We start from the raw sequence: 288,358 nt of genomic DNA on the forward strand, positions 1-288,358 counted from the left end.
TGCCCAAAGAAGCAGCTATTGCACTGACCAGAAGGATGCTGAAGGAGCATTTGGTGGATTCCAAGTCAAAAAGAAATGTGGATTTCCAAGATCCAGCTAAAAAATTGGTAACAGTGATACTACTCTGTCAGCAATACTAGGATTTCTTTGCTTAGCCTTATCCTACCTCTCTTTTTTCCATGCTCACATCCATGCATTATTTTGATTTTGATAAAAAATTCAGGTCACCCTAGTACTGCCTCTACCTTAGCATCAATGAGCATGATTATTGTGACCTCTCCTCTCACAATGAATTTCACCTTACACCAAGTAATAAACACAATTAATAAATCCACTTTACAGAAATGGCTCCCCCCTTCTAACCCCTACCTATCCTCATTCTTTACAAGGAGGGGTGGCTTTTAAAGATTTATTTCAGTACCAGAACCTTAGTGCTTTTTCCATCGGAGTATCTGTGCTCATGCCATGTGGTGCCTGGCTAATGCTGTGCAGTCAATTATGCAGTATCTGGGCAGAGAAGCAATCACAGCACGTATGAATGTGATGTTAATCACCTGATGTCTCTTTCTTAGCCCAATCCTTACTACTGCTGGTAAGTCTCTACTACTGCTGGGAAATGGTCTCTAAAAAAACAATGTCATGCCTTTTTTTTGTTCTCTGTCTCCTTCCCTGTTTTAGGAATATACTTGTTTTGTCTTAGTCACAATTACAGTCAGGCATATTGAAAGGAGGGGATTTTATTAATAATATTTCACTTCATCAGCTAGTAGAGCTCTCACTTTCTGTACATTGATATTTAATAGAATAGTAGAAAGGCAAGCACAATTATACACACTCACACACATTGCGAAGACTGGGCTTGGCTATTTTTCTCTTCTTAAAGAGGGCAAGGAAAACTGTTTACCATAATTCAACTAAAACCATCTCAAGCTGTAACTGGTCATACCTTTTTAACTTGCATCACTGTGAGATATACATATAGTCAATATGATAGGAAACATTTTCATGATTACATTACATTCTTCATTTAGGAGTTTGAAAAATGATTCCTCCTGTTGTTTTCATAACACTGGCACCATAGCATTACACAATTTTGCTTGGGAGGGATGGTAAATATTAAAAAATGGCAAAACACATAAGCTCAGTTATATACCTGTAATTCCTTTGCTCCTGCTGCTAACATTTACCATCCTACCCTCTGCAATTTCTGCTGAACATCTTGGCTCTCAGTCTCATGGTCAGAAACCTGAATTTTCAAGCTGCAAAGAAAAGGTTATCACTTCAGCTCAGTTGTGGGCAAATTGCTCCAACTCAGCTGTCAATCAACGGTCCACTCCACCGTCCGAGCTGATTTGTATCTATCATAGGTGTTTACTTGACAGATACTCACAAGCAAGCTAGACGAGAGAAAATGTGTTTAATGACAGCATCATGCTGGTGACACGTTTTCTGCAGATAACATTTGCATTATGTGTTTACTGTTTGCAGAGCATCTGGAAGACATCAAACAAAAAGGAAGATATATTTCTTTCTCTGAGCACATATTCCAACAAAAAAGAAAACATGTGTCCGTAGCAAAGCACTTTAGATGGGGAAGCCTGGATGTAACTTTGCCTTTTCTTCCTGTTCCCTTTCTACTTTTTCCATTTCTTTCCATCCTACTCCATTACCTTTCTGTCCCCTGCTTTCTTTATTCCCATTCTTTTACTTTGGAAAAAAATATATCTAAAGGAAGAGAAAAACAGATGCACTTATATCTTACTCCCATAGTTGCCATGATTTATGAATTTTGAATATGAATAGAGATTGAAACTAATCAACAGATGGTTGGAAACATGAATATGCATGAATTTTGCATCCCTGTATTACTCCACCAGGTATTGTTTAGATGTAAAGAATATACATGTTGTCTAATCACCGCTTTTGGAACAGAAAAGCCTGCCTCTTTAACTGTCCTGTGTCTTATACATTTTGGACAACAAACTGTGGTAGATGTATATATCCTTTGAAAAGGGAAAAGGAACTAAAACCTGACAAATATCTTTATGAATCCCTAACAACCTTTGCTTGAAAATCAAACCATCACAAAATTTCTCTTCAATGATAGGCAGGAATAAAATATGTTAAGTATTACTAGAAAGTAATAATTTCTATTTGCAGCTCCACAACCTAAAGAAAATCTAAGGCACTCACAACAATAAATCAGTAAATAAATGAGAAAATAAGTAGAAGTATAAAGGCAGACCTTAACATCTAGCAGCAGTCTATTTTATATGAGTAATAAGATGCTGCCACCTTCTGAAAAAAGCTCAGCATGACTAGAAATGTTACCTTTCCCACAAGGCCAAAGTAACGTGAGATCCACATTCTGACCCAAGAAAATAAGGCAACAAAACAAGTTCTGCTCCAGCATTAATAAATTAAAAAAATAATCAGCTGTACTTACATGTTCTTGCTCAAGAAGCTAATCTGAGGGTGGCCTCAACAATTCCAAGTACAAATGCAAGCATCTCATCTTTATCCCAGCTCAGGAAAATGCTTTGACATCTACTAACCACCAAACAGGCAAAACTGCCACTGAAGCAAGCCACCAGGACAGTCACCTAACTGCCACTGAAGCAAGCCACCAGGACAGTCACCTCTCTTTAGCCATACCCTTCTTCACCTCTTAAATGCCCACCTGTTTGAGGAAGAGTCTACTCTCCTTGAGGACAGATTCCAACCACAGCTTCCTTGCTATAAAGTGACAGAAAGTCAACATTTCTTTCAGTGGTTTCTTTGAGAACAATCTGCCCCTCCAGAGGTGCAGTCACCATCGCTGACAACCCGGGGCCACCTATCTGGTAGAAATGGATACACCAAGGGTGGTGGAATGAGCCACCCTCCATGCCCTGTAAACAGGCCCCTGTTATCAACACTGGCCTTGTGCTGATACAGAACTGGGAGCTTCTGCTCAAGCAGAGGAGTTCCAAATCTTGGGTAACTCTCAAGAAGCAATGATCTGACACGTTAGCTCCCTCTGCCAACTTTAACCTTTACAATGGTAGCATGAGCTTTATTTATGATTTATGGGTCCAGCCGCAAAACGGTAGCAAATCAGTGTCACTACTAGCAAATCAGTGCTTCACAGTCAGTACCTCTGTTGTGAATAGATTGATCACCTTCTCAAATTTTTTCCTGAAAAAATAAAGTTGTGGCATTTTACCCTGATTTTCAAAGCAAATGAGGATTGTATCATCTTACTGTCTAGCTGCTCCATCCTATAACTTTTGAATGCATTGACCAGTTTCAACTAAAATTAATAGGAAACCGAAAGTCTTAAAAATACTATTTCCAAAAGTTTAGAGAACCCCCAGGGGACATAGCCAGAGGAAAGCGATCTCCAACAGCTGCACTGTTAACAGGCCAACCTGCTTCAAAGAATCACTGAACTAGAGCCTCGTGATTTGGGGGAGGAGGAGAAAAAATCATAATCCAAACTAGAAGACACATGTGAATTTCCTGGGCAACACCTAAGGGCCCACAATGGCAGAATATTAAAGTAGATTTGTTTTGGAGGCAATTCTGAGTTCTGCTGGGAACACGGCCTAAAACAAGCAAGAAATATGAAGGAATCAAAAGATGTCTTGAAGTCATATCTAATACACTTTTTTTTCCCACCTATTCAAAACACCCTGCCATAACGATAATTTTTTGATGCAGCTATTAAGACGTTTCCAGTAATTCAAGAAACGTAATTCAAGAGTCTATGCTTCAGGATGCTTGCAGGCATAAAGCAAACAGATATGGAAACACAGAGCTCCCTCTTGACCTCTTACGACACCCTTTGCAGGCAGTGCAGAGCCCATCACCCCTCTATACATTTACTGGCACGTCCATGTTTCCCGATGCTAGTGGGGAGCTCTGAACACGCCAATCCAGTGCTTTGAGGCTCCATCCATCTGCCAAAAAAATGATGAGGCAGCTGTTTTGGGGGTTGCTGGGGGGCAGCTGGGAGGTCGTACTGTTGTTGTGTCACAGAATCAACCTTGATTTCATGATAAACTTACAACAAAAGTTGTGACAGGTGTAAAGCTGATGAGTTTTCATTGGAAGCATTTCCCCAAAACTCATTCAGCCTTTACTTCCAAGCCTTGCACAAGGAGTTCACCGCCATCTCGGGTGGCCAGGATCCCATCTGGGACTTTTTGCTGAAAACTAAGGAAGTCACAGCTTTGCTCGCTCCAGTTTTGACTGTCGGGCCTTTTTCCTTAATTTCTGAGCAGAGCGCTAGGCTTGGCATGGAGCCCTCCACCACGCCGATTTTGTCCGTCGCCGTGTGCTCACACAGCTACCACCTCCCCCGGTTACCTGCCGGCGTTCCCCCGCCGCGCTTCCCAACAGCCATGCCCGGCGGCTCGCGCGAGCGGCGCGTGCAGGGGGTCCTCCGGCGCCTTTGCCGGGGCGACCCGCTCCGGGCACGTCTCTGGAGAGCCCGCGGGGCTACGGAACTGGAGAGCCCGCCGGGCTACGGAACTGGAGAGCCCGCGGGGCTACGGAACTGGAGAGCCCGCGGGGCTACGGAACCTGGAAGGGCCCGGGCGGAGGGGCCGAGGCGCGCCGGGGCCGGGCGGGGCGGGGCCGAGGGCGGGGCCGAGGGCGGGGCCGAGGGCGGGGCCGCCCGGCGGAGCTGTTCAGGGCAGAGGGTGCTGAGCGCCGCCGCGCCGCCTCGCGCAGCCGGGCGGGGCCGGCGCCTCCCCGCGCCGCGCTCGCGGGTGCCGGCGGGGGGAGCCGGTCCCGCCGCTCCCGCCGCCGCCGCGCCCGCCTGCGCGCCGCCGCCGCCTGGGGCTATGGCGGCGCTGGTGCTGGTGCTGCTGGCGGCGCTGGGCGGGCGGGCCGTGCTGCCGGGCGGGCGGTGCGCGGCGCCGCTGGCCGACCTGCGGTCGCAGATCTCGGGCGTGGAGTCGCTGCTGGAGGAGTTTCGCCGGCAGCTGCAGCAGGAGGAGCCGGGACCGCCGGCGGCGGCGGCGGGCGGCGACGGCGGGGAGCAGTGCGGCGGCGGCAGCAGCTTCTCCTCCAGGCCCGACTCCATCATCCGCACCAAGGACTCCATCGCGGCCGGCGCCACCTTCCTGCGGGCCCCCGCCGCCGTGGCGGGCTGGCGGCAGTGCCTGGACGCCTGCTGCGCCGAGCCGCGCTGCACGCTGGCCGTGGTGCAGGGGCCCGGCCGGCCGCGGGGCGCGGCGGCGGCGGAGCTGGGCTGCTACCTCTTCAACTGCACGCACCGCGGCCGCCCCGTCTGCCGCTTCGCCCCGCACCGCGGCTACAGCAGCTATAGCCGTCGGCCCGCCGGCTTCGCCCCGCCGCCGCCCGCCGCGCCGCCGGGTAAGGGCCGCCGCGGGCGTCGGGGCGCGGGGCCTGGCCCACGGCGGCTTCGCGCGGGACGGGCCGCGCCGCGCTCGGGGAGCGGCCGGACGGCGGGGGGGAAATGGCGGCAGCCGGCCCCGGGCGCGGGGGCGGGACGGGGACGGGGACGGGGACGGGGCCGCTCTCCGCGACGCCGTCGCCGCTTGGCGGGGCCGCCAGCGAGGGGGGAACCTGCGCGCCGCTTCCCCGGCGCCGGGAACGGGCGCCCGGGTCAGGAGGCCTCGGCCGCGGCGGGGAGGGCGGGAGCGGACGGGGCGGCCCGTCCGTGCGGGGGGTACGCGGGGAGCGCCCCTTCGGGGCGGCCCGGCCCTCACCCCTCGGCCTGTGCGCAGCCTCGGGAGCCGGCGGGGCTGCCCTGGGCGGCGGGAGCGCGTCCGGGGGGGCAGGCGGGTCCCGGCCGCGGGCCAGGCTGCCCGGGGCGCCGCGGTGCTGGGCAGCCCGCACAGCCCGGACCGCTGCCGCCGGCGCTGCCAGCGCCGGGAGCGGTAGCTGGGGACAAGCACGTACCCTTCCGGGGCTGCTGTCCGGAACGGATCAGCGAGGCAGGGTTCCCGGCCGCTGAACGCGGAATTTTTCCCTCCTATGAACGTTAGAGTGTGGCTGAGGAAGACCGGGATAGCTCACCGGCAGCCCGGAGACTCCGTACCCGCCGCCGGAGCCTGGGCCGCATCAGAAGCCGCAGTTTGTTCCAGCCTGAAACATATTTAAGAACAACATAATCCAGAGCCAGCAGCTGTAGATAAAAAAATGTCTGGGTTTCTCAATTTGGAGTCTGTTTCCTAGCAGCTGACCCAAAGAACTTGCTCGCACTCCCCCACCGCCTGTTGTTAAACCTCTTCCATCTTAACTAATGCTGTTAATTTCAGTACCTTCTGTTGACAATACTTACCTAAATTATCTTCAGCAATATTTCTCAACTGTAGTAAATTAGTCATGAAGAAAACCTAGCGGCGGTGTTAATGAAAACTGTGTGTGCAGGTGCCACCTGCTATTACTGCTCCCTTGGCAGGGGAGACCTCAGGCTTCAGGTCCACCCAGTCCTGCCTGTTTTACGAGAATGCCAACGCGAATTCCCTGGAAACAAGAGAGAGCAGCGGCTCAATTTTTGGAGAAGTTATGGTGCCTAAATATTGTTTTCCAAGTGCATGGGCAGGTAAACTAGACAGCTATAGGGAGGAATTTATGGCAGTAAAGATGAGACAAGCTCATCTTTACTAGGAGTCCCAGAAAAACCCAAGGAGTATTTTTGACATTTTCAATGGGAAAAGTATTAGTTCCACAGTATTATTTATGTAGCAACTTCTGGGTAATTGTAGTTTATAACCCTGTATGCACTTGCAAGATAGAAGGCTTAAAGCTTGATTTTAGGTCAAAGTCACAAACAATTAGGCTTCTTTGGAAACCTTTGAAAATATCCTTCATGAAAATGTCCTTCATCACTTTGAACTGCCTTAATTACATTAAAACCTGGCCCTAACTTAGAGTGCAGTTAATAATGGCACAATATAAATAATACTATTGCTCAAATGATACTCTACCTATTAGAAATCCTGAATTTCTTAAGTTCTTGAATTCTGGCATGCCTTGTCTTTTTGGAAGCTTTCATGGCTATCAGCACTGGGCTTGCAAGGCAATTTCAGTTTCTAATCTGCAAATTGCTCTGTGTCCTATTGGGTTTATTTAAAAGTCCGCCTTGTGGGTGATGGTGCTATCAGAAACAGGGGATTATGACTTAATGCAATTACACCAGAGCTGAAGCAGAGCCACGAAGGAGAATGAACTTTTATTCAAACATCTGTCAGCTGTTACATAGACCAGGAGAGATACAATTAAGATTGAATTATTTTGCCATCTGATGGTATGTTACTACTCAATTCTTGAATTACATTGAAAAATTGATCTGGACAACCGTGCGTCATCACAGGACAATGAAAACACATCTCTTTTCCCTTATGTCACCCCATAACTGAATTTAGGAAATTTAGAAAAGAGCTTTTCATATCAAGATGTTCTTTCACCAGGGGATCACGTTTTACCTGTTCTTCCCCCACACACACCTCCAAGCACTGTGGTGTTGAGTCTTCTGCTGTTCTCTTTTTGATAAAACCAAACCAACATCTGTTCATAAACATTGTGTCCTCGTAATTCAAAATTTTTTCTGGGCATTAGTATACAGTGATCTCTAGGATGTTGTGGTTTCATTTATGTCAAGGATCATCAGTAAACCAAAACAAATTGCTTATTTAATTCTGGAAGCAACTGATGACAGATAGGTATCTCTCAGATCAGGCATATCTCTGTGTACTTCCAGAATGGTCAGCGGTGGGATGAGTTTTTGAGATTGAACATTTCAGTGTAAATCCAAGTCCTTCACTTTAAACCCCATTTGTGCTGGTTTGACTGTGGATTTACTTTGCACTTCCGGACAGTTTGTGCTGTGTTACCAATTGCCTGTACTGAAAGAAGTCATGGTTTTGCCTTTGTTAGGCAAATTTTTAAATTTTTGACATAGAAAGAAAGAGGACTTGAATGCCTCACCACAAATGCCTGACTTTCCTTCTGTGCTAGTCACTAGGGATGAGCAATGGGAGGATTCAGCATTAAGGTAAACTAATATCAAAGCCATTCAGGAATCGGCAGTGAAATAACCTTTCATAACAAAGCTTTCATTCAGACAACTAGCTGGCAGCTTCATTATTGCCAGGGTTTTGTTAGTCTAACCTGAAAAACTTGTGGTCTGATTGGCAAAAGTACTTAGTACTCACAATTTTAATTGGTAAGAACTGTACTTTGAATATAGTAAAATGCTACAAATCCTGAAGAGTCTGAAAATCAGGCTTTGAATGTCTTAAATTAGGCACTTAAAATTGGTGGTAATTTCTGATGATTTTTAATCATTATGTGCACTGCTTCACTAGGATGCCAGCTTATGTTAAATAAGTCTTTCACTCATATAATGATGCATTATAAAAGGAAACTAAAAGCTTGTTAGGTTATACAGAGTACTATAAAAGGTGTGCAGTACCTGCCATCTGAATATTTATGTAATTCATATTTAAATCCATTTTCCTTAGTTCAGATTAAAAAAACTACACTGATTATAACAATGCTGTTTGCTGTATTAGTGAGACATCCCTGTACGTAGAGAGGTGTTCTATGCCATGTGCTTTTAATGTCGCAGTTATTTCCTGAAGACATCACTGAATATGGAAAAGTTACCTAAATTTAAGTAGATAATACCTTGCTTAATGAAATGTGTGCTAATGAACCTGTCCTGTCTTTCAGGAAGTTGCACAGTGTTAAATAAATACCTTAACCAAGATAAAATATGTTTTACATAAATAATCACTCAGCTTCCCCTCATAAATAACTGAGCTTCTATTTTTTTATTGAAGGAGAATACGATGAGCCTCCACAGTGCAAGGCAGGACAAGATATTGTGCTGCAGTCACCTGTCGACTGGGTGCTTTTGGATGGCCGAGAAAGTTTAGATGACCATGGGATTGTGCAGTATGAGTGGACGCTGCTGCAAGGCGACTCATCGGTTGAAATGAAGGTACCCGTGCAATCTCGCGCATGGCCAGTTACTTGCAGATTGTTGTGTTCATACAGTTTTAAATGTTAAGTGTATTCAAATGGATATGGCTACCAGGCACCAAAACTAGGATGACCGTACAACTTGAGCGTTTATTTCATAGAAATACAGAGCAACCCAGTTTGGAAAGGACCTCAAAAGATCATCTGGTCCAACCTTTCATGAGATGAGGAACCTAGATGAGATTATTTCATCTGTCCAATCATATTTTGAAAACCTCCAATGATGGGGACTATACCATGTCCCTGGGAAGTTTGCTCCAGTGATTATTTCTAGCGGTTTATACAGTTCACCTCTATCCAGGATGGCACAAGATGGCCAGCAGCAAACAAGTAGATGCTAATACTCTATTGTATTTCAGCTCTGCTGTCTTTCACCATTGTTTGTGCTCACTGCACTTGGTTTTCTGCCTCTGTGATCCAGGTTACATACACCTCAGTAACTGAGTTACTAAAAATAATAAGGTATTTAATAAGATCAACAGTCTTCTGTCGATGTTTATGGAGAAACTGCAAAGAAATGTGTGATGTAGACCTTGTGAGGTATCTTGGGATACTATTTTATTACATCCATACAATTTCTGCTGCAGTTTGTTTTCAACTTAACCATCAAGAGATGGGTTCTCCATCCTACCATTCTTTGTGAATGCTCTAGGAGCAGCAGAAAAGGAAAGGAAAAATGTCTCAAACCTATAGACTCTACTCAGTCTGTTCACAGCCCACAATATTCAGGGTGCACCAGGAACTCCACCTATAGCAGGAGTGACTTGTAAAGGGGAGAGCGTGTAGACCATAGAACTTACTGTTGCTGAGATGCTGCCAATGGATAGGAAGAGTTTAAACATCAGCAAGATCAGCAAGAGGAACAGTCCAAAACCCGAGAGGCCACGTGTGCCAGTGCCACCACAATGAGCAGTACTTGACAGTTGCTGCTTATGTCTGTCCAGCTCAGTAATATGAAAGACAAATTACCAGTATCAACGAAGTTAACTCCAGATGTGTAATGATGGAACAAACCAGAGTTTCACCTAACACAAAGAGAAAGCTGAATGCATTGAAATCTAAAATTGTCACCCATGGAAAAACCCAACAGAGCAACTGGTTATTCCTTAGCCTCCTGGAGGACAGTGTATGTAATGTACATACCTACAGTATGTAGGTAATTGAAGATCACCATGTCACAGTTAAGTTATATGCTGCTGGCTGAACCCAAAGAAGACTATTGGGTTTCTCTGGTGAATAGTTACTAAAATTTATGCATAAGAAACTTTGTAAATGTACTCCTCACAGAAAACACATCAGGGTTATTCAAAAGTGTTACTAAAGCCAGTTCTGCGTGCTTTTAAAAGTTCTGTCTTCTACTGCAAGATCCACATCTTTGGAAGGGTGACTGCAGTCAGCCAGTTCTGAATGACCTGAGGTTGTATTGCAATTTGAAACTGTCATTTCAAAGACCACCGGGATCTTGTCTATCTTCATTTATTATTTTATTGGCTTGAAAATTAAAAGGTTAAAAGGCTTTGATAAGGAGTGTGAACAGCATGATACATAGAAAAGACTTGCATGAAGCTTTAAGAATAGTTGCTAGATATCATTAATATTTTATTATCAAGAGTTGTTAATCTGACCCTCTGCAGCATTGTTTTATTTAAATAATAATTAAATACTCTTTAAATTAATCTTTTGTGTAGTAATGTATCTAGAGTAAGACAAAAAAAGTTAATTAAAAAATGTAAAGTTCATGTTTTTACTTTTACTCCAAGTCATTTCATAAAATAGAGACAAGTCTTACATCCATTTTAACTTGCAAAATTCTCATTAATCTTGATGATTTCTTTATATTTGGTAATGGAAAAAAAATTGACACACATTCATGCTTGAATATATACTTTCCCATTGTGTTCAAATGAGCAGGGATTTCTCCAACAGATAAGTACCCTGATGATTATGCATGGTAATTAAATTTTTAGAGTTGAAAGAATAATTGTGATTTTTTTCATACAATCCTCAGTTGCTGTCTCTCTAGTACTTCAGTTGCTGTCCTGAAATTACTGGATTTCATGTCATTTATTCTCAGAAAACAATATATGAATCCATAGCTACAAGGGAGAATGGGACTGTGTTTAAATAAGATGCAGCTGTTGCATTGCATTTGTGTACCAAAGAATAAATAGAAGGCAGAGGAGGCAGGACTGCTATAAAGAGATCTTAGCATATTGTAGGAGGAAGCTAGTGGAATTTTTTTTTTCTATTGTGACTGATTATTGCTTCTTAGATAATTAGCTTCTCAGATTGCTACCACATACTGTAACTGTGCAGCTCCATGACACTTAGGGGCAATTATGGGTTGTTTTTTAAAAAATCCTGACTATCTGGAATGGTACTGTCAAGTTTGAGCCAAATTCTGTAAGAAAGCAGGTACAGTCACGCATTCTTCAGGGCAGGGTGGAGATAAAAAGGAAAGCACAGAGGTTTCCAGGAGGAGTGGCAGCATATTCAGAAGTCAGTGGCATTTCTTTGGCTTTGCACTGAGAACAGTTGGACTTCATGGCTCATGAGTTTTAAATACCATATTTTCTCTCCCAGCAGTCATGGTGAACAGCAGCAGGTGTTTTTAGAGCATATTTATTTCTGTAATACACTAAAGAATAAAATCTAAGGGGTCATATACTCCATCAGGAGGTAATCAACAGCATGATCAGATAACTGAGTGCATTTGTGTAAATAGAAAAAGAAAGACATTTCAGTTAGGAGATTCACTTACCAAAAGAGAAAAATGCATTTATCAATACACCCTACTATAAAGGTAGGTCTAGGGCTCTATTATGATATTTATAAAAAAATCCCATTCTCTTTTAGGCATGAAAAGCAACTTTAAATAAGCAAACCAAAGAATTTTGGTTGTAATATTAATGATAATCACAGAGGATTTAATGTACCTTTCAGTTATTTATAAAAATATCCCTGTGTGCTTCATTTGTAAAAAACCGATACATATCCAATAAATATGGAGTGCTTTTTTGTAGTTACTGAAATATGTGTTACTGAATTCTCAGACAGCTGGAGTTACTCGTGACTGGTAATTGTCACAAGGTTAGAAAACATTCAACATTTTCAAGTATCACATTCATTTAATACAAACTTACTTCTAAATGGCTGTGGTACTAGTAATGCCAGTTTGTTACCTGTTTTAAATTAAAATTTTAAAATTTAAATTAATTTTTTTAAACATTAGATTTTAATTGAAGTACTTTCTGGGTTTGTATCACATGACTTTCTGAAACCTATTGTTTAGGTCACTCACTATAGATGAACTTAGTTCTGGTTCAGAGCAAGGCATGGAAATGCAGTGTGTGGCATGGAAAAATCCAGTCCAGCAATTGTAAAAGTTGTACGTGACTACATCAATGTCATGCTGGACAGAAGTAGGCAATCTTATTAATAAAACAATGCTATCAGTTACCTTATCATAAATAAATATATAACAAAAGTAACTTCTGTGGATACATGTGTACTGTCCACTAACTCGATAGAGGGCAAAATACTCCAATATTTCACTGCCTGCCCTCTAAAATCACATTTCTAAGTACCGAAGAACTAGTCAAATGTATGTTTCCATTTATTCTCCAGTGCTAAGATCCACAGCTCCAGGTACCATGAAAAACAGTACAGTTAACAAAAGTTAAGTGTGTTTATTTTAACAAGAGGATGCAGAAAAAAGATCAAGCCGTTACATGTTGATGCATATGTTGGAGTGGGCTGGCTAGACTTAAAAGAAATATTTAATCTGTGTGAAAAGCATTGTACAGAAGTGAGCGCCCTATTCCTAGAAGTTTATGGACAGATCCTTTACACCAATATGGATTTTTTCATTGTGTGTCTTTAATCAGGTACCGCAACCAGGAACACTGAAACTGTCTCACATTCAGGAAGGCGGGTATATTTTCCAGCTAACTGTGACAGACACTGCAGGTCAGCGGAGCTCTGACAACGTCTCTGTGACCATCCTGCCCATGGTTCATTCTGCAGTAGGTGAGAAAATGACTGGAGCTGTTGGCTGTGTGACACCCAGGGTATGGTATTCAGAGCAAGGGTCTTGATGGAGGCAGAAACCTTATTCTCCATATCTAGTGCTTTATTTTGCCCTTATTTATCACATAATGACACCTCTTTCAGCTTTGAATTGCTGTTTCAAAGTGAGAAAGTGAGCAAGTGTCACTTGTATGTTAGAGCAGTATTTTCAAGCATTTCAGTGTTCATCCTTGTATTGCTAATAAGCGTGCAGGGTTGGAAAAATTAACATAACAACAAAAAGTATCATAAAATGACTATACATTTCATTGTATAGTCAGACGGTGTGTGTGACATGACAGGGCTTGTGCTATAGGGAAGACCCAGTTAAAATCAGTTAATAGTATGTGTGAGACACAAACTAGTAATAGTATTGACCTGCATCTGTAGTCCAATCATTTCTGATAGCTTTTTCTGGTTTTCACGCACGTAAGCTTTTCTGTGTAATGGTTGTTATCAAAGCTTTATGTTACTGGGGAAACAGACCCATCATTTTTAAACTCTGAGCTCAGGAAACATGTAAAAAGCATAAAAGGTACAAAACAAGTTAGATTTCAGTGGCTGTCAATTCTGAACTCTTTAATGTAATAACTTCTAATTACATTGTCATTGCCAAGTTGCTAATATGATCTGCTGCCCAGGCACAAAGTAAAAGTTAAATTGCATCATCACTATGTTCAGCTGAACCAGTGAAAATTTTGCTCTTCAAAGAGAGTATTCCCTCTGGTAATAAATTGGTATTACAAAAATCCAGTTATGAGTCTGCTTAATAATGCCTGTATTCCAGATAATGGATGACAAAGTTATTTTCATTAATGTTTAATTCAGCTAAAGCAGCCAGAGATGTTTGCTGGCTAATTTATTTACTGCTGTGGTATCTGTGGTATCTTTTGGATGGAGCACATAGAGGATTTGCTGCCTTTTTTCTTTTTCTAATTCCCTGAGTAGGTTTGCAATTCAAGTGCTACTGCTGTAGTTAAACCAGTGCCTGGTGCCTTAATGCATGCAAGACCTACGCTATTTTTAGTGCTGAGTTTAGGAGATGCATTTTCTAAGTATGATTTTAGGGGTTTTAAATAGGCGCCTGTGTTTCTGCCATACTTCCTTAGCGTTGTGCACCTTTTTGTACATAGCAGGGTAACATCCAAAGGCTTCCTTACGCAAATCGATTTGCTGTTACAACATTAACCAAACACTGAATTTGATAGCACTTTACAAAGCAATGAACTATGCTGCTGCTGGTAAGACAAAAGCATAGATGTAAACACTTGATAATTACAGGGTCAGAACAGGTTTCAGGAAAGCTTTGAGTATGCAAAATGAAACGTCCAGAGACAATCTCAATTTCCAGGGGAATCTAAATATTAAAGCAGGCAGCAATCGATTCATTCTGGTGAAGGTCACTTGTGAGACCTTGTACTTAGTCCTGCTTTGGCATGTGCTATATTGGAGTCAATGGATTGCTGGTGTAAATAAATTATGAGCATTCTTTTCGTCTTTAATTAGGTTGCAGAAAACGTGCCATAAAAGATCTCATATAGTCCATATGCATGTATGTAAAATAACATATTGTCAGAAATACAGAATGGGTATGTAGTAGAAGTTATGTGTTGGGGAGATGCAGTTACAGACATAGAGATTTCATTCATCTATTTTTAGGACTGTCCTGGGTCTTTTAAGCCTGGGAAGATCTCCTTTCAGCTTAGGCCAGCAGAGTAAAGTGCTGTAGGAGTGCTGCACAAGGTGTAAGGTGCAACAGCCTCCAGGTTGAGTATTCCTGTAGTAAAGAGATTGCCAGAATAGTGATGAGGGTGCCTGGAACAGCTATTAGCTATATTAGCTTTTGTGTCAATATAGCATCATATAGCTGAGCCTGGCCTTTCTTCAGCTTCCTGCCTTGTTCACAGTCCTTCTTGGCATAGCATGGCTTTGCTTTTTCCTTGATGCTGCTGATTTTAGTCACTGAATCAGTATTTACTGCTGGGATATCTCTTTTGGTAATTTGGGAATTGTTTCTTAACAGCCTGTGTTGGGGTCTGCTCTCGCTACCAGTTTATCTGCGATGATGGCTGCTGCATTGACATCACATTTGCTTGTGATGGCGTGAGGCAGTGCCCTGATGGATCGGATGAAACCTTCTGCCAGAACTGTAAGTGCGCCAGGCCACAGCGTAGATTGTGAAAGTAACCACAGCCTGAACGACCCAAGGGGAATGATGCCCCTTCTGTGGCCTCTTTCCCTGTGGGCCAGCAGCTTGCTCCGACCATAGAGCCTTTCATTGGAAATAGCACATGGGAAGGTTTAATGTCCACATACAGCAGATGCTCAGAAATTAACTCCCATTTTTTCAAAGCATATCAAAACTGTCCCCAAATGACAGATTTTGTGTTGAGTTCTTGACATTTAAAAGATCAATTCTATACTTGCACGGTGATTCTGGAAACAGAGACCCTGTTCCTGATCTGAAAAGGTGTCTCAGATGTACACTTCAGAGTGCACTTACACACCTTGCAAGAATCTAAACCCTGGAAATATGGGAACCAGTGGATTCACCATCTCTTTGTTTGCTTCCATTACTCATCTTCAATATAAGCCCATGCCCAGCCAAGTGAACAAAAATCATCAGAGGGTGAATTGGCACAACAGCTAACCACCTCTTCATTGATATTTCAGTTGCTGGATTTCACTGTAGAGTTCATGAGTATACTCTTGTTTAACAGCTGGCAGTGGGCAATTGGTAACTTGCTTTGTATCTGGAACTCACATTTTGTCGTATGTCTGAAACTGAGAAGTGGTTTAGCCTGCTTCAAGGCCCATATCAGAGGGCCTTCCATCAGAACACTGTCATTCCCTTCAATTCTGTACAAAAATGATTTTTGTTTCTGTTAACAGTCAGTCCAGGTCGGAAGACGGTAACACATGCAGCTCTTGGCACTACCCAGCAAAGGACTGTTGGACTGACCGAAAACACTGATGAAAACTCTGCAGAAAAGACCCTGAAAGCCACCGCCAGAAATCAATCACTTCTCTCCGTGGATGCAGACATGTCTAACCAGTCGCTTTCTCAGGGACCAAAGAAACAAACCAGTGGATTTGTGCCAGGTGAGAACTGAAACGAATCTGTTTCAATAAATCGTTCTCTTTAAGGAAAGAAAATGTCATGCACCTTAAACTTACTTGAATTGTCTTTTGGTGCCTGGCTAACAGTAAAAATTTGCAAATGTGAAAAATACAAAAGAAGCTTGTAATAATGAAGTTACAAGTAGGTATTGCTTTATAATTGTCAAGTCTGGTTCTTACCAGGTGCAGGAAGTTAGTTAAAGTGTAGGAATGCTAGGAAAATAATACAGTCTAAGGAACAAAACCTGTGGTGAGCTAAACACAAATTCTGCCACAGGTTCAGCTGTATAAGCTGATATATAAGGCTCTTTAAATCTGTGGGGGAGTACCTTCAGGAGAACGTAACAAAGTACTGTTCAGCTTGGGTGACAGTAATTGCTTTTCTCCTGATGCCAACTGATTACCTTTTTTTTCCCCCAAAGTAATATCTTGATTATTATGGGCGCTTTTTTCTGAAGCGTGTCTCGAAGGCAGGAGAAATCTTTCATCACTGTAGAGAAGGCTCAGTCTGGTATCAAGCAACACCAGGTCCCCAGTAATATTCTCCATAGAGGCTGCAAGCCTGTTGTGAGTCAGCGTCTAGTGATGTTACAGGCAGAGTCCCCAACACTTGCCTTGGTAAAGCTCCAGAAGCTTCAATGAAATTGGTGTGTCTTTTAAGGTTCCTGCTGGTGAATTAAAATGATCTGAAATGGCGATTGAATGAAAGCAAAACTGTGTGCACAAAGCCTAAAATGGGTATGAGACCTCTCACTTTTATTTCTTCATGGTTTAGTCTGACTCTTGCCCCCAAGGTGCAACTGTTTATAAACAGCTTTATTTTCTTGTTACAACAAAGCAATGCTCAGTGCCCTCTGCTGCTGACTCTTGTAAAGGGCATTTCCCTGGTTGACACCAGTTTTCTTCAGGTGCTTGTACTCCATCTGTGGAGACTGCAAAGGGAGAGAAAACAACATTCTTCAAGAATTTACCTGTCTTAGTGAACAACAGCAAAATATGCTCTCAAATATTTCCCTCTTTTCTGGCAGTGTAGATGACCTCAGTGCTCCTTATTGGAATACAGTTCTGAAGACTGCCCCAAACCCTTCTCGCCCACATAGTCCCGAGTGACAGCTGATATGGGGCCACCCAAACTAACCATCAAATTGCCAAAGGGCATTGCAGGCTTCAGTGGAAAGTCAGCTGCTAAGTAGGTCACAAAAACCGTTGGGTTTGTGAATCCAGAAGTGAAACCAGAACTGAGGTCACCAACTTTGGCAACCTGTAATCAGAGGTTATTATTGGAAGTGCATGTAAACGCATGGCACTTTTGCATAGTCATTTTCTGTGTGTACCCGTTGCACAATGACTTACTTGCACCATTTTTGCTCTCAAGGTAGCCTTTTGCACAGCAGTAGACAGTAAAAGAAAAAATTTAGTATGAAACTAAAAAAATGTGATGGGGCTTCAGTGTACTACTAGAAGCTGTTATAATCTCTTTAATTTTAAGCAGGCAAGATTTCCAGCTGACTGTGTCTGGTTTTAATTCTTGAGATTTTAATATTGATCTTTTGACAAGACTCGGTCAGAATTTAATGTCAGTTAAATGATACTTAAGGATTTCCTTGCAGAATAGAAGGACCCAATCCTTACTGACCCAGGAGTCCAATGCTTTTAACCAAAAAAGCAGAAAACAGCTCAGTGAGTTTTTAAATCACCTATGGATCAGTTCCAAGCATGTGGTGGGACATAAAGAGGTGCTAGTTACCTGCCTCCAAAGGGAAACTGCCAAAATCTGTTCTGAGTTGCTGTCTGCCCGTGCAGATATTTAAACTCCATAGGAATCACATGCTGTATGTTAATGATTCCCAGAGGTCCAGAGAGGTTCGAGTCCTGACCCAGTGGCAAGCACCACAGTCTTCCAGGAGTTGAGGAGACAGGCATCTAACCTATTCCTAAAAATCCCTCCAGAAGCATTAATGAGATTTCTCTCATCACTGCCATCTCAGGGAGGTTACAGACCAAATCTAATAATTAAGTGCTACAAAAATGAGAGACACAGAAGCACTGGAGCAGCTCCATGAGGCCCATCTGGACAAGTGTTCAGGAGGGCAATAACTGCTAGATGCATTTTTCAGGAGAGGTAAGCAGCACTGAACAGAAATCATACCAGAAGCCTCAAAAGTTTAGCAATTTCACTGGCAGAAATCCTGTTCTGGGATGGACTTTCTGCTGAGACAGTACCAGGTTTGCTGCTGCTGCCAAGGCAGAACCTGTGCCTCCAAGTCACAGTGCAAAGGTAAAGACCTTGTTGGACCAAGGCAATAATGTTACTTGTTGGCCTAGAGTGGACTTTGCAAGCATCCAGGCTCCTGGTATACCATTATAAATAAATTTCAAAAATAAGCTTTAATGATTTCAGTGTCAACATGGTGAAAAGCTGCCTGCTTAAGATATATATTAAGGGGTATGGCTTTACAGCGGCAGGACAGGTTCCAGCTTTTCACTTGAGAGCACTCCATTCAGGGCTACATTTGTCTTGCTTCTTAGCATTTGCAAATCATGATGGAAATACAAGCCAGGAAAGAAAACATGATGCTCTTGGATCCAGTGACTGCAAGGCAGAGCAAGAGGAGGTGTTAATATTAAGGGTAATGTCTACCACAGACAACACATGGCACGTTCTAGGTGGCTGCTAGACATGATTCTTGATACAGAAGCTCTCAGCTGACTTAACAGAAGTTTTTCACAAGAAGTTGCAGGACTGGGGAGTTGTTTTGTTTTCTTTTTAACATTTGTTTTTATTACAGTGATGGTTACAGTACCAATAAAGACAGGTCCCTTCTGCTACTTACCTCCCCATTAGCAGCTTTCACATCTGAGAATCCAATAAAGATGTTAAATAAAGGGACCTCCTTGTCAAGGACTACCATATTTATCTCTTCTCTATTTTGAAAGGAGCTGGGCTAAGCTGTAGTGTTTTGGACTGTGAGATAGTTCCTCGCAGCAGGAATATGAGCTTTCTGCCTATGAGGGTAATACTAGGGGAAATTTGTCCCAGCATGCATTTTCTCCTTACAGTTTCTCTGTTCCCAGTTCCCCTTAACCTGCTGTCTTTACTCCAGTAGCCCCTCATTTTTGTCTCTGACTTGATACGAGCTTTTTAAGGATGTACACTTAGGTATGAAAAGGCGAAAATACGCAAGTCCGAGGTAAGGACTGTTTAAAACTTCTACCTGACTTAGCAAGGGATCTATTCACAGTAAAAAGAAAAAAAAAAAAAAAAAGCAACAAAACCCAAAACCTAAAACAAAACCCAAAAGCCTTTCATTGTTGACAGCGAGTGAATATTATTCTGCACTCCTGCCTTTCCACTGTGTTTCCTCTGCAGTAGGGTGACTCCAGGGGAACACCGAGTCCAACTCAAGAGAGAACCTCATCAGGCACTCAGGGCATGGGGTCTTCTGCAAGAGGCTCATGGTTTACTTTTGCTCAAGTTGGCAGGCCAAACATTTTCTTCCATAGTTGGGAGTGGATGCAGGAAGAGGCCTCTGATGTCGATAAAGGAGTCTTTTCCTTTTGCAGACACACCTCCATAGTGAAGTAACCCAGACTGCATCTCCAGCGCAGCATTTCTGCATGGCTGCCTCCAAAGTGCCCCGGTCTCCTTCTCCAGGGAAGTTTTCAAGCCCAGCTGCATATTCTGGCACTGCTGCGCTTGCAAATGAATGTACCAAAAATACAGTTGCAGCAAAGCACACTGAAGTGAGCCATGCGCTGGTTTCTAAACAGCAATAGCCAGTCTAGCAGACGGATTGAATTCACAAGCAGCCTGAAGATCTGCACGCCGCAGCATAGCCAACTCAAGTGTATAAATCACCATAACAGCTTTGCATTCCCCTGGCACAGGGTCTCTGCCTCTCCCCAGGCTGCCCGCGCCAGCTGTTGTGCAGTACTGCTCAGGGCTGGGATTACAATGTTTGACTGAGTGCCCAAGCCTTGGTCATGTTTTTGCTGCGGAGGCATTGACAGCAGTAGCCATAACTGAGAACTCTAATTTAGGGTGACTGGAAAGGGCTACAAATTGCCGTGTCCTAGGCATGGACTAGAAAATGGAAGACAAAGTGAAAACAAAACAAAACCCACATAACATACTTTATGTCAGGCTTCTAAACTTGTTTAGGGAAATCTTTCTTTGTTGTAAGATATTGAGCAGTATTGACTCTGATAACCCCTCCAATCCTGTAAGAAGTCTTAACAAAACCCTACAAGCTTTATTGAAAGGATTCTGTGATTCTTCTACCCTCCCAAAGTTTTCCCACTAAATTTCTCTCCATATTCAGGTATAGCTGCCAAATGCCTTTACAAACAGTTGACTTAAATATTCCCTTTATTCAAATGACAGGAAAACAAATTTATGAAACGGGCATTCAGATTTATTTTATATATATATATGTAACCTTGTCATACAGGCTAGAGCAGCTCTAAGAAGAGCCGATGTCTTTCGGGTATTTCCAAAATAAAGACAAATACTCATTTCATTTACAGAAGACAGAAGCAGAAAAGAGCTGCTGGTTTTGGTCCCGATTACATTCAGGTTATTTTTCACAGCTCCAGTATCATACAGGTACCTTAAAGCCGGTACAGTTTACACTTAGAATTTCCTTAAGTCCTCTTTCCATGCCAGAGCAACTTGAAGAGCCTGAATGAAAACGAGGACTGCAGCTTCTTTCTAAGGCATTTCCTAGCAGGTGAAGATAGCATTTAAGCCCTCCTACCCATAACGGCATGGCAATAAAGCCAGAGCCTGGGAGGCTGTGCTGTGCCTTGGCTTGGGGACGTTAGCACTAACCTTATACCAGTATTGATGAGTCATAGAATCATAGAGTGGTTTGGGTTGAAAGAGACCTTAAAAATCATCTAATTTCAACCCCCCTGCCATGGGCTGTTCCAGTGTCTCACCACCCTCACAGTAAAGAATTTTTTCCTAATCAAAATCTACCCTCTTTTAGTTTAAAAGCATTACCCCTTGCCCTATTGCTACAGGCTCTGCTGAAAACTGTCCCCATCCTTCTTATAAGCCCCCTTTAGGTACTGAAAAGTTCCTATAGGTCTTGGAGCCTTCTCTCATCCAGGCTGGACCCCAGCTCTCCCAGCCTGTCTTCGTAGGAGAGGTGCTCCAGCCCTCTGATCACCTTCGTGCCCCTCCTCTGGGCTCGCTCCAGTGGGTCCGTGTCCTTCTTATGCTGGGGACCCCAGAGCTGGATGCAGCGCTGCAGGTGGGGTCTCACAAGGAGGGAGTAGAGGGGGACAATCGCCTCCCTCACGCAGCTGGCCACGCTTCTTTTGATGCAGCCCAGGACACAGCTGGTTTCCTGGGCTGAGGGTGCACATCGCCAGGTCACACCGAGCTTTGCAGCCGCCAGCTCCCCCGAGCCCCACTCCCCAGGGCTGCTCCCGATCCATTCTCTGCCCAGCCTGTACTGATGCTGGAGTTGCCCCGACCCAGGTGCGGCACCTCGCACTTGGCCTTGTTGAACTTCATGAAACAATTTAAGCTTTAATGAACGGTTGTGGGTATTTGCTGCTGCCACTGACAGGGACGTGTTCTGCCACTCTCCCGAGCTGCTGGTGGTGGGTGGGAGTTACACGTGATGCATGTTCCGAGCTAATTGACTTAAACACTTCCTTAACACCCACCACTATAGGCAGTTCCAGCTACAATGTTTCACATTCATATTTTACAGATCTTGTAGCATAGTATGTTTCCACTGGCACTGGCACAGTTCTGAGGGCTGCCAGCAAATGTATCACAGTACGAAGTGCCCTTCAATATTTATGTTATCCATAAAAACCAAACATAGTCGTTACATTTAAAAACATAGGTGGATTTCTGATTTTTGTGAGGGTGTTGGTGGATTAAGCTGTCACTCTTGCACCAAGTGTCACCATAGCTACTGCTGTAGGAGTTCAGTGGGAGGGCTGGAGGGAGTCCCAGCCGAGATGCAGCAGAACTGCAGCCGCCTGCACTCCCAGGGTGAACACTTCTTAGCAGCAAAGAACACCTTGTCTCTTCTGGTGTAGTTACAATGCTCTGTAATAACTTCCATACCACACAAAGCTGAAGTGACTCCAAGTCATCCTCTTTGAAATGTTTTCTGCATGTGTTTTTATGTCTTCCAAGCGCGTAAGCTCTGCATCCGTGTGTCAGGTACCAGGCAAAACCAAGGTGATTTGTGCCGCCAGCCTCTGCATTTCCTGCTTTACAGGTTCCAAGGGTGAAGAGCAACACAACTTGAAATGGCCTCATTTTCAACTACATATAACTGTTTTAGTGATGTTTTAGCTCAGTTTGGTCTATAGCCCATTAGAGATGTTTGTAAAAGATAGTTTGTATCCATCTTTTTTTTTTTTTCAATGTAAAATGACCCCACTTGGATTTGGTTGAGATGCATTGTGGTTTGCAGTGCAAAACTGAATTTACATTTTAGCTTTAGTTTCACATTATTTCAAAAATTCAAGTTACACAACTGGAGTCAGAAGTTCTTAATTATTTTTTTTCCTTCCTAAATCTAAGTGCTTTCACATTATTTAATTCTATTCTCCTGTGGATAAGACTTCTTGAGTCACTGAACTGCAATACTCATTTATCTTGCTTGACTTCATGCAGATAACAGTTCCTCAGGGAAAAGAACAGGTGATCAAAACGGGAATGGCATAATGGTGCCAAAGAGAGGTCAGCTTGGAGGTGGTCGTCCAGTCCCAGAAACAGGTAAGACCAACCACGTGAATTCATTTTTAATTAGGTTAGTTTTCCGGTGAGATGCTATAGATCCAGATACTATAGTCAAGAACTGAATAATGTACTTCCATATTCTGAACTGTTCCTAACATGTATGATCATACAGTTTAATTTCACAGCATGAGTTGCTCCAGATATTAGCGCCCAAGTGACAGACTAGGTGTATTTTTAAAGAAAAGTTTAAAGGTTTTCCCTACTGATTTCTCAATATATTGAATAAAGTGTCATTTGTCTTAACCTTGTTGTAGGTGCTGTGTTACCCTTAGCCTTAGGCTTGGCCATCACTGCTTTACTGCTGCTTATGGTTGCTTGCAGACTGCGTTTAGTGAGACAGAAGCTTAAAAAAGCTCGACCCATTACATCCGAAGAGTCCGATTATCTCATCAATGGGATGTATCTATAGAAGCTGGATTTAGGTCAGTTGTTTTCTCCCCTTTCTCCTGTGTCCATGAACCTCTGCCTCTATAAAAAGACCAAAACCTTTAGTTAAGTGTCAAGTGTAGAAGAAGCCTACAAGATGAGGAACATGTTCTTCCCCTTCAGTGATAAACAAGCGGGTAGATGCCCGTGCTCAGAAAAATAGATGTGTTCACACTCCAGAGAGTAGCTCCAGTCGGCTATTGCACAGAAGACACTGCAAGATGGGGAAACCCCAACCTGGCTGTGGGGTGCCCTTGTCCTCCCCACAGCAGTCAGGGCCCCAGCCGCAGCAGAGTGCGCCCCAGGGCCAGGCACTAAAGCAGCCAAGGCCCAGCAGCCCCGGCTGGCCGTGCTGGCCAAGGCGCAGAGGGAAGCCTGTGCCACCCTGCTCTTAGTGCTGCCACTGCTGTGCTCCACTCTGGGGACCAGGACGCTCCAGACCAATGCGTTACTTCACTGTCCAGCAGAGACTGATTTGTGTACTTTCCACCTGATGCACTGGGAGTATTTCCATTAAAGAATTTGTCTTGCTTTGTTAATTAAAAGCGATTGCTATCTAAGCACCAGCTTTTGTAATGAAATTTGGGATTTAAGGGACAAAGCATCTTTTTTTTTTCATTCGTAGTTTAAACCTCTGTGCAGCTAACACAGAGTCATGCTTACTAAATGCTAAAATGAAAAAATACAAGCCCTCAGCAGACAAGTTTGGACATACCAGTGTTTGACAGCAGTCATGTGCGATCCCAGAGCTATGTCTCTCCCTGGAGCTCAGGGCTTGTTCAGCCTTTTCCACCCCAGCTCAACATGCTGCATGGTGTGAGAGAGCAGCACGCAGTGGCTTTTACCTGAGATGCTGGAGTGCAGGATTCCTGCTGGTTATCCCTTAGCTCCCTGCAAAGCTTGAAAGCTTCGGCGACCTGCCCTCACCCCAGCAAAATTCTCATAGAATTAAAGCAAGTAATTTATATGTGTGAGTGAACTTCAGATGTGTTAATAGTAAAATGTGTACAGTACCTGTTATATGTACATATATATACACACCCCGTGCTGTCTATCTTGTTTGACTGTCCAAGGGCATCACGTTCATCACAGGTCCCAATAAAAACAGTCAAATGAGGCATGCATCTTTTTGTATGTCGTCTTTTGTACTTCAGTAACATCAACTTCAGCAAGAATATTGCTGTGGTATACAAATAGTTTTTCAAGTTGCTCAGTCTTCATTACTGTATGTAAAAATAGCTCTAATAAACCTATTTTATTCTTACATTTCTTGCATTGCCTTTATTCCCAGCTACCAGCTAAATTCTGTGCTATGGACCACAGCATGAGAACAGATAGAAGTACGTTTCTCCTTTCTGTGAAACAACCTTAAAAGAAGCTGGAACGTTTGCACTGGGGGGAGTTGAGATATTTTGGGTTAGGTGAGACTGAGAAAAACAGGGCGTCCACCTCCATAACCTGTCTCTTGAGCAGACCCTGGGCTGAGCAGGAAGCAGCCGCAGAGCTGGCTGTGCCAGCCGCTCAGGGGACCCAGCTGCCAGCGCTCCCTGCTCATAGCCCTCCTGCCACATTAGGCAAGGTCTGGTTGGTTGTAGGCCAGTGTTACATTGGGTCTGGGAGACCTTCTGCTGGTGCTGCCCATTTCTAACCTGGGAGCGTGGCCCTTCTTGCATCCTAGCCTACAGCAGGCACAGCAAATAGTGCAAAACTCAAAAGATCACATTTTAAATACAGCCTTCTAGGAAAGCCACGCTGCCCCTCTGGTTGGGGTGTTATTTCCCATCATGGAAATCTGTTTCGGGTTTTAATTTAATATCTAATTCTCCTTCACCATCTCACCGCAGCAGCAAGAAAAGTAGCCTTGTCTCACTGCGTCTATAGTGCTCCTATTACCAAAACCCATCACTCTGGCACGCAGCTGGCAGGAGAACAAAAGGTTTGTTCTTGTTCTTCCGGGCAGGACAACAGTGAGATCCTGCATGGAGCACAAGCCAGGCAGTACAGCCGTGGTGCAAGAAGCCGCTCAGCTTCCCAGTCACTTCACCCAACAGCAGGTTTTGTTGCTGTGCTGCTGCGAGTGGAATCAGCCTTCATGGATTTTACATATGACAGCCAAGAATCAACACCTCCAGGCAGAGCTCAAGCGAGAGCGGCAGGCAGCAAGCTAGCACAGGAGTCTGGCTATGGCTGTGCTACAGCTGCCACAGTCTTCCTAGGGACTCTTCTTTCTAGGAGGGGAGATGGTGACGGTTGTTGCTGTGCAGACCACCAGCCTGAGGCCTCTTACTTCCTATGTAATTGCAAACTCCACAGCCGGAGACTGAAATAAATAGATAAGTAAGTTTGCCCACCTCACCAGAAAGCCTGGGCATCATCAGCTATATGAAGAATAAGACAAAGTTAGCAAAGTAACAGATTGGGTTGGCAGCTCCTGTAATTAGTACACACTCATTTCAGTAACATGTGCCTTCACTTAATAGCTTTCATGCTATTTGACTTCAAAGAAGAAGATACTCAACCACTGAGCCAGAGCACATCTGAGCACTAGCAGAAAAAGCCGTGGCAAGACACCCCTGTCAGCACACTGGGGGTGCTGCCTCCTCCTCCCCAGGCTGCCTCCAGCCCTCACCTCCCACTGGCACCGCTCCTGTCTCCCCTACCCAGCTGCTCCCGAGGCTGGGGATCGCTCTCTCCTGTCGCAGAGGAGTGTCAGAGCAGATGCTGCTTCTACCCCATCTTCACGGTTGCATTGCTCGCTGCTGCTGTCATGGACCTTCCTGCAAACCCCAGGAGCTGGGGAGTTCTCTACAGTCTTTACAGTGCAGCAGCAGTCAGATATTCCGTGTGACAATCATCATTCTCTGAGATCTGCCAGATGTGGTTTCCCTGTCCTAAACCCTGACCTGTGTCTATCCACACATCTGGGTATATGCTCACACCACCTATTTTTACTACCAGCGTGCTTTCATGGATTGCTCTGATAGCCTATACCTGTGGATATTACACCTCTGTGTATTAAGAGAGGTCATTACAATGTTTTTTTATTAGTGTATTTTAATGTTGATCAAGATACATATTTTGGTTAGATGGCTTTTGTATTTTCAATTGTTTTGCCCTTCAGGCCAACTTCCATACACTTAAAGGTACAAATTATTTCAAAGTAACAAGCAATACTTACCCGAGTTTTGTCTATGATTAGAAGCCAGCTTTTTCTGTGATGTGGGTTGCTTGCTGCCCACTTTTGCAGCAGATCCAAGCCTGAACATCCCTGCCGTAGTCTTTCCATAGCACTGCAGGATTATACCAGGGGCAGTTCCAAAAGCACATTTGCAAAACAAAAAGGCTGAAATAGGTCAGTGTGATGCTCCATTTGCTTTTTAAATCCTAGATAAAGCATAAGAGTTTCAATCCCAAACTCTGCAGAGGGAGCCAGAGGCACGAACCAATAGCAACACAAACACGCCACCCCAAAACAAAGGGTGAGCCTTTCTAGTAAGCCCCACAGTCATGCATCGCTGAGGTCTGTGCTTGCTGTTTTCATAAGCATCGGGAATTGGGTTTTTTTTTTTATTTCTAACGGCAAAAGCTAAGGGTAAAAGCAAAGGAAAAAGCTAGAAAAGATTCAGAGCACACTGATGGATGTAAAGACCAGGCAGAGGCAATAAATGTGTAGTAATTAGTCCGAAAGAAAAGATCCCGTGAAACAATCAGCTTGACCAGAGGGGTAACATGCTGTGAACAGGGAATATTTAGAGGAGAAATAAATGCGTAGAAATAACTTATATTTTTCAACCAATAGTTACTTCAGTCAGAAATGCTTGAATCTGTTCTATACCACCACATTGAAACTCTAATTTACATTTCCTGATTACGTGTAAAGTCTGGGCATTCCGAAAAGCAGAACAGTTTCAGACCTCCTCTGCTGTATCTCCCTGCACACATGCTGCCTTTTGGTGGGTATTTTTTTGTTTTGATTGGTGGGTTTTGCTGTGTTCTGCACAATGTGCTTGTGTGACATCATCATCTGTCATTCTTCTGAGCCAGGACAGCCCCTCATTCACTTCAGCAGAATACCTCTCCCACATTATTTGAGCAAAGAACGAGGGTTCCACAAAGGTCATTATGGATCTAACAGCATTATAGTATGCCCAAAACCAGCTAAATGGAACCAGAGATATAAATCACTAGCTTAGTTTGCGTCACTCGTTCTTCACATCATGTCAAAATCAAGAAGGAATTGCAATCATATCCTCTCCAAACAGCACTTAAATCAAATGCAGCATGCCCTAGGGCAAATTAACAAGTAAAAGGAAGAAATGGCAGCTGTTGCAAGTACAGGTTATCACCCTTCTTCCCGGCAGAACAACAGTATTAGTTCAGTCTCCCCCTGGGCCTTTTAGTTTACCTCTTTGTGCTGACTGTTAATTCCACCGTCCATCCACACTCAAAAACCCTGGAGCCTGTCACCCTGTCACAAAAACACTGCACACGCAGAGAGAACTGCTGCCAGCTGGATGCTCCAGAGCTTACCACATAAAGCCCCCCCAGCCCAAGCATTAATACCCGTTTCAAACTCACCGACTACAAAACATTCCAGGAATCATCCAGGTGGCCTCAACGAGCAGCGTTAGTGCCCACCCTCTGCATGCTAGTTCCCCTCCAAAATTAAAAATAACAATCATGTAATGGCCCCTGTGCCCTCAAGTTAGCTGGCCAGTTTAAATAGAAATAGTAAACAAACGAGTAAATCCTGCTACGTGAACAGAAGGCGCCCATACAGCACACCGAACTGCTCTGTGGAGCACCCACAACTGTTTGTGGGTTTTCAAGACAGAGGTATGGGCTCCTGGTTCCTCTGCTCAAACTCTGGAAGCCTTCTACTGTCTGACCCCTGGAAAGCACCAGACGAGTAACTCGCTCTTCAGTCAATCTGTTCTCCCAAGTTGTTCTGGCTTGGAGGTGATCCTAACAATCCAGTAAAACATCACTCAGGTAAACTTTAATCCTTGCAAGTGGCAGATCACGCACCCCTAGTTAGCTGGATTCAACCACAGATAGCAGGCAGAATTCATGCACTGCATGCACAGACTGTTCCCCAAAACACTGAGATGTGAACTAAAATTCCAAACAGCCAAGTAAAACTCCAGTTATATTCCGTATGGTATTACCAGGGCTGCTAACTGCTGCAATACATTAACTGAAAACCGACACGCAGTTGTTTAGTAAAACAGTATTTTTATACATGCTTTTTCTACATGTGGAGTACTGTGAAGGTTAAAAAAACCAAACACCGAAAACCAATCACAAAACTAGACAGACACCTAGATACAGCTTCCTCTCAATTTGTTTTATTTGGCAAAGTAGCAATTCAGACAGTTCACACAGCATTTATTCAAGCTCTTCAAATCTTCTGCCTTTCAACTTGTCCTCTTCTCCAAGTTTTTACTTCAGAACCATTGCTCCATCACAGAGGGGTTTTCATTTTCCAATTCCTAAATGCTACTCCTGGATACTCCTTTCTGGCCAAGTACCTTGACTATCACCAACCCACTCAGTGGAATGGGTGCACTAATCCCAGCAGCCTTGGTCCCTGAAGTCATAACACCTCCTGAAGTGGTTCTCCCCAAAAAAGTTGTCGCCGGGTCTCAGCTTTGTCACCTCTTCCAAGTTAGGCTAGCTTATTACACTGTCCAGAGACAAGAATTTGGATACAGTTGAGCTCATACCTTTCATTTAACTGTTTAGATTAGTGAGAAGATGTAAAAAAAGCTGAACTCAAATTGAATGATACAGTGACCAAAAGGTTGAAACATCAGCATGCATCGTTTAAGATATTTCACTTCAACACCAAGGACTAGATTCACAGTTGATTGTGGGTTAGTACAAATTTGTCAGATGCAAGTGGGTTTTTCTGAATTGTATTTTCTAGAATACATGCTATATTAATTCCTTTAAAAGATTAATCTTGTGTATGTGCTCCCAGGCTGCAGTCAGATCAGGAGGTGGTACATTAACTTCCAAATATCTAAATAAAGTGATACATATCTTTTACATAGGAATAGGATGAGGCTGACCTTCAAAAGAAAAGTTATTTAAAATGTTTCTCTTCCATATTCAGGGGCCTTTGAATTCTAAACTTCAGCTTTCAGGGATTAATCTTATCACAAAATTATTGTTCCACCGTAAAAAGTCAAATACCTTTTTTGCAGTGATCACTATGGGTTGGTTTTATGCAAATTTTATTCTAGAATCCTTTCTACCATAAAAAAAAGAAAATAATGATAACATGCTGTTTAATTCCTGGTTGCTCAAATCTGAGCGAGATGACTCAAGACACATTTCCCCCCCTTTCCGAGAGCAGCCCGCCTTACTGTACTGCATCGCAGTTTGCTGTTGACATTTTACAGTACCAAAACAGAAAACCTGAGGCAGAAAAAAAACAGGGTTTACAGCCTGCCAACTACTCTATATGAAAACTGAACAACTGCATCTCTAGCTGTACCTAGGAGTCCAGGATTCATTATTCCTTATGCATGTATCATGTTTTCCTCATGTTGCAATTAAGAATTCACTTTCTAAAAAGCCAGAATTTTTCCTGGGTGCCCACAGTTAAAATGAGAACATTAATGCAGCGAATGGCTTTGCCAAAAGCAACTTTCTTTTAGAACCAAACTGTTTTGTTTTGGTTTTGGTTTTTTTGTTTTTTAATAAAGAACCTAGCAATCCATATCTCAGTAGTCTACTACATACTGATCCTAATCTTCCACACAAGCACACACACACACCCCCCCCCCGTTTGCTTTTAACTTTAATTTGGCAAAGCAGCATTGCATAAACCATTCAGTGATTGGGACATCATATTTATGGAGTTAAATCCTTGTGTATCACATCAGTAGTGAGCTATAAACCAAAACAGAATTTCAAGACTCCATTAATTAATTTTAGAAGGGAAACCACGTCTGTTATGTCCAATTCAAACAGCAATGTCTGATAAGAGCAGCCACCCACCTCTGATGTCTTGAAGTTTAATATATACAAATGCCTGGTTTTAAGGTAATAAAGCAGCTGATTGTATCTACTACATGCTAGTCTATGACACCATGTCAAAAGCTTAAAAAGGAAGTTCATCTCCTTTTAGTAGCATCTAGCAGACATCAGAACACAGAAAACCTGGTATTACCTACGTAGTGTCATAAGGTGCACAGAAGCAGTTTTACCAAGGGACACAGGAGCTGAGAGAAGTGAGTGTTCAAGTACTCCCATCAAAATTAGAGTTCACAAGCTACAGGTCTTTATCTGCAGTTTTGCAGAAATTCACTTTGAACAGATGAGAGTGAGATAAAGGCATGTTAAATAAAACAGTGCCCACATAAAACTTTCCACCATTTCTTTATCAGATTTGCCTTGAGCATCTAAAAAAATAAAACAAACACCACGCTTTTCCATGCTGATAACAACAGTATAACGAAGTCCAAAACAAGCTGCAATGCTGTTGGTTTTCAAAAAGCTTTTAGAACTGGAGATGAGCAGTCCACTGTAACACTATGTTGGGTCAAGATGATGTAGCTTTTACAATTCATCCCTGTAGAAAGAAAACACACACAGTTATATTTCTCCTCTCCCCTTGCAAGTCATATTTGAAAAGTTTTGATATTGCATCAGATTACATTTAAGTGTTCATGCATATCAGCAAAACTTCCGAAGTCTCTTCAAGCATTTAAGAAAACAAAAACAACTAACAAAGGAAAGGCAACAACAATCCCATATCATCTTGTACCATCATGTGACATACTGTGAAATATGGGTCCCTCTATTTTACACTTAATGGATCATTTGCTTTAACGAACATCCCTCACACCACACAGCTAGTTACACAGCTACCTGTCATCCAAATTCCATTGGCTACATCCTGGCAAGAAACAGAGCCAACTTACTAGACAGAGTGTTGGCAAAAACCATTCTCTGTAGCTGCCAAAAACGCAAGTTTAGCTTCCGCTGCAGCCTCTCAAGAAAGCTAGGAACACAATCTCACATCAACATCATATGTTTTTGTATCGTGTATTTTGTTTATTTCATAGAGGAGCTCAATTAGCTCCTGAAGGAACTATTGCTAAATCAGGATGAGCTTATGGAAGGCATGGAGGCAGGGTAGGGAGTCTGTGTGTGTTAAAAGGAGATTCAGGTAGGAGAAAGGATGCATCAGGAAGCCTCTCTAAATTGCTATGAGGAATCTAGGAAATGCAGACTTTTGTTCCTGCAGGACATTTAAAACACATTGAAGCAGGAAACCCACAGAACCCATATTCCAACAGTGAAATTATCATATATTAGTGATTTGTTTAAATATTAATGGAGCATTAACTTTAATGCAAAACGTCCATCAAATCTGAAAGCTGTGCAATGTGCCATTATGAATGATGGAAAATTCAAACAGAAGCATTTGCTTCCCTGACCCGCCCCCCCCAGCCCCAAAAAGCACAAGCTATCTATAAACGCACAATGAGTTTGCTGCAATTTTCTTTTAGCAGGTGCATCACCCTCATTAGATAAAGCAAACTGTCTGAATGAAGAAAAATGTCACTAATGTGATTGCTGGCTCAATACACAATAGTATTTCCAGCTATCATGCAAACTAACCCACAAAAAATGTTGTGCTACATGCACACAAGCAAAAGCTTTCAAGTTACAATGACATTATATCCTTCAGGAATCATATAGCATGGAATGACAGCAGGCAAAACATTTTAAAAGCAATTGAAAAGGCTGCTGCAAGTAGTGCTTAAATGACTAGTTTTCTATCTAATGCAGCTGGGATCTAAAACTTGTGATTTGTCAGTGAAATATTTGCATTCTTTGCACTTTGCACTGCCTTGTAATAATGCTGAGGTACTACGTACTAATCGTACAGCTTCAGAGTATTGCAGTAATTACAGAAAGCAGAAAAAAACAGAAAGGGGAAGAACACATCTTGGCAGGGGTAAAGAAAAACCTGTTTATACCCAAAGGTTTGGAAGTTCTTCATATTTGCCTATTTCACAGAATGGGTATTTGCTCACTTTGAACATATAAAAGTAAATGAACATCTGATACCCAGTTTAAAATGCAGTCCTAAATTCACTGGCACAAGTACTTCATTCAACCTTAATGCTTCCAGGAGCTGCATCATCAGTTAATATTTACAACTTCAAAAAGCATATGTAAGCAATGACTACTGCTACTGCTGGTTTAGTCTCATATGCCTAATTGCTGATGTGATTTTCATCCTCATTCCTACCATATACTCTCACAGCTTTTAAAAACCTAGCCTGTCAATGGGACAAATAATTCTTATTCCTCTAAACCCAATGTAGATCCTCAAGAAATTGCAAGCCTAAGAAAAAATCCCTAGTTACTCCAAAACTATTAAACATCGTCATTTAACCCAGCCACAGGTGCTGACAAGGTTTTCGCACAATGGTGCTAATGCACTTAATGTATTTGAAGGGGGTGGGGGTTGTTTTACAAAATTGTATTTGTACTTGGAATTGAAATAAGTGACACTAACATGCCAATGTTTTCATTGTTGATGTGTTGCATTGCTTTAAGCTATTCCTGATGGCATAATAATGTTCCTGTAAGTTAAGTATATCCTAAATGTCACTTTCAAAATAAAGATTTTCATATTCTGTTTATTAGAACAATCACTGTATTAAGGAAATCTGCTCCCCTCAAGAGATTTTTCACTTGTCCTTCACTACTCAACCTAACAACAGCATCCAGCCCAAAACAATCCATGATATGTGTTAAAATTATGCAGCATTTGTTTTCTACCGTTACAAGAAGCTGAGTTTATATGTGCACTATTATATATAATAGAAAGTTACAGAAAAAAAATTAGATCATCAGGTAGGTAACACTTCCCAGCTTTCCACCCAACATGAACAGCTTGCAGACTTAAATACATATTGTAAAACAGCATCAGTTGATCTGAACTTCAGTTGTATGGATCAGAAGCTGCCAAGCTATGAAATCTACGAGGTTTCAACTCCTGGTAAAAGCCAGGACACTTGCCTATCCTCCCAGCAGTAAGAAATCTATCCTGCTGCAAAGCTTAAAAGGAGATGCAAAAGCTAACTGCAAAAAATATCCTGTTGTCCTCTAGAACCATAGGAAAGATTATGAATTCATTACTTTTCTCCCTTTTTCTGGCCATGATTATTTGCTGTGATTCTTACACAACTCATGTAATTTCCCTCCACCTTCTTACAGGCGCACCTTCTAATCTGCTTACTAGTTCCTGCTTAGCAAGCAATATATATATTTAGGTTTTAAGTCACCACCATAGCCCTCCTCAAGCCCTTGGAATTCTAACAGGAGAATCACTCATCTAATATTGTCAATCGAGGCATCAGAGCAACTTTGTAAGCTCAAGTTAAAGCAAGTTTCAGAAGCCTCAAAATTACTATTCTAAAAATAAATTTAAGAAAGTTCAAAAAAATTTTGGCTTACTAGTAGGGAAAACATATACAGGAATAGTCCACGCTTCCCATTGGGAGTATGCAACAAACTAGGAAACATTCTCAGAAAAGTCTAATAGGTAGCATTTCAGGTAAATGTCAGAGTTCATTATGAAAAAAATTTAAAAAATGTTCACAAATCTTATCAACAGTAAGAAATAACAAAAGTTTGCAGTACAGGTAGGTCATGAAGTCTTGCAATCTGTCTCCATCTCTTTGGTAGAAGGCACTCCAATTAAATATTTGAACAAACATCTATAAATTTTTTTATCTGAAACTTGTAACTTTTTGATCCACTTCAATTTTCTTGTCATTAGGCAGCATTTGATTTTCCCTTTTTGATACATCATTTATCTATGAGAAATATGCTGTCATTACTGATACTATATTTCTAATTCATATTAGGCTACACACTGAATTTCAGTATCTACTAGTGTTTCAGCAGCCAATTCTCATTTGTAACTTTGAAGGTAACTAAACACAATACTTAGACTTGTAACATTTTAATCTGGAAAGATGATGTTATAAAGTATTTGTTACTTGCTAGGATCATCAATTTGAGGGAGTAAGTTGAAATAACAAAGAAAAGGTAACTGGTATAATTGGTTGCAGAAAAAATACATCACATGCATTTTTGCAAAATACTTAAATTTTTCCCTAAAAAAAATTGTGCAGAGATTCTTTTTGGCAAAGTAAAATAAAAACTTTAATCATAATCCTAACTCTGCATAACCTAAGGAATTCTGGGCAAACAAATCCTGCTAATTTCAATTGAAATTAGACAGCTAGCTTGTCAGGCATTTGAAACATTTATTAAAAAATAATTTAATATATTTCTGCTTAGAAACTGTTATTCAATGTTTTCCAAAAGGGTGCTTAATCACATATTATGTACAGATATGTAGGACACAGTAACAGCCCCAGTCTAGTCACTGCAGTTTTTGCTGAAAGATATTATACTGTCATTATGATTTTGTATTTTATCAGCAAATATGAATTTAGCTTGACATCTATAAGTAATCTCTCCTAATGCAATATTTCAAGTTTAAGAAAGTAGTTTAACTTTTTAAAAGTGCTGCCAGTTTGGAAATAAAATCCAAGATAGCAACAGAGACTCATTGCTAAGCATTCCTTATACCGTTATTCTCTTACTGGTCTTCGTATCAGAAATAGCGTGGCCAGAACTGGGGAAGTGATCGTTCCCCTGTACTCAGGACCGGTGAGGCTGCAACTTGAATCCTGTGTTTGGTTTTGGGCCCCTCATTACTAAAAAGACGCTGACATGCAGAAGCACACCCAAGGAAGAGCAACGGACCTGGGGAAGGGTCTGGAGCACAAGTCTGATGGGGAGCGGCTGAGGGAGCTGGGGGTGTTTAGTCTGGACAAGAGGAGGCTCAGGGGGACCTTATTGCTCTCTATGACTACCTGACAGAAGGTTGTAGTGAGGTGGGTGTCGGTCTCTTCTCCTGAGTAACAGGTGATAGGACAAGAAAAAATGTCCTCAAGTTGCACCAGGGGAGGTTTAGACTTGGTATTAGGAAAAATTTCTTCACCGAAAGGGTGGTCAAGCATTGGAACAGGCTGCTCAGGGAAGTAAGTGGTTGAGCCACCATCCCTGGAGGCATTTAAAAGAGATATAGATGTGGCACTTAGGGACATGGTTGGTAGATATAGGATTTCTGTGTTAATGGCTGAACTCAACCTTAAAGATTTTGTCCAACCTAAACAATTCTATGATTCTTTATATATTGTCTCTCCATATAAGCAGTAAGTGAACTCTCAGAGAGAAGTAAAACCAGAAAGAACCTAATTTACACAACAAGTGCCAATAAGATAGCTAATAAACTGTGCTCTCAACTGGTGTGGCACAAGAGGTCCTCTCTCTCTCCTCCCTACTTACCAGGAAGGAAAAAAAAACAATTAATAATTGAGAAGCTTCATGTGAAAGGATAAACATCCTTACGAGCATAATCACATAAATGGACACCTACTGCTGGATCTCTGGCACACTAATGCATTTCATTTTGTACTGGAGACCAAATTCCTGTGTATAGTCTACTTCCAAATGTCCCATGGAGTCACATATGAGAAAATTCCCAACTAGTATTTGGAGTTTAAAACAAACACTACTGTGTGTAGCTGAAGCCAAACTAGAAAATTATGGACTAAATTTAAAGAAATCCAGTAATACTCACAAAATCAGATTTATTGAAATCCAAGGAGCCTTTTCCTTCCAGCTAGTCCAGATTTTCTTCTGCTAGAAGTTCCGGTTTTACATAGTGAAGAATGATGCAAACCAGCTGAAGCTAAGTTTGACCTCAAACACCACCCAGAGATCAAGTCACTGTTGTGCTGCTCTGTGAAAAGCATTTTGCAGCCTTAGCAAGGAACCGTACTGATTTCTCTGACATGTGAATAGCTAAGCAAAAACTCAAGTGGCTTCTTTCTTGTCAACTGGAAGGTCTGCTAGCCTAGGAACATGCTGCTGGCCTACTGATTGTACTTTGTGATGGGACACCAATTTTTAATGTGACGACAGTTACTTGCATTAGGAACAGAATTACTATTACTGTGCTAAATGCTATCGCTAATTAGGAATGAAACAACGTAAACTAACAGAATGACAAGCTAAGCACACAGGATTCTTAGGCTACTCTAAAAAGATGATTGTTCAATGAATTTTAGATTTACAAGAACCAGAGTCTCTCACACACGAGAGCTCTTTATCACAGAAAGACTTAAAAGATGCTCTTTCAGAGGAGTCTCAACTGATCTCTGCTCACAGGTCTTCAACAATGTAGGAAAGATAAATTGAAATCTAAGTACTGCAGAAAAAACACCTCTTTCATCTTTGATGCTAGCACAAATAACAAATGCTGATTTATAATTAGGAGTTTCCTTAGCAGCAGCTGGCTGACCATAAACTTTGGACTCATTGATAAGGAAAAACAACAAAAGACAGATGTGACCTCATCAGGTCAGCAGTACACTGGCAGCTATCCTTAACAAGGGAGCGGGAATTTTCTTCAGATCAGGAAAAGGACAATTTAAGAAAAAAAAACTTCTGGACTTCTGAGACTTCCTTTACTAGAGATTTCCAAGTCTGAACCAAATTTAAACATACGTAGCAAGAAACAGCCTCTATGCCACCGTAGTGATCAAGGTAACCCTTCAGGCTAACCATTTACCTCTTCTAGTAACACCAATGTACATTCTTAATACTTTAAAAAAAAAATAAATCAAGAAGCATTTCAGAAAAGAACAAAACCTGGTTAGAATCTGGGGAAAAGAACCCCACAATGCTCATGACCAAAGAAGGCCCAAAGACAATCTATTACTTCTTCCTGAGCTAGCAGAGAAAACAGAGCACAAAACTGCACAGAAGAGATGCAAAGACCGTAGAATTCTAGTCCTTAATACGCTTCACCATCTTCACTATCAGCAAAGGATAACCACTGTCATTCTAGAAATCCTTCTTATATATAATATTTATTGAACACAAATGGCTGCTACAAAAAAAAAGCTACTATAATCACATCAGATGGAAATGCAGAACAATCCATAAAACCTCCCTGGAAAAAGGAAGGCTTAAGAAGAATACTTCTGTTTTCCAGACTAAGCAGAGCATGGACTGCAAACCTGAATAAAATCTGCCACATTTGCCAAAGGAGGAAAATGACCACAAAGCAAGACTTCCAAAGCCTCACAAGAGGCAGGAAACAGCTGAGTACCCCACTGAGGGAATACTGACAGTACTCACTGACGAAGTATTAATTTGCATAGCAAATACAAGCCATCTGAATAATGAGAATGCTTCAAAAGCTTTGAGCTAGGCAGTAACTCATTAAAGTTGTTCTAAGAGTAATCTGTACATGGTGGCTATACAATAATCCAAGAAACACTGAAATGAGGTTTCAGTAAGCAGCAGTAATGCAAACTGCTTTATTTGTACTTTTTATGGACATTTTGATAGCTTCAACTCTAGGTATTCATGTATCCAAATCACAAGCTATACTCCAGAATATCAAAGGAAAAAAGCCAAAAATCTGAATTTAGGAGTTATAAAGCTCAAGAATTGTTCTCAAAACTCAATACACATCTATGCATTTCATTAGCACAAATAATACGTCCACGAGCATTTTCTGCCAGGAAGCAAAACAGGACTGCTGCTTTGTTCATTCGCATACTAATGCCTAGCATGGTTTAAGCTGACAGCTGTGTTATGTCTATGTTGCTGGCCATTCAATTCAGCAAACTGGAAGGTTACTACCTCTAGAAAGGCCTTTAGAGTTTGCTGTGCTGGCAAACACAAATATGCCCCCATCAGAGAAAGATGATAGACGTTTTATAACATCTGAGAAAAGTTTCTAAACGCTACTCAACTACATTTACACTTCAGGGAAGAAGGGATTACCTTCTCCACTTTCCGCTGCTTCGGGGGCTGAGGAAAAAGTGCTTGCAAGATTGTCTGTATTTCCCCACAAGAGATTTTACGAAGATTTTTCTTCATTTGTGACATTTCAGAAAAATAAAAAAAGAACACCCAATTACCACTAACTCAGAGGACAAAACAATATTTATTCTTAAGTAGTATTTTACACTTTTACCCTAATTACTGGGCAAGCTAGTTATAAAAAGTTCATTAGAAGGGAAGTTTAAATTTAGAAAATATTATGTTCCAAACAACAAATAAACTTCAACACACCAAAGACTAAAAGAGACAAAGTGCAACCCATGCAATATTTTTCTTCTGCTTTTAAATTAAGTCAAATTTAGCACAACCTCCTTTTGGTGATGTAGTAATGCAGACAGTCACTTTTCACAGTATGGAGGAGCAGAAAGCAACAACAGCAGCAAAGGCAGGCCTTGCAGTCTATCTGCTTAAAATTCACACCCTTTCACCTTGCATGTGTGTGGAAGAAGTGGAACAAAATCACTTCCACCTGGACCACTGCTTCTCTTTATCTGTTAAAGGCACATATATCACTCCCATCAGAGGCTTCATTTTGACACTGCCATCTTCTAGTTTGTCATATTGTTCGAGCATCTGGTTTCCCCCTGCAGGACCAACTGGTAATATCAATCTTCCGCCAGGTTTTAACTGATCTATAAGCTAGAACACAACACAGAAATTAGAATGTAACCAGCCACTTCAGAGACATGCTGGATCCAAAGTTTGTTACATTACATTAATAGCTTTTCTATAATTATCTATCTACTATTATGCAGTAGATAACTCCTTTAATTAGGAAAAATAAAAAGTGCACTGAAAATGAGAGTATCACAATATGGTACAACTGTTGTTACATTAACAATAATTCCATATAACTCAAAAAGAACGTAAAAAATTGAATTAACTAGGTTGGTTGCAGTTTTAAGTTTCTGCATAACAGAGGAAAGACATGTAAATCACAAATTATTTTTGCAGTAGATTCAATCTTTTTAAAATGCCAGTTTTAACAGTTTGATAGTTTGGGGTATTAGTACAGGCCCAATGTCTAACATTATTGGGGTAACCCATCGCCCCTTAAGCCCTCAGAATAAGATTTAAGATTTGTGATTTTAAATTATTCCAGGAAGATAAATAAAAAAGTTGTCTACAATACACTATCCAACAGCTCTTCTTTCATTCTGTGAATGGAGCAGCATTTTGTGAAACTAGTCTAAAATTCTAAAATATTTGAATGGATAAGATAAGTGACAAGTAACAGAGTATGAGAGAGAAATGCTTGGATATTTTTTTTGCTTTCATAATTAAAGAAGGAGGCTAATAACAGTAGTTTCAAGAAAATTTCAGTACTTCCCAGACAATGAAAAAAAAAATCTTACTCCTTGTTTACTCACAGAAGTTATAATTAAGAACTGTTTCATTCAGTAATAAGCTTTAAGTTACCTTCTTAATTGTCATATGTCATCACTTTGCTGGGAACATCCCACACACCTCCCTCCCAAAATAAAATAAAATAAAAAAACAAAACAACAGCCAATGCCTGGAAACGTCTAACTTGTCTATATCACCTCAAACCTCTAGTCCTTCACCGTCCCTCATTAAAATCAATTTTAAAAAAAAACATAACTGGTATCTAGCATACCAAATCATGCTAAATTATTCCCATTCACCTGAGGAAAAGAGGAGGGAAAAAAATCCCAACCTTATCTGCAAGAATGAAATTCATGCATGCATACTCTAAGGTCCCTAGTTATTCTCAAGCTTCTCTAGTAAATACTACCCTGTATCCACTCTGAAAGCTACAAACACATGGTATTATCTGTAGTTCCAGCCGAGCATATTACTGTTCCAACAGGCTCAATGTCTCGGAGCCTGAGCAACAAATACTTAAAATTTCATAATTCAGTGTTTGACAAAACCAGATTAGCTTATGAAAAAATGCTCCAGTTGATTGTTGTAATAGAGATTTGTCCACAAGTAATTTTAAGTTATGTTTATTTAGAGGAGGGTTATTAGAACAAATAGTTTTTGCAAACCACCAGGAAGCCCAGTCACAACAGAAACAAAAAAAGCACATCATACAGTAATACCACACTGCCCATTGATACTCCCAGCAGTACAAGTCTACCAAGTATTTTACATATATATGTACGTAAAGTGTTCTTTACAGCTAAGAGATTACCGAATCACACATATAAAATATAAAGGCTTACTGCTTGGGGCACAACTGGCGCTGCAGCTCCTACATGAATCGCATCATAGGGAGCTTCTTCTGCATATCCCATTCTTCCATCTCCCACTGCAAGAAAACACTTTTTTTTAAAAAAAAGTTTTCAAAAGGAATAGAAAAAACAGCTGATCTCCCATATCTACAGGTAGATAAAAAGCTATGCTCAGATTTATACTATTTTTACTGAGCAGTAATAACGTGAAGTCAATTTAAAAATATTAACACAATTGAAAAATAGATGCAACAAAATGCCCTCACACGTACATACACATACTTCTAAAAGATATGAAATGCTACTGAAGCACCTGAAATTAGAAAGCATGGATTTGTAATAGAAGTTCTTGGAGACACATGTCCACTCAGAAAGGATACTTGAGTATTTATGTGCCCTACCACTCCAACTGCAGGTGACTTCTCCCCTTGTTTACCTTCTTAGAACATACACTTTGCTTTGCCTTGCCTTCACACATACCATTCCTAAATATAATGCAAATCATAAGTCTAAAGTATTAAATCTTAGAAGCACATATCAGAAGACTCCAAAGGTGAGGAAAAGACAAAGCAAGTACTCACATGGACTATACATCTGTAACTGCACTACTGGTTGGACTCAAAGACCTCACACACACTCATAGGTTAGTGCAGTACACTAATCCCCACACATCCCCTTTCGCCAGCAGATGGGTCTCGCTATCCTTCCTGCGGACAACTGCTGGACTGACATGGATAGCCAGGTCCGACATCAGACATGTGGCTAAAGCTCCAGGTGGCTGCTTGGAAGATGTTAGGAGTAACTAAGTTATTCAGAGGGCTACCGATGCAGCGTCAGCTTTGGTGGAGAACTTAGGGAGAAGCACCTTATCCTAGATGTCTCATACCACCCCAGTTATACTGGATGCAAGGGGAACGGACTGGGGTTTTTAAGCCATTGAAATATAGCAAACTAAACCAGATCCTGGGTAAAGTTTTGAAAGAAGATGATGCAAATGTGGCATGCACAGTATTTACAAGAAACCAACAGGAGATTCAGAGTAAATTAGGCAAACTGTCTCTGGAGTTATTTAGGAACATAAGTAATAAAGGAGGCTAAACCATCCACAAATTCATACTCAGACAATGCAGAAGTCCCAGTAATCAGTCAAGAAGAAAAGTAAGAAGGCTAATGAACATAGTCCTCTGCTCAACACAAGTAGTTGCTTGGGGTTTTCTGTCTTCAAACATAGCTTCAACTTCTCTGCAATCACTATTATCACAGGTTAATTAAAAGGCTGAATGAGTCAAAAGAACTTTTAAGCCCCTACCAGAGGGTGAAAATTTGTCAACTTTTTGCCTTCCAACAACTCACAAGGCAGGAAAAATACATGGTGGCCATCACAGGTTTCATTTTGACCTCAGTGACAGGGTCATCTACCTGGACAGTAACAACACCCATAAGTATCCAAGAGCGTACAGGAAGATCTGGACAGGTCCTCGAAACCATTAAAACTGGGGAGTGAGTCATCCTTCATACTAGGTGCTGAAACAAGACCCTGCAATAACTTTCTACACCCAAAGCTGTAAGAGAGCACATTTCCTCAGCAGAAGTCCTTTAAAGCTCAGGGACATATTTCCTCATATCGTCAATTCTGCCCACCACCAGCTCTAACCAAGGGCTGCAAGCAGAAGCCATCGAGCAAGAACTAACAGTGCTTCAAGAGAACTCATGCCTATTGATCACCAGTTCCACCAAGGCAGCCTTCATTACTGTTGCCAGTAATGAAAGTTCTAGTATTTCCAGGGCTTTAATCTCTCTGATTCTGCCAAAGTGGGTTGTACTGGAACAACCACTTCAATGCAGTAAAGTATACAATTTATATTTGTTTATACCATAGTAGCACTGTACACCTCTAAAGAGGAAGTAGTGATGTGTTAACTGTATCGAGTTGCTGTTCCGTAAGAGAAGGCAATGGAGAAAGACTTCTTCAGCTCAAGAATACAGATACTGTTTGAATGGTGTTAGTTACACAGGAAAACAGACCCTCATTCCTTAAGATGCAACAGCAGGCGTTAGGTGCAGTGATTTCCAGTACTGCTGGCAAAAGAAGAAGAGATTGCTAAACTGAAAAAAAACAGTGTGAAAGAAACTGCAAAGTTGTCTTCTGAAGAACACATGTATTCTGAGACTTAAATGCATCTTGAGCACTGTCCAGAGAAGTCCGAACATGACTTCTGCACATCTTATCACTTCACCGATGGTGGTAAAAAGGAACCAAAACATCTAAACCCTTTGCTCTTAGAATCAATAGTCCAAACCAAAGCCACCATCTTCAGAATCGGCACACCCCCACACACAAAAAAAAAAATCATGCTCCTTTATACGCATAAGCACAGCATGGCTCTTCCCTTTTAACACCCACAAAAATTCTCCTGGCTACAGCAGTCAGGTACATATCTACCCACAATGGGAACACAGATAAGAAAAAGTTCAGTTGGCATTCATATATTCAATGTGATACAAATTATTGTATTATTCAATGTCCAAGAGCAAACAGCAGCCCAAATTTTGAGCTTGTGCTTATATCCTGAGTAACATCACCTGTCCTTCTCAGATCTCCAGTTCCATGCAGCCTGTTAATGAAGTAATCATAGTGGTGGGTGGCAGGTGGTGATGGGCAGGGGAAGCAGTACCAGGACTTTCTGATGTAAAAAGGTTGCGTGGCTTGTGTTTGAACCTTAGACCTGATCTTCTGATCTGACAGTCTTCAGTGTCTCTATGCTGACTTGTTTCACACAGTCATAGCAAGAGCAGAGAAACAGAAGAAAACTACTTCTCTGTGGTCAGAATACCCTCATCCCCTCTGGCTATGTCTGCATCAGCAAATAGTGCAGTACAATAGAAGCAGATCGGTACAGCAAAAGAGTTTTTGCCGAGAACCTGATGGCCATGCAATACGCGCATTTCTGAATGATCACTCTGGTCTAGTTCTGTCTTATTGGCTTAATATCCATTAACATATCAAACATATTTGCTTGCTTCTGAAAGTACATAATCCAGTCTAGTTTCATCCAAAAGGAATCAAAGTCTGTGCCCTCCAGGAGTACTCTCATGTGAGCCAGTGTGGTAAGTGGAAGCAGGAGAGAGATTGACCTCAAAAGGTACCCTTCTGATTTTAAGAAAAAAACAAAACACAAAAGAAACCATATCAAAAAAGGCAAAACCACCAGAAACTAATACAGACATACCCTAAGTACACCTATTCCTAAGTTCCCAGTGCAGTTCTATTGCTGAGACACCCCAAAATAATGTTGATGCTTCTGAAATGCAGTTATGGCGTATGTGAGGTGTGACAAAGCAATGGAGAATGGTTGAAGCATACTTGCAAGAAGCCAGCAACTGACATACCTAGACTTAATTCATGCACCTTCCACCATCGATCAACCTTGGGTATTCAGGGGTTTTTTGTTTGTGTGTTGGGGAGGAGAGGGTGTTTGGGTTGGGTGTTTTTTAGTTGTTTTAAAAAACAGTTGTCTGGATTCTAGCTCCGCACCAAAGAGTCCCTAGGAATCCAGCACAGTCAAAACATTCTTCTCCACATAATCCACTGAACTGCTACTCATACATCTGTACTTTTCTTAAATGCACCTCACAACAAAACTATTCAGAAGTCTCTTAGTTATCCTGCTACACAGTCAAACATAAATACAGACGATTATGTTTACCTAGAATTCTAGACTCCAAAGGGCATCAAAGTTTGTTTCAGATGTATCAAGAAGCCTAAGTCCAAATTGCTCTTGTACAGCAACAATAGAAATTATCCCCCATTCCCCTTCTCCAGCCCCAACCGTCTCAGCATAACTTCTTTCCCAATTAAGTTTAACACAGAAGTGTTCTCCGTCAGGGACTTTGCATTTTATACACATGTACAAGTACATGTGTTGATTGGTTTATTTTAAGAAGATTTTTTAAAGTCCCTCATTTTGAAAAAAAAAAACAACCAAGAATCAAACTGGTATTAAGAGCCAAACATCACATAATAATCATTTTTCCAAGCACTCTTCTTAGAAGCCTCAAAATAATCCAGACCTTCAAGTTCTTTTTTAAACTTAATGAACAGAAAGATAACGAAGGGAATGCTTTCTTCCTGCCAGCTTTGCATCTTATTTAAAAAAGGCATCTATCTTTCTAGTAAAAAAAAAAAAGTATTTAAAACAATTCACTGTCCTTGTATATATTTAGCATTATTCCCTCTCCAGAACGTGTCGATTAATCACTTCCCTAACATACAAATACTGTTAATTTCAAAAACAAGTGAAATTAAATTCAGTGATGCATACTGCCAGCCAGTCTAGTACTTTTTCCACTAAACCCTTTGTGTGCAGCTTTCTCAATTACTGTATCAGAAATACAAAGGCTTTGTTAAAATGCTCATTTAGATGACAGTACTTTTATCAAGAAAAGTTGTGAATTCAAACCCAATTTTAAACAGGAAATTTAACATGAAACACCTCCAGCATGTAAAAATATTTTCACCAGAAAACACCTCCCTGTTAAGCTTCTCTCATAGAATGATTACATATTATTTAAGATTACCAGAAGTCAATCTTCAAACTGTGTGAAGATATTTTCAAAGGTCTGAAGATGAGTTGGATTTTAAAATTTTCATTTGGCTCTTCTTTCTTTGGTTTAACTTCTTACATTAGAATTTTTAATCATATCCAATTCCAGTCATTTTCAACCAGCTGCTAGAAAGAATATCAGTTTAATTAGTAAGTATATCAGTCTGATGCTCACCAATCAGTTTCACTCTTCCTGAAGACAGCAATGTGGGATCATCTTTTTTGACATTATTTATTGAGTCATCTACTAGTTCTTTGATATGATCAATTCCTACAACTTGTCCTTTGGGACCAACCTGGAATAAAAATATAGAGTTGAATAATTTCTGCTAGTTTTGATTCATGTACAGAACGAGTATTTCTATCTCCTGAGCCCATTTCTCTAAAAAAAACAAAACCGGTGAAGTGGTAGTATATTTTCCCAATGTTATGAAAACTACTGCTTGGAATCATACACCCTGACTGCTAGAAGCAACTGGTAACTAAAGTTTGTCAGTATGGTCTTATAAATGTTTGTTATTGTAATCTTATTGAGATGTTAAGTTATACTATTAGTGGAGATTTCTTCTCTGAATTTTTGGAAGTTAGATCTGGTCATGAGTGTTTGAATTACCTGCAATAGAAAGTAATAACTTCAAGGACACAGACTAGAAATTATCTCCTTTCATGTTGAATAAACTTACTCAAAGATTAAGGTTTTTCTAGAGAAGACCTTCCTTCAAGGAAAACAGCAAGTCATGCACTTTATTCTAAGTTATCTGAAGAGTCTCATTCTTCCAGAAGCAAATGCAGCAATTCATAGTCAGTGACAAACTACCTACTCTTGCATTCATAAATCTACTTTCAGATTTACAGCTCTCTTCCACAGGAAGAGTGGAACTTTCGAGAGCTCATAACTCACAAAAGGCCACAGAAGATCTGTGTATTCTGAGGGAAATAAGGCTTACTAACAAAACCTTCTCCATTTATTCCTGGAATAAAGACACAATTTCAGAAGGTTAGTCAGATTTTAAGGTTTGAATCCTTTTTCTCCTCTCTCCAAAACTGGAATATTTTTAACAGGATCTAGCTCAAAGAACAGAATGGCAAAGTATATCCTAGCAGCCCATGTTGTCATACAACTTTGTCTTTGGACGTACTTGAATGCATTAGTTATGTTTCTGTATCTTGCATTTTAACGTCACTAAGACTTGGAAAATTAGTAACTAGTTATCAATATCATGGTGGGGTTTTTTTCTGTTTTATTATGGACAAGTCCTATGTTAAAACATCAAGAGAGCAGTGTTACCTCTTCTTTTTCAAGTGGAAGACCACCAGCCTAGCCTTTGAAAGAGAGCAAGGCACATGGCAAGTTTTCACTAGGACAACCACCAGTTGCTATCTGGAGGAATGCCTGGCAGTCAGTTGTACCAGAAGCTGGCAAAAGATCCACTGTACTCCAACAAAGGGTAAAGTCACAGAAATTAAAATTTAGCAAAATGGTCTTAACATGAAATAGCCTTGATAGAAAGTAAGAAAATCTACTGCTGCATGTCACAGTCCATTATGCTATTGATGAGCCCTCATCAATTACCCTGAAACTCTGAAGTGTGTGCAATTGAGACAATAGCAGAATGGCACAATTTTGGGGATCTTCATGATCTGTTTGGAATAAAAATATACCATACTTTTTTTATAATGCCAGTACTTCCAAGACAAAAGCTACAATTAATTTAATTTGCTGACAACTTTTAAAAGTGAATAAACTTAAGTTTATCACAGCAGTTTAACATGAAAACCCAAACAAAAAGATCTTTAAGATGTTTTACTAGTGTAAGTAAACATAGAGCTTTCCCAGAAGTACCACAAATGAGATTACCATCACAGGAGTAAAGCTGTCACAACATCAGTGTTCACTCAGGTACCTGTACCACAAATGCAAGCAACTCATTCTACATCTCCAGTAGACTGAGAAGCAACATCCACATGACCCAGTAAGCACATCCCCAACTGACTTTTGATAGCGAAACGCTTTACCATCACTCCCCATAATATACTTCTTTCAAGCTTTTGTTACTGTTAGAAAGAATGTTACAGTGAAAGTCCAAGCAGTACATACTGTCTTATCTACGTTCATTCAAGTGGATGAAGCAAGATCTGTATTGCAGAGTAATGCTATCAAACAGAAGAGAAGCATTTATGCAATGTTTCACAAAACACATCTGTAAGGCATTCCATAGCATACCACCAAGAGGGGGATTCAGAAGAGGACCATGATATTCATATGGCAATAAAAAGACAGCATGATTAACCTCAGCAAAATTGGAAAGAGATCTCCTTTTTGTGGCAATTCTGGTTTCTCTACAGACATTTTCAGCTTTTCTTACATAGCTGTTTTAAAAGCAAAAGGTCCCCAACCACAACTTGCATATCTTATAAAAAATGACTATTCTTCTATGCATTTGTAACTTCAGCGAGAAATACGCATTAATGTTTGCAGGACTGAAGTTCCCATGTATGCTACTAGCATTTGATTATTTACTACAAAGACCAAAAATAATAGGCAGAAAGTTCAATAACTGACAGTAATATTCCCTCTAAACTGCAGTTTGGTTAACTTACTTCAACTACTTTTTTATTTATTTATTTTGCAGCTAGCACTTAAAAATCCTAAATACTTTTGATAGTACATTGCCCAGTCCTAAACATTCTTATCTGATTCTTAACACAGGAAACCAGAAGTGATCACAGACTCAACAGATCAGTGCTTGAAAACAGAAAACTAAGAAGCTAAAAAAACCCATATAACGTTATCATATGCATCACCATATTCCAAAATAACTTTTCAGAAAGAAAAAAAATAAATATCTAAGTTGGCAATTTAATGAAGGCCTCTGCTAGTTATAAAGCAATGATGAAGTCCTGGAATGGAGAAGGAAGGGCAGATTATATTCCACTACATAATTTAGTCTAACAGTACTGTAGTTACAGCCAGCATGAAACAATTTTTTTCATTTTTTTTTCCTGATGTAAGATAGGGTAGCATCACAGAATTCCTTACATACAGGTTGAACAACCCAGAAACTTAGTTACTTGGAGAATACATAAAAAGAATATAAATTACTATCTAACTTAGGAAAGATTAAATGAATATTTATAGTGATGCTCACACAATACGGTAACAAGAAAAAAAGAAAGAAGTTAAATTTGAAGACAATTTATATACATACAATGTATTTTCCTGTGGGAACAGGATTATTTCAGGCCTCAGTAAGCTCTCACCACAGCAGGAAGACATGACAATTTATCACAATGAGAACATTCATAGCCACACAAGATAACATAAAAATTGGGCTGGACAAAGCAAACACCTCCTTCCTTCAAGCTATAAAGCAACCACTAAAGCACAATCAAGAAAAACACCAAAACTTCTCCTCTAGACAGTTTCTTCACCATCACACAATTGACTGGACCCTTTAACTCAACCATATAGTATCAGCTAGGGTAACAAATGGGTACTAATCACACCCAGGAGAGTAAATTATTTTCTGTATAATATACCTAAATCCACTGTAGAAAGAATGCTTTTTTTCTCCCCTTTAACTCGGAGTTATGCTTCAGTTCAAGCAGTTCTGATGGTCAAGTGATTAAACTAAATATCTCACCATTCGTGAAAAGCATGCTGTAAGGATTCCACTTCCAGATCCCACATCAAGTGCTTTGGCTCCTTCATGTAACTGATCAGACAGAAGTTCAAGAGCATATGCATGCTAAGAGAAGACAGAAAATTTCAAAATATTTTAAAGTGTCTATCTTGCCCAATATATATATATCCATTTCTTCAGTGATTTTGAGCAATGCACTGAGGATTTGTGTAAGAAATTTCTGTGTTATTTTCTATTACCAAAAAGGTGTGTGTGGGCGTGGTAGCTACAGGATATAATCATTGTTACTTATATTGACTTCAACGAAGTGTGTGTGTATATTTATTTATTTATTATTTTAGTATATACAAATATAAACTCATCTGACCATTCAAGTTTCTAGCACAAACTCAGTGTATATATAGTTACTGGGAGAGACACCGTAAATCAATTTAATTCTCTTCAGCTCTGGTGGCTCTTACTGTTCTGGCAGTATATGGCCTTTAATGAATTTAACTTATCATTAGGCTATATACATTGGAGTAAGATGGGACAGAGGCTAGCTAGGAAGAAGGCACCTCTGGAGCATCAAGGAAAATGGCTATTAGAACTACTGCTTGTATTACCTCCACACTTGCTGATTCAAGGAGTATGAAAAAGAAGTTGTCTTTTACAAAGTCAGATAGCCAGGCTCATATATGAAATGCAGTAATCTACAGACACTTCGTGAGTTTTACTTTCCCACATGGCAGACCAGTACACAAGCCAAGCTTAGGTCACAAACTAAAAAACACAGTTTGTTCTTTAATGTTTCAGAGACAGCCATTACCACACCCTTACGGCTTAATCCATTACACTCAGAAAACAGAAATAACTAGAACAATAAATGTTAACATTTGCTTAGAGGATATACTTCCTTTTTGCTCATATTCTACTAGTACTAAACACAGGATAATGCAAATAATGACTTCAGTGAGTTAAAATTTTGAAAACTTAATTCTTATTTTCTCCCTTAGTCACAGTACTACTCTCGCTGTCTTTCCTTGAATAAAATCATTGACATTTCTATACAAAATTCCTGGGTTTTTTAATATTGGTAACTAAGTAAATTCTAACTCAGCTAGGCAGTTTTTAGTCAACAGGACCAGACCTTTATTATGTTTTGACACTTTCCAAACATTGCAAGGACAAAATATATGCTTCTATTCATCCTTCATCTCAAATAAAGGAGCATAGAAAAATTATGTCTGTCCTAGATCTGTGTACTGAAATCCCTTCTCATGCCTTAGTCATAAATGTCCTGGTCTCAAACCACTTGGCAAAAAAACCTGCTTCTCAGTACAATGTTTGTTGGGGGTGGGGTGGGTGGGGGGTGTTCCTGTCCAAAGAATTAGAGGCATTACAGCAATACCAACCATATAAATCACTGTTATCCATTTCCAAATTCTTTTATTTTCATAAATTACAGAGTCAGAAAATTTAGGTTGGAAAGGACCTCTGGAAATCCTGCGGTCCAAACCTCTTTCAACATGGGCAATTTAAGTTAGAGCCCTGTCCAGTCAGCTTCTTTGTATATCAAAGAACAGAATTTCCACAATCTGCAAATCTGTGCCAATGCTTAACTACCCTCAACAGGATTATTTTTCACCCTAGAAACTAATCAATTTCCCATGTTGCACTTTTTTTGTCCACTACCCATCATCCTATTGCAGTGCATCTCTAGGAAAAGTCTGGCTCAATCTCCTCTGTGCCCTCCCACTAGGCAGTTCACAACAGCATCACTGCAATCAACTGTTGATTAAATTTGCTAGGATAAAATATTTTATTTCAGAAGCATCTGGATGTTTATAAAATCACCAATACTTATAAGTTTAAAGCTTACCATATGTGGAGCACTGATTGTTGCTTGGAAACCTGTAAAACGAGAATGGAAGAACGCATTGATCATTGTTCAGGCAGCAACCTTATGATCTTTATGACCTTGACTGTAAAACGTAATACCTTAGTTGTTGCCCTCATTCAGGGCACTACACACACACCCCAACAGTTAGTGCTCTGCTTCAGAAGTGAGTTAAGGTACATCATCTGAGAGCTATGCCATGCCAACTCTGGACAGTAAAGAAAAAAGGTTCCGTCCTTGATCTCAGTTTCAGTCTCCATTTTGTTACTATATTGCCTCAGCTTGATCAAGTATGTTGAATTCAGAACAGTAATGTCTCATAGAATAACAATGCCTTTTTCACTCACTCCCTATGTAAAAACCTGACTTTGTTAGTTTGGTGTGGCAGGGACCACTGAACTTCTGGAGACAATAACCTCACCTATTTTGCAAACTGTGAGAAAACATGGAGGAACACTCACCTATATATGTTTCTGTGAAGATATGCAAGTTTTTGAGTGTGTATGTATCCTGACAGATTTGGTTTTGGGTTTTTTTAGTTTTCCTATACAACTAATAAAATTCTAATAAAATTCATAGTTCTCACGACCCACTATTAGGGGAGGGCTGGAGGAGGGAAATAAATACAAAATTACTACATTCATGTAATTCACTCTCCTGCCTTGGAAAGGTAAAACTGGGATCAGGATGGGAAATAACCGTCGTAAACAATGGTCCTATTGTTACCAAAATCTCAGAATAAAGAACTTATCAACACCAATGTGATGCAGATAAGCAGACACTTCTTTATTAACGGCCGGGTGCACGAGTGAGTCCTCTCACGATCAGCGCACACCAAGTTTCAAAATCATACACCTTATATAGGACTTACTTAATATTAATTAAGTATTCACACATAAACATAGTATTTCCTGAAAATCATTAACATACTCTCCTCCCATATCCAATTCTGTGCAGTAAAGTTAGAAAGGTCTGGAAATGGGTCTGGGGTATTATTCGGGGAGGTGGTACATGAGTCAGTGGTCGCGATGCCCCCTGCCGGAATTACCTTTTACCTACATTCACTGTTTCTTGGCAGGTAGCTTAAGAGTTGCTTCATTCGACTCTCCCCCAGTTCCCATTAATTCTACATTCTGACATCTCAATACATTCTCCTAGGCTACACGTAAACACTGTATCCAATCATGCATTGAAACACGAAACTGTTATCTAAGTTCTAAGCATTCCTACTAGGTGATTCTGACCAATTCCTTTGGCCTTGGTATGGGGCTGTACAGAGGATTTCATAGTAGCTGTCGGTTGCTATGCAAACGCAAATTCCACTAGAATATTTCTTATAACTCTATATTCCTATTAAAATCAAAAGTGGTTAATTCTAACTAATAGCAGATATGTAACACTATCAGAGCAGGTCTTCCATTGAAAACCTATTTTCATATTTAAAAAAATAAATCTCATTTAAGGGTTTAAGCAACTCGACAGAAATGATTCAGTTGAGATCAATGCAAAGAGAGACACTGTTTCTGATATAAATGGGATACAAATGATTTAAGTATTTAAACATCAGCTGCACCACCACAAATTGCTGTGGTTTAAAAACTAAATACATATATATACACATATTAATATTGACAAAGAACATCTATCTACTTGACGTATCCAATTATGCCAATTGCATTCTATAACAAATTGAAACTCAGTTAAAAGATACTGAATAAATAATGAACTAAAGCTTCAAAATTTTCTAAAAATGTTCACATTCTTAATATTTGACAAAGGCAGTCACAGTTATGCAAATTAGAACAATCTCAATAAATTTTACAAGATGCTCTTACCTATAGACTGTGGAGAATCCATATAAGGGTTGTATTTTGCATAGTGGCAACGGTCTGTAGCCAGCATTACTTCAAATACCTTGTCTGATTTGATGATTCCATTTTCTATAAATAAGCAAATAAATACATAAAATTTCAGGCATTTTTTCTCTTCTGCAATGCAAGAGCATGTGAAATACATGAATATATTCCTAATATTGTGAGAAATCATGCCACCTTACCCTCTAACACTCTAACCCTTATCATACAAGAATTAAGCTGTGGTCCACAGATCAAACAATGCTTAAGCCAGTGAACTTTGAACAAGACTTTCCCAGCAGTTACAGATGCTTTTCTGAAACAGTAGAGACCATTTGCAAAGATCTATCTCCTTGAAAAACCTCAGCTTCACACACACCTTTGATATTCCTGAAAACATTCAGCAAGAAACTGATATTACTCTACACAGCAAACAAGACACACTTCATATTTCTAAAAGGCTATGTAACTATTGAAAAATATACAAAAACAGGTGAAGCTGCAGCATCCTTGCTCAGTATTTTATTTTCAAGATTGTTCCTTTTTTGTGTTGGCAAAAGAAAAACACTTTTGTAAAGAAACTCCTACAGAAGTGGGGCACACTGAGGCCAAAAAGCTTTTATATCCAAATGCTTTGAATCTTTGTTCACTTTTCAAAATAAAGTGTCAGAAGCACTGTGCAGCGCAGCCATTTTTCCTTGCAATTTTATTGAAGTTTTAACATTGATAATTCTTTTTTTAGAGTTCTGAAGAGACATCTATGATTAACAGAAAACTTTAGAAAAACAAGATGTTAATTAGTCACTTGTATTAAAGGACACAGTATAAGCTACAAAGAACTGAATTTTCAACAATGGATTGCTTCATTGAACTACTTTAAACAAGGAAGATTTATTTGGAAAATTATACTTGGGAAAAAAAAGATAATTTCAGGTCCTTTAAAATCTAATCCAAAATGCAGTATCACAAAAATCAGATTAAGGAGCTCTTGTAAGATAGTCCTAAGTGAAGTTGTACCAGTGTTTTTTTTTAAATTAATACCAACACTAACACATGTGCCCAGGCCTGAGCTAACTCCTGTAGAGGCTTCCCTGACTGTTTACAGTACCAATCATAGGATTTTCTTTTGTTTTTTTCTTGTCTGCTACCTGTATCCAGGATTTAATTATCCTATATAACTAGGCTTGAGTTCAGAGAGCAAAATAACCCCCCAAGTCATTTCGCTTTTTGGTCTGAAGACAAAGTATGAAATAGAACTGCAATAGGAATTTTACTACCAAATTATTAAGGAAAAGAACAATTCTTTAAAAAAATTAATAATTTTTTTTTAGAATTATTTCCATAACTTCTAAGTCCCAGAAAAAGCTCCCCTCACAGACTATACACATTACATATATCCTGCGCTTTGACTCTTAGAAATGTATACTACAGTTCCAGTTAGAGGAAACTCCTCATTTCAATGCAAGTTTTTTAATCTGAGACAGCAGACTTTCACAGGAGTTTCTAAATTTATTCATTGAGCAAAATTTTATCCCAAAAGAAAAGCAAACAAACAAATCAATCCACTAATACACTGGCACTGACAATATAAGATAGTAAGGAAAACAAAACTAATTTTCCCCTGACTACTTGGCATAGAAACAAAACAAATAAAAAATATCAAAATTTTACTGTTAGATTCTTACTAGGTATCACCAAGAAGTTAGTATCTCTAAAAGAAATGTAGTTTAAGAAAAAAAAAAAAAGAATAAGCGAAGTTAATTATAACAGGAGTGAAGAGGTAAAGGTTCTGGGGGGCTGAAGAGAGGTCAAAAAGCAGCAGCTGAGAAGCACTCAGGAAAGATCTAAAATAGCAATTTATTCCTTGAGATTCTGTATTGTGCAGATAGATGCATACCTTCTAGAAGCTATAGGTAGCCATCCACCCTTTCCTTTTATGCCTTGGGGGAAAAAAACATGCGGTGAATGCAAAGGTCAAGCTTCCAGCTTGAAAGAGCAACTGCAGGGCCCTGTGGTAAGGCAGAGAACATCCTCGGTACTGCTGTAACCACAAGCTTCTTCCAAACCTCTGGGCTACACATAATCCATTTCCCCTTTTTAGAGAACTCCATGCCTGCCACCTCTCTCATCTACTCCTGTCATCAAAACAGTATTAAGCAAATTTACCTCTGAACATCTACAAATCTTATTCTGCCTCCATTCTATTATTTTACTTATAGATTTTACCCTTCTTCCCCCAACTTTTTTAATCACAGTATAAGAACTCTATGGCAGAGATCATCTGTGGAAGTCTGTGCAAAACTAAACACAAAAACTGTGTTCCACGCAAAGCATGTATAACCAACTGTAATGCTTACACTGACGGGCAAGTGACCAACAAAAATTGAAAACAGTAGCTACTAACGTTCTACAAATTCTGAGCATTCAGGACGCTCTCATTCAGCAAACACTCATGAGTTTTGCCGACTATTGGATCGTCTTTGATTAGTATCATCTTTTTCACCAGTAAATAGAAGTTAATCAAGTTACCCATACTCAAGAGTCCCCAGCAGAAACAGTGGTAAAAGCTACATCTCATGTCTGAGCCATGTACTTCAATTACTGAGTAATGCTCCCTCTTCATAAAAAAATCCCCCTCTCAGCTATGAATGTGGAATTACAGAGCATCACATTACCCCCCATAGATTAAGTCTGCTTTACAAATATGCTTATTATACAATGGAGACAACTGCAAATTTTAGGTGGGAATTCACAAAAGCAATTAAGCCCTAAACAGTAAAGTCGATATTGACTTTGTAGTAATTTTTGCTGTGCTGGTAACAAAAAGAATTTTTTTTAGTCTCATGGTTGAATATAGAGAAACACAGCAACTGCAAGGTACTGAACTCCAATGGAAGTCATTTCCTTCCTGCAGCAGTCCGTCCCAAGATGACCAGCATCCAGGACCTTAATTCTGTCTGAAACAAATCTCTATCAAATTCTGAATTAAGTTCAAAAAACAAGTATATCCCCCTAAAAAAGCCAATAAGAGTTTATATTGCAAAGACGACATTCTAATTTCATGCCAAAAAACCAAGACAATCAACAGTAAATTATTAATAAAATGTCAGTGCAAAACATTTTCTATATCTTAAAAGGAAGCTATATATTGCAGTAAAATATTTCACAATTAAATATATATAGGTTGATTATCCTTCTCAATGGTAACATGATTAGAAGACTCTCCTTGAACAGACCGCAGAGTTTCAAGACTGATAATACTGCAAACAAATCAGATACCAAATTATAAAGTGTTTACATGCAAAGGCTCATATACAAACACACTAGCTAACAGCTTAAAATAAAAATTAAGCTCTTTAATAAGAGTTATATGTGCACAACTCCTAAGCTTCAAAGGGCTGAAGGCAAAAAGTAACCACTTAAGAGTGGAGCACAGCCTGCAGAGTTCAAGAGTTACTCTGTGGAGAGACTGCGCCAATGACAACTTGACATAATTGGAGCATGTTTTGAAAACTCACTCTGGTCTGCCTCTTTTCCACAAATAACACCAGGAAAACAGGAAAAGAGCTCACAGAGCAGTCCTTGGATTTGAAGGTAGAAATATAGTGCTGTTGAGTGTAACCTGGGAAACTGGACAACTGGCTGTCAGAAGAAGGAAAAAAAAAGAGCAGAGGTATGTAGAATTGCAACAAATAAACCACCTATCTTTTTATTTAGCAACAAATGCATTCCTGAAGGGCTTATCTTTTGTTGATCAAACACGTTTCTAACCAAACCATAAAATACTAGCAGTCAACATCTACATCAGCACTAGCTTCCAGATCAGAAAAAGGATGTCTCATTGCCACATGATAAAAACCAGTACACAAGCTTACTTTATAAACAGCTACTCAAACACCTCCTGTTGCTGGCTTTACATAAACAAAACACTCACGCACATCCCAAAACCATTTACTGTGGGGCTATATCAGCATCCACATAGTTTAGTTTCTGCTCGGATTACTTTCTCCATAACCACTTCACTTATGAAAATGACCTTTCAGCAAAACTAATATTTTTAAATCATACAGAGGTCTTAAAGCATGATGCAAAACGCATACAGCTCTATACTATAAAAGATGAAATCAAGTAGATTAGTATTACTCAAGTGACAAAAAACAGTTTCCAGATGACTCCACCCGACCCACACAAACCAGACAGCAACATTCAAGAGGAAAGGGGGCTGTAACAGAAACACGTCTTTATTTTTCAAGCAATGTGAAGTTAGTTGGTGATATTTTTAAGGTTGGGGTTTTTTTATGTGGGGAAAGGAAGAAAAAAAGATGGGAAAGCAATTCAGTTAATAGAATTTTCTTTAAGTAACAAGCATAGGAAGATTTCAGTGTAAACCATGAACACAAAGAAAGCACTTTGAACAAGAAGTGATGGATCAGCATCCCAACATCCAACAAAGGACGCTGACCCCAAAACACACAAAGCTCTTTGTGCTAAAGAAACTGAAAGTAGGTGTTTGCAAACAAGTGTTTTTTAAGTCGCTCACACATACAAACCTCTAACTCTTAAATTATCAGCAAAGTGCATCTGCCTCAAACACTCAGCTGCATGTCTGTTACCACTATGATTTGGGTTCATAGTAATACATTATTCAAAGGGAATGTTGCATACAGCTAACTGGAAGGAATCAGTTGAGATTCTGTTGTTCAGAGACACAACAACAGAAAGGCTGTGGGAAGTAAGCATCCATAAGAACTAACCTTAGAGTCCAGAAATTAAACACAATGCTCAAATCCCACAAAAATCCCAAAGAGGCAGAAATTAAAAATAGAATAAAAATTCAAAAAAATAATTAGCATCCAAATGCTACTCAGAACACGCCAAGGTAAAACTACATGGGAACCAAGAGCTAGGTTCAACACAACAAACTAGTATACAGCCTCAGGATTCAGTTAAATACAAATTTACCCTCTAAAATTTCACTTCTACTTTATGGGAGTACGCCTTCCCTATTTAGTAACTATCACCTTCAAAAACAACCTGTCCATTTTGGTATAATGGATAAGAGCTCTCTACTAATTTTCATGGATCTGAAAGTCTGCAGATAACCGATTTAGACATATTTAGTCACAGTTGTATTGCTCCCTCATACTGTAGGCCAATGTTGCAAAGTTGGTATCAACCATTTTCTTCTCCGGGGGTGGAGAAAGGCATGCTAGCTCTTTGCTCATAGTCCTACAGCACATATCTTCATCACAAAAGCTGTCCATAATGTACTCACATTTATCAAAATGGTTACGTTGATTTCATCTAAATCTGTATCAGCAGCTGAATGAAGAAACTTTTGGGAGTACATGAAAGAAGAAAGTGACTTTAAGGTTGGATTCAGCATCCAAGAACCCAGAACTGCACTTTCCAATAAACTTCAAAGCCTGCATGCAGATGAGGGGGACTTGACCTCTGAGCACACCTTAATCCCTCTACATTTGAGAGGGCTCAGCTTCGCTTACCAATCACATGGAATGCCAAAAGTGAAGAGTTCAAAACAAAGTGGCAAGAGCCATCAGTAATAACTAAAAATAACCAAAAACTGTTGCAGAGGTTAAGGCAAACTTAGCTGGATAGGACAGACACATAAGGAACTCTCTTCACAGTAAGGCCTGAGGCAAAACTACTTCTACAGCTTTAGCAGGTCTTTAGAGAAGGGCACCTTACTGAGCAGGTAACATGCAACTGCTTTGCTATGTTTTCAGAAAAACCAATGCTGTCAAGACCAGCAGCCAGACCACATGGACACACTGTTATTATGAAAGCGATTTCATTAAAACAAGCACTAGTACTATACAAAAGCTAAGGAAGATGAGAGGACCAGCAAAACATGACCCCAACTCTTAGGACAAAATGACAGAAAGCTGTCATACCAGCAGAAAATAAGGAAGAATTTCTAAAGTTATATTTGTCTGACCATCTCTTTTGATATTTTGACAGTGACAGCATTTAAAACTATTTTGTGCTCAAGTCCAATGTTGCAGTAGTCAGGTTCTGAAGTCTTGAAATAAACTCATAAGTCAACTAGTCCAGGAGAGATGTCATTCCAAAAAATGTACTGGTCTCAAACTGTGAGTTTCCTCCGTTTTTGACAGAATTTGGAAATGTCAAACAAAATTTAAAACATTAATAAAATTAACCTCACCTTGTAACCTTTTTATGATAATACTTTTTAAAGTAAAAAATTTTCTGAAGACCAACAAACGACTCTCAGGTGTTAGATCCACAGAAATAATCATTCGAAACACAAACATGCATTTCTTTCCAACCTTACTAATAGCTCTTAGTGAGCCCTTGATACTGCATCAGGATGAAAGAAACAGTATCATTAAAAGAAAAACTTAAGAGTTATATTGAAACCAAAACACATGAGATTCCCCCTTTTTAACATGCCCACAAGCAATGGTAATCACCTATAAGGGACAGATTTGCAAAATTACTGCCATTTTATTATGGATTACTACCAGGAAAAAAAAAAATAGGTAGCATTATTCCATTAAAACGGGGGGGAGGGGGGGAAAGTATCTTCAATCAGTCAAAAGAACTAAACATTTTTAAATTAAAATGACTGATTATAAAGTGGTGTGATACAAATAAACAGCCAAAACCATGCTCTCTTCTTCCTGGATGACTGAGGATTTGGACTTTGCTGCACTGAATTTTGGGGTTATTGGGGAAAAGAATGGGTATGCTTAACACTACACTGACACCTTGGTCTAACATTAAGGGGGGGGAGCGGGGAAGCCAACAACATATTTCTTGAAGAACCACCAGTTAAGAACACAATTATAATTTAGACACAGATAAAACGTGATGAAAGTTTTTGAAATTATTTTTCCTTTCTGATAGTATTTCTTATTTTCTGGGATGTTGTCTTGACTTAAAGGCCTGCCTCTTAGAAAGTCAAGGGTGTAGAAATTCCTTCAAAACATTTCACTGCATTGGGAAATCAGTATAAAATACTTAAATCACTAAAACTCTTTTAGGCAATTATTCTAATTACTTGCTAACAAAAAATTCTCTATGCTCCAATAAAACAGAATCACAGTTTTCAACTCTATGCCACCTGAGATATTATCTAAAATTTCTTAAATTTAGTTATTCTTAAACTAACATATCATGGATATGTTAATTTTGAATTTAAAAAAATAGTTCCATTTTCAACTGTTTCATTACCTGGCTCATTGCTCATTGTTACAGTGGTTAGTCACTGAAGCCTCAATACAACATTGAAAGAAAGTATGTTCATTGAACACACACAACAGGCAGTGTACCTGCTTGTATAGTGGAGGTATTACATTTGGGTTAAGTGGTTTGTATTGGTCTAATTTTCCATTGCTATTTCCCTTCTTCATGTTCATCCAAGTTACATTACTCCTCCTTGAGCAAAATTAGACAGATGTAGAAGAGATTTGGATAAGACAAAGGAAATGACATGGTGGGGGTGGGGTGGAAAACACCCAAAACCAAATGTTTAGCTCTTGCTCAACCTAGCTTAGGCTTAGCAATGCCATATTCAATGCCTTCACATCCATGGCAGTTCCCAAAGAGACTGGTCCTCAGCAATGAGAAACCTGCAACAAAGGTGCAGATTCATTGTAGATAAGCCTTCACCATGATGAAACGTCATTTTTAACCATTTAACTTCTAAATAATAAAACACTTGGAGAAATATCTTCAGTATTTCTAGTAAGAGAATTTGCAAAGCCTGACAACATTTGAGTATATATTGATTTGAAACACCATTCACACTGAAAAATTAGGAAACTGGTCTCAAGGAAGGCATGAAGTTCTATGGAATTTGTGGTATCTCATAAATTACAGTTGCTAACTTTTGTGATACAAGTTTATTAGATGAGGAAAAGAAAAAGAATGTAGCAGGAAACAAGCCCACAAATGGTTAACAACGTCATGCAGCACTTAGCCACAGTCAAGTTAATTCACCTTCCCTTTCACCTGGAATTGTGGATTCAAAAGCCTGTATAGGTAGTTACAACACCATTGGCACAACAAGATCAGACAAATAAGCAAAGAAAGATCATCATACAGCAGCACACCATATTGGCTGGAGGTGAGAAAGAGAGGTGTGATAAGGAAACAATTTTAATTAACTGATAGATTGTGAATTGAACCCAATTTTTCAGTTCTGCAGGTGGGGAAGAAAAGCTGAAAGATGTCAGCATGTAAAGTAACAGGACTTGGCAAGAGCCCAAGTATGAAAGAGAGAAGGAGATCAAAATGACCCAATAGCAAGGTGAGAGAATAGTGGATAACTGAAGATACAGAGAAGTAAAAAAAAAAATTAAAAAAAAAATGCAGATTTAGAATCCAAATATCTTTCATCACACAAGATAACAGCAAACAAGTCACCAATTACTCATTTTTTTCTTGCTTTCTAAGCATCCCTGTACAGTAGGTTCACAACAAAATGAAACTCCAGTAAGAGTTTTGTATTTAGACACAGTCAATTATTTGTTTAGCATGATTTCTAACCCTACAGTAACCTGCATTTAGACAGGTTCCTAGAAGTGTCATCTGCTAAAAGACCTTAATTTAAATATTTTTAAGAGGAAAATTTGCTCAGGTTTGAAGGCACATGTTCAATTCTTTTCAGTGAGGAAGAAGCAGAGATTGAAGTAACTACTCTGTAAAGGTGAAAAAACATTTTTTTAAACAGCTCACTGGAAGAATCGAACATTCAGAGAAAAAGATGGCTTTTTTTAAATGAGAAGTAGTTTCAAGAATCACTGGAAAACAAAGCAGCTGAACACCTCACAGAAACAGCACATTCAAGGACAGTGTTTTTGTTATGAAGAGTGCATTTTAAGCAAGTTTATCTTGTGTATGCCACAAATTGTGCATCTATGATGCTTCAAATTAACAGTGCAAGAACATGTTTACAATGTAACAAGAAGTTAAAAATCAAAACAAGTAGAAGTCACACAAGGTTCTGTAATCACTTGTCTCTAAGTACGCACTAAAAAAAATACTCTGAGTTCCTGGCCCTTCTTCATTAGTTTGTCCCTTTTAAGCAAATATAAGGCTTGTAAAGAATGCTTGCCTAAATCTGCATGCAAATACATGAGAGCACTGGAGCATCGTTACCATTAAAGAAAAGTTAATTCTATAGTTAAGGCAACAGTGAAATGAACAATAAGCATATGTTAATATAGTTTCATGAAATTGGAGCACTTCATTGCCACAAAATAGAAGCATTAGTAACTGTCAATACCAACTTATAATGAAGAATATTCTTTACAGCTGTTTTAAAGAAAAAAAATAAGCAGCCTACAGAGTCTTCCATTAATGTTTTTATTTGGAAACAAAACCAGTTTAAGAAGTTCCCATTCCCCCCAGCCCACTTATACCCATAACGAAGTTCACTGCTTCTCTAACCATAATAGTACAAGAGCTTACAGCTATGGAGGAGTTTAAATTTTAGTGTTTCACAAGGGGAGTAATGAGAAAGCTACCCAGTCTGACACCACAGCCTACACCACAAGCAGTTCTATAAGCACAATGAAGAGAAGACTTCTGGCGTAAAGGCAGGAGCAAGAACCTCTCAGCCAGGCTTTGCTGCTGAAGAAAACGTACTGTCTCACTACAACCTGTATTTTTTTCCTTTATTTGAAGTCTAAATTACACACTCAGTAGCTAAGTAACACACAAGAGAAACACTCGGACAACATCAAATTAACCTCATCTACCTTGTGTTCCTAATTCTAGCATAAAAATGCTAGAAATGTTATGCTGCTTAGCTAGTTATAGAGGGGAAAAAAGTTAAATATACCGAAGTATTTACTACCCAACAGGAATTCCCTAGAACATTTTAGTCTTTCTGTAACCAACGTTTAAGTTTGTTTCTAAAGCTGGGATATATAATTCTCTCAGATATGTTTTTAACAAAGTATCATCGTACCCATAGAGCTTCTTACTTAAAAGTTACGGTCTTAATCCTGCAACTGCTCTGCACTGATAAACCCCCTACACCATCACTAGAGTCCCACAGAGGTCAACACCACAATCTTACTGCAAGATCAAAAGCCTCTGTGCATCCACAACATTTTATTTCCAATCCACTATTTAACATCCCTTAAAATACTCTGGCATAAGCATACAAAACAGAGGAGAAAATTGCATAATTTTCCAGGTAATTATTATCGCTGCATATTTTGTCATTACAGTATTAAACTCTTCTGGTTTACCTTCCTCTTCCTGTACTACTGTTGTTGTGTACTAACTATAATGTTTTTTAGTTTTTTCATAATTATTAATATTTGAGAAGCCCTAAACAGTTTCCATGTGTTGAAAAAGACTGTCATTGTTTTCTTCAACAAAGAAATTAGTTTTGCCTTCAGGTTCTCAGAGGCATAGACAATTCTGGCAGTAATCACTTTCTGGATGTATTTTGGAGCTTGACATTCATTTTTACATGTGAAAGTTTTTCCCTGCTGTGTAAGGGAACAGAATTTCCATAAAACAATATTTCTAGATGTTACAGTTGCAAAACAAAAAAATGCACCGCAACTCTCATAACTGGAGGTTATTATCTATTTGTTAAACAGTTTTTACAATGAAACTGAAAGTCATTTTGGCATATATTGCTCTACTGGTTGGAAGAGTTCTCAAAAGAGCAACATAAGAAAATACTGGGAGACCACAGAAGCAGAGGATCTAACATAAGCAAACTAGAGAAAACAAGAAACATTATTCTCCTACATCTTCAAAATAACCAGGAGGCCAAACAGGTGAAGCTGCCCGCGGCCTTGCAGCATCACTAAAATAGGAGACAACTGCCGTAACACAGGCTCCAAACCGACAACCTTTTGTGTCTAGGACACGGACTTGAGGAGAGGAAGGGAAAAACCAGGAATACAGAAAAAAAGGACACTGAAAACGTATCTAACACGGGTTAATCCCCGGCTACTATGAAAAATGGAAGCTCCGAAAAGAGACGGTGTTACCTTATCACCCCGTTCGCTCAGCCTGGATCACATGCAAACGACCCCGCAGGCTTCAGGCTGTACCGAAGAGCACCAAGCGCGGAGCACCCGCCCAGCACCTTCCGCATTCAGCACGGGGACAGCACAAACCCTCGGTAAGGACAGGGGACGCCACGTCCCCGGCAGCCACGGCAAAGCTCGGCGGCAGCACGAACCCGTAACCGCGACAGCCGCGCTCCCCGCCCCGCGCCCCCACCGCTTCGGGGCCGACGCCGAGCGCCCCCCGGCCCCACGCGCGGGCTCCGCCACGCGCCCCTCCCGCCCGACAAGCGCGGCCCGGGCCGCTTCAGCGCGGTCCCCGCACCCGGGCAGCTCCCGCCGCCTGCAGCCGGGGCCCGAAAGCCCCGGGGACGGCCGCTGCGCGCCCGCCGGCACCGCTGTCCCCCCGCCAGCCCCGCGAGGGGTCCCGGGGCGCCGCTCCCCGCCGCCCGGCGGCCGCGCTGACCCGGCAGCGGCGGGCAGGCGAAGCCAGAGGGACGCCGAGCCCGGTGCGTGCGGAGGACACGGGCCCCGCGGAGCTGCCGCCGCGGCCCCGCCTCGGCTCGCACAAGAGCGTTACGGGCAGACAGGGACGCGGCGGCGGGAACGGGGCCGAGGGGGGTGGCGGCGGGCTGACAACAGCCACGGCCGCAGCACGGCGCTTCCCCTTCGGGACCGCCATCGGCGCCGCCCCTCCCGCCGCATCTCCTCCCGCAACAACAGCCCGGGCCCGCCCTGCGCCAGCGGCCGCCGCCCTCCGCCCGGCTGCGGGACGGCGGCGGCGCTCACCGCGCCCTCCCGGGAGGGACCCGGACGGACACCCAGACACACACCCCCCGGCCGGGCGCCGCCTTCGCCTCCTCCCCCCGCCGGCGCTGCTCCTTGACAGTTGGCGGCTGGGCGGGCGCCGCGGGAACGCAAAGTGCGTACGGCCGAGCGGCCGGTAACGGGCCCGCCGCGGCTGAGGCGAGAGGGGCCCCGCCCGCCCGCGCCCCCGCCCCGCACTCACTGCGGAGGTTGTGGATGAGCTCCGAGTGGCTGGCGCCTCCCGACTTCCAGGCCATGGCTAGACACACTCTGCGGAGCAGGTACAGAGCCGCCTTCAGCGCCGCGACTGCGCACAGCAGCTTCCCCAGGAAGGACACAACCTCCAGCGCCGACACAGGCGCCGCCTCCTCGCCGCCTCCTCCTCCCCCCGCCGCCGCCGCCGCTGCGGCTGCCGCGCGCCCGCCGAGGGGAGGGGCCACGCGCCCACCGTCCCGCGCGCCCGACATTCTCCGGCCGCCGCCGCCGCTCCGCCGGCCCGCGCTCGCCCCCGCGCATGCGCGCCCATTGCCCCCGGGCCGCGCGTGGGGACATCTCCGGGCGTGAGGGGGGGCGGGCGTGGGTTGCTCCGCTGCCGCCCGTCAGGGGCCGGTCCCCTCCCGCCCCGCCGATGTGCGGAAGCTGCGGGCAGAGGGAGGCCGGGCCGCCCCTCTCCTGCTCCAGCAGTCCGCGCGGGGCCGCGGTACCACCGCGAGTGCCCGGTCACGCAGGGGCGTGCTTGCTGCCTGCCCCAAGCCCCGGTGCCGGTAGCACCCTCCCGCCCTGGACGGGGGCCTGAGCCCGCCCCTCCCCACGGCCGCAGCCCGCGGCGCCAGTCAGGCGGGCTCCGCCGCAGCGCCCCGTTCGCGGGTCTGATCGCACGGGCAGGGCGGCGGGACAGGCCGGGCCTGTGGGCGCGCGTTTGTGAGCTTAGGAGCTGCGTTAATGAATGAGCTAGCGAAACGGCACGTCCGTATTCCCCCGCCACGGCTTTGGCCGCTCCCGTACGATGTGCCGGCACACGCCGTGTACCCAGGCAGGGCGCCGGTGAGGACGGCGGTCGCCGGCCCAGGCCTGCCGCTTACGGCGGCGGCGCCGCCAGACCCTCGCAGCGGCCCAGCGCGCGCGCCCCGCCGCCCTTGCGACGGAGCCAATTACCGCCGTCCCGCGGCGCGGTGTTTTGCATGGGGCGCGCCTATTGGCGGCGCCCAGCCCGCGCGGGCCAGGCCTACGTGTTGGAGGCTGCCATTGGCCAGCTGGCGCGGGCGGCCCTCCGCCCCTTGCCCTGGCGGCGCGGTAGCTGCCCCCGAGGCGGCGGTGACGGCGGGGAGGCGGGGGGAGGGGGGGGGCTGCCGGGGGCGGGGGTGGTGTGACCGAACGCAACACAAAAGACAGGGAGGGATGCAAGGTCGTGAGAGCTGGCACCTGTGTGTATGGCTAAACGCTGCCAGGGTGCGATCTACTAGTGCGATGCTGTTGTCGGAGAAAGTTACAAACTAGAATTCCTTTTAAAAGGTGACCTGGTCACAAAATCAGTAGCTCGGAATTTCATAAATGCCAGACTGGTGCTTCCGATGTGGCCTTCACTCTGTGCCAGCGTAGGCACGCGATGAAGTAGGAATCTTAAGGGAAGCCTAGCACCGCCGGTTCCTCCCGCAGCCGGTAGCACAGTGCCGAAAACCACAGAATGCATTCCCTACGGTCACGTTGGATTCCTGGGGACTCCTAAACTCCTTAATAATTAATTTTGCCACCCATATGAATTTACCACCGGTTATTTGTATGTGTTTCTATTGCTTTTAAGGGAAAGCTAATTCCGTTGTTGCAGCTCCTTTCGGGGTACCTGCCGCCAGTGCAGTCAGTTTTGCATTTGTGCCCCCTCCTGGTCCCTGTGTAGGAGCTGCCGCACGCCCCGCACCGCAATTCCACAGCCCTTCCGCTCCTAACCAAGGGCAATCGCATAGGCTGGGCATCGTCTCGGTACCAGACAGCACGGTTCTCGGTTCTTTGCTTTGGAAACATGAGAACAGAGGTACGTAACTACGCATAGGTAGGCCCTATCAACAGTACATTGTATACACCTTAGAGAAAAACAGGTATCATCCAGCGCATATAATTTCAAATACTATATTCTTAAAAGCATTCCTGATACAAAGATACACGCAGCCTAACATACCACCGTGGGAGACACAGATAACATTGTCTTCTGTGCCAGAACCCACCCTGGCACAGATGAGCCTGTTCCAGCTCCACACAACACATACACTCCATCCCTTCATTGCTGCTTCAGGTGAAGAAAATGAAGTGAAGCTGGGAATCTGCTTTTCTGGCTAGCAGTAAGTCCAGGGCAAATCTGGCAGCTGCCCAATGCATATACCCAGTCCCATCCATAGACTTCCCAGACCTTTCCCATCTGGTTCTTTTAATCCTGGTGACAGATCCACTGCTTCATTTTGTATTCCTCATCTAACTTCTCCTAAGCATGATCTGGCAACTGCTCTGCAGTCCGTCAGAGGCTCCTAGCCTGCCCCAGAATATAAAAGGTCTCCCTGTCACATCCAGTGGGCTGGGAAAGAAGGAAAGAAGCCATGGAGTTAGAGGAATTTCCAAAGGGCAGCAAGTACAGAGAACAGACAGACATTGTAAAAATATACACACAAAAATACTTCATTGTTTTAAATGCAAAAGACATTTTTCTGTTGTCAGATGCAAGCAAACTGCATTGCTTTCACATAGAGAGGTTGTTGGCAAGAAACTAGCTGGCCCATGTTTAAAAGCATTCCAAGGATACTAAGCTCCTTGGGAGACCAGAGTCACAAGAGAAACCATTTACATACAAACTGACGCTGCTTACCAGGAGCAGCTTCAATTAGGGTTAAGTTTGTCACAGCACACAGAGAAAGAGCCCATCTTTGTCTCCTAGGAACTTGCAGACAGTGCCCAGGTGCTTTCAGACTGATTGTACCTATTGGCCATCTCTTGGCTACATTCCTGGCATGGCTATTCAGAGAATGACAACAATGTAAGTGTGAGCTTTCCTAAGCGATATCCCGGGTGTCTTGGATGGGTACCAGGCATGTGTGAAGGAAACAGCACTTGGCTTCGCAGGCTTCCATGAGCTTTAAGACAAGCCAAGTTGCCTCAGAGGGCCCTGAGAAACTAATATGCACCAGTTGTGGCAGGTTGTACCCATCTGTGCAGTAAACAGATGTGAGGGTCTCTAGCTCTTTCTACTCCATAATCCCATTTTTTAAACTTATTAAGAGCATATCCATTCAGATACAACTAAAAGCAACATAAACATGCTACAACAGAGTAAAAGACAAGCAGAAATTTAAAAAATGTTTTCTGGCCATCAGCATTCACGTGGAACCTCTCCATCTGCTCCGACACTCAGCATCCCTGTATCCTCTTCCCCCTCACTTGTCCAAACCAGCGTAAGCACCTTAGTCCCTGGATGCCTGCTGTCAGTTGCAGGCACCTCCACCTTTAGCAGGTACAGCCATCTCCCTAGACCCTTCAGGGCGCTGATGCATGGACAGCCCCATTAGGGAAGAGGTACAGGAATGCCAGCAGCCAGAGTGGGCCATCACTTGATTGTTCCAACATGGAGATCCACTAATTGTTAGCACGTTTGATCTCTCTCCTTTTCTGCACATTTACCCGTATCTCAATGCCTTGGCTGTGCTTACACACATTTATATATAACCCCCTCCATGCTACTATTTCTGTTTTGTCCCTTCCCTCCCACCTCATGAACCCATTAGATGTTTTAAATTATTTGAATTTAAAAAGCATATGAAAAGTTGCTCATCACTGTCTGATCCCATCTGCTTCTGCATATACATACCACAAGCAGAAATTTCCTTGTGAAATGTTCCTGCTGAACATTTCCGCAGTTGTGTCCCAAACCCCACACTAATTGGCTTCTACACCTACACTAACTCCTCTCCCTGCCTCCATTCTGGTTTTAACTTAATCACTCTCCTTCATCGCATCTCTTTTCCTGTAACCTCAAGCCAGTTTGGTGTGTACCTTCATTCTGTATTTCCATTTCAGACATTTACATTATTTGAACTCATCACCTCTCTTTCCTCAGCCCTGCACTCAAAGAGGAGGTGAAAAGGACCCAGGCACATCAGTGACATTAGGGAGCAGCAGGACTGGGACCCCTCTGTGAGGGAAGGTGAGACTGGAGCCAGGGATGACAATGCCATACAGCAGGACACCACCCTACGGTGTCCAAGCGAGGCAAGCAGAGCAGGGCTGGGGACGGTAATGGTTTTGCCATCAAGCAAAAGCAAAGTGACAAGTTAGGCACCAGTCAGGGGTTTGGCTGGGCACAGGCCCTTCTACGGTACCAGGAGTGGGAGCCCCATGTAAGGGCAGGTAGGACTTATGAATGCGCTCAGGGCCTTGGCACTCAGCTCTTATATCTGCTCTGCAGTACCCTGCATAGCGACTACGCTCGTTCAAGAGATTGAACTGGCCACAACTCCAGGAGTTATGACAGCAGTAAATAATATTTTGGCATCTCCAAATAACTTTATTAAAATATTGTTGAATAATAATTGGGAGAAAGCAGATTATAAGCAAATAGAGTTTAGAATTAGCTTTGTCCTGCCCTAGTACATCCACTGATCTAGCAAGTGGCTTCATTCCCAGGCCCCCTAACCTCTGGCTGAGAGACAGGCATGCTTTCAGTTTTCTTCCCTTTCACTCACACTCCTAGCTTTAGCTGCATTTAAGGATAATCCATAGATGCTCCTTGTTGTCTCAGCTAATACGTTTGGACTCAATGCCCAGAGTCAGCTTCATCTAAACTAAACGTCCTTTTTGACAACCTTAGAAATATTTGATGAGGTGTATTTTCTCCTGGTGTTTGTTTCCTCCTTTTCTTTGTTGATTTAAATCTGCTATTACACTGAAACAACATACTAACACAGTACACATCTTTCACAGTGATCAAACACAGATAATGTATTTAAAGGTTTACAGAGCAGCCCTAAATTCATTGCAGCTCTCACCTTCATCACATAACATGCTGCCAACATTTTCTCAAAAAAACTGTTAGACAGGGAAAAAATATTCTTTCCCTCTTAATGAAAATAAACTTCTATGTCCAAACTACTCCCCTTAATACTTCCCAAATGCTTTTGAACAAGCAATCCTGAGCAAAGAAAGAAATTGTCCAAGAACACAAGATAAAAAATACACACAGAAATCACAAAGTAACCAAGAAAAATATTTGCCTAATAAAACATTTCAATAAGCCTAAAGTGTTATCTCTTCCACTTCGAGCGATCTGTTCTGTAGCTGTATTCTGAGGCTGCCTATTGACCTCCCTCGCAAGTTTTATGAAAATTAGCTGAAAATACCTTTGCAGTTGACAGTGACTTGCAGGACTGCTGTTAGCAGCTTAATGCGGAGTGCCGGAGGTATTGGCTACTGTAGAATGATAATGCTACTGCAGCATGCAACAAAGCTGCTTTAAGGCTTGCAGTGTGGTAAACTACAATAGCATCCAGCTTTTTGAATAGGTTCACTGTTGGATTCTGCTGTACATAATTAGGAAGAAAAAAAAATGTTCCTCAATTTAAGTTCAAATTATGCATAAAGCATACAAAATATCACTGATTTGGTATCACATATGAAGGATTACAAACAGCATAGCGGACTCGATGAGGAAGTCAAGAATGCTGTACAGAAAAAATCTGACAGATGGCTTTAGCAGGCAAACTGCAGTAACAGAGGTGAAAGTTTGACCGAGCCACTGCTGCTAATGTTGTTAAGTCCACCCGACAGAACTTCAGAGAGCTGGCAGCAGCAGCTTTGAAAAAGAATGCAGCTGAAAATCAGTTGTAAAAGTAGGAAGGTGCTTGTGAGCAATTGCCGTACTGCACTGTAGCGACTGGACGTAGTCCCACCTTCCGCAATGGCAGCACAGCTGTGTCAGCCTTTAGCTCGCTTTACAGCCAACCTGTGAACTTTTATGGCACAGCCCTTTAGGTCTCAAGTGAAATACGATAAAGTAGCCTGCGCTCGTGTTTGATTTAACAAGGTATCTGGGACCAAAAAAAATTATAATTATTGCTGTACTTCTTTCAGTACAGCTGGAATCTGACAGAGGGAGGACACTGATGAAAAGCAAAGCTAGACTGGAGATGCTTCGTTGCTGTAAACCCACCGATTTTGAGAAAATAACTGGCGACCTTGCAGAGATGGCACACACGTTCTGGGGAATGCGGCCCAGCCCCGCAGACAGGTGGGCACGCTAGCGCACGGGCACTTCGCCAGTTCTTCCGTTCCGTGGTGTGGCGGCCCGGTGCCCGGCTGGAGGCCCGAGCTGGCCGGGCCGGGCCCCCCTGCTACGCCCGCCCGCCCCCCCCCGGACCCTGCAGGGCGGCGCGCCGCCATCCCAGGGCGCCCGCGACCCCCAGTTGCCGGTTAGTGAATGGCCGGGACGGGCCGCGCCCGGTCAGTCCGTCTCGGTAAACGCCGGCAGCTGGCGCCGTGCGGCTGCTACATATGGCCGGGCCGGGCCGTGCGGCCCGCTGCGCCGCTCCCCCGCCATGACCGGCCCCGGCCCGCCCGGGCGCGCTCCCGCGCCCCGCCCCGCCCCGCCCTGCCCCAGGTCTGTCCCTCCGCGCTCGCCGTCGCGCCGCAGCCAATCAGCAGGCGCGTGGCGCGGCGGGCGGGAGCCGGCGCGCGGCGGGGGCGGCCATGGAGGAGGTGTGCGCCAAGTTCGTGTCGCAGAAGATCAGCAAGACGCGCTGGCGGCCCCTGCCCGCCGCTGCGCTCCAGCCGCCCGAGCTCTTCGCCACCGGCTCCTGGGACAACGAGGTAGCGGGCGGGCAGGCCCGGGGGCGCGGCCTGTCCTTGCCCCCGGGGCGCGGGACTGGCGGCTGCACCCCTCGCTGCTCGGCCCCCTCAGCCTCCGCCGCTTCGCGTGGGAGAGCGGGGCCGGAGCTTGCCGCCAGCGCCGCCCGGCCCGGCCTTCCCCTGGCTCTGCCTTGCCCGCGTCCCTAAGGAAGCGGAGGGGCCGCCCCGCCGCTCGGCAGGGTTACCTCGCCGGGCCAGCGCTTCCCTCCGGCCGGCGGCGGCTCCCTCAGGAGCGGTGCGCGGCCTGCAGCCTTCCCTGGCTGTAGCGGGAGGGCCGGGACATCTCGGCTGACTCCTAGTTAGATACTTTCACAAGCGTTTTTGAGCAAAACTGGTGGTGTCGTTTCCGTACAGGATAACAGGATCTCCATTTGGTCTGTTGGAGACCTTGGAAATGTGGGCCTCAATGGTGAATATCAAGGAGAACCTCAGCTGCTGTGTGACATCAGGCACGATGGTGATGTTATGGACATGCAGGTAAAATAGCTGTGTTGAAGAGATCCATATTTTTAAGGGCTTGTCACTTAGGAGAAGTAAAGTGATAGTAAGCTGTGAAAACACTATGATTGAAAAAAAAAGCCTTATGAAGGAGAAGGGCAAAACCAATCAGTATCAGTTTCTGGGTTTCTTAGATGTTACTCTAAAATCAGAATTATCATCTTGGAACTGACATCAACTACTAGCATGCTTATTATTTCTCTTTAGTTTTTGGATCAAGAGAGAATCGTGGTTGCCTCATCAACAGGAACTGTAACTGTATTCCGTCATCATCAAAATAACCAAGTAAGTAACTTGCACTGACTTAAAGCTGCTATTCTGTGTAATACAGGTCACTTTGATCTTAGCATAAGACTTCTCAAAACTACTAGAGCAAGAAACATTGCATACCAATTTTTTGAAGTGTATTACAAAATGCTTTGGCTTTATACATACAAGGAAAGAAAAAAGCATTTTGCACACGTACTACATAAACTAGATTCCAGAGCCAGCTAGACTGGGGTATCTGCTGGTAACCCAACAATCTATTCACTGAAAACATACTTTGACCGTTTAGATTGTTTTGGGGGAGTTGGTATTAATGGACTTGTACCTGCCTTATCAGAGTTTTTGCGTTCTTGAACTAAATGACTCGTGTTGAATTTCTTCTCATGAGTGTCATGTGAGGGAAGATATGTAAAGTCTGTACTCTCCTGCTTTGATTATAAATCACTGAAAACAAATGCATAATGACTTTAATATAGTCATAATGACACAAGACAGGCTAATATCTGTTAATAGTTTGATGCGGTACCTAAAATGAATTCCTCACATTCAAAATATAAGTCTGATCTTATATTTTATAAAGGCCTCAGCTCTTTTCCCTTGCCTTTCACTAGACTTATTCCTCCAATCTTTCCCGAGGACACTTCACAATTCATAAAAAAAATTTGTTCTTTGATTTCTAGCACATACAAGAAAGGTGGTTCAGAGATGAAATAGTCAACGTTTCATTTAAGGGTTGTGTGCTCAAGAGCTGAGGAAAATTTAGATCTCTGATTCTTACTTGTATAGAAGATTCTCATTCCTGTGAGGTAGCGTGGCTTTCCTGGAGCTTTTTTTTCTGGTTTTGTGAGTATTCTGGAAGCTTTGGTCTATCGGGATCGTTATTTAACAGCAGAATTTCATGTCTGGTTACTACTTAGACTTTATCTGCCAACCATCAGTGGGAGAAAGCCCATTATCATGTGGATCAAAACACATCTTGTGGTGGAGCAGCATGTACCGGAGTCATCTGCAACAACCCAGAAATTGTCACTGTTGGAGAAGATGGTAGAATAAATCTCTTCAGAGCTGATCAAAAGAACGCAGTACGAACTATAGGTATGTCAATTAACTGTTCAAGTTCATGGAAGTAGAATACAAGTTTGTAGCATCTGTTGGAAATGAAACTTAAAAGCAGAAATAACTTAAGACAGTAACACCATGTTTGATAGTGGCATTATTAAACCAGGACTTTCTTACTGAAACTTGAGTATGATGTAGCACCTCTGCTTCTCCTCAAGCAAAATCTTTCCTTCAGTGGATGAGGGAGTTCACACAGTGATAAGCCAATTAAGGAAGGAAGTGCTCTGGGATTTCTAGAGGGGGTACTCGTGTGTGTATGGCTGTATATACACACACAAGATAAATCCTATTAACTGCATACAGCCCTTTACTGAATCTCCTTGAGAATTTCTGTAGGAAACCTTTCTGTGCTTTAAAAAAAGGTTGCAGGGCATGAGGCACATTTTATTAGCACATGCACAAAAATATCCCTTTTGAGAGGTTAGAACATTAATTAAAAGGATTATTTTTATTTTAAAATTTTTGTTGCTGTACAGATACTAACACAAGCTGTTCTGGTACAAGTTTAATACAAAGAATGCTTTGGCTTACAAGAAAGAGATGTCCACAAAAAAGCCCCCTCTTTTTCTCTGGGCAATTGCTTAGGTGCTTACATACAGATTTAATGATGTGCAGGATGCAAATTGTTATTTTTCTTAGTGCTCACTAACTTAGATAGTACTATGTGAAAATGTTTGCTTTGTAGTGGTAACATCAGCCAGTGTTATGCTGCAGTAAGACAGCGCTGAGATTTGCTGGCATGTAAACACTGAATAAATCACATGTGAATTAATTGAGAACTGCCCTTTTGGAAATAGGAAGGGAAATGTTAAAATAGGAATGGTCCGCAAGTCAGTCATACCTATGACCTGGTAAGTGAAGCTTACCTGGACTTATGTGGAAGGGACTAGCACAAACTTATTGACTAGAGATTTTTTTGCAGTAAAAGTTGGAGAGGGGAGAGTGAGCATCTTGGAAGATGCTTTCAAATTCTTCAGGATGGAGTTCTGTAGCGTAAGCAATCCTTTGTACTGGTTCCCAATTCAATGACTTCTTGAGATTTTCTAGGTGCTGAGCTGAACCTTCAATATGTTTTAACATGAAGACAGAATTCTTCTACTTCATGAAATATTTGTAAAGTACCTTGTCTTTTTGTTATTGTTTAATGGATTTAGGAGTATAATATGAAGTCAATATGCTTATAGTCAATCATGGTAGGAGAAAAACCTCCAGAGTTAGAGATGATGTAAAAATCATTTTGAGCCATAAATATGTATTACTGCTAAATCACTTGCTGTTATTCTGTCACAAGATTTTAAACCCTTTAGAACTTCAGTGTTCAGAAATCTAAGATTTCTTTTTAAAGGTGTTTTGGTGTGGTTTTTTTTCTTCCTCTTGGCTTTTACTGAAACAGCAGGCAGAAAAGAAAACTAATTTAAGCAGCTGTAACCAGGCATCAATGTAACTTGGCTGTCTCAATATAAGAAAAGGTTTTCATCTTATGCAGCAAAAAATCACCTATATTTTCAGTATAGGCTTACACAAAGAATTTTAAATCACTTGAGGTAAAAGTAGACTTACCAATGTTACCCCATCATAATCAAGATGAAAAGTTTATGTATAATAACAGAATGAAAATATAAGAATCTTGTCTGTTCTCTCCTAAAGCCTCAGAAGTTTCACCTCAATGCTGTGAAGTGTTTGACCTAGTAAGTTACTGTAACCAAAAGAAGCAGCAGAGAAAAGGACCTGAGAAAAGAGCTTTGCCATTTAGTTACTAAGATTAACAAGCATAGCATAATTCTGGTTTGGGTTTAGGGACAGGAATGGATATCACATTCACAGTTCTTGGAAAAGGTCTTAAGTGGGTGAATTAAATGCTTCTGTATACAGCTGCTTAACATTCTCAGGCAGAGTTACTGTTTCTTACATTCAGAACAACTGCATTATGAAAAGCTCCATAGCTTGCCTCCTGTCAGTAGATGCAGAGCATATAAGGAAGACTCTTATGAAAACCATGGACTAGACTAAATTCGTTCCTCTTCTTAAGAACTATAGAAAGAAATGTTAAGAATCAACAAGTAGTTCTGTAAGCACTGCAGCTAATTAAATACAGCTGCTTATGGATTTGTCTCAATAGTGTTTGATACAGGAAGCAAGGGCTCCTTTTTCGCAGGGTACGCTTAACACTGGTCTGTCTCTGTGCCTGAAAATGCAGAGGTTGTAACAATGTTTCAGCAGCTGTGTGCTGCTTTCTGGAAGAAGTTATTTTGTCATAATTAAATGGAGAAGCATTCCTTGAGTTCACCTAACTGCTTTCTTCACCTCTTGCAGACAATGCAGACAGCAGTACGCTCCATGCAGTGACTTTCCTTCGCACAACTGAGATCTTGACAGTAAATTCAATTGGACAGTTAAAAATATGGGACCTCAGACAGCAAAAAAATGAGCCATCTCATATATTTTCTTTGTAAGTCTTCATTATTTGTTTTTTACATATTTATGGAGAAACATGCTATTTTCATGTAATCTGATTTAAATCTTTCCTGATACTTATCCCACTGTCAAGGACGTTACTGAGTTTTGGGGGAAAAAAAAAAATTAACTTTTCTGGTATTTAAATCAAAAGCAGACTGCTTAATGGCTGAATTACTATTGTGGCTGAGCATTGTATTTAGGTAGTCTGTTTCGTGACTTAAATCTTAAAGGACTATTGCACCTCTGTACACTTGCTTATTTTTAAGGGGGGGGGAAAAAGTAACACTCTAAACTCTTTCTATTTCTCTAATTACATATACTTTACAACTGGATTTTTTTCCACAGGCCTAATATAGTTTCTGGCATTTGAAACTTATTTGAATGATAACTTTGTGCTTTGTAAGGTACTGAGAGAAAACAGAGCTAGACTCAAATCCTGTTGTCATCTGTGAAATTTCCATTGCTGTTAATAGGTTGTGGTTTAGGTACCTGGTTTTGCTAGTGCCCAGTCTCCCTGTGTAACTCTTAGTATATGTTGAAACTAGCTATAAAACGAATTTCAGAGTAACCTTATTATTGTGGGTATACTTAATCTGTATGCAAGGTTTTCTCACTCCTGTAAAGCTGTCGGAGACCATGTAGATGCCTGTGTACCACAGGGCACAGAACCTGATGCTCATGCAGTTGTAGCTGCACGTTAGTGCTGTACCTCTAATTTCCAGTAGATGTCATGTGCCTTCAGGCTGTAGTGTGACCAGATGCTATGGGAATTGAAGCTGCTGTCAATACCGTTAACTTGTTCATCAGTGCTCCTAGGGATTAAGGAGAAAATAGAAGCTGAATAAAGAATTAATGTTTGGGTTGAGATTTTGTTCTGGTGGTTTTTTTCCTTCTCCTTTGCAGGACAGGTGACAGAGTTCCACTACACTGTGTGGACAGGCATCCCAGTCAGCAGCATATTGTGGCCACAGGGGGCCAGGATGGGATGCTGAGTGTATGGGACATCAGGCATGGTACTATGCCGGTGTCCCTGCTAAATGCTCACGAAGCAGAAAGTAAGTATCTGAAATGGAAGGGGGAAAAGAAGGTGGCATTTTACAAGAGTTGCTAATTTCTGTTAAATAAATAACATCAGGTATTGTACCTACAATAGAAAACAATTCCAAAGTTGCTACTTTATACACTTTCGTGTGGCTGGCTTTAGTTTGTTCCTTCTCTGTATGAGACTGTTCTTATCTAAAAGCCAGCTCTAAACTAAAACTAGATCTAGTAAGCAGTTCTTAATGAATCGTTAGAGGTATTTAATCGGAATGGCTCTTTTTTTCTAGAAGGGTAGGTATATAAATTGTCATAGAAATTGATGCTGTGGTATGCAGGTATAGTAAAGCAAGAATGCAGTTACTGAAAAATTTGAAAACATGACGAAGGAGGGGAAACTGAAGATAGTACAGATCCATTTTGTGCCTTCACCATGCTGAAACAGCTTACTTTCTTGGTAACCTTGTATGAACAAGACAGCAATTCATTTTGTGCTGAAAATTTCTTGACTGATGCCACAATTATATTTAAGGAGTAAAAAATGTTAAGTTTTACTTGCTTAAATATCTTCCACAGTTGTGGTATTTAGACACAAAATAATAATGTGTGCATTGGGAAGGAATGCATGCTGTATGCAGATTTAAACTTAATAGTAGGGAAGATGGCATGAGAAGGTATTCAGAATATCTGATTAAGATTTTAATCTTCAACAATTTTTACAGTAATTAAAATGCAACAAAACAGTCTCTTCCCTGCCCTCACTCCCCACCCCTGAGGGAAAACTGTGATAAATAATTAAAGATGGGGTTTTAGGTCTCCTACCCACCCATGCTTCAGAATGGAAGGTCTTGGTGGAGGCCTGGGTTCATCTAAGTTGGGGGTCCTCAAACTTCTTAAACAGGGGGCTGGCGTGCAGATGAAGTGGCTGGCAGTCATCTGTGGCTGCTTGGTTCCAACCCCTGGTGGGGGGCTGTCTGTAATACCGGGGGCTGGATTGAGGACACTGGGTGGCTGTATCTGGCCTGCAGGCCATAGTTTGAGGACCCCTGTTCTAAGTGGATGTCCACATCATACTAGCCAAAGTGCACTAAGCAAAGTACTTAATACTTGTTCTGAAGTGGTTTTGCTTGATTTGCTTTTGGTTTGATGCTTTCAGTGTGGGAAGTCCACTTCCATCCCTCCAACCCCGATCACTTATTTACATGTTCTGAAGATGGATCTCTTTGGCACTGGGATACTTCCACAGATGTATCTGAAAAACCGTCTTTTCTTCATCAAGGTAAGGATGTTTGAAGTTAATCTGCACTGAACTTGTTAGTTGGCAACATAATTAAAGTCTATGTTCTTACATGACCCAATTAATAACACAATCCTAATACAGAAAATTAAAAGCTGATACATTTTCTAAGAAAGCAAGCCCTGATAGGCACTTCAGCAAAACTACTTATAAGGCTAACAGTTGTGTGAGGGGTTTTGTGCTCTGGGTTTGGTTTTTGTTTTTTAATCTGCTGTATTCTGTTCAACATGTGAAGGGGCACATCTAGTATTTCAAAGATGGACTGTATTCATTTAATTATAATCTGTATATAGAAAAGACATGAAGGCAGCCTAAGTTAAACATTACTGTCTGAGTGAGATATAAAAAAATGTTCTAATACCAAAATAATTGATACATTGATAGGATAGTGGAATTAGGAATTTACTATTCAAGGTCATAATTGGAACTTTCAATGAATGAAACTGGATCCCTTTATCGTGGCAGGATTTTAATTGAAGATATGATACTGACTTAAACAATTATTTTTACATTCTGGTCCCAGAGACTGCTTAATTGTTTGCTACTTCAGATGGTAAACCGTAGGGAAACGTTCAGATGTCACCTGCTGCCTTTGGCCTCTAAGTTTGTTTCCCTATATAGAACTGAGCTTTGAATACTATAGGATAACTGATTCAATTTGCACTCTGCGTGTTTTCAGGTATATTAGATTCAAACCCTTTAGCACTGCTTCAGCCAGTTTTATGCTGAATGATAGTTCTCAGGGACGGTGAGGAATAAGTGTTACTAAAGCGAAGCTGATGCCCCAAATATAGCAAGACACTATATAAATGGACTTTTGTTCTTGGGTCTGTTCTTGCTTTAATCTGTGGCTAGTAAAACTTGTAGATACTCATGTTGTTTGTTCAGCCAGATGAGTTCCTAACTGCTCTGACCTATTTGTTTTAACTGAGGACAGAGCTGATGGCAGGTTTCTGTAATCAAGTATTTGATTTTTTTAAAGCTATTTTTTCCCTTTGTTTACCAGAGAGATGACAACATCTGTTAACTAATCTGAAAAGTGACCTAAATATAAAATGGTATTTCCATTATGTCTGTCCCATACCTACTATGCTTCTCCAAATTCTGAGAATACATAAACTAAATTGGAACTTATTTCCCTCTACTTTCAGGAGGAAGAAGTGCTACCTGTTTTTCCCACAATATCATTAACCAGTCTGTAGTAAGTGCCTGGCTAAGCAACGATCCTACCAAAGACCGCATGGAAATCACCAACTTAATTCCAAATCAGACTCTGTCTGTGAATAGTTTAGATATTCTAGGACCGTGCCTAGTATATGGTACTGATGCAGAGGCTATTTATGTGAATAGACCACTTTTTGCATGAAACAACTGCAGTATGCCTTTGAAGTACTGATCATGTTGAACTACTGGGAAGTGTCAGGTTCATTCTTAACGATAATCATCAGTCTTTCATCAGCATGCAGGGGAAGGGCCTACAGCTTGGGTCTAGTACTGCAGAAGAAATGTAAGGTACCTCAGATTTTTGACAGCTGTCACTTGTTACTGATGGTCCAGCATAGGTAACTCATTTCTTCCTTGGTGCCTGTTGGGTTTTTGCAAGCGGGAAAGTAGTTGCTAGAGCAAGATATTTGCTGTAAAATTATGTCCATAATACAAATGTGTATAAACAGTGAAGAAAAACTAACACCTTGATTTTATCCCCTGCCCTGTAAAGATATTTTTCAAATATTAATTCTAAGGCCAAACTATGGGGGTTCTTTGAAATTCTTTTTATGTCACCTGAGAGAGATGGGGTTTTTTTTTTAAGCTGAGGGTTTTTTATGTATCTAGGGGAACAGAACTTTTTATGTTAGTTCATGAGAACTGGAAAGAAGTGTTAAAACTTTGAAATGTGAAAGGTTCTGAAGGAATCTTAGCATTTTAGTAACATTATTTTAGATCATTTACAGCTTCATCATGGATGCTGCATGTTAAAACTCTATCTTGATAATGTGCCAGTAACTCACAGATAAGTCTTCTTTATAGTTAAGAGGTTGTAATTGACAGATGTGTTGGCTGTGTTTTCAGGTTTGAGAATAAGACTTTCTAAACATGAGACAAAATCTCACAGCTGGTCGGTTGCAATCTTTCTGAAATTCTATTTTTTGGTTAGTGTTCTACCTGCCTTCTGTTGCAGAGAACCCTTTCTCTCTTTAATAAAACGTTTTGCACAAGAATACCAGTCTGACTTATTAAATTAGTTCTAGCAGATGTACTTGTAGTCATCTTTGGAGAAGGGCAAATCACCCGCAGTTACCTGGACTGATCCTGGGGACACAATCTGAAGGACAGAGGAAGACCTGAGGCTTCTACAAGGTTGTACATGGCGTTTTCCATCAGAACCGCTTTAAAGCGTACTTCCACGTCGGCCAGAACAGCCTCTTGATGCGTTGTGGTGACAGCACCTTACCTGACCAGATCGCTTGTGCGCCGGGCTGGGGCAGGGCTGCCCCGCCGGGGCCGCCGCGGGGCCGTCAGCGCGCCGGGAGCTCCGCGCCCCCTTCGAACGGCGCTGCCGCCGGGACAGGAACGGCCAAGGCGCATCTCTAGGGGTAACCGATAGATTTTTCCTTCCTGGCCACTTGCGCGTGTTCGTCCGCAACGAGTCCTTCGTTCAGGCATCAACCGGATCGCGGGGGCTCGCCAAAACTTTCTTCCTCGTTACAGAACCGGTATTTATCCGTCAAGCTCGGTACTGCCACGGAAGCAAAAAGCAGTGCCCGGCACCTGGCGGGGGGTGGTGTCTGGTGTTTGTGGTTCCCCCTAGCAGGCCTGCCCCCGTTAGCCGCACGCCGGGGGTGCCGCCTCGGCTCGTCCCGGGGCGGGCGGCGGCCGTCGCGTTCCATCCGGGTCGGGGCGCCGGGCGCGCAAGGCAGGCCGGGAGCTGCCCATATCCGGGAAGCTCTCCGCGGCGCAGGCACCGACAAAATGGCGGCGCCGAACTGAGAGGCCCGTGGCGGCGGCGGCGGGCGCTGGCGGAGGGACTGAGGAGCCGCTGCCGGCATCGCGGAGGGCCGCGGCGGTCGTCGCCGCGCGGGCGGGGCTGAGCTCCGTGCGCCCGGGCCCGGGGTGCTGCTGCCGCTGCCGCCGCCTTCTCGCCGCAGGTAGGTCCGCCGTGCCGCGGTGGCGAAGGGGGGGCGGCGGCGGGGTGAGGGCGAGAGGCCGAGGCGCGGCCGCCGCGCGGGGACGGTGACGAGCCCTCTCCGGCAGGAGCGATCGGGGAGCCGCGGGCCCTTCTCGCCCCGCCGGGAGCGGGCGGAGCGCGGCCGCGGGAGACAGTGCCGTCTCCGCTTCCCCCACCGGCCGTTGGCGCCTCCGAAGGCGGCTTCTCGCTCGCTGGGGAACGGCTTCCCGGGAGGGGCGGCGGGGCCCGTCGGCCCTTGTGCCGCCGCCGGGCGAGGGTCCTGCCGCCCCCGCGGTGGCGCTCGGCCCGCCGGCCTGCGCGGTGGGGGCCTGGCGGCGCGTGGGGACCGGCGCAGCGGCGGAGCCACCTCGGGTCACGGCCCGGGGCTGGCCGGGCGGCGAAGGCGCGGCTGTCCCGGTGCCGTGGGACGGGGTCGGGATACTCGCGATTGTCGGATGCCCAGCACTCATCCCGGCGCCGCGGCGTTGCGGGTACGGGTGGTCCCCGAACCACTAGGTCCTGCTGTGCAGGAGGAATTACTGCGGTACCTCTCTGTGCGATACAGCTTAGGCTTTGCTCCTCAGTGGCTGTTCTGCTGGCAGCCGTAAAGATCATTCCTGTGTACGCTTGAAATAACTACTAGTGCTGCAGAGGATAATTAAGAATACATTTCTACGTAAGAAGAATTGTACCCTGCTAAAGGAGGTACAGAGCGTATGAATGGAAACAAGCAGGGCAAATGCACAATGTTCCCAGTGTTCAGCTACCCTCTGGTCATTTCCAGCTCAGTCTTTCCTGACTGTTTATAGTTGTGTTTATTTACTAATTTCAGGGTCCAGTTTTCTCCTCATCCTATGGAAACTTTTGGCATCGGAAACGCATCCTTTGGCAAATTGCTTTACACTTCAGTGACCTATTACTTGAAGAACAGCTTCCTTTTGTTGATTTGAACCAAGCTTCTCCAACTCAAACTAGCAATAAAGTGTTGTGGTTATGTATGAAGTAAGTTACTAGAATAGGTACATGAAAGAGGGAACCGAAACAGATTAATATGTGGGTTTCAATACTTAATTGGAGATACAAGTATTTAAAAGCATGGTCAGAACTTCTGGAGACAAGAAATGTTACAATTCTGTTACAAAGCTGTGTATTTTTTTCCCCAGAAAAACTTGATTACCGTTGACAGTTGCATGCAGCCATTCTGAGTTTTCATTCAAACGCCTGTTTGTCCAATCTTTCATGGTTATGCTGTAAAAAGACATGTTTGTATGTTTGTTTGACCTGCAGAGGAAAATACTTCATCCCTATATTTTGAAAAGAAATTAAATAAGTTTTTTTAAACTCCTTTAGGGAGGTGGAGAACTCCACCAGCAGAAACAGCTGCATTAACAAACAGATATATCATTTACATTTAATGACACAAAACTGCAAGGGGGAATAGATATCACTTCCCGTGGATGCAGTTTGTGTCTGCTAGTTAGACGTACAAAATTGAGATAGGTTTCTTACTGAGCAGTCAAAAAACTTCCTTGCTTTAAAATGTATGCAAGTATCTGTAAGAGGAGATGACTTCTGAATTTTGGGGTTCATATGTAGAGCAAGGTGAACTGTAGTAATACTTGCTTTCTTGTAGAGGACCAATTTAATTGGGTTTCTGAGCAATTAAGACTGTAGTTTCGCATACACTATCACCTGCTGCCAAAAGAAACAACCCACCAAAAAAAAAAAAAAAAGTATTTATCTAGGTAAGTTCCTTACCTTGATTAAGTCTGTTTGGCCTTACGAACAATTATGCTGGTGCTAGTAAGTGGTGGGAAATAAGTGGATTGGGTGGTTCACACTGGTTAAGCTCTGCTTCTGCTAAAATTTATGTGAAAGTGCAGCTTTATTTTCCAAGACTACTTAGTCCTGTTATCCTGTTATGCTGCAGTTGCCAGGAACATAATAGCTATTGAACACGACATTCCTTGTCTTAAAGTTCTCAAAGCACTTTAGAAAGAAATAACAATTCTTTCAAGTTTTGTACCGAAAGAAATTGGAGAGCAAGCTGATTTTCTGCCTCCTGGGTTGTAGACTTTTGATGCCCTGATTTATGGCTTAAGTGTCCTGTTAATTTAATCTTGATTTCTCTTAGGGGTGTTACATTTGTTTATCTCAGCTGCCCATGGTGTAGCCATAAAGTGAATATTGAAATACCAGATGAAATTCTGGTAAAATACATAGGTGCAAAGCAACTTGTTTTCTTCTGAATTCCAGGTCTTTGGAACTTGTTAAAAGGAATAACTTGTGTATGGGCATCTTTTTCTTCTTTCATTGGTATGTGTGTGACACAAGATCCATACCAACTGTTTTATCTATATTACCATGCCAGTGATGTAATTAGTCCTAATTTTGGCTGAATTGGAACAAGTAATTTACATTACTAAGTCTGTAAGATATTTAGCCTTGTTGTCCTATGTTTTGGGATGAGTTTATTCTAAAGGTTTCATTTTTCTGGAGATGGTGATTCTTTCAAGTGTTATTAGCATATATCCTTGCGCTTGGGTATCCCAACACGTGTTTTTTGATGCAGATCTGTTGGAAAGAAAAGGCACATCTATAGTAAAACACTCTAAATATGGTGACTGCATTTGGTTTGGAAAAAAGTGTTTTTGACAAAGTATTTCCAATGTGATCTTAAATATGGCATGTTTGGAAAATGATTTTGAAAGTGGCCAAAATTAAATTACATTTTAACTGCTCTCATGCCATACTTTCTGCTGAATCTAGATTTAATAGTTTGAGCAAAATGTCACTGTTCACTATTAAAATTCACTTACACATCTGATGATATTTTCCTTATTCAGTGAACACTGAGGAATCGTATGCTACCAGACTGCAGGAAAAAACTTTAATATAACTACTAGATTACATTTATTTAAGGTTTCAAACCTATCACAGGGCAAAGAAGGCTTGTGGGTGCAGTTATAGCACCTAGGATTTAGTTAGTTCCATTAGTGAAATTAGGCTATTTCTTAAGTGGTTCCCCAAGGAGAATGGGATTAAGTGGGTGTCTCTTGTGTTTCTTTTCACAGTCATTATTATGTACTACTTCAGGCTTTCAGATTTTAGTCACACATGGCTAGCATGTGTTTTTAAAATAATTTGCATGTGTATTAGAGGGTTCTTTGTCATACTAACTTCTTGTCGTATTCTGCCTCAATCACTGAATCATTAATTGGTTTATGACAGTGCAAATATTGTAGAAGTGAAACCTGGAAGAGTGACTTCTACATAGACTATGTGAAACCTGTTTAATTCATGTCTAGTATGAGAAACAGTTATCTACACATGGCTGCTTTAAGAGATAAAAGATGCATGCAGACATCTGAATTCTCAAAAATAATCCTTCAGAAAACTAGGAATGCAATTTTTTAACATTCGAGAAACAGAAACAAGAAAATTTAAACATTTCAGTATTGCTACTGTTAAACATTGCATTTGAGCTTTCTATTGTAGTTGCCTGTGAAGAAAAGACAGTGCTACAATATGTAATTTTTGTATCTTGTGCTATCATATTCAAAAGTTTTATTTCATTGTACTCTAAAGAGGCTAATGCTCTGTAACTTCAGTGCTTCGCCTTGGTTGCTTTGTCCTTTGCCATACCAGTTACAGTACTAACTAGTACACAGCACAAATGCAGAGATTTGAGTACTCTGCAGGTGCAGGGTTCTTTCCCTGATGAGTCTGCCCCTTCAAAATGCAAATGTTCTTTGTTTTCGACAGAAAGTTCAGTTTCCCTTACCAAATGTCACAGCTGTGCTCTCAGTGAATTTGATGCTTGAGTCGTTAAACAATTTTACAGTAAAGAGGTTTGATTGAATTGTCTTTGTTTTCTTTTCTTCCTGCTCTCGTGTTCCCTTATGTAAAATAAATTTTAAAAAAATTACCTAACTATTGCTGAAGATTGGTTCAAGAAGACTTGAGCTAAGCAACTGTGACAGCCCTAGAACATTGAATCTGTAAACAAGTTTAAATGGCAGATGGTACAGGAAATCATGAAGTTGCATGCAATGAGCTAGGCAAGTGTTTACTTTTGACATGTGACTGCTAAAGAATGGATAAAATAACGGTGATTACATACTCTTACTGGTGGACTTTATACTTCTCATTTCTATCTTGATGAAGATAGAGCTTGATGTCAGAATTGTTGGCCAGTGATGGTATTTGGTCCATACCCTAGCTAACTGGGTAGCAGTGTTGGCATCTTCAGCTATTGAAGTGTTGATGCAGAGAACATGGGTGATGCACCCAGCAGAGAGGGAAGGCAAAGCAGCAGTGATGGGGTGGTGCACACAGCAGGTTTTGTCTGCTCTTGAAAGCTTTGTCCTCTTTACTCTGTCCACATCCTTTTCAATTCAGGACTGTTTGGACCTGAGGCACCTAAAACTTTTTTTGTTAACGAACTGTTAAAGCCCAATACAGTTTGTAATTTAGGTTGAGTAAAGACTGCCTGAAGAATTGCTCAGCATGCTTTTAGTAACTGTGGAACCAGTGCTGTATGGGAACATTTCATTGCCACCAATGCTACAGTAAACTTTTTCACTCCTGTATGTATAACGGGATTTTTTTGTTTGTTTATTAACAGGATAGCAGTTTTGGGTTGTGACAAACTCCAGCACTAGATGAACCATGGCTTCACAGTGAAGAGCCACTGATTTCACAAGTTCTGAAACGAACAGCCAGTCTTCCTGGAATTCTGGTGTGTGCGAGTCCTTGGTGGAGGTTGCATATATACATGTTTTCATGAAGAGAAGTGAGAAGCCAGAAGGTTATAGACAAATGAGGCCTAAGACTTTTCCTGCCAGTAACTATACTGGCAGCAGCCAGCAGATGCTACAGGAAATAAGAGAGAGCCTCAGGAATTTACCTAAACCCTCAGATGCTGCTAAAGCTGATCACAGCATGGGCAAAATGTTATCTGAAGATCCTAGACAAGGCCGAAATCCCCCGAAATTTGTAACATACCATAAAGTTTTGCAGGAGATAAGAAACTCACTTCTGCCATTTGCAAATGAAACAACCTCAGCTGTTAAAGGAACATCAGAAGTTAATCGACAGATGCTGCAAGACTTACAAGCTGCTGGCTTTGATGAGGTGAAATGTTTTATTTTCAGGATTTGGTGTTTTGCTAACTATAAACTATTAGTGCATGTTTGAGGGGGTGTTGGTCATGGAATGTTTGAACAGCATATGGTAAGCAAAATAGCTTCTTCAAAATCTGGTAGGTTTCTAATTAGATGAAACTGGTGATTGTGGATGAAGAGGAATAGAAGGATTTAATGAGGCTTGGCTTTTGAGTTTTTGGTTGTGTTTTTTTCTTTTCCTTTTTTAAGTATCTTGTGCACTTCGTTCTTATGTGGTAGGGCTAGGTTGTTTTAATTATTTATAATTTTAAGCAGTAAGAACCAGACTCTCTAGAACATGGATTTTGCCTCTGATACTCAGTGGAATTTTGAGTTGTGCTCAATTAAAATATGGCCATTCTAAATTGAAAGGCAGTACCAAATATCTCAGAAATCAATTTTGATGAGCTCTTTACATCTGTGCCTAATAGAAACTGAGGAAGAAATTTGGTTATCCTTCATGCACTGTGTCAGATACAGATAAAATAACAAGGTACTTGACAAAACCACTTGCAGGGTGTTTTCTCTGTGTTTTATTCTCAAGACAAAAATGTCGAGTCTCTTGAAAATCTTGGACATTAGTAATTATTCTGCTGTGATTTTCATTATAAGAACAGGGAACTAAATAATTGTTCAATCTATTTTTTATAATTATTGACTAAAGTTATTTCCATTCATTTTAATAAATGAAAGGAGCTGAAATGCAGTTTCCAGGAATAAAAGATGAACACAGTTACAGGTCCTGTGGTTTTACTGGGACTTTCACATCAAAGTAAATTACCTGTTTTCATGCCTTCTCTGTAAACCTGAGTACAAAAGCAGGTTAAAAGAAGAAAAAAAACCTAAACAAACTAGCCAACCACTCTTTCCAAAGGAAAAAGGGACAGTACCACAGCAGGGATTGCCTTTACAGGAGTGTACCGCTTGTAGTAGTGACCAGCTCGCGAGTTCTGCTGGCTGTGATGCTTCGGTATTTACGGAGATATACCTCTACCAAGAGTGATCTTCTCCAAAACTATCAGCTGGCTTTTCCTCACATGTCCTGGTGTCAGGTGCTGATAGTGGTTTTTTTATGTTCCTTCTGCTCACTCAAATACACAGTCCAGGCTGTGTTTTCAGTAAGAATGGAAGGATTTTATAATGATTAATCATTTTGTAATAGTTTGCTCCTGCTCTGTGGTTTGTTGCCGAGATTGGTTTTTTGGGGATTTGTTGTGGATTTTTTTTTTTTAAGTAGATCAGTTCTCAAATCCATTTTTACAAATTGAACCTGTAGTCATTTTTGCAAACTGAAGAATGCTATGTGGCTGGATAATAAGCTAGAAAGGTACCTTAAGTTGGTATTTTTGTTGGCTCTTTTTTATCTTGAAGCCTTTTGCTCCTGCCCTTTGTTCTTGGATACAACTGAGAATTCCCAGGACACTTGTGATTATCTGGACTTTTTTGAGGCACAATGCCAGTGTAAGCTGTTTCTGCCGTGTGTTAACCCACAATTATGTTGCCACAATAGTCCATATGGCATTGGCCTACGTACACTGCTGGGAACAGATACCACTGAAGTATGAAAGCATTTTTCTTGGTAGGGGGTATTCCAGACAGCAAGTAGGAATGAAATGAGAATGTGTTTTGAGCTGGGATTGTTTTATGGACTGGATCGTAGCTGGGGTGTGTTGGCCAGCTGTAAGTGGCTGCTCTGGGCTGTTCCCAAAACGGCATGTTTGTGATTTAGCAGGTTATGTGTAGAACTTCTTAATTTCATTATATCAGGTGCGTTACAGGCTTTCTGTAGAGACTAACCTATCTAATATGTAGAGGCTAACTACAGCTGCTAGGTACCACATCCATTTCTTGCTTTAATTTGCTCTGATTTGGACCTGTCTATATAAGTAGTGTTTCCTCATCTCAGCCTTTAATGAGATTTCATTATGGTGTTGAAAATGGATTTGAATTGGTAATACAAATTTGCCTCTTTGCCGTATTGTGGAGTTGTCACTTGAAGTTTGGAAACGTAATCAATTTATTTTTCACCTTATTTGTTTGTTTTTAAATTTATTGGATGTCACAAATGTTCTGGTTATTCCCCCCACCCCTACCCTACCCCCAGTAGGTGGTATTCAGGGTTAAAGCTGAGCAGATAGATAGATAGATATCGGTAGTATGTATATAGACAGTGAAATATATGTATAGAAATTATCAGAGAATGCAGTTTTTGTGTGTGGTTTTGTTTTTTTTTTTAAATAAACATCCTAAATGGCTTACAGAAAATCTCTCTTGCTTGTTAGGATTCAAGTTCAGTGCTCACATGTTCTGTGTAAGGTGATAACTCTTCAAGACATTGAGTACTTCATGTCACACAGATGACCAAGTTTTTTGTTGTTCAGCTAGACGGGAGAGAGATCCTTAGGCCCAGGTTCTCTGGTTAGCGGACAGGGAACTAAATTTCATCTCTTAAAATACTGCTGGTTCTGTACTTTGAGATTCTCCGTGTCTTCATGGCTTGGTGATGTGAACTTGTAGATTTAGGTTTCTGTATTATAGAATTACTTGGATAAAAAGACAGTAAATTTGGGTTTGAAACTGATTAAGAACAAAATTAAAGTTGGTAAGTAGAAGTGAGTCTTATAAATAAGTATATTAAAATTGGAAATTAAGCACTCTGGACAACTTAACCTTCTGTTTGCACAATGGTCAATTAGTATTGTGGTGCTGAAAATTAACACATAGGTCTTGCCTATAATAGTAGAAATGTTGCAGACATAACTGTCTTGTGAAGGAGCTATGAGATAAAAAGTTGTACCTGCTTTTTCCAACGATGTCAGCTGGTCTGTAAAGATTGCAACAACCTTATTATGTTTTTGGGTTTTTTTCATTCTAAAATCCTTTTTTTAGGTTCTACTTTGTTCACTGGATTTGATTGTTGTTTCTGAAGGCTGTATGCAGTCTTGTATGTTTGTAATCTTAAAAATGTACACAGGCAAGGTGAAAGTATAAACGTGGGTTTGAATTTGAAATTAACACTTGACTACTTCCCTTGTGAGCCCTCTTTGATGTCCCGTTGATTTTGGCAGGAGTTGAATGCTGTTGTATGTAGGTAACCTGTTCAAGCATAATGTGAACTGAAACAATTGCTTTAGTATGACAAAGTATGGCCATAACAAATCACTACAGTGCACTTAATTATAGGGAGTTATGCTGTGGATTTTCAGACTTGTTGAGTCAGCTGCACAAATCCCGTTCAATATAGATGGGGAGAGCAGTGCCCTGACTTAACCATCTCTGGTCAACATCTCTGCCTCTGTTGTTTGTTCTTGATCTCATTCAAGTCAGTGGGAAAAATACTGGTCCATACCCCATTTTCCGTGGGCAGCGATGGGATTGGCTGTCAGATCAAAACTTTTGTTTGGATCTCTAAGAACACAGAGCCTAAATCAACAACAAAAATAATAGAATTTCTACCGATAATGTCTTTGTTAGGGAGAATTCTTAGGGAGAAACTAATGGATGTTTGTTGACAAAAAGTCATGCTGATTTGAGGGAAAATGAGCAAAAACCTGTTCTGAATTTCACATTAAGGTATCTTCCATAGAATACCTTAGGTTGGAAGGGACCTCTGTCTGTAACTGGCTGTTACCTGACCAGTGTGTATCAGTACTAAGTGCTTATATAAGCAAATGGTTTGTATGAATAGCATGATGACACTATTTACATCAAACTACAGTGCTTCAATAAGTTAACTTTTTTTTTCCTGGAAGATTCAGACTGTATCGGTGTTTTAGAAGATCTGTTGTGGAGAATACATTTTAATATTTTAAGTGGATTGACAGAAATCAGTTACATACCTCAGTAAAATCACTGGAGGGTATTTGGCTAAATAACTAAGCTTTTTGGTATTTTTGCCATTTTCTTGTAAATTATTATTTTTTAAATATAATTTTCTCTTTAGGATATGGTTATACAAGCTCTTAGACAAACTAACAACCGTAGTATAGAAGCTGCCATTGAATTCATAAGTAAAATGAGCTACCAGGATCCTCGTCGGGAACAGATGGTTGCAGCAGCAGCAAGACCTGTAAACGCAGGTATGAAACCACCAGGTAGGTGTATCCATAGTAACTTAGTAACTCATCGAGTGTATCCTTATAGGTGAAAAATACAAAACAACCAATTCCTCTTTCACATGTTCACAATGGAACAGAGATGTTGAGATACAGGGGGTTTTGCTTCTAAAAATAGCATGTAAAGCATATAATGTAATTTCTTCTGAAAGATAAGTGCACTTGACAGGAATTTATTAAATGTTTCTTTGTGTAATTGCATGGGTTCAGTATTGTATGTAAGTATTTTATACAAGGAATGGCATTTAGATCTCATTTTAGTAATTTTTGTCCCTCATTGGTGTGATGCCCTTATTTTATTCTCAGCATCAAGTGCTACTTAGAAGCCAGTGGTGAGCACTGAATTCTTACTTTAATTTTTTGTCTCTCTTCACACACTCGCCCACACAGCAGCGCTATGTATGTGTGGGTTTGTGTATTTCTGTTATGTGTGTGTATATAATTATATATCATATGTCTACAATATTTGTATTTTCGGTTGTCCTGTTTCAAGATTCTTCTCTCTGCTTAAATTTTCTGCTTGGTTCCAGATTTTGTTTGTATGGTTTTTAAGGCAGACTTAATGTTTTTATAGATATCAGGGGACAGACTATAGTTTTAGTAGTAACAGAGTCAGAATTTTGTTACTTGCTCTTACTGCTCTCTTAACACATGCAAGCACATTTTTATTATATCTTGATACTTTTTTAAAGACAGGTTTTAGTAGCATATACCTAAACAAAGAGTAACTTTCACATGGAGCAGAAATACTGAACTTTTATTTGACTGAATGCTGAGCTGCTAGCACTATAAAGTGACATTTTAAATGACCATATAGGTATGAAGACAAATTAGTAGCCAAGAGTAGTAAAGTACAACTTGATGTTCATTTAGTCTGTGGAGCAGGCTTAGTCTGTTCTTGTGTGAATCTTCTGGCTAAAGGCCACCATTTAGCCACAATATTCATTATTACTTGCAAAGATACAGTAAGTAACACATTTTATTACTGAAGATACAGTGAGTTGCAGCAGTTAAAGTACTGTATGTGTTTACAAGTATCTCTAATAACATTGCAAAAAGCACAGTAAGACTGAATATGCTGTTGTTTCTTTGCATATTATTTTATATGATGCAAAGTAACATCTATGCAGTAAATATGTTGTAGAGTTTGACTCAAGCTTTGCTTTCATACAGTTTTAATTCCTGCGTCTATATAACACTTCTACCTGTAAAGACATAACTTCTAAAATTAAAGTACTTAATCAAATTTTGCATGAAAGGAATATAACAAGTCTGGATGAGCTTTATGCACACAAGGGTGTAAGCGAGCTGTTTGATTTTACAGCATTTAGTTTAAGAACACTGAAGTGTTTTATAAGTGTTAAACTGGAAGGAATAGCCACATGACTAAACATTTTTCCATGCTGTTGCTTTTTTGCGTTTGTACTGAACATCCCTTCTGAGAGTTGTTTGTATGCATGATTACAAATATATATAATGCGCCTAATAATTTTGCATATTACCATTTTTTCAATTAAAAATTGAATGCATCCGTAATTGAAGCAAAATGCATCTTCAGAAAAGTAATTTCTAAAAACTCGGATGCTATAGTTTCATTGCAATTTTTGTTCTTCTGCTGTGTACTGGGCATATTACCATAGCATGCTGTGTGTTAGCGGGCAAATTTTTCATGTGAAGTATGGTGGATTATGCTATGTTGGAGAATTCCTATCCTGTTGCTATAGTAATTAAGGCAGACAAAATATTCAAAGCAGTAAATAGAAATGATTTCTAATAATATAAATGCTGTGTTTTCTTCTTGTAAAAGCAGGGACTGTACAGCAGTCGGTTAACCGCAAGCAGAGCTGGAAGGGTTCTAAGGAGTCCTTGGTTCCTCAGCGGCATGGCCCTTCCCTGGGAGATGGTGTAGTTTATCGCTCAGAAAGTCCCAGCTCTCAGCCTGATGTAGGAAGGCCATTATCTGGATCTGGCATTGCAGCATTTGCTCAGGCTCATGCTGGCAATGGACAAAGAGTGAATCCCCCGCCTCTACCACAGATCAGGAGTGTCACTCCTCCTCCACCTCCTAGAGGACAGACACCCCCTCCAAGGGGGACTACTCCTCCACCTCCTTCCTGGGAACCAAACTCTCAAACGAAGCGTTACTCTGGAAACATGGAATATGTGATCTCCCGTATTTCTCCAGTGCCACCGGGAGCGTGGCAGGATGGTTATCCACCTCCACCTATGAATCCTCCACCCATTAGTTCTTCCACACAGGGCCAGAGGGGCATGAGCGCTGTCCCCATTGGCAGACAACCAATAATCATGCAGAGTTCTGCCAACAGCAAATTTAACTTTCCTTCAGGAAGAGCTGGAATGCAAAATGGCAATTGTCAGGCAGAATTCATAGTTCACCAGAATGTGGTGTCTGGGAACTCGGTGAGTCGCCAGCCACCCCCATATCCCATGAATTCAGCTAACAGGCAAAGTCCCACAGCGCTACAGATGCAGACAGGAGGATCTGCTCCTCCTTCAGCGTACACCAATGGGAATCTTCCTCAGGCAATGATGGTGCCGAATAGAAATAGTCACAACATGGAACTTTATAATACAAATGTAGCTGGAATACCTGCATCCTGGTCACAGCCTTCCCCTGTGCAACCGCAGTCATCACCTGGCAATGGGCATGACATGCCTACGTGGCAACCCAATGTTCCTGTACGGTCAAATTCTTTCAACAACCATCATGGCAATAGGCAGAGTCACTCTAGCAGCTCTCAGCCTTCAGCTACAACAGTAACAGCTATAACGCCAGCTCCCATTCAGCAACCAGTAAAAAGTATGCGTGTGTTAAAACCAGAGTTACAGACTGCCTTGGCACCCACTCACCCCTCCTGGATGCCACAACCTGTGCAAACCATTCAGACCATTCCCTTCTCTGAGAGTCCATCTACAAATATGGCAGTTATGTCTCCTGTTGCAGAGGCTCCAAATTACCAGGGTCCCCCACCACCTTACCCAAAACACTTGTTACACCAGAATCCCTCTGTCAATCTGTATGAGACGGGACCCAAGCTCAGCAAGGAGGAACCACCTGTTTTGTCCAAGGAGGATGAGAATGAAAAGAATTATGAATGCATCGATTTGACAGATAAAGAAAAGAAACAAATTACGACATCACCTGTTCCTGTTAGAAAAAACAAGAAAGATGAAGAAAGAAGAGAGTCTCGCATTCAAAGCTATTCCCCTCAAGCCTTTAAATTCTTCATGGAGCAGCATGTGGAGAATATACTGAAATCCCATCAGCAGCGTTTGCATCGGAAAAAACAACTAGAAAATGAAATGATGCGGGTAAAACTCTTTTTTCTAAATCTATGAATGGAACTGTTTCTGTATTAATTTTAATAAAGAAGTAGAATGCGTAAATAGTACAGATAAATAGAACATTGTGGTATACCATGGTATTGGAAGTCTCCTTTTAGTTTTTGTGTTTGAGATGTGGTGAGATTTTCATTGCTTTATGTACTTCATTATCATGTCAGATTAATTTTTTAAAGTAAGATTTTTGCATGTCGAAATGTAGTTCATCTGGATTATGTATGATAAGGCAGCAGAAGCAAAATCATTGTTGCTTGAACTGAGATTTAAGTACATGGTTCATAGCTTTTTGTTACAGGTTCTATTTAATCCTAATTTTTGAGTGAGTTATATGCAATATTTTAATTAATTTGAGATATTTTTATTTTTTTAGATAAACACTGCTGGTACACGCAAAGCAGGGACAAGTGGTAGGCTGGTTAGTGCATCTATATAGTCACCAAAACATTGATAACTTTCACATTCTGCAGTTTGTTTCCAGTAGTGATGGGGTTTTTAAAGTTCAAATTACAAAAGGGAAAAAAAATCTAAAAGTTAGATTTTTAGAATGAAAGAGACATGGTACCTTTTGCTTAAGTATTTTTTTCAATCCAGGCTGTAAGAGTATCTGTTCAAACAAGGGGCAGTTGAAAGGAATAATAAAAACCAGGCATCAACAAAACCACGTAAAATCTTTGTGCCTGCATGAAGTTAGTGGTCTATTTCTGGGATTTCAGTATTCTGCTAAACCAAATCAAAAGGGTAAAAACCGCAGCTGATGTATACATATGCCATTTCAAAAGAGAAAATAGTGAGAAGTAGTGAAATTAAGATTTGCAGAAATGGGAATATGAGATGTATTACTTATTTCTTAACAATTGTAGTGGAAAATTTGACGTAAGTATGATATAACTTCTAGCTTATTCTGTGACTGAATGGATTTGGCATATGCCGCTTTCTTGAAGTGCTGTTTTTTAAATTTGTGTTTTCTTACACTTTGAAAATTCTTACACTAAGCTGTAGTGTTTTGTAAGTATTTGCTTAATCACGAATATGTAAATGTTAGCAAAATTTCTTCCTGGAACACTTTCTAGATCTTTATTCTTAGTCTTCTCTCTTTCCTTTTCACTTCCACTAACAGCTGATTTAAACTGTTAAGGTGTGGGAAGCTTTCCTGAACTCTGTAGCCTCCATCCCTGTGTAGACAAGTAAGATTCTGGAGCAACAGTATTTGTTAAGAATAGCATGATCCCTTTTTGGAGGGCTTTGCATGCAATCCTGCATCAAAATTAAGCATGAATTTATTTTTACTATTTTTGAGTACTTAAATGTAAGATTATAATTAATGATGATTTGCAAACTTCACTTTCCCTTCTTACTGTGTTGTGTTCCATAGCATCTCAAGCATAATTATTACTTATATGAAAGCACTGATATAACTTTTCTTGATATTTTTCTTGTCCATTTAAAGCACCCTAGCAAATGTCTTTTCTTATATGAAGTGCAGTTTCCCATACTTGTGCTAGATTTAAAGCTGGGGTGTTTAATTGCAGGCTGGAGAACAGGAAATGGGGTATTATGCTGCAGCAGACCTCTCCTTTTCATCAGGGTATAGGAGAGGAATCCCACAACAGTGACGTGTATTTCAGGTCTTCATGAGAAGGAGAAAGGGAAAGTAGCTCATTACTTATTTTCAGGAAGTTCAAGAGGATTAAACAAGTATTGAACCCCTTCTTTTCTCCCCTTTAGTAGGAATTTTGAAGCCGGGGGGGCTGGTAAACAAAAAACCCAGAATGCATCCCTACAGAAATAACCTGCCTTCACAGGATGCTGTATTTCTGGCATAGGTGACATATTTCTAATCTGTCAGGTTTCCTAGGGAATAGAGTGGAGCTGTCTGTCTTATATTTTTTTTATTTAGATGTGTGAATTTGGCCAAGAATTACGCTAGGTGTCTTTGCCACAAAGAGAAACCTGAAGTCATGATTTAAGGCTTAGCAAGATGAGGAGGGAGCAAAATGAGAGCGAACTGTGTGATATCACAGAGCAATTCAGGAAGCTCCAATTTCTGGCATTGACTAGAAATACTAGGAGGTGTATGTGCATGAACATTTGTGCAGCCGATAAAGCTGGTTAATTTTTGGTAAATGCTGCAGCTGAGGAGAGTTCTAGGGAAGATACAGCAATGCAGGGAGTGATCAGTTTGTCATTAACATTTGTTTTAGTGGGTGGTGTAGGAAAAATGAAGATGGGTTGGGGAAGAAATGACAAATTCTGGTACTTGGGCTTTTTTTTTGCAAAACTGTTAGGATGAACAGCTAGAGAGCAGGTACCAGAAGGTACTTAAAGCTACAAGATTTTTGGAGACTGACTATTTGTATGTCTTGTGGTGATTACTGTATTGGGTCTTTCTCCTTCTAGAGTTTTGGGGCCATCTAGATTATATTTCTGGGTTATATTTCTATCTAGATTATTTTTCTGGATCTATTTTCTAGATCATATAGAAATGCCGGTTTTCTAACTGATCAGTACGGTTCAGTTTGTGTGCAAGTGGGGTTGTACTGAAGCAGACTTCATGGTTCAGATGGGACTTGAGAAGGTGACTCACACTTTGAACTTAAACAGGGTCAGGTCTTCAGGCATCTTCTTGATATTTAGAAATCTTCAAAAATCCCTCCTTCTGCCCAGAAGTGTGCCTTAAGCATGTTCATTCACAGAAAACTTGAGATGCTTCTATCCTGGAAGACAGTGCTTGGGTATTGCTGCAGTAGTGTGTTAAGGAAGACAATTTCTTGATGCGAAGTAGGGAGCTGAACCTATTTCCTACATCCAGTCTTGAGACTACTGCTACCCAGTCCTAACTACTGCCTGTCTGATATCAACAAAAAAAATTGTCTCAAATCTGAGACGGCCTTCCCCATTTAAATCTTACTGAATTGATACTCCTTGTGAAGTTTGTTTGGGTAGACAAGCATTTTGTATGCATCTTCCTAATTGCATCTCCTTTGGATCCATTTTTGTTATAATGCCTGTAAGAATTTCTGTGTTCTAACGGTGTTTTCTTTAATAGGTATCCGAAAGCATTTTTAGGTTACTGAATGATATCTAATTGATTTTTTTCTCACTCTTTTTCTGTCACATCTATTACATTTTGTTTCAAGTTATGTTAAAAGTTAGGTATAAGTAGAAGTCATGTATAACATCCAGTTTATACAGGCTTAGACTAGTGTTACCTAATCCTGATGATGGTCCTGAGTACTGTTGTGCAGACAGTATCCTAAACATTTGAAGCATTAAGGAGATGGGGAGCAACGAGGTTTGGTATCAAAAATCAATAAGATGTGACAATAAGAAATTGAAAACTTTCAGAATAGTGCTTGAGTAACAGTTGTGATGTTTGCAGGGAATCAGTTTGGCCATGTTCAATTTTACGATCAGGATGTCCAGGAAAAAGTAAGGGAATATACTGTAGGTTGCACTTGTAAGTCATTGCTGTAGGATGGTGATTTCAAGCCAGATAGGCAGAGAAAATAATTGAGATGCTATGAAAAAGGGAGCAGCAAGATGTTGAAAATGCTGACAGAAAACAAAAGAAGGCATGAACATCAAACTATGTGGGAGTAGTGTCACAGAGAAAAGAACATAAAAAATTAAAGAAAGATTCTGCTTACATTACAACCAAAAAGAAAAGATATTCTGATTCGAGGGCCTCAAATTTGCCAAGAAAAATGGCACTGAAATTGAATGGAACTTTAAAGGCATTTAAGCCAGCAAAAATACACTAGGAGGAACCTAGGTTGGAATACGATGAGAATGCTCGGTGTGGTTCTTGTAGATAAGGGTTTCCATGCTGGATGTGATGAGTTACATGTGGCCCGTGAGTGTTTCAGCTGTCAGAATGCTAGTGGTATTGGCCAGAACACCAGGGATGTTCATTCAGGATAGGGGTATGTACGCAGATGGGAGCCAAGAGCCGATACCGCAGGGAGGAGTGAGCCACTCAAAGAAATTGCCCTGCTCAACTAGTTGGTATGTAGAGTGGAGAGAGTGTGACTGAAGTCCCTTTTAGAAAGAGGCGGGTGATGTGATAAGAGGGAAGATCAGGTCCTGGCTTGTGGCAAAGGCACATGCTTGGTGTGGGTGGACAGTAGGAAGCAGTGCCATGTGGACCTGGTTTGTGTAGCTACACAGGGAAGCAGGAGAGTGGGAGCCGCGTACTCCTCCCTGCAGCTGAAGTTCCACTTGCAGTGGTCAGGAAGTTTAATGGCTTCTGTGCCAGCTAGTCGAGAGGGTGAAAGCCTTTCCCACAGCAGCTCCTACTGCTCCTAGGGATGTCTTGGCTTCCTTTAGCTCTGCAGAGAGAATCAGGGAGGCAGCTGATGCACACTCAGATAAGTATTATTTGCAATGGTTTTTATCAGTAGTTTGCAAATTACCCTTTCTCTTCTTTAGAACATACTCCCATCTCAAGAATGGTGCATGGCACCTCATGCATTTTGCTGTTGAAACTGATCATGTTTTGTTTTTTATTACTACTACATGTTTTCCTAGAATCCTAATGTGTAAATTAAAACAATACAAAACCCCTTTAAGTATTATTCCCCATGGTGTATATAAGTATTTGGTTTGCTTTGCTTAAGCCTTGTAATTGTAAGATCAAGAATTAAAGAGTACTGTTCATTCTTCAGATCTAATTCTGTTTGCTACACAGGTTGGATTGTCACCAGAAGCCCGAGATCAAATGAGGAAAATGTTGTGCCAGAAAGAGTCTAATTATATTCGGCTGAGAAGAGCTAAAATGGACAAGTCTATGTTTGTAAAAATTAAAACCCTGGGAGTTGGTGCGTTTGGAGAAGTTTGCCTAGCAAGAAAAGTGGATACTAACGCTTTATATGCAACAAAAACTCTAAGGAAAAAAGATGTCTTGCTTAGAAATCAAGTTGCTCATGTTAAAGCTGAGCGGGATATCCTTGCAGAAGCTGATAATGAATGGGTGGTTCGCCTGTACTATTCATTCCAAGATAAGGACAATTTGTACTTTGTAATGGACTACATTCCAGGAGGTGATATGATGAGTCTCCTAATTAGAATGGGTGTCTTTCCAGAAAATCTGGCACGGTTCTACACAGCAGAGCTGACCTGCGCAGTTGAAAGTGTTCATAAAATGGGCTTCATCCACAGAGATATTAAACCTGATAATATCTTGATAGACCGCGATGGTCATATTAAATTGACTGACTTCGGGCTCTGTACAGGTTTTCGATGGACCCACGATTCAAAATACTACCAGAGTGGTAAGAGAAATATAAAAGGTTTCTTTTTATTGATGTCTCATTCTTTTCAAGGAATTAAATAATGAGTAGAAAGATGACTGTGCTGTTCCCTTTCTGAATAGTAATGCATCTAACAATACATCTGCACACCACTCAAATTATAGAAAGCAGCGTTTGGTATGTGGGGGAGTTTGTGAGTATGAGCATTGATTCCTTAAGGGAGAAGGAATGAGTTATTCTGCTGTAAGTTTGTCATATTAGTGGCTTCTGAGATTTGGAGAGGGAAAGTCACAGCAGTAACAAGGTAATTACATAGACAACAGCCCTAACTCTGTTTGGAAGATAGTAGTGATGTTTTAAATGTAACAGTTGTTGAAAACCTTACGCCAAGCTCTGTCTCATGTACTACTTCAGTGTACATTGTTGATTTCTGAGAAAGGTTTAAGTAGGCTTTTAAAAATCCTACTTGATTATTTAAAACAACAGCTAAAAAAGGAAATCAGAGTTCTGAGAGGTAAAATAAGAGATTTTGTAATTGCCTATTTCTCATTTTCAAAAACAAAAATATACCTTCCAAAACAATTTTTAAATTACTTTTGATTTGTTTTTATCAAAATATGTATCTTAGGCCAGGCTGTTACACAGTCTTTGGAGAGAAGCTGAAGATGTAAAATCTGATTTTAGTTTTTGATGCTTTAAGTATTGGGGGTTTTCTGTTTACATAAGAGGAAGAACAATATATGCCCTGTACCCCAAGTGTGGTTATGTTAAGGAAAACTGAGGAAAGCTCAAACTCAATACTTCTTCATAGTTAATGTTAAAAAATAACTTAAAGTTTCCTCAAAAGTTGACTTTTTGCTTATGATGGAAAATACCAAAAGCCTGATGTTGATGACCATTTTAACTCTTTGAGTGTTGAAACTGAAACAGATTCTGTCTTATAACAACAAATGTTAACAAATAAAGAAAATTTCATACTAGGTAAGAACTAAAGTAATCTTCCTCAATTTTGGCATCTCTCTGACTCTATTATAGGTGATCATGCGCGTCAAGACAGTATGGATTTCAGCAATGAATGGGGTGACCCAGCAAATTGCAGGTGTGGAGATCGGCTGAAGCCACTTGAACGAAGGGCTGCACGTCAGCATCAGCGCTGCCTGGCCCATTCTCTTGTTGGCACGCCCAATTACATTGCACCAGAAGTATTGTTACGAACAGGTAATGCATTTTTGTACTGTAATCTTGCTGCAGAGTAACTGATATTCAGGTAGCTTGCTTCAAATTTCTTAAACTGCCACTTTTCCCAAGTGTATAATATTTTGACAAAAAATAGATAGTTGTTATCATGGAAGTCTTAAGCAAGTGTACTGAATAGAATTTGCTTGTGACCCTTTTTTATTCGTAGAAATACAAGACTAAGTTCCTACTGAGACTTTGACTACCTTGTTATGACTTCATTTCAGGTTACACACAGTTGTGTGACTGGTGGAGTGTTGGAGTAATTCTCTTTGAAATGTTAGTGGGGCAGCCTCCATTCCTGGCACAAACACCACTGGAAACACAAATGAAGGTAACTTTTAAAAGTCTGGTATTAACAGCCTGAAAAAGCAGGCTTAAAATTTGCATAGTCTTTCTAATTTGTAATAGAATCAAAGGTGATTTTTGAGAGTGCTGCTCTATCCAAGCGTGTTATAAACTAACAAGATTTTAAACTTTACCATGGCAGCACACTTAATTTGTAGAGGGATTTCAAGGATCATATTCGTATCTTTTATCTGGTTATACAGTAAAGAGGCCAACTAGCAATCACATTGCAGATCTTGGCCATTCCCTTTCGATTGTTGCACCTGTTCCAGTTATTCTTTCCACTTTCCTCTCCTATTCCAGCATCTGGGTGTTGTTTTCCCACTACTTGGCTTCCATGCCTGCTTACCTGCACAAGATTTCCTTTGGTGATGTATCTGTGTGCAAAGGTGGAGGAGCAGCAGATGACCGTGGCTGCTCAGGGTTACTGGCAGTTCAGAGCCATTGCTCCCTTCCTCCCTGAGCCCCATCTGTTTCAGAGAAATCACATGGGCAGTCTTCTGTGGGTGCCATTTTTGCAAAACTGCATTAAGCTTGCAAGATACTAGTTGGCTGAAATGTAGTGTGGGTTTTTTTGGTTGTTTGGGTTCTTTTTTTAACTTTAAATCTGTTCCTCTTTCTAGCCCATCAGATAAAGCAAAATTCTTTTGCCTCACCTTTTTTTAAAGATTGTAAACCATGTGTCTAATCTCAGGTTCCAGGTGCTGGATTTTACAGTATCTTCATTGGTTTACAGCAGGGATATTCCATGCCAGACTCTAGTTTAGATTTGGAATTAACTAAATTTTACCTGGATTTTGCTGGTTTTCTAGAGAAAACGTAACTTGTTTTCTGAAAGAGTAGCTTCATATTTCCCCTCTCTAGTGTGAAAACACTTACGCGTGTCGAGTGACTGTTTTGTGGCTGTTTGGTTTTTCATTTTGTTGTTCTAACTTACACTGTTTTTTCCTTTTTATGAAGTTGTAAATAGAATAACACCTATTTTTGCTTTAAAGGTTATCAACTGGCAAACTGCACTTCATATTCCACCTCAAGCTAAATTGACTCCGGAGGCCTCTGACCTTATTATTAAACTCTGCCGAGGGCCAGAAGATCGTTTAGGCAAAAATGGTGCAGATGAAATAAAAGCTCATCCATTTTTTAAAACAATTGATTTTTCAAGTGATCTACGGAGGCAGTCAGCTTTCTACATTCCCAAAATTGCTCATCCTACGGACACGTCAAACTTTGATCCAGTTGATCCAGATAAATTGTGGAGTGATGATGATAAGGATGGGAACAGAAATGATACACTTAATGGGTGGTACAAAAATGGAAAACACCCTGAACATGCTTTTTACGAGTTCACCTTCCGAAGGTTTTTTGATGACAATGGCTACCCATACAACAATCCAAAGCCCATTGAGTATGAGTATGGCAGTTCCCAAAACTCAGAACAGCAGTCAGATGATGATGATGATGATGAACAGGCAGGTAGAGGAATTCAAAATCGTGACCTGGTTTATGTTTAGTAGAGGAATAAAAACTAAATAAACTTATTTTGAAGCTGCAATTTTTGAGAAGTCTCTTCAGAGAATTGAGAGAAGATTGCTAGGGTAGGGTAAATACATGCATGCATTTTTTTTTAAACACTAAGAAAACTGTCTTTTCTTTCCTTTCTGTACATTTTGTTTCCCCAGAATACAGGGAATCCTTTTCAAATATTAATTTATTTCAGCATTGTTAATTGTTTAATTTAGAAGAGATTTGATGTTAGGTGAGAAAAATATCACTTGAATTTTATTATTGGTTTTCTGTACTCTAAGTACTCAAAATAGGAAATAGTGTTTTGTTTGGGTTTTTTTTCCGAAGATGATGCCTGGTATCTATTTGTACATATACTGAGTAATTTTAGAAAACAGATCTCTGCTTCAGAATTTTTAATGACAGTTTTTCCTTGCATTGACCAAATATAAAACCTACTTTACACTAATAAAGCTCTCTGATAACGTTTCTGAAGAGAAAAAAAAAAGGCTGCTGTACCCTCACTTCTCACTGTATTTAGCCTAACTGTTCACAGCGTTGGAAGAACTGAGCCATTTATCTGGTGAAATGGTTCCAGCAGCTGTGGTAATGGCATAGTTCTCAGCCCTGGAGCAAGAAAGTGTACGTCGTGGCTGTAGTGTGATTGTAAAGTGATAAAGCATTAGAACTAGTATTTTATTAAATAGTAATTGAATTTGACGTTAATAACGCTGTAGCATGCAACTGGTACTCTCAAAGCAGAAGGACTGTGCACTCAGAAGCAACTTGATTGTCTCCTGTCGTCAGAACGTAACATGTTCTCCTATGGTTATGAGAGGAGAAGAAGCTTCAGGAACAATACCTTCTGAAATCTAGTTTAATTTTCTCACTACAACCAAACTACAAAGTATGCACAGGTCTGCTTTAGCTGGAATTCTTAGTTTGAAAAATAAATTTTAGAATAGTTCTTTATTATATATTTGAGATGGTAATGGGTAAAGATTATAAATTACGGCTTTCAAGACTGTTGTTGTGGGGACCAGTTTCACTTGGCATTAACAGTTTTCCTTGTAGTTACACAGACGGTGAGGAGAAGGGTCATGCACCAGTCCATCTGAGCCATCGGTACAGTTTAAGTGGTCCATCTTTCACAGCCCAGTTCAGAACAGAATTAGAAACTCAGGGCTGTGTCTACTGCCTTCTGCGTTACTGTTCTAATAATTTCCTGCAGCAGGTGAGCAGACATCCCCTTGGGTCTCCTGGTGGGAGGGTACTGAGCCTGTTAAGGCTACTGGGAGCAGGGAGGGGGCAACCCACTAAGCAGCTTCCCTGAGACAAGACCAGGAGTTACAGGTGAGAGGCAGAAAGAATAATGTTTTTTTATCTCTCTCCTCCTTTCTTCTGAAGCTAACACAGTGGTAAAGAAAATGCACTATTTTAAGTAAACTTTGTGTCTTTTAAAACATTTCCTTCTCCATGGAATTGAATTCCAATGGATAATCTAATAATGTGCCTGTAAGCGTTACTGTTTTCTTAAATTATTATTTGTGCCATTGCACTGGCATTGTGACTATCTAAACATCATGAAATTGGTGTTCATAGCTGTTCTTGCAGCAAATGCCAATTACTAGGTTAGTCTTCTCACCAAGCTGGTTTAAGAAATTCTTGTGCGCTTCCGGCCGTTTGTTCCCTTTCTGTGCTCCGGTTCAGTGTCTCTTTGTGCCAGTGCAACTGTCTGTAGTGCTCTGCTAATACTGGATCAGTAAAAAACTGCTTGGTGTTTAGCATTTGAAGGTTTCTTTCTTGAAAGCCTGTTTGAGTGATCCAGTTTCCAGTGTGGTCCAAAAAATCCTTTATATTGGCATGACTGAGGAAGCAGTGAACTGCAGTAAAGAGGGTTGGCAGCGAGGAAACTTCTTAAATGGACTTGGTCACAGGAGAAAACATTTGTGGGAGTTCACCCCTGTACTGTGAAGTGCTTATTATGGTTAGAAGATGCTTATGAAAAATTGTTTTCTTTTCTCAAGCAGGTAGTTAGTTACTTTCTATAATGAAAATGGGTTTGTAGCTAAATAAAACAGTTCATGTTCTGTCTATTCCACAGCTGTTGAAATAGAATAGCTTTTAAGATTAATTTCATTTAGCTTTAATATTATAAAATGGCTGCAGTGTATAACTACTCCATTTTACATATTATGTAAAAAAGATTGTTTTCCATGTAAATAAACTTTATAAAGATTATCCTCCTTCATAGTAAGTATCCCAGTAAAACTGGTCTACTTGTCTTGGAGTAAAGTATAATATATTACTGGCTAAAGGTAATTTTATCAAGTTTGCCTTACAGTGTTTGAAGTATGCAGAGAAAATAATTTCAGTTCTTCATTACATTGACTGTTAAAATTGCCTTTTTATCTGAGTATATTTCTCCTCTGCCTGCATTGTATTATGTTATGTTTCTGTTTATAACTGGTCTTCAGCCAGTATTTTAAAAAGGGGTGGGGGTGGGTGTCCTGTAAAGGCACCACAGTTCTATACAAGCAAAACCAGTTGCTTTTATTAAAGGAAATTATTGAGTCTTTTAAGGACATGTGCACGTACTGAAATATTAAATATTATTTTACCATTGTTCAACAAATATAGGAAGAGTTCACATCTTTAGAATTCGGTAGATGCTTCTGGCGTTTTCTGTTATCTTGTGTTAGAAGTTGTGATATACCTTCTTTTAATTTTGCCTCCTATATGCTGCAGTATTACGTATTTCCTTGCAAAAATAATGTGTTACAGTCCAGGTTCTCTGAGAAAGTTATACGTAAGCGTTGTCACAACTCTCTAAGATGCTATGCCTTACCCATGTTTTGAAACTTCACGTTTCATACATAGATTCAGAGTCTTTTGAGATTCTTTGTAGCTGCTGCTTAAAACATGGGTGTTTCACTGGTGACTTATGATGGGGATTGGTTTGTACAGGCAGTTGAGAAGAGAGGCTCCTAACCAGCAGCTGTGGAATTCTGCAGTAAGTTTTAGTTCAGGTTACTCTTACTTTGTAAAGTGTGAAAACAAATTTCTCTTCTACGTGCCCTTGTATACATGTTAATTGTATTTATAAAATGTTCTATAATCCTGTAACTGTACTACTGTAAATACTATTTGATATTCAGTGGCATTCTATCCTAGGGCAGGCCCTCTTGCTGTATCTTTTCTATCCTTGATTTGTAATAGAATCTATAGAATATATGGCTAGAAAGTCTCTTTGAGACTGACCTATCTTCCGCTGTTGCAAAGCTGTGAGTGGGAATGATTTATTTAGACTCCTTTTAAAACTATTCAGCTAATAGGCAGTGCAGTAGGGGGGTTCTTAGATGCTGCTGCTGTCACCAAGACACTATTACGCTTTGGTTTCAAATGTCTATGGCGTTTCAGATCAGACCTTTAATCTGTTTGCTTTAATTCAGCCAAAGCAAAAGGATAATAAATTGGGTCAATGTCATAGTAAATTTTTTTAATTCCTTAAGATGCTCTTTGATAAAGGCACTATTCAAGTTTACTGATTTTTATATATCTATATAGATATATTCCATGTGTGTATATGTATATATAATGTCTTTTTTATATTATAAATATCCTTCTGTCAGTTCTTTTGGATCCTCCAATTAAATACATAGACCACCATACAATTCCGCTTAAGCAAATCATTCATTTATTGTATGCGTAGTTAGTAAATTTAACAATCTTGCATTATCTCATGGCTATAGTAAGTTGCTCACCAGTCTTTTGCATACTGTGTGCTTGTCTGTGTAACACCATGGGCATCCCTTTTCGACAGGTCTCTGCATACCCGTAGTCCGACTGCATGTATGGACTGTGATCTCGGAACGCTTACTGGCATGTTTGGGTTTTTATAGGGTTACGTAGTAGTGGCTTGAACCATAACCTCAAAGTCTCCTGATGTTTGTATGAAAAGAATGTGCATCTTTTATGCTGACTTTTCTAGTAGGTACCTGGGAGCGTCCATCCCCTTTGTGCAGGAGTGCCAGGGTGCCCATTTCTTTGTGCCCAGCAGGTAAGGAGCTGAGGCTTCCTTGCCACTGCTGACTGAACTGTTAGTGCAGCATGCACATTTGACCTAAGGGACATGAATGGATGGTTGCATTGACACTTAAAAGTTACTTCAGAATAAGGGAAAGAATTCCAGCACTTGTGAACAGCCAAACTGAACTATCAGCTACTGGTAATCGGTGACGTTCCTGAGTTTTGGAAACTGTTTTCTCAGAATTGGTTTCTTTAGTGTAATACCTGCTGGGATGATAACAAAATACAATGAATCTTTATAAGGAGTGAAAATCAATTTTTTGTCTTGGCTAGTCAAATATGAAATGTGAACATTAGTTGCCCAAATGTGCTCGGGGTTTTTTTTTGTTTGTTTCTTCTCCTTCACACCCCTCTTTTCCAAGTCCCCTTTATGCTGCAACAGCTCTACTGATAAACATACACAAATTGTTTTGTTAAATAGCAGAAATGTCATGGTACTTAACTGTCATCTCATGTTTGTAACCTGTTCTCAAAAGCATACATTTTGGTGTTCAAGAGTTCAATTTCTTGGTGCTCTATCCCTGTCCTCTGCTGCCTCTTTTGTCAAAATAATTAAATCTTAGTTATTTATTATGCATTCATTATGTATGATAAAGCTATTCCTGTTCTTGAGAGATACGACAACACATCACAGCTTTTGTGTTTATTAGGAGGGGAAATTGCCTTTGAGAAAGTCCACATCTGTAAGTGCACATCTCAAACTGCCAATGCAGGAACCAGTGTCATCTTGCAGAGACAGCTTGCATCCTAATTCTTCTGCCTTTGGTTTGGAGGTGGGAGTACAGCACCATTTTTCGTTCATTAGCCACTGACAAACAGAGGAAAAGTAATCCCTCCAGCTCTCGGTAGCCAAGTGACGCGGTACAGTAAGACTTGGAAGTTTAGAAAGTCAGCAACGGCTTTTTCTTACAGCAAATATAGAAATGCTTATTTTAAATTCAGACACTTATTGAAGGGATAGGCTAAAAGTGCCAGTCTAACGATGTTAAATGGGTAAAAATGCAAGAGCAAAAGCATAAGAACAGATGATGGTAAATTTAATTAAAAGACTGCATAATAGGCTGCAGGTTTTCTGAGGTCACCCTCATGGACCATCATTAACCAGCTGCATTGTGCCCAACCTTTAGAGCCTATTTGTTGCTAAGCAGCTGAGTCTATTTATATGGGGGATAAGTTAAGGGACATCACACTGGGGGACAGGTTCCTGCGGCTTGCTGAGCTCGGTGTCTAGATTTCCTTAGCCCTGTAGTACGTGATGTGTCTTCTTTCCCATAAAAACACCCTTTATCACAGTTTGAAGAGCTGGAGATGGTCACAAAGCAATGAATATGTGGATAAAAATGGATACATGCCATTTACAAGGCAAAATTCATCTTTGTGAATTATGGGAAGTAACTAGCGGTATGAAGCCCCTTTCCCCTGACTGACTGTACTTCTGCTAAGCCCCCCCCTCTGTCAGGGCGGGCTCAGGCTGCGCTGGTAGCACCCCATTCCTCACCGTGCTGCATCCATCCCCCTCGGAGGTACAAACTTGCTGTTTTTCAGGCCTGTCTGTACTCTTGGGTCTCTTGTGCTGCACCTATTGCAACACCTATCAGCTCTCGCTGCAGTCCTATGTTAAATACAGTGTAAAACGCTGTTTCACAGCAACATTTTCAATGTAACTGTAATTCCTAAGATGGCCAAGGTGTCTTTCCACTGTCGTGATCCTTTGATGCTTCTCTACCTCTGGGAGGAAAGTTTAATTCCCCCATCTAAACAAATGCGTTTGTTCTCCAGCGCCGCCCGCTCTCGTCACGTTCGAGAGACGGAGGCGGGGAGTAGTCATCGACGGAGCATTGGTGGTTCAGTGGTAGAATTCTCGCCTGCCACGCGGGAGGCCCGGGTTCGATTCCCGGCCAATGCAACTTAAGTCTTTTTTTTTCCACCACTTCTTTGTTTCCCGCGTTTTTACTTCCCCACCTCCTTTTTTTAATTTTCCTTTTTTTTTTTTTTTTCCTAAAAAAAAAAAAAAAAAAAACGGTCGTCGCTGTCAGTAACGACGCCAAAACAGCCACCAACGTGCTGCCAGCTCGGCCGGGCAGCCCTCGGCCCCACCACAGACGCCGCCTCCCCGCCGCGCTGGAAGTGACGCAGCGGATTTACCTTCAAACTGCCGGCGGCGGCGGGAGGAGGCGGGCAGGGCCGGGGGAGGGGTCAGCGCCGCCGCAGGAGGAAGGAGCGGAGGGGTCGTGGTTGCGGGGAGCTGCTGCTGCGGTGGGGCTGCGCTCTGGAGAGGAGTAAGTGGCTGGGGGAGACCCGCGGTACCTGCCCCTTCCCCCCCCCCCTCCCCGGGCTGCCCGCCCCGCCTCGGTGCCCCCCAGCCCTCCCGGCGGCGGCCACCGGCTGCCCCTGCTCGGCCTGAGGCGAGGGGCAGCCCCGCGCGGCGCCGGGGACCCGGCGGGGGGAGGCGTCGGTTCCTCCGGCCCGGGGCCCGCGCACCGCTCTGGAGAGTGGGTGGCTGCCGTGGTGCCACCGTGCCCATTACACCGAGCTCGGCGGCCTGGTGTCACTCCTGGGGCTCGCGCGTGTGGCGCCCCCGGGGGCATCGCGACGCGGGGGCCGCCCGGTGTGAGGGTCCCCCGGCCAGCCGTGCGGGGCTGCGCCTGAGGCACCGGGGCGCCCGTGCGGACACCCCGCTGCGCTTCTGCTCGGCCCTTCACCCGCCACCTGCTGAGGTTTTTTCCTCAGTGGAGTAAGCTTTTGGCAGTTACGGCGGTTTTCTGCTCCACAGAGAAGCAGTAGGCACCAGTTGTAGGTCTCCCGTCTGCGGCAGGCGCGCCTGCATGTGCTGAGAAACGTGTTGGTTTAACATCGATCATCTGTCATTTTGAAAGAGTGCCATCCCCTGTGGAAACGGGGAGTAAGTAATGTGACTTTTTTAAAAAAGTCTTTTGAAAGGCTTAGCATTGAAAACATAAAATGATCTGCCAACGTGTATCTCTCTCTAATGATTTTTATATTTTTCTTAATTTTTTTTTTTTTTTCATAAATAGCAAGGTATGCTTATGTTGTTGGTTGCTGGCTATTTTTCTTTTGCTCCCGTTACTGCTAAATACGGTAAGTGGAGGAGAACCAGTTTGTTTAGTATCCAATAAGTCTGGCAACTCTCCTGTTTCCCAAGTAATTAACACAATCGCTTGTTGATACCGAATGTTGCTGGGAGTAGGTGTTGTGAAGAGTATTGAGTTGGAAGGGAGCTCAGAGGTGATGCAGGCCATGTCAACCGTAAAAATTGATTCCTGAAAGCTGTTACTTTGGATTTTTTCTCTTCTGGCTTGCAAAGAGAACTTTCTGAATTTTACATGGTTGCTTTGATGCCAGAGCCTGTATAGCAGGCTGAAATAATGGAAACATGTACACTCTGCCAGAATTCAGGCTCTGGCTTAGCCCAGATGTTAAGGTTGTACAGGACTCTTTGGAAGGATTTCCCTTGTATGGCTTGTGCTGTTCTCTCAGTCAGCAGAGTGGCTGGTGGGTCCCCTGTTGTAACTGATAGATCCCAACTTTAATCTTCCCACCCAACATCTCCATATCAATCTTTTATTTTTTAAAAGTTATGGGGAATTTCTTTGTGAAATGGGATTGATACTGCATTCAGTTACAGCTTCCCAAATTCTAATGTATGAATGCAAGCAGAAATTACTTAGAGTTGTTCCTTACAATAATTCCTTAAAGTCATTATGGAAAACATGATGTATCCCTGATGTTTTCTTGACGACAGTCAGGTTGTTATCTTTAAAATTAAATATAAAATTAAGTTCCAAAACCTCACTCTCAAAACTTCTAGGTACCTTGAACTTTTGTTACGTCTCAACCCCTGCTGCTCTGGGCTGTTCCAACTTCATAAGTATTTGAGGTGCTTGGAGCAAATGATAAAGTGTATTCTGTTACCAGAGGTGCATTAATTCAATGAGTTTCTATTGTGTTAATTTTGATAAACCATATATACTCACAGCTAGCGTGGAAAGTGAGTATTCTTACTGTGAAGCATGTGTGTTTATACACAGTGTAGAATTAAACTTGCAAGACAAAGTGCTTAGATTATTTTCCTTATATCTTGTTTGCTGTAAACTTTACAAGCTCATTATTATTTCAGTTGCTGTTGGAACATAGATAACTTCATTGGGCATGATTCATGGAAAGGTCATAGCTGATAAGTGCAGCCTTGCTGCTTTGACATCCTGTTACGTGATAGTACTTAGGTATTTGTAAATACTTTGAAACTTATTTTAAGTGGTGCAGGATTAGTTTTGTGGGTTTCTTTTAATTCCTTCAGGTGTGGTTTGACTTAGGGTTTGTGCATAGTCACACCTCTCCCATGTGTCTTACACCCTACTCTGAGCTGCCACAGTCTGCTGTGACTTTCTGCTGCAAAGTTTAATCTGGTTTCAGATCTGTACTCAAACTCTATTTTTCCCCCTATCTTGGGACCGCAGCAGCATGTTTAGTTACAGGTGCAGTAAGCCTGCAGACCCACATTAGTGTATCAGCCCTGACACTGCCTGTATTCTAGTGGCAGCAGCAATGGCATGTCCAAACGTAAGCAGAGTCAGCAGCTTTTTCTGCCCCACATGTACACTAGAGCCTTGTATTTGGAAGCCACTTCAAGCTCTTCTGCTCTTATGACTCAACGTGAAGCAACAAATTAAATTGGGTTTCTAGTTTAAACTAAATTCTCTTGCATTTTCAGTACAACTGATGAAACGGGTAGTTTCCTGGGGTTTCATTGGAATGACTACATTCGGTTGTATTGGAGGCATTATAGGCTTAAGTGAACACCTTTTTTTTTTTTCTACCCCTGTCCCCGTATGAAATACTAGGTCATTATTGTCATGTGGCTGTTCCTCCTTTCTGCCCTTCCTTCCGCTGTCTTCTGTCGCTTGAAAATCACATTTACTTTTGTGATGTGCAGTACTGTCATTTTGGTCCCAAGCTTTCATATTTTCCCGACTTAGCCTTTTGGGATTTTTTTAATTCTTACTATTTTCACATTTCCAGATGAAAGCTACCGTTACAAGTTTGCCCCCTCCCCGGTTATTTAAACAGAACTGCTGTTCTGCTTGGATTGCTCTACAGCATTCAGTGTAAAAAAAGTTATCTGACTTCTGTGTTTGAAAGTCTAGTTTGGCTTTAGTAACTTGCTATTACTTGATTTTAAAAATGTTTATTAGCATCTTGCTCAACTTGTGATTTCAGTAGTGTTAGTCATCGGTTTGAATTCTCAGGACAGGCAAACAGGTGTATCTGGTAGGATGAGCAGGAGTGGAAAAGCTTGCTCCTAAATACAGCAGGAAAAACTTCACTAATATCTGTGTGATGATCCATACAGCAGTTGCCAAACATCTTCAGGCTCTTTCTCCTGAGGTAAAAACCAACAAAACTCCCAGGTCAAACTGTGTCTCCGAAGCCTAATTAGCCTGGAATATAGTAGTCTTTGTAGTTGCTAGTGACATTAACTATATCAGCTTGTAGCCGTGATGGCCAGCTCAGCAAGTTTCTGGCCAGAGTGAGATTAGATGGTGTGGCTTCTTATGATGGCAGGTTTCCAGACTCAGCCCCACGGGTCCCTTCGGTTTGGATGGGTGTGGGCTGTCACAGCCCTGTCTTCGGTTCTGCTGCTGCCAGAGTTTTTGCTGTTTGGACTGAAACTTTTCACAGCAGTTATCTGCTTCAAGGGAAGCTGGGGAAGGAAGCAAGAAGGTGTTGGCTCAGGAGTGGATCAGCTGTGCGTCCGTGCATAAAGCTACTTGGGAAGGGGGCAGAAACGGGAGTGGAAGTCTTAAAATGTGTACAATGGGGAACTAGTATTTTAGCAATAGGTTGTCTGGTGTGTGCAAAGTGTGCCTGCTGAAACCTCTGATAATGCATCCAAACTTGACCCTGACCTGGTCTTGAAATGTGTTCAGTCTTAAATCTGTATTGCGTCGGTGAGTTTAGTACCTCTTACATTCTTTAAATAGTTGATCTGTATCAAGTATGCTTCATCCCAGGGCTTAGCTGTAATTGCATGTCTGCAATTGCTTCTTTCTGGTACTGGGTGCAGGTACCAAATGAGAGCGAGACAATTCTCTTGCAGGCATGCTTATGTAGCTATTTTAATTTTTTCTGTGCTTGGCTCTAGGAAATTAGGAGGAAACTGGGGGTATTCGTGGTTTGCAAGAGGCAGGAAAAGTGGACACAGTGCAGCTGTTTTAGAAAAAAGGGGGGATGGGATGTGTAAGTAATGGATAAGCACATAGGATGACTGCTCTATGGACCGTAGTGACTGTGAAGAATAAGTACTGCTTCCACTTATTACTGTATTTGTATAAATAATAATTCTGTGCTATTCTAAACTAAAAGTGCAGATTCTGCTAATGCTACAAAGTAGAAGTGGTCATAGTCCATGATGTTTGCTCAAAAAAACTCTACCCACTGGTGGGGAAAAGTAGCGTGGTTTGAACAAGATGTTAAATCAAGTGGGTAGCTACACACTACATGTTTAATTGCAGACTTTCCTTACCTTTCAGTGATAACTTAGCAACCCCAACATTCATGAAGAGTTTCTTTTTAAGTGTAAAAATGAAGGTGATAGGAAGGTGCAAGCTGGGCATGGAAGATGGATATTTGTTTCAAAGAAACATTAAATAAAACTGAAGAATTGTAAAATCAAACAAATGGAAAAATAATGTTCTCCATGATGCAAAATCAGGCCCTTAAACTTATGCATGGAATGTTAAGGCAAAAAAAAATGAATAAAACTTCATCTGGAAGAAGGGCTTTGGTTTATTGTTTGTTGGGGTTTATTAAGCCACAGGCCATTATAATATGGACGATGTTGTGGTACCAACAGTAAAATACCAATTTATCTCACAATAGAATAAATAGGGAAGGAGAGTACTGGGCCTTGCAACAGTGCATTTAAATCTGCATATCTCATATATGCCTTTCAACAGAATCTTCATTGTATGAAACAATTCTATGAAGTAATACGTTTATCAGTAAAAACTTCACCATGAAGAGTTTGATTTATAGTAATAGGGAAAAATTATCTTTTTATATAGATGATATTTATTCTAGGATCTTTTTCTAACCAGTATATTTCCACCTTCTGTATTTTGATATGCCAAATGAGGTAATAAGCATATGAAAATAGTTGGAAAAATTTGTTCTGGTCCTGGGATTATTTTTTTCCTTAATATTTTTTTTTTTTTTCAGCTTCATGTTGAACATGAGCCTTGTTATGATCAGTGAGAATGTAAAGCTGGCCCGTGAATATGCCTTACTTGGAAATTATGACTCTGCGATGGTCTACTATCAGGGAGTTCTTGACCAAATGAATAAATATCTCTACTCTGTCAGAGATACGTATCTGCAACAGAAATGGCAACAGGTAAATAGTACTTTTCTGGGACATTCTGAGGGAAAAACATCAAAGTAGCAAAAATTGTCTTATCTTATGGTAAACAAAAGTATAAAAATACTTACACCATTCCCTGATAAACTGTCGTCCTGTTATATATAGGCTTGTTATTATATAGACTTATTTAAGTCTTTCTGATTTTTTGCTCTGACAATGACAGAACAGGCAGTGGAACACAGCTCTGGGGAGCCAGTCCACTCTCTGGCTGGTCAGCTTCTTGCTGATAAGTGCCCCTGTTATGCTGAAGGGTTTTTAGGCTGGTATCATTTTGAATAATCTTATTTCCCTCTCATTGTTTTCGGAGTGTGATGTAGATCCTTAATAGAAACAGTGTTGTGGCTACCATGTTAATTTATCCTTAACACAAACCATCTTTTTTTTTATTGACGTTCAGTCTCTTAGGTTGCACTCTTTTCTGTCATACTTGTTTAATATGCAAAATTTGTCAAATCCTCTTTGGTGTTAAATCCAAAATCTATTTGTTTATTCTCTAAGTGTGATGAGGAAGGCAGAAAAACCTTCTTAATATCTGACGTGCATTATTCTTGTCTATTGAAGTAGAGTCGGGTAGCTTGTGAGACCTTGTGGAATCCATTTGGGCATTACATGGGCTTGAACAGAGGACTATTACAAACTTGCTTGCAATGTGCTTAATCTACTTTATTTTTTTTAATCAGGTTTGGCAGGAGATAAGTGTGGAAGCTAAGCATGTGAAAGACATAATGAAAACTCTAGAGAGTTTTAAACTAGACAGCACTCCGTTGAAAGCTTCACAACAGGAATTACCAGCTCATGATGCAGAAGTCTGGTCTTTGCCAGTACCTGCTGAGCGTAGGTAAGAGGGAACCTGAAGACTTAAAATGAACGTTTATCAGGGCAAAGTGTGCTTTGACTTCGGCCTGTTATTGTGTAATTTTTGTTCTAGAAGTGAGATGTGTAACACATAACACCAGCAGCTTGCCTCCATTTGTAGTGAAGGAGATGCCATTTTGAGGCAACCTACTTCAGAACATTCTGGGGCTTTAATCTTAATGTAGGCTTGACTAATGTAAAGCTACTTTTTTTCCTTTTTTTCTTTTTTTTTTCTTTTCTTTTCCCTGACTTAAGATGAGCTAGTTATTCTGTGGAAGCTCATCTCTATTCCTGAATTGATCTCATCAATTTTAAAATGATTCTGCATGTAGCTGATAGAAAAAGAATGAAGATATATTAGCAGGGTAACAGTAAAATCTAGAAGTGTTCAAGCTCAGTTTCCTTTCTGTAGCAGGTGGTTCCCTGATCATCTTGGTGAACTGGTCAGTTAGGCTAGCATAAACTCGAGGGAAGGGTTGGGAACAAGCAGCCGCAGGCCAGCCTCCTTATTTTAGATGTCATTTTGAATTATGCTGGGTTAGTGTCTGTGAAACCAAGGCCTTGCAGTGTAGCTGCTGCTGAAAGGATAGTCCTCCCCGCCACAGTTGTCTTACTTTTTTTTCATTTTTGTCTTTGTCGGTGTTAATTAGCTGGTTTGGGATGCTAAACCGGCAAAAAAGACACTTTTGTGGGGCTAGTATTTCTTTTGTTTGGCCTCTGGTTTTTTTGGCTTTTGATGTTTTTCTTGTTTTCCTGAGCTTAGCTCCTTGAACTGGTTAATGGAAAGGTTTTAACACATGCCAGTGGTGCATGAAGGAGGGAACAGTAGTGCATGCAAAGCAGACGTGGAAATGTGCATTTTGACAGAAAGTGACTATTAGATCAGCATAGCTGTGCTGTCAGACTGTTCTTTGAGGCTTTGAACTTACAGCACAGACAAGTTCAGTCTTTGCGGCTACATTTTTACTTTTTTTTAAAAAATGTATTTATTTTAAGCCTGCCTTCTGAAGGAAATGGGTCTTATGTGATCACACTGTTTCTGTTTAATCTCATGTAATAACTTTGGAACACTGCTAGCCAATTTCATTCAAACCTTTTGGAAGAATAGTCTGGGAGGTAGAACTTTCCTAATGTTTTGAAGCTTTCTAGTGAAGAGATACACAAAGTCATCTTTCTAAGAAAGGAAGTACTTCAGAGAACTGGTTTTTTTCTATTTATCTTACCAGCTGGTAAAGTGTTGAGTTATGGTAGCAAGAAGAAGCCACAGTGAAAACTTGGGCCATGTTGTGTTGGAGTAACCACAGTAAATTCCTATACAGAGATAGCAGAGCTCACAAATTTAGGTGGAAATTAGATGTGTAATCGCATTATTGCTTTATCTTGAGCTCTGGAGTGGAATTCAGAGGTGGCTAGCTGTTCATAAATAAAAGTATAGGTTGGTAGGTGCTCCATTTGGAGAGTGAAAATACGTTCACCATATGATCTTATCATTAGCATATTCATGTTGCCTAATATACATTTCACCCTGAAGAGATATGTTCTGACAAACTTGCTGCTGTGGATAAATTAAAGAGAAGTTATGGGCAGGTACTGGATTCTGATATATCTTGAATGATATGTCAAAACACATCTCCTCATTCAAGTAAATTCTCTCCAAATCGGAGTCTTCTGTTTTCTGTTCTTTAGAAATATCCCTGAACATAAACTTGACTGATAGCTTATTGATGCTGGAATTTTATGCAGGCCCATGGAAAAAGTCTACCTGTGAGAGTAATGGATTTATATGGGGAAGAAACTGAATTTTAAAAAAGAAATCCATAGTGCTAATCATGATACTGGTTTATTCATATGTGTTTCTAAAAGTACTCTAGTTTCAAACAGCTGGAGGGCTCACATACACATTTTCTTTCCCAAGAAGCGAAATTAAGAGGAAGTGAAGATAAAACTGTCCTTCCCCAGAAACCTTTAAGTTTCTTTGGGTAGGAGGGTGAGGACTGTTGTGATAAGGAGAAAATATATTGGGAATTTTTTTGTTTTGTTTACTTTTTGCTAAGCTCTGTAATACTAGAATTACTTTTATTTATGAAATATACAAAGCATGGAGTTTGTTTTAAGCAAATGAGCCCTGAGCTTGTGGCAAAAAGAAACTTTTTTTAGTGACTATCTAAAAATGTCTGTCTTGTTTCTGACATACAGATTTTTATCATGAGCAAAATGGCTTTTCAGTTTGTAACCACTTGATTTGGTTATGTAGTGCTCACCAGTGACTTTACACTGAGGCTTTTTGCATATGTTACAACTAATTAGACCTTCGCCAGGACCCAGAAAACGTCAATCTGCTCAGTGCAGTGATTGCAGAGGTCACAATAATCGTGTAAGTGCAGCTGTCAGAGGCCCTCACCGTCCATCCTCTCGAAATCCCAATGATAAAGGGAAGGCGGTCCGCAGCCGGGAAAAAAAGGATCAGCAAAATAAAGGAAGAGAGGAAAAGGTAAGCTTGCAAATAACTTCGTGAACTCAGTCTTGCTTTCTTAGTATTGAGTGTACTATAGAATTGGATGACTATAAAATGTTTCTTGTGTTCAAGTCAGCATGCTGATTTGAATCTCACCTTGTAAGGTATCTTTGTTTTATGGACAGTCATGGTTATGGATTAATAAAAAAACCCAACAAATTCGCATTTGGAGGAAGTGATCTGGTAAATGTGGGCTTGTTTACTGCAACCTGAAGATAGTTTTTTAAAATTATACCACTGAATTACTGAAACTGAGCCTGATGGAGCTCATTCAAGATGGGATGTCATTGTGGGTTCTTTAATTGCTTTTGTATATTCTGGACAGAGGTTGAATCAAGTGTTCCAAAGCACTTCAAGATTTATTTAGGAGACCTGTCTTTTTGGTTTGTTTGGGGTTTTTTTTGTTTTTTGTTTTTTTTGAGATCTGGTATTAGCTCCAGGCTCTTTACAGTTTAATACAAAAACCCAATGTACTTCATGAGAGAGAATGATCTATGATCTCTTCTTTGCAATCAGTGTGCTTTAATTTTCACTTGTGCTCTGGTATCCATAAATTTAGCTGATGACCAGAGTAAAAGATCATACTGAAGACACTAAATTCATAGTTTTCCAGACTCTGAATAAATCAAATGTCCATGTAACAGTTTGTTAGCTTCAGCAACTTCATGTTGTGGCAAGGTGTCATGGCCTGTGGAAACAGTATAAACTACAAGGGTGGAACTGTTAAGCTATGTAAGCTGCTACTTCTGTTAGGAGCTGTATTACACTGTCTTTGATAATCCTCTCTCACTAAGAATATACACACACAGAGACAGGATAGGTCTTTTTTTCTTTTTTACAGTTGTTCAGTCATCACCAGTGCTTGCTGTTAAGTGTATAAAAAAAAATGGGGTATGTCTAGTGCATTTTATTTCCTTTCAGTTGCATGGTCTCTGCTGTTTGAGCCCTTTGAACTGTGTAGCTTCTTTGCTTCAGCTCTACTGCAGAGCTGCTTCTCTGCTGTTCTTGTCCATGCTTCAGTATCAGTTAATTAGCTCTTTTACCTCTGTGGTCTTCCTGCAGATCATCTTTGGTCATCCTACATGTGGAAGTCCTGCTTAATTATTTTTTACGTGTGTCCCCCATATATATGACATGTTGATGACACTCACAGGGTTTGAGATACTCTAGCTCAGTGTGACACTTTCTGATCCAGTCTCACGTATAATTCCCCCTACCCAGCTGCTGCCTCAGATAGTTTTCGATTTCTCCAGGAGAAGAGGCAAACACTGGTATAGTGTGATAGGCGTGTGCTGGTTTAGTTACGTACTAAAGCAAAGAAACTGCCTCAGTTTAATATGCTGGCTTTGGTGAGAAGGAAATAGGACCAGGGCAGTAGAGAAAGTCTGGGTGAACCACATAGATCCTGCAGTGCAGCAGTCATGTGGATGCTCCCTGATTTTCATGCTGGTTTATGTTGCTGCCTTCTAGAAATAAGATGCTATTGTGGACTTGTTATAAAAATCCATTAGTAGCATAGCCACGGTTAGGTATTTACATTGTTATATCCTTTATATGTAGAACAAATCCACATCTGAGATTGCAGAGTCTGAACCAAAGAAATTTGATAGTGCTGGATATGATAAAGATTTAGTGGAAGCTTTGGAAAGAGATATCATTTCTCAGAATCCCAACATTCGATGGTAAGTTTGGATATTGCTGACAGTTTTTCTGAGTTGTTTCTTTTTCCTCTTATACAATATGACAAGAATGAAGTATTTTAGCATATGCTTACATATAAAAAGTTACCTACGCATTTTCTTTACTCATTAAATAGGCAACTAAACTTGTGTAGCTGAATATTTTTACAACTTTTTTTTCCACCCATAGATTCACAGAATAGTTTGGATTGGAAGGGACCTTTAAAGATCAGCTAGTCCAACCCCCTGTCCAACCTGACCACACGAAGCTTCTCAAACTTTTCGAAGAGTCCTGAAATAAATTTTTAAGATAATTTTTTGCAATGTATAAGAGTCTAGTGTCTGCCAGTGCCTCTTCATTTAAAAACCTGCCTTGCTTCCCAGGGGCATACCAAGGTAGAATACCAATTAACAAAGAAGTTATGTCAATATAGGAGTATGTCAATATAGGAGACCTTTGAAATCTTGCTGGATGTGATGTGACCGCAGTATAAAATATAACCATGTGCCAGTACCTTTACACAAATGTGTTAAATATTAAACCTTATACAAAGCTTGTTTTGTGTTCCAAATGTTTCCAAGCTTAGGTGGTTTTCTGAGGATTAAATGAGAAAAAAATCTTCTGGCAAATGAAGTAGGCTTTAAAAAAACCCTGAACAATCCCAGAAACAATTTTGCATGCGTGCAACTGTCATGTATTTCAGTTTAATATGTAAATATGTTTCAGTTTTTATATTGAATCTTAAATTGCACCTTCAGATTTGAAACTAATTCTCCATCTAGCTATGTTTTGAAACCAAAATACTGGTTGGGCACATTCTGGTAAGTGGAATGCCCTGAGACCAGCCTATAAGGTATCTTAAGAGTTAATACATCTGTAGCTCTGGAAAAGAATTCTAAAAATTCTTTTTGATTCAGCTACATTTACTACTCTGCAGTAAACTGTTCTCGTAACAATGAAAACAGCCAGCCTCTCTGCAAATGAGGGCAGCAGCATCTGTAACTAGCATAAGTTTAACCAGCTTGCCTTACACTGCTTATTCTTTCTGTGAATAAAGCAACAATGCTCTAGTGAAATAGTTAATGTGTCTCTTTGCTTTTGCATCCAGCTGGAGTCTACTAGCCACGTCAGCTGTAGTTGTTGTAGGCTTTTGCTAGTAGAATGTAAATAAATCCAGCTCATTTTCCTGAATTATGGAAGAGCTGTTACATTACAATAAGTTTTAATTGCATATTGTTTTGAGCTGTGGACTGATTCTTTTGCAGCCTGTCTGAATCTTTCTCTTTCTTGTCAGGGATGACATTGCTGATTTAGTAGAAGCCAAAAAGCTGCTTAAGGAAGCTGTAGTTTTACCGATGTGGATGCCAGAGTTTTTTAAGGGAATTAGAAGACCATGGAAGGTATGAAAAAATCTGATCCTGTGATCATAAGTAGGATTCTGAGATTGGATCTTGGCGGAACAAGACATTTCAGGTGTTTTACAGTTTATATAAATTCTTTCTACTTTTGAGTAACAAAATTTGTGGTCAATAGTACTAACAAAATAAAAATGTCAGCCAGATAAATACACTGTCTTCAGCTATATGTTGTAAGTAAGCAATAGTAATTAATTACTTACCTTTGAATAACTTTTCAAGGGAAAGTTTACATCTGGTATTTTGATATTACACTATTAAACAAACTCAAATTGCCAGTGTTATGATTCTTTTCCTAAAAGTGGTTTTTTTTCATTTTAATAGGGTGTGCTGATGGTTGGTCCTCCTGGTACTGGAAAGACCCTCCTGGCAAAAGCTGTCGCCACTGAATGCAAGACTACTTTTTTCAATGTTTCTTCTTCCACACTTACCTCAAAATACAGAGGAGAATCTGAGAAACTTGTTCGTCTGCTGTTTGAAATGGTGATTAAAGTTTCTGAACATAAATAGTGAGATAATGAAGTAGAAATTACTTCTGGAATAGCGAAACCTTGCCAAGGTGTAGAACTCTCAGCATACATAAACAGCTCTCCAAGTTTCAAACACTTTAGGACCTCTGATTTGGCCACGTACATTGAAGAGATTATTCTAAACAGCTTTATAAAAACTGAAAAATGAGGTCATCTTTATTTTCATGTTAGCTAGTTACATTAGAGGTAGCTCGCTATAAGCTGATGAGTTTTGTAGAACATACTTGAATGTAAAACTGGAGATGAAATGTAATTGCTTTCTGGGTGAGAACCCGACTTCGGCTGTGTGTGTTTTGTTGTTGTTGTGGGTGGTTTCTTGTTTGTGCTTAAAAGAAGTGGACTTCCAAACTGTGGCTGGCTTCAGAGCACGTAACACTTGAAATTGGCTGAGAATAGGTCGTCTCTTCTCACGTGTTACCGGGTTTGCCTGCAGCGTGCGCTGGGGTGCCCGGTACGGAAGGGGGCAGCAGAGTTGCAATTGCAGTGGTCAGAGGAGTATGAAAAGAAAAGATCTTTTACAACATAGGTTGATAGGCATGATATCAACTCGCTTGATATGATCAATCAAAAATGCATATACACAATGGACAGCATCTCAGCTGCTGTAGGGGAATAGCTTTTATTATTGCCGATCATTGTCTTTGACCCCTTGTTTTCAGAAAGGTTAAGGAAGGTTATTTTGCAGTTGACCTGTTCTTGGACAGGTTCCATATCATGGTGTCCTAGTTTAATGTTCGTCCTAGCTTTAACTGAGTTCTTATTCAAGCATTCTGTGATGACTCTCACAGTTATAAATATTATTCCTAATGTGTAAAACTGCCTTTAGCTTATTAAACATTTGTTTATAGCCCTAACAACTATAGCACTTTCCCAAAAACTGTTCTGCTCAAATGCTATTAATGAATGCACAGCTGGTTTATAGTTGTGGTTATAGGAATGGAAGACTGGATAGTTTGATACTTAAGAGCTGATTCACTCTGGGGTTAAACGTGTCATTAGTCAGTTCTGAATATGCTATTTGTTAAATGTAAGTAGGCTGCCATTTCAGTTTCTGTTTTATCTTTTGCTTTCTTTAGGCTCGATTTTATGCCCCGACAACTATATTTATTGATGAGATTGACTCTATCTGTAGTCGCAGGGGAACTTCAGAGGAGCATGAAGCTAGCCGACGTGTGAAGGCAGAACTGCTAGTTCAAATGGATGGTAAATAACTTGATCGCTGGGAAGTGCTGGACTGGAGGAAATTTGAGGGGGGGGGGGGGGGGGGAAAAGTAAATCAAAACCTCATTCTTCAGAAGCAATTCCTTTGAAAGCCTTACATACAATAGGGTAAAAAGATAGAAGTGCACTACTATTCCAACTGTCAGTGTGGAAGGAAAAAAAGATACCAATTATTTAACAATCTTCTAGCACATGAGCAATGATCTTATATTACTTACTCAGAATAATGAAGACTCAGTGGAAAACACAGTATTTCAAAACTGCAAAAGGAAGAAAGTACTGATTGCTCCTCTCAAGTCTTTACCTAGCATATCTACTCACTTCTCCAAGTAAAAAGTGTTTCAAAAGAATGTCACCTGCTCCAATTTAAACTTCAAAGGCAATTGTAACACTTAACTTCTTCGGGTTCTCTTTTTTTTTTTTTTTCCCTAAAGATAAAAATAAAAAATGAAGGCAATTTTTTATAGATGTGGCTGTGAGAGTTTTCTTTTTAAAATACTGAGTTCATTACAGCTATTTGGTTAATATTTCACAACAAAGTTTAAAAGTAGGTAACACACTGCAAAGTTGCCGTATAGAGGCATCCTTTTTATGCTCTGGTGAGCAGAGAGGAGCACCTGAAAAGTGCTTATCTATGGAGTAATTTGTGGTAGAATTCCATGAGTCAGAAGATTTATATATTTATTTCTGCTTCTCTGGTGTTGATACCCTTTTATGTTTGTCTTTAAATAGCTGCAGAGCTGTAATGCTGCTCTCGTAACTCTAGTATGTGCATAAGCTGATTTTATTAGTAATACTATTCGAGGTCCTTCTACTTGAGCATTCATAAATGGTGTTTTATATGCAAATTTTCAGGCAGACTAGGTACAGCGACTATTCCATAGCCCAATCCTATGATGGTAAGCAAAAAAAGTAAATGCAGAGAGTAGCAGGTTTAATGAAATTAACTTCCTCACATAGCAGCAGTTTCACATTACTTTAGAGATGGAGGTGTTCTCGTTGCTTCTGAGAAGCTGTGATTCAGTCCACCAAATTTAAACGTTCAAATTCAGCAGTTTGTAAGAAGCCACTTGCATATGTGAAACATTTGACCTGAATTCAGAAGTGAAGAAATGCTGCTTTTGTGTGGCTGTTAGTGAATACTGTTGGGGGGGGAGCAGTATCTTTTTTGGTGTGGTGATGGTTTGGGGGTGTTATTTTGGTTTTCCTCACACGCTCTTGCAGAACATTGATGTGAAAATTCACACACTGTAATGGCAGAAATACAAACAACTCTGCTGTAAATCCATTCCAGCTGTGATAGAGGGGAACTTCCTGATGTGAATTAAGTTAAGTCTCCATTTTCGCTTGCAGGCTATCATATAGATGAAAAGCTGACTGCACTTGGACTCACTGAAGTGCAGTAGTAAACAGCTGCTTTAATACTCCAGAATTGTGGATATTCTCTCTATACATGAAATGTCACAAAACATATGTATATTTTACTCCCTCTTTTCTCCAATGCAGGTGTTGGAGGGGCTACTGAAAATGATGATCCTTCCAAGATGGTCATGGTACTTGCTGCTACTAATTTTCCTTGGGATATCGATGAAGCCCTAAGACGGAGACTAGAAAAAAGAATTTACATTCCTTTACCATCAGGTATGAAGACTTGGGGAGAGGAGAGGTTGAAAAGACTAAAATCTAAACTTATCAATATTCCTTTAGTTCTGATCACCTGGTTGAAAAATCTAATAGATACGTGTATACTATTTCATTTATGAATTCAAGGCCATGTTAAATCTAAACATTGAACATTTACCCTTGTAGCAAGTATAGTCTTTTTTCTCATTCTTCTCTCTTATCCTTCTTCAATTCGTTACTTATCTTCTGAAAGAAAATTGTATAGACTCAATTTTTTTATGCTTGGATTAGCAAAAGGTAGAGAGGAACTCCTGAGAATAAATCTGCGAGAACTGGAACTGGCTGATGACGTTGACCTTGCAAATATAGCTGAGAAAATGGAGGGTTATTCGGGTGCAGACATTACCAACGTGTGCAGGTATGTTAACTTTGCATCATTTGTGTTACTACTGCTAAAAACTCTTGAGAAAACTGTTTGTAAAGTAACTTCATTTACATGATTAAAGTTGTTGGATAAAACCAGGCTGTAATTTGTCTTTTATGTATGGCTAAAAGGTGAAATGCTGCATTAATATTTGCCTAGATTTCCATTTGATATTTTCCTGTAGTAATGGTGAAGAGCAGTTGCAACATAGCAATCTAAACAAGCTGTGGTTTAGGTAAAATTCCATGTTCCTTCGTATACACCAAATTCCTTGCGTGAGGAATATCCACAGGATGGTAGACTTGAACTTGCAGAGTTGCAGTCGTACCACTGAGGTTATACTACCTAAGCAGAACAGCTGTGTGTAAGAGACGATAGTGGCAGAGGCCAGAAAAACTAAAGTAAAAATGTGGAGTGGTCTTCCTTCACAACACAGAGAAGGTATACCATATTGTGTGATAGTACAAGAGCTGCGTACTCAGCACATTGGCTTTACTGTGAGTCCAACTTCAGTTTTCTTCTACCTTCTCCATCTCCCATTTTCCTCAGTATTGTTTGCATAGTCATTTGTGGGCCTGTTTTGTAATCTAGATTCCTGAAATAATTGACTAAAAATACCTGCTAACCTTTCCCCTCATCTTTTCTTTAAAAAATTGAAAAGGAAAGGAAAGGACTGACCTTTTAAGAGACTAATATTGGTGATCTGGTTTACATCTGAAGCTTTGCACTGGCATAGTAGTTGCAGCAGTGGCAAACTATGGAATCAGCAGTAAGGGACAAAGAACCAAAGCTTCTTAAGACGCGGTCATCATCTAATAAGCACCTGTGTAACTGTGCTTTCAGGCTTTGGTAGCACAGAAGTGTGGCAGCGCAAGGCTTGGGCTCCTAGTTGTGCCCATGCAAGTGTTGTGGGGGCTGTACTTTGAACAGGATAAGAGAACTGTTCTGGATTAAAAACACCTCCTCAGTACTTCTCTCAAACACAGATCCATTTCTTGCCTTGATTCCTAATACAGCTTTGCAAACATTTGTCCGCACAGCTGACAGGACAATGTGCAGTGCTGCAGGGATCAATACGAGTAGCCTGTACACAAAACTGCCACTAAAGGGGTCGCTTAAGGCTGAACTAAGAGTTTGGAGCCTCAGTGCTGTTTCCTGAACAAACCTTACACGGTGTCTGGGAAAAGAATGGTATGTTAGTTGCTCTGAATCAGTGTTGTGCAGATTTGTTTCATCTGTAGGTCTGTGAGATGAATTTGTGGTGGTTTTTTGCTCTGTCTTGATGTTGGTTGTGCTGCGAAAGGAGTTTGTGCTAATAGGTTCATGTTACATGAAAGAGAGTTTATTTGGCCAGCTGCTTTGTGAGTTTCAGCTGCAGTTTGTCTCCACTGGTCTGTTCAGTGTTTGTTACTTGTCATTCATTTTACACTGGATACCAGTGCGCTTGTTTTAAAAGTCAGAATGCTTGTAATGTTTTTCAATTGCTTGCTTATAGAGAGATGCACACACACTCTGTTGGGTTTTATTTTTTTAATCAAGGTCCATTCGTACAAATACTATTAAAAAAAACCATGCAAAAGCAAGCAATCAAATAAACAAAACCCACAAAGAAACACCGGAGTCTTTAATTTGTGGCAGTCTCCTTATTGAAGACAGAGGTAGCAGCAACCAGAAATCCAGACAAACTGTGGTTTGGATGCGCATGATTTGAAATTAGTAAGAAAGTACTTATACTAGCCTGTGTATTTCCACTTCGTTAATGGTGTCAGGAAAACCAGATTGTAGATATGATTGTTTCATTTACATTGAGACAAAAAACCATGACTGATTTAAAAATGCTTTGTATGGTTCAGGCTCACAGTACATAAACATGGTAAAATTCAAACTTGTAGGCTGTAACAGTGCTTGCTAGCGACACAAGCAAAACTTAAGAAAAAGTGAACCAAGAACTTTGGTTTGCTCAAATTATTCTCCTATCTTAAAGAATTTGATGTGAAATCCAAAGTTGCTGAACGAGAGTGAAAACCAGTCAGAGGTAACAACACAGTTCCTTACAGGCAGCATATAACCATGGAAAGTGAAGGTAAAACTTGATTTTTAAAAGACATTCCAGGAAATCTAATATGCAATTTAGATGCATTTTATATGTGAGTATAAACTGAATCATTGTTTTGAGTGGGCTGTGAAGGTTGAAAGGCCTTTGGAACAGAACTGAGCCCTGCTGTGGGTTCCAGTGGGTGGCTTCCTATTTTTTGAATATAGCTTTGGTGCTTCTCCAGGCACTGAGAGTGCATTTGAGAAAGCACAGAGAGCCGATGTTGGAATGACTGTGACACATTTGTAAAGACACTTAATGCTTATTGAGGCCAGAAGTTTGAAGAGCTACAGGCTGAACGGATTCTGTACTTTTAAGAGTTAATGGTGAATGTACAGGTTGGAGGTAGATGCTGTTGACCTCTCTGTCTTTGAAGCGGGATTTCTGTTTGGACCAGGAAATGTTCCAGCCTTTCCTCCTACGTGCAGGAGAACCAGAACCATTACTTAGCCTTGTTCCCATTAAAAATTCTGTAAATGGCAGCTGCATCACAGGCATGCAGTGGCATTAGAGGAACTAGTCAGTCCACCTCTTTCACCTAGCTTGTGAATAGTAGTTGTTCAGGGATCCAGTGAGAATAAATCCATGTTTGAAAAATATGGGTGGCATGGTATTGTAGGTTGTACAAGCACTTGGAGATCTTCCTGTAAAAGCTTGCATTCAAAAAGATACAATAATGAATTGTAACAGCTTAACTGGAATGGTATGTTGAGCCTTTCAATCAACTGAACTTGCCATTCTGTATTGAGTAACTTTTTTTTTTTTTTTGCATCCTTAATAGAGATGCATCGTTGATGGCTATGAGAAGGCGTATTGAAGGGTTGACACCAGAAGAAATAAGAAATCTTTCCCGAGATGAAATGCACATGCCAACAACTATGGAAGACTTTGAAATAGCTTTGAAGAAAGTTTCTAAATCGGTATCTGCTGCGGACATTGAGAAATACGAGAAATGGATAGTTGAATTTGGATCATGCTGAGTTGTCTTATCTTGAAGAAGCCACCTTTATGTCTTAAGCTTAGAAGTAATAAGTAGTGTGTCAGCGCACTGCGCGCTCTTTTTAACTTTTGTAATTTAAGAGCAACAGATGTCTAAATAAATTTTTTTTAAAATGCAGATTCTGTCTAGCTGTCTTTGAACTAGCTCAAAAGTTACTTATTTTTCTCAAATGCAAAAGATACTGATGGGATCTGCTTTGATCCTCACAATTTTAAAATTACTTAAATTCAACTCCTGCATCAGAGGGTTTACTCTTGGAAAAATAGCTATTATACCAAAAGCCCAGTGTAGCCCTGCTAAATGAGTAAGGGATGCTGAGAACTAGAAATGGGGTGAACAAGATGCAGGTATATAGATGGTTTTGCTAGCTGATCGTAGAGAATTCTACCCTTAAACTCTTTCTTAGTTATTAGTAAAGAACCTACTCAAAGGTTGAGATTTAGAACAGCAACCCTTGCATTACGAACAGTCAAGTCGATTCTACTGAAGTTTAAGCAAGTGTAGGATCATCACTGGTTTACAGTATCCATTAAGTAACATTAAAATACAATCAGCCAGAGCAACTCTGTGCAGCCAGCAGTGATGCACTGTCACATGTATAGTCTCCTTGTAAGTCTGAGGGAAAACAAAAGCTTTCTGGCATTAATTCCAAAGTACGTTTTTCTTCCTTGACTGTACGGAACTGTAAGCTTCAGAACTCTTGACTGGCAGGTTGGGTCCCAGTTTACACCAGTAAGTGTAAGGCTGGTATTTATTCTGGTGAGGCAGTGCGTGTTTGTGCTCAGTTGGTTTCTGCTCATAACCCTGACCTTACAATTGATGTAAAATCTAAATTCTCTTTTTGTATTATTTGACAAGTGGAATGTAGAAGCAGCTCTGTGAGGGTGGTTCTACAGTGACCATTTAGGTCATAATTTTAGATTTTGCTCAACAGTGGTCATTGTAACTAAAACATCTGTAACTTCTATCCATCCATTTTTTTGGAAACACTTCCTGCTAGTTCACCTTGGAGCAGCTGGCTGCAGTTCTGCTTGCAGCTAAACTTCATGCTTTTTCATGAATCAAATATGTCTATAGACTTGTTTCAGCTGGCAGAAACATGCTGTATGACACTGGCTTGGAGTTCTTGCTCATGTATCTCAGATGCTGCCAGGCAGGTGGGAAGGACAAATGACAATGAAAAGTTGCAGTCCAGGTAGAAGGCAAATGTGTCCCAAGTTGTGTAAATGCCATTATCGTGAACATCTTGTTTATGTACTTAAAATTCACCACAGTGTCACTGAGTCACTGAGTGACAGCTGAACATGCTGAAAAGGGACTTGAGCAGTGGCTGTGGTGAGACGCTCTGGCAAGGCACCGAAATGCAGGTACTGCTGAGGGCTCCCGATTCCCTGGCTGGACCTGGCATGATGAACCCAGCAATGAAGAAGATCAAGCGAGTATACGGGTATGTGCATTTAGAGACTTCCATCTCCAAAATTAAAAACAAATGTACCTCTTTGCTTTCAAAAGGTCAGCTGTATATGTCAGTTAAGAAAAAGATGCAGTGTTTTGAAGAGCTTGGGTTTTGTTGTACTTACCTGTTTGTATGTTAGGATGGATGTGTAGTTGTCAGCTGTGTTGCAGGAAGAGATGTCTTCTCATAAATCAATTCCTTGCAAGCAAACCAAAATACTTGTTCTGTTACTTGAGTACTCAAGAAGGGAAAGTAGGCAAGCTGTAGTCCTTGGAAGCAATCCAGTAGGGGGCCACTTAAGCCTGATGGATTTTTGAGAATTTCTGAATTAAACCTTATTTTAAAAGCAGTAGTTTAGTCCTTCAGCTCAGCCAGCCCTGGTTACTAGAAATGAGCACCTGTGTAATACATGGAAATGGGGGTGGGTGGGAAGCAGTAGATGCTGAATTCATAGCTCAGAGGCTCATTTGTTTTGGAATGCAGAACGTGAGGACACCAAGCTCTGCTGCTGGAATTCTTGTATGGAGGGAAGGGCCAGCGCTGGCTGACTCCCAGTGTTTAAAAGGCAGAGGGAGGGACACCTGAGCTCCAGCTCGGTCGCACAGCTGTGTTGTCTGGCAATTACAGTGTTCAAGGTTTGCACCATTGTTTAAATTTAATGTTGTTAACCTGATAGTGGTATTTCTTTCCTTGTGCCTTGTAACTTTGTGGAATACAGTACAGGAGAGGGTTACTTGGCTCATGGAAATTGGCCAAGTTGTGAAGCAGCACCGACACTTTTTCAGGCTTAGCCACTCGTTCCTGTTGCAGCTGTTTGGAGCAGTTAAATCGCCTTGTTGCTGTGCAGGTGCTTGGTTTACAGTTTCATAAGTAGGGATGCAAAGAACACGTGCTAACAGCTGCCCAATTTCCATCCACAGCACAATTCACACTGTGTGCAGTAAGAACTGTTGTTCCATGTCCATCCTACTCTTTCTTTTTTTTATTTTTTTTTATTTTTTTTTCTGAAGAAACAGCTAAACTTCAGCCTTATATATCGCTTCTATTCCAACCATGTTAATGAAGGGGCCAGGGCTATGTTCATAAAGGGAAAGAACATTAATTTCCACATACAAAGAAGAGCTTGTCCACAACTGAAGACTTGTTCTTGTCTGTGCAGTCACCATTCCTTTGCTGGCGTCTTAGCAGTTTCCCGTTTAGCCATGGATGACTACCCTTTGTCATGTTTTCTGTGACTAAATCGCACTATTACCTCCCTAGCTCCTAGCATCAGCTCTGCCTTACATGCTTACATTACTGTCACAGCAGCTCTGCATAGCAGGGGCCCACGGGGCACAGCCTGGGGCTCTGGCCATGCCAGCCCCTGCCCCTGGCTCCTGCCCGGTGGCTGCAGCATCCGCAGCCCCCTCCCCACCAGCTGGGGCATGTCCCCACTTCTGTCAGCCTGACTCAGACGGGCATCAGGCAAGTGCTTGGGATCCTGTGCTCTGACAGCGCTGAGCTTAAGGAAATAACAGCCAAGCACAAAGCCACACGGTGCTAGAACAAAAAATATTTTTTTTTTAAGAAACAAAAAGGTGGGGGGTGAAGTAGGGCTCCTTGGCCTGACATGCCCCACAAGCTACTGGAGGGTGCGCTCTGGTTTGGCTTTTTGCAGGACAAGCCAGTGTTAGGAATGTTCCTTCGACTAGTGCAGTGCTGTCACTTCAGTGAGTCACCTCGAGCTGTTCCTGCCACAGACCAGCTGCCAGGACAAGCACCTGAATAATGTGGGGGTATCGTTAGCATAAGCTTAACCTTTCCTTAAGGGCAGGGGCGGATCCCAGCTTTTCTCTCTCACTCTAACAGCTTAAGCTGAACATGGGTAATTCTGAACACTTAACTGATAAGAGTGTTTGGTCTTCTTTTTTCCCCCCCAGTCATTTTTCTGATGAACAATTTTTGTAAATAAGAACAAGGAAAAGCTAAAAACCAAGTAATACGCTGTATCTATCTAGCACATTTGGCAAACCGCTAGCTTATGTAACTAAATACAGATGCACACACGAACGAAGCCTAATAAACAATTTACATGTTTATTTGAAAAATGTTAACAGTACAAATCAGCATGGGCAGAGCAGGCCTACTTAGCAATTGTAAGCCAGTACTTCTGTAGAATTGTTTCTTGAGACTTCACATAGTACTGCTGTCACCGATACAAAAAGCACATTGTTTACAAGTGCTAATGATTTTTATGAGTGGAAGGGGCCATAAAAATGTAAAGTGCTTGAAATATAAATCTGCTGTTTAAATTTTTGTTTTGGATATATAACACGTCAAATTGAGTAGCACAAACGTTTGGTAGTGATATTTTCCTCGCAAGGCACGCTCAACCCTAGGAGACCTGAAACCAGGATGGGCAGCTTTGTTTAGGCTTGCAGGCACAGCTGATGTTTGCGATGCTCCTTCATCCTGTTCCAAGAATGCTATCTGGAGGCTTCAGGGCACCCTGAATTTCATCATCTCGCTGTTTAGGACAGCTGACCTGGTTTATCTACAGGCGCGAAGGCAGCCGGCTTCCTGTCCGAGGTGTGGAAAAGTGACTTCACAGAAGTTAAAACCGATGGTAGCCCTCAGGGTGGAAAGCTGTTTTATTCTGAAGCTTCTGAAAAGGCTGTGTGTTTATGAAGAGGCACAGGGAAATTAGCTTCGGGCCTCGGCCTGAGTGTCCCTGTTACCAATTAATCAAGTGACTTATTTTTCTTAGTAGGAAACAAACAAGGTATTAAGATCAAGTGCCAAATTTCAGGTCAACTAAAAATTTGTTTTTAAAAAAACCCCAGTAATGCCAAAATAAACACAGTATTAAGTACATGCTTTCTTGTCTAAATTATTTTTCCTGTCTGGAAGATCTGAAGGCAAGCTGATGGTAATCACAGGTACAGAGCTGACTTGATCCAGGAGAACGATGCCTCTGAAAGGTAAGTTTGCCTGGCATTAGAGAACAATATACAAAACAATTCAGTGTTCTAAAAATTAGATTTATTCTTCCACTTCCCAAACTTTAATTCAATGAATCAAGTAAGTATTACCTTCCCAATACCTCTTTTATGAAGCTAGAATGAAAACTTGATGGAAAACTGGTTCCAAAATGTACTGGTTCTGGTTTCAGAGGAGTCTTGTCACCCAGCTTCTACATCTGAAGTACCAGCAGGTACCAGCAATGTAGGTTCTATATGCCCAGTTTTATAGCAGCCTAAAGCTGTCTGCGGTCAGGAGCTACTTTGTCAGGCTCTGGCATTTAATTCTCTAAGACTAGCTAAAGCCTCTGGTTTTGTCAGTACTGCAGAACAGCATTGAAGACTTGGGACAAAGCCCTGACTTGCATCTGCAACTGTATTGTTCACCAAATAAGACCTTCTACTCATTCTTACTGGTTTACAATCACAAATGAAACCTTTATGACTTTACAGGACCAGTTTATACAGATAGCAAGAAAATGACTGTGTAGTTCTGGGCAGGGGGTGGTGGTCTGTTCGGGGGGTGGGGTGGGGGGGTGGTGGTGTTTTGATTTGGGGTTTTTTTTGTAGGGGGAGGGCATCAGACCATCCTTACAATTTCTTGAAATACTCCAACAAGCTGTGCTCTTCAATTGGAAGAGAAATTACAGCAGGCTGCTTCCTCTGCTCTGTACTGATCTCTGCCGTGGACAGACCTTCAGACACTTTGAGAACAGTTTATGGGGATTAGAATTTTTTTTCATAGTTCTACTTTGTGCAAAGTTTTACATGTAGCAGTGCTAAGCTACTTACTGCTGTCAGGGGCACAAAGTGTTTCTTTGCTTTTTTCTGTTCTAACAAGTTACAAGAAGCACTCTGATCTGACAGCATGCTTTGTGAAACGTTGGGGGAAGCAAGGGCTCTTCTGTCACTGCAGTTTCCAACCTTCCTGATCTCCAACCCTCTGTCCTTCTAGCTCTGTCAGAAGGACTAAGGCCACTCGTGTTCCTGGGTGGATACATAAATTAACTGCACTCAGGGCCATTCAGAAGCGCAGCCAGTCAGCTGCATTTGAAGGCATCAGCTGTGCTTGTGAGGGATGAAGCATGCTACACGGTCAGGCGCTTCTCCTGAAAGAAGATACAGTTCTCAGTGTCAGGTCTTCCAGAACTGACTTGGGTGGCTTTAAAATGTACGCACTTGCCTATTCCAGCACTGATTTCTTAGTCACAGTTACTAATTCATCTTTCCAGCCCTTGTTTTGAGAGCTTGCTTCTCTGAAAAATATTACTGTAGCTGGTAACACACCGAGTGACGAAAGCCATCTGCAGTCAATCAACTTTATTTATGACCTTTTGCCACCGATGCTAGTACCAATTGCCATGGCTTGTAACACAGCTAGCTCCTCTTTGGAGAATTCCTGTACCAATTTGCAAAGCCAAACTTGAGGTCTTTCATAGCTACTGTAACAACTCCAGCACAGTAGGAGTACGAAAAGGTCGAGAGTTGTTTAGCTCTAGCTTCTACCCTCCTCTCTCGGGGCTATGTTAATGGTGCCTCACAATGTAGTCCTTAGAAGACTTGATAAAAATCTGGCAGCATGACAGCCAAGCTAAAGACATCTTCAATTAAAGATCTTCCCACATTCCTCTGAAATGCCTATGTGTCAAAAGGTCACTTGGAGAGGAAAGTTACCGGCAGCCTTTTCACTGAATTGTTGCCACCATCTTCCTACAGAACAGGGCTCCTTCTTGAGAGATTTTACTTAATGTTTTGCATTCATCAGAGAAAACAAAATATACTTACTTGTTTTCATAGGAAGGGAAAATCACCTTTAAGACTTTGAGAATAAGAGCAGCTCCAACGACTCCAACTACAATGACTTCCATCAAACTAAAGAAGATAGGTAAAGATCGAAACCAGAATCTGCACAACCCTTTTCTCAAGTCTTCCACCCACTGGCACATCACCTACAACCAAACAGGTAAAAACAAGAAGACAGGTTGCAAAAGTGCAAGTGAAGGTTTTGTACCTACCAGTGAATCACATCACATGGTGACATACTGAAATTTATGTATGCTTAAACGTGCATAAAAGCAGAATGGAATTGACTGGTGACTCAGAGCTCTTTCTCCTATGAAGTTTGCAGCAGCTGAAGGTTTAGTTCTCTGCACATCCTAGCAGAGTTCCCTGAAAGGAAAGGCCATTTGGAAAATAAAGGACACTTGAACAGAGCAGGGGAAGGGTGAGTTATTTGGCCTAGGCATAGAGAAGCTATTATACCACAGCAGTGTATGGCAGGGAAAGGGTTACTGACAGCCCAGGAGAGGGCTTACACCTTCTACAGCCTGTCTGTAACTTTCAGCCTACTACTTTGGCTATCCTGTCTCCACAGCAGGTTATGAAGTATTCCTTTCAGCCACGGAGGCGGCCACCAAGCCCATCCTCAACTAATCTGGAACTGAAACTTCTCAAGCCGTTACTGGGTTTCCTACAGTGGGCGAGACCAACCTCCCAGAGGGGTAAGCACTCAAGCAGAGTCAGAAAAAACAGGTGTAATTTAAAGCTAAACAATATTTGAAATTGTTATACATGCTTAGCTTCATACAATGTAAATATCACAATTCACCGTCATATCTGTAAGCTCGGAGCATTACAGGATTTACAAACCCATTTGATTCCTACTGGATTTAAAAAAACCCAAAACACAATTTCTCACTAAGGGTAATTCAGTATTGATTTTGTGTGGGGGTGGGTTGGTTTTTTTTGTTTTCTGGGTTTTTTTAAAGTTTCCTACAGTATGTCTGTAGAAGTCTGTTCTTCTTAGTGGTTGGCTGTGGGGATTTCTTAGACTTACGTGGAGATCAGTTACTGTTGGATACCTCACACAGCAGAGAGCCCTGGTCTTTAAAAATATAAAGCAGCAAAACAGTGCTCTACAAGTCAGTACTAGGTTAAGTAGGAATGGCAACTCTCTCTTCCAGAAATGAGTTATTGCATACTATGTTGCTTTTTCTCAAATTAAAAATAAAGGTCCAAAGACAAAGGTGTAGGAACGTTACATAAGTTCTTACCATCTTTAAATGGATGTTGTGTTTGGTGTCTACAGGAGGAAAACCCGCTATCTGAATCATAACAATGCTGGGTTGGTTTATTTGTTTTGTTCTGTAAATATCCACAAAGGAGGAAAACATAGTATTTGTATGCATTTCTGTATGGGGAAGAAAGTTTACGCTCTCAAACTGTAATACTGAGTAACACAGCTCTATCTGCAGCATGTTACTACAAGTTTTTATTCTTGGAAATGTCACCAAGCTGTATGCATTTCACCTCTGGGGAAATGGGGAAAAAAACCACAGAGGGAGGGGAAAAAATGCTGCTTCTCCTTTATAGACCAATCTTTAAAGTTTTATACTAATAACTGAAACAAACAAACAAAACTACCTTGTAAGAAGATGGAGGTTCCACCCTAAGAGGTGTCTCTGGTAACTTGCCAGGTAATGTCTCTTCATCTACTGTAGTTTCTACTTGCCGGATGAGGTACTGACTGGTAGTTTGCAGCGGATCTTGAATATCTGAAGAAGAAAAGCTAGACTTAGAGGGGGGCTTGCTTTTTATTTGATTCACTATTCAGGAAAACAAAGACATCAATTTTTCCTTTGTCTCCTAATTGTGTATCCTGCTTAGGCTGGGCTTGGCTTTGTCATTGCAGTTATTATCAGGGTTTCGGCTGAGGACATTTCGGTTAAAAGGTAGATCCAGCACTGGTGGCAGAGTTGTATCATTGCTGAAAAGCAGTGGTTAAATTTGGTTAATTGGTTCAATTTTTCTTTTCCCTACTTAGTCTGATCAGCCCTGGAGAATAGGACTGTTGTCGTACCAGGTTAATGGTTGGACTTTAAAGGTCTTTTCCAACCTAAATGATTCTCTGCTGCATTTCTATGCTTATGGTACAGTTCTCACACGTTCACAGCAAGAACACAGAAGGCTGACATTTTTTTTTTTTTTTGACTGGCGTAGTTAACTTGGTAAGAAGCAGCAGCAGTGTTTAATTACTTTTTTTTAAAAGTTAATTAATTACAAAGCTAAACAGCCTTTAGCTGTGCCCTTAGCTGTACATTTCAGCTCTCACCAGATTAAATACCGATGAACTAGGTCAAAATATTCATGTCCTATGAAATCCTTGAGAGTTTTACATTAAGCAAAACTGAAATAAGATTAAGGCATCAAATAACCTCGCTTGCTTTTAAGTTATTCAAGTTTAATAACATAAAACTATTCTCTGGTTTGGAAGTGCCCCAGACAGGTATTTCCTCTCCAGTTTTCTCTTTCATTCTCAGGAAAAAGGGGGAGTTTTAGAGAAACTTCCATCATAGCACTGGGAGAGAAATTTATTCCTGTGAGATGTCTGGGCTGCAGATTGACAAGTACCAAGTACTTCAAAGGAGAACAGATTTGAAAACAAACAAAATACCTAGAATGCAGAAGAGTTGAATTTAGGTGTGGGTTTTAAAAAAAAAAAACAACAAAACAAAACAAAGAACAAAAAACAAACCACATAAAGCAAAACACTTCCCTGTTAATGAAGAAACAGTTTCATTATGTAAGACACAGGAATAATGATGTTCTTTTGCACATCAACTACAGATAAAAAGTATTATGTAACAACTAAAAGAAATACCTTTTCCAGAGAGGTTGGGAAGTGTAAATAACACGTCGTTGTCCCTTGGGATGGAATACAGCATGCTCTCTTTCAAAGGGACAGTGTAGTTTGAATGTCTAAGTACTCTCAGGTCCTTTACTAAAATATCTATTTCTGTTACTTCTTCCTGCTGAACCTACAAGAGATGCAAACTTGTTGACCTTACTGAGTTTAAAGCAAGAGTGAAGTAGGCTGGCAGAGAAAACCAGTCTTAGCACAGAAACTCCAAGCCATTAAGATGTAGACACAGGGATGTTATAACATGAATTTACAAGGTTTTACACACCACGCTTCCATAGACTATGGAACACATTAGACAATGTGCTGAACAGACTGGGTCTCTTTCTCCCTGCAAAAGCATGGGGGTCACTCCGTGGGGTTTTAACCATGCCTTAGATAGCTCATTACGATGTTCTTTCAGGGAGGCATTTTAAGGCATGGAAAACTCAAGTACATAGTGAAAGAGCACTTGCAAACTTTGAAAACGTTGCTGAGGCAAGACTGACACTTCTGCTTTTGCAGTAATGTTGCTTTTTTTGAACAACCAACATAACAGTTTTCTTCCTTCTCTTCCAGTGATGCACTGGAGCCATTTCACTTAATCACTGCAAGTATCGCTTATATATAACGCATCCGGCATAACTGCTACTAACATCAATAACTGCATTGCGAGGCCGAGAACTGACCGAAATCCAGAGTGTTTGTGAGCATAATTCTAGCTGCTACAGAGAAATATAAGTAACAAAAGAGGAATGAAGCATATGATAGTTTGACTCATGCTTTCAGAACGTGGACTCATTTTGCTTCAAACGTGCAGAACAATGTGATGAAACAGATAATTGCTACTGTCAGCTGATAATTAATGAGAAAGATGGAAAGCTTTTGACTTAAAGGAACAATTAAGGAAACAGCATTAGCTTTCTGGTTATTCTTACCTAGTCCCTATGAAAATGTGAGATACACTGTGATGTCTCAGTTTGAGATGTGAAATACACCACCACTACTGTGTAACAACTGAATCAAACCTGGATATATTAGCCTCCTAACAGTGGGATAAACACCTCGTTGGAAAAGCTTCAAAACTCTCAGTGGGATTTTTCATTAACAGAATAAAATTTTTACATGATGCAGGTCCCTGTGAAAAATCCTACACGCTAAGCATGCAATTAATTAAGGATCAATGGTATTAACATAATTCCCCTTTAAAAGAAAACCAAAAAAAAGGCAGTGGAACATAAGCCAGCTTCAAAAGAGGTTGGCCACATGTAAAATGCAGATGTACTGAAACAAAAATATGACACTTCTGCTGGCTTCAGCAGCTGTATCTTCTCTCCAGAACCTCTCTGGTTGGAAAAATAACTATATGTTATAGGTGATTTGAGAACTCAGTTCTGCGCGTTTCAGTCTCAGCGAGAATTGTAAGCACTCACATTCACTGGTATTTGTGCAGATACAGTTAGTTTTCTGTTCATCAAAATCCATGTTCATTATCAAGATTTTTATTCAAATGAATTAAATTATCTTACATGCAAAATATTCTATGGCTAAGTTCTCAGGGTTTGAGGGCTTTCACAACAAGCCCACCAACCATAAGAATTTGCCTCTGCAAGTTCCCCATGCTACATGCTTGAAACGCTTTGTTAGTTTGGAATAAACAGTGAGGAAAACCTCAGGACTCAGAATAAGCCCATGCCCCTTTTATTTATTTTGTACATTCTTTTGTAAACAAAGTATTGCTGTGAGTCTGACTTTGGTTGCAAAAGTGCATGTGTTGAAAGAGCATGTGACAGAGTTAATGATATTCTCACAAGCTTAAGGGGAAGTCATCCAACACTTCATTATTAAAATACAAATAGAAGCATTAAAACTTGAAGTCTCCTCATGAAACACCCCTGCTACTATACAGGCAACTTAGGTTGGTATTATCTCCCTCAGTACTGTGCTGGCTAGCATTAGATTATATACTTCGTGCTCTAACCACCAGCCAGACACATGTAAACCTTTTAATCCTTGGTAACTATTTGCCTCTTCTAAAATAAAAACAAGCAGAACACCGAGAAGTTTTTTTACCTGTTTTCCATCAATTTCTGTGATTTCTTCCTGAATGACAATCAGCTGCAAATCAGAACTGGATGCCAAAGGCCACTCGTGAACCATGATGCGAACACTGACAGTTCCCAGGCGCTGCTGATCTGGTAAGTTACTCAAATTTCCATTCTCCACTGTTAAGACACATTGTCACAGTTTTTGAAGAGAAACCACCCCAGCCAGAAAGCAGTATACAACCATGGGGCAAACACTTGCAACTCTGACATAGATGCCTTCGCACATGCAGCATCTGAATGGAAAAGTCATTACAGCTACAAAGGACCCCAGCATCAAACCACAGATGCCTGAAATATGTACTATGCTGATGTCCTTAACACTTCCAGTAACCACTGCTACAAGCAGTAGCAATCTGGGCAGCACGTAAAACAGATGCGATGATTTTTTACCAGTATATCACCAAATCAAGCTTGGAGGAGGTCTCATGAGACAACACAGCAGACAACAGCAGTGCTGTACAACCCCCAGCCTGAGACAGCTTTCAAACAATGTCGCGTCCCTGCCTTTGAAGTTTGCATTTAAGCAGTCTTTGGCTTTGCTGTTGCTGTGTTGTTACTTTAGTTGTCCAAAGGAGTTCATAAGAGCAATGCCACAGCCCAGCCAGCCACCTGTGTAAACATTTTCATTTGCACAACATTCCCCTTCCTCTCAATACAGAAACAAATACATTTTTTCCACACACACTGCACATACTACTCAAGGCGAGAGTCGGTTCCCTCCTACCCACCCACCCCTGCCCCATTTTCATGTGTGACCAGTGACACCTCAAACTCCCTCCCTACCCAAAAGCTTTCAGCTATTTCAATGACTTAATATTCCACAAGCGCGCAGAGAACTGCTTTTCTACCCTTGCTGTTTCTGCATAGACGTAGTATCCTCCCCCCAACTACTGGCCTCTACTCCAGGTGAGGGCATGCCAGAACTGAAGTGCTGCAGGAGCAGGAGACCAGAGGTGACAGGTCTCTCTGGCACGCAGACAGCAAGGTACGTGAACTGGGACTGAACTGGCCCATCCCTAAGCCACCAGGGCTGTGTGCCACCTGCAGCTGAGCCTAAAAGGTGGGAAGGCTGGACTGGTGCCCTTCAGTTACACAGGAACAACGCAGTGGGCTCGTTACTTTTATGCTATGATCCCTTTCCTCACACAGCTATTTTGTTTATATTAAATATAGACAAATACTCTGGCATCATTTAGCCACATCTTAAATTGCAAAAGTAAGTGGCAGAAGGAACGAGGTTAGAGAGAGAGACAAAGGTTCCCTAAAGAAGTGGGCCAGAGCAATAACGTAGTTGCTGAATGTTTTCCAACCTAGCAGCAGCAAGCATACGTTGAAGGACCAAAGCTTCAAAGATGCCATGTAGCTGCAGCTCCCTGTGGTCCCAACCTTTCGTGTGTCAGACTGCTCAAACCCCACTGCATTCAACAGGAGTGAAAGATATGCTTCCAAAATTGACAGTTGTGGGGATTACAGGTGCCAAGCGTGCCCCGAGAAGCGTCGGACCACCACCATTCACGAGACTTGGTCTCTACTCTTACATTCAAGAGCATGAATATTTAGCTCGTTTGGTTTTTGCATACATACAGGAGTATTTCGCCCCTCTGTTAAAGGCTAACAAGTATCTCTATATTCCTTTAGCGTTTAACAAACATCTGAATCTACTGTCAAGGATTTAGTAAGTAAATAGTATAACCATTACTTCACAGATAAACAGAGAGGTACTGTGCTGAGGACTCAGACCCAAACACTAAGACAGAGAGTTCCAGGCTCCTAGCACCCAGGTCAAGTAAGTATTTTTCTCACTGTTTCAGATTCATGTTCATAATAGTTGTCACTGCAAGCTATACAACTATGATTTGGGAAATTAATAGGAACTAGAGTGCTCAGTATCCCTCAGCATGAGTCAATAAAATCAGATGCATTTTTCTGGAGTCAATTACCTTGCAGGCAAAAGACATTTTGCTGTGTTTTTCTGCCCTAGGATATTAAAAATAGAAGCAACAGGACCACAACTATCCCAGAAAAACAGAAATTAATTACTGCTCTCCCTCTCCAGAAAAGGAATAGTGTCAAATTAATAATTGATCATGTTTGGGAAGGAAGGGTTCAAGAAACAAGGTCATGGCTCAGAGAAGCAATTTAGAAAAAGCATGAGTACCCTCTAAGTAAATATCTGATTGTAAGGTCAGGATGACCTCAGAAAACAAGCTAGAGACCAATTGCACCTGATCCATCAAGAAATCATTCTGAATACAACAGAACCTTAAAGCAAATGAGCATAATGGCCCTTTTAAAATTAATTATACAGTATGCTCTGTGTATCTCAAAAAATCATGGTACTATATGGTCTTTCACAAAAGGTATAGCATTGAATCAGTGGAAAAAATAGCAGTTTCAAATGATTCAAAGTCATTAACCGCTGCAGGACACTAGCAAAACTGCAGTATTTGTGCTATAATATCTTATACAGCAGAAACTCGTTTGTCCAGTAGACACAGAAATGAGATAATTAAAAGATCTTCCTAACAGTAATTCATACTTTTGTAATTTAATCTCCTTTTGGAAACATGCCAACCAACCTAGGGACAAAGCCATTAGCAGGGTGGAGTTGCATCCTTCTGTTTACATTGTCTAGCTTGTAGTGCAAAACATTCTTTTGAAAAGATAGGCAGGGTCTGGATTTCAGATTAGACCATTTTCATGTAAGCATGTGAATGTGGCTTGAGAACAAGGTAGTAAGATTTTTTTCCCATCCATTTTAGTAGCAAAATTACTCTACCTTGGGAGATGATTTGCATCTACAATGCTCAGGTTTGCAGAGTATGAGAACATGTAGTCATTGTAAGCTTTGGTTACTGGATAACAGGGAAGCCAAATAACCAAAGGGGAGTGGAGGGGGAGGAGGGAGAGAGAGAGAGAGAGAGAATACTCACATATGACTGTTTGACATGTTATGTGGGCAACCCCGCTTTTCATAGGAAAATCATTTAGATATACCTGTCCATTAACATAGGTGATATTAAAAACAACCTGAAAGAAAGACAAACAGAGTGAGTTGTGTGGTTTCTGGCCCTACGCTACAATTCTGTTCTGAGGAACACACTTGGTACTGACTGATGTCAGACAAAACAATGTATTTGCTTCCACATGCAGACTTCGTTTCACTGCATATTAATTCACTGAATACATAGAAAAACTGGACAAACCTGTCCTTTGTGAAATTCTCCATTGGTTTTCAACATCATAACATTGACTCTGATCGTTTCCTGGAAAACAACAGTGAGAAGAGATGTTAAGTTTCTAAGGAAACACATAAGTCACTGCGGGCCACAGGCAACTTCCATTCACTGTCCTGACAGAACGGCCACACACAGTCCCCAGAGCACGCTCCCAGGCTTTCTATCCAGCAGACAGAAGAAAGAGGAATATGCTTACTTGTTTCATGTAAGGGTTGGGTTGGATTTTTTCGCCTCTTTTTAATAAAGAGGGCTGATGAGAAAGAATGACAGCTGCATCCCCTTATGTACAGTGTTTTTTGAAAGATCATAATCAAGCTAAATTTTCAGGAGAACTTGTTTTACATTGATATAATGGAAAAGAAGTCTCTCATATTGGCTAAAAAATAATAGACAATACAAGGTAAAAATCAGAATCTCTGCAAATGGTTTTTAAGCACTCCACTTAGTCTTCAAGATGAAGTATAATTTAATATGTGTTAGCCTATGCTAAAGAACACTCAGTTTTGTCAGTATCAGCACCAATCCTGTTTCTTTTCTTTGGTTTATCATTCCCAAATTATGCCACCAGGGATACCTCCAAACTCAGAGCTAATGGGGATTTGCTTCTTTCTTTCTAACGCCAATTGCTGTGATTTATCGACTCACTCATTCTGTCCCCTCATTTCCCCCCTGTAATTTCAGGGGCTATTTTCCAGATGGGACCTTAAATCTCCCAGTCCTGCCCCTGACAAAACCTACATAGAAAAGCCAAGTCTCTCTTGGACATAGCCAGAAGTAACGATTACTACACTGCCTTCCTGAGCCACGTCTTCAAAAATAATGTTAAGCTCCCTGTTTGCCTTTGGGAAGCCTTAAATGATTCTAATCATGTTTCATTTACCTCTGGAAAACCTCTCCATACCATCAGCACCTTTTTTAACTTTGTGTTTGAGTCATGGTTTCAAAACTAACAGCTGAAAAGTCACGTCTCAATAAAAAGTTGAACTTGTTCAGAACTTGAAATAAAATAAAAATTTAGATACATAAAAAGGTTTTTCATTTGGGATTTTTATAAAACACTAAATTTTCAGCCAGGAAAGACTTTAAATATACAGTACCTAGGATAATACAGTCTCAATTCATGAACAGAGAGCTTCTCAAGTCTGGCTATAATGTAAACAAACAAACAAAAAAAATCCTCAAAACAACAGGTGTTAATTGGTATACACAGGTAGCCAGAACGGCCAAAAACTGGAAAACAACATCCAAATCTGATTCAGCAGAAATCTGGCATCACGGGAAGCATGTTTTAAAACCTAAACACAGATAATCTTTTGGTTGGAAATGATTCGTCATTGACGCTTTAGATGCATTTGTCAAACCAGTAAGAAAACTCTCTGGCCACTGAGACCGAAGAGAAATCTCTTTCTTGATACCCCTAGCTATTAAAAGTAAATTAAAATTATCAACTTGCTTAGAGAACTGGGAGTCTGTAACTGAAAATATAAACCAGATTAATAAATATAATCATAGGATGTAATCTATTGTTATCCTGCAGTTCCCTCAAACTACTTATTTTCTGCACATCTTTTAAGAATTCTGTATATTAAAAATTAAAAAAAAATCATCGAACTTACAGCTCTAGCATTCAGAGCTGTACGTCTTTTACACCCTCAAACTGCTTAACAGATTACCAAGACCTTGTCATTACTTCCTAGGTTTTTTTGTTTTCTGGGAATTCAAAGGGCATGAAAGGATTTTCCAGGCAGTCTTAGTAATCTGTTGGGTTTTAAGCCTCAAATGAGATCTGAGTCCTTTTACACAGAAAGTATTCCGCAATCTTTTTCAACATCTGCAAAGTGACTCACTGAGATTACAAGAAGGAGGAAATAACTGATGGCCTGTAATTGCTGAAAAAAAAGGAAAATCCTTTCTATTCATTTTTTTTTAATTTAAATGCTTTATTTGAAAATGAATGGCATGGGGCAAGATAGATATGCTCAACAATTGAGCATTAAATGTACAAAATGAGCTATAGAAATCATATATATATTTATTATTAATTTTCTCCAAAACAGCAATCAATTCTGTTGACGTAGTATCCACAGGCACTAACATGAATTCTAGTACATACTGAAAAATTGCACTTGAAGAGCACATTACATGTTTAAGAAATTAAAATATTTCAGCGGATCACTTCCATGCTGTCAAAGTTACAAGTAATAGATCGCAGCATGCAGACAAGTCAGACAGCTTAACTGCTTGTTGCCTCTGCCACTAAAAGAAGAGTGTAGCTCTCTGCAGCACATCATCTTTCCCTGTCCTTTATGCAAAGTCAGTGAGACAATTTACCTCATTAAACTGGCAGGAAAACTTTCCCTTTTTTTTTTTTTTTGCCAAGTTATTCTTTTGTCAGTTGAACAAGAAAGAGCCAGACAAGCACAAGAGATGCAAGAACCCAGCCGGGAGGAGGGAGCTAGCCTGCTTGTTCTGATGGCCACAGGCTGCTGGGTTGGCTCTGCCTGCCTGTCCTTGCAGCAGCATCTTAGGAGAAGCCTGTCCTCACCATCATCTCAAGAGATGGCGGTGCATCTCCTGAACAGGTTCATAAAGCTATTTAACAACAGAGCAATGATTAATAATTACTACTCCACTATAGCAGCTACACCATGACCCTTGCAATTTTGTGTTCACAAGCAATGGAGAACTCATATTTTTGCCATTTCCGTGACCAGTCTGTTCACATCCAGATCCAAGAAATTCTAGTGATAACTTCCCATATTCTGTACGTCCATTCTCCTGAGTAGTCATATGTTCCTGTTTTGCCCCTTCACTGAGCAGTCTCACCAGACTTGATGCCAGTCTTGCCAAGAAACATTACAAATAGATCTCAACTTTTGGTGCTAAAAAATAATCAGCTTTCAATTGTTCTTGCTCCAAACATTCCTAAACTGATACAGAAACCAAGGACCAGAGGAAGACCAATTCTTCCAGACTCAAAATCAACTATACTGATGTCATTCCCAACAGACTGCTTAAAGCTCTCCAGTGATGTCCAAAAATCTCACACTCTCCTCAACTATTTACTCTACTACTTGGCTACCTTGAACATTAAGTTTTCCTAAGGTCTAACCTGAAGCACCTTTGCTGCAATTTATGAACAGGTCATTCGTTACTCTTCTTAACACCTTCCCATGGAAAATAACAGGCCTCCAGCTCAGTCTTCCTGATTTTATGCTAATGTTCTCAGCTCACCCAATCCTTCCTCGGAGGTTAGCTCCTCACTGCTGTCTTCCCATGACTTCCCACTGCTCTTTCCTGCAGCACCGCACCCAAAACTCAATGGGTTCCTGCTGTGGCCAATCTTCTTGACCCTACACACTCCATACCATAATCTATGTGAGAGAAAGAACCACAAGGTGCATGCTGGGCAGGAGGGCTGGGGGAAAGAGGAAGGGACGACTACAAGCAGCTCACAGGAGAGCAGCAAAGCGCTGTCCCAGCTGACCTGCTTTCACCCACAGCAGCGGATGGGGGAGGCACAGCATTCCCCCAGCTGCCAACACAACCTCAGCTGGTATCCCCTTGATATTGGCTCACAAATAAGTGCTCAAGAGCCATACGTTATTTATGCTTGCTATACAGGGAGGGAAATGGACCTGGCAATCCAACAGCTCTTGTACCATGCTTTCATGATGAAATGCCTGGCCTGACAAGCCACACTTGCTAGAAAGTGCTCCGGTGATAACTTCAATACCCATCTTCCCAGTCCTAGGGCTGAAGTCTCACAGACTTCTGAAACATCCTTTAATTTCAATGGAGAAAATACTTTTTTATGTTACCATAATAAAACTCACTGTTTGGGGAGGGGTGGTGTTTTATAGAAATGTCTTGTTTCTGTGTACTGCACTACTAACAAAAGTAAATAACCCCACATCACTTACTTTGTGTATCAAAAGCATACTAAGCCAATCCTGTAGTCACAAAGTCATTGAGAGCACGACATGTTCCTCTGCAGTAATCCACAATATTGCACTCCTGAGTTCTGGAGAAGCCTGAACTATGAGTGTAAAACTTGTTTGTATAACTTAGAATAACAATATCATGGCAATTCACATAAATTTCAGACAGTCCTGTAATTTTAAAAGGTCCTGAACTCACTGGAATATTTCAGAAAGCTGCGTTTTGAGAGTCAGAACCAAAGGACAGCCCCAAGAAGCAATTCAGGTCCCTAGGAATCAGGCTGTGCTTTCAGCTTACCATCGACACCCACTCCACCATTCACAGCACCTCACCCCTTCCTCTGCAGGGGAATGCCTTCACACAATGTGCTCCAATCTGCACTAAAAATGGCCCTATCATTCTTAATGCTGTTATAGGATGTAGATGTCTCTCCTGAGTTTTCAGAGCATTTCTCATCACTGCTTTAGTGCTCCAGCAGTGGTTTTTACAGTGGTAAACAGCACTTCTACAACAAACGCATGTAATTCTCTTCTAGGACAGCTGGGCAACAGGAGCTGGCAACATACATGACAGTGAACTAGTGAATTTTGCAAACTTGAAGCATTAGAGATCAGCAGATAGTGATCATTTTCTAATTCTTTCTCTTTCACCATGTGCTGCAACAGAACCCAGGAGTGTCAAGTGGGGCAATATAATCCAAGTAGCAGCAGAAATGCAATATGGGGAAAAGATGGCAGCAAAGAATATAAAGCATATGGCATAAGTTGAAAGGGAATATTCATCAATTCTTAACGACTCTCCATACAGATGCCACACAAATTGACAGAGAACGTTTCACCTAATCTTATAGCCTTTTACGAAAGATGCTGCACAAGACAAAGCTGTTGGGTCTAATCGCGCATGAACTTCAAACAGATCTGATTACAGAATCACGGGAAAACTTCCACAGGCAGTGGATACCTGATGGGGTGCACTGTACGCTTTCTCCCAGTGCAGAGTAACTGTGCAGTCCTACACAACTGCATTAGTCACACAAACCCGATCTAGATTCAGGCACTAGCGACCAGCCCACTCAAAGCACAGCTGTTCTCTATTGAGGCTCTCCGAACAAGGCTCTTTCTGCACCAGAAGGCCTGTGGGAAGCAGAGCAGGCAGCACTAGGAACAGATGGCATAGTGCCTTGCAAGATGGCCAGCTTGACAGAGACTTGAAAGACAGACAATCCCCTCGCAGCAGTTATGCAGACACTATTGGGATATCCTGTCTGCGACAGGAAAATACAAAGTCCAGCTAAGGTTGCCAAACAGATAAGAAATAGACAAAACTAAGAACCTATTTCTAAATTTGAAAATAGATTATGGGAAAAAGAGTGTTCAAACAGACAAACAAAACTACCATCCAAACTCATGCCATTTGAATCCTGGCACCCGCATGGACAACTGGCTCCAAATAGTGTAACTGTGTATTTGCAATCCAGGGCTCTGTGATCTGTGCTGCTCGTAATTTTTTCATCAGGCTCAAAACAGAGCTATGTTGTAGGATTAGTCTTAACTGCAGTCAGGCATAACTGAGTTAAGAAATAATCATGGTACAAGTTTGACATGACAAGTTTGCATGATGATAATTAGTCCCTCACATTTTTCGAAATTTTAGTACAAAATCTTCTCCAATGAGGTCTGGTACTATTCAACTCCATGATAATAATTTAGCATAAGATAATGAAATCAAGTCTTTGAAAGTAACTGAAGCTGAACTATCTTTGTTAATATAAAAATCTAACATGATGCTTTTGCTTTGCTTTTCTAAACAAGCACACTTACGTTCTTCCTTGCTCAACGATGATTCTTAGTATAATATTGGTTATCCCTTCCTTTGCCCTACATATGTTGCTAGAATTAATCACGTTTGCTTTCTCCCTATTAAATCAACTCTAATTATGAATACTTAGTCTCACATCACCAGGACATGGTTGCATCATACTGCTTTAATTTAATCAAATATACACGGAAAGATGATGTCAGATCTTCTAGGCATAAAGTTCAGAACATGTGCCAGGCTGTTAATCGAGAAACTGTCATAAAGCAACTAAAGAAACATTTTAGCATGTCACTATTGGCAAGGACAAGTCCTTCTTTGCTTAAAATACATTAATCTTCACTGCATCAACCATTTGAGTATGTATGCAGTGTGTGTACTTTCTTCTGTCGTGAAATCATCCATCCACAAAGAGGTTTCTTACAGCCAACAAATAATCTGAAAACTGTTTTTCAGGCAACTAAACTAAAAGAAAGAAAAGTCCGGTAGGCAAGTATGCCATTTAGAAAGAACACTGCTAAACCTAAATTATCAAGATGCAAATAGAGTAAGCAAACAACATAGCATTAGTATTCATCCCACTGTGCTTTTAGCCAGTTCCTATCAGCACATTAAAAAAATACTCTAACACACAAAACCTAATTCCTGACCTTGTACCAGAAAAAACACATTAATGTGAAGGTCAGTTATCTTATTGCATCATTCCCTGCCTTTGTTTTTTCTTAAAGAAAAAACCAACTTTGTCTAATATCAATCATTCTAAAATCAAAACACACATGCTAATGTTTAAAAAAAGTCCAGATTACAAAACAGCTGATTTAAGAAATGACAAGTATTGCACAACAACAGAGGCATTCACATTCCAGAGCTGAACAAAAGCGCTTCAGCCTTAAAAAATGTTATTCCAATGTTTCAGGTTTTTTCCGCAGTCCTTCCATTGTGGTTGATGTAACATCATGTCCATCAACTTGGAGGTAAACTTTAATACCACATACGAGAATTACAAAATGTGAAGCTATCAGTAGTATGCTGCTCACAGAACTGTAGAGGGCACAGCCGTGGTGTCCAGGCAAAGCCAAACTGAACATGTCGATGCTGCCTGCTCCCAAGCGTTCTGTAGTCCCAAGCCATTCTGAGGTAAGACCACAATTATTCTGCCCCCATGGTAAGCTTGTGGCTTCTGAAGCCAACGTGACAATGTGGCATTTCCACGCTGCCTATTCCTGCTGCCTAGGCACTTCCATTCCTACCAGGCCACCATAAACCAATCCACGCTCAAAACCCAGCAATTCTCCTACTCAAAACTTTCTCAACATGCATTGTTCCTTTTACATCAAAAATAATCCTGTATGTACAAAAAGAAACAGTACAGGAGGAAACACAAGGTTTTACATGTTTTCAAGTTTGAGATTTAAAAAGAAAAAATACTAAAGACATGTACGTTCTCTTTTTGACTCTTAAAAAGAGCTTTTCTGCATGTACTTACACCACTACACCAGCAAAAAGCTAAAAAAGTGTAAACTCTTCCAACTAGGAAAACCTGAGCTAACCCACCACCTAAGCAGTATGGCACAAATGAACAAACTCAGCCCCACCAACAGCACAGCTATGCCCGTAAAGCATTACACTCCTGCCACCAAGTCAAGCCCTATTCTGTTTCTGACCCCAACCTGGCTTCCACAGGACTGCTCTGGCACCCCTGCGCCATGCTCGCTCGCGCTTTCAGGTCCAAAGATAGCACGCACAGATGTGCCTCCGGATTTTGTACAATTGCCAGCTGTGACAAACAACTTTAATGCTATTAAGTTGAAGTATTGGTGTGAAAGCGTGACAGTTTCTGTGTAGAAGGTAAAGCAAGATTACAGGTTTATATTCCATCGCCACTTCACGTGTCTTTTAGCAAATTCAAGCTAGCGCTCCCTTTCTGAGAGGGACGAGCAAAGTACCCGAGGACCGAGATCTCTCTGCTCACTTTAGTGAGCCTGACTTCAAGCACTCATGCACTTTCATGGGCATCTGAAGATCTAGATCCCCATTTTGACATCAGCGCTCGGCAGATCTCTCTTCAAACGTTCATAGGAGCAGCAGAAACCAGGAAGTGAGCCCAGGAATCCTGCTCCGCAGCACAGGATATGCCAGCGCAGGGCCTCTGTCAGGCTTTCTTGGAAACATTTTATTAAAAAAAAAAAAAAACAACAAACACACTGGAGGAAAAAAAGCTGTAATAAATTTACTCACATGCCAGCAACTTCACATTGGCTAGGCCAGCGACTACATACCCGCCACGGCTCTTCCCACTTTGCAGTCTCACACTTTGGAGTTCACAATTGTAACAATTAGAGGATGTATTTAGTCATGATTCAAGTACAGACAAAAGAACCCCAAAGTTCTCTTCTGTAATTCCACAGGTCAAAGCTCACTGGTGCCACGGCACATCTTTTCATTCCCACTGAGAAGATCTTCTAGGGAATATCCAAAATATCCCTTCCACTTTTTAAAAAGCCACCAAATTTATTTGAAAACTAATCTTACCAGAACACAACACAGGTACTGGAACAGAAAAACAGATGGCACGATGCCCCGTAATACACCAACACATGAAAACCCTTTTCTTGGTTTCAGTACAAAAATCATGAGGAGCAAACGTGGACCTAATGCCCTGCACGCTCCTATAGCACTGAACCATCAAGATGTCCGTAGACAAGCATATAAAAAATACAATATAAATACATCTACATTGCATAGAAGTAGGTCTCTCCCCCCCCTCAACCTGTCAGATATTTATTTCAGCATATCAAATCCTACAAACGAATCGTTACAGGGAGGGAGGCAACATTCCGTGCACGGTAACCGAGTTTGCGGCTGACGCATAATCATCATTTTGTCCTTCTGTAACGTTTCTGTACGGTCAGACCGCCGCGCACCGGAGCAGCAAGTCAACCGCCGCAAGCGGGGGTAACGCACCTTCGGCTGCCAAGCGCTACAGCCGCAAAAACACCGCCCGCCGCCCGGCTCGGCGCGGCTCGGCGCGGCTCGGCTCGGCACGGCGCGGCACACCGGTGCCAGCGGCTTCGCCCGCCCGCCCGCCGCCCCGCCGGTGCCGCTCGCCCGTCCCCGCCCGCCGCCCCCGCGGCCAGGAGGCGCCCGCGCCGCCGCCCCAGCCCGGCCGGGTCCGGCGCAGCGCTCGGCGGGGCAGCGGTAGCGGCAGAGCCGGGGACCGGCCCCAGCGCGCCCCGGCCCGAGCCCGTCGGTACCTGGCCCAGCTGCAGCGGCGCGGCCGGGCCCAGCAGCGCGGCGGCCAGCGACAGCAGCAGCGGCAGCAGCTCCCGCCGTCCCAGCGCCGCCTCCATCTTGCGACCCGGGAACGAAAACAAAGTGAAACATCAACAAGCGGCGGCGGCGGCGGCAGGGGCGGGGCCGGGAGGAAGCGGCGGAGGCGGTGGCAGGGGGCCGGGCCGGGCCGGGCCGTGCAGCCCCAGACGGTCTGCGCCGGGCCGCCTCCTCCCCGCCGCCCCGCCCCGCCCCAACCCCGCGCAGCCGCCCGCCCGCCGGCTGTCTCCCGCAGGCTCGGGAATGACCCTTTTTCTGGGAGAGGGGCAGGTTTAGCCAGAACAACAGCTGAACCTGCGCCCTCCCGCCACCGGCCCCGCCGCCGCCAGGAGAGGCCGAATTCGGCCCTGCAGAGCCACGCGTGGGCACCTGCCTGCTCCTACAGATGCCCATGACCGTTACTAGATGATTACAGCCTTTGCGTAATGAGAGAATTACCCATATAGCTAATGTTAATAATTACTGCTATTAATGAAATGGCCGCCGTGCGCCCGTCGGGCCGCCGTGCCTCCCCTCGCTGCCGTCGGGCGCAGCCGCTGCCCGCAAGGGCGGCACGGCGGGCGGTGCTGAGCACCGCTCGGCAGTGAAGGTTTCTGGAAAGCAAAACCAGGCAGCGTACGGCAGAGGAGAGTAGAAGGAGTCATCAGAAAGGAAGAAAGCCCCAGGTAAATGCGAAGAGCTAGAGGTCGTCAACCTAGAGGTGAGAAAACGGAGAACTTCACGGCAGCAGTAAAAACCGTGGAAGCCTCAGGCAAAGAGAAAGGAAACAACCTGGGTCTCCGAAGTCCTCGGTGGATACAAAGACAAAAAAGTACTTTATTTACAACACGAAAGATTGCTGTTACCTGTTCGCAAGAAATTTTCTAACGGTAGGGGTGGCAAACAGTTAATAGTTTCTCTAGGGAGGTTTTAATACAGCCCAGGCAATATATCAGCTGTCCCGTTGAAGCAGTCTGTAGCCTGACTTTATATTGTTCTATGACTCCCACTTGGTTGATAGTGAAGGTAAATCAGAGAACCCACAGAAACTTTGTATTCTACATGCAGACTGCATTCATGAGATACTGATACAAACATCTTGCACAAGATACGAGGTGTTGGAAAACGAGGCCTAAGAGAGCTACACATTGTGAGGTGTATTTTGTACACATTACGTGAAAACCTCAAATATTTCATCCCTAAACACCTTTATTATCAGTAGTTAGTACTATTTTAGAGATTAGAAAAAATAAAGCTGATTAACCGCCTTCTCTGTAATCACACAAATCAGTAATGAAAGAAGCGATAACAACTCTGACATCTTAATTTCCACCACCTCTCTTTACCATCACCTAGTTTACCTAGTTTCTTTTAGACCTGTCCTTAAGATTTTAATTTTTTTTTTAAGTTTTGTAAACTGAAAGAAGTCTGTGAAGGGTCTGTTCACTGTGCAAGTCTCACATGGCAGAGGACTACGTGGTCAGTCAGCTCCCCAATGAGATGTTTTGCTGAATCTCGTAAGGGTAAGAGTCTTTGGGGATATGATGGCAGCTACAAGAATGCACCTCTTGTTGGCAGTTGCAGTCATTTGCATGTGCTGGTGGGAGGAAGTGTAAATTACTTAAATTCCTAACTATGAGTTGCACTCTGCATAAATGAGAGTGGGGCTTGCCTCCCGACAGTCCTTGACAAGCAAAAGCAAGCTGCAATACTGTGTTGTCTTGTGTATTAGATTCATGACTAAAATGTTCACAAAATGTACCAAAGGCATAATAATTAATGGTATAAGAGTATATAAAAATACAGGGAAGCAAGGATCACTGACCTGTAGAATTTATAGATTCAGCAAAGTTCAGGTTGAGTTTTCAGCTGACCTCGAGGAATTCATCATCTCATTGAAATGGAACAGCAGATGAATGTCTGTTCCTTGTTGACTTGTCTCCTTTTGCAAGTTTCCTGGTAAACTGCCTATCAAGTAATGCTTTCCTTCTGGTTTTGTTTCCACTGTTCTTTCCTTTTTCTCCTAATCTTTTGCACCCCCTTTTCTTCAGTCCTCTTCCTTCCTTTTTATTCTCCTGGAACTTAATTAGAACTGCAAAAAGTATGTACAAAATGCTTTCAACATACTTCTGTAGTCCCCAAATTTCAACGTTTTCATTAGTCTCACAGCAGGACAGATTCTGTAACAGTTTTATTTATTTAATGTAAATGGTAAAATTCTTTGCAATAACTTGTGATCAGTTTCACAAGTGACCTGTCCTTGGGTGATTCAATAACTACTCAGTGCTGGGACAGGCTGGGAGCATAAGAGGGCTTTCCCTTTTGGCTCAAATGCATGCCTCCCAGGCCCTTCTACTCTACCGGTGAACATGTCCTGACGTTAGGAACTGTTAAAATATGTAACATTTTAAAGTAATTTTAAAGTAAAGATTAACTACTGCTGAGTATGCCAAGAGTGCTGTATTTCAGTGGTTTTACATTTAAATTGGAAGTAATGTTTCTGACTCTTAAAATGATCATGAAAAGCCATTTTTTCTTTGAACCTTCATTATAGGCATGGGTTATTAGAAAGCAAAAGCCAGTATAAAGAATAAGGGAATTTTGATACAATTTATTTTATGTCTAAAAAGAGTGATAAAAGCCTGGCCTAAGTTAGGGGTATCCATTTGAGCCAAAAGGGAAAGCCCTCTTATGCTCCCAGCCTGTTTTGGGGGCAACGAGCCTTTAGGTCGGGTGGGCTGCACCAAGCCCCAGGGCACGCCGTGGCATCACCCGGGAGATGTGCTGGTGAGACCTGCTGGTCTGTGCGGTGGTGCTAGGGCCACCCACAGCACTGCAGGTTGTGCTGTGACCGTGTACTCAGGGCAAACAGCGGAAGCGTTAAATCGCCTTATAACCCTCTGCTGAGTAACTGTGAGGTAAAACGGGTTTTCTGTGACCAGGTAGAACATGCACGGCCCCCCCTACCCGCCATCAGCGAGCACAAAGAGCTGCAGCATCAGCCTCACGACCCCGTACTTTGCCGGAGCTGCTGCTCCTGCGAGCTCTCTCCGTTCTCCCCCACCCCCTTCGGGTGGGCTCCCCGGTAGCCTCCCCCGCTGCCCCCCGCTGGGGGGTAGCGGCGGGAGGGCGCAGCCGCCCTCTGTTTTCCTGCAGCCGCCGGGCTAGCGAGAACGGGGGAGGCGGGCGCGCCGCCGGCCGCGCACCCTCCCTCAGGCCGGGGAAGCCCGCAGCACGCAGGCGGCCAGCCCGGCCCCGGCTTCGTCCCGCTGCGAGGCCGACGCGCCCGTGGGGGGCCCCGGGGAGGCGAGGCGCCTGCAGGGGGGGGGCGCTCCCTGCGCCGCCGGGGCGCTGGCAGGGCCCCCGGGCCGCCCACCGCCTTCCCCCCCCGCCCGCTGCCCGCCGGGGCCGCGCTGCCTCGGCGCCAGCTCCTCCTCCGCGCCGGCAGAGGGCGGCCCCGCGGCGGCGCCCTGCGGAGGCGGGCGGCGGCCATGGCCGTGCTGCTGGAGACCACGCTGGGCGATCTGGTGATCGACCTGTACACGGAGGAGCGGCCCCGCGGTAGGAGCGCGGCGGGCCGGGGCAGCGGAGGGGGTGGCGGGCAGGGGCGGGCAAACGGAAGCTCCCGGTAAAGCAGCGGCCGGGCTGGGCGGCGCGGGGGGTGGCCGGCTGCAGGTGGCGCTTGCAGCCGCCCGTGGCGCCGGATGGGCCGGGAAGTGCCGGTTTGTAACGGCCCGGCCCCGCGGGAGGGCCCGCCGAGGGGTCCGCCGTTCGAGGAGCGAGCAGGGGCCGCGCCTCTCCGCTGGCGAACCGGGCCCGGTGCGGGGGCTCTGCGGCCCCGGGGGAGCGGGCCGCGGGCGGGCGGTGTCCGTCATCAGGGCCCTTCTGCCCGCCGGCCCGGGCCTGTACGGCCCGTCGGGCCTCGGTGCTGGGTGTGAAGAGCCAACGGGTGCCGGGGGTTGGGATGCCGGGGCCAAACGGGTGCCAACTTTTCTGTGGCCATCTCGGGTCCCCGCTTGTGCAAGTAACAGCTTGTGCGCGTGTGCTTGGAATACTTGGAAACATCAATTGCTGTTGGGTAGCTTGGATTTTTTTTTTAAATTATGCTTTTATTATAAATGTTTAACAATTTATTTTAAAAATGAGCAAATGTAATGTATTCTGAATCTAAAGGCAGCTGTGATCCTTCTTAGGTGTCTGGAAAGAAACTGGGAAGAAAAAAAATTGCATTTCTGTGTAACTAGCTTATTTAAGGATTTTGGGATCGCTAGAGGTGGGCTTTAAGAAGGGAGGAAATCTTACCGCAGAGCATTTTTCACAGCGTTTATAGATGGTACGCTGATAAGTCTTAACACAGTCTATTCTAAAAATACTTTTCTACACATTGAACTGGGTATCTGTTCTGTCTGTACTTACTATGTCTGGGGTTTTCTTTAGTAAATGTTGGTATAATTTCTTACAGCTTGTCTGAATTTTCTGAAGCTCTGCAAAGTCAAGTACTACAACTATTGTCTTATTTATAATGTACAGGTGAGTATTCTTAGTTCCCTGGGTTTTTTTGTTGGTTTGAGTTCACAAGCATGGGAGCAGTATCTTACATTTTCTGCTTTGTGACAGAGGGATTTTATTATACAAACTGGTGACCCCATGGGGACTGGCCGTGGAGGGGAATCCATATTTTGGTAAGTAAAACTTTTGCGTTATTTAATCAATAGAGAAGTTGTATAGGGGAATAGGGGTTCCAGTTAGTTTGTCTTCAGCTCTCTTGGGGCAGAATTACTGAGGGGGGTGTAAAAATGTTGATGTGTAAGTTGTCATACCTAAATACCTTTTTAATTCCTATGCTGCCTTTGGCCATTCAGATTTTTTTTCAGGACCACATTCTATCTCTGACCTTAGAAGGAAAGTTACAACTAGCAAGTTGTACCTAGATTTCTGTTTATTTAAAAGTGAGCAAATAACTGTAGGTTTGGTTTTGTGAGAGATGTATCCTAACTGAGTGCTCTGTAGAAGGCAAAATCATTAGCAGTTTGCTATTACTTTTATTTTTGTAAAAAAAATGTATTCAGTTGAGTGGGAGGGGAATATGGAGGCTATACTTGATTTCCTCTGTGTATAAGAAAGTAATCCTGTTGCTCTAAAGATTTACTGGAGTTCACTTCAGTCATGTTGAACGTGCATAAGGAGATCACTTTTCTTCCTCATTTAAGATTTTTTCAGTGGTCATACACATAAAAGTTGAAGAGATCACTCAAACAGCTAGGATGGAAGTTAGCAAAGTGCCTATGTTCTGTATGATTCCTTTGAAATAGTTATTAAAAGCAGAATGAACATTGCAGAGCAGAGCTAAACCTGGAGTGCTGGGGAATACTGTATACAGAGGTAAATAGCTCAGTTTGAACAGAGCAGTGTTGCTAGACAAGTGTCAGCTTTTCTAAGTCTGGTCTGTCAGAGCCTCTTAAACACAAGACCTTGAGCGCATGGATCCATGGATCACCACTCTGGTGATCCTGGAAGCATTATAATTGTGCTAAGCAAATGCAAGTCTGGGTAGGTAATTGCCAGACCTGAGCTGTCTCTGCACATGGGTAGATAAAGTTTATTTTGATACTCTGTCCTCTTATAAGGATTGGTCTTCTGAGGCTCATAGGTGTGGCAGATAGGGAAGTGTGATGAGTGAGTGGCAGATTCTATTCTGCTGCTAGCGTGGAAAATGGCAGTTTGTCTTTTCTATTTATTCATTACTGCTGAAGTCCATGAAATTGGCATTTCTGTTATTGCTACCCAGGAATCTGATGTAAGCAAAGTTTAATTTGAATCCTTTCTTCATAGAGGAAGAAATTCACCTGCTTAGCAAAATGAGTTCACTCACAAAACACTCCTTTGGGCAAATATATTAGGTATTGACCATGCTTCTGTCAGTTATGAAGTGAGACAAAATGAGTGATATCAGGGTTAGACTTAAAAAAATAAAAAGAATGTAACAGTTTGCCATATCCTGTGTATCTCAAATTACTGTGTGCAGTCCTGTCTGTATGATGAACTAAGTTTACACGTAGATTTAGTGGCTTTCTGTTTATCTTGGAAGACAACTTTTTGACATAATTTTTTATACTTTTATAGTGTGGATTAAATTATTTTATGGAACCTACTTATCAAAATTTGTATTACCTTCATGCTTTGGAAAATGTTGTATACTGCATTTAAAAACATTCAAATGCACCTCCCCCCATGCTCCCCCCTCCGCCCGACACCTCTGTGAAATGCCTCGGAGAAAAATCTGTTGTTCCCTGTAATATATAGTGAATTATGTAAGTGTGCAGGTCCATAAAAATGTGCATGGATGCAATGTAAATTCTGTTTTTATTTGAATGCCAATGTAAAAAATGTTAAGATGTTTTATTTACTGTTTTATAGTATTTCTTTATCTCACTTTTTAGAAATTGCTTTGTGTTGTAACATACTTGTCACATATATTTTCAGTCAACTGTATGGTGATCAAGCTAGATTTTTTGAGGCAGAAAAAGCACCGAGAATCAAGCACAAGAAGAAGGGAACTGTGTCAATGGTGAATAATGGCAATGATCAGCATGGATCGCAGGTTAGCATACAGTGTTGGAAAGCCTGGGTACATGTCTAAATAACTAAAGTGAAAATTCCTTGAATTTACAAAGGAGACAAACAATGACTGTCATCTCATTAGCATCATATTGTAATATGGTCAAAAAGCATGTAAGGAGACAGCCATAGATAGGTTAATTATTTTTGCACAGTGTCCCAGGTGCCAGTGGGTATTTGATTGCAGACAAGAAAGAGATAAAAATGCTCAGATTCAAATCCTGTCCTAGATTAATTTTATAAATTTTATTTGTTAGCATTCAGTTCTCTATTTTTTTTCCTTTGTTTATTCATTTCTGTTAATACCTTGATGTTTTTCCTAGTATATAGAATGTGCAGGAAAAAATCCTGTAGTTAAATGGAAGTGAAAAGTAAGGAACCGGGGTTTTGAAAGAATCTTGAAACTTTCTGCTTATAACTTCATGTTAATTTGGAAGGTGAAATCATACCAGTTTCCACTGTATGGTTACATAAAAGTGTGCATTAATAATGCAATGTAAGTTTACGGTTTTATCCCAGTGCTAGTACAAAACAATTTTTGAAAGTAGTGTTGTTCTTTGATGTTCCCTGTTCATGTGCACATAGTTTTGCTGTGGGTATATTTAAGCTTTAATCTCAGAGAATGATATTATTTGTGAATTATTATTTTAGATGCATTGTCACTTTTATATATTAAAATACCTCATTTGTAACATCCATATGTTTAAATTAAAAAAAAAGGTATTAATAATCAAAGAGCAATTAAAAAAATATGGTTTTATTCCAGCTAGTACTTGTAATATATGTAGTTAATCTTGCTGCTTCCCTGCATTGTATGTGTAAAATTGTTTGGGTGGGTGGGTTTAGGAAAAAGAGGTGACACTTGTATTTATATTTAAGAATCCAGCCTGCTAGCGTATACACAGACATATGGGAATGAATGCAGTTCCCAGGAACATTATTGCAGCTTCTTACTTGGGAAAGAAAAATTCCAGTAAGGAATTGTGTGCAGTTGGCTTACAAATATAAGGTAGCTTAGTATAACCTATACCAAATACTACCAGTCTTAACTGTGTTGCAGAGAAAGAGGAGGGAGAGGTTAACAGTCAAATTGTAAAGTGTGGATGTAATGGTTCTGTTTAATTTGTGCATACCTACTTCTTCCTCCTTTGTTCGTTACCAAGTGTCCACCATCTCTAATTTGTTACCCAGTGTTCAGTTGGTATTTGTGTTAGGGTACATTTTAGTGCCCGTTCAAGCTGGTTTAAGTCAATGCTACTGTGTTCTAGTTCTCCTCTCAATGTTACTGATCCTCGTTTTTTGGGAGAGAAGGGTTTGTGGTACAAGGGAAGGAAGGAAAAAAAGTCAGGATAGAATTAGGTGAAGGTAGAACTGTGGGAGTTTTTGCCAAAATTGTGAAAATGCATCTGCTGAATGCGATGTGATGAACAGGTGATTTGAGCTCAGTTCATGACTTACTGCTTCCCAGAGGGGTAGCCTTGCTCTTTCTGTCCTCTCATCAGCTGTGATGCCTGTCACAACATTTGCTCATCTTGCTCAGCAAACCTACCTGGCAGATAACTATTTGCTTTTCCTCTGGCAGCTGGTTTTCTGCCAGATTACTGAGTCAAACCAATTCACAGAAGGGTCCAGTGAGCTGGAGCTGCAAGCTTGTGCAGAGGGGGACTTGTGTGAGAGAGCCCCTCTTTCTTGGGCAGTGGCTGTGGCCTGTAGGTTGGCTCACCGTGGTGTCAGAGCTGATGGAAGATGATTAATTTTCTGCAAAAGTCAGGAAGAGTTGTTTATGGTTCCCCCCTCCCTGATTTAAGTGAGAGTTTTACCTTTGCTAAGGTAAAACTCAAGCCCTGGATTTTTCTATTTACTGCTACTGGTTTTGTATCTTCTTTTGCAGTTTCTCATTACTACAGGGGAAAACCTGGATTACCTTGATGGTGTGCATACAGTATTTGGAGAAGTGACAGAAGGCATGGACGTATTGAAGACAATTAATGAAACCTTTGTAGATAAGGATTTTATCCCATATCAAGATATCAGGTGTGGCTGCTTTTCATTTCCCTTTTTGAGGCATCTTTTTTTTCACTTTGAAACTAGATTCATACAGCGATGTCAGGTGACCTGCACATGATATTTTAAATACTCTTTTACTCCAGTATTATTGGTAAAATAAGCAGGTACTAAAATAAACAACTGTGAGAGAAAAATGAGCAACTATGTTGCCTTTACAAAAGCACCAGTACTGGTGTTTACAAGCATACAGTATGCTTGGCTGTTTGGGATATAACTGAGAATCATCTGGAATGGTTTTCTATTACTTGGGTAAAGAGAGTTTTGTTTGCGTGTGACTGATGCTGGTCTTGATTTTGTTTTCCTTAAGGATAAATCATACAGTAATTTTGGATGATCCATTTGAAGATCCACCTGGCTTGTCTGTTCCTGATCGCTCACCAGAACCTACTAAGGAACAGCTAGATGTGAGTATTTATGATAGCTTCTTGGAGAAAAGTTGGAAGAAATAATTAGATTAATTTATCCCTATTGGTGGCCAGCATAGTCTTGGTCATAATAAGAATTCCATCTGTAAGACTTCATCAGATCTATATCCTAAAAGAAATACACATTTTTGTAGTGTAAGAGGGTAAGAGATGTTCTTCTACTACGACAGCTTGAGTTCTGATATGTCAAATGCTTGTCTGTTATTTGCAGCTTTTGCTGTATTTAATCAAATATGGCTGCTTAATCCTTCAAGAAAAGGATAAAAGGGTGACTTGGGTGCTTTCCCCTGTGGCTATGGTGGAATTAGGTTGGAAAGCCACATTTTAGATTTCTAATTACGATGTAGATAAGCAGAACATTCAAAATATTCACCTTTGGCATTCCTGGTTTTTTGTATGCTCTGGTAGAAGACAAAATAAAGCTAACCTTTATTAATATTAAAGTGCTTACTGCTGTTTTCCTTTTAAATGTGAAATAGTCTGTGTTTCACTGAAAGTAATCTTGGTCATTCTTTGCGTTATATCTGCAAGCAGACATACTGTTGTGATGTATTTGTTCAAACAGAAGGAATTTGCTAAAAATTTAATGTAATTATTCATAATTTACTCATAGCATGCAGTTATGGAAGTTGCTATGTGAGATTATCTCCTTGTGTGATAATAGTTGTTTGCAATTGACTGGAGAGAATATTGTTTATTTTTAAGCTTAATAGATACAGTTACAAGGTTAGAATTAGGCTTTCATAGTACATCTGCACTGTGGTTAATCTCTGACCTACCTTTGGGTGTAAGGAGTTCAGTAGCTCACTGCCAATTGTTAAAAGATCTGAGAACTTATCCTTAGTTTTCTCCCCCCACAGCCTGTCTGAAGATAACACCTTTTTATGTAGAAATGTCTGTAAGAAGGGCAGCATTCTAGAGGTGCTGACAAGAAGAAAAAATTAAACCTCAAATGCTGCCTAGATGTAGATGTGTAAAAATAAAATTCTTGTTGTGATATACTGTATTTAATGTTTTAGTCTTAATAGACACCACATGTACCTGCAGTGTTCCTTATCTACATTTCTGGTAGGAGCTATCTAGGAGCTGACACTTGTGGTGAGATGTTGAGTATGAGATGGGAGTATAAAAGAATTCAGAATATATAACCGAATATCATTAAAATTGGGCCTGAAAGTTCACAGTGCATGAAACATGAGGATAACATCTTCTTTCTTTTTTTTTTTTTTTTTTTTTTTAACCTTAAGCGGGAAGAACAGAACAAAAGCCCAGTTCTGCAGAGATACAGTGCTTAAGCATTTTTCATGTCTTGGGGGATGAGGGGGTAGGTCATCCAAGTAATATTTGTTGGGAAGTGAGAAAGAGTTTTTGGATATGGCTTGGTAATAAATAGCTTTCCTTCATTTTCCAGAGTGGCAGAATAGGAGCAGACGAAGAAATTGATGACTTGAAAGGACGATCTGCAGATGAAATAGAAGAAGTGCAGGCAGAAAAAGAAGCAAAAACTCGTGCCATTCTTTTGGAAATGGTGAACATCTCTCTGTATTTACCTGATAGATGTTATTCCTCCATGTGTGCATGTTATATTAAGTCTAGGAGAATGTTTACTATTTATCTTGAAATTGCTTATCTGATGATGATGTCATGGTTCAGAATCTGCTATTAAATGTCTGTGGTACAATGAAAAGGAATGAGCATGAGAACCAGAGGTGGTTTTCTGATAAAAACTTCTGATACTTAATTTTCAGAGCCAGAATTAAAAGTGGACCAGTGGAGGCTTTATAAAATCTTGCTGGAAATGCATCCAATTAAAAATCATAACATACATAATATGCTGCTGAATATTTATAATCATGGAAAAGGTTTAGCATGTGTGGGAAAGAGCTGAGCTAATTTGAGCTAAATCTCTTCCCAGTCTGTATAAGTGGCACTGAGGTTGCATTATTTGTATATGTAGTAGCAGTCTTCCTTCTGAGGGGTTAGTTGAATTTAACATTGTTAACTTTATGTTCTTCCTTCTTAAATATAATGTTTGGTAACTGCTGGCAGTTGTAAATCCATATAATAACAAAAATTGTGAATAGGCTTTGAAGTCTTTTTTTTCTTTTTTTTTTGTTTTTTAAGAAAACAATCACACATAATGTTGAAGGATAGGTGAATCCATCACACTTCCTTACGACTACCAAATTCAACTTAATGGTGAATAGTTTGCAACAGAGACTAATACCAACGTCAGTCCAGATGTGGCCATAGTGTTGCAGAAGATCTGTAGGTGTGGGCTCTTGTTTTGCTGCAGCAGCAGTAGGGCAGATGACCTTTTTTCCAGATAACAATGTTAGCTAAAAAAGGCAAGTGGGATATGTTAGCCAATGCAGTAATTTTCAGTGAGTATTGCCATGTAATATGCAATAGGAAGCTATTTTATACAAGCTGAAGAGGTGAAAAACTAAGTTTACTGCTAGTTTCACTGATTTGAAAAATGACAACTGATAGTTCCACTGTTCTTTTGTTGAAACAGTAAACTTCTTGGGGAGCGTTTATGTGCTTAAACTCCTTTTGAGTTCTTTTGTGGAATTGGCTTCTTACGTATGTTATTTTGCTTCTTTCTGCTATCAAACTAATATGCATTACGTTTTTATTAGCTTATTAAGTAAAAGATGGAGATACATTGTTTAAATATGACCAGCTATTTGTTCAGGTTTTAAAAAGCATTGCTACAATTAGGAGATTGGTGTGTATATTTGTATTTTCCTCTAACTTAATTTACTGTCAAGCTGTCTTAAATTTAAGCGTATCCTAGCTGTTGCCAGACTTCAAGGAAAGGTGAGTTTATGTACAGACAGAGATTAAGGAGTGGATCCAGTCCATTTTTATTTTTCTATCGGAGTGGCTGTAGAAGTATACTTCCATCTTTCACAACTGTGTATTTGTTATGTTGTGAACAGGGAAAACAAAGTAGAAAGCATTTGTTACTTTCGTGAAGTGTCACCACTAAGCGTTGATTTAAGGCCTTCCGAGAAAAGTGTTTGACTCATCTCCTTGCCTGTGAAGCAGGAAAGGAGGGAGTCGCAGAGTGGGCAAAGCCCACCAGTGAGCCAGAGGGACACAGTGAGCCACCGACACACTGTCTCTGTGCAAGTGTGGTGGAATTGCAAATAGATTATCATTTTTAGATGCTATGGAAAACGCTTTCTTTGTGGTGTTGGGTAGGAAAACTAATTAATTTTTGATTTTGTAATAGGAATATGTCTAATATCATCCGAAAGATGTGTTGCCAGTGTACTTGTGGCAAAAAAATGTAGAGACCTTTAGGCAGAAGTGATGAAAGTATTTTCCTGTATGCCACAGGTGGGAGATTTACCAGATGCAGAGGTCAAGCCACCAGAAAATGTGCTGTTTGTTTGTAAATTGAATCCTGTGACGACAGATGAAGATCTAGAGATAATATTTTCACGATTTGGTCCCATTAAAAGGTAATTATTATAAAACTAATAGGAAAACCTTCTTTGTTAAGACTGAACTTGATTCCCACCAGTCTATATAGGTTTGGCTGTTCAGTAGTATTCTGGTGTCTCTGGAGATTCATTCTGTGCCTGCATGTATTTGGATAGAGACCACAGCAATGGTGATACAAAGTCAGATCTACCTAGGTGAGTATTCAAGTGAAGGCCTAGGGAAGTGTAGGAAAGAGGAAAACATGATACTCTCCTGTCCTCTCATCCTCTCCCTCCTTTCTTCAGTTTTTGACTTGGGTGCTGCATGAGCTAGATACAGTATCAGGGTTTTTCTTTTCCATGGGAATATGTATGGTTTGGGATAAAGTGACAAACATTTCTGGCATCTGATATACTCCTCGTTAAGCTGTTCCTCATGCCTGCTGCCTTTTTCAGTTTTGAACTTGGCTCCTAGTAGTTTGTTTCTTCCTAGTGCTGGTATTAAAAGATATTATGGGCAGTGAGCCCTGCTTTCCCCAAAGTAATCTTTTTTTTTCTTGCTAAGAGTACTAGCCTACGTACTCATGCATTGCAGAGGAATTTTCTTTACCTTGTTTCCATTTTCTCAACCTTTCCCTGCCTTTTCCTGTTCTTTTGTTTTCATCTCAAGATGAGAGGACCAGAACTGCACACAGTATTAAAGAGATTTTAAAGAGATTTCGGATTTACAGAAGCACAGTGGTATTCTCTGCTTTGCTCTCAACTCCTTTTCTAGTTAATGCTAAAGCTTTTTTTTCTTTTTCTTTTTTTTCACAATGCACAGTTGGGATTTCTGGCAGCACCCCCCCAGCTTATCTCACTGCATTTATCTATGTTGAATTTGCAATCTTGTTCAGTTGGTCTCACAAGAACTTTCTGCAATGTTTTCAGTCTATTTTTGCCACATTTAACAATTTACTATCATCAGCAGACTCCACTGGTGACCTCTTTACTTTCTCAGTGAGAAACAACTGCTCTTACCTGGTTTTTCATATATTTACCAATGCAAAGGTGTTTCTTATTCCATGGCTGGTTGATTTTCCAAAAGCCTTTGGTGCTGGAGTTTGAGTTTCCAGAGGGATTTCAAAAGACTGCGTCAAATAGATCATCATCACACAAGTGTATTGACTCTTTCAGAGAACTTCACTTAGGTTTATTCAGATGGTCCTGAGCAGGTCCTGTTCATTCAGATGCACTCTAACTGCTCTGTGTTGTTTCTACGTTTGTGCAGTATCAGCATACGGGCCTGCAGTATCCCAGATCCTTCACTAGACTGTGTGTGTGAGTGAAATTGGTAGTGTTTGCCACGCTTACAACTCCAGCAAGATTTCTGGATATCCTAGGGATTTCTTAGAGACTTTTTTTCCCCTCTGTTGGTTTGTTCAGTACCTCTTCTGCAGTCCTCCTGCTTTCAGATGGATTTTCTGAATAATCCACAAAGGAGGGTTCTGGCACAAAACTGTCCTACCTTCTTCCTCGCTGGTGGCTGCTGCAAAGAATTCCTATAGCTTGTCTGAATAGCCTTGTCTTTTTTTTCTTTTCCTTTTTCTTTTTTTTTTCTTTTTTTAAATCTTGTTCATCTTTTGGATTGTGTATCCTAATCCTGATTTGTCACTTTCTCAGTACACATGGGGAGGTCTCACCTAAAGTCTCGCCTTAATGCCAAATTTCCTGCCCATGTTGCTTGTCTGACCTCCTTCAACATCCTGTAGTCAGAATTCTCGTGTCGTATACAAGAGTTTGGCAATACTGATGTAATCCTGTATTGTTCGCATTTTGTGTCTACTGATTCAATACTTCTGGCTTCGTATTTTTGCCCAGTGAACTGCCTGATAAGAAGGTGGCTGCTAAAGAGATGCTTGTTAAGAAGAGAAAGTTTGTCACGTGATGTCTGTTTAAACTTCCCCTAAAATGAATGTGAAATTTCTTGTCTTGCATTAGTGAGATGGAAAAAAATAATAACAAACAGTAATGGTGGAAAACAGATTTTGTTTTATTGATCAGAAATTCATCCCTAGTTCTACATTTCTTGCTAACCGCTTGTGATTTGTGTTATTAATTACTCCATTAATGTCACATGCATATTTTTCTGTGCAGACACCCCCACATCAGTAGGGGTCTCAGAATCAAGTTGTATATACACCTTCAAGGTTCTTTTGGCTTTTGGTTTGTGTTTAATTGTTACTCTCCCTTTTAGGCAGTGCTTGCCTATCCTATGTTTTTTGCTCCAACAGCATTGACATTTTAATTTCTTATCAATTTTTCAGCTGTGAAGTGATCAGAGACTGGAAGACTGGTGAATCTCTTTGTTATGCTTTCATTGAGTTTGAAAAGGTATGTCTGTTAGGTATACTGTATGTAGATTCTGCTTATAAAAGTTCTTTTTTGGGTATACTTCCATTAAGGAAAACCACTGAAATCTTCCAAGTGTGGGGTAGCTAGTATTTTCTCTTACTGACTTAGTTATAGAAGTTGCTAGGTCCTAAATGAAGCAAACATCGAAGTCTGCCTCTGTTCAGCCAAGCAAGACAAATATGTTCTTGTTAGGTTGTCTTGAAACCAGTGGGAGGGGAGCAGGTCCCTTTTTTTTGCCCTAGAACACATTAGGACTTTGAAGAGTTAAAGAAGGGAATATTAGGAGAGAAAGGAGGCAAGCTCATAAAGGGGGTTGTATGAAAGAAGGTAGGTTGGTGTGTACAGTAGTGTCCTGTGTTTGGCTTGTAAATGATGCTTGCTTTATCAACATGCTGCTTTTACTGTTGAGATTAGTAGTAAAAGTTCTCTTGATGGTGCATGGCTTCTTGTTTGTATCTGCTAATATCTCTAATCTGTGAGGGAAACTGGAAAACACTGGAAAAGTATTCCACTTCAGCCTACTTATGTACTTAAAATGGAGCTTTTATTAGTTGTCCTTTTTTTCCTTGTTTTTCTGAGTGTATTACACATGTCAAATGTAGCTGGATTGGCAAATTTTTAAAATAGTGAAATGAATTGAAGAATTGGAATTTGAAATGCTGACATTCAGACAAAACAACTATTTCTTATGAAATGGGACAATGCTTCTGTGCTTCAGGCAATTTTAGGAAAAAAAAAGTACGCCATTAAGCAGTTGAATTTGTGTGAATATTCCTATAAATTAATGATGACTCAAAATTTTCTGGAAACTTTAATATCAGGAGGAGGACTGTGAGAAAGCCTACTTCAAAATGGACAATGTGCTGATAGATGACAGGCGGATACACGTGGATTTTAGCCAGTCTGTTGCAAAGATTAAGTGGAAGGGAAAAGGTAGGTACACCTACAGTTCTTTGACCCTTATAACTTAACAAGCCATGACTTCTAAACTGTGTTATGTGAAGAGAAACAATTGTAATATGTTTAAATCATCTTACCTTCAGGGATATAATTTTTCCAGGCACCGTAATAAATGGAGCAACTCAGCTCCTAGCTCTGCTCTTCACTTTTTCCATAAGAAAAAGGGTACAAAGGTTTGCTGCATATTAACATTATTACACATTACATTGCCATGGATTACCTTCTTATCAAATGTATTTTTGCCACTAAATAATTTGTTCCTCTTGAGCTTTAAAAGTGATGAGTTTTGATATTACTTACTAACAAAAGAATATAGCAGTACATTGCTACTTTCTAGTTTCTTTATTCACTGTATGACAGTTGGGTGTGTGCAAGAAAAAGTCAGTATTTAGGCCAGGGATTTCCATTATTCACCTCTTGTAGGCCAAGCATATTGCGTAAGTAGGCTGTATCTTATAAAAACCCAATTTTGGATGCTTGAGGATGTTGTAGGAGCGAAAAGATGGTGGGAGAGGTGGATAGAGAGATTGTTTGTTTGTTAGGGGTGTGAGCAAAACACCGGACCTGGATAGGTGACTGTGCGTGGCGGTGGATGATCTTGTGTGCCTTCACCCACCACTGAGGGCTGCCTGCAGTTTGTTGTGTACCATTTCTCCAGGTTCGGGCACTGAGGTACTAGAACTTGTCGTGCACAGAGCTGAGATGACTTTGTCATCTATACCATGCTCTGCGGTGCATCCTGTACTGACTGGCTACATGGAAAACTTATCTTTATCTGGGTAATTTAGGTGGAAATTGTCCCAAATACCGGAAAGCTAACTATATAGTGCAATGTTAAGTGTGACCGTGAGGTGGCAGCATGTTGCTGCGAGATAGTTGATTAATCTGTGCGGTTTTACTTTAATGTGAATGGGTGGAAAATGAAATCTGTCATGCCCCCCCTTTAAATCAAGACATTATAATTTTTTTTTTAATAGTTTTCCATTTTAATTGTTAAGCTGTTGCAGTCTCAGAGGTTTCCCTTTGTGTAGCCCAGAGCAAAAAGTAATTTAATAATGAGAACTGTCTCTAGGCTTTCCCGGTAACAGAATTTTAAGTAGTGTGACAAATGACCTCTAATCAGAGTGGGACTAAACCACTTGCTGAATCCTGCTTTGTGATCCTGTTCGTGTGTTGTCTCCACTGGACATGAGTGAGGAAAGAGCCGTATGTTGTTTAATGGGATCTGTAAACAAGAGAAGGACAGAAAATCACAACTTGTCTTGCTCTCTCCTACCCTGTTACCCAGATGTCAGTGTTATTTCTGGAACTGCATCCTGCTGTGTGTCTCTGTGTGGTTATGAAGAGCCCTTAAATTCATAAGGAGAACTTAATGATTGGTATGGGTCTTGGTTGGTTTTTTAGTTGGAGTGAATTGAATATATTTTTCTGTGGACAGGTGGGCGGTATACCAAGGATGATTTCAGAGAGTATGAAAAGGAACGTGACAAACCTTCAAAACTTACTCTGAAAGAGAAGGTAAAACCAAAGCAGGAGTATCCTTTTCTTGTCAAAGGTATTTTTTGAACTAAATACAGTTTATGAAAACAGCCTGGAAAAGACTACGTCTTAAAGCTTGCCAAATGGATTTTGCTGCTGCTTCATATAACCATTTCATGTTTGAGATGGAATTAAGCATTTTGAGTTTTTCATTTGATGACTTTGATGAATTTAGTCAAATCAGAATGTGCTGTTTCACTTCAGTGTTGTGTGCAGGTAAATAATGTTTCCAGTCTACATGATATATGGAATGATCTATGTCTGGAATGATCTATGGCATAACAGAGTTTTAAGTATTTTAAGAGGGGAACTGGTGCATCCAAAATAAGACCATAGTAGTGACTTCATCGTGCCTTGAGATTATACTTTGCTTGTGGTGAGCATGAGAGAAAAAGAGAGCGTAGCTTGTTCAGCTATCCACAGGTAGAAGAGAAAGGAGAATTGAGACCTGGCTGTACTGTTTGACAGGACAGAATTTAGTTGTTTTAGTACAGCTGATTTTTTTCAGTGTGTACAATCCTGTTCTGACTGAAATATGTGGTAAGTCTTGGTAAACCTTGGTCTGATAAACAGGTATTTGTTTGCTTCATGAGCTTTTATGTTCTGCTATTTATTGATGCTGAATAACAGACCTGTCCTTAACCAGCACCACCAGTGCTAAGTATGACCTTGTGCTGGATGAGGATATAGAAGAGTCTCAAACAAGTCAGTCACACTTGGCTAAAAAACAAAAGAAGAAAAAGCACCACCACTCTGAAGATGAAGAGGATGACAAGAGGACCAAAAAATCTAAGGTACTTACCTCTTCATGCATTAACTTTATAGCTGTTTATTGTTCTCCTAATAATAGAAGCCAGGAAAAAGAAGTCTGATATTGAACTGAGGACATGACGTGCAAAGTCCCATAAAATACAGCAGTTGTAAACATACAGAAGGCTGATATTAGTAGCTGATTATGAAAGAGGCTTTCCAAATCTTCCTGGACTTTTGAAGCTTGGCATGTCTGAATGGCTTTTTGCCAAAACATCCTGAAGAGGCAATGAAGCCTCTCATAAAGTAGGAGATCTTCAGCACTTTGAACCTGTTGCTCACATATTCCTAGTCATAAACTAGGAGTTAATCATATTTCATGAATGCAAACTATTTCTCATTTTCTTGCCAGACCAGCGTGTGTTGGTTCTTCCCAGTATGGAATCAGAAACACAATCTCTTTGCATTGTCTTATTTTTATTTTTCCTATTTTTCCTTAACTGTTTTGGAAGCATTTGTGTAGAATCTGTATGCAGGTTTGCTGGCATCTGTATTTTGTGCCAGCATACAGTGCTCTAAGACTGAGGCAGTAGAGGAGATCATCGGAAGACAGTAGTTCTGTCATTTCCACTGCAGTCTTTTGCGTCAGCATTCCCACAGTTCTGTGGACTTGGGATAGTCAAGATGCTGATGTTTCATGGAAACAATGTCTGCAATGGTAGAGTGGCGAACCCCAATATTCAACAGTGCAGCTTTATGAACAAGAGCAAAGCTGTCTTCTAGCAACTTTGCAGAAGGTGATAAGGTTCCAGCCACAGTAAATAAAGCCATTGTCCCTGGCATGAGTTTTGAGTACTGCTTTAAGTTCTGCTTACAGAGAGCATACAGGATTCTGTTGTTCCATTGCATTGCTTCTTGCTTTGGTGCTAAAAAGAACTTTTCTCACAAACGTTGGCAATTAATTTTTTTCAGTGCCACCAGTGAGACCCTATTGCTTATTTGTGGTACAAGTCTTTTTGTCACTGTTTGTATACTAGTTCAGTCGGGATCCCTTGGGTGGAGGAGAGTGACTGTTCAGATAATTAAAATCTGGATGGGAGCATATACATACTAGAGGTGTGAACTGATGTTGGTTCAGACATCCTCATGACTTTTTGGCTGGTTAACGTTCTCGTTTTAACATTCTTGAAACAGATATTTCTGGATGTTGTCTTTGTTCTTGGCGGTTGAGAGATTAAATGTGTGGAACTGGCTGGTCATGTGTTATCAGCAGAGAACACTTTAAATTAGATGTCTCCACCCCTGTAGGTGGTACAGCAAGTACTTGACAACAATAGGCTGTTAACCTCTGTTGGTATAATTGTTACAAGGGGACTGTGAGACACGTTAGCGGTGGTTTTCGTAGCACAAAACCATGAGGACAGAGAAGTTCCCGATTCTATTTCGAGGTTCTGGAAATGAGTATTTTCTAGTGCTTGACTGTGATCTCTTCTGTATCTCTGTATATTTTCTTGTGATTTAGTCACATGCTCCTGCTGTGGTTTGTTCTTGTAGTCTACTTCTGCTGTATTCTGGTATGTTCTTTCCCACTGCTTTCCTCTCTGTTGCTCACCTTTTACGATTTTGGTATAAATAGTTCAGCCTTCTTATACCCAAAATCACAGGTGGAGGCTTACTTCTATTCTCTGGTGGCAAGTAATGTAGTTCCCCCTCGGAGCTGTGAAAATGAATTTCTGGTAAGAATTTTTTCTGTCTGCACTTGAATATTCTTGTTAGCGTGTACTGTATAGTATGTACACATATTAAGCAGTACGTACTTGATCTCATTTAGAGATACAGTAAGCGTCTTGGGGCATGGCCCTTTCTAGATGAAATCTGCAGGCAGCTTAGATAATAAATCCTGTTTAGCATATACAAAACGTAATATTTTTTTAATCTATTTTTTAAAAATTTACAATTTGGGCCTAATCTGGGGAGCTCATACAAGGACAGGGGAAGGAAGCATGTCCTTGAGGCAGAGTATGTCCAGATTGAATACTGAGGCCAGCACGACACATATCAATATAGAAGTTTTTTTGATGAATGGTAGCATTTTTAGTATAGGTAAATAAAGTATTTTCCCTTAACCTTATTTTGGAAAAATGAGAATATATTCAAAGTAAGAACTTCAAAACAGAACAACAGCAGATGTTCCACAATTAATTGGCCAAAGACCACAACAGCCGTACAGCTTCATACATAGGCTTCCATCCTGAGCCCCTAGTGTGGCAGAGATTTTAATTAACAGACAACACGGGAGGTTTTGGCAACTGTTTGCAGTTTGTGCTATGCTACCAGCTCCAGCTATGACTTTGAAGGGGTTTTATTTTCTGAATAGTTTCCATGATGTTGAGTCATTTTTCTGTTCTCTTGCTGTTTTTTCTTCAGTATATTTTGACTCATCCTTTTCTTAGTTTGACACCCATTTCCTGAATCTTCAGCTTCTGTGTTGATGTTTCAAGAATGTATTTTTGAATCTTGTGCTGTTTGACTTGATTCCAGAGGGCAGAAGAGATGGGGTGTTGTGGCTTGCGTTTAGTAGGTAACAGGATGTGGGTCTGGAGCAGGAGGCTGGACTACCATGTGGGTTTGTGTATAGGATTTCGTAGTTTTTTTGAATACGGGTCATGCTTCTGCTTGAGATCTGTATCATGACTTTGTTCCCTTTCCAGTTCCTCTATGTTTTTTGGTTCCTTGGATTTTCTTTTTTCTTTTTCTTTTTTTCCCCAAGATAACTGGATTTGTGGAGGAGTGTAGCCTATCAAATAGATTTTTGTGAGACGCAGGGGCTTTCTGATGTTCATGTTTCTGTAGTGCATGGTTTTGGCAGAGATAACTGATTTTTTCTGGTTTTAATTTCTTGCTCTTACTGCTTACTGGACACTGTTGTCTTTATATTCAGGGACAAGTTTGATCAAAATCTTCCTCCTAAAAAGGCTGCCTCTGTTTGTTTGCTCCTTTTAACCTTTAATGTGCTTAATGTATGTAGAGATGGCATATTTATTCTGCTTTTGTGGTCGTGGTATTTCTAGCTGATTTACCTGCAAGTGCTGGTTTTGATTGTGTAGATGAAGATCAGGTCTGTGATTACTGATGTATGTGTTGATCCACAGGGGTTATCTTCCTTGTTGTAACCCTAGTGTTTCAGCATTATCTGTTTAATTCTGAAGGTGCTGTTTGCTCTGGGAGCCATCCTGATCACTGCCTGTCTGGATAAAAGCTCTGCTTGGAGTAGAGTTTTTTTTGCACTATGCTTTTAAATAAATGAAGTTTGCTTGTTTGTACGTGCAGCATAGGTTTTAGCCGTACAATTGTGAATGCTACTGTCACAAGTACATATTGAGAAAAAGGAAGATCATACCTGAAATGAAGTAAGAAATACTGTATAATTTAATGCAGATGTTTTTCATGGTTCATTGTGATCTGTGTTTAACAGTGTTGTTGTTAAACTAGAGCATCAATGATACTAAACTTTGAGGTGATTGTACCTTCAGAAAAAAAAGTGCCTACCACCTTCTTAATAACAAGTTTTCTATGTGTCTTTCTGCAGGATTCTGAAGCTCCCTCTTGCGTTTTGTTTCCACGTATATCTTAGTTGAATAATAAGAACAAACTAGTTGTTACCAGTGCTTGAAAATGTTAGTTCATGTGTCAAAATTCAGTGTTGTGTATTAAAATCTTTAGTGTTCTTTGAAATGAAATGGCAACTTTCTAAGTGATCTCTGTCTTTTTACTTTTTAAAATGCTCTGTGCTGTGGCCTGTATGGGTATTGGTGTCTCCACACAGTCATTTTAGTATGTGCTGTGCCATAATCTTCTAGTGTGACATTTCACTATCTGAGTAATTAAGCCATCTTTTCTTCATTGACTAGTACACTTTTTCAACGGTCTCATACGGTCTGCCTTGTGCAACAAGTAAAGCAGGTGTTCTGCCGGCAGCAGTTCCTCGTTTGTTACATAAACCTCATTTCTGTGCAGAGCAAATCTGTTCTGTGTGCTGAGCCACTCAGCATTCTCGGCGATGCATTGCAGAAAGCCACGGAAATTAAAAATTTCCTCATTTTTGGCTGCCTGAACATGCATTTGTCTTTAAGGAGTTTTGTGTGTGTGTGCTCGAACACCATTACCACTTGGTGTACATACTGTTGATCTCTCCTTTTTAGGCCATTTTAAATTTTATAGACTTGTACCCCTTGGAGTTTATGGTGTCTGAGTGTATTGTCATGTGTGTTCTGGATGGGTCATACCCATCAGCCTGCAAAATACAACTGATTTTTCATGGCCTCATTATGTCCTTTTCAACTCATGCACCTTGTGTTATTGTTTGACTACATTTAAAAGGATGGGATTCTCCAATGCTGCCTTTTCTTCTGGACTTGTAGCTTCAAGGAAGTGAATTAGTTTGCGTGTGTGTAGTTGGTCTCTATAATGGTGTCGTTCGTTTTTCTGAAGCCTAGGATTTAGGCCATTAAGGATTGTTACAGACAGGTCTTAAAAGATGTTCTGCATCTTCATAGCATGGGAATGCTTATGGAGCTTGAACCAAAATCTATGATGAAATCCTTGCATTGCTTAGATAAGAAGTCAAAATCCAAATCTAGCTTAGAAGTTTGTGTGATGCTCATGAGGAGTTTGATAGTATCCATCTGTGTCAAATCCCTGATGTAACCAGTTTTTGCTAAAGCTCCTTAGGAAATGCAAGTAGCAGCATGCCTGACAGCCATGCTTTTTTCCATAAATGCTGACACAAGCTGTAGATTTACCTTCTTCATATAGTTACAGTGGGGTTTTTTTAATGTGTTACCTTTTTCAAATCATCATGGATGTGAATCCATTTCAGGTATACTGGCTTTAGCCAAGGAACCAACCATACCTGACTTTTCTAGTTTTCTTCATGCCTTTGTATGTTTTACCCTTTTGTCTGTAACTGTTTATCTGTCCAATTCCTTTAACAGGATTCTGATCGGAAATATGAAGAACGCTGTAGAGAGAAGATGAGGAGTGAGAAGAAAGACAGGCATCGGAGTCGCAGCCGATCTCAAGAGAGAGACTACACTTACAGCAAACAAAAAGACAAATACAAAGACGACTACCGAACAAGAGACTGGGATAAAAAAGCAGACAGAAGCAGAAGTCCTAAGAAATCGAAAGACAAAGAAAGGTCCAAGTACAGATGAAGGGCAAGGAAAAGAGAGAGGGGAACTAAAATATATTTTTCTTCATTCATTCTCTCAAATGGATGTACAGTGACTGGATAAAAGCAGTTGCCTTCTGTCGGCAGCTTGGCCTTATAATTCTGTGAGTGCCCAGTGTATGACTGCTGGAGTAAGCCTTGATTCCAAAAAGGTGATTTCAATAAAGTATTTCACGTTAGTGAAATGGTTTGAGTCTGCAATAAGGAATGTTGTCTAAAGATTTTTGGAGGCATAAGCATGCACTAACAAGTGAATTGCCCTTCATTGTGAAGAGATTTGCAGGTCATATCTCCTTTCTACAAGGAGGTTGTACTTACCTTTTGACACTTTCAGATGCTGTCATAATGAGTGTGATTAGAAGACCTGGGGAGACAGAAATGTGCTGTGCACACTTCTTCCAGAAAGTGGGCAGATACAATTTGTATATGGATACTCAAAACTTTATTTCCTTCCTTTAAAATGAAGTGCTTCTGGTGGGCATAGTCGTGTCGGTGTTATTTGCCGACACCACGGTGCAGCAGTGGTTAAAGGCGCTGAAGTGCTGCTGTGCTGCTCATGAGGGCCACAGAGGTGCTGTACCATGCTAAATCCGTTGCGCTTCCTTGCTGGTTTATTTACGCAGATCACTTGGCTGTGTGGCATTGCTGGAGGATGCCTCTCAAAACTGAGGTTCACCACTTTACGCTTTGCCTGTCTGTAGTCACTGTTAAAGGTCTGGCCTCTGTAGTGTCAGGGGGTCCAGCTGCCATGGTGGCAGGCAGGTTATGTTGGGTGGTTAAGAAAGAAGAAAACAGTCATTAGCAGAAACGCAGAACTGGTAACTTACATTGTACTTGCCAAACTTAGGTGGGATTGATTTTCAAGTTTTGTGGCAGAAGTAGGTGAGTTAAAACTCTTCACCTACAGAAGAATTCAGGTGGTGTTACGAGAGCTTGGGTCTTCATGAAAGTTGGTAGGCTCTTAAATGCCTGGCTTGTTCTTCACCATTTAAACAGTGTTAGCCAGTATTCATACATTTAAGAACATGTATGTCCTCCTCTTTCTCTCCGGAGGAGGAGAGCTCTTGCACTGTTAGAAGGGGAGACAAGACACGGGGAATAGTATTTGTCTTTCCTTCCTTTCCCACGGAATGTGTGATGGCTCAGAGGCAGTCTGCTTTGATGAATAAATTCAGCTTTTTTCTTCTGTGATTGTTTTCTCTGTAATGTTTGCCGTAGTGCCCGATGATAATAAGATTTTATCGCTTAATACGCCTCATCTGAACATGATCTGCAGGACAAAGACTAAATCTAAAACTCAGGGCAGCCAAGAGCTGCTACAAATTACTCTGCCCTGGAGAGCCAGAACTAGACTGACTAGAGCATTTGAACAGGCTGTATGCAGAAAGTGAACTTTGGATTAAGATGCTTCTGTGGGAAGGCTGGTACTAAAGGAACAAAAGCTCCTTACCCCATGGCAGAAAATTCTGAGTAAGCAGGCCAGGCCAGATGCCTAGAGTGTCCAGACCCAAGCTGAGCTGGGATGCAGAGGGTATTGTATGTAGAAATGTGCTTTCCAGCAGCATTTACTCTGTCTTTGCTTTGTTAAAGACTAAGTGTATTTGGCTAAGAAGCTGCCTTTTGCCGAGTGTCTCCGTTGTGTGCTTCAAAGCATGGAAGTAGAAATGCAGCTGTCTCCTGACAAAACGTTCCTAAGCCCCTGGGGACCTGCAGGGGTGTGTGCCCTCCTTGCAGAGTCTGAGCCTGCTCCGGAGGAGAAGTGATCAAGAAGCTTGCTCTTGAGAGGGTGGGGGTGGCGGGCTGGGGCTGAGGACTGCTCACTGTTCCTGTCAAGAAAGTTTCTGCCTTGAGTCTGGCCAGAAGACTTCCAAAGAACTGTACTAGGCCAGGATGTGATGCATTGGGGTAGTGCTGCCGAAGCGGCGGGTTTTCTCTATCTCTTCCTGCTTTTAGCCTGCTTTGTTAAAGAAACAAGGTTTGTACTGTCCTCAGTTCTTCTTTTCCACAGCATGTTTTCAACATGCAAAAAACACTGGCCAAATTGGACAAGGATGTGGGGATGGTAAAGCAATTGAATTCTCGCTGCTTTTAGGAAATGGCAGTCATAGAAAAAAAACTTCCACTGAGAAAAAAATGGATTCTTGCTGAATGCCAGAGATCCTTTTGCTGGAGATATGGTAAAAGTGACTTGATAGAACAAAGAGTTTCAGCGGGCATTCCTAGGTTTCAGCTAGCCCCCAACCACCTGTGGAAGATACAGGACCTCTTGATGTTTAGAAAAAAACACCCTGTTTCAGGTGAGTGTGTTCACTTTGCAGCAGCAGAAATGGTTTTTTTCTTGCAACATGTAGATGCTGCAGAACTGAAATGTTATGCAAGCAGCGTGTGGAAGTAAATAGTCAATTTGCATTGGTGGCCAAAGAGTCTTCAGAAAAGACTCAAAAAATAAATACATCCGAAAGGTTTCAAGTTTCTGATTTTCAGTATGCCGTAATACTTTTAAAAATATACTCAGTATCTTCAGATTGATGAAATTACCTGTTCATATTTTTAAGATTAAACTCTCAAATGTGAATGTTAAAAAATTCAATGATATTGACAGGTCATTAAATGACAGCATAAAAGGTCTCTATTTAGAGGCAATTTTAGGTACTGCTAAATGAGCCTGAGTTTCTAGGCCACTCTGCTGACGCTGGAGGGATCACCTGGTGCACACATGGACTGCTGAGCTCTCTGGGTTAGATGGGGTTCGCTGCTGCGGTCATCAGAAGGTACGGTTGTGTATGTGCAGTTCTCCTGGAACTGACAGGAATGAGCTGTGTGGTCAGCTGAAACCACAAACATTTCCTGCTGTTCCTGTCCTGCCAGAAGTGTTGGAGTACACAGGAGTTTTCATTATCCAGGTGGAGAGTTGATTTGTTTTATTCTAATGAGAGTTCACGCTTCCTATCCTTGTTTCCTTTTCGTCAATGCTATCCTCAACCTCAGTTTCAGTATTGGCCTTTGGTGCTTGTGGCAGTTGGAAACCAAAACAGAACAAAACCCCTGCCTTCCTCTGTGATGTTGAGAATAACATTGAAAATGTCGCAGCAGAAACATCAGCTGCTTCTTTCTGATTTAGCTGAGGCCTGTTTGAAGGGGAGCTCTTCATACTGTAGGCTCTCTGTTCAGAGAATAAAGGCTTACAAAAACAGTTCTTAGAGTTTTCTATTGAATTCCCTTATCTGTAACAGTTTAAACATGTGTGTAAACTGTTGTGTTCCACAGATAAGAGGAAGCTGGCGACCTATTTTGTAGTCATGCATTGCAGTTCCTTTAGTTCTCTGTAGCTCTCTGCAGACTTGAGGTGGACTTGACCATAACCATGTTAGGAATGGGGTCTGGTCTTAAAGCCTTGAAGGCGCGAGTGAGAGAGGCTAGGGGTGTTCAGCAGAGATCCCTCTTTAATCCCGCGGATATCACACAAGTAGTAGAAGTAGCGTAAAGATTGTATCCAAGTGGTGGGTAACACAGTAGGCAGTTACCCCAAACCATTCATGATAACCCTGGTGCATGCTCTGCCTGTTTGCTGAAGGCTTCCTGTTTCTTTTCTCAAAAATCATGGATGAGTTTGTGAAACTCCCTTAGCATCAACTGAGGTTGTGCTCTGGGTGGGTTAGAGAGCTGGTGACACCTAAGTGCGCTTCATCAAAATCCTGTTCTGGCTTGATGACTTGATGCCTGTGTTCTTCCTTTGGGATGTGTGCTGAGTCGTTCCGCGTAATCCCATGCATGGATGGAAGAGTCCCTGGTTCTGTGCTGCCAAGAATCCACTCCCTGTAGGTAAGCTGTACCTGCTTCCTTCCACTTGTCAAAATAATAAAAAAAAAATACCCAACCAAAAAACCAAACCCAACCCCCCAAACCGAACAAACCAAACTCAGAAAAAAACAAAGCACACCTCCACCCCAAACCATTAGTTATTTGGACAAGCAATTTAGTCGCACATTTAAGAAGTTACATTAAAAAATTTCAAGAAGTTCAGAAGCATTCCTGAAACCTGTTGCTGCTCTTGTCTTTGTTCATCTCACCCTCTTATAGCCTGATTTTTTCATATAAAACTTACAGGTTATCGACAACAGGATTACAGGTTTTGCTTGTAAGCTTCCTAGAGCATGGATAAAGTCTCTCCTATCAAATCACCTGTTGTATACACGCTGTCCCTAGATAGCATGAGCACTTTGAAAAATGATAAATTACACTAAGGTTTATGTAAATACTTGCTACAGGGCAGTGTTTTTGTGTAAAACTTTGGTCTGCTTATGGACAGAATGTGCTTTTTCTCAGTGAGCAAGCCAGTATCATTTTGATTAAACGTGGGAGCTGTGTTAAAAGGCATCAGTAAACAGCATTACGATTTAGGTCTTCCAAGCATACGATAAATCATTGAAGCTGAAAGACGGTTCCAAGAGCTTTCTGAAATCTTAAGCTGAACAGCAGTAAACTTTTGAACTTGAAACTTGTTTGCGACTTTCTGATTGTAAAAGGTACTTTTTATTATAAGCCCAGTGGAAACCACTTGAGTAATAGCAGTATCTTTTTGTGTAAAAGGCAGAAGAAAAATAGATATTTTAGATCAAAAAAAGTTGGGATCCTGCTACCTCAGATCTTAAGATGGGATTGTAATTTTCCAAGAAGTAAAAGAAGTCACAACTGGTACTACTGAAATCGGTTCTTCTCAGTTCTCCCTGCCCTGTGGTCAGATGGAGAGCTTGTTGCTCTGGCAGAGTTTGGGGGAGGGAGAGAAAGCGGTCATTTTGGCAAACGTGCGAAAATACCTCTTCTAAAGATGCCTGGCTCTTTACCATCCTGAATAGGGGATTGCCTGACAACAGCTGATCCGGTGCTCTAGCAGGACTCATTAAGTTGGTGATGCAAATTTTTTGAGTGAACACCTGTCTCCAAGTCAAAATGTCCAGTGCCTCCAACAGGGAGAGAATTTCACTGGCAGAAAACATCTAGACTTTGCCTAATAGTGTGTAAAAATTATGTTTAAAATTGGGAGCATAGCTCGTACTGTGTAATGGTGACTTGTTCTTAGTGAACCAGGAGAATAAATGGAGGGAGTATTGCTTGAGGGTCTGACCCAAGTCTTGCTGAAGGCAGCAGGGAGAAACTCTCACTTGACGCAGAATGGGGAATGTATTAGTTCCAGGAGCTATTTAAAACACTCCTGGCAACAGAGCTGCATTTGATTAAGCACTTGTTTCATCCTTACTGTCTTCTGTTGGTTAAGGGCTAAGAAACTTTTCCTATGACACTATGGCCACCTACACTTGTTTGATTTTCCTAGCAGGTGAGCTTTTTCAGATGAGGAAGATGGTAATAACACTTTTCCCTGCTGCTGATGCAATACATGACTGTTTCCTTTAGCAAAGCAAATAGCTCACCAGGGTGTGTAGACCAAAATACCTGTGGCGTTCCACACTACCAGTTTCAAGAGGATTTTTCCATATGAAAATCTAGCACCATCAGGAAAGTGGTTTCGCACAGGGACCCTCCTTGAAAGTTATACTTGCTCCTCTCTGTAGCTTCCAGTAGCTGCCACGACAAGGCTGTCTTGCTTTGAGGTTGGTAACGATGCTGGTGAAGGTCTAATTGTTTCACAAACCTGTAAATCCTGTCTTCAGCTCAACACAGGAACATCCATTAGCGGGGGGATCTTCCTCTCAAAACCATCTCCCACTGCAGCTCTTCCCCTCTTGAACACACCAGTGCCGTTGAGCAGCCTTAAATCTTTGCACTGGGAAAACTCAGCGTGCCTGGCAGTGCAAGGGAGCACAGCGGAGGGGAAACGTCGACAAAACCACAGCCTTGGGTGCTCAAATGTTTCTCTGCACTGGTGAGCGAAAGGGTTTGAGACCATATGAAAAATTAAATATGCTCCTTTATTTCTCACGGTCTTTTGTTTCCCAAGTAGCGATCCACCTAGGTGAAGGCTCCTGAAAACAGATACTGGGAATTGGGGAAGGGTCTTCCTGGCTGACTGCAATTTCAATGATGTTGAAATATTTGGCTCGTGGCTTTTTACAGTAGATGGGTTTAGTCATTTCATTACTAATGAAAGATGAGCACAAAATTTTCTTACCTGATTTTCTTCTTGTTTCTTTTTATAAGCTCTGGTTTGTTCTTATTTATGTAGTAAAAACCCCCTGTTCTACCGAGAAGTAGGAGTTATAATGATACTATGCAATGTTGTATGGTTTGCTCAGTTGCCTTCCTGGATTATAAATTAACACAGCAACTTTCTCTTTCCTTTCCAATAATACTGCTCTGTGGTGGTCTTGTGATGAGCTACGGGGCATTCTGCAAGTTTAAATTGAGCAAAGATCCTTCTCCAGGATATGGAGTCAAAGGCTCTAGGTGTTCTGCTTCCGGGCAGCAGAAAACTAACACGTTTCTTTAGTTGTGACCTTAAGAACACTTCCCTATTTCTGTAGCTGCCAACCTGCCCAGGCAGACCTTTGTGGATCAGAAGAAATGCCGTGCCAGAGGCAGGATAGGTGAGGCGGTGTGCTGCCCGTTCATCCTGTTCCTGGCCAGGCACTGCTGTCACACAGCAGCAGGGCAGCGTGGATCCCAAGGAGCTCCTGGGAGCCTGCGTGTGATGCAGAGGCATAACCATCGACTGGAACCAGCTGGGAAGCAGTGGTGAGGCTTGCTTACCAGCAACCAGCCTTTGGATTGAGCAGGATGCCACTACAAAGGGTTTGGTCACAGTGCTTCCTCCCACAAAGTACGCAAGTAGGGGGGAATTTCTAGCCAGGAAGGGGCAGCCCTGCTCTGCCGTGTCACCTTGTGACAGTGGCAGAGGTGCTCTCCTTCTGCAACAGGGTCTCCCCACCCTCCCTGGCCCTTCGGGCAGAGGGCACCTGCCTGCAGAGCTGTCCAAAGCATCCAAAGGGTCCCAGAGGTTAACCCTTCCTTGAGTCTCCAACCCTTTCTGCTGCCTAAAAGTGGATCTCGGGCGTATTTACAGCAAGGTAAGGAAGAAGCAGAGGAAAACCTCAGATTTCTATTGGGAAGTGCCTTGGTCTTTACTGTGGACAGGCTGTGTGTCTCTGAAGTAATCTTTAGATGGAGGCACCAGTAGGGTAGGGGGTGTCGCTTGGTTTTTGATATTTTACTGTGGTATCCCAGAGCGGGTTCCCTCAGATGTGGAGGTGTTTGAATGAGGCTTTGCAATATCAGGTGCTTAGCAAAATGTTGATTTGTTTAAAAAACCATTTTTTTCCACGTGTCCCTGAAGGTTAGAAATTTGCCAGATGTTTGGGGGGATGAGGCTAAAATAGCATGGTAGTGCATCCCCGGTGGAAAACTTTTCACTGCCCCAGAATTCACATGTCGTTTTGTTTACTGGCTGTTGTTGTGGATCCCTACGACAGTGGGTTTGACTCATCTTTGCCTGTAACTCAGAACTGAGATGTGTTGGGAACCTCTTTTTTTTCCTCCTTCTTCTTCTTCCTTTTTTTTTTTTTTTTTTTTTTTACCTTTTGAAAAACGAAGTGAAAGTTTATCAACCTGTACAGTTAAATGAGAGCTTGGCCAGCCAAATGAGGAAGTAAAGCCTTCCTGCAGAGTGAGCTCTAACTTGCTCACTGCACTTGTTTGCTCTCAGTTGACATCAACCTTGCCATAAAGCCTCCAAAGACAGGCTGGCGACTTCCTTGTGAGCTAGGTACTGCTCCGAGTCCCACTTCTGACTGGCGAGTGGTGGGACGGTGCTGCTGGGACACAGAAAAAACAGCAGTCAGGTAAGGTGCAGAGCAAGTGGGGCTGCCCCCGAGCACAGCTTGCTCCCTGCGGAGTTGGGTTTGATTATTTCTGGCAAATGCAGCAGGGAAGGTGGGGAAGAAAATCTTTTCTTAGTCAACAAGACGGTAAATGACTGGTCTTGTTTTTAAGAGTTTATGTACATCTCTACTTTGTGAAAGCAAAATTTCCTGCTTTTCTGAAAGCAGAGCAGCCCACCTGCTTCCAGAGAAGCAGCTTGTGGAAGGGCTGGGGTGGTCTGGCGGGCTCAGGTGACTTGCAGCGTGGTTCTCGGGGGCAGAGGAGGACGAGGAGGCCCAGCCCTGAGGCGTTCAGGGGAACGCTAGCGTGGCAGGGAGCTGATGCGCTCCGGCATTACTCAGCACGCACACCTGGTCTAGAGAAGACCCAAACCTGCTCTGCCTTGACCAACACCAGGTGCGGCTGGGGCTGTGTCCCTTCTGGCCCTGTGTGGCAGGACAGGGCCTTGGTGGGGGCTTTGAGGAGCCCAACCCCCTGAGCCAAGGTGATCCTTGCTGTGGTTCCGTGGCCGGAGGCCGCTGGAGGAGTTGCTTCAGCAGCACCTGTGGGACACCTGGTCCTGCTCTGCCTGCTCGCAAGTGGGACAAAAGCCTGGTGGAAGGACGAGGCAGAAATTATTCTTTAAAGTCATTAGAGATGAGGAACTGGAGTGTAACCACTACTTTTTTAGACATTTTTTACAAAACTTTCAAATTATTTTTTTATCATCTTCCAAATCTGTCAAAAATATAACAAAGACAGAAGACCTTGATAGGTCTCCCAATTTTTTGGTCAAAAGTAATTTTTTTTCTTAATAGCTAAAACATTAAGGTTAAAATAGAATTTTGGAAACATGACTAGAGGTATCCCCTCTGTGTGTGTGTGTATGCAAGAGGGGGCAGAACACCACAGATGAGAGGGGTGTTTTTCAAGCTTTTTAAACATAGGATGAGCACGTGGTTACCTGTGGATAAATTTAGCCGGGAAATGAGAAGGCTTTGGCTTTCAGTGGAGGGAAAACAAGAGCATCTTCCCAAGGGATCTGCTGAGACAGAGGGAAAAAAGTGGCAGGAGGAAATCTAAGCAGTTTGAAAATGAAGGTCATAAAGTTTACAAATGGGATTTTACAACCTGTTTGTGATAGCAAAAGCAGGACTCCGTGATGCACAATTTTTTCTCTTGTCATGTATTTTTGTGCTGGTTATTAGCACCCAACTAGCCTGTTGGACTTGGGCACTCCACTGTTTACTGATGTGTAGGCTAGTGGTTTTACTGCCCTTTAATTCTCTCTTTAGAAGGGCAACCTCAGTGTTGGCTGTGACCAAGGCTTTTACCTGAGGGTTTCAAACTTACTCTCTCTGTTGTGAAAACCCGGCAGCCACGGTATCACTCAGTCTTCACGTTTGGCCAAACTGCAGCAGAAATCCAGTGGTTACCTTTGCAGAACTGGCACGCTGCCAGTGATGGCCGATAAAGTATCAGCCCCTGGCAGCCACCCAGAGCTCAGCGCTCCCGGCTTTGCCCCAGCTCACCGAGCCGAAGGGGTTTGTGGCTTGTACAGAAGGGCCAAACCTTGCCAAATGCTGCGTGCCAGGAAGTAAAGGGTGCAGACCCGGACCACGGGCTTGGGGCTTCCTGGGCTGGGAATGTGATGCGGTGAGCAGCGTCCGTCTAGCCGTCCGTCCAGCGTGTGCTGGTGTGTGCTGCTGGGGCTGCAAAGGGTGCAGGGTGTGCGGTGGGGTGGCCTCTGCACCCTCTGCAGCTGGAAAGCTGCCCGGTAGAATTCTGAAGGGTTGAATTGAACTTGCTTTCTGGTGAAATCCAGGACAAACATACACACAGCACAATATGATGGCAATGTGGGAAATCGCTCTGATACTGAAAAAAGAGAGGTGCACAAGTTTAAAAAATAATAGTGATGGCTATTAAAATGAGTATTAAATGTTTTCTTTTCAGCCTGAGGATAGACAGCAACTAAAGTCGTTCCTTTACAATGATTTACTAAAATAATCTAGACATAAAAAAAAAAAAAATAAAAATCAAGTAGTAAATGTGAAGTGTTTGGAGGCACTGCCGGCACACCTGGAAGCAGGGTTTGCTACAGTGCGAGCCCAGCTGCAACAGCTTCAGCTGCATTTAGGTACAAAGATACCTTCGTGTATTTTAGTTCAGTGAGTAGCTATTTCAAAGCTAAGAAACCACTTCAGTAATGAAAAGTAGACAAATACCTTTACATCTTCAACCCATGAATTAAAAAAAAAGGATTAGATGTGAAAACTGTTAGACTTGTGGATTGTACTGTGAGGAAAAACAGTCAAGCCCACTGGCTATGCTAAGCAGCACTCTGGTTGAGGTGGAAAAATGCACATGGTAACTGCTTTCCCCTTATGTATATGGCGTGCTTAAGGGATTTTTTTTTTATTTTACTGATGCTATTTATCACTTTTGACAGACAGCCAGATTTCTTCCACAGAATACCTGAAAGTTATAAGGTTACTTAGAAAAGTAAAGGTCAAAGTTGTATGAGGTAGGGTTACAACTAATTATCCAGTTTTCCTGCTGAAATAATCAGTTTTAAATTAACTGAACCCAATGCACATTTCTTCCCCACAGTCGGGGGGGGGGGGGGGGGGAGCGGCTTCTGATGCCTAGAGGAGGTGCTGCACTGTGGCCTCTCTCCCACCTCCTGTCTCCAGGTCCTCGGTGCCTTCCTTCAGATGGTTTTAGCTTCGGAGCTCCTGGGGTGGCCCGTGGCTGGTGGGGTGGGCTGGGCAGGGGAGCCAATGGGTGCAGTGTGGTTGTGGCTCTGGGCTCATCACGGACGTAGTTGTTCGGTCAGTTAATACTGTGTCATTTGCCAGCTAGTGAAGGGAAGAGGGGCCACCCTTAAGCCCTACATGTGGGTAGATGAACCAGCCACAGCTTTTATCCAGGTAGCACCAATAATTGCAGAGATGTGGCAAGAGAAGCTTCAGGGCAGGTACGCCACCAGTGACCAGAGATGTTTGGCTTGATGGATGAGTGGTTACGGTGTATGCCCTTCTGTTGTCACACTTGTTGGGCTGAAGCGGTGCTGGGTACACCTGTGGATGCTGCGCGTCGCCTTCACTTACTGGGTAGACCAGAAATGCAAATAGTGCAGTTCTGGAGAAGCTTGAGGTACCTTTCTGCTGCTCCTGCACACTCATTTCTGAGTTACCAGTTTCTTTTGTCAATAAATATAAGAGAAATTGAAACTGCTTTTCAGATTGCCTGCTTCCAACCACTGCCCTGACAGCTTTCAAAAAACAAGCTGCTTCTCTCAATATAGTAGTCCTTACTGAAACAGCAAATAACAGGAAAAGAGTAAGCCAGGCATCATCGGAACAGATGAGTGACAGAAATTCATAAGGTATGTCTGTGTATACACAGACGGACATATACTAGGAAACATAAAACTATAAAAAAAAGAAAAAAAAAGTCAGTGTTCCCAGCTACTTTGCAAACATGTTTCCTTAATTCACTTGATGAAATTTGCTATAGTTGTTAAGTTGCTATGGCATCTGAGCTCATCCAACAGCATTCAACAGATTTTTATCTGTGGCTTACAAACCACACTGAGCAAAATGAAAATCCCCGGTTACACCGTCCTTCGTATAGTTTCCTGTGAGGTAAGTCTGAGGAACAAACTTACGCATACAGCGTATCTGTGTGCTGGCAGGCTTGCAAGGCTCATGAAGCAGGGTGACACCTGTCTGACATCATAACTCCTGGAGAGCGATAAACATTGCACGGGACGCTCAGGGCTTTTATAAATAAGAGTGGGCCAGAAAAATGCTTTAATGCTGGGAGAAGACTGGACAGTCTCTTCAGAGACAGCTATCAGAGAGTCTCTTTGCTGTGCGCTGGGCAAATAACTGATACTGCACATTCTTCCTTAACGCCTGTGTTTTGTTGTTTCTAATCTTTCCCTCCCTAAAGCTGATGCCTGTTGGACAAGGCTGGGACAACAGGGGCACTGGGTTTAAAGGAGCGTAAATGCCTGCTAAGATGGCACTGGCCAGTTCACTTTCTAGCAAACCAGTACCACCATGCTCCAGAAAAGCTTCTACGGCAGGGGTGGAAGTGCACCAGAGCAAGCTGGATTTTTTCTGCAAGCTGGGCTATGGTAAGCAGGACATCTACAAAGTGCTGGAGAACCTGGGCCAAGAAGCCTTGGAAGACGATGTGTTGAAAGAGCTGATTCGGATGGGGAGCAAACCTCAAGCTCTGGAGAGCCAGGCTCGGCCTTCCCCACTAAAACTTGTTGCCCGTGGATCATGTAGCACTACACCGGCATCAAAGTGGCCTGGAGAAGATGGCAGTGATTCTTCTAGTTACTTGCGACCCATTGTGATCGACGGCAGCAATGTCGCAATGAGGTAAGCTCTGTTTTCCTGGAAGGGATCTCTCTTCCTCTGAAGCTTTTGAATTTTAAAGCTGATGGCTTGAAGTATGGTTTTTTTCCTCTGGTGAGAGATGCGTTGATGTATTTACCACGGTGGCATGAACCGCTGCTTACTCCCGCTCTTTGGCTGAGGCACGGCTTCTAGGGACCTGCTGTCTCTATGCCCATAAGGACGCTCACCAAATGCGATCGCTGGCTCGCTCCGCGTTTTGACCCTTCACAAGCCAACAGCCAGCTCCCCGCTGCTGCTCGGGGCGCTATGATTCAGCAGCTCACCCTCCCCTTTAGCTCACCCCTGCTGTCTCCCTGCCTTTTCAAATGGGAACCTAGGATCTCTAAATATATATGCTGAGGAGTTTCCACGAAAAACTGATGAACGGATAGACAGAACACCCCAGCTAACCTAAGAAGGAGAGAGAAAACAAAGACAGGTGACTGGTTCCTAACAACATCACAGTTGTGGTGTTCTGACTTGCAAGTAAACCCCAGAAATGTTCCTGGCTTGTATATTTTTGTTGGGTTTTGTTTTGGCTTCTTTTTTATGGAAACATCAGGGAATTGATAGTTGACTTGTACTGAATAGTCTCATTTCCTCCTTAATTAATTCTGCTTCTGGGAAATGTCGTAACAACTCGCCCTGGCCAATCACATTTCCTAAGCAGCGTCCTGGCACGGTGAAAGCAGCCTTACCGAGGGGGAGCCCGGCGCATCCGTGTGGATGGGAAGCACAAATACAGCAGTGGGTTGGCCTCTGTTTACTGGAGCAATGTGAACAGCCGGAGGCCCGGCAGAGTCCACGACACGCTGGGTGTCCATCGGTTTTCCCTCCTAACTTCCCTGTCCGTTCACAGCAGGGCCAAGCCAAGCTCGTCGCTGCATGTTGGGACAGGGCAGAGGAGGGCTTCCCCCTTCGGTCAGCTTTGGTGTGAGGTGGGATGGGACCCCATCCCCTCTGGTTAGAGGGTAAAGAGGACACAGGCATCCAGAGCAACTGGAGCCTTAAGCGAATTATGCCATCTTCTGGATGAAGGGAGAAATCCCATCTGAAAACGGAGGGTTCCTCGGTCAGGGCAGCTCACGACGAATGAGAAACACGCAACAGACCAAAATTGCTTCGCCTTGCCTGGGCTGTGAGTTCGGCAGCCAGGTGTTAGGGTCTCCTGCTCCCATTTGCATTTTCACCCTGGACCCTCCTTGGGGCATCCTTCTTGCCTCTCTACACAAGAAATGAGCCCCCATTGAGGCTGAGTGGCCGAGCTGAGCCTTCATTGCGTTAAGGGCAATGCTACCGCTGACTGGCCACGTGCCCCATTCTGCTGGCACAACCTGGCCCTCACCTATTTACCAGGCCTTTTTTAGAGCAGGCAGAGGTGGGCAAGGCAGAGAACGGTGTAGTTTCCAAGACAGCAGAAGATGCACCCTTGCCACTGAACAGGAGGCCAAGAGTAAGTTTGTGGCTACTGAAATAAATAGTGTGTGTTTTGAGCTTGGAGTACTCTGGGAAAGCTCTGAGATCATCCCACTGTGCCAGCCTGTGCATAGGAGCTTTCTAGACAGAGACTATTTAAAACAAACATCATTACAGGTAATGTGCAGCAGATGGCTTGAACCAGTATGCCATACTGCTTTCCTCGACCACGTGCCCACCTAAATGGGTTTTCAAGAAGCCACATGTACTTCTTGGCATGTAAAATCTAAATATTTTTGTAGAGTAATTTCCAAACTGTGAGTCTGAGAGATGTTTGCCTGCTAGATTATTGAAAGCTGGTGTTCTGCTGTGGTTTCGTCATCATTCACCTAGAAAGAATTAAAGGAATGTGAAGTACTTTTGAGTTTCAGAAAGGTTTTACAGCTCTTCTCAGTCATCCCCAACCTCTGTCTTGCTAAATTTAAGACTACCTGGATGATGCAGAAGACTATTGAGCTTGTCAGTTCAGTTTGTACTAAACAGACGTAGCCTGGAAGGGGGTGCTTTCCTCACCTGGATGCCTTTCAAAGTGGTGCTGAATGGCACTTGCTTTGGCTAACGGGACAGGCTTGGTGAGTGCTTTCAGTATCCTCATTTTAATTTTTCTGCTTTGCTGCTGTCAGATGGAGAAGGGATGCTTGCAGAAATCAGGAAAAAGGGCTGTTAGTTTTCCTTGCTGGATAAACTTCATCATCAACACCAACGACCATAAAAGTGCAGGAGAAGCAGCAGTTTGGGAATGAAGCTGTCAAAAAGTGGAAGCTGGGAGAGGCAGTTGCTTGTGTGAAGAAAAATGCCTTGAGCATTTGTATTTCTATCTTAAGACTGGTGTTTCTGGAGCATCTCAGAGTCGGTGTTGAGGGCCGGCTATTGTGGGGTGCAAGGTTTTGAATAGGCCCCAGGGTAATAAAGCGGGTGAGCCGGTGGTCTCAATCATCGATCAGCCTATCCATAGAAACTGAATGGGAAATAACCTTTCCTTCAGCCAGCCTCACTAGCCAAGTGTCTCAGTACACCTTGCGTTTCCATCAGACATAATGAGAAACTTATCCGCCTGCCAGCCCATCCACGGGAAGCGGGCAGGGCAGTTTAGCAAGGCTAGTGATAAAAAATCAATAGAGTTGAGTTAATATGAAAAGGGAACTGCCATAACCCTATTCACTGCACACTGAAGAAGCCATCTAGTCTAGTGCTTGTACTTACACCTAGTTTTTAAGCTGTGATAGGTACAGAGGCCTTTTTCTAGGCCAGCGGAGTCATGCATTAGGCTCTCTGCCTTCTGCCAAAGCTGTGGCTGATGCTCTGTCACCATAGGGCGGAGATGGTGCCATTTGCAGTTTTCAAAAGGAGTTGTTTGGACTAAACTTCTTCCTAAAGGGGTTGGAATTGCACAATTTAAGAAGGAGTCACTGCATACTAATTACAGGTTAATTGCTGGAGTCACAGCGAGGCCAAATTGCTGCTTTTGTTTGGGAGATGGGCCCTGCCGACCTGTGGCCCATGTGCAATGTACCTGCTTGCTGGCAAAAGGGAGATGGGACTCAGTTATGACAGATCAGTCATGGTCCATGGGCTACAGGGTGCATGGGCAAGGTGGCTGACCGGAGGCAATTCGTTGTCGGGCAACATAAATTCACCACACAGTGAGAATGTGAAGGTTTAAAGCCCCTGCTCCGTTGCACGGCAGATGTTGGTGTTCAGTCGTGTCGATGCTGCAGCACGCCACGTGTGTACACACCATTTTAGATATATGTTCCTCAGCTTTGGCTGTAGCAATGCAGCAGCAACTGGATGAAGTGATAATGGTGAGAAACACTCTCGCTTGCTCTGCTTGGCATTTTGGCTGAATCACTTGTGCTTGAGTGCTTAACCTTCTGTACTGGAGGAATATCTAGAGCTACTTTCTTAAAGCAGACAGGGTCATATATGTGAGTCAATGTTAAAGCAGGTTGTCACTGGACTTCATTTGAGTTGTGGCATTAAAGATGTACCTAGCCTTGCCTTTGAGCAGGGGTCCTCAAACTATGGCCTGTGGGCCAGATATGGCCCCCCAGGGTCCTCAATCTGGCCCCCGGTATTTACAGACACACACACACACACCCACACCCCTGCCGGGGGCTGGGGGGGGGAACCAAGCAGCCGCAGATGACCTCCTGCCACTTCATCTGCATGCTGGCCCCCTGTTTAAAAAGTTTGAGGACCCCTGCTTTTGAGGGTAGTTATCTGAAAAAGTCACCTGAACTTCCAATTCACCTGTCCAGGTGACTTTATACCTATCCTGGGTAGATCCTATCCTTTAAAACCAAAGAAAACAGCTGTTCAAGAATGGAGATTAGATGTGTTGAGCACTTCAGACCATTTATTCTTAGTGACGGTTTTTTAAGACTTCCTATTGCCTGGGTATCTATTAATAAGCAACCAGGTTTCTTCCCCCAAACTGCACTACTTTTCATTTGCGGTCACCATTTTAGCACTGAGACTTATATTAGGTGTAAAACAGAGCTTTGGTTATGAGGCCGATGTAGGCAGAACCTAGAGATGAATTCCTGGGGGATGGTGGTAGGAGAGGCATTTAAGACAGCATCATCATACTTGACTTGTCCATCACTGCAGGTAGGTGTAGTAACCAAGAGAGTAATTTACAAGTACGTTTTGCAGAGAATGAAAGCCTGAGGGAAACTGTGGTGATACTACTCAAAAAGCTCAAAGTACAGGGATGAGGTTTCTGCAGATACTGTGAGAGCATTTATCCATTTTAGGACTTTGTGTAGAGTTTATTTTTGTCTCCTTCTGCAGGGGTAGTTAACAAATTATGTCCCTTTACACGTGCACTTCAGCCAAAATTTAGTTAAGCAAATGACAAACAGTGAGAACTTTCAAGGGAGGAGGAGAAACTTCAGAAGGATATCAACCCTAACTTTTTCTGGAGGTTGTTTTCTGTGTCTTGCTCTGGGTATTGATAATGCTTCGGAACCCGCCTTGCCTGCATCCTCTACAGCACCTGCCCTAGGGCTTTCCTGCCTCTCTGTGCTATGAAGACAAAATCCACCGACTAGGGCAAGAAAAAGATGTGCCTGAGGGGCCTGTGGCCATCTCACTGAGGTCTTGTCCTTTTTTTGGTGCCCTGGCTTAGGTTCTCTGTATTTCCCATCCTTCATCTTCTACTTTTTCTTCCTCCATAGTTTGACTCCTGTTTCCAGAAGAGGTCAGCAGCTGAATGACCTGCAATCACACTTGCAGCTGCTTCAGACATTAAAATCGGGAATGTCACTTTCACCACAGAAGAAAATACCCACATTTTGTTTCTCATAGGAGAGCCTTGTGGGTTTCTGCTTGCGCCAGAAGAAACTCTCAGTACTCAAACCGTAATCAGCAAGGGCACACGAAGGGTCTGACACAACCTGAGATCTTGCCAGTGCTTTAGGATCCAAGTCCAGCCAGACACAGATGGAAGCACAGTCTTGGGTAGCAGGCAGGTCATAGAAATGAGGATAGGATACCTCTGTTCTTAAGTATCCAGACTGCTTCAGAGAACAAGTTTCTGGTTCCACTGGAGGAGGTGTTTGCATGTCTCCAACCAGGACACCCTGCCAGGTTGTTTTCTTGGAAAGTGGTGTATGACACACAAGCTGTTTATTTTGCCTTTTCATTACTGGCTTAGTTAAAGAAAACCCTAAGCTTCTTGAAAGCTTTGCCTCGCCATTCTTCTTTTTTTTTTTCTTTTTTTTTAATAGTCACGGAAATAAAGAGGTATTTTCCTGCTGGGGTATCCAGCTGGCAGTGGATTGGTTTCGAGAGAGGGGGCACATGTACATCAAGGTTTTTGTCCCGCTCTGGAGGAAGGAGCCCCCTCGACAAGACAGTCCCATTGCAGGTAGGTCACTGTCCTGGGCATAATTTGACAACCATTAGGTGCAGTTTGGAGGTGGGGGTGTGTGAAGATCCAGTATAGTCGTTATTTTATTGCTGCATGCTTCTGGCTAGCAGATAAAACTGCTTGCAAGACTTTGTTATGCTGCTTTGAGCCTTCTGCTTTACAAGCACAAGTTGCTTCCAGCTGAGTTACAGGTTTGTCAGCTCATGAGTTTGCGGAGTTTTTAAGGCCAGCCAGGAGACAACAAGATTGTTGCACGCATTATCCAAAGATGGCCGTATCCAAAACATTCACTGCTGCATGGCTGTTATCTGTTAGCCTGTTCCCCCAGCATAGGAGCTACATGGGTTCCTCTTCCAGGAGAAGGAAGTGCATCAGCTGAAGTCCGTGGGAGGGTGGTGAGATTCAGTTTGTATGAAAATAGATCTGCTCGATTTGTGCTGGCAACTTGGTATCTGCAGATGAGGTGGCTGGGGATCTGCCTTTCTGCATCCAGGGAATGGCAAGAAGTCAGAGTGTCCTCAATAGCAGCAAAAGAGGTTTGTTTATTTATTTTGCCAGACACATTTTATCTCCAAGTAAAGCTTATATCAGGATGGTTATGAGCCTTCTAGCATCTAGCAGAGTAAAAAGGGCACCAGAGGGGGTCACTGTAGAAATCAAGGCATCCTGTTGCAGATAAGACCTAAAAACCACAAAAGGGTGTCTCAGATTTTAAAGTAGATGCTTTTGTAAAAGACCTAATTTTCAAGTTGCCAAATAACCACCAGGTATCCCTGCATCTGAAAACCACACCACTGTAAGTTGCCTAAAGTGTTGAAACAGCTTGAGATTCCTGTAGGTTTCTAGCACATGATTGAGACCTGGTCATTATTAATCAATTAACTTATCTTTTTCTCTCTCCCCCCCCCTTTTATTTCTGCCAATGACCCCACTAGATCAGCACATCCTTGAAGAGCTTGAAAAGCAATCAATCCTTGTGTACACCCCATCCCGGAAAGTGAAAGGCAAGAGGGTCGTTTGCTATGATGATCGCTATATAGTAAAAGTTGCTTATGAGAAAGATGGAATTATTGTTTCCAATGACCATTACCGGGATCTCCAGAATGAAAACCCAGAGTGGAAATGGTTTATTGAGCAGCGACTACTCATGTACTCTTTTGTCAGTAACAGGTAAGACACAGTTGTTGTTAATCTTGAATTCAAACATTACGGGCCAAGTCAGCTCCAACATCAGTGCACCTCCCACCAGCAGCAGGGTACATAAGTCTTTTTCTGAAAGGAATTTACTGCAACTTTTCGTATGTAACTTCTTCTCAGTTTTGGTCATAGCCCTTCCCTGCCACTCTTCAATGAACTTCTCTATTTGAATGGCAGCATTAATGACCAGCTTTGCTTCTTTCCAATCCAAACTGGGATGTTAAACCAAGGCTCGGTATCTTTTAATTTCTGTTTCCTGTAAGAAACAGAATGAAATCCGTGAGAGGTGGCTGGCTATCTGGCAGTATTTTTAATTCCCCTACAAGGCAGAACAGCACTTTTCCCTACGTTTTTGTAATGATGACTTTCAAGAAAAGAGACGAGGAACTGGTCTCTCTGCCCTTCACCATCTCCCCTGGGGAAGGGTTTCATTAAGGCACTTGTGCCGTGCCTGCGAGGCTGAGCTGTACACTCCTCGGTTGGTATACACCAACTTTGTCTGCTTTGTCTGAGTTTCCTAGCAGCAGAGGTGTCATCGGCCATCAGTCTGGCTGGGAAAATGCACTCGGAGACATCCAGCACGCACGGATGGGCGCAAGCAGGGAAGCTGCCTTACGCAGTGCTACTCTCTCTGGGTCTTGGCAATCCTGCCACCAAAATTGGATGGGAGTGCTTGCCACTGGGTTTCAGTTCCCCTGTGATGTTGTTCACAGAAGTGAAGCTTCTGAACATCAGCATACTGTATTTCTCAAAGCTCTGGTCCATAACAGAATCACAGAATTCTTTAGGTTGGAAAAGACCTTTAAGATCATTAGAGTCCAACCATTAACCCAGCCCTGCCAAGTCCACCACTAAACCAGGTCCCTAAGCGCCACACTTGCACATCTTTTAAACACCTCCAGGGATGGTGACCCAACACCTCCCTGGGCAGCCTGTTCCAGTGCTCGACAACCATTTTGGTGGAGAAACTTTTCTTAATAGCCAATCTAAACCTTCCCTGGCACAGCTTGTGGCCATCTCCTCTTGTCCCATTGCTTGTGGCCTGGGAAAAGAGACTGACACCCACCTTACCAGCAGGTTTCTTCCCTAGTTACTAATGGGTTACAAATATTTATGTGATATTTTCCTTCCTATTTTGTAGGGATTGCCACACCTTTTCAGGGCCCTTCCCTCAGAAAGTCTACCTCCTTACTGTGAAGCCTGTTTGAATAGTTTCAGCAGAACACTTTTGGCACAGCTTTGGGAACCTCTCTAAAACCACAGCTTGATGTTGGAGGTTTCAGTCCCATTATGTGGATAACCAAATTCCCCGAGTGCCTCCCTTCCTCTCCTGCCTGCAACTCCCTTCAGCAGAGAGCTGTTCCAGGGGGGCTGTGGTGCAGATTCATTTGTAAACAAGTCCAGAGAAGCTACTTAGTTTTTTTCCTGAAGCATTACATTCAGGTACTGGCACAGAATAATAAACAGTTTTACATGAGCATTCTGAAGGCCTCATAGCAGGAAGCCTTTTACTGAATCCTTGAAAAAGGTTGGGCTTGTTTATTGCACCATGTCACCATCAGCTGTAGCTCTGAATTAACTGCTGGCTTTTTAGTCCTCGTTCTCCTACAAGTATTTAGTAAGAGAAAAGTGAGTTTGCTGTGGGAGGGAGCTGATGGTGAGGATCCCAGTGCTGGGGCCACAGAAGAGGCTGCTTCAGAGGGAAAGGAAGCGATGGGGCTGGGGCTGCCGTGCCTTCCCAGGTGTTTTATGGTATTAGGAGAAGGCACTGCTGTCTCAGCAGGCAGAAGGCAGTGAGTCTAGTAACAGCCTGAGTCCTGAAGGCCAGGACACAAAAGGAGGGCAAGGATTTCCTGCCATGACCTCACGCTACAAGCTGTGATGGCACTTCAGCTCCAAAAGCTCGAGGTATGTTTGCTACCCCGGTGACTCTTTCCTTTTTCAGGTTTATGCCTCCTGATGATCCGTTAGGCCGGCACGGACCCACTCTTAACAACTTCCTCAGCAAAAAGCCAGTGCTTCCTCAACCAAAGTGGCAGCCTTGCCCCTATGGTGGGTTTCTCCCTGTGCTGTGAACTGCCACCCCTCTTCCTCCTGCCCCTTGCTTCCCAGCGGCACTTTCCTTCAGCTAAGGGCAAATGCTGTTGCCTCGTGCTGGCCTGCTTCACGTGGTAGGGACTCGAGACAGCGCTGCACAAACGTGTGATGCTTCTTCCCCTCTCCTGCTCAAATGGCTTCAGCCCCAGCAAAGGCACCGGCTCTTTCTGGTTCCTCCATCCTTGCCTGCACACAGCACCCGAACAGGGCGCCGTGGCTGTGCTGGCCCCCCAGCCTGCACACACCTTTCACTTTGCAGAGTGGAATTGCGGTGTAGTGCTAGGGAATGGCCATCCAAACACTTCCCCTCCCTCCCCTCCCAACAGCTTTCCAGTGATGTGCAGGTTTCCCAGAGGTAAATCCCTATACCTTTTTTTAAAGCCACCCTCTGCAGCAGCAGGTCTCCCAGCCCACTGTGTGCAGCAACCAGAACATGTAAGAATTTCAGACAGTTCCAAAATAGCAGAAACTTGCTTTCACTGCAGCTTCACCCTGCTATTTTAGGTCAGCAGTATTTAAATCTGGGGCCAAAAGTACTGAATTGGAAAACAGCACTTCCCCTCTTGCTGTTTGTGCTCACCTCGCCCCTGCAAAATACACAGTGCTGGGGGAGAAGCAATGTGTGTGTTAGTTGTGGGTGCTGGTGACAACCTCCTGTTTCGTGTTTTGATTCTTTCAGGTAAAAAATGCACCTATGGCAATAAATGCAAATTTTACCACCCAGAGAGAGCACATCAAGTTCAGCTGTCAGTTGCTGATGAGCTCAGGGCCAAAATAAAGGTCCCGCTAAGCCTGGGCAAAGAGGAGGAGAAGCGTAACCACTCACTGTACAGGACCGGTGCAGAGCCTGCACCCTGCGACACCTGCACAGAAATGCTGCAAGAAGCCAGTGGCTGCACAGGGGCTTCCCACTACCCAGCGTGGTGCTGGGGGAGCCGTCCTGCGCTGTCATCTGCTGCCTGGGCTGGTGGTCCCAGTTCAGACCTGGGGCCAGAGCAGCAGATGCTACAGCCAGAACCACTGCAGGACCAGCTGCTCCTGGAGAAGATGTCAGTGTTATCCATCGGCGATGACACCTGCGGCTACACTCGGTCCATACATAACCCTCAGGACAGAGAAGTGATGGGCAGCCCTCATCGCTGCAGTGACCTCAGGCAAAACCTGTACTCGCTGCACCGTGCCCGTAGCTCGGACCACCCGTGCTTGCGGGGGTGCCCTTTGCAGCAAATGGGGCCTTCACGGGCACGGGGTGGGATGCGCCCAGACTATAGCTGGCCTCAGGAGTGCTGCAGCATGCACAGCACGGGTCAGAGGAGCCGCTACGTCCCTGACAGTGCTCAGCACCAACAGGCCCCGGAGACTCAGCACCGTGTTTTGCCACAGCCTGCAGCTCTTCCTGCTGACCCACTTCACTTCTACAGCGAGCACCAGCACCGTTTCCCCAGCCAGCCCCCACCACAGCCCTTTCTGTTAGACTCCAGCGATGGACTGGGTTTCTTCCAGAAAGCCCAGGCTTACAGTGACTACTGGCCCACCCCAGCTGCAAGGCCACCCTCTGCCCCCGAAGCAAGCATACACAGGGAGCTGTGCTCCCTTTTTTCTTACCAGGAGGTGAACCACGTTATGGCTTTGTACCCTGATATCAAGGATATTACTAGCTTGACTTTACTGATTCAAAGACACAGAAACCTGTGAAGCTTCCACCTTAAACCTTTCCCGGCAAGCACAAGTCCTGGGGCAAAAAGATGCTATTCTGAGGCTTAACTAAGTGTCATTAAAGGGTTTTATGACAAAGGTTATAGCTGTTCCAGGAGCACAAGTCTAAGCATCAATCAGCTATGTCACCTGGGGCATCAGGTCAAGACACAGGCTGTCATTCACTGCAGCGGGATCTCATTCACCTCACCTGGAAGTGAATGGAATGGGGAGGCTCAGAGTAACTGAGCTATCAGCAATTGAGCCTCACTAGGTTCAGGGTGGCAGAGATCTTCATCAATGCCTTGAAACACTAGACATGTTTTTCAAGTCCTAACCTGTTGTTCAATGACCATAGAAGAGCCATGCTCCGCAGTCCCCAGTTAAGGTCTCTCTACAGGACCCCCACGCCATGACCACAGGCTCAGCTAGCATAGAAAGTAATTTGGCTTTTTCCTCCTAGCACAGGGCTGCGCTCTCTGTGAGAGAACGCAGTCCTCTATCACCGAGCTTTCAAAGATGTGTCTCGTGTTTATAATCCAATGCTCTGAACACATGCTCTTTAGCACAGGTGGTGCAGGTACACCAGAGCACCTGAAGGTATAATTTTTTATATATATATATATACACACACACCCCTATAGGTTCATTTCTTAGCGATCACGGACAATATAAGTCAAATCAAGGAAGTCATCTTCAGTGTAATCCTGATGTGGACTGAGGGCTCAGGGTCGTTAATTCAAAAACGAAGAAACCCAGATAATGCCAAGGGGGAACACCCCCCCCCCCCCCCCCCCCAACCCAAAACCTTTAAAGTGTCTCTGTTGTGTCAAAGAAAACAATTGCTACTTTAACCCTTAATTACCAAATGCGGGCCCATGATGCAATTATACAGCTGCTTTATGATTACAAACATTTAAACTGTGTTCTGTTGGGACACATTTGATTTTCAGTAAGCTGTAAAGCTGCTAGTCTCTGCGTTATTCCGTGGAATTCAAATATTAAGGTTGATCCTGAAGGTTTTTGGCATTATACCAAAGTTTAAGTATGTCAGTATGACATGTTTTAAAAATGCTTTAACCTATTCTAAAATGGTCATCTAGAACACTTTGTTCTGAGTAATGTAATTTTTTTTCTTTTGCCTTTTTTTTTTTTCTTGGCACTGATGCCTCACCCAGTCCAAAACTGAAGTAGGATTTACAAACTCTCTGACCCTGCAGTATCTCCGTTAGGTTCTTCTCTGAAGTGCAATTGGTGATGTTTGGCCCAGGCAGGATTTAACCACAGCCCTCACCAACAATTCTGAATTATCTTGCTTTTGAAAAAGTGACTAAGGAATAGTAATTTACCTTTAGTGACATTATCACACGATGAATTTTTTTTAAAAGTGGTGATAGTTTGATCTGCTTCCCTCTGGAAAACACCAGCAGCTTTACTTTTTTTTTTTTTGGTGGTGGTGGTTAAGGAATCTTCAGGAAATAAGTATACTGTATCAGTTCAGTCTCTTATGGCCATGTGGTTGGCTCCAAGAAATTCTAATCTGGAGTGTGGAGGTATGATTTATCTTCACAGAACAGGACATTTTTTTCCATATGCCATGAATTTTCCACTAATTATAGTCATAATCCAGCTGGATCACCAGAATGGCTTATAAATTTATCCACTGCACATTACATAAAGATTATAAATGACATTAAAACAAAACTATAGAATAAATGCCCTGTGAAATGCTTTGGAAAGTATTTGAGTTCTACAGCCATCATTAACTACACTGAAATTTGCCACGCACCACACATCACACTGAAGCAACCGCAGACGTTTCACAGATTAAATGCCTATATCGTGCCTGCGCGGGGCCAGGCTCATGGCTTGCCCAACAGCCTGCACCAGCGCTTTTCCAGCTTCTCCGAGCACATATATACCCTCACAGGGGAACTGTGATACAAAGTGGAAAAATACCTTCCACCTACTCAAACAGAACAAGTCCCAAACGACAGCATTCAGAACATATACATACAGCAATGGCACAGGATATAACCGTACATGTCAGCATTTTTTTTTTTTTGTTAATGCCTGGAATGTAAGTTACATATTTCAATACGGAAAGCATTTAAAATCTATAGGAAAATTGGCACACTGCCTTTCTATAGTGCCCTTGGCTTGCTGAAGACCTGCACATAAGCTTTTCTCCTTTTCCTTTGAGGATGCACAGGAATTTGGTGGTTGTTCAAAACCCTCTCTTGCTATTTAATAACTTATTTTTCTTTCATTTCTGTCTTATTTCCTGGGGAATCTTTCAACAGAATACATAGAATGTGCATTCTGCTGAGAAAGTGTCTGAGAAAATAAATCAGGCTTTGGCACGAAACAAAACTTGATTTCTCTTGGCTCTTCTGCTCACCAGAGGGTTTTTTCTCATGGAGCTTTTGTTTGAAGGGCAGCTCAGCAGCGGTGCTGTGTCACTGCCTGCTGGAGAGGAACTCTGCTGCTGGCCAGGAGCCCACAGAAAGCACAGACTGTTTCGTTATTTCACCACAGCACAAGCATCTGCATGCAGAGCCTTCTGTGCTTTCCCGGACAGGAGGATTTCTTTCTGCCTTTGTCAGCCCCCGAGGTAAGGGAAGGGGCCGCTAACAGAAAGGAGGAGGTGGCTTTTGCACTGACAGGGTAGGAGGCTGTTGCCGTTCGGTATCTCTGCTGAGATGCATTTGAGTCCAGCACTCACTGCCAAGTTGAAAATGAATCCTTAAATCCCAACAGGCTTGGAAAGCCCTTGAGGTTCTTTGCTTTTTGGTTGTCAAGACTCTTTTAGAAGAAACTGGAAGCAGTGGGAGCAATCCTCCAGGAGACAGGCTGCTTTCCTAAGGGAGAGTTACAGAGTTGCCAAGTTCATTTTAAGATTTAAAAAAAAAAATAGTCATAAAAGAGAATAATCTTCCTTTTTGTACTCTCGCCCTTTCCCAAAAAGTTAGGAAGCCACAGATTCCCTCCTTTGTGAGGGGCTAGGGAAACTAGATACAAATACTTCACTGAAAAGTCTTGGCTGGAAGTCAGCCCTGCAGCAGCTCCTCAGCGTAAAAAGGGGGAAAGCGGGTAGCCCTCGCAGCCGATGCGATGCCGTCCTGGGCCACTCACAGCACCCCCCTCCCACCGCTTCTTAAACTCAGTCATTTCTCCCTCACAGAACGCTGATGACAAGTCTACTGATTTGGTGAGCTTAGACATCAGAAAAATCAATGCCACAAAATGGTCTACGATATTGATACAGAACACGTTTATGACCTAACACTTGCATTTGCCAATTATTCTGCCATGTTTTGCTAGTATTTTAAATTCACTTCCCATAAGAGCTCCAGCATGTATAAGCAAATGTTTGAACTAATCACAGATAACTGAATAGAACAAGACAGGTTTCACAGCTTCTCTCCTCCCTCACAGTGTTGGACTGTAGGGAAGCACAAGCAAGCCTTGCACCTCACTGTGTGACAGACCACCTCTGCAAGTCAAAAACCATCCCAATGCCTCTGGTAAAAGCTTTTAACAGGCTTCTAGCTGAACACCGGTATATCACATACATCTCCCTCATACAACAATTCAGATATTACCTTTCACCTTTTGCACGGGCTTGTCCCAAGCCAGGAGTTGAAAACTCTCAGTTTTACTCCCAGCCGTAACTCATCCCCTCTACCACTTCTCTGCCTCAGGGTATGTCTGCTCTGCATTCACCCACATGTATTACAGGACTGCTGTAGTATTTACCTCCTATGTGCTGGTGGGACTGGGATGCTTTGAACTCTTGAGAAGAACAGTTTAATATTACAGCATCATTTGTCTAGCATTATTAAGAAGGCGCTACATCTTGCAGTCGATACAGAAGAGATTTTTATAGCATTGTAGCCACATCCCTTCTCTGCCCCAAGTTGGGCTCGCTGCCTCGAAGTCTTGCAGCAGGCTCAGAGGAACTCCTCACTAAGATGCACCAATGTGCTGACTTGGCAAAAGCGAAATGGACATAGAAACGGAGCAAAGCTGTGAACCCAGCGATCTGTGGGGACAGCACATGTAAGGCAGCAAGCCAGAAAATTAGGACAACGCATGCAGGGCTATCAGGCCTTTGAACATGGTAAGGAAATCAGATGATGTGCCTCTGCCAATGAATAGTAGCATCAGAATTGCTCTCCATAACGGCACTGCCAGCTCCTCCTCTTTGGCTTTCCCTTGTGTCACACAATCTCCTCTGCTTCCCTAATTTTTTTACACGCTTTTTGTTCTCCCGTTCTCGTTGGGCTCAGGATTTCCATTGCACTCTTTATGGAGCAGGCCACAGGTTACAAAATGCTTCCCTGTCCCAACCCCTCTCCTTCCACTTCCCCAAAACCACAAGCCCCCAGCCACTGCCACCCCAAGCTCTTGTTTCACACTCACTTTGCTTCTCCGCTCCCTCCCCGCCCCCGGCACTCACCGGCTCCCTTGCTGTGCCATGTACCCCTCCTGCTCAAGCCCAGGTAGTGTCTTACCTCTCTCCCTTCACCCCTGCCCTCCAGCTGATGCATATTTTTGGAGTTCTTTTTTTTGTCATTGTCCCCCCCTCTTTTTTTTTTTTTATATATATATATTGTTTGGTTTTTGTTGTTAAAACCATGACATAGATACCTTTAGCCTGGCAGAGACCCGATATGCTCAAGTTGTTTTCCCATCGCACCTTAAAGTGGTCTTCCTAGCAAAAGCAGTTTGGGAAAGGAAACAAGAGGCAAAGTTACATTCACAGGTGCTGGCGCTGACTGCGCACAGCTTTCCCTTCTCTGAGGACCAAACAGGATGCTAGCAGACACTCAGCCACCATCCGCCCTTAATGACCTGAAATCCTACTGTAAAAGCAACATTCATCCTTCACCTACCGTCACCCAGACTGTGCACCCGAGGGAGATCCTAACGCTACTGTTTTCATACAGAAAACAAATGGGCATGAGGACACTGAATGGCAGAACAAAAACATAAACTAGAAGCAGACAGCAAAACACAGATGGCAAAAAAAACCCAGTCAAACTGGGAAAATGGAAATAAATTTTCTCAAAGAAAACCCAAAAAGGTATCAAATAAAACTACAGAAGCATAGAGCTAGTAGAAGCAAGTATTGTATGTTACATACGGTACGATAAACCTCAGGAAGGTACTGCTGTGCAAGGTCAGGTGGAAAAGGATGGCTGCCATCCACCTGCACGCTTGCAACACTGAGCTAAGCGGAGTCCAGCTCTCCCGTGACTCTCAGCTTGCTGAATTGAATGCCCATAACTTACTACCTGCAGAGACTCCAAACAACTGAGAAAAATGCTAAATAAGCAGCAATATCAACTATAGTAACTGAATGAACCACAACGCTGGACACAAAGACAATACAAAGATATCATTCACTGTCTGGTGATTTGGTTTCCAGATCAGAGCCAGTTTTACTACAGGAATAACGTTCTCCTCGCATCATCAGCAGAATAGCTGCAGAGAGATGAGAACTGCCTAACAGGACTAAAGAGCAACCAGCGCTTGCTAAGGGTGTGTGTGTGGGGGGGATAGCAGGAGAAGCGCGGGGGAAGGTGATGGCTTTTACCACTTCAAATGGCAAATTGTACTCCATAAATAAACCCCACATTCTGCAGCTCCAGGGAAACCAAAAGCATAAATGCCATGACAGCCTGGCAAAGGCTGCAGTCCATCCAACGACTGCTTCAAAAGCACTGCTAAAGACATTTTTAGCAAGGAAGCAGATTTGAGTATGATTTATTATTGCTAAAAAACACATGACTGTTAGCAGACAATTATAAACGTTACTCAAAGGTATTATTGGAATGAGAAACACCAAGTTCTCCCCACAGGAGGTCCTGTTAGGAAGGGACTGAAGGGAATACAGAAGCTTGTAAAAATGTTATTTCCAGCAGTGAAACATTCTCAGAGAAGAACTTCAGCATCCAAATATCCTTTCGTTCATAACATTATATATGAAGTGTGGTGGATGCAGAGCCCTGGCTTCACTTAAAGAAACAGATGGAAGATCTTCAAATCTTTAGGGCATCTTTCTTTGATTACATAGGTCCTATTTAAGCTTTGCAGAAGTGGGGTTGCAGGAAGCGAGCGTCAGTTTAAGCTGAAGTCAAAACAACAATATTATGAAAAAAGGGGCAGAGAATCCAAGTTCTGGATAAGCAGAAAAGTAGAAAAAATACTCTTGTGGTTATTTCTGATCACCTTTTACGATACCGATATGCAACAGCAGATAATATTTGGGAGACACCGGTTTAGGTCAGCCTCTACACTTTCATATCCTAATGTTTGTATTTGTCCAAGGGAGCTTAAGTAGAGATGCTGAAAGAAAAAGCATCAAGGGCCAAGCGGCACGCCGCTAGCAAACGCCACCCGTAAGACACACACCGACCGCCTGCTTTTAAAAAAAAACCCCGTGGCCGCGTCCGCCACCAGGTGTCAATGTGGTAGCGCTAGAATCAGGGCTGGCTGCTGCAGGGCTGACATCGCCACCCCCAGCCCCATCCACCCGCCTGAAGCCCCCCGGCAGGGGCTGCCCTCACTCTCCCTCTGGGGGCAGCACCCCGGGGGGGTGGGGGGGCAGCACCCCGGGGGGGTGGGGGGGCAGCACCCGTGCGTTGGCCTCGCCAGGGCAGCCACGCCACGGAGGCTCCCGCAGGCTGGCAGAGGCGCATGTGCCTGCCGGGAAGGCTCCGCCACTTTCTAGTAGCTTCGCCCGCGGAGCCGAGACACCCCAAAGCCGGGCAGCGGCACGGCCCCCTAACTCCAGCGTGTCCAATGTTCCAGCAGCTCTGCAGCGCCCGCCACAGCTTGGATGCTCCTAGGAGCCACGGCGCTGTGTCACACGGGGGAGCTGAGCCCAGCAGCAGGGCCGCTTAACACGCTCCAGAAAGGGGAAATTTCACAAAATCCACCCTTTATTCCATCTTTTTTATTCCCCCTTCACCTGCGGCTTGGGCCACGGCTGCCCTGGCGCCGGTGGCTCAGGATTTACCTTGGCCAGGACCCAGGCGCCGCTGCCAGGCTTCCCTTTCAGGGCAGCAGCCCTGGGAAAGTCACTCGGGGTTAAGTTTAGAGTTCCAGGTTGGCACATTCTTAATGCAAGCCAAAAATAAGTGTGAACGGGGATCAATTTTATGAATTTGCTGAGCTGCCAATTATATTTTAAAGCTGAAACTTGAAACTAGGTTTGTCAATTGGGTAAGTATCACAGCCAACCCTTAGACAGAAATTAATTGGAAAAACACTTTCTCTTCGAGCCCAGAGAGCATTGTCTTACAAACGTTATCTCGAAAGTCTTTCCAGGTGTACTTTGAACATTACTGGTCAATCTGAGCACAGGGGATTTTAACTAAGATTATTATCTTGTATATGTGTCAATCAAGGGTTAGAGAGATATACAACAAGTATTCCAGGCATCCAATTGTAAGGCAGCATTAAGTAGGAGGGGAGAATAAAAAATAAGCTTCTTCCAAAGTAATTCAAGATGCCAGGCTCCTATTGCATTCCTTTTACACCTTCTTTCGGTTCGTTTCTGGGGAGCAGGGCACCACCGCTGTACAGTTGCCCGAGGCCAGGTAGCTGGGCACCTCCATACCAAATTGCAGTTCTCCACCAGCCGGGTGGAGGCTGGATGTGCAACACAGCACATACAGGCTTGAGCTCCAGCTACTTGTAACCTGCTTGCAGCCTTGTTTCTAACCTCCTTGCCAGAGGCACAGGTAGCCCCCGCTTAGGTCCAGCTATCGCATCACTGGTGCAGCAGCAACCCTGGCTTGAAGGCAAGACTCTTTGAGCCTCCTGATGGAGCCTGGATTTGCCCATGGGCCAGCAGGCGATTCCCAGTGCTGTGCCATCAACCCTTCATTTATTCAGGCCTGCTTTAAAAACTGCATCTGTGGTGCTCAGTTCTTGGCTTTCAGGGCTCAAAATGTAGTCTTTATATTTTGGAGAATGCAGTTCATCCCATTTCAAAGCAGAGTTGCATCATAGCAATTAGCAGTAATATTACAAAAGTTACATATGCTTTCTAGACTCTGCTGTTCAGAACAGGAATCTGTAAAAACAAGACACCCCCCTCCTTCTTGCACAACTTCCAAAGCAAATCTATGAGGTTAAGATGTATGTATGTTACATCACACTGATACAGAGCTGGGACTTGCAAGGACCCACAACCCAGGCTGCACACAGGGTTTTGCTGGAACATCCCCAGGAGTGCTGCTGTGGCCCTGCCTGGATATGCTGCTCTTCAGTACGTGGCATCCGAGGTGCAGGGTAGTTGGCACTGGAAGCTGTACACAGCTGAAAGCAAATGTTCCCCCAGGCTGGCCTTGACATGTTTCAGAACAAAGCAGGAAACATTGGCTCCTCTCCTGCCTGCTCAGGGTCCAGACAGCTCTATATGGGGTTAAGAGTACAGTAAAACATTGCCAGCTCAGGGCTGACTCAGCAGCTCCTGTGCAGTGCATCAAGCCCTGCACCATCAAACACACCAGCAGGACAGTCAAGAGAACGAGAAAAATACAGTTTGGAATCTACCCATACCATGGTATAACAACTCCTCACAACACTACAGCCTGCTCCAGCCTGGAAAGGGCTAAAAAGGCAGGGAAAGCAAATTCCATCAACCCAGATATCAGAGGCTGATGAAAAAACATCTGAAAAAGGTCAGTGAGTGCGCTGGCTTACGTTACTGCTTGAGGACACGCAGAGAGAACCAACCGTGCCTGTATCCTGACAGCTGGCAGGCACTCTCTCAACCCCCCCAAGTAATACATCCAGAAGCAGCCACCAAACTGCAGGTACAGAGTGCTTTTGTAGCCAACTACAATACAGCAGGGTTTCAGGGTGGAGGACACCACGGAAAGCAAGCTCTTTCCAACGGGAGCAAGGGCTCTTGCTTTAAAGGATCACACAGGAGTTGCTAACAGATGATTAACAGCAGACAAAGCAAGCCTCTGAGCAATCCCGCTTTTGCCACCTACCTCAGAGGCCCTTATCCACAATTTCTTCACTGGTGTGTTTGACTCATTGGTCTATTTTAAGTTTGGAGTTAAATGCTTTTTTAAAAAAAAATGAAAAGACAGACAAATAGGTTATGGCAGCAACAGCATAATCCAGTTGTGCTGTGAAAATGAGCTGTGTCACCTGAGACCTGGCTAGAGTCATACAATTAGTATTCAGAAAAAAGTTAACCAATACTTGATTACACCTTGCTTTTGGCCTCAGGAGCAAAAGCCTTTCCACGCCTTTCAGAAAACAGCAGCTCTGACCAAAGGATGGGCAACGCCCAGATTAGCCATTCCCTGTCACCCCTAGGGAGGGTGTGCTATTCCGATGCCACAACACAGGATTCATAGTTCATCAACAGCTCCACAGAGAATGGGAGCATCACCGAGTACCACCCTGTAAACTAGTAATGAAGACGCTTGCAGCTGGCGGGGTGATGCAATCCATGCTCCAAAGCATACTAATGCATTTTGTCTTGACGTCTCATGAGATGAATTTCACATATAAAATTAAAACCTTTAAGCGAGTTGAAATCACCACACGGCAGCCTACCACCTTCTGGGGCAGCACTAGAACTACTAAAAGTGCTTTAAAAACCAAGAGAAGGGCATGGTTGCCATGGGGTGACGTGCTGATGTTCAAGTGAGACCTAGATGCTGATTTCAGGTCTTGAACTAACCCACTGCATGCAATCAAAAATCAACAGGTTCAATCCTAGTATTAGGATGCAGGAACTGGTCCAGGAAAAGAACACAATGAAAAGACAGAAGATTATCATATAAGTGAAAGAAAATGAAAACCAACATGAAGTGTGAGATCAGGAGATGGATGATACAATTTTCAACAAAACTACGCAAAACATACTTTTGCATGTTACTTATCACCACTTCAAACATGGCTAGGCTCTCCAAGTGGGAAGGAGCTTCCCAAGCACAGCATCTCCTGGCACAGCTATGCCTAACAGTTGTTTTGGGTGCAACTGTAAATCACATGAATGGTAAAGTATTTCTCCCCATCACCCAACCGTACCGTTGCTTCAGGAAGCACTGAGAACTGGAACATAGCACGGCTGCCCTGAAAAATGGCAAAGTATTTTTTCAGAGCAAAACTACTGGTAAGTTTGGAAGGTGGAGCTTGGTGGCTAGGGTCTGGGGCTGGCAGAAAAGCACTGCTGAGATCCACTGGGGCAGCAGCAGGGCCCGTTACAAAAAGGAAAAGCTCCTTTTAGCCGGCTGTTCTGTTTCACATAGTCCAGAGTCCCAGGGCCCAAAGAGAAGCTCGCAGGGACAGAACCCTGGCCAGGCAGCGCAGTGCTTGGTTTCCTTAGGGGTTCAAAAAGCCTAAGCAATTTAAGTATCAAACTCATCAGAAAAAAACCACGTTACTAATCATTACTCAAGAAGAAAAGCTTTTGTCATGTCCTTCAGCTCAAAAAACACTAGCATGGTATTTTCTTTCTCATGTACAGGGTAGCTGTGCCAAGGACAAGGAAGAGTTCCTGAAGCCAAGTTACAGTGTCTTTTCAATTTAAGTACAGCAGCAGCTTAGTTGCACTGGCATAGTATGAACCTCTAGCACACAGCCCCACTTCCTGAAAACCTTAAACATTCAGGAGTGTGGACAGAAGGCACGAAAAGAGGTACGCACCTCCAAATGCTTTCGCAATGGCAGGGGAATTGCACAAGAAACACTGCAAAAATGAGAAAGGTCATACTGCTGCCATGGAACAGATAGAGAAGGACCTGAGCAACTTTCTCCAAACCACCAAGCAAGTCTGTAACACAGGGCCAAACTGCATTCTGACTTCAGGCTGGATGCCTGATGACAGCATCCAAATCTGCTGACGGTTTTCATCTGTAGACTTTGGCTACCAAAGTGATTCTTGCAGACAGAAAAGACACCTCGTTACTCTCTCTTCATAATTGCGTCAGGTATCTCTGTCAAAAGACAGTATTTTCTTTCCTTAGGTCACATTTAAATTTTATTTCTGGCCTTAAAACACAGAGGAAAGGAAAAAGCGCATGAAAAAATACAAGACACATCACAGTTTCAGTCCAGATTTTCACAGTAGCTACCAGAGACTGCAACAAAACATCAGAAATTTGGCTTGAGTGATGGTTCAAATCTCTAATTATAGAGTTGAAAAAGGAAAGCTGAAAAGGCAGAGATCGAGACAGGGACAGAGATGAATGAAGGCACCGGGAATAGCAAAATCTTGGGTTCACATTCTCTACAACTGCTCAGAGCAGAGCTGCCATGTCACTAGAGCAGAGCATCTTTTAGAAAGCCAGCCAATGACACAGCGATACTGCAGAGATAACAATCACTGTGGTGGTACTGACACCTGTGGCATTTTTACCATTTTTATTTAGTACCTTCTGTGATCCTTTGACTATTTCCTGGCCCCATTCTGCCCCATTAGCAGCACAAAACACTATTGCAACATGAAGACTGGGAGAAAACACGTTACCTTTAGGATGTCTTCACAGGTCATACACGAGAGGAAGCACACGAACCCTAAGGTGGTGGTGTAAATCTTCCAGCAGAAAGAAGTGCTGGACCTGCTGCTCCTTCAATTGCTGCACAATTGTCCCCATTTGCCTTGCCTGTTCTCTCCAACAGGCCCCTTTAGACGAAGTTTGTTTTGGCCAGATGCCTTTTGAGTGGCATTTCACTTTTCCGCAACTGTCCACAGGCTCCCAGTCAACTCCAGCCCCAAAGTAACCAGATGAATTGTAAGTACAATGCATCCAAGTACCTTCCGAATCTTTCTTCTCAACAGCAGCTCCCAGACTGGGTGACAGTAAGCCTCCATCCCAATACTCTAAGACCCTAAGCAGGACATTATGGAAATCTGACTAACACAAAACGAAAAACCGAAAGCAAAACTAAAAAGGTTTTGCATGAAATAAATCCATCCATCCAATTATGTTCTCCCCAGGATACAACACATGAAATGCCAAAAATTAAAAATAATAAAAAAGGGCTGCCCAACTTACAACTAACTACAGAGTTGCTACCATAAGCAGGGTTTGTAAACGAGTAATTTTTTTTTTTATATCAGCTGATGAGACATTCCATACATACAAACATTGCTTTGCTTATATTCTTACATCAACATAAAGCCACTATAAAGCTAATACTTCATTTGAAATTTTTTGGCTGGTAATTTTCATAATAAAGTTTTCACTCCATTCTTTTATTTGAAACACGTTTCCTGTCACATCAGAAGGGTATCAATATTCACTAACCTGTTTTGAATTCAATTCCAGACTTACTCCCTTAATTACAATACACCACTTTTAAGAGCTTATTATTGTAGTATGATGGCAAAAAGCTAATCCAGATTTCCTGATGCATTGGCCTTTTTTTCAGACTACAAAGCGTCTATTTTAAGGAACAAGTGTCCACCCTCCAAAACTGTAAAGGCAGAATAAGCCATTTTACCTGCAGGCGCCTCTCCTCCGCCGTGGGTGAGCAGCTGTGTACCAGCCAGACCAGGCACTCCGGGAGCTCGCTTCCCACTGTCCTTTTCTTAGGAGGACCTTATAAACCTTTCCTCGGCACGTAACCAAACGTGCCAAGCACGAGACCCTGGCATGCGATGGAGACATGGCTGTCACACGAGCAGATACACAGCGGTGACACCTGCACATCTGTCATGTCACAGGAAATGGGTGTTGTGATGAACTGTTTTTGGGTACCTCCTATACGGACTGCACCTTCCACTGCCCCTGAGGTGAGCCTGAGAAGTCAGCCATCCTTTCCTGTCAAAAGGCTTGTGAAGCGAATACTCCGATGCTGCTGTTCCTTAACCTTGCTGTTCTGCTGACCCTACTGAGCAGTGTATTGTGCAAGTCTGCAAAGAAATCACGGGATAGAAACATTTGGTCATCGTGCTCAGGAACATAACGCATCAACCAACTCCATCAACTGCCACAAAAACAAGCCTCATGACTAGCTGCGTGTGGTAAAACTCATTTACTTGTACCGACAGACTCCTGAGGTACCACAGACCAAGCACATGATGAGTCTTCCCGGCCAGGCATGCTACGGATGCTATGTCCCAGGCTCCTGACACTAACATTTACAGCCTCTTCTGCTTTGAGGCCTTATGCTTGCCACGTTTTAGTTTGCATGTTACAGTGGGGTGCAAGAACACCACCACCACTTGCTTCTGCATATGAAGAACAAAGGACACAGCATCCCTTAGTCCCCTTCTATGTCTCCATCAGTGTATCTTTTTTCAGCCCTGACCTAAATCACTCGCAATAGGAACTTGAATTTAGGCAAAGCTGATCAGTCACAGGCTGGATGTGGTCTGTTGATACCTACTAAGACAAAACCACGTTAAAAATGCTTAATACACATTTCTTCCACTCATTACCAAATCAACTACATCAAAATCGTACTGGCATCGTGCTCCTGTAAACTGTGTAGAATAACAGCATGTAGTCACAGAATTTAAAGGCATTAACACAATGCATGTGCATTAAAAATATGGAATTAGGTTTATATATAAAAATCCCTAACTGCTCATTTGAGTAGTACCCAAACCAATATGCCACTTTTCTCCTTCAAAATCCATGCTCATATGCAATATGTTAGTGTTTTACTATTTTAAATAAACTTACAAATAATAGGCAGTTTGAACCCACGTAGATAATTTTGGCTCAGTCCTCTGTAACTACACACAGATACCTGCAACAAATCAGTGAAGAGAACGGGACACAGAAAAATGCTCGCCTAGCTCATGCCTGCAGCATTGCACTGGCTGGAGACCATTGTGTGTTTGATGAATACATGATTATAACTACTTACACTACTGGGAATTAGTATGTCTAAAGCTTGACTGAAGCAAGCACTTGTGAGTTCTACTAGTGCTGCCTCCGAAGGTGACACTATTTGAGAAGCTCTACTGTAGAAGCAAGCATATCACTGACACCAAACTGCTCAAAGAAAGCCAAATAAAAATCATGGAGAATTGTATCAAAAAGAAGAAAAAAGTCAAAGTTTAGTGTGACTGCAGCATTCAATGCTCATCATCATTCCCAAGTGCTCCTACAGCACTTAGGCTCTTCGTGAAGCCTAAAAGTCCCCAAACATTTCGTACTAACTTCCTGTTCTCTTGCTCTCCAGTAATTTAAGTAAAATATTCAAAGTGTGAGCCTCACCAGGCATTTTGGACTACACAAAAATCAAAGACTGTTCCTCAAAGTTAGCAACAAGAGAGCTATTCAACCAGTCCGGCTTGAAAAAGGAATGCATTGTAATCATTCTACTCTGTACCAACGAAAGGAATCAAGTTTAAAACTAATTTTTATTTCCTGTTCACATTAGGATTTTTTTAACAAATAAGACAAAGTCAAAGCATTTTCTTGCTATTTTAGAATGAAATATTCATAAGAATTGCCATGGATTCACAAGCTACACTATAGATGCTGTTACTTGACTGTATTGAAAAGTTTCTGCCACTGTTTTATAGCAATGCTCGCATTTTAGAAAACCAAAGTAGTGGCACTGAAAAGGGTGAATCAGTAAATTTCAATACTTGGCTTTTTTTTTTTCTTGTTAAATGCTTGTTTAACATCTTTGATCAAGTTCTCCTTTAATTTATGTCCAGGCTTGAATGTACATTCAAGGCAGAGGAATCTGAAGAAATGCAGTACTAATAAGGATACTTTTCTTCCTGGGCATCTACAAAATACACTGAAGGTAAATACTTCAAGATCATAAAATTGACTAAGCTCACACAAATAAAACAGACAGGCACAAATACCAACCATGCAGTTTTAAAATCAATGTATCATTAGCTTGAGACTGAAGATATCAAATGTCACAATCTAAATTTCAGGGGTGACACACACAACCATACTCCTGGGTAACAGAATAGCTCTACTGACTGGAGACCACAGAAGACAAATGTTTTTCTAATTTATCTGGAAAACTGGCAATGCCAACTGAAGGCAGCCCCGCAGAGCTGACGTGACACAGCAGCCCAGTTACCAGCTCTTTGTCTGTTTCACTGCCTGCACTTCTACAGTCATCCCAATTCTAAAGCTTGACTGAGTGATGAGCATTTCACATATTCATGAAAAATAAACAAATAAACAGCAGCACCTCTAAAAGCCAAGAAGCATACTTCTCCCTTCCTGCTAAAGAGTGAAATAATCTATTTGGGGTTGGTTGTTGTTTGGGTTTTTTTTTTTTCCTGTTGTTGATTTTTTTACCATTATAGAGATCCCTAACAAAGACAGTACAGAAACATAGTCATAAATCAGCATCATCCAAGATAAACTACTGATGTTCACAATACAAAGTTTAACCTTACTGCAAATGTTTCATTTTTTGTTATTTATCTTCTATGAGGAAAAAGAAAAAAATTCAGCAGTGAAATTAGTTCTACTTCATCCCTCAAAATCCTACCCTTTAAAAGCATACAGCAGTGATATGCCGATATACTAGTATCAACTTGAAGGAAGGCCTAATGATACACAGGACAAACATAAAGTCCCTGAAGGTAATTTAAAAGTCTGTGAACCAGACAACACTGGAGATGTCATTTCTCTTGTCCCACTATTCCAGGATCAGTTATTGAAAACACTGCCCCATACGCTCATACTAATGCGCTGATGGCTCTGCACAGTTAGCTGAGAGCTAGGATGTAAATTTTTTTTTTCCTTCAGAAAATAACACACAAAATAAATGCAGGGAGAAGATGAATTACGCATTTGATATGATGAGCAGAATTCCACTTCACCTATTTCCCCAAACATGTTTTCCCCCCCCCCACAACTGATTAGTTTTCATTGTTTGCTTTTTAAAAACAGCTGCCCTCCTCACTCCAAGCATTATTTTCCATACAGCAGATAAAGGCACTTCAGCTGATTAATCTGCATTAAGGAATGTTTTTTATTGGATCTGTAGTTGATCTCTTTATAGATGCCTCCTGAAAGGCTTTTACACAGCATCACTGTGTCTCAGGAAAGCCCAGCTCCACACACCAAATGTCTGTCTAAACAGGGTCCAAGTGGGAAAGACATGTCCAGGAGCACTTCACATCTCATAGCACTATAGTATACACAGCACAAAATACAGTTCAACCATATTAATCATTAAACTGTGCTTACGTTAACAGTACACAAAGTAGATAAACTATTACCTTGGACATAGTGGTTGCCCATTTTGAATCAGAAAAATATTTTTAAAATCATAAACCCTTAAAGCATGAAGTAAAAAGAGCACGTGTCTAGCTTACTAATTATTCATAAAGTGAATGAGTCTCTGGTCAGGACACAATCTTGTCAGTGCAACTTTTCAGAATACATTCCTTACGCTCACAGAATTAGAATTTAACAGAATAATACATGGGAGGAAAGACAAGATTCAACAAAACAAAGGCTTAAATAGAATCTCTGGTGGCAAGAAATCTGCCTACTTTTAATACTATTAACGCTTATTGTTCCGTTGAATATTCTGCTGCTCCACAGCATGGAAAAAACAAACAAATCACAAAACCAAACATTAGAATATAATTTTTTTTTTTAATTTTTATAAATAACTTATCTGTTACAAAGGCAGTTTACCCAGCTAAATCACAAAACCATCAACTCAAGATATCCAAATTAGGTTTTATTAATAAACAGGTAAAAACTGATTTGTCAATCTTCACATAGAACTGCAGATGAAGCTGAAAAACAAGGCCTCATTTTATAAACAAAATGCATTGAATGCAAGTGCTTTGGGTCTACTGCCTAATTACCTGGGATTGGCATTTTCTTCCCACATAAAAAAAAAATGCAAAGCCTTCAAAACAAAGGCCTCTGTGCATTCACATAGATCACTTGTAAAACTCCTAATAAAAGTGTCCACTGGCAAATGTTTACAGTGGGTGACAGTCTACTTTGTCTCTTGCTACATTGTTAGCACTCCCTCCAGCCTCACGCTAAGTGCTGCTACATAATTCTTTGCGTGCCGTCTTTCATGCATACTGTACTGGAATTCCATTTTCTTGATCTTGGTTACGTACATCCCCGATCATGTGAATATTTTCCTTAAAAAAATAGATCATCAAAATAAAGAGATGCTTGAGGTTGCTTCAGTGTTCAAGTCTGTTTGATTTCTCTTTTCCAGCCTTTATTTCAGTTGTCCTAAATATTGCTATCCTTGTTTTCTATAAATATGAGACTTCACCACAAAGTCAGGTTTAGAAACCGGCTGCCAAAACAGGAAAGCATTTAAAGTCCTTGAACAAAGCTGTACGATGCTGCTGCTGTTGATTTTGGCACTGTATGTACTTCCCCAATGAATCTCTCTCCAGGAGTCTGCAAGATACCCAGCAGATGAAGCAAGCTTGAATCAGATGCTGATCTGTTGGTGGGTTGAAAGTTTCTTAGTATAAAGTTTCCTCACACCAGACAAAACGCTACCTTGTGTCACCCACCGTAAAACTCAGTGTACAGAGTGAACTATATGCATAATTCTTCCAACTTTTCCTGCATTTTTACCACGCTGCATCTGCAGGTCTTCACAGATCATCAGCATTTACAAGAGCAATGTACAGAATGAGCAGAGGAAAGCTATTTTGTGCATAGTTTCTTATTAATGCTCTTATTTTAAGGCATTGCTTCTCTCAGATAAAAGCTTAAAAAAAAGGGACATGATCGTGCTTAATCACTTAAAGGGAAAAAAGAAAGTTAACAAAAAGACTATTACACTATACATACAGAAGTACAAGAAAATAATAAAGGTGAAGAAAAGAAATCACTTAAAGCAGGCTCTAGAGCTATGTACAGTAGGAAAAGCTTTGGGGTATTTCACTGTGTGTATTGTACAGACAACGCATGCAGTTTTTCCTTTTCATCTTCAGATGTGATTGTACTGATTTCTGGCTTCACAGAGATGTTTTCAGGGAAGACAAGGCAAAGAGTACCACTGATTTGTGAAGTTCTTCCCTTTATCGAAGGCACTATGTGGCAGCAAACAGTTCAAATAGTTAAACCTTGTTCCTTTTAGATCTCCTCTGTGCATGTAGTGTTTCACTGAAAGCTCTGAAAACAAAAACACTAGCACTCTATTCCTTTCCCCTGTCAAAATTCAGTAGTGACACTGGGGCAGAGAAGAGGATGGGCAACACCCAAGCACTGAACATGGTGTGTGTTACTGGGATACTGGTAATACTGTACATGGTTTAGGCAGCTGGCAACCGAGTCTTTCAGCAGATTACCTTTCAGCCGATCAATTTCAACTGCCTGTGACACAACACTGAGGTATTACTAGCTCTGTGGGCTGACATTTAACATTAGCAAAATACCATCTCGTCACACCTTCAATTTTACAAAATCCCACGCATAAATGCTTTTTTTGCCCCCCAATAACTGGGTAGTTCCTTGTACGTTTGTTATGGTTTTATAGAAGGTAACAGGCCTGTTGGCTCAGAAATGCCTGGGCATTTCACACTGTTCACAGCGATTTAAGGCCGGATGATTTAAAAAAGTACAGGCAGTACAACTCCACTGAGCTCCCTCATCTTCATCTGTGTCTGGAACAGTCTTTGGTGTTTTCACAGTGGACCTCTGATCTGTGACATGAAAGAGATAAGATAAGCAGTTACTAACTAAGAACAGCATGGAAAGAATTTTGAGATGATTTTTTTTTCAGTAACTGAGAACTATCTTGTTCCTCCGAGAGCAGCACAGTTATTGCAAGTGACAGAGGCAGCTTTTTACCACCCCCTTCACTAGAGCTTGATTGTAAGTCAGCCAAATGGCACAAGGTGAAACTATAAAAAGCAAGTTTCCCACCCCTTTGCTCTGCCTTCTTCCCTTTTGGTCTCAGTTCAAAGCTGTTGCATGAAAAGGAGATAAAATTCAGAAATTAATCGGCACAGGAAACACGCACAAGATTTATTAGTCTGAGGTCTATGTAGCAGTCTAAAATTTGTTATGGCAAGAAGTAAGTGCTCTGTAACCTTTTGATATATTTAACATTTTGACCCTAGAATGAGTATTAGCAGTTCTTCCTCAAACCAGATAAGCAGACAGATACATTAAGGAAAAATCAATGGCTAGCTCTGTCATGCTACACTGTAATCCTCCCAAGCATACAAGTGCATCTTTTTGCATGATGTGTTAGACAACAACCTTGAACTAATTTAAGAGAAAAGATGAAGAGATGAAAAAGATAAAAAGAGAGAAAAGTGACTTCAGATTAAGGGTTGCCCATTTAGGCAACTGCAGCAAAGTCTTCCAGACAATTATTTCAAGTGGAAAACATCTCATTAGCAACTAGCCAATGGCAACCACTGCAAAATGACAGCGACAACATCAAGAAGTACCATGCCACTGATCACAACTGCAAAAGAATAATTTTTCATTATTCTGTGAACAGTGATAATTCTTTTTTAAGTCTCAGCCTATAACATAGTTAAGTTAAAACTTAAAAAATAAAATGAACTGAAAACGAAAGTCAATGGAGGACTACGATACAGCAACAATACTTTTTTAAAAAGAAAGATAAAGGATAAGAGGAACTCAAGAGGTTTAGAAACCAGTTGGAGTTAACTTTGCATTTTCAAGATAGGTTTTACCAAATTACTGAACAGTTAAATTTGTGAGTTCCTAGAAGATGAGTTGATGCAAACGTTAAAAACTACTCACAGAAAACGTATTTTAATTTTTTCTTTGCTAGGTTAGTTTTTATTTACTGTAAAGGGAACTATGTAATTGACAGAACTGATAAATTCTTCATGGTTTGGCTGTAAAATGTATCTAATAGGACTTTGCATGGCTTTAACTTCACTCAGTATTTTCACTAACAGCCTGCATAATGATATAGGACAAAAGATTAAAAATCCTTCTAAGGCATGAAGAACAGTATCAGTCTGGAGGACAAGAAAGTCAAATTCACCTAGACCATTTTGAAATACAGAATGGTCAGAAATCTGTAAGATGAGACTGTGTAACAAGTTAACACACACGACAAGGACCAGTCACATACACATCTGTACTATGTGGAGAACAAAGACTGCACAGAAACATCAGTGGATTTGGTCTGCCTACAGGTCGTACCAAGATGCTGTCGCAAACAGTTAATTTCACTCTCTGCTTTATGTAACATGTAAGAATTATTCTGTTTTGTTTGAGATCCCATTAGGGCAAAAGAATGAGTAACATGCAAAACTTAAAAACAAGCAGAATGTTCAAGACTAACAAATTCAGCAATATTGACTGCCCTATTGGGCAGCATTCCTTTCCTCTTCAACTATCTAAAATTGTATTTAACAATAGCCAGAAGAGGCTCTTATGTAAATCATTAATAAAAATTCTACATAGCCAGGAAGTCCAGTCAGGGTAACCAAACTGAGTTATTCTAATACGTAAATAAATCCACTCTTCACCAAGGACAATTATGAAAATTTCACTATTTAAACAAGTTTCACTCATCCCTAAGCAATCTACCTCTCATTAATTTTTAAAAAAAGATGGATGCTTCCATTTACTTAAAACACCTCCCAACGGATTATCCATCTTCAAACATACCCTATTTAATATACTACTTTCCTGAATGCATAAAAAGAGAAGAGCAAATAGAAGTGTATTACTGCCAATACAAATAAAATGCAAGGTTTGTATGCTATTTCACAATCAACATTTAAACTACATTAACAGAATAGAACTTGATATTAGATGCAAACCACATATTAGTATTACATCAAAATTTTACCAGTATAGTACCTTTGGGTTTTGGTGGCACTGGACCAAGAAATCCAATATTATCATAAAAGTTATGAATAGCGCTGGGATTAAAATGTGGTCCTAAAAATAAAAAAAAAAAAAAAAAAGTGAAGCAGTTTTAAAAATAAACTTGGGTAGGAAAGCGTATCAGGTTTTTTTGGCAGTAATTCTGAAACAGAACTACTATTCATTATCACCTTTTGTATCAAGGTGTCAACAGAGACCCAAGTGAGGTATTAGTGATGTCAACAACACTTGAAAATACTTATTGCCCAAAATATGCAATATCAAGTCTGAAACAGAATCCAGCAGAACAAACTCCTTAAATGTATTTTCTTCTGCCACTCTTAAATATTTAACAGCATTTTATTAGTAAATTTTACCTGAGACTTTCTAAATTGTAACTATACGGAAAGATATGTGCTATTTACTATGCAGTATATTATGCTTATATTTAATACTTACAAGGAACTCCTGCCTCCAATTTACTGTAACAGAGATACAAAATCACACGTAATCTGAATATTCTATTTAAGGTCAAGTTTTTAGTGCAGCATTACATTCAAGTACACCTGTCTACTTTCTCCTTATCTGCAGGTACACTGAAGAACTTCCATGGCTTTTGAGCGAACTGATCTAACAGCTCGCTGCTGCTGGAAGTAGAAAGCACTAGCCCCTTCCCTCTCACTATCTCAGTTCTCCCTTCCTGCGCCTCTCCTCACATCAGCTGCAGCAAGCTTTTCCAGCAATGCAACATTTTTTGCTTGGCTAGTGAGCAGAATCAGCTCTGCAAAGGGTCTAAAAAGCTAACACAGAGCCAGAGCACAGTAAGAGAGGGAAGCAGGAAGAGAGAGGGACCTCTTGCTGGCAGCTCTTGAATTGGCTCAGCTGTCTCAATTTCACCCTCACGACCTAAGGCTGCGTCCCTGCAGACAAGGAAAGTGGAAGGAGGAGAGCACACTGGAAGTCAAAACTGTACTTTCTATTTGCTAACTTGAGACGCTGACTGTAATGCAGAAGTGGAAGACAAGAGAGATATTGACACATATGCACAGCTGTATCGCTCACAAAACTACTTCTCCCTCTTCTTTGGTGCTCAAATAATCAGATTCCCGCCCCTCCCCTTACTAAATAAATGGCATCACAAGTTTCTCTCTTCTGAGCAAAGTATGAGATAGAAATGACTGGGATTAGGAAAATCATAAAGCCAACAAAAACAGGCTGAGAAGACAACTACTTCCATGGTTTCACTCAAAATGACATGAAGATTTTGCAAACTGTCTATACATTTATAACAGACACTTCTGATAATTGGATACATGCAGACAGTGAAAGAAGAAAGGAAAGACACACCAACATTTACAGTTGCTGATGTACTAAGATATACTGTACCTCTTGCTTGAAAAAGATCAATCTCTTTGGTTAGGCAATCTATGTCTATCTGCAGCTGTCTGTTACAACTTCTTAACTGTTGCATTTCTTCCAGCTGAAAAAATAAATCTGCCTGTTAGACTAATTTTTCCCATTTTATTGCCAGTTATCGTTCATGCATTGGTAGGCAGCATTTAGTTATTTCAGAAGTGAAGATAAAAAAACAATCTTCCCTAAAAACAGCCTTTTTCTTTTAATCCAAGCGTAATCTTACAAAAAGCTTTCAGACCCACCAAATTCTTCTCTCTCATCAGATTTCAGAGCTGACTGAGCAACTCCAAATTGTAGTCAAAACACAGCCAGTGGTCCACCAGATCAATGGCTGATCTTCTGGCACTGGAAACTGGTGCATTAATCAGCTTCTTTGAGATTGCTATAAGCATGAAGACCAAAAAACACTTTGTGTGGAAAGCAGTATGGAGTATTAAGTTGTAGTCTGAAAGGTTAAAAAGGACTACCAGGTCAAACCTTTTGTGACTACCTTTAAAAGCAACACTTCACAAAGCAATTAGTGAACTGGAAGTCTGTGGTTAAATAATGCACATTTAGTCTTTACTCTAAATGACACTGTTTACCAGTTTAATTCTAGCTACACTGCCTGTCACTATTATGTTGTCAGCATACAAGGAACTGTTCCTTTAATTTATTGTGACAGACCACACTTGTGGTTTAGGTTTATAGCCTACAGACGTTTCAACTTACTGATGGAATTTGGGAAACAGAATTCGATCTTTTCAGGCGCCTTCGTGTTAGATTATTCTCCATTTCATTGACTTCTGATTTTAGTTTATCCAACTTTTTCTTTTGAATCTCAAGTTCTCGTTGAAGTCGCTCCATCCTCGCCTTCTGGTGTACCAGTAAAGCTGCAATACATAAAGTCCCATTTTATCTACTTTATTACCCTTCACATGGCAACATCAGATAAAGATGAAAGTTAGTATTCTTTTGGGAAAATACAAAAACATTGCTACAGATTGCCTTTCCATTCTCCTTACAAGAAGATCTCTGCCACAGGAAAGAAAATGTTGTATTTTTCAAAACAGCACAAATCAATTACAGATAACAAGCAAATACAATGCGAAAGTCACACAATGTAACAGATGACCATAGAAAATTTAGCTGTGATCTGTAAAAATCTTTCAAAACCCCAACCAATCTACAGGAATGACTACCAGAAACCAAACCCAAATGTTTCCTTGCATTGTATTCAGCCCAACCATTGTAGAACAGGTAGTATGAAGAGGATTTCAGAGAGACAGCTGCAATACAGAATACTATATATGCCAGATAAGCATCAAGATTTTGATTTTTACTGCTATTTGGATTGGAACATAATCCAATGTTCTTGTCATTGCAGGAGACACCAAATGAAACACAGAAAGTACTACAAGTAATACCACTGGCAAACATCAGTTATATTTATCGCAGAGGCTGGATTGTATGCCATTTTATCCCTAAACTCTGGTGCCGAACCATTAGGTCAGCTTCTAATTTCTAACACTGCTTACTATTTGTAAAGAAAATGGCATGAGGAGACCTAATTTAAAAATGGTGAAATGTGAAATTAACATTTAAACCACAGCTTTTAAAGGTCTAAAGAACATAAGCAGCCGAAGATGCAATCAAATTCATACAATTTAAGTAGTTTATTTCATTGAAGGTATATTATTAAGTATCACCATGCAGGCAGATAACACTGCTCAAAGCAATTATCACCTTCTATAAAAATGGAGAATTATTTCATTAAATAAACCCAACAATTATTTCAACTTCTGCACAACCACTCATTCATCCATGAAATTACTAACACATATAAACTAAGATCAGTTTCACAGACCACGGACACCTTTATAGCACTGAGAAAATTTTAAAATACCTTGTTATTGCTACTTTTTTTATAAAGATTGAATTTGCCTCAGAAGTGTTTAAGCAAAACTCTGGCTGGAACATGATGTTTAATTCACCACGATTTCTTCAAGTACTAAAAAGTCAGAACCACTCAAATTTGGTTGGTTAGGTTTCCTGAGTAGTAGTAAAGGAAAAAATGGCACACCAAAAAGATACAGCTTTCCACATCTTTGGCAAGCAGAACTGCTCTCTGCTGCAATTCCTGCCTGTTCATTCATTCACACATCATATTTTGTCTTCCAGAGGTTCTTCAAAAGGAACAACCATGCCAAACTATTTTTGTACAGTGTAACAGAGCTGCAAGGCCTTACTGAGATTCAGCCTAGGCTTTTGAGTCACTTGTGTTAAAAAGATACCGAGATGACAAAGGTGCTTGAGCTTCTGCTTGATTTTGTTCAATTTAGAAACGTCTACATAAACAGGCATCTACACTGGGGGCAGCCCCTGGTCACACTACAGTTGCAGCTGTGCTCACATGCAATATAAAAATATAGTAACTGACATGGCGGGATAACAATTTTTGTTGAAGACTTGGGATCATCAGGTAAGCAGCCTCAAAAGACTCCCTCCCCTGTTGACAAGCCTTCTAGAAACAGCTGAAAACTTCTTCCCATTTATGAACTCCAGGAATTACAAATGTAGCTACAACTATAAAGAAAGGAAATCAAATTCTACTTTGCAGAGAGAGTACAAGCCCTTTTTCCTTCTACACTTTATTTCCACTTTTAGATAGTCCTAATTTTCATTACCTTGGTATTACTGCTGAGGCAACGCCTCGAAGCCCGGGTTATTGGTACTTGACCTGCAGGAACACAGCTTTGCTCTACCAACCAGACTCAGAACTCTTCAGACCTGTCTAACTGTGGATGCAGGCTGTTGGTGAGCAGCAAGTATGCTGGGTGTGAAAAGCGAGGAAGACTGCTATCACAGTTACCTCCAGGATGCATGACATGGCCTCAAGGGTAAGTCTAGCATCTCTGGAGGACTTTGCCCTGGCTTTAAGTGTTGGCTTTCACATAGAATTTGGTAGTTTTGCTTAAATACCATTTTAACAGCTGTAGGAAAAAACAAGGTGGGGAAAACAAAAATCTCCCCATATTCCACTGCAGTATTTATTAATGAAAAACAGAATTTAAGTATTCAGCTCCCTCTAGTGTTGACCAGAGCAACTGAAAACGCTAAGAAAAATGCCGCACACTTCTGAATCTAATGCAATTCAGCTACTAGATCTCATTTACACTTAATGGACTTTTTGATAACCCTGTGCTTCTTGCACAAAGGAAATTCCACCTACGCAGACTCTACACAGATTAATCTGGAGTACAAGCCAGAAATCCTCACGCTTGCACTTGTTTATTCAGACATCCTTAAAAAGCAGCTGTTTACTGTAATCATCCTAGCAAAAGTACAAAGGTTGCCTCCTTGACTCGTCATTATTGTACCACAACCAGAACAGATTTCATGTTCAACTTTTTAATGATGTGCAAACAGGGTATTATGCACATTCAATTTTTTCAGCTTCTGCATGTTCACATTCAGCTGATTGGCAAGAACAGTACGGCAAATGCCACCGCTTCCTTTGACATTCAAAGTGCACATTTTCCACAAAAATGCTGCAAATCATTATAGTTCAGTCATTTAATATGCATTTAATACGCAATTTCAAGAGTTCACATTGATTTTTTTCTCCCCTCCCTTTCCAAAATTCTTTTCATTTAATTTTTTGAAGTGTCACTCAAAAGTGGGACCTGATATACACAGCCAAATAGAAAGCTGTATTTTTTTTCTTAAATCATGTGATGTTAAGGGCTTAAGGCCCCTTGGAGGATGGGGCACAGCTGTATCTCGTTCAAGTTGTGTGGGTGGTTTTCTTGGTTTTTTTAAACATCTACAAGGACTGGTTAGTATTTTAAGAAGTTTGTTTCCTGGAGCTTTTTCTCTTTCTGAAAATTTTAAAGAGCTCCAGGAAACCAAAGCAAGAAATGTACAAAATGTCTAATTACCAAACTGATTTATCAATTAACATATTTAAACCACAGAACTGCTAAGTAAAAATACATCCACATACATACCTATTATTGGTACTAATGATCAACTCTATGCATATGACCTCCTGACCAAGTTAAAGAAAACGTGAACAAATCAGACAAAAGCCAAGTTGTACTGAACTAAGGGACTTAAGCTCTCTAGTATAAAAACATAGATAATAAAGATTTTATTACACAATTATGTATTTTCTTGATAGGATGCCTGCCCATTATACAGCCAAAAACCTATACACAGAGCGAGCAACTTATAACTGTTTAGCCTCACTACTCAACATATGACTGCATGCACTGTGAGCGTATATCACAACAACATTCTGAGTACAAATTTTTCAGTTTCTAACAGGATTTCACTGGTTTTCATCTGTAAGACACTTTATACTAAATTGCATATTGAAATCTTAGGTGATTGCATCATTAATAAAATTACATTAGAAATTGAAATCTCTGCTAAGTAATGAGAAATGATACTCCTGTACGCGCAGAGAACTGACACTAAATAGATTAGCATAAAAAAATGCATCCTTCTTTGGCTGTCCTCTTGGGCACATGCACCTAGCAGTATTTTTCTCACAGCATTATTAATTCTTACTGACTTTAGTAGTGGATGAGTAGTCTCAACGTTTCTACAAGCAAGTCCGCAGTATCTCAAATTGGAACTCCCGAAAATATTCTGAGAAGTGTGGTGACAGTGAGTTTCTTAGCATCACAAAGTCAGTGGAGGAGATACAACCTAGCACTCCCGGGTGACCACGCTGATTTTATCTGAGCAGTACCCTACTCCTTTTCATGTCATATAACCTCCAGTTCTGACAGCAAACAAAGAGATCTGTGCCCGTCTTCTACTAGCCACTGTGACTTACTTGAGAGGAAAACCAGAAATCTAATCATGGAAGATGACTGGAGTGCTTACACACACCATAACTGAAGTAAAGCTTCTTAGGTGGCAGGCAGAAGCACTTGCAGATAGGCTCAACGGGACTTCTATTCTCCTGGGTTGGACCACGCACATAAATGTATTTCACCAGAACAAAGTAAAGGAAATCCCTTTTGACAACAAAGCAACTCCACCTTCCACATTTCTTCTACCCCAAGCCAGTTTCAGTTCTCCCTGCCAAGATAAGGAGCATTCTGGGCAGAAACGGAAAAGCTGATAAAAATACAGTTTTCTCTAATCATGGCCGGAGGAACTACTCACCTGTTCTGACTAAAATTAAAGTGAGATAAGCACCTAGCATGAAAGGTTTTGTGCACAGTCTAGATAAATTATAAGCAGCATAGAACATGGCCTCACAATGGAAAGCATCAAGTAACTCAAATCCCTTTCAGTATGTAACAGAAAAACACACCTATAAAAGTTTTTATAAGCAATAACTAGGACTGCCAGACATCAAGATCATACAAGTCTATCACACACTCCTCAACTTTCCAAAGATTAAATAGTTACAAAAACTTTAAAAAAAAAATATTGCACTTGTTGCAGCAGAAATGGAACAACATCATGCCAGAAATCCCAAACGCTTCTGAATGTAAAGAACCTCAGAAGCATGACTGTATGAACTAGTGAAGGACACAGAAAGATGGTGTTTCCCTAAGGTCCCTAAAGCTGCACCAGCCCACATCATGCATGTACACTTCACCTGAAAACTGCGTCTATGTCTTGGCTTCAGGAACAACTGGGCTCCACAGCAGGTATGAGCCAGTCGACACTTTTGAATTCTAGGCTGCATAGCAGAAACAGACATTGCAAGGTCACCCCAGCTCGATAAACTGGATGCTGATACCCACAGCCTGTTGAGATTATGCAGGAATTGTGCAGGATTGCGCAGGAAGACAGATTACAGCAGCCATCACTACCAGGGGTACAAGTAATTAAAAGCTAGACCTGATAGAAGTCAGTCCCATCAGAAAGACAGAACAGGATAAGGGGACACTCTTCCCAACAGGTACCTAAAATGCAGAATGCTTGGAAAGCAAGTTCATGATCTAGAAGAATATTTAGAGCCTAAGGACAAGATTTCGATTGCTTACTTTCTGGGTATCTACAGTCTTCTAGAACAGCCATTCAAGTCTCTCTTCAGATTAAGGAAAGGGAATACCACTTCTGGAGGGCTACTTATTTTGCTTATCTACAGATTAATATGTTTCTGAAGTTCTTTAAACTCTCCACTGATTATGCAAAACTGCCTAGGATGATCTGGTTTTTTGGTTGTGACACCTACCCTTTTAGACACTTGAGTTAGGATGGATTATTCTCTCACCAAAGGTATAATTACATCCAGACATACTGCACAAGCTACAATCAGTTATTTACTTCATTACTGTAGGACTCCAGATAAAGACTAGGTTTCCAGTGTCCTGATCACTGTACTTACTTTTACAAACCAAAATGGCTAAATTAATCTAAAGAATGTTTAGAACTGTCTTGGAACAAGCCAGTTTAACAACATCGAATTGTTCGCTAAGTCCAAAGAGGACCAATGAGGTCCAAGACAAATATTTTGACAACCCACCCTGAACACTACTTAAGTATCCTAAGACTCATTCACCATCTTTATCCAAAAGTCCACGAGGGTTAATAAACCATCAAGTTGGTAATAAAAGCATGCAAAAACATAGAAATAGAAGAAAAAGATTAACAGGTCGGGTTGCCACATCATCTCTTTGAAGTTTTACCCTCCCATTACCACTGATGCTTTAAAATAGCTTTCTTTGGTGTGGCAGTCCTTCTCCTATTTTCAAACATAACATAAGTATCAATATTTTAAGCATTTTATTGTCAGGCCAACACTTCGTCCCACTAATTGCTTTTGAAGTCTGCTTTTCTTGCTTCTTAAATAATACTCACAAAAAGAAAAATGGGAACATTATCCAGTGGAAACAGTATCTCAACTGATTCAAAAATCTGCCAGTAGACTTGTAACTTTAAATCATTATGACAAATCGAACAAGCTTACATGTTTCTTTCAGAACAACAAAAAAATGAAGATGCTATGACTCCACTTCATTAAGCAGATAACATATCTACTTAAGACAAACAGAAGAATTATTTCCAAGTATTTAGTTGCATGTCTTTCCCATATAAAGAAATCTATGATTTGCTTATAAAGCTTTTTTATTTATTTAGGAAATGCTCATGAATGCTAAAGTTGAAGATACAGTATTAACATCACAAAGGTTATCAACGGCTTCCTGCTCTGTACTGAACTGACAACCTGGTTGAAATCTCTACTATTTATATTAAGAATATTACCTTGCGTGTAGGCAGCATCATCAGATCCCATACTCAATTTCCGTGCATCACTGATCCTATCCACATGTGCTAAAACAGGGTCAGTAAGATGCTGGATACCCTCTGGTTCAACATAGTGATCAGGAAGGTTTAGAAGGTTTGTAGGTTCAAAGGTTGGGGACACTACCCCTGGGGAAACTGCAGGGGGCTTATTTGGAGAAACTGTAATTTTAAAAGTATATTTTGTGTTAGGTTGCGTAACCACCACTCGAGGAGAGGTTGCAGTGGTGCTGTTGCCCACTGCTCGACTCTTGGGTGGATGGTGATGAATAAATGCAGGACCCATGCTTACTTGACCAGACATATTCCTAGAAGTGGCAGATACTCCAGGATTTGTTGATATGAAAAGCGTGGGCTGGTTCCGAACAACTTGATCATCTCCTGTTGTGGCATTTGCTGAAATGTAGACCTTGGGCTGACCGCGTGTGATCACTTCATCAGTATTTGGAGGACTGGCCGATATGTAAACAGTGGGTTGACTTCTACTTAATGTCTGGCTGTTGAGGGAAGAGGAAGTAGCGGAGGTGCGAGGGCCAGTTGAACGCAACTTAGAAGAACTGTTTCTTTGTGGTGGTTCAAGTTTGATTTCAATTTGGTTTTTGCGAGGTCCTGTGGATATATTCTGAATGTTGTATTGGCTATGAGCAGAGGATTGTGAGCTACCAGATGAATGAATCATAGGTGCTTGTGGAGTTGTAGGAGAACTGATAGGCATATAGACATGAGAAGTCTGGTGGCCTTGCTGATTTGCCTGCGTTGAGTGTTGCGATGAGGTATGTGGCGTAGTACTGGATGTAGGAAGAGTAGTCCAGGGACTTGGCTGCGAAGGCTGGTAGGCTTGCTGAGGATGCATGGGATTAAACTGAGATGCCCAGCCTGGCTGCTGCTGTGTCTGTCGAGTGGTACCACTAGGAGCTGTGATGTAAGGCCTAATATAGATAGAATTTCCCTGTGGACTGTTAAGTACAGGAGGAGGTACACCATGTATGTGCAAAGATGTAGGGGTATTGCGACCAGGCTGAATATTTGGGGCTAAAGTTACCATAATGGGGTTGAATCTGGGTGTTTGTTGAGACAAGTTAGACACTCCTTTGCTGCCTAGGTGAAATCCAAGATGCTGCCCTGGATTAGAAGTACTAACTGTATTGGCCATTCCAAAGACGTTAAATCCTTGCGGAACCTGCGCAGGTGCTGTCTGTGGTTCCTGCTGAAACAGTTCATTGTTGGACTGACTGGTTTGAAGGTGTCCATCACTAACGCTGTGAGATAGAGTCCTACTTCCATTCATTCTACCTCCTTCTCTTCCATGGTGATACACGTTCTGTGACTGCAAATCCAAATTAAGAGATGTCATGTGATTTCGTAGTCCAGGAATCCCAGAATCATCCGAAAAACCTAGGTCTCCTTCACCGTAGAGATACTTTGTGCTCTCCTGAGAGAGAACTGCACAACAGGCATCCAAATTATTGTTATTCTACAAGAGAGAAATGAAAGTTTGACATTACTGAGAAAATCCCATCACAGTTAGATATATATGCACCCAATCATCATTGAACAATTAACAAGGTAGCATCAAACAGAAAGCTTTAGGTGGTTGGCTAGCATAGCTGCTACACATTCACAAGGGGCTTGCATGTGAAGTTTACTATTTTGAGAACAGTGACTCAGTCACTGGCACCAAGGCCGGAGGTCTGCACTGCTGCTGAAGCAATGACAGGGAGATCTTGGACCTTGACAAGCGAACATCATGCAGTACGATACACCTTGGATGAATAGTTCTCCTATTCCTTCTCAATTTCAGAACGATCTTCAGCAATGACCAAGTCTCTGGCTTGAGGGGGAAAATGACAGAAGGAATGGATTCACAGCACCATATTACTGGTTAATAACTTAAAAATAAAAGCAAAATACATGTTCATTTTAAAATGTTTTCCCAAACATTTCAATACCAGTTATACATTACCTCCTGCTGAAAATGGAAAGTTAATCTTACATAGAGAAAAACATTAATAAAAAAAAAAATCATGCTGACCCAAGGAGTTGTACATGACTTCAGAAGAAATGTAAAAATTCAGTTTAAACAAATAGAGCAGGATTACTCATTTGCAAGATGAAACTGTTAATGGAAAGCCCAGGGGATATTTGTATTTTCATTGTAAAACACTGCTTGCAAAGCTTTTAAATACTCACATTTGTACAAAGTTCCTTTATAAAACCTGTAACAGGATGACTTCGAACAAAACCCACAACCTAGCTAATTTCTTTTTAAGAACATTTCAGAAGCAAACCACTAATCCCTCACTGTTCTTTTACCACATGTTCAGTAATACTGTACTTGGATCTTCCCAATTCAGTTTCCTACATAAGGACTTTCAGAAAAGATTGAACATGCATCAGTGGCATAGTTTCTTAATACCGTGCTCTGTTCATACGGCTTTTCTTACAGATACCCCACCATACCCCCAACCTCCCAAGAAATAAAGGTTAATACTTTCAGCCAGAAGAGCACCTGTTGAGGCCCAGATATTATTAAAACGAAATAGGTGTCAAATTCATCCAGCACACAGAAATGAGTACTAGAAAGAATGCATACAGTCAAGGAAAACAACTGCATATGCCAAGTAGTAACATTATCAGTTAGTTAAAGAATAATACAAGCACAATAAATCGATCCATGCTACATGCTTTGTGCCAAGTTATTTTTGTCAAACTAGCAGACAGGAGTTTTCATCCTTCAACCAGGATACGAGGTCATAAAGAATGCTGTGCAGACACAGCAAGACTGTCTCTACATTACACATTTAAAAAAAAAAAAAAAAAAGAAAGGACAGACTTAACAGAAGTGGGAGAGGGATGACAAAGCTAAACTCCACCCACAAGACCAAAACTGTGTTCATACAGTCCAGAGGCAGTTCTGAATTTAAAAAAAAATAAAAATAAAATCCCTCAAAAAAACCTATCCACAAAAACTTTTCAAATACCAGGATTCCCTAAAGGCTATCTGACTAGCCAGCTATATATAAGGATTATTGCAAGAAGTCTTGAAAGATATCAAAATGGATCAAATTGATACTATGCATACTGGCTCTAGTTTGGAGTAAGCACTGGAGGGCAAAGTAATCAAGTTAGTAGTGAAGAAAGGAACCACACACAGACAGAACAGTGGGTAAGAAAAGATAAGAACATAGCCTTGTATTTGTTGCAAAGGAGACAAGGGAGCCAGAAAAGGGAAAAAGATAGGATGCCACAGAAAAACAAGCTAGAAAGATTTTAAAGGCAGATTTTGCATGAACTTAAGTGAATTAAAATTATTAACAGAAAGGCCAAAAATACCAAACCAAAAAGGAACAGGCCAAGCTTGCAAGGCCCTTACATTCAGCTTGAATGCATTTCTTAGGACAATTTTTTTTCTTTTTTAAGACTGCATCCAATCAATTCCAAAATTTCAGTGACGTCAATGAGCAAATTGGAGAACTCAAAGGGGAAACGGGGGCACATGGAACCCCTGGCATCTTCTGGCTGGCAGAGGCAGAGTTTCAACCGCTTCTAGCTCTTTATAGATCAGAGAACCGGTTGATGGCAGAACTGAGCATATTCCAGCAAAACAATACCCCTCATCTTAGCTCTGCCCATGTCCCAATTGAGTTTAAAATGTTGGCACCCTGAAAGAGAAAGAAAAAAAAAGAAAGAATAAGAATGTTGGAGGGAAATGAGGAAGCAAGGAGAGGATGTAGACTTGAGGAGCAGGTAGTTACAGAATGCTCCAGACCAAAAAAAAAAAAAAAACCAAAAAAAACCCCCAAAACAAAAGGGGACAATGTCCACAGACTGGGGACACTGCAGTGACTCCTTTAAATGAGGAGAAGGGGACAGCTGAATGCAGGAGGCTTGTTGGGAAGAATGGAGGGATGCAAAACTTTTCAGGAACATTCAGTGCTGTCAGTCCAAGAAAGCAATAAAACTTTTTACTCCCCTAGATTACACAGGTTTAAGTTGCATCTTGTTAAGATTTTTGATGGTCCTCTGTTTTTAGCATACCAGATACTGGCTATTCACCTCAACATATTTGCATACTCTGTTTATCCTTAAGTTTTCCATTATAAGCATATAATGCTATAAACCTCCCTTTGAAAACAAGCTGAAAGTGTTTTGCTACAAAAATTCAAGGAGGAGGACTTAAGCATCTAGAGTTTTCCTGTACAATTCACAGTGATCCAAAGAAACTTTCTTGTTAAGAAAACCTCTTGGCAGTAGTATTATGAACTGTGTAACTGCTTAAACTCTCAGGTTCTCTCCTGGGATACCTTACACTTTCTGGTTTAAAACCAACCTCATTCTGACACGTTTGCACGTCAGGTACTGTGGGGGCAAGGCAAACCCGCCATTTCTTATACCTGAGAATGTCCTTGAGTACTTATCTCTGACCTAAACCACAGTTACTGCATTTATTGGAAATTCCTTTGACTATGCTCAATTACAAGAAGGCAGAATTCAGGATTCAGATGCTGTTCCAGGAGTATTGCAAACACATACGAAAGTACTCTCAAATTCTGCTTTCCAGTTTTCACTGCCAGTCCAAGTACAAAATTTGTTGGTTTAAAGGGGTCATGTTAGTAGGCTTATTTAAGAAAATACACAAAAAAAATCCCACTATCTCAGAGGAGTAGCAGAGTTAGAAGCTGATTCAGAGAAACTAGAGCTCATGAAATTTCAAACCACCAACATGACAGGATTCTGTTGGTGAGTCTTAGAAGCTCTTAGTTAACAAAGAAACCAGCTTTCCAGTGTAAAAAAAAAATAAAAATAACAAAAATCAGTGTGCATATGGGGATGCACACAAAATACTGCACACAATTTTTGTTACCCTATGGAATTTTTCAAAGAACCTGTTATGAAAGCTGGCCTAAAATACTCCCTCAAAACCTTTCTCCCATATCTTTGTCAAAGTATGGGATGTATAGTATCTTTTGTTCAGTTATAAGGCTCCTTTTTATATACATATATAAAACAATCCACTGTATGCAACATTCTGAAGATTGCTGAGCCTCTCAAGAGCCAAGCACTACCTTTTAAATTCATCAAGAATCACATTCAAAAGGTGATTACTGATGCATTCACTCTGTCAAGTCCACTGATCTTGCTCAACAAGCAGTTCTCACGTTTGAGAACAAAACTGTACTTGTAGTCTAAGAATCGGATTAGTCCTACAGAGAACTAATGTAAAAATAGTGGTATACAATTCTGAAAACATATATAGACAAGTTACAGTCCAGCTCAGTTTCCTGTTCAGCTAAATATTTAGAGAGAAAATGTTGAGGAAAGCCTGAAGCCTCGTGAGCGCCAAGCAGAATTTTGCTCTGTTGCAAACCAAAGCCAATTCTCTCAAAACCCCTGCAGTTTTCAGATTTTTACTCTAGTATGAATGGAAAGTCATGATAAAGTCTTGAAAATATGAACATTAAATTAGCAGTCACACTTTACTCCCAACAGTATAAACACTGTGTTTGGATGCACGTGCGTGTGACTACTTATACATATGTAAGTATACATATATATGTATTTTATAAATACAAATACATATTAAAAAGACAAACAATTACGGTATAAAGAATGTTTAATTGTAACCGCAGATGTCCTAGCCATAGTCCAGAGACAGCTAACTTCTGGGAACTCATGACCTATCTTTCTTCCAATCAAGCTGTGTATACTGGTATCAGTATGAATATTCAGACAATCTTCTTATTATCCAGAGTACTCAAAGGTTCAATACCTTAGATAATGAAAAAAATCCAATCAGTATGGATGCCTTGGGACCACTGGCAAATGCAAAGCAAATGTTTAGACAACATAGTTAACAAATGCCGATAGACTTACTTAACTCTAGATATTCAGGTATACCTATGTCAAGCTTTGGATAAGCATATCACTTCATCTGCTGACGTAGCTAATGTGATGTTATGGAGCAGAACTTGATACAAATTACCAGCATAAGTATTCTGATAGTGGTAGTATAGAACACACACAGCTGGAGGTCAAAGTTGATGACATGGCAGTCCATAGCCTTAGCACTAACTGCAGTACCATACAAAAATGCTTTGTTATATCCATGTCCAATAGAAATCCATATAGATTAGCAGCACGGACTCCAAAGCTGCAACACCACAAACCCCAACAAACAACAAAACAAAAGGGCAGAAGCACACCGGTGCATCACACCTATTCAGGTGTAACATGATGGATGCTAGGCTACAACCTGACAGGCTGATTCAGAGCACATGGGTGTGCCTGCATTACACTCTCAGGCTCCCTGCTGCAGAAGATAGGCAAGGTCACCAGTACTGGCTCTGCAGGCCAAGGAAGCTGGGAGTGGAACACAGTGGGGCAACCTGCACGAAGGCAAGGGCCCACCAATTACCTTGAAGCCAGATGGAGATCAGGTAGTAAAGTTGCTTCTGAATGTGCCCTGACCCTCAAAGCAAAAAAACCAACCCCACAAACCAAAACCCCACCCACAAAACAAACCAACTACTAAAAACCTGCATCTCTGTATCACTGCCTTAAATTATCGCTGCTGGACTCAAGTTGGCTTTGCATCTCTCCTTTTGCCACAGTTAGTTTTGGGTCTTGAGATGGCCAAAAGGCATAAGCATACTGATTGGTGAGACTGCAGTCTCCATGCACACACTGATATACAGGCTGGTGTACCACGGGCCACTCCTGATTAGACATGGGGGGGGGGGGGGGGGGGGAGGGCAAGAGAGGCCAATTTATCACTTAGCTTGCTGTGCAACATAAAGGAATTGTGTGTGTCTCACAAAAATGAAAAGAGAAAGACAAAACTACTTTCAAAGGAGACACCCATATATAATGCTTAAAATAAGCAACACTGCTTACTTGTATACTCATTAACCGAACACTGACCTGTAGCATGCATCTGGATACAACACCTTCAGGTACCTCAGGAAACTTCTGTCGCAGGTCATGTAAAACCTGAATATCAATTTGCTGGCTTCCTTGGGCCATTCGTATATTGCCTGGTTAGGATTTTTTTCAACAGGCAGTTTTAGGCCTTAGTAAAGGGAGTACTCATCTCTTCTGTCCCAGCATTTTCTGGAAGAGGAAGGAAAGCCTTAAGACACTGAAAGCAGGTACTTCTGATGTAAAAACAAACAAACAAACAACAACAAAACACTCCCCCAAAACCACCACCCTTGTAACCCCTTCCCAATTATGCAATAGAAGTCTGTATTTTACATCAACGTTTTCCCATGTGACATCTCTGGCTAACTAATTGTCCTTCACACACTCATAACCTTGAAAATTGCCCATTTATAGACACATCTCTTGATCAGTTTCCTTCTATTTTGGTTTATATATTGAACATTATAAAATGTATTGGGAATAAAAAAATATTTGACTTAATTACCTGTCCTGGTTATATAACATCTATAGGCTTTTACCAAGAAGAATTTCTACTAGTCATGTTCGGAAGAATGCACCTATGTGTTAAGCAATAGAACGGTATCCTCTTCATATAAACTAATATTACAAATAAACGTGCCCATAGAGTTTATAAAAAACCCTAAGTAGTCAACTCCAACATCCATTTACCTCTTAAGCTACCAAATCTTATTCAAACATCTCTTATCAATTTATTCACTTGCCCCTCCTCTTCTCTACCTGCTTTTCTTTTTTTTGTCTCATATTCAACATGCACTATCACCCCACGCGCTGACTCATAGCAACTTGCAGCCGACAACTGCCTCCAGTACCACGAGGCGCCTGTACATGCTGCTCCCTGGATCCCATCAGCCCAAGTTCTTTCCCAGCAATCCCACTGGCACACTCTTTGTAAGTGAAACCTATGTGCTTGTGCTTCTTTAGTTCTATGCGCTAAAAGGGGACTAGTGGGAAGTTAATCAAGGAACAATAACCATGATTTTCTAGTGCATTAACAGCACTTGTGATTCAAATATAACGTAGTGCAATGCTACAACTTCTCTTGACACTGAAAAGATGGAAAAAACCTGCAAAGAATTGATGGGAAAGCACAAGGCACATCGTTTTCAGCAGTGATTACAAGACAGGCATAAATCTATTCCAGGATCACTGAACCATTATATCATGTACTAGTCCTAAACGACTCTATTACTTGTTTTCTCTAGTTCAAACTGATATAACTACTGGTCATTTAGTAATAGGTCTGAATCAGAACGCCTCCAATAATAGCTGAACGTGATCTGAAAAGCAACACGTGAACCATTTTAACTTTCTGCCAACAATTTAAGAATAGCTCTGAAGAAAGAAAAAATGGAAACAACCCAAAACACTGTTACTCTGGAGCCTGCATCTATATGCACTACACACGGGAAAAAGCAACTTGTTAGCTAATAAAATAGTGAAGACCGCAAGTCCTAAGAATATTCCAGTAAACATCTGATCATTATTTCAGTCCCATAAATTTCATCATCTCTGAAATAATCACAACACATACTTAAAAATACAAGAACAGAAATTCTTGTTAGAATACTTAAGAGATAAAACGGATCATAATCCTACCCACAGTTTTTAGTGTACATAAAAACACAGTAGTCCACTACTGAAAACAGTATCACAACATCAAAATGTACAAGTACCAGCCAAGACTACTAGAACTGGAAACTAAGGTTATGGTATTCCTTCCCAAAATCCACATCCTGTGTATCTGACTATGCAAGTTCAGCTTCCCTTCTCTTCATGCACTTTATTAATGACCCAGAGCCGGCCAACTCTTCAGGAGCTAGAGAGTCTGGTTCCCCCCTCTGATCTGTATGATTAAAACCCCCTGAAATAAAAAAAAACAGCTGTTTGCAAAGAGGTGACCAGTATGAAGATCTGTGAAAATAGCAGGCAATACCGGATTTTGAGTCCCACACAAGTAAAAGTACTGAGCACACATTTAACACTAGTGGTCACAGTATGATTACAGTTTAATTAGATACACATCTGCACTAATTCTGCATAAATTTACTCTGCATATACCAAGACTGCTGTCTCAAAGGGGTAGAGAAATATTGAAGACAAGAAATATTGAAGGTATCCCGTGGCTGCTGCTATCAGTATCCAAGATCAGTAATTTAAAGGTAGCATGGATACACCTAAACAAACTGTGGTCTGACTTCAAACTGAAGTTTAGACACACCTAAGAGGCTTCAGAAACTGCAACACTGGACAAGCAGAGATTAAAATATTTTGTTTCTAATTCAAGCTATACATCTGAAAAACAACCATATTCAAAAGCCAGCTGAAGCAGCAAGTCTTGGCTTACGCAACTGAGAAAAGCCACCCCAACCAGAGAGAAAAGCAAGTATGCACCTAATTTGATATAAAAAGCTGTAATTTATTTTCTACCAGAAAAAAGTATCAGGCTTCTACTCTGTTATAGAGCAAAGCTACATTAAACATAACATTAATAGGGTTAAAATAAGATAAGAATTGCAGAAGTTAAAATGAAGACATGAAACAGTCTGTAAACACGACTTCAAGTGCTGGAGTTCATTACCCTTCCCACTTCACATGCATTGGCTAGCACAATGTGCAGTATGTACATATATTGTTAAAACAACACTAAAGCCTGTTTACATTTACCCAGGTTTAAAGCAAGCAATTCATAAAGGTTTGGGAATCAAGAATACTGTTAAGTGTCCCTGAAGTCTTGGAGCAAATGGCTGCTCACTATGGCAGACCCAAAGGAAGAGCGCACAAGCTTCAGCCAGAGCAGAGCGCACTCCCCTGCAAGTACCTTTCGCAGCCATCTGCCCTTGGCTTGGATTGACAGGGACCGAGATCCTGCTCCCAACTGTTGAAAATACGCGCCCTCAGACAGAAAAAGCTAGCTGGGTTGACATTGTTCTGAAATCTTACATTCCTAAACTCTGAAAAAGTCAACTCCATGGCAGTAGTAGCACAATTTTAAAAATTAATGAACCATGCCTCACTAAAAACACATCTGTTATTTCTTCAGTGGTTTACAACCTAGACAAATCTGAGCAGTGACAAAACACTATTGATCTTACACTTTCTTTCAAGCAGCTATTAAGAAAAACACTGTTAACCAGAGAAAAAAACCCATCAAATTAAGCAATTGATTCAATTGTTTATCAATGATAACTGTATTGCAATGCTTCTCCAATAAAAATTCAAAGCTGGCAAGATCACAGCAAGTCCAGAAAAATACAGGTTTCTCTTAACAAGAAAGAAACTGATTTCCCTTAGCTGAGTATCAAATGCCATTTTCCACCCCTCTTACACTGAGTAGCCCATTAATCTTACTGCTAAATAAGCAGTTAACCCCCCTCAATCCTCCTAAGACCTCTTAATTTTTTTCCATCTTCTCTAACCTACACTAAAGTAATCCATACCAGAACACACTGTATTATTATCAGGACAGTATTTTCTACACTCTCCATCTCAAATTCCCTGAACAGTACTGAAAAGTTTGTATCTACTCTTAATATAATTTTCCATATTTTGTCTGACGTATCATATTGGCAAAACAGCACCTTCACAGGTCTTACAGAAAAAACTGCAAGGGGAAAGGTTCATGCATCCAGTCTTTTAGTGAAAAGCACAGAGAATAGATTAACCCCCCGCCCTTATTTAAAACATTTAAAACCAGGAGAACGTTCCACATTGTCACCCCAGTGCTTCATTTCAATAAAATACTTTGTATTCCAGCTCATTTTTCAGTGTCTGTAGTACTGATAAAACACACAATGACTGCAATTTCCATTTATTACTCTGAATTTTAAGGAGTTATTGTAATAATTTGATGCAGTTTCAAAGAAGTGCTGCAGAGAAGCTTTTCTGCATTTTCATGAGACATAAAATGACTTATGGGGCATCATCCAAAGTTTGGAAAATTCAGTTATTTGTTGGTAGTACGCGATAATTAGGAGACTGCTTATTCTTATTTTAGTAGTGTACTTTTAACTTTCAGTGGCTTAGCACCAAGAAGATGCGTACAGTTAGCACAAGAAGAGCTGAAACTATCATCTTCTCTATTGTTTTTACTAAAATTACTAAGAAATATTTGTATGCATCCATTAAATGTGTCAATACGGTGGAACATGATTATATTTACTGTGGTATGGGAGAAAATAAACACAATATGCTCTGCTCCCACTATCTTAATTCACAGACAAATATACTCAAAGTCCTGTAGGCAGTATATTCACCACATTCACTGAAAGGTTTTTTTTTTCTTGTTCAGTTTCAATTACAATAGGTAACTCGTATGGCTTCGCTGACAATATAGCGTATGACAAATGCTTGCATCATGAATGTTAAGGTCTCACCCCAAACATCACTTAAGACAGACCTACTCCAGAGCTCAAAGATATTTAAAGATTATTAATAAACTCAAATTAACATCTGAAGTAGCAGGCCAGGAGGCCTCACGAGGCCACTCTAGCACAGACAGATTAAAAGGCTTTTTATCAATTCTTGATTTTGCAAAGGAACTATAAAAAAGACTCAGCATCCATCTTGCTATAGGAAAGCTTAAAAGAACTGAAAGTTATTTTGACAGATGCATGTCTAATGAACAGAAACGTAACACTGTTGTCAGCCATGGAACTCAGAATCTGGCAGCAGGACACCCAGATTATTGTTAGGAAGTTATACATACCAGTGGAAAATAAAAGGCACAAACGCAAGAGTGAACAGCCAAGACTACCAGTAAATAGGCTGTAGAAGAAAAGGGTACCAACAGGAGGTAAGGGAAGCTGCTGGCAGCAACATTGTGGCTTCATTCAGAGACACATGCACAAAATAAGGGCAATACAGAATTACAGAAGTAAACTGAAAATCTATTCAAGAAATTATCAGCAGCAATGGCGACTTGGAGAAAGAACTCTTCCTAGAACTATCAAAAGTAGAGTTTACTTACAAATGAAAACTTTTAAATATTGGAGTGCAGTACAACAAAGTCATTTTTGTAGTAATGTCCATTTACTAATCCTTTTACATCCTGCTTTTCACTGTTTCAAAAAACCCTTCAGCGTGACTTTATACTGTTGAAGAGAGACACGCACAACAAAGATCCTAGTGCTCACTTATGCCAGAAATACTAAGGAACGGGAAGAATTAATTAGCTGTGTTCTTTTAAAGACTACTGGCAAGATCCCCAGATAACTTAAAAGGCTTGGCAACTGTAACATGATGGAGCTCCTGTTGAAGATTTATTCTGCGAAAACTATTGATATGAAAGTAAACAATGTGTCATCCCCCAAAAGTTATCCAGAACCACTAGTATGAGACACAAAATAAACTGCTTATCTTGTTTATTAAAAAACTCAAAGACAACAATGTGAAATACGATTCAGATGCCAAATAATAGGCTCTTACAATGATGGACCAATAGCTAGTTAAGAAATAAATACATTTTTAATCTTCTTTCTTCTGACAAAGCACACGTTCAACAGATCAGAGACAATTCTTCAATACAAACTTTAATATTACACTGACTTGTCATAAAACACCTACAATACAAGCTTTCTTCAGAGTAAATACTGCCAAAACAGATTTTATGAAATAATTATACCTAACAATCTAAACAAAGAAGCTGACAGTCTGGAATGTTATCTGCACTTCTTGTTCATTACTAATCTTTTCTTACCACAACTTCACATACAGTTCATGCCATAAGAAATATCAAAGGTAACTGTGCAAATATTAGCATAACTGCTGTATTGAACAATTCCAGTTGAACTTACAATGCACTCATAGTAACTGAAGTCTCATTTATGGTCAGCTACCACTCTGGAAACTGCCAAGTTCAAGAGAACAGCTTTTGGAAACAGGCAGAACACTGCAACAGTAAACAGCATGCCCCTTCACCTTCCCCAAAATGAAATGAATGAAACCTTTGTATCTGCCTTTATACTTCAGCTACATCTAATAAGTAAATCAGTCTGCTTTTCTGTAGTTCTAATCTGACCACATCTGACCTGTTTCACTCACATGGCTAAAAACGCTAGAAAAGTAATCCACCTAAAAGCTTATTTTAGAAACCTGGCTATAAATATAAAAGGGTGCTGTGAATGCAGAAACAAGAGGATGTTTCCTCGTAGCATAAATGGTGCAGACTATAGATGTTGTGCGTAAGACAACTGCTGTAGTGACAGCAAATTAGATGCAACAAGTTGCAATGCAAGACCGGTAGAGGTTGCTGAAGTGCCTGTTGAGATAGCAGCCAAGGGATTTCCGGCGTTTCTTTTGATGGATCCAAGAGGTGCAGAAAGATAAGCTATTATAGAGACGACTGAACACCCCGCCCCCTCCCCAACCACAAAAAACCCCAACCAAACCAAGCGAACCAACCTCTCTACACTTCTCTTGGGTTCCTTCAGCAGGCCTATGTAGCACTCCAATTCTCCCAAACTATTCACCTATCTACTGGATAACTCAAAAAATGAAAAATGTCTTCTCCCCTCCCCGCTCCATGCTTGCTTGAGCAGTACCTTCCCCCACACATTTAGCTACTTTTTTTCCCATTATCTTATCCAAACACTATCAAAACACCAGGTCAAATATTAAAAAAACACTCCTATGGACCCTGCTTTTCAGTCAGACCTCAATTCTGATGCATCAACTCCAAGTTGCTAATTCTAGTGCAGGCCAGTATTAGGTCACTTGCCACTGATGATCTGCTTACATGGAACAGCTCGAACGATAAAGCATGGCTAATACAGATATTGCTAGCATTTCTTTCAGCCTTCTTTCAAGAATATAAGAATGTCTCCAGTCTACACTTAAGACTGGTAATCACATCACCAGCTTATGAATCTCTATCCATAAAACAGCCCTCTTAAGTGATACCTCATTCCTCTGGCAGTAACAAGCATTGCCAAGTTTATTGCCAGTTTATACTTACTTGTTATGTGTCAACACTCTCCCTCAGAATTAGGTTATGGGTGTATTATTGTATCCATATTGCTTGGAGAAAAGAAAAATAAAATCAGACTATAAATGCCATATTCTCCTCTTGCAACCCTACCTTTCTAGCCTCTTACGTACTGATTTCCACACCTATGAGTCCTTCCCTTTCCTTCCTCACCTATATCTGCAAGTCCTTGTTAAATGAGAAACTCCCACTAAATGTGCCTTGCAACACAGAAGAAAAAGCCATATCAAATAACAATATATCAAACAATTATATCAAAACCACAAGTCACCCTCCACTCGCTACCATCCATATCCTAAATAAATAAAAAAGGAAAAAAAAATTCAGCTCATTCACAAATAACTTTCTGGTCTCATCCTCAACCTACTAAACAGTGATACTTCTATTTAACTATTTGCCAGATCTCTGTTTCACATTGTTCTGAACCCAAACAAGAATATAAGAGGATATAAACTTTATTTCATCACATGAACATAAAACAGAAGAAAAAAAATTACAAATAAGCATGACTAAGAGTTCTCCCCCCCCCCCATTGGATTGGATTAGACCAAAAGACTTCTAATAAATAACGATGAGCAAAATGGTAGACTCTCCAACAGTTCCCAGAAACGATCTGTTCTTATGGAAAATATATTTTAAAGTGATCACACCTAGAAGTGATTCATACCCTGAAGTATGAGTTTTCTTCCTCTAAATTCATTACAAATATTCATTTCCAGAAATAAACTTTAACACATTTCATAAAGTCTTTTTAACTCCTGGCCTAAATAACAATGTGCTGTAACGGGTCCTACAGCAAAAGCGTGCACATATAAAACATTTAAAAAGAGGTTTAATCCATCAAGTATTTCCTTAAAAACTATGAGCACTTACAAAATTTCTTTTTCAGAATTAGTTGGGGTGGTACTTTTTTCACATTGCACAAATTAAAAAAGTTACTACTTTAAAAAACAAAATTTATTATTTTTGTGGGGTTTTTTTGTTTTTACTACGAATTAGTTTAATTCTTGCCAGGTCAGACATGATAATGTGCACATTAAAGGATTTTACAGCAGTTGTGTTTTTTTGTTGTTTTGGGTTTTTTTCCTCCTTTTTTTCTTTTCTCCCTTCCCTTAGAGAATCAATTAAAAAACAAGGCCACCTTCCCCTACTGCAGGCCATTCTGTGGATTCTACCGAAGCATAGCTCATAGTTGACTTTTTCATAGCTTAGCAGTATGGTAGTAAACCTCATACACGAGCACCTTAAAAATGAGGTTTCTCAGATCACTACAAATAATTTCCCAGGTGTATGGTTTTATTAGAGAAAAATCTATCACAACAGTTATCAAGCTCACCTCAAGCTCAATTGACAGTTTGAAATTTGACCTATATTTTCCACACAGCATACTAACAACAGAAATCTGGCTCAAAGCTTTGAAATTTGTAAAAAGGATTTTAATTTATTTTTAACTAAGATGAAGTAGAGGTGAGGAGAGGAAAGAAAAGCATCTCTAAGACAGTTGAGAAGGCATTTTGAATTCTTTCTACACTAATTCTCAAAGGTACACACAACCACTTAACAGTGATACTTCTCACGTTCTCTCCTGTCCACACTGTTCTTCCAAAATGCTAAAAGCTTTGCATCACAAGTTAGCCTTCTGGTTAAGAAGGGAACATACCAACTCTCTTGACCAGAATCAAATTAATCTCACCGAGTTGAAATGAAAAGGTCACAAGGAGAAAATCTAAGCATGCTGTTTTTCTTCATCTTTATTCCCTGATATATACAGAGTAAGTGCAATTAATTGCTACAAAATAACCAATGATTTGTTAGGTATTCACACAAATCTGAAAATATGGGCTCTACCCATTAAATTACATGGGGAATACATGTGAAGATCAAGATGACTGAATGCCATGTGTATCTTAAATACAGTACTTGATGAAACTCAAAAACTTTTACATCTCAGCATCTTTACAAATATATCTTGATGAAGCATTTTCTCTACCTCAGAAGTAACCATACATTTTGCATGTGTGTTGTAGCACTTGTTTCATGACAACTGTAGGATGTCAAATTGAAGCAGACAAAGTAAAAACTGCATTATATAATCCAGTTAGGGTATTTTTGTTAACTACATTAATAAACTTCATAGCAACTCTAAATTCTGCCTGTATTAAGATTACAGTCTTAGCAACCTTAGTGTCAATTTTACTCAGGTAATCAATTCTCTTCCCCTTTAAGCAGATTTATTCCCTTCTTTTCTACACATCTACATAATTGCTTCCATTTGTCAGCTTCCCAAATAATGAAAAATCCATTATTAATTCAAAGGAAGGTCAAGTAGCAAGTATTAACCTTGACATTCTGAACTGTGACTGTATCAGGTTTCTTCCACAGACTAACAATATGAGAACGCAGTAAAGTATATTCCACATTTTTCTTCCCCTTCTGCATCCTCAATTTTCTACTACGGTGGCAACATAAAGCTTTCACAAAGATAAACCTCCCTGATGTCTACTGTCAAACGTAGGTATTGCTATTTTTGAAAAGTATGAATTATTTTAGTACAACTGTTCTGAGAGTTGGAGGAAGAGAAAAAAACTTAAGACAAAAATGTGCAGATCTCAGAAAGAGGCAGGAAAACACACACCTACATGACCAGCCTTTATTAAAAAATAGTTTGAAAACAATGACATAATCTACACAGAAGTAATATCAGCTTAGTTAAGTTTCTTATTTTTTCTTCTTTTCAACTCAACTAGGTTTCCTTTAAAGTCTGGTTTTGATTGATGATTGACAAATAGAAAAAAATTCAAAGCCTTCCTAAAATGATGATTTTAAACAACCAGTTTAAAATTAATTAGATGCTATAATCGCTTACAGATTCTTTGATCAAATGCACACCAATATAAGAATTTAAGAAGCATCCACTGAATCAGATGAATAGTCATTTTAGCTCACTGTCTGCAACAAAAAGCAGTATTTAGGAAGAACATGCAAACCTGAGGCTTTTTGTAGTACATTCCTCTCATTCTCTCAGTGTATACAACTGTGTGATCAAGGAAATTAGACAGCAGATCCCTGCTTATTCTCTTTACAGACCTGTTGACAACATACTCATCAAATTCCTTTTCTTAACCTGTTGAAATCATTTGCCTCCACAATACCCTGTGGCAAAGGATTCCAGAAGTTTACCGCACTGTGCATTAACAACAACAAAAAAAAGGATATGATTTCAAAAAAAATCAACTAAAAATCTTCCTTACACTCTAATTAGTTGTCCTATAAGCTTTGAGTGCTACATCGTTCTAAGGCTTCAGGATTTGGTGAGTAACAGTTCTGCATTCACCACCTTCATGAATTTGTAAGCTTCACTCATAAACCCTCCATAAAACCTTCACCTCTCTAAACTGATCCAAGTTCCTCCTTGAAAGGCAAGAGCTGTCATCTTGATTAAAAAAAAATAAAATCTTCTCACTATCTTCTGTAATACAAACACATCCTCCCTGAAATATGGGGACCACAGCACCCAGTATTCAAGAAGGCGTCTCACCAGGGCTTTACATGGGAACAAAAAGACACAATTTCTCATGTCCTCAGTATCTTTCTGATGATGCCCAACACCTCTGCAGGCTCTTCTGGCACATTGAGCCAATCATTTCTGGCAACTGCCATGAATCCAGGTTCTTTCTTCTGAATTGTAACGAGAGTTATGAATATAGTACCTATAAGAATCACAGGGCCTATTACACACCGCAAGACTGCATACTGCAACTTTATTCACCTATTCCTACCCCATGCTCCCACCTATGCTTCTCCTTCTCCATATATAGTTCCCTAAATATCAGTAGCTGTGGAAGTCTAAAATGTTTTCCAATGTTTTATTACTACCTAGTTTGCTAAGTAGGAAATAGCCTGGCAAAAGCTGCAAAAGAAGTAAGAGTCATAGTCGAAGTCCTTAGCACCTTAAAGTCAGAAAAAAGTTAAGCTTGTGATACAGTCTGTTGTACATGCTGGTTATGACCAAAGTAACAAGTAGGGTAACAAACATCCAAAAACGTTAGCTTATTTCTATCTCCTTGCTTTCATGAATTTTAATCACTACTTTACAACAGAAGTATTCTAAAAAGAGCTGGCTCCAGAACAGTTTGTAAGGTTCTAGTTTTTATATCTGACTTCAGTCCAAATCAGATCAAAGTCTTCCTTGAACATGCTGCCCCCTAAAAAGCTGTAGATGTTCAGGGAACTTGCCAGGAACCTACTGCCAACAGCAGCAATAAAATGGACATGAATGACAAGTTCATTCAATAGCTTCAGGAGCCTCTACAGTAGTTGAGTCTGGGCCAAAGGGGACTACCCTATAGCCTAAGCACACAGAAGCCCATCTCAAAACCTCCTGGCTCCAAACACCCTCTCGATATTATGAAACCACACTCCAATTAGACCTGGAGCTCCAGATCCTTCAGACTTCTGGCTCCACCAACGAAAACCACAGTCCAGCAGAACTGGCTGCTTCAGAGCTGTCAATGTGAACTCTACAGTCATGGTAACTTCACTGAATCCAGGCATGATTCAGTTTATGATTGCCAAGCTCATATTTCATTTAAAAATCTTCAGCTAAATGAAACAGACATCTGATGAAACAAGAATCATGACTTCTAGGAAACCATAACCCTAGGTATTCCACAATTCTTTTTGATAGTGATTTCCCATTTAAAACCAGAACAAGACAGCACACAAACTAGGTATCAAGCCTCCCAAAGGAGGCTGATGCATGTGATTCCTACCTGAAAAGCCACCATGGGATGTCACCATATAGGAGGTGGCACATAGGAAAAGCATGATATTTTTTGCTCTTAAAAGATCACACGACCAGGATTATCTCAGGCTTTCTTAAAGCTCTCTTCAAAATTATACATAAACAATTTAACTTTAGAAGACAGGAATATGACTTAGATAAATACATTTAGATGGAAACAGTTTGAAACTGGATTTTAAAAAGCACAAAGAATATAAAATCCACGTTGAAATACTGAAGTAAAAAACAATTGCTGGGTTTCTTACCAAGGAGCCAACAGATTCTGTGAAACAATGTATTTATGCCTTAACATACAACCACTGTAGAGATCATCCTTTATTACAGCATTACTACAAAGTTTCTCACAAATAAAAGTTATGCACAGCTTGCTGCTACTCTGCGTATCATAGCTCAACAGCAGCAAGAAGTATCATCACTTCAGAACTATAAAAGTACTATTGCTACACCCTTCTCTGACTCAGAAGACTGTTACCACAGAGGCATTTCAAACCCAACCAGTTTGAAGCAATTAAAACTCAGATTTATCCATGAAAAAAGTTTCACAAAAAAAATCTTCAATTTCATAACTGAAACTACATTACTGTTTTTCCTATATTGCTAATTCAAAGATGCAAAAGGCTGAAGAAGTGCCGAGTTACATGCATGATACATAATGCTTTTGCTTTCATAGTGACCTACAATTGTTAGATGTAAAATTATCCACTTGTCACATTTTTGCAGCAGTGGAAAGTCTAAGAGTGAATTTTGTTCTTTTTTAATATTTTGTGCCTTTTTAATATGTTTCCACTGAGAGTATTACCATATTTCTTCAAAATTCATACAAGAACATAAACAAGACAAGCCCTGTTGTGCTATGTTTTAGCAGCTTGCCAGGTAGTTCAATTTCTGGTATGTAATTTGTGTTATTCAATTCACAGCAGGAAGCTCTGGGAAGCCTCTGCCCAGGCAAATATGTGAACTTCAGCAGTTCAATACAGAGGCCAGCAACAGCATTATAAATCTCAAAGCTTCCATCATTAAGTAACCCAATTTTAAGTGGTTTTGCTTATGACTACATTGGTATCTGCAAGATTTCTGTTTCATACTGATGCTAAAGCAAGTACCCCTAAAAAATGCCAAGAAGTTCAATTATCCTACAACTGTAAGCCAGAAATGAAGCTAATCAGAGATCAAGGGACATAACAGCATTTTAAGAGGAACACTACAGAATCAAAGTCTCTCAGCAACTGCCCATTCCTACCAATGAACAATTCTGAAGAAGGGGTAATGGTTTTAAACTAGAAGAGTGTACGTTTAGACTGGACATAAGGAAGGAATTCTTTACTGTGAGGGTGGTGAGGCACTGGAACTGGATGCCCAGAGAAGCTGTGGATGCCCCATCCCTGGAAGTGTTCAAGGCCAGGCTGGATGGGGCTTTGAGCAACCTGGTCCTGTGAAAGATGCCCCTGCCCACAGCAAGGGGCTTGGACTAGATGGTCTTAAGACATCCCTTCAGACCTAAAACATTCTATGAATCTTTATCAGTGATGTCCAAACCAAAGGTAACTGCAGTTCTTTTAACTGCATCAAAATCCAATGCATTAAGTAATGCCTTAAAATTTTTTTCCCCTACAAGTAGACAATGTTGAAGTTAGACTGTATAGCAAGTTGTATGCATACAACTATATTAGAAACTTATTCACAAAATCCTGGTAGTAATAAGGTATGTCAATTGTTTTCTTATTCACATTATATGCTGTGTCCTTTTTTCTAATCTGTGCATTACAGTTTTCCTTAGAGGAAAGAAATGCCTTGCTTATAATTTTGGCCTAAACTTATTATAGCACACCTAGTGTATCAACAATGAGATTTTCTGAAACAAAAAAGCTCAACCCAGATATTTTTTAGTAACAAGGTGAAGTTTTCTTGCTACTTTGAAAGCATTAATTTGTCGAAAAAAATCATAAACCGCTTGCATCTCTCTTTCTTAGCTGCACAATGTACAGGCTATTTCCTGGTTTTGCGAGAAAGTTTTTAAAATTACTTCCCTGACTCCATTAAGCCAGTCTCCATTTTTTACTTTTTAACATAAATTTCTATTAATTTTTTACTTTTTAATTGAATTTCTATTTCCTTAAGTTATACAACCCCAGTCTAGACAGTGACTCACTTCAGCACAAGCTTGCCACCACAACGTGGCCCAGCAAGACAGTGGTGTCCCCTGTCAGGGAACAAAGGTACAGGAAGCAAAGATCTGGAAGTCCTACTTCAACAAAACCTGGTCTCATCCTTAAGAAACTGACCTAGCCAGCATGGGGCTGGGGGGAAGGGAAGGAGGGAGAAAAGCCAAGGTGCAATACATAAAACATATTTTCATTGACCTCCAAAATATAGGCTATGATTTATCCCCTTCTTCCATCTTCCACATCTCACTGCTTTTTTTCTTTTCTTTTTTATTTCCCTCCCCCCCCCAATCTCAAACATGTATACAGCTATAGAAAGAAACAAATGTGAGCACATTTCAAGTTCAGGACTAGTTGCACCTTTGACACTCTCTCCAGTTCTTTACACATGTTCTTATTTGAAAGATGTTCACCTTTGGCAAGAATGGTGCTCCCCCTGCCCTCAACTCCTTTATGTCTCTTGGACCAGGTAAGTAGGTAACTTTAGCTGTGGTTTAGACAAGCATATGAAACAAATACAGAAGGTGTTAGTACAGCCTTACATGAATTACCAGTAAGAGTGGCAAGTGGTTGTCTGAAGGATGACAGTTCAGTCCTCTTACTGAAGATTAAACATAAGGGTATAAGGGAATATAAGGATATAAAACTAACTGTTGCCATAAGCAGAAGCTGGAGAAACAAAAATTCCAAGTCTGGAAAACTGATTTGGATGGAACTACGGTCTCTGCTCTAAGAACTACAAGAATCTTGTTTTATTTATAAAGCACCCAGAATAGTCAAGCAGTTAAGAGATCTCCCCATCCTTCATTTAATCTATTGCTCTAGGGGTTGTTACTACTGTAGCAAGGGTAATACTAATGCTAATGCTTCTGAATGCAGTTGTCATGGCACAGGGACAAAATTCCCTCAAGCCATACAGTTAGCAGGGAAAAAAAAATAAAATATCACTTTACTAAATTTCTGATCCAGCCAATGAGATGCAGTAATATTTCACAGGGCAAGCAAGAGGTCTCTAGCTTCAGGAATTCTCATTACCAAATTTTAAAAATGAGCTTCTGACAAAATGTATATTATAACAATAACAATAGGAAAAAAGTCTTTAAAATTCTCATTTCCTGCTACAATAAGGCTACTTACTATGAACAATAAAACTGCTATGAAGAATATTCCTGCTGGGTCTTTGCCCTCACAGCCATGTTACATACTGTTCATCGTATTCTACAAATGAGAAGTCAGACCAATGCAATAACCAAATAAAAGACCTCAAAAAACCTTGAACATACTGAAGGCAAGCTAGATCTAGTTGTGATACTCAGTATTAATTATAACCTTAAGGGTAATTCAGTCATGTCATGATAGCCAAACTCCAGAAACAGTGCCTTTGTTAAATATATCTTGGTTTTAATTAGTTATTCTTCATATGTATCTTAAATTGGTATGAGGTGTTCAGCAGTTGATACCTCTACTGCAAAGCAGGCTATATTAATGGGGATTTAACTCAGTAAAGACTTTAAGTACACATCCACATAAGATAACATTACTTTTTGCCAAAAAAAAAAAAAAAAAAAAAAAAAAAAAGAAAGGTCAAGTACTGGGAAGCTGAGTAAAAAAAATCAGTAACATCACAATTAAGCCATACGTATTTGCATGCATATCACTCAAGTCCTGTCTAACATCATGCAGTAACTCCACAGTAACACCAGGAATAGAATTGCACACACTGATTTCAACACATTGGAACGCAACCAGAGACAATTTCTCTCTTCTTATCATACTGCAGCTCATTCATAATTTTTCTTTTGTATTTCACTAGGCAAAACACTGCATTTCAAAACTAGATCATTTTCCAAACAGTCTTATCAAAGCAGTCTCTTTGCTGATCTCATTTTAAAACAGCAGCAATTCTGACTTGCTAAACAAGAACTCTTCCAGGTCATAGCATCAAAATCTCCCATTTCCCATACACTAAGCAGGCACTTAGAGGGGAATACTAACATTTTGCAAAATTTTATAGCAAAGTCTCTCCTATCTGTGGCAGTCATACAACCAGGAACTGTGAGCACTGGTATAGACAATGTGCACAACCCCTGCCCCCATTCAGCTTGCTGGAATGTCGCATTTCACTGTGATCCACAGACTACTTTGAGAAGGCTTGGTTTATACAAAACACCACTCGGAAGAAAAGCGCTGGAAGGGAAAATTTACTGAGCAGTACTGCTGGCTTTAGAGAGGTTATCTGCTTAGATGAAAGCAAAAAGATACCAAGGATAGCTTGAGCAATAGCATTTTGAGCAACTGTAAACTATTACAAATTACAAACTGTGTTATCTAAGAGCAAAATTAATTTGCCATGTATCACCTTCAGCGTTCTTTGCTATATAGTATAAAGTTACCTGTACATTAAAAATGTACATTATACACCACATACAAGTATGGTTTGAAGCTCTGGTGGCGGAATCTGTGATCCCATTTACATGAAAGCCATTGCTCAAAGCATTAAACTGGATCATCACCAACCCACAGCTGTGTTTGGACTGTTAGTGCACTGTACTAGAAGAAGCAACAAGCTGTTTTACTTCCTCCTAGCTGTCACATATAGCCATGACATCACACAATGTCCTCTTAGTAGTCATATATAGTCCTTATCACCCAACAGTTTTTGTTTTTCAAGCCACTGAATTCACATGCACAGTTTAAGCCTCCATTGCCACAAACCAAATGCTTCTTCCACTCTTGTTTCAATGAAGATGTAAATGAAGTTTAAGTTGCTCGACTTCTATTTGTAACTCAGTATCGTTAATTAACCAGCCAATTAAGATTACACTGTGGAACTATCATTCCTGGTATATCAAAGTTTCCTTATGAAATACTAATATAAAAATCATTCATATGTGTAATTTAAGTAGATATATGCAGGCATTGTATGATGGTTAAGACAAGAGGCAAGTTTAGGACAGTCTGAAGCCCAGGCTCTCTCAAGGGCAAGATCGCTATTTTCTCTCCATCAGTACCTCGGCTGGCACTTCTCCTTTCTCCCTTGATCAAGTACTTGCACGACAAGATTAGATTACTTATTCAGAATACATTTTAGTCTACTTAGTAATCCCATTTTTGGGGGCTAGGTTAGTTTTAACCTAAATCAGCTTCCCAGCCTTGTTCACCACTCTGCCAGTCAAATGCTTGTGTCAACTGGAGCAACACAGGCTGGCAGAAGCTGTGCCAGCTGAAAATCATTCTCAGAACTATGATCTGAAGGTTAAAAACTATTTCACAGAATGCTAATGCTTGCCTTCTCGCCTGATGTTCTTCCCTAGAGGAAAAGAAGTACTATTTAGTGCCAAAGAAAAAAGCTTTTGGAATGTTTTTTAGAAGTATGTCTAGCAAGACAAGCACTTTTATTTTCATTTACAATCCAAATAGAAGGAACACAAAATTAACAATTAAAGAGATAGCATTTTCAACCTTACCCACAGTCTAAATTATGTGGAAGATTAGCTACTTGTTTTTAAAATACACCATTCACAGAGAAACTGGAAGTAGCTTTGGACTGTTAAAGAAAGCATCAAACAACAGAAAACAAATAGTTCTATTTCACATATACCAGGACTTGAGAAAGTAGGCAAACAGTTGCTAAGCAGCAGAGGGCTAGAAGCATCACATCAGTTCTTAATGTTTCACTGATCCTATGTTTGATAAATGATTTTGCAAAAAACTTTCTCTAAGTATTTTCTCAAAGTAACTAGCCATATTTCAACAAAAGTATAGTTTGAACACTTATTGATCAAACACTACAACTAAAGCAAATACAGATGCTGTTAGCGTCACAAGTAACAAGTATCTGCATGTCAGTAGTCTAGAGCAAAAGAACAGAGAACAAAATAAAACAGAAAGCATTTATATTTTGGCAGTGAGCTTTTCTCCTATGGATAGAACAGGCTGTCCCCACAAAACTAGTATTTACCAAACGTGGCTCCATGATCAAATTACACTTTCACTGGCATTCACCAAACACTGAACGTATGTGTCACAAAAAGCCACAAGGAATCCAAAAAGCTTAAGAGTAACTACAAGTATTCCCTTTATCTTCCACATACTCTTTTTCAGAAAGTGCTCTCAGTTTCCTGCTCTGTATGCAAAAAGTCACTTATTTTATATACTCATATTTCAAGAACAAATCAATCAGATCAATTAATCTAGAAATAATCAAGTAACTTAAATCATTGGTCCAGGATGGTAATGATACTGATCATAATGTGTCAAAAGCAGGACTTTTCTTATAATTCAGACTGCCAAACTAAGAGAATGATTTATGGTAAAAACATTATGAATGGAAAAAGAAAAAATATAGTTGCTAAAAAGATAATTGCGCTCATTCAGATTAAAGACACTATGGGTAACATTCATCACACTCTTCCTGAAGATTTATAACTTTACTGTTCTTTGTTGATTAAATAACATTTATTTGAACATACTAATTAAAATAGTCACATCAAGTTTTACCAAACCAAGTTACTTCAGGTCTTTCATTAAATCTTCCTTTCCTCCCGGCAAAATAAAATACCACTAAAAAATATTTTAGCTAAAATCTACCAGCTTCCACACAAATGAAAGCTGGCTAGTCAGCCACCTAGGAGTTTTCTGATTTTTAGGTCTTCAAAGTAATTTGAAAATTAAAAACCTAGCATACTTTGCTTTTGAAGGAGTATAAAAAAATCTTCTGAATGTATATATACCCAAAATGTCTGTGAACCTTTTCAAACCAATTATGAAGGCCACTTGTTGTTGCAGATGCAAAGAACAAAGGCCCAGCATAAGATCTGCCAGCTACCTTCTGCAGCAGAAGTCCAGAGTGCAGACTACCTTAGCCAGGAAAGGACAGAACCACCTTGAGTTAATTTTGGGTTTTTTAGCTTCAATTTCCAGACTGCTTATGAGGAATACTCAACAAGTCCACTATTGCTATTCTTGCTCACCGTGAGGATAAAATCAAATTAACTTTCTCCTACAAGATGGAAGATTTGCACCACAAGTTACTTGTCTGGCAGTAAGTCAACCTTGCATGCTCCTTTACTAATGAAATGCTTAAGAGATTTAGGGTGAAACTATATGAGAACACCGAGAAGACTGAAAGCTTTAGTAAGAGTACATATCTTTCCTTCTCCTTCCACCCTGCTCCCAGACATTGCAGTTCTGCCATCTTTCTTGCTCTGGCCATGATATTTGTTAACCTCATCCTTGGGTCAAGTTCAAGTGATTAACCTATTAAAAGACAGTACCATTTTTTTTCTTTCATTATTCTTTATGCTTCAGCAGCAACAAACTGCTGTATAAGCTCACACCACCTTGGGTACATTCACCCACATCACAACCAGCAGATATTAGCGCACGCTGGAAAATACTACTGTGCAAAAAGCCTGGAACTGTATTATTCTGAAATCAAAGATTTTACTGCTAAACTGAGAGGAACAATGAAAAGAGGCTGACACAAATTACACCCAATTTCCAAGAACTGTAATTAAGAATCTGAATTATAGACCCTGTAAGCACGGCTAGACCAAAAGCAGAATATGAGGAGTTATGAGCCATGTACTATATTATTTTGGCAGCCAGCATTGGATCAGTGGTGTGACTGCACCATTTATATCTTCCACTCCTATTATCTCCCTGTGGGATTGCATATTAAATCAATTCTAAAACTAGTATAGGTGCGTAAGAGCAGGGACTACCTGAAAAAAAGCAGAGCAAAAACATTTCTAAGAAACACTTAAAAGCATATTCTAGGAACCACTAGTTTTGATTTATGCCACCTCAGACTAGAACTAAATAATATAAGATTGCTCTATCTCAAATGACCTCCAGCAGCATCCCTGATAAAACAGTATTGATCTGGAATTGTAGAACGATTTGGGTTGGGAGGGCCCTTAAAGATGTAGTCCAAGCCTCCTTGCCATGGGCAGGGACACCTCCCACTAGACCAGGTTGCTCAAAGCCCCATCCAGCCTGGCCTTGAACACTCCCAGGGATGGGGCATCCATAGCTGCTCTGGGCAACCTGTTCCAGTGCCTCACCACCCTCACAGTAAAGAATTTCTTCCTAGTATCTAATCTAAATCTACCCTCTTTTAATTTAAGACCATTACCCCTCATCCTATCACTACAGGCCCTAGTAAAAAGTCTGTCCCCATCTTTCTTGTAAGTCCCCTTTAAGTGTTGAAAGAGATACTCTGCAACAAAAACCAGCTCCATTTTCATAGAATCCCTGAAAAATTTAGGTTGGAAGGGACTTCTGGAGGTCAACAGCTCCAAACATCTATTCAGATGGACTAACCTGAAGCAGAACTAACTTCAGGTTTAAAGCAGGTACACACGGCCTTGGCCAACCAAATTATCAAAATACCAAGGATGGAGATTCCACTAGGTTTCTGGAAAACTTGCTCCAGTGTTTAATCAGCCCCACTAAGAATAACTCTTTCCTTATGTCTAACTGGGGTTTCCTTTGTTGCCATCTGTGACTTCTCTTGTCATTTTACTCAGCACCTGAGAAGATTATGCCTCCCCCATCTTGCCTGTAATTCCCATTAAAACAACTTAAGACTATACGCAAGTCTACCCTTAGCCCTCTCTTCCCCACATTAAAGATAGGGGGTTTCCTCAGCCTCTCCACATACATCACTAACCATCTTAGTTGCCCTCTGCTGAACTTGCTCCTGTTTGTCACCACCTCTTGGAACACTGGGCTCAAGACAGTCTGTCAGATGCATCCTCACAAGTGCTGAATAGAAGGAATAACCAACCACATCCTACAACATGCTGGCTATGCTCTTTGCTGTGTGCAGTCTGAAAAGCCCTTTTACCTGTGCTTTGAGAAGACAGACATATTGGGAAGTACTCTGAAGCCCATTTAGATTCACAGCTGCTGTTTGAACTACACTTTTTTTAAAGCAAGGTAAATTAAGCTTTTACAGTGATTTTGCATCAGCAATTGTATTTTAAACAAAGTAAAAAAGGTATCTAAAGAAACTAAATATTAGTATAGAAATATTTTGTCTCTACTTTTACATGTGTAATATTTTCAACATTTGACTGTATTTCTTTTTGTTTTGTGGACACACACACAACCTGCAGAACCCGGAGAAAAGCATTCAGTTTGACAGCTGCCTACTTAAACTCAAGTGAGGAGAAACATGCAGAGAAAAAAAATTAAAGTTATGGGGCTAAATGTGCTATGAGGAACAGCTATATAAATTACAAGCCTCAATGCATTTTGTGACACTGAGCCCAAATTAAATTTAAACCTGTGTCAAGTATTTATCTGCCACTGTTGGGCTATATGTAGATCTTTAATCAGTAGCTTATGTAAGCCCCAACTCTTTTTACGGAGACCTTTAGATACCTCTCCCCTAACTAGATGTTTACATGTTCCAGTGGAATATAGTTCCATTTGAATAAGCCTTATTTCTTTCTAGCCCAGACAGATGTCCTCTCTAGGCACCACAGAGAAAACATTTAAATATCTGAAATTCAAACTTTATAATGCTGAACTTCTTAATGCCAAAAATCTAAGCCACTACTAACAGTATTTTCATAGTACGAAAGTTTTAGATAGCAGTATAGACAGTGGAAAACCTTTTTCAGTATCATACTGATACAAGGGCAACAAAGCTGGGGAAGGGTCTGGAGCACAAGTCTTATGAGGAGCAGCTAAGGGAACTGGGGTTTAGTCTGGAGGAGACTCAGGGAGAATCTTACTGCTCTCTACAGTTACCTGAAAGGATGCTGTAGGCAGGTGGGGGTAGGTCTCCTCTCCCAGATAACTAGAGGAAATGACTTCAAGTTGCACATGGGGAGGTTTAGATTGGATATTAGGAAAACCTTTCTTCACTGGAAGGGTTGTCAAGCATTGGAACAGGCTGCCAGGGAGCTGGTGGAATCACCATCCCTGGAGGCATTTAAAAAACATGTAGATGCAGTGCTTGGCAACATGGTTTAGTGGTGGGCTTGGCAGTCCTGGGTCAATGGTTGGACTTTATGATCTTAAAGGTCTTTTCCAACCTAAATGTTTCTATTGAGTTCAGAAAAAAATGTCAAGTCTCCCATCTTCCCATGTCATAGCAGCTGGCAGATCTGGCTCTGCCCTTGCGAATAAACGTAGGATGGCCATGTACTGACTAGAAGAACAGTGAACCCTGTAAATGAAAGAGCATATAGATATCAAAAAGGGCTACTGTGATTTGTTACTGGCACAGTCATATGAAACTATAAGAAAAACAACCCTAAACCAAAATCAAACTGTTTCAGATAAGACTTTTAAACTTGATTTGCCCCCCCCCTGCAACCCGCCTTGAAAAGTAGCCTCTTTCCAATAAGAAATTGAAACTGTTACACTTCCCATAAAAGAAGTTACGACCATGTTGCAAATGAATCCTTATTTTAAATGAGGTGGTACATTTAATTCCTTACATGAAAAAAAAACCCCTGGATTAAAAATATTTTGAAAAGCTGTGACTTCCTCTTATCCTACAGATCTTCCAGAACGCCTACTGATTAGTTGAAACAGACAGGCATGCAATCGCTTTTGGTCATTACACAAGAAGTCCTCAGAACAAAAGCAAAGACAACAGCCTATGAAGTAATAATGAAAGACAACACCTCCTTTCAGCTTAAAATGTCTTTCTACCTTACTTTTCACAGCTTGAATGTAGCTTTAAGAACTCAGTTATCTGCCATTGGAATGTCACATCCTTATTTTGACACTGTCAGGGTACCGTTACAGACGTTTTAGAGAAGGGCCAGTTCTAGTGATTGGACCCCTGAGGGAATCAAACAGCATAAAATTCCAGGCACCCCTGAAACCTGGCCCAGTCTGCAGCTGAGGTGGCCTCCTGCCCCCTAACATTACATAATAGTACTAATGACACTGATCAAGACATCTTAACCATTTCGTTGGGAGCCACAGGGGATACAGCAGCTTGGGCGACTGGTGTGTAACAGTAACTAAATCACATCTGCACAAACGTTCAAGACATTGCAGTATGAATTTTGACCATACTGTGCCCTCTTACATCAATGAGAGCTATATAGGTTTAATACACGTGACTAATTTTAGTCCCTAAGACAGGCTTAGTGACACTGGCCACAGACAGCATCCAAGGAAGCAAGTAAAACACAAAGCAAGTCTTCCACAGATTCTACTGAATTTGTCATAATGCAACCCAGGTTATCACAAATAATTTAAAACTAATACACCTACAGCCATTCAATTTCACAATGTTACAACATATTCTGAAATATTCACACTTGCTTCATTGTTTCAGTTACAGTAAACTCAATCTCTTTTTACATCAGCAAGTCCTAACAGGATTGATTGCTCCACAGCCAAAGTAAAACTAAATGCCAATACCAGTACCACCAACCTGAGAGGCAAGCTCTGGGCCCATACGTTTCAGGAACAAACCCAACATACTCTAGAACAACAAAATCTACCATGAACACTGTCATTTCAGTTATAGGAATTCAAAATAAATAATTATGAAATGCTCCTAGGTCTCTGTTAGTAGTAAAATTAATAATTATAATAGTAAATTAAAATATACCCTACCCACTATAAATGTTTCATAGTAAAAACTTATCTAACAATGTTACTTGACTCCTACAGCAATAAATGTAACTTGCCTTTATAAAAAAATATTCCTTGTATCTCAATTTACATTACAAAAGAGACAAAAGACAGTTTGCCTCATAACTTAACATTCTATGAAGAAAACTCCCTTACAAACAACATTGGAAGCAGAGATACATTTCTTACACATTCAAGAGCAAGGGAAACTACTATTACAGTGAAAGAAGCTGCCTATATGCCTTTTTCCAACTTCAGAAGACATTCTGCATGCATTTTCTTTTTAACTTCTGAACTATTGCATATTTTTCTCAAGTATCAGAGATTTTAGCAATTTCACTCTTGTGCAGATCAGTAATTTTACCATATATTAAATTTTTTCTTCAGTGCTTAGGAAAGCTACAAGGAGTCAGCAAAAAAAGCCTACACAGAACAGATTTGTGTTTACTTTCCAAGCCACAAAACACAGAAGTTCAGAAGCTGCTTCCCCACTCTCCCCGCTTCCACATTTTAATGAAATCTTAAACTCTGCATAATTAGAAAAAGCTCCTTCCAGTTGTTGCCATAGGGATAGTGAACTCTTAAAGGAATATGCAAAGCACAAATTTCTACTGTAACAACTTTACATTTCTCATTCTATTTGTAGTATCGATTTGTGTCTGGCATTAACATTACATGATTATAAGTAACATTTGATGAACCATTTAGAATACTAGTTTGTTTCAACCTAAGATTTATCATTGTCCCTGTATTACAAAGCCCATTCCAGACTGGTATTTGGAAGCTGAAGATTGGACAGAAGGCACACCAATTACCAAATGAAATCAATGTAACTTTTACAGATATTTAAACTCACATGTGGCTATCAACTTAAAGAGAGTAAAAAAATGGGTAATACAGTAGTAGCAGTTTTTAAAAATCCTATAAATACATTACTAGTCAAATCTGATTGAAAGAAGCCCACCTTAGCTGAATAGTGCCCAAATACAAAGAAAAGTAACAATTTTAAATTATTCTTCACTGTATGTCATATGTAGCAATATGCAGAATTCAAATCGTAAAAGCGAAGCATAAAAAATTCAAATTCTTTAACTATTCCAACTAAGGGAGAATATCTGCCTTTGCCCCCGCCATCTATAGCATGAGACTGAGAACCAAAGTAAACTGACACCTAAAACAATAGAAGAACCAGATCAGAAAAGAAATTAAATAATAGGGTTGCCTCGGTGCAGGAAATTTGACAAGTAAGAGTTTCTGGATAAAGAATAAAAGCATTTTGATGCTTCCTTTCCCAAGTGGACACATAGCTAAATAACCACCTTTCTAAGAGTGTAGTGACAAAAAATCTGAATTCTTAAAAAATCCCATATTATTTCCTGAAATCTCAAACCTCTGCTTCAGAGCTTTTAACTTCTTATTGTATCTACTCAAGAATTGTGAATTTAATTTCTTGTAAAATTTCCTGTTGCCCTCACCTTCAAAAGTAAAGATTGATATTCCTGCAGATGATGAAAGATTAATAGCAGTCTGGTTAAAGATGGAAGCAGCTATCTCAACATGACATGTATTCCAAGTATACAGCACAAATAAACAGAGGATGCCTTGACTTTATAGTTCTTCCATTCTCTAACGACACATAGTAGCTCAAAACAGTTTAATGTAAAGAATAATGATTTTTATACAGAGTTAAACAGGCATATGTCATATACATTACATATTTTGACAACACAGAGGTATCAGAGCAAAACCCAAAATTACCCTTTTCTCCATTCCACAATCAAAATAAACTGCACTGATGAAAGCCGCATGTGTGAGGAACATTTTGCGAGCATAGTATAATTGTACCAGCAAAACACCTAGAATATAGTTTAAGCCATGGGCCATAGTTTCACAACACTTTTTCCACTGCAGTACCAGCTTAAGCAGTCCTCATCCTTCAGCTGTGCTGGTACAACTGTTTGTGCAGCTGAGCAGTGAGGCCGGTCAGGGAATCGATCCAGGTTAAAAATAATATTTTTCTGATGGTAAATTCCACAATCTGCTTTGCTGCATAGCCACCTGGAACATTAACTAGTTATACTAGTGCAACTGAGGGGCAAGGCAGGAACAAGAAGCTAAGGTCAGGGCAGCTCATGCCAGTGCTGACAGGGAAAGAAATGCTCATGAAACTACACCCTTGGTCTTTAAACATTTGGCATTCCCTGATTAAGTGCATTAACCAAACAGTGCAGAATAAAAGAGAAGAATATTACCTCACAAATGTGTAAAAAAAATGTGCAGGAGGCTTCCACCCACTTTTCAAGAAATCCTATGCAAGGGCTATAAAAAAAATAGTCTTTTCTATACGAATTTCTAAAACAGAAGTTGAAAACTGCACCACTTCCCTCCCCCATCATCATTTCCTGGAACAAGTGTATTCTATCATTTGCTGTTTCTTCCACTAGTTCACACACAAAACCTGGTATTGGATCTCTGCCCTTCACGCAAACGGGCAAGATGCTACTGCGTTTGTTCTCTTAAATCCTGGGCAATGGAAAAGGAGGGGGAAATAAACTGTAAGCTAGGACAGTAGTATCTGTTTACAGCACTTTATAAGAAAGCACATTTTCTTTGCTATGATAAAATAACAAGACTAAAAAATTACAACTCATCTTGCCAAAATAGCTACCCTGTTTGTTTAAGGGCTACACCCTACCTCCTTGGTAAGATTGTAAGCTTCATCAACAATAGGAAAAGTCTGTTAGTGATCTGCTTTACTCCTGAAGTTTTTCAGTACAAAGGAACTATCAGATAAACATGCCTACAAGGCCATGAAAAGGTACAAACCTTGCTGGTTGTGCTCTGTTGATATAAATGTACCCCACACATGGGGACAAGAGCAATTGGCATACAAACTGCTCAAGTTCATCACTACGTGGATACGGCTTCCAGACAGAAGCTGGCTTATATCATATTAGCGTGGCATGCAAGACACAGGGAGCACACACCTGTGTCAATCACGTTCAAAAGCAGCATCCCTGGCACATAATCTCCTTCCTCCTTCTGGTTATAGCACAGATTTTGAAAGGATTGCAGTTAATACCCAAAAGCAAGTATATGCTTTTAAATAAAAGAAAAACATCCCTGATTTGGGAACAGCCTAATATTTAAGCTCATAACTTATGCACACACACGCGTCACAGGCAAGTTTCCATACATGTATCAGAAAAATTAATAAATCAGATTTGTCTTTTCAGATGTTTAAATTGAAAATATATCAAAAAGCTAAGTCCAATTTTGTAGTTTCTTTCTGTGAATCGTTCCTGAGACATTGTAATGCTATCAACTCAGATAAGGGAATAATTGCATCTCTTCACCTGTTAATTTTAGATGTATATAATCAGATTTAATTCAAAGTAGTTTATAACTTCAAGGAAGGAATACTGTAATTAAAGAATGAGTCTTATCAAAATTATTCTGAATCAATATTAATGCCAATAATACACTATACAGTTTCCAGCCATCACTGGGCAGAGGGCACTTCTCAGATGGATCACGAGCAACCGATCTTGTTTAGTATTTTGATCTTTTACTAAACTTTCAACATATTACAATAGAACAAACCATTAACAATAATACATGGAAAGTCTGTTGGCTCAGAACTTTTTTTTTTTAAACCTCAAGCAAAAATGAGTTTACTGTGAAACACTGACACAGGCTTAATTCAGGTTAAGACAGTTACCCTCTATCCTGAATACAACTTATCTCACCACAGATACTTATCCTCCCAGAACTTAAGGACATACAATTCCAAATCTATTCAGATAATTGCCAGAAGTGTGCACTTCTTCAACAATTAAAAGGCATAAAATAACGATAAGCAGTGTATTTGTCAAACCTAGACCACATGTTCTCAAATTAGTGATCGTCCAGTAGTGTAAGTCCGCAGTAGTCTGTACTGTAAAGGAAGCACCGCACTGAAGCCCTGAGACAGTAGGCTGGTTTCTCATCTGATCTGAACACACTTCTTTAGGGGTCAAGTTTCACAGCACTATACTCTGTCATGGTACAAATTCTTATAAACTCACAGTTAAACTAAACTGTAGTTTGTGGGAGCCCATTAACATTTAGGTACTTGATCCAGCACCTTATCACAGCTGGGCAAGTCAGGTAAAAGTCATGAATTTTGACATGCCCAAATACATCACCCAAACCAAGTATCACCTATTTATGCACAACCCCCCAAACACATTATTTAAAAACACGTTTCCTCTTATGCAAGTCTTACCATATCGTTATTGTAACACAGATGCACCTAAATGAATCAACCTTCTCAGAATATCCTACAACAGGTAGCTGAGCAAACAACAGCAGCTGGCTGTCACTCACAGAGGTTCCTTTCTAAATACTACTGCAGAGCTCTTTTGGTAGGTGTCCTCAAGTGTTCTGCATCACAACTTTTGCGGACAAAGTGCCAAGATAAATCCTTTTAACAGGACATCGTTTATTAAAAGCTAGCAAGTTCTCTTAAGTGAACTGTCTTCATCTGTTTATCATACACCTGTCCTCATTTTTCTGTCCCCTCACGCCTCCCCCCAACTCAGCAGAACAGGCTGCTGCTGCCACCTGCCGGAGCAGGTCCCGCCCGCCTCCACCTCCCTCGGGCACCTCAGAGGCAATTCCAGCTGCCAGCGCAGCTGGAGTTAGTTCTTGGTGGGTGAGGGGGAGCCGGAACGGGTCTCTAGCATATTGAGATGGTGAGAAGAGGGACTCAAGAAGTACCAATAAAAGCCTACGTGTAGGGCAAGAGTACAGACTGGGGATGCATCTCCCTTGTTAATGTGAGGGGTAGTTAGATTGGCACTTACTACTTCCAATTATAGAACAAGCAGAACGACTGCTGAACTCCAGAGCTAACAGCCAAATAGCATGTTACTAGTTATAAATAAAGTGACCACTGTTACTGCTATCATCAACAAATATCCAACCATACCAATATTGCTTACAGAAACTGTAAAAAGTTGGTTTCTCAAGCTTACCACTTTCAAGTACACATCTAAAGACTCTTGAGCCGTTAAAAATAAACATTTAGCTGACTTCAGGCACCTTCTGTAATTCTTGGTCTTGCATGATTTTGTGATTAAAACAGACTGAAAGACTGAATTAATATGAAGTACAGATCATATATATTTGATTCCAAGCTTTCAGTGAATCTCCAAATAGTTAAGACAAACTACTCCTTTGTTAGCAATTGGACTAGTACCCATCAGTCTTGTAATAGAAAGTAATCTCTGAGCACCAATTCATCTTTCCACTAATCTCCTTAAAAAGTGAATTAAGTCCCCTGAAGCTGCAAATGAACTAAGGCAAAGAGACTAAACTCAAGTCAGCCCAAGATATCCCACAAACACATCCACAGAACAGTCCTGCACCAACACAGAAACTGTTGTCCACATCATGAAGCTAGAACAAAGCGTATCAACTAACTGAGCTCTACAGTATCTGTTAATTCACAAAAATAAGTTTCAAGCTTGGCAGCATATAAGCAATGGTGACACTTCTCAGATTTTACCACTCAGTTGTAAAAACGCTTTAGAATACCAAATTTTCAATTAGACAGTTTTACAACTGTAGCTTTACAACAAACTTAATTTTGCATCAATTATGGTAATCAGCATGAAGCTGACTAGAAATGTTTGTGACTTCAGTTTTAAAAGTAAGAAACAGTCAAGAAAAGAGAGATTGCCACAACCACATAAAAGTGAGCTTTGCTTTTCTGAAAGGCTTCAGGCAAGAAAGAAAGGAAGAAATTCTTATCAATATAATTTCTTTTTCTCTTTCACTTTTTTTCATTCCAAGCAAGAAGCAGTTATACCCTTTAATGGAGCAGATTAAGCATTAGAGGCTAAGCTTTGGAGAATTCTGAGGTACATGGGAAGGCTCCACAGGGTCTCTGCCCGACAGCATGGAAGGCAAAAGAGTAAAACCAGCCTAGAAGGTTAGGACCCTGAAAGCAGTTATAAACTCAGCACACTCTCACTTTCACATTCTGAGGTAATGTCTTTTCTACACATTGACAATTTCATCTCACTGAAAGACTGGGAAGAGAAGGAAGTTTCACCCTTGCAGCCCTGCCCTCATTTCTTTCCTGCTTCCCCCTTTTATTTCCACGTCACCTGGAGTTCATTCATTCCAAAGACTAAAAAAACCCAAACCAAACCCCAAAACCCTAACAAGCAGAAGCATTCAAAATTAACCTAGAAAGTGTTGGGTTCTTGTGTGTGGGTTTTTATTAGATTTTTGTTTTGTTTTTAAAAAGATTCTCCCCTAAATTTTTTAACCTTGAATTTTATATGTGCAGACTATGCTCTCCAGCCTTGAAGGACAGAAGCTTGTGTTTTAGGAACATTCAAATTCTGACTTCAGGAGCTGGGGCTCAAAAAACACTATCATTCAGCTCATTGAAAAACCACCAGAGTTGGCACAGTGTTTCTCTTGCTACTTGTTCCTGTCATCTCTTCATGCACATCCTACCAGTAAACAAAAAATAGGTTCAGAAATCACCAAACAAATTGTTCAGAAACCAACACTTCAATTACCCTATGTTCCTTTTCTCCACTCCCTCATCTGTTAAAGAGCAACTAGAGCAAGAAATTTCACTTTCCAATCATAATAGAAATTCAACTTGCTACAATCAGCAAGACAAAACCAGCTACAGATATAGTTTGAAACACGTCTGTCACTATAGGCTAGAGAAAAAGGTTATAGAAGGAGCACAGTACAGATTCCCTTGCAGGACATCAAGGAAAATGAAGAACAGAGGAGAAAGTCCTGAGAAAACCACCAGTGAGAAAAAACCTCACATACCAGACACTCAGTTTAAACTGCAGACTTTTGGAGGAGGAAAGGTAAGTTGTTAATGTCTACTAGAAACAGTCTTTGACTACCCTCTACAGCAGTCCCTTAACTTATGTGTTATTGATATAAATCCTGTCAAGTACTGTTTACAACTACAAGGTCCCCAGTACAGAAGTCCATATGCCTATGACCATGTGCTGATCTAGTTTTCTTGGAAACTGCATCTGCCCTCGAAAGATAATTTTATAGCTCCTCTGCTAAAACTCTTATCTACTTCAAAGCATAAGATACCAGCATGGTTTTAAGATTCAAAGCTCAGATTCTTCCCCACCAATTCTAGCAGTCTTTGACATTTTAAGTTTCATTTTCTCAGTCCAAGACGTGACTGAGCTGGAAAAAGAAAACTGCCTCAGCTGCTACCTACAAGAATTTGGATGATGGCTTTAATATGTAGGGAAAATAACACTAAGAATTAGTCCCCCTTTTTTTGTCAAGGAAAGAAAAAAAACCGCATGTAAACAAACATGATCTTAACTAAGAGGAGTAAAAGTCTCAGAAGAGATTATCAGAGAAGACCTCGCTGCTCCCCCCAGTCTCATGTCCCTGACTTGCTATTTGCTCAAATGCTGATAAAAGCAAATGTATGTTGTCCATGCATGAGGTTAAAGCTAAAAGTAAACAATGCATATGGAATAACCAAATAATTTAATTATGTTACCAAGATATTTAAGTAGTTATATTGCAAATAACCTGAAAACTATAACCATGGTCCCTTAACAGAGCAAAGATACTTCAAACATCCTTAACTGCTAGAATAAGAGGGAAGAAATTAAAGAACCAAACTTTTCCCTTAGGAACGTCTATCATCAGATGTTTCATAAGGCGGCTTAAAAAAAAACAACACAACAACAAACTGGTGATGCAAAACTACCGATTCCTTTCCCTCATTTAAAGAGTGAAGGAAGAAACTTGAATCAGGACTGTAATGAGATCTGAATCCAAACATAAGAGATTCAATAAATCATTTAAGCCTAATCAAAAACTAGTTTGTTCAAGAATATCCAAGCATAAAATTAGGTTCTCTAACTTTTCAAAGAAAGTCTCTGCCTTCTTTGTATCTTTCACATACAGCATATTTCTTTCTGCTCAAGAGCTTTAGTTAAAATGTTTCATTACAGACACTACTACTTGGAAACACTCATACTACTTCAATCCTAAATATAAACATTGCCAGTATATTAAAATGTTTCCCATGTCAAAATACACCATGCAAAGTTATTCTACGTGTCACAGTCTAAACCTTTATCAATCTGAAAAGCACACAAAATTATTTCTTTTTGAAAATTAAAGGTTTTCCTAAGGTAGAAAATGACTGGCTAAACAATCAGCCATAGGTTTCTCTTACTTAAATGAAGTAAAAGCAAATTTGTTCTAATGGGGGCAAACATTTTTTTGTTATTTTAAGGTTTTGGGGGTAATTCCTATGCAAGAGCTTATTCAAAGAGGTCATTTTTTGAGAACAACAGGCTTAAAGATACAGTGTAATAACCAAATGTATTATTAAAAGATATGTACAAAGATTAAATAGAACATTTTCAGCTTTGTATATTGCTGTACTTCATTTTAGCCACACTTTCCTGAGAAAACAGCTATAATTATTAAAGAAAAAATGCTTGAACTTTCCTTACTATATTTGATAATATAATATAAGCTAGGCTTATAATCAAAATTAAACCCTCCTTTTTTCATTTTGCCACATTTAAACAGTTTTTCCAATTATATTTGGAACTGGCCTATCAGGACAAGCCTCAAGGCAATATCAACCCCAAACCTCTCGCTCTCCACAGGCACAACCAGTTAGTTATACCTTGTCCTCAGCCTCCAAAATAGTGAAGTCTCTTATGGTTAACTCCCATTCTGCAGAAATTTGATCAGCTGAGAGATGGGTAGGTGGAAGGAAGCTAATGAGCAAAGAAAAAAAATCCACCCACTCCTTGAAAGTACACTGAGGACTTGCAAAACACTTCTGCCTTTTGCAATAAATATGAAGTATCACCTATAACTACCAATTAGTAAAATGTGCGACCACTATCAGATATTTAGGTATTGATAAAGTCCAACATCCCATTTTCGCATCCCAGAAATAGATGCAAGCAGAATGAAAGGTCTGAAGAAACTGGAGCAGCAGGCACACAGTCAGATATCTAAGCAGCTAAGTATCATGAGCTCCAACTTGCCTCCTGTTCCCTAACCATAAACAGAGCAACTACAAGGCAACTTTTACTCCCTTCTGATTTACCCTGGGTGACTCACCTTGAGAACTATCTCAGCTTGTTTCATGAACTTTCAGATTTAGATTTCCTAGCAACCCACAAGCTATCACTCAAGGAGTCAAGTCTCCTTGTAGTATCACAGTCAAGGAGCACGAAGGATTGCATCACACATGCACACTTCTGGGCTGGTTGAATATTTTCCTTCTTATTCTCCCCCTCTTTACAAAACTCAAACAATTTCTTTAATCAACAGGAAAGGCTTCACTGGTAAATCCAGCTTTTGGGTAAACATCTACTGAAAGCAAGACCCTGGCAAAAAAAAAATTCCTTTTTCAACTTAGGGACTTGACTTGTTTACTAATGTATCATTTACTCATAACGTTTCAATGACAGTAAGGCTGGGTATTTCAGCCACTCCTTAAAATGCAGTTCCAAAACAATTCAATACTGCTACTGTCATTCCTCCTGCTCCCAGGCACGCATTCCCCTCTCACTCCTGCGATTTAAGCCAATGCTGGCACTCATCTGATCCTGCAGCAAGCCAGTTCATGGAGCAAAACTGGGGGCGGGGGGGGGATAGTGTTAATTTTCTGCTAGTTTTGCTTTGAGTCAGATGAATGCCAGTGTGAACACAGGGAAAGGAGCACAGCCAACTTACACTGATTTACAAATCACACCCTTAATTTTTCCTGAGGGCAATCTTGGAGGAGGGGAAAAAAACCAAGATTGTACTCAACACTAAGAGTCTCTTCTGATTTTACATTGCTTTAGCACTAGAATAAACATTTAGGAAGTTAAACACCTAGCCCAACCGCACAAGGCTGTCTCTGCAGCTGTTACAAACAAACAACAATGTGGGCCTGTAGGGAAGAGGAAGGAAGAGACATACAAGTTCTACAGAAGCAACACAAAAAGGGTTAATACAGCAAACCACTTCCCTGAGTTGTTAGCAGCTGACTGAAAACAACTGTGCTGAAAGACAGCACCTGAAGCGATAGCAGGTGGAGAGCTTCAAAAAGATCGGTAGGACACCACTAAGAGGTATGGAAGAAAGACCTTCAGCTATTTAACACATTACCATAAAGAATGGCCACAGAACTCCTCTTTTTAACCGATCCTCCTCTCCAGAAGGGGCAGTGAGGCCCTTGGCTATGAAGGGTACCCATATGAGGAAGAGGCAGACAGCGGGGCTGCCAACGGTTTTAGGCCCGAGTTTAACTTCGTAACTAAACGCAGTTACCTTCCCCTACGAAACTACACTGGCAGAGGGTCCTACATTAACAGAGGAGCTCTCTGACAGAATAGCTCCCAGGGAAAAGAGGGAAAGGCAGGCAGAAGCGTGGTCATGGAAACTAGGACTTGTTTTCTCTTCCTTCTCTGTTAGTTCCCAAACTAACATAAATAAGGACAAAACTAAGACCACCACTGCAACATTTGGGAGGAAATATCTAGTTTCCACTTATTTTCTGCCAACTTCACAGTAATAGGGAAAACAAACAAAAATCCATCAACCTGGAAAAAAACCCCTACATCAAGATGAGGTAAAAGGCACCGATAGGCAAAAGTCAAATAGAAATACTCATGGTGGTGCCAATACAAGTTATTCTTCCTGTTGCTTTTCTTCAAGGAGCATATTTCATACACCAGGAGGGAAAAGTAACAAACAGATGTCTGAACAGCTGTTCCTCTAGCTCCCAGTTATTTTTCCATACTTGCCGCCTTCTAGATTAAAATACAGATTTCCTACCTAGGAACTAACAATTCAACATTTTAAAACTAGCTGTTTTCCCCTAGGTTTCCAACATTTCATTATGAATTTTTTTCAAAGAAAAGAATAATGCTACTTGTTCTCCAGCCTTCTGTAACGGAAAGATGCGATCACTGCACTTCCTGCTGTGTAAAGGACTAACACCACTGACCCTTTTTTCTGCACTTTACTCCACACAGGATTCAGGGAGAGGAGATTAACAAGGGAAGGGGAAAGGAAAGCTGGGAAGAGCTGAAATGCCTCCAGTATTTATTTAAGGCTTCTCAATATGTATCATTTCCTACAGTTACAACCTTTAAAAGCTGGCCACTAACCCTTTTACAAATTATCTTCCACTTTTTCTAGCTTAAACAGTATCTCCTTATGAAGGTCCTGACACCAGATACAGGCTAACAAGACAACTAGATACTCCAAAGGAAAAAATTAAAAATAACCTGCTCTGAAAAAGGCAGATGAGGAAAGTAATAGAGGCAAGTTGAGAAACAACAGAAAAGATGCCTCAGTGCAAGGCAAGTGAAGCTTCTAACCTCGTAAGGTCCTCCTTGGGAATAAAAGAGACTGCCACAACAGCAGCAAGGTTTACAGAAGACCAAAATCCACATTAAAAAAACCCAAACATTTGCAACTAAGATTCTGTCCCTGTCTTACCCCTATTTCAAAGTCCTTTTTTGAAAACTATGGACAGAGGGAAAGTGCAGAAATAAACCATTGTTTAAAAAGCGAGGAATCAAGATTACACTACCACCTAGCAGCAAAAATATAAAAGGGTTCTCTCTGAAACTGACACACATGTATTAGCTATGAAATCTAACAAACCTTTTTAATTATAAAACCACCAATATTTTGGACATATTAACACATGCCAAAAGTAAAAAATGTTAAACATTAACTAATTACTAAACCAACCAATTTTGTTATTAACTTGCCAATCATTCTAAAAAATGAGATAATTTCCCACTCCCTTTATTAAACACAATCTTCCCACCAGATTCTGACCTTTCCCTGTATTTTCTGGATAGTATATTACATTATAGCCTTTAACTAAGAAATTAGCTGTGTTTTATCTTTCTTTTTAAAGCTGGAGTTACACACTGAAAATATATTAAAAAAAATACATAAAACTAAGAAGAATCATTGTGCTTCAGTGTTTATCTTCTAACCGCAATTATAGCCAGATATCAGGTATTTTCAGGAAACTAAAGAGAGGGCTGAGATCCTGTTTTATAAAAACACATACTAAACAACTCCATGGAGGAAAATTAACTCTGCTAGTCTGGATGGCTCTTCCAAACTTACATGTACTAATACATTTCTTGCATTTGCAACAAAGATAAGAGGCCTGTTAATAGAAGTAGACCGACTTTTGAAAGATAAGATGAACAGTGTAATGTAGATAAAGTAGCAAAGGATTCGTAACTATTAGACTTAGATTCAAACTTCAGAAGGATTCAGTTTTTCACCCATTCCAATTTTCTAATGCTTGTCCCACAAAAATACTAAGCCATGGGATACAGGCAGGCATAATTTAAAAATGCAGATATGGACTTTTCACAGGAGCTGGCAAGAACAAAGTTATGAAAAAACTCTTGTACTTCAATTTTGTGATAAAAGCACATTTTTTTTCCCCATAAATGAATAGCAAAGTATTATTCCTGCCAACTACATCTAGTTTCATTCTTACAATAGGTTCAGAAAGGATGACAAAGCAGTGACAATAAATTCTTAAGTTCAGAGAGCAAACAAAGCTGTACTGCTAGGCTTCTCCTAAATCAACTTAAAAGTCCTAGTCAATACGTGTACATCAGAAAACAAAGCTACAAGAGCCAGAGAAGTTGTACTGCAATAGGAAAATATGAAATGAGAAAGTGCTTTTGAAATCAGTGAATTTTGACAGTCTGAGCAGTCACTATAGGCATTCTGCAACATTCATTGACATGCCAGTGTAAGGTGATGACTTGCCCTTATCAGAAACAGGCAGCAGCCTGAAATCACACAGACAAAGCTGAAATACTATTTTGCTCCAAGACTGCTAAAAACTTCAAGTCAGAAGACAACTGTTTTCAAATTAACAAGACCCTATGCTAGCATAACTCTGGATGTTTTTCTAGCTGAAGTATCTTTTTTTTCCAGTATGAACTATATTATGTCAAGTTGCAGGTCTCAAGATCTCATTTGCGTTGGCAAGAATTTCCCCACTCACGGATGGGGAGTGGAAAAAACATTCCAGAGAGTTGCCATTGGCTCTACACTGAAGAAACAAAAGCTACAGTTTGGCCTGTTCTTTTGGCCAGTTTCAACAGGAAGGAAGCCTGTAGCTCCATCAACTCTGCTAACACCATTACGTGGTACTTTGACTTTAAGATACTCCATCACAGGGAATTTACTTGCAACTAAAATCTACAAGAAAAAAATTAAGTAAACCCAATATAATAAACACAACCAAGAAAAAAGACATTAGTAATGTCAAACTTCAGAACCTAGATGAGGCTTAAACACTTGTGTTTTTTACAGTATTTTGCAAACAGGTGGACATCTACATTAAGCTTCAGCTTGAAAAAGTTAGTATGTGCCAGCCTAGAATCTGAATATGCAGGCCAGACTGGCAACTACTGTTGTTCCAAAGGCCATTCAAAATCTGCAATTTAAAGAAAGAACAGCTACACACTAATTTAATTTACTCGTCCTTAAAGGAAGCTTTACATTCACTAACATGGCTGAACAGCAGACTGCAATTTAATAGATTCAACATTTGCCTCTCATAACCGTTAAAGATTACAAAAGGCTCTAAATCTAGGCCAGCTCAAGGTGAAACAGGAGTATCATTACAATACATCTGTTTTACTACCCCATTTTAACCTTATCTTTTCTTAACATCAACAAGTGCTGTACCTCTTTTCTGAATGGTTCTTGCCATCTTTCCCTTTTTCCACAGTTTACATACCTCACTGCTGTTAGGCTGAACTATTAGCCAGACTTTCACCAGCTTCAATGGGACCTGAATTTCCTATTCCATTACAAAACTGGACTACAACATCTAAAGACTAAACACCTTAGGAAAACCTAGCTGTTTTTACTGACAAAGAGAAAACTGCTGGGGTTCTTACAGGCACCATCACTTAAAGCTCACTAATTAAAACACACCTGTTGAAAGCATTTAAGACTTTCTGATTATTTCCAGGTAACAGGAGAAAGACTATTGTTGCCATCTTTCACCCAGGCAGGCCATTCGCGGAGATTTCACACAGTGGCAGAATCCACATACATGGGTTCTGTAGCGAAGTCAGTTCAACTAGTACCTGTTCTACTTTCTGAAGTGATAGCTTTCAACTTGCATCATTTTGGTGATTCAGTTGGTGACCCTACAAACAGCTGCAGTGTCACCGTGGGGAAGAGATGAATTCTTGAACTGGTCTTCCTGCTTGTTTACTGCAGCACTGCTCTGAAGTCTACAGTTTCATGAGAGACTTTCTTCATCAACAATACAAGCTTAATAAACTCTTCTATCTTCTACCTTCTACTTCTTTGCCATACCTCAATTTTACAGAAAAAGCTATTTGTGGGATCATACTATAAAGCACATCAGTGAGCTAAGGGGAAAGGATGGCAAATCTATACACTGTCAGCTGCAGTGCAAAACATCCCCCTTCAGTGTGAATTTAGAGGAAACTACTGAACTGATCTAACAGCTCCTCAGCAAAGTGATCTCATAGAGTGAGACTAAAGACAGTTAAGCTGCAATCTGATTACTTTCCTAACCCCCAGTACATAGACTAACCTGGCTCACAGACAGATGAGACAAGTACCAGAGACCAACTGCTTGTGTCGGTGAAATACATCTTCCCTGTTCAGGCACAGAAAACTATCACTGGCCCTCAATGTTCACAAATGCTTGCATTCTTCTGTTTTTTGCTTTAAATCTACCTCAAAGCCATTTTGTTATATTACTCCAAGAGTAAGTCACATAGGAATACTGACAAAAGAGCCAACGCTTTCCTTTCATGGCAGCAAAGGCATATTTTGTATCAATAAACCAAAACTACTCACCCAACTTAAGCTTGAAGGCCTTTCAGAAAATTATCACTATTTTGCGCACGTTACTGCAGCTAGCAATCTCTGCATGCATACAGCTACATTATGGAAGGATGACACTTCATGCATCCAAAATGATGAAGCCACATTGGTACCATTCACAGCTTTGACAAGATCTACATCACCAGAAGAGTGAACATAAGACATTGTCACACTGGGTTTTTTTCCTCCACAGCATGCGTATGAAAGTACTACTGGGAGAACAGATATTTTCCTTTCAGTTTGGAAACCACAGGGGTTTTCAGCCCCATGTAGGGGAAAAAAAGAAACAAATAATGGGTATTTTCTCTGAACCTTCCTTCTCAACACATCACCTGCTAGAAACAAGAGGCTGGAGAGAACAGAGATTTCCACAATCCAAATAACAGTTCTCTCCTGCTGCTTGCAGTTTATTTTATTCTCCTTCACCAGATACCATGGAAGACTATTCCGATCCAAGAAGTCTTGTACTTTAGGCCTGGGAAAGGAAGATCAAAATGCACTTCTTGTGAAGGAACAGAAACTAGTTCTTTAGCAACCCCTTTTACACATACATTCAAGCCAAGTCCTAACTTGGATACACAACAAAGTAAGATATATGGCTTAAGAATTTGCCAGTGGTCAAATTTCTCCTTTTATTCAAGTCATTTTACAAAAAAATGTTCTCATTCTGGCTGAAGTCCTGAGTGAAAGCACCATAGATGTGACCCATCTGTCTTCAACAGAATTCCCAGCTTTGATACCCTACCTCTACCTGAAGCAGCTACCAATGAATACAAGCTGGTGAGGGCCCAGCTCAAGTAATTTCATAATTCTTTTATGAATTGTTGAGACAAATCTTGAAAATCATACGTCAAAACAGCTAAATGAATTACAGCTATTATAGACAGTTATAATTAATTTTTAATCAGCACAGTTTAAAATGACTGAAGAACTAACAGGCATAATATATGAAAGATACCGCAAATATTTTGCTAAATGTCTCTGTCTAATCCAATATATGCATCTTGGTAAACAAACTTTATTATTCATGGGGCTGCAAACTCTTCCGGGACTGACTTATTTAATAAATATTTATACAGTGCCTTGCACAAAAGGGCCTAATCCAAGTGAAGCTCGCCAGCCAATACCAAAGCATAAATAAAAATATAATAATCTGGGATTGGCAATTATTCCAGCAAGGCAGTTTAAATTACACAATTTGAGACACATGCACACACACACAAGAAATCTTACCCCCACTAACCAAAGAAAAGATCATATTTTTAAAAAATGGAACAAGTCACCAAAACTTTTTTAACTGAAGCAGCTTCATAAGCTGATGTGAAACATACTGCTTTAGATGTATCAACCTAAAAGGCCTTTTTAAGCATACTTTTGCTGAGCCCCTGGTGATTCCCTGTTACCAGGCTTACACCTGTTAGACTAAAGGCGGCTCTCTAAGTAAGATAACCTACCATTCCCTTTCAAAAAACAAATGTTTTTCCAACAATTAGAAAGTAGCAGTCTGAACCAGTTGAATGAATTGAAAGAAATCCAAGTATAGCACTCACCACACTTTCTTTTCTCTCATTCTTTCATGACAGCCTAAATGGAGCAGTGGTAAACTTAGCAACTGATACTCTGAAGAGAAAACAGAATGAGAAAGACATGACAAGCACTGAACCAGTTCCTTAAAAAGAAAAGTTTCCAAGAAGAAAGATTAGAATAAAAAAGAATGCCAACGAGAAGTATAAACAAGAAGGCACTAATGTTTCAATTGTAAAGTATAGATCATATATGAATGAACAGGTCTCCTCTTTCCTAGCTCACCTACAAATATGATAGGATGTCAGTAAAAAGGTGGTTGGAGGAGATAAATTCTGTGCAGAACAGATCTTTAAGAAGAAAAAAAAAGCTGAAAAAAACAAGTGCCGTAAGAAGATGGGAGAGTAGTTTAAAAAGAGATATGGTAGCACAGCATGGAGACAGGAGGTGGAGACTTTTTTTAGGGGTTTAAACACAACATGAATTGACAAAGGATACAATTACATGCCACACTACAAGTTTGGGGTTTTTTTTAAGTGTTTGCTTTTTTTCCCCCCCTATGTAGGTGAAACAGTTCATAATTTTTTCCACCTGGCCAAGTCAGGCTTAGGACTTAATGGGAAAAGACTTTTCTGTATTTCTAACCTCCAGTATAAAGTAGAAATTGATTTCCACCCCCACCCCCCAAAACAGCTTCAGGAAAACAGATTTATCTGGATGTACATATTAGTCACAGCTTCTGAGGCATCGGATCAGTAACAAGTACTAAAGTCTCATGGGGTGCTTAGGTTCTGAAACTTACTGTACTTTTTTTCCCAGTTAGTTTACCCTGCTGAAAAAAGTAAGACATTCTGAGGACATATGAGTAAACAGCTGGATCAACAAATTATTATTTTTTTTTATACACATACAACGCAGTTTCCTTGGAAAAATGCATTCTAAAGCTGTAGCTTTGACAGCCTCTAAGAATTTTCCTAGAATGGCTCCCTAATCTTTCTAGAAGTCACCTACGAAAATACCCAGTAACAGCAAAGCATCTTCTTGAACAGTAAAGACACACAGCAGCAAATAAAATTAAAAGTTTGCTGTTAAGAGTGTTTCACATCTGCCAGTGATTTCTTATCCATTTCTACTAATGTTATCTACAAAATAGAGGTATACCAGATACTTATTTCAAGATTCAATGAACTCCATAAGATCTTTAGTCTGTAATAAAAAGCAACTAATTTCAGGCTTACTAAAACAATTTGATACTACCATTGCTCATCTTCACAGGCAAGTCCATTAGACCTGGGAGTACATTAAATACACCACCGCATGCAACAGCCTGCAGAGGCATGACTGAATCATACTATTCGCACCAAACAAAATGTCTAAGTCACATTATCTAAAGAAACTGTAACCATATACAATGTAACAATATAATAATGCTTTAGATAATATTTGAGAACAACATGTATCTCCTCGGCGGCTTAAGTAACTCCTCCCTTACTCATGCACATTCTTGCCCCATGCTGCTACATGCTCTGTGTGTCAGTCTAGGTGTTAGGACAACAGTGTTGAATCAGACCCATACAAGCACGTAACGCAAGCACAGCAAAAGAGGGTCTGTATGTGTGGAAGCAACAATATCACCCAACATCTAACAGTCACCTTACCCCAACAGTTTCTATCACTGTAGTCAAAAGCATGCCACTTATGATATAATCTTAGCAGCCCAGCAGTCTGCTCAGCTACCTTACCCATCTCACACCCTGCTTCCCTCCCGCCTGCCCCAAGTCTTCATCTTCTTAAGAACCTATTGTAGACACGAGTTTTGTTCAGTAAACCAAAACAGGCAGCTGCTGCTAACCTTCCTCTTAAAGGCACTGTCCCATAAATAGCAGAACTAACAAAGCCCCATTTCCCATAGATTAGCATTCTGTCTCAACCATGCCCTCTGTGTTGCAATTAAGTCACATTCCACCTCTATCCCAGATGCCTATTATCTTACCCTTCTCTTCCAAGCACTAGCCACAATATACTTTAACCTCTCATGTCCTCTAACTACTGACTGAAGGAGAAAAAAAAAAGTGGAAAAAAAATAAAATTACTGCACTTCACATCTAGTTCTTAACCCACAAACAGCTGCTGGCCAACTGGCAGGCTAAACACAGGTAACTGCTAAATTCATGCTAAACTCTTCCCTCAAGAGATGAAACTATTCAATGAAGCCATCAATTGTAAAGCTTCTCAAATATTATTAAAACATAAAATTTTTCACACCTTGCCCCTTGGCTAATTTTCTGAAATCAACCAATGAGCTCAAAATTTGAGATAAACGATTAAAGAAAACAATTTCCCAAGATCTATGTCTTTAGAAAGGCGAATTAAATATGGTTTATATACTACACAAATATATAAAAACCAACAGCAACTCCATTTCTTTACAAAAAACCCAAATAAAATAGGTGCACCGCAACATATTATTCACATGAGAACAGTCGATTCTGAACTCCTAAATTGCAAAAGAAACTGCATTTACATGTTCTATGTGTCCTTTTAGTAAGTATTTACATCCTCCAACCATTTTCAAGCACATTTAAAAGAGGTGTAAAAGTCTCAAAGATAGAAAAGGCTTCTACAAATTTTGTGAAAACTGGTAGCTTTGTAGAAAAAAAGAAACTCAAATTCATGCCTTCAATGATGGAACTCTGCCTTCTCCACCGGTAGCCCCAGCAGACCAAGGAGCCAGCATGTACACAGCACCAGATTTGATTAATTCTGGAACATGTTTTAGGTAAGTTAGAAAATCATCAAAAAGCAGTGAGCACATATAGTGGCTCTGACCTGGTTTCAGTAAATTCTAGCAAGCCTAAAAATATCATAATCAATACGTACACAAAACTAATAGTTTTGGTTGTTTGGGGTTCATCTTTTTATCTTTTTTAAAAACTCACATATGCAACCTACAGAAATTATGGGATGTCTTCTACCACTGTGCTTTCCTAAGTTAATGCTTTTCTAGATACTAAAGGGAGCACAAGTTCTAAACCCATTTTGAAACACTGATTTTTAAATAATTGAAAAAAATAAATTCTGCTCAAAGTACAACCAGGATCTGAATGAGTTTTAAAGCACTCATCATTAAAGACAATGAAATTTGATCTTCATCTGTGCTCAGAATAGGAAAGAGCTATACATTTTCCACATTGCAATAAAACCTGGTTACCCACAGCATTTGTCTAAGAATACAATGCATATTTTTAACAAAATATTTTTTGTAAAATTCTGTGTCCAGTAATTTAGCACATTATCAGAAGTTACACATAAAGACACCAAAAAAAATACATCTAACACATGCTAAAAATACTATTTAACTACATCTTAACCATACCTATGGTAACAATAATATCCTGAGTGATGCCATTCATTCAGCAACGAACATGTTCCATGAACATCAGGATACGATATACAAAGAACACAGATCTTTTTACTTTAATTATGTTGAGCTATTTCACTTGGTTTCACTAGAACCCAATTAAGGGACACCAAAATCTAAAGGCATCCTAACACAAAGCTAGAAAGAACTTGGTATACTGTTTGAAATACTTTCTTGCATGAGAGTTGAGATTGCTGATCAGTTCAATAAAAGTAAGTTCCTAATTTTACTATAATCAGGATAAAGGTCTACAAAAACTTATGTCAGGGAGAGTATTAATATTACGCCAGCAATTTCTTGGTAAGCATTCTCAAGAAAGGATGAAACCAAAACAACTACTATATGGAACCTCTGAGTACAAATAAGAATTTATATAAAAAAATATTATCCAATTGTGAATCTGACAGCTTTCTTGCTCTCACAGTTGCATTTAAATATGTGCAATCCAATCCAGATCAGTTTGCTATGCAGCATTCAAGACATTGTAGAACATCCACCAGCATTTCTCCTGTTTGAAAGTATATACTTTTTGTAGTTGAGATAACCTGCTATGCAATTAAAGACAACCCACCCACCCGCCCCAACTTGAATCACTGTACACATTAGTGGGAAAAAAAGTTAACTTTCAATTCAATCATTTAAATATTTGAGTTTTGAGTATAGCTTTAAAAAAAATCCAGTTCTGAATCACTGGAATTTTTGTTCTATTTCCTGTAAAAGCACCAACAGCAACATTGTTCAGCATTCCGCTTGCAGCGGTTCAGAAAAAGATCAGCCTGATTCCTCAGTCCTAAATTTACAGTCATTTCATAAACTTGAGGTCACACATCTGACCAACTTATTTCTTCCAGTGTTTCCAACCATGGAGATCATGATAAGCAGGTCGCACTTGCAGTAAGATGAAGACCAATCTAGTTTTATGTTTCAAAGTACAGCCTCAGAAAGAGTAGTCTGCCAAAAGCTCTCTAAGCTCCCTAGCAAAAAGAAAAAAAAAAACCACACCCCAAAACCCAAACACAAAAACCACCAAAACCCCCACCTTATATAAGAATAATCTCTTCAACAGATGACAGATTTAATTCTACAAGGCTTGAAAGGCATACCAGTTACCTATAACGCCAAGGACCATTACAAAAACACACAGGACCTCAGCCTTCAAAGCAATGCCATGACGAGGAAAACCACTATCTTCTTCCACTCTGCCACCTCTGGAAAAGAGAAGTTTCTACCAGGACATTGTCACAAGAAGAGTGCCCATTTTCAAGAACTCTATTTTTGTATCAGCAAATTTAAAGGAAGAGAGAAGAATCCTTTGACTTCTCTTAATGCTGAGAAGGAAAATGGTTTACATTTCACAGTCTTTGAAAGCTGGCGTAAGCAAGGGTAGCACAGCAGAGCAAGAAGATGGCACTGCTCCTGCAATGTAATGGTAGGGATGATACTTTATCAAACATCTCTCAAGAAACAAAACTGGGAGAACCCAAACTGTGAATCTCCTCCAACAGCCTTTCTCCCCTCTTCTTCTTTGCAGGCTCCCCTGTGAAGCAACATCATGAAAAAACACCCAGGTCTTCTCAGATTTTTTAAAAGAAACTGAAAGTCAGCTCAGTGTCCATTCTGGTGCAGTGCAAGCCAAGGCACTACCTAGCAAAGAGCATCCATAAGTTTAACATTGGGATAACAGCCACAAGTGACTGAAACTTTCATTTGAATTGAAGGGCAGAACTTACTGAAGCTGATGACATGTCTCTTAGTTTGTCAGTGGAACTTCCCTCTTGCCAAAAGCAGGTATCAGAATTCTGATTTGACAAAACCCAATTGCAATAATACAGATAAAGAACAAGTAATTGAAATATGTATATGAAATGCAAATGCTTGGTTATCTGGTGGATCATTAGCTAAGCTGAAAATTATTCCTGATTTTAGCAGATCATGTCCCATTGTGAATACAGTGCTATCATTATAGTCACTAGCCTTCCATACTGTAGTGCATGTGCAGTACCATTTTGATGGTTAAAGTAGATACAAAGTATGTATGTATGAAGTACGTTACAAAACATTTTGAACAGTCTCAGAGAATGGCTCTGTATTTAACATATGCCTTCTAAACACCTATGTAACTCAGAGTACTGAAAATTACATGCAATGCCTTTTTCAGCATTCTACACCTGAACTTCAGAAACAGCTTTGTTCAGTCTATATCAAATAACCTAAACTTACGATGACTAGAACACCACACCTGAAACCCACTCCTTGCTAAGAAGCACTCCTTCGGAATTCCTTTAAGTACACACTTACTATCATTAATACAGAAACACCCACTGGTCTTGGGCAAAAACCAGGCCCTGCTGAGCTACCAGGTAAAGTACAAAGAACACAAGGTCCCTGCCCTGAAGGCCTCGCTACATCCAACAGGACTGAGCATTCAGACTTTTAATACAATTTAATGAATGAGACAAGGTACCACACAGCCCCGCACAGCATTCTCCGGTCTCTCAGAGGGACGAAACAGAAACAGAGAAGAAAAGGAAACCGTATGCATCTCCTCTCTTCGAAATCCCTCTTATCAGAACCATTTCAAGAATTTCAGCGCAACAATTAAACTGCCTTGAATAATGGAAACTAACGTCCCAAATATACTATATATGGAATGGAGCCCAGCCGGCCCCCGCAGACACCAGGCACCAAACCCTCGCACCTCTGACACTGTTACTCATCCCCAAATGGCGGAGTCTCGCCCAGCGCACTCACACCTGTCACCTGCTGGGCGCCGGGCCAGCCCCGCCGCCCGCTCCCCCCGCTCGGCGCGGCCGCTGGCAGCCCGCTAGCCGCCCGCTTCCGCTGCCCCCCGCCGCCGGGCAGGCCCGGGCGCCGCCCCGCGCCCCCCGCCCGCCGGACCCCTCCCCGCGCGGGGGGAGCCCCAGCGGCTCGCGAAGGAAAATACGTTTCCATCTCCCGCAGGACGCCCCGCCGCGCGGCGGCTTCCCGCCCCTGCCCTGCCTCCCGCCGCCACCCCACCCCGCCGCGCCGGGAGGAGCGCGGTGCCGGCGGCTGCTCCCTCCCCGCGCGCAGGCCTCCCCTGCCCTCGCCCCGGCAGAGCCCGGGGCCGGGAGAGCGGCTCCGGCAGCGCCTCGGGCCCCCTGCCCCTCTCGGGCCTGGGGGCCGGCCCGGGCCAGCCCCCCGCGCCTCTCCCCGCGGCCCCCCGGGGATGGGTGCAGCCCCGCCAGGAAGCCAGCCCGGGGAGCTGCCACCAGGCCCGCGTCGGCGGGGTCAGCCTTACCCTGTCGCCGTTGCTTCTCCTCCTCCTCCGCCTCCTCCTCCTCGTCCTCCGCCTCCCCCACCACGGCAGCAGCCGCCGCCACTACCGCCGCCACCAGCGCCGCCGCCGCCTCCGCCCGGCAGGGGGGACCCCGCCGACCCGACACGCTCCGCAGCCTCCCGCCGCCGCCGTTCCGCTCCGGGGGGGGAGGAGGAGGAGGAGGAGGAGGAGGAGGAGGGAGGGAAGGGGGGCGTCCGTGCTGCCGCCGCGGGCGGGAGAAGCGGGAAGGCCGGGGTGGGTGGGTGAGTGGGTGGGTGAGTGAGTGAGTGAGTGGGTGGGTGGGTGGGTGAGTGCCTGCGGCGCCGCTCCCGTCCTCAGCTGGAACCGCTCCGGCTGCGCGTCGCTCCCGGCCCCCCCTCCCCCCGCTCGCTGCGCTCCAAATCAAAATAGTGTCACAATATGGCGGCGGCGGCCCAGCATCGCGAGACCGGGCCCCGAGTGCTAACGGGATGCGGCGCGCGCCAATGGGCACCGGGGGGGAGGGGGCCGCGGGCTGCACCGCCCCCGCCCCCGGGGTGGGGCGTGGCGGGGGCTGCGCCGCGCGCCGTGCGGGCAGCGAGGGCCGCCGCCTTCTCCGCTACGGGGATGGGGACGGGGGGAATCCGGCTGCCCCGCCCCTCGTCGCAAGCGAGCGGAGCGCGTGGGGTAACGGCCGCCGCCTGAGCGACGGCGGAGCCCGGGCTCCCCCCGCCCGGGACGACGCGGCGACGCTCGGCTCCGCCATGTGCGGCCGCTGGCGGCCGGCCCCGGCCCCGGCCCCCTCCAGCCCTGCTCTTCCCTCGCCCCTTCTTGCCCCGCCGGCCGCCCCCCGCCTCCCGCCGGGCCCGGCGCCAGGGGGTGGGTAGGTGGGCCGCCCGCCTGGGAAAGGGGAGGCTGGCGGGAAGCTGAGCGGGGTCTGAGAGAGCGGCGGGAGGAAGGGCAGTCACCACAAAGGGGAGCGTCTGTAAGGGGAAAAAGAAACCAGGGACAGCAGGATTGATTAAAACCCCCCACCCCTATATGCGAAACAGCCGTTCCGAGCGGGAATTGCCGCTTCCTGTCCGAAATACTGGTGCTCTGAATGCGTGTACAGAGTACGCGGGTTCCACCGTCCCTCCGAGGTGTAGCCCAGCGCAGTGCTCCTTGCGACAGGCCACCGGGCGGGCGGGGGCCTCAGCCCGGCGACCACCGGCACCTGCGGCAGGGTCCCGGGCCCGGCCCCGCCAGCCAGCCAGCCCGCAGGAGGCGGCCGCGCCGCCCCGGGGCTCCTAACGTGCAGGCTTGGAAATCGGTACCAAATCCCTTCTACCATAGAAAGGCCGACATCCTCGATTTTAGTGGGGCGTTCAAGTAGGTCTTTGTATTTCCATAGTTTGAGGAAGTTTAACCTTCAATGAAAAGACAGCTTTTTGACGAGTTTGTAAAATTGTCCAGTAAAACAGTTGGGTTTTAGGGGTGCAACACCGTACACTGCTTGCTCTTTCTCCTTGTATTTCCTTTCTTCCTGTACCTCTTGGATTCTCCTTCCTCCGTGCAGCGGGCAGGTGCTGCCCACGCTAACAATGGAGTATCCATCCATCCATTCTTAGGTAATCCTGCTTTGCAAAATACAGTCAGAAACAAATAGTTTAAAAGCAAACTTTATCAGCTGAAGCAGAAGGAAACTGTCTGAAACCCTGCAACCTAGAATGGGGCCTGGCAGGGATGTGGTAGGGCTTTCAGATTTCCCCACAGAGCAGTGGTACTGGAGAGAAACCAGTGGAAAGATTTTTTTTCACCCACCTTAACTCCCAGAGGCACCAGTGATTTCCAGTGTGCTCCAGTGTATGAAAGGAATTACAAAACTGCCCAGTCATGGTCATCTCAAACCTTAAAAGCTGCACTATCCATTGCAATGGTGGGATGAGAGAGGGCCATACGTTCTTCACAAGACATCAGCTATCAAACTGGCCAATTAAAAATTGCAAGATAAAATTACATAAACTAATAAAAACCTAGCATGCGCTAGGCAGGAACTAAATTATTTGTGACAATTTAGCCTAAGTGTTCTGTTACAACAAATAAAGTTGACTTTGCCATTGCAACAAAGGATACTTTCAGAAATGATTGAAAACATGTTTTCCAAATGAATGTATTAAGAAGTGAGGAAAAAACCACCAACCAACCACTCTCAACTGCATTTAGTTCAAGTTGTCACACAGAGAGAATCCCAGGAAAAGCAACTGCAAAGGCTAGCTTTGCTTGGAGTAGGCAGGGAGAGAGAGAACATGATGCCAATGAGTCTAATAGTGAGTTGTTATGGTGGGAGGTGAAAAAAAAGGGGGGGGGGAAAGGAACACAGGTTTTTTCCCCTCACAAAATGTGGAAATATAGGTGTGTATATTCATTCCAGTAAGAACTGGTCGTTTTCATAAGCTCTAACAGACAAGTCTGCAGTTCATTTGTACATCAGCAGCGTGGCACTTGAAATACATGTATCCAAAGTTTATTACTCAGCCTATCTTGAGTCAAGGTTATAGAGGACTGACAATCTGCTGAAATATTTGGTAATTGCAAACAAGGTAGTATCACCCCAAACCCAGCCAGAAATGAATGTAATCGCTTACAAAAAAGGTTAATCGTACATCTAGAAAGAAGATGCAATGGAAACATCAGATCACAGAGAGCTGTACCAGGGTTGCTCCACTACATTAATCCAACCCTTCTCCTCCGTGACCTGTGCTGTAGCCAATTCATGATCTCCTGGTCACCTGCTCAAGCATGCTGCTGTTCCACTCTTCCAACACAATTGTTTCAAACTTTGCTAAGCCATACCTGACCTTTCAGACAGACAGGATAGTATACTTACATGAATACGTTTTGTGCGCTAGAAACTGAACTTATTCTGCTAAGTTTAATACCAAGTTAAATATTTGATTCTTTTGCCTACAGTTGCTAAAACAGGGATTTGCCACAGGAAGGCGAAAGACCATCTTTCCCTGTTTCATCAGCAGTATTTACTGCAGTGCTTAAGCACTGGGATCATGTGAGTGAGCTGCACGATGCTTTCCCCCCTCTCCCAGACGCTCCACACCGCATCTATGTCTGAGCCCTGGCTAAAGTTGCTCTTCTCTCCTCTGTAGCAGCTAATTTTGAATAATTTCCCAACACTTTTCTAAAATCAAACAACAATGTATTTAGGAAAATAGTTCTGTGTATTGAGATTCAGGAAAGAACTATTCTCCTATGTAACTGAAACAAGACCTAGGAGGATCTACCTAACACTAAAATCTGGATGTAACTCTTTATCAAGACCTTCAGTCACCAGTGAGGCACAGGGACCTGCCCACCAGTCCAGTCAATTCAGAGCCTTGCTGCTTTCCTTGCAGATTTTAAATATTACCCATTTTTTTGGCCATACAAGGTATGAGTTCATGTTTTTAAAATCTTCATCAGACTGTTTATATTCTTCACTGCTAGAGACTGAAATTATAAATAGGATTGGGGATTTATTCTAAACATGTTGTACAGGAAAACTGTTTCTGCAAAGTACAGTCAGTTTTGTCAGCTTGGTACTGACATTTCTGATGCTGAAATTTCTTGAGAATGCTTTTCAGAAAAGGTAAGAGAACAAGTCCAGTTAAAACCAATCCACAACAACTGGCATGATTATTTCTGAAATTTAGTTTAAAGTTATTTTTCTGCAGTGGAAAAAGCTGGCACTGGCAGCTCTAAGAACACCCTTTTTCCCTTGAACATTCACCTGGCAATTTCTTTTTCATTCTTCTAGACAGAAGTCTAGAAGAAGTCTACCAGTTTGGAGGTTGACAAAAACAGAAGCAGCATTCACTGGCCAAAGGACAGTCCTTGGAAGCTCCCAGTCTGAGGTTACATCCATAGCTTCTCCTATAAAAAACATTAGAATTTAGATTAAAAATGTGCCAAGGAAATAGAGAAATTCACCTTATTTCACAAGATCTGTGCATTGTACTTTTCCTGTTCTATCTAGAAGTTATCAGCTGTGTGCCATAGGACAATAATTGGACCATCCTAGTCTAGGGAAGTGGATGATGCTGGATTTGGAAGTAAATTCAACTGCAGAGCCTCATCATAAAGCAAAAGCTGTGATTAATACACAGCATAGCTTTGCTCAAGTGAAGGTTCTCAGCACTTGTGTCCCCTACCCCACTATGAGTGCTTTTACTTTGTAATAGCTTTAAAAAAGCCCTTTTTTTTCCCAGTGTAGGAGTAGCCCAGTGATTGATATTTATTTGGAGGACTGTACTGGACACTGTAGTGTCAATATTCTAGTTTACTATCTTTTTCCTTCTGTTTTAAATGTCAGCATAATTCTAAGTCTGGTTTAAGAAACAAACCAAGCCCAAAACACTCTTCTTTGATCAGAAACATCAACTCTAGGAGCTCAGAACTGATGAACAATCCTAAAATAACCAACAAGTATAATCATTTTGTTTGTAATGTTTTGGTAAAGAAATGGCTTTCAGGTCAAATTATTCAAAGCCTGTAGTGAACTCTGGTTGCTTAGATTGCACGTGTGCAGTTACGAAAGGCTGTTGTGCCTTGAAGTTTTTCTTTTCAAACCACAGCACACAAACAGCTCTGCTATCGCTGTTGAGACTCCCCTGGTTTTCCAGGTTGCTCCCTTCCTTTCTTCAAGATAGCACCAGCTTTCTTACTTCCTAACAGCTCATCTATTTGGGAGTAGAGAGCAAACATGACATTTGAGATAAGATTATGATTAAGAGGTGCCTTAGTGGTTCATGAGTTCTAGCAGCCTCCCAGGATTTGGATAAGGCCTTTGCATAAAAGAAATCCATTGAGAGAGACAGCTTACCCTGGCATTTCAATGTTGAAAGCATAGTGAGCTGTGTTACAGTGGAGCATAATTGTAGGCTATGTATTAATGTGACACACTGAAATAATATGTTTTTGGAGACTTGGTAAGACTTTTTCTTTTTTTCCCTTTACCTTAAAAAAAATATTAATTTATATTGATCATGAGTGTGTTATAAGAATGTTTTTTAAATAATTGGTTTAGAACTGGGAAAGGCTACAGTATTAAATCAATCTTTTGACTGTTGGAAAAAATGCATTGTTGATAGCATCAACAATTTACAGATCTTTCAGTGCTCTGAATAACAGAATTAAAAATGTATGAATAAAAGCTCATATGTGTTCACATGACATACAGCTGAGTCAATACCTACTAGGGAGACAAATTTAGTATTATTTAATGCTACTGTATTCCTCTTTTATGAAACTATTTCTTGATAACTCAGTGACCTAAAATATAGAAAGCCAAGGCCATTTGAGGTTCCAAGATACTTCAGAAGAAATAACGGTTATGTTTCTTCCCAAATCCACAGTTTCCTATGCCTTGTTGGAAATTCAGTATAAAGTAATGTTAAAAATAAATTTCCACTTTTCTTAAGATTTATATAATACTGGAATATAGTCTCTGTATGCCTTTAGGGTCTTGGTTCAGCAAAACACCTGGTATCTTGCTAAAGTCCATCTGTATTCAGGATACCTTTCAATCACTTGCTTAAACTTTACACTGTGTTGAAACCTGAGGCAAAGAATGGGCTTAAGTGTTTTTCTGGACAGGTATAACTTGCTGATTTGATACAGGAAGCCTACCTTGAAGTCCAAACAAATGACTTTGCTGTTCCAGATCCAAGTCATGCATGAATGTTTTCATAGTAAAAACCCTTGCAGAATGTATTACAGCTCTTTCATATTCCAGCTACTGATTTTAACCTCTTCTGTCTCATTGACGTCAGCCAAATCCCTTTCCTTTAACCACTTTGTAGAAGTGAGCATGAGAGTGCAAATGCCAATATACCTAATCTTACTATGTATGTTAACACACAAGGTGCAATAATTATATTGTGTTTAAATTCCTGCAAATGTGGAGGAGGTTATTGGTAGGTGGTAAGTATATTTAAAAAAATAACCCAAAGTACAGTGTAAACCTAACCAGTTCACGGTACTAGATTTCTCCATCATCTTCTGGCCTTCTGCCCCACTGCTGTAATTACCTTGACTCCTCCCCAATAACAAAACTCTGAATGTATCATGTGCCTGCTATTAAGTAAAATTAAAGCTTAGTACAGATCCTCTGCATTCTTTCTTCTCTTCAGCTGTGGTGCTTGAGAGCTTGCATGGCACAAATGAAACACAAAGATTCTAATCCATCCCATATTAAAAAAAATTAAAATCACTCAGAGCTTTCTAATGCTGATATGTATTAGAAACAGTAAATTTTGATGAAGACTGGTACTGGATTCTCCATTTCTGTAGAAAACTCACTGGTGTACAAAACAGAATCAGTCCTGTAAGCTTGTATATGCACTGTACGGTTTGTTTCCTCCTGCATCTCGTGCAAGCCCTTGTAAGGAGAAGGCAGCTCCGATTCCAGGTCCACTCTGTCCTAGGTCTGTCTGAGATTGCCAACAGGAGTGAAAAGTGTAGCAACACGCTTCACAATGTAACCAGCTATCCTCTAGCTACTGCCATCAAAATCACCAAGTTCCTGTTCTACCTGTGTGACTTTCAAGTTCCAAGTCGAGCTGTTTCAGTCATCGTCTCAAGATTTTACCTTTTTTGTGGGAAAACATCGCTTGTGTGTATCCAAAATTAAAAATGTTTCCACAAGATATTAAGAAATATTGAACTTCTAACTCATCAGCTCACTAGAATTAAGAAAAGTCATTTTGTCTCCAAGCCAAAACACTCAATACAGCTAGGAAAACCCATATAGAAAATAAGGTGGTCATTCATGAAAACAATCAGCTACTATCTCAGCTGTTTTCAGCTACTACAATATCAGGTAGAGGTAGAAAAGGAAATTGTGGGAAGTTTGTTAGGAGTTGCATAACATACATATGTAAAGGAATGCAATAATGTCCAAAAAGGTTTACGTTTACTTGCTAGTACTTTTTTCTTCTGAAGATCTGCTGATAAATAACAAAATACCTTAAAAGCCATGAGTCTGTTTTTCCATCAGGAAGGCACCCATTCTGTGGAACAGACACAATCCTCAAGAACATTACACAGAAACTATAACCCCAGCTAAGCCAAACACAAATTTGTGCTTAAATTTAGGCATAGGAAAGTTCTGTTGGCTTTACTCACATGCTTAAAATTAAGCATATGTTTTAACACTTTACTGGATTAGGGCCCATGTCAGCAAAATAAATTTCTTGGGAAGGAGTAATAAAAATGTAGCTTGCAGTGAGGGACAGCAGAGCCATTCACAGCTACAGAAGCTTTAAAACACTAGCTGGTATTTATATATTTAAAGAAGAAATCAGGCGTTAAACAAAACATTTATTTTAGATAGCTGTCTAATTAGTCTGCTACAGAAGCACCTTCATTTTTCTTAATTTGCTGAAAACCATTTTTTGCATCCTTGCATCCCCAAAAGAAAATTAATCTACACATCAAGGAAAAAATCGTTTTGCAAGCACAAGCTTCAAGAGCAGTGCTCCCACTGTTTAGTAACAGCCTGGATGTTCCAGAGATACCATTGCATTCCCTGGAGAAGGGGACAGATAGGAAGGACAAGCTTTTCAAATACTTGAGTTTAGTTACAGATGCACCTGAATTTACTCATTCAAGTGTATGTAATTGTATATAATTGCATAATATGATACATTTCAGCTAACTATTTCTCTTGTATGCATTGTGCAGTGATATATATTTATTTTTAATGCTAAGAACCTCTCTAAATATTTGGTATTGTACGTCTAGCCTTTAAAGAGAACTGACATCATTTGCAAAACCAGAGTGGATACAATTCTACTAGACTGTGTCTATGCTAATTTTATTTTTTCCAGCAAAAACTTTCTGTTGCTAACAACAGTGCAGCAAAGCATGAATTCTAGCGTAGATACAGCTTCTTTGGCATTTTAAGTGCAGTGCTATCCGGCCACGTTCAGAACAGTTCTGTCTTGTATATCAAGATGCCAGTGGTCACAGCAGCTTGCTCTGTGCTAGTGCTTTGGCTCTTCCTGGTAGCAGTGGAGCTGTACCGATGGGCCATCCTCTCACTAATACCCTTTTGCAGAAAATGTCTTAAACTATCTCAGTAACAGTGTCATTTATTCCTTTAACATTACTTCACACCTGAATCAGCAGGCAATGCATGTGCATTGTAATTTCTGTGTTTTCAAAAGGAAAACCCGTCATTCAAAAGACAAGACATAATATTTGTTGTGAAGTTAGCTTTTTCTCCCATCATTCAGTAGCCCTCCCCTTGCAGCCAATTTTCCAGAGGGGACAAGGCTGCCGAGTACATAGCCTGCAGGTGTTTGTGCTCATCCCTCATTCCCAGCCACAGCTTCTGAGCCCATTGGACAGCTGTGGACAGACCCATCTGTAATTCTCAAGTTTTTCAGAAAATAAGTGTCTGGGGTCCTTGCAAAAGGGGAGAATAAAGATGGGTCTTCCCTCACTCTTACGACACGTGAGAGAACCCACTGGAAACCCTCACCTTGAGACATATTAAAACCAGGTTTAATTACTCCAGTGTTACCAAATTCCTGATTTCACTGGGATTCAAAGCTCAGGATCCTCAGTCCTCTTTTCATATCTTATTTGCTCAGTGAAGACCTGGTCGAGGTCCCAATGCCCTACAGCACAGACAAACATTAAACAGTAAATTCATTGACTGCATAAAACTTACG

The 288,358-nt window shown here is 41.1% G+C and overlaps 9 protein-coding genes and 1 non-coding gene across 26 annotated transcripts; 7 read left to right on the top strand and 3 right to left on the bottom strand.

Moving 5' to 3' along the window:
* Positions 1 to 4,741: 4,741 nt before the first annotated feature.
* Positions 4,742 to 24,656, top strand: LRP11 (LDL receptor related protein 11). Its single transcript, XM_055811171.1, has 7 exons — positions 4,742 to 5,364; positions 8,802 to 8,962; positions 12,891 to 13,032; positions 15,095 to 15,220; positions 15,964 to 16,173; positions 22,841 to 22,942; positions 23,221 to 24,656. The coding sequence occupies exons 1-7, from the start codon at positions 4,830 to 4,832 to the stop codon at positions 23,373 to 23,375; spliced, it is 1,431 nt and encodes a 476-aa protein (XP_055667146.1). The 5' UTR covers positions 4,742 to 4,829; the 3' UTR covers positions 23,376 to 24,656.
* Positions 24,657 to 28,718: 4,062 nt separating this feature from the next.
* PCMT1 (protein-L-isoaspartate (D-aspartate) O-methyltransferase) lies at positions 28,719 to 64,846 on the bottom strand. Of its 2 annotated transcripts, none has more exons than XM_055810892.1 (8): positions 64,574 to 64,846; positions 52,523 to 52,627; positions 50,670 to 50,701; positions 48,809 to 48,913; positions 45,340 to 45,460; positions 40,552 to 40,637; positions 38,832 to 39,001; positions 28,719 to 30,974 (listed from the first exon to the last, which is right to left on the bottom strand). In XM_055810892.1, the coding sequence occupies exons 1-8, from the start codon at positions 64,836 to 64,838 to the stop codon at positions 30,962 to 30,964; spliced, it is 897 nt and encodes a 298-aa protein (XP_055666867.1). In that variant the 5' UTR covers positions 64,839 to 64,846; the 3' UTR covers positions 28,719 to 30,961. The 2 variants fall into 2 exon arrangements, with proteins under 2 accessions (XP_055666867.1, XP_055666868.1); XM_055810893.1 differs by having other exon boundaries at positions 38,791 to 39,001; positions 64,574 to 64,841.
* Positions 64,847 to 71,044: 6,198 nt separating this feature from the next.
* NUP43 (nucleoporin 43) lies at positions 71,045 to 80,145 on the top strand. The gene is made up of 8 exons (XM_055810891.1): positions 71,045 to 71,211; positions 71,605 to 71,727; positions 71,956 to 72,033; positions 72,933 to 73,110; positions 75,448 to 75,583; positions 76,495 to 76,646; positions 77,786 to 77,908; positions 79,078 to 80,145. Exons 1-8 carry the CDS (start codon positions 71,092 to 71,094, stop codon positions 79,290 to 79,292), a joined length of 1,125 nt encoding a protein of 374 aa, XP_055666866.1. The 5' UTR covers positions 71,045 to 71,091; the 3' UTR covers positions 79,293 to 80,145.
* Positions 80,146 to 80,895: 750 nt separating this feature from the next.
* On the top strand, positions 80,896 to 106,778 carry LATS1 (large tumor suppressor kinase 1). Of its 5 annotated transcripts, XM_055810887.1 has the most exons (9): positions 80,896 to 81,072; positions 81,925 to 82,094; positions 85,720 to 86,228; positions 90,201 to 90,351; positions 92,180 to 93,705; positions 98,423 to 99,005; positions 100,020 to 100,202; positions 100,448 to 100,554; positions 101,564 to 106,778. In XM_055810887.1, the coding sequence occupies exons 3-9, from the start codon at positions 85,878 to 85,880 to the stop codon at positions 102,077 to 102,079; spliced, it is 3,417 nt and encodes a 1,138-aa protein (XP_055666862.1). In that variant the 5' UTR covers positions 80,896 to 81,072; positions 81,925 to 82,094; positions 85,720 to 85,877; the 3' UTR covers positions 102,080 to 106,778. The 5 variants fall into 5 exon arrangements, with proteins under 5 accessions (XP_055666862.1, XP_055666861.1, XP_055666863.1 ...); XM_055810886.1 differs by lacking the exon at positions 81,925 to 82,094 and having other exon boundaries at positions 80,898 to 81,072; XM_055810888.1 differs by lacking the exon at positions 81,925 to 82,094 and having other exon boundaries at positions 80,898 to 81,072; positions 92,183 to 93,705.
* A 1,217-nt stretch (positions 106,779 to 107,995) lies between these two features.
* TRNAG-GCC (transfer RNA glycine (anticodon GCC)) lies at positions 107,996 to 108,066 on the top strand. Its single transcript has one exon. It is a non-coding gene; the product is annotated as a tRNA-Gly (tRNA).
* Positions 108,067 to 108,308: 242 nt separating this feature from the next.
* On the top strand, positions 108,309 to 127,076 carry KATNA1 (katanin catalytic subunit A1). 7 transcript variants are annotated; one of them, XR_008747986.1, is made up of 12 exons: positions 108,309 to 108,439; positions 113,400 to 113,574; positions 114,282 to 114,439; positions 116,764 to 116,947; positions 118,532 to 118,653; positions 119,946 to 120,051; positions 120,391 to 120,549; positions 121,673 to 121,799; positions 123,324 to 123,458; positions 123,732 to 123,858; positions 124,905 to 125,055; positions 126,741 to 126,877. XR_008747986.1 is itself a non-coding variant. In XM_055809441.1 (12 exons), the coding sequence occupies exons 3-12, from the start codon at positions 113,404 to 113,406 to the stop codon at positions 126,937 to 126,939; spliced, it is 1,488 nt and encodes a 495-aa protein (XP_055665416.1). In that variant the 5' UTR covers positions 108,357 to 108,439; positions 109,196 to 109,259; positions 113,400 to 113,403; the 3' UTR covers positions 126,940 to 127,076. The 7 variants fall into 7 exon arrangements, 6 of the variants coding, with proteins under 6 accessions (XP_055665415.1, XP_055665416.1, XP_013160429.1 ...); XM_055809441.1 differs by lacking the exon at positions 124,905 to 125,055 and adding an exon at positions 109,196 to 109,259 and having other exon boundaries at positions 108,357 to 108,439; positions 126,741 to 127,076; XM_013304975.3 differs by lacking the exons at positions 108,309 to 108,439; positions 124,905 to 125,055 and adding exons at positions 108,766 to 109,062; positions 109,196 to 109,259 and having other exon boundaries at positions 126,741 to 127,076.
* A 3,400-nt stretch (positions 127,077 to 130,476) lies between these two features.
* GINM1 (glycosylated integral membrane protein 1) lies at positions 130,477 to 150,934 on the bottom strand. Of its 2 annotated transcripts, XM_055809445.1 has the most exons (8): positions 150,451 to 150,616; positions 141,407 to 141,466; positions 141,134 to 141,230; positions 138,166 to 138,317; positions 136,075 to 136,231; positions 134,838 to 134,968; positions 133,200 to 133,363; positions 130,477 to 131,368 (listed from the first exon to the last, which is right to left on the bottom strand). In XM_055809445.1, exons 1-8 carry the CDS (start codon positions 150,544 to 150,546, stop codon positions 131,260 to 131,262), a joined length of 966 nt encoding a protein of 321 aa, XP_055665420.1. In that variant the 5' UTR covers positions 150,547 to 150,616; the 3' UTR covers positions 130,477 to 131,259. The 2 variants fall into 2 exon arrangements, with proteins under 2 accessions (XP_055665420.1, XP_055665419.1); XM_055809444.1 differs by lacking the exons at positions 141,134 to 141,230; positions 141,407 to 141,466 and having other exon boundaries at positions 150,451 to 150,934.
* Positions 150,935 to 153,817: 2,883 nt separating this feature from the next.
* On the top strand, positions 153,818 to 174,110 carry PPIL4 (peptidylprolyl isomerase like 4). Of its 2 annotated transcripts, none has more exons than XM_055810608.1 (13): positions 153,818 to 154,066; positions 154,968 to 155,035; positions 155,123 to 155,187; positions 156,989 to 157,106; positions 159,015 to 159,157; positions 159,498 to 159,594; positions 161,027 to 161,143; positions 162,964 to 163,088; positions 165,356 to 165,422; positions 166,265 to 166,376; positions 167,842 to 167,938; positions 168,598 to 168,736; positions 173,687 to 174,110. In XM_055810608.1, the coding sequence occupies exons 1-13, from the start codon at positions 153,997 to 153,999 to the stop codon at positions 173,906 to 173,908; spliced, it is 1,440 nt and encodes a 479-aa protein (XP_055666583.1). In that variant the 5' UTR covers positions 153,818 to 153,996; the 3' UTR covers positions 173,909 to 174,110. The 2 variants fall into 2 exon arrangements, with proteins under 2 accessions (XP_055666583.1, XP_027652743.1); XM_027796942.2 differs by lacking the exon at positions 153,818 to 154,066 and adding an exon at positions 154,440 to 154,583.
* Positions 174,111 to 181,536: 7,426 nt separating this feature from the next.
* ZC3H12D (zinc finger CCCH-type containing 12D) lies at positions 181,537 to 198,870 on the top strand. The gene is made up of 6 exons (XM_027795519.2): positions 181,537 to 181,718; positions 185,698 to 186,137; positions 191,366 to 191,505; positions 192,444 to 192,678; positions 194,651 to 194,757; positions 195,482 to 198,870. Exons 2-6 carry the CDS (start codon positions 185,755 to 185,757, stop codon positions 196,495 to 196,497), a joined length of 1,881 nt encoding a protein of 626 aa, XP_027651320.2. The 5' UTR covers positions 181,537 to 181,718; positions 185,698 to 185,754; the 3' UTR covers positions 196,498 to 198,870.
* A 14,193-nt stretch (positions 198,871 to 213,063) lies between these two features.
* TAB2 (TGF-beta activated kinase 1 (MAP3K7) binding protein 2) lies at positions 213,064 to 280,104 on the bottom strand. 4 transcript variants are annotated; one of them, XM_055810135.1, is made up of 7 exons: positions 279,651 to 280,104; positions 232,872 to 233,060; positions 225,912 to 227,424; positions 219,408 to 219,568; positions 218,667 to 218,760; positions 217,275 to 217,355; positions 213,064 to 215,119 (listed from the first exon to the last, which is right to left on the bottom strand). In XM_055810135.1, the coding sequence occupies exons 2-7, from the start codon at positions 232,971 to 232,973 to the stop codon at positions 214,974 to 214,976; spliced, it is 2,097 nt and encodes a 698-aa protein (XP_055666110.1). In that variant the 5' UTR covers positions 232,974 to 233,060; positions 279,651 to 280,104; the 3' UTR covers positions 213,064 to 214,973. The 4 variants fall into 4 exon arrangements, with proteins under 4 accessions (XP_055666110.1, XP_055666111.1, XP_027652745.1 ...); XM_055810136.1 differs by lacking the exon at positions 279,651 to 280,104 and adding an exon at positions 277,474 to 277,492; XM_027796944.2 differs by lacking the exon at positions 279,651 to 280,104 and adding an exon at positions 272,976 to 273,045.
* Between the last annotated feature and the right edge of the window lie 8,254 nt (positions 280,105 to 288,358).

Source organism: Falco peregrinus, chromosome 7, assembly GCF_023634155.1.
Source record: "Falco peregrinus isolate bFalPer1 chromosome 7, bFalPer1.pri, whole genome shotgun sequence".
Taxonomy (NCBI): Eukaryota; Metazoa; Chordata; class Aves; order Falconiformes; family Falconidae; genus Falco; species Falco peregrinus.

Coding starts and splice junctions, on each gene's coding strand:
- LRP11 (XM_055811171.1), top strand. CDS start 4,830: ATGGCGGCGCTGGTGCTGGTGCTGCTGGCGGCGCTGGGCGGGCGGGCC. Junction 13,033..15,094: donor CATGGTTCATTCTGCAGTAG/GTGAGAAAATGA, acceptor GTTTCTTAACAG/CCTGTGTTGGGGTCTGCTCT. Junction 22,943..23,220: donor TCGTCCAGTCCCAGAAACAG/GTAAGACCAACC, acceptor ACCTTGTTGTAG/GTGCTGTGTTACCCTTAGCC.
- PCMT1 (XM_055810892.1), bottom strand. CDS start 64,838: ATGTCGGGCGCGCGGGACGGTGGGCGCGTGGCCCCTCCCCTCGGCGGG. Junction 48,914..50,669: donor CAATCAGTGCTCCACATATG/GTAAGCTTTAAA, acceptor GTCTTCTCTTAG/CATGCATATGCTCTTGAACT. Junction 45,461..48,808: donor CAGCATGCTTTTCACGAATG/GTGAGATATTTA, acceptor TTTTTATTCCAG/GTTGGTCCCAAAGGACAAGT.
- NUP43 (XM_055810891.1), top strand. CDS start 71,092: ATGGAGGAGGTGTGCGCCAAGTTCGTGTCGCAGAAGATCAGCAAGACG. Junction 75,584..76,494: donor CCATCTCATATATTTTCTTT/GTAAGTCTTCAT, acceptor TCTCCTTTGCAG/GACAGGTGACAGAGTTCCAC. Junction 76,647..77,785: donor AAATGCTCACGAAGCAGAAA/GTAAGTATCTGA, acceptor TGATGCTTTCAG/TGTGGGAAGTCCACTTCCAT.
- LATS1 (XM_055810887.1), top strand. CDS start 85,878: ATGAAGAGAAGTGAGAAGCCAGAAGGTTATAGACAAATGAGGCCTAAG. Junction 100,203..100,447: donor AGAAGTATTGTTACGAACAG/GTAATGCATTTT, acceptor ACTTCATTTCAG/GTTACACACAGTTGTGTGAC. Junction 100,555..101,563: donor CACTGGAAACACAAATGAAG/GTAACTTTTAAA, acceptor TTTGCTTTAAAG/GTTATCAACTGGCAAACTGC.
- KATNA1 (XM_055809440.1), top strand. CDS start 113,404: ATGTTGAACATGAGCCTTGTTATGATCAGTGAGAATGTAAAGCTGGCC. Junction 118,654..119,945: donor CAGAATCCCAACATTCGATG/GTAAGTTTGGAT, acceptor CTTTCTTGTCAG/GGATGACATTGCTGATTTAG. Junction 120,550..121,672: donor TTCGTCTGCTGTTTGAAATG/GTGATTAAAGTT, acceptor TGCTTTCTTTAG/GCTCGATTTTATGCCCCGAC.
- GINM1 (XM_055809444.1), bottom strand. CDS start 150,919: ATGGGCATCTGTAGGAGCAGGCAGGTGCCCACGCGTGGCTCTGCAGGG. Junction 136,232..138,165: donor CAGAAATTGATGGAAAACAG/GTAAAAAAACTT, acceptor CATCTCTTGTAG/GTTCAGCAGGAAGAAGTAAC. Junction 133,364..134,837: donor AACCTCCATCTTCTTACAAG/GTAGTTTTGTTT, acceptor GTTTGGTTGTAG/GTGATGTGCCAGTGGGTGGA.
- PPIL4 (XM_055810608.1), top strand. CDS start 153,997: ATGGCCGTGCTGCTGGAGACCACGCTGGGCGATCTGGTGATCGACCTG. Junction 159,158..159,497: donor ATCCCATATCAAGATATCAG/GTGTGGCTGCTT, acceptor GTTTTCCTTAAG/GATAAATCATACAGTAATTT. Junction 163,089..165,355: donor CGATTTGGTCCCATTAAAAG/GTAATTATTATA, acceptor TCAATTTTTCAG/CTGTGAAGTGATCAGAGACT.
- ZC3H12D (XM_027795519.2), top strand. CDS start 185,755: ATGCCTGCTAAGATGGCACTGGCCAGTTCACTTTCTAGCAAACCAGTA. Junction 191,506..192,443: donor ACAAGACAGTCCCATTGCAG/GTAGGTCACTGT, acceptor TGACCCCACTAG/ATCAGCACATCCTTGAAGAG. Junction 194,758..195,481: donor GTGGCAGCCTTGCCCCTATG/GTGGGTTTCTCC, acceptor TGATTCTTTCAG/GTAAAAAATGCACCTATGGC.
- TAB2 (XM_055810135.1), bottom strand. CDS start 232,973: ATGGCCCAAGGAAGCCAGCAAATTGATATTCAGGTTTTACATGACCTG. Junction 218,761..219,407: donor CTGTTTCCCAAATTCCATCA/GTAAGTTGAAAC, acceptor TTATTTTTTCAG/CTGGAAGAAATGCAACAGTT. Junction 217,356..218,666: donor TGATCTTTTTCAAGCAAGAG/GTACAGTATATC, acceptor TTTTATTTTTAG/GACCACATTTTAATCCCAGC.